Here is a 255,690-nt window from a genome sequence, read left to right on the forward strand (position 1 = left end):
TCTTCTTAGGGAAGAAAAGTCCCTTGCATGGAGAAGTCACTGCCTCATATCCCGTGTCCCTCTTGCTGTTTGTGTCCAGAGTCAGGACCCTGACTCAGCATCACTCAGCCCTTGATTTTAATTTTTTTTTCTTTTTAAATAATGTCTGCATCCAATGTGAGGCTCACACTCGAGATCCTGAGATCAAGAGTCACATGTCCCACTGACTGAGCCAGCCAGGCAACCCGATTTAGCCCTTTATTTTAATTCAACCTATGGTAACAACATGCCACACACAGATTCTTAGAAGTCCCTAAACTTTCTCATGAGCTTCCCACTCTGCTAGGAGACAAACTGAGTTTTGAATAAGAGAACACAAGAGAATTACAAAGGTCATTATACTTCAATTTTTTTTTTTTTTAATCTTAGACTGGGAATGAATGAATGGTCTAAGTATGACACAAGATCCAGAAGCAATAAAAAGAAAAGAATGATTAATTTTAATATTCAATACATTTAATAATAAAAAATGTGAGTTAAAAAAACAGTTAAAAAAAATCCGTGTATACATGGATATTAAGCCACTTAATCCTCCTCTAAAGCTCAACGCGGTAGAGACTGTTACCTCCAATTTCAAAGAAGGAAACAAGCTTGAATTGGAAAAGGGATTTTGTCCAAGGTCACCTTGTAAAGTCACATTTCACACCCTCAGTCAGAGTTACTCCCAAGTCCTTTGCCCTCAGGAGCTGGACAAGGGAAAGAGAGCAGAGTGAGCAGAAGAGAAGGAAGGCAGAGCAGAGGAAGGGGAAGGGTTGAACTCTCTGAGGAGAGAAGGGGTGTCAGGAGGGTGTGGACACTTTTTTCCATCTGAGTGAGGAAGGGGTACCAGCCCCTTTACCTTGCCACTTACTGGGAGCTAGCTGTGTGCCTCCTGCATTGATACAAGAGGGATAAGTTATGAGCCCTCCTAAAGCGGGGACACTGGGCAGGTCCAGCCAACCTCATGGGAGAACTGAGAGGATCTGGTGACAGGGCAGGGGCCCAGAGCCAGCTTTATAAAACACTCTCCATTCTAAGGTTAAGAACTTGTCACTGATGCTAGGATAAGCTGTGTAGCAATCACAAAACCTTGACATCATCCTTGACGTCTCTTTTTTGCACACACCAGTTCACTCCATTAAGAAATCCTATTGGCAGAAACTGATGAATCTTGACCTTCACCCCGTGACCCTTGAGAAGTCTGGATTTATGGAGGTTTCTGTGTGGGCAGAGAAAGACAGGCCACACTGGGGAAGCAAATTCACCAAGTAAATTATCTAAGAAGGTCTCGGGGGATAGAGACCTGAATTTCCAAGGTCTCAGGATTTTGCTCATTCCAAACAAATGGTCATTTGCAAGCCTTAATGCTATAGAGCTGTCTAAAATAGCCCTCCTTTCTCCCTTCCCCCATAATTGTATTAGCTGCAGGTCCCAGAAAGCCTTCCTCTACTCCTGTCTTGAGGTCTCAGAGCTCACCAGGGCAGGACTTAAGAATAGAGGTGTAAATTTGTCAGGAAAAGGGAAGCAGGGGCACAGTAAGAGAGTAAATCCTCATCTAACATGGCAGAAAGTCAATAGATAAATCAAGAAATCGCTATGTAAGCTCTTTTTTTTTTTTTTTTTTTTTTTAACGACAAGGGGGTGACCACCAGAAGAACTAAATGGAGGAACTCATATAAAGGGCCACGTGTGGGGAGCAAGGGAGAAGGGCTTGTTGCTTTCATTATAAGAACATTAGGTAACTTTATTTTGTAAAGAGTATTCATGCATTACTTTGATACGTTTTTTAATTCGATCTTTTAAAAATACAGAAATAAAAATAAGAAAACGGAACACAAAACAAGAAAATAAAAAGCAAAGGGACACGGAACACAAAATGGGCTAGCGGGTGAGAGCAGGATGGGGATTGGGGTGGGGCGGGAGGGCGGGGCCTAGAACGAAGGGGCGGGACGCAGTGCCTCGTTCCCCCTTAGGGACCGCCCCCACCGAAGGGGCGGGGCGCAGTGCTAAGTTTACCTCTGACTCCGCCCACGGCAGGGCGCCCGGGGAGCGCGGGGTCAAGTTAGCTTTAGACCCGCCCTACCCCCGCCCGGGGGGCGGGCCGGGCTCCGCTCTCCGTGTAGCTCCCAGGCCGCAGAGGGCCTTGCGCAGCGAGACCAGGCGGCGTCCCGCGCGGTCTTCGGGTGCAGGGCCGCGGGCGGGCCAAGCCGGATACCCCAGTCCTTGGCAGTCCCCCGAGGCTCACAGAGTGCTTCTGCGGAGCCTCGCCGCACGCAGGTAAGCGCCATCAGCCCGTTTTTGCCCTGGAGGGCGCCGGCCCACAACTGGGCGCTGTGGCTACAGGTGGCGGCGGGGTGCGGAGCCTGGCAGCAATCCTTGGTGGGAGAGACTGTAGAACGCCTCCCCAGTACACCCGCGCACCGCGCATTCTCGCCGCAGCGTGGTCTAACTCCTAGAACCATTTGGCTCTGACCCGAACCCGGCAGACACGAGTTCGGATCCCACCTTCCCCACTCTGGCAGCCTGCAGAAACTTACCGTGTGCCACCGAGTGCCGGCCACTGGGCCAAGTGCTGGGCATACAGAAGTGGGCGAACGAACGTGGTGCCCGCTGCGGTGGAGCTCACAGTGTAGTGGGTAAGACCCCTGTAAGAGCTGTGAAGATAGAAAGTGCAGGTTGCAGGGGAGGATTTAACCGGCGGTCCCAAATGTGAAGGGTGCTGGAGCACAAACTTCAGCATGAGTCAATTCCAGGGTGGAGAACAACACAGCAGACACATTGTGTTAGGAGAGAACGTGGCTTGTATGTGGGGCCTGCCTTTAGAGAGCTGGGCGGGGGGAAGCCAATTCCTGAACTTTCTGCTCTATAAAATTGGGGGGGGGGTGTCTACGCATTGAAGACTGGGGTGTTGAATTTACATGACTGAGCGGTGTTCCCAGGTGTAAGTGAAGTACATTTGGAAACGTTTCTGAATGGAGCAGGATGCTGATCTGGACTAAAGAGTGTGCCAGCCTCTGAGCAAACCCACTTCCCCTCTCCTGGAGTCCTGTTCCTTAGTCTGAGTAGAATCTCTCAAACAGCCTTTTCTCTAAAATGATGCTGTCTTTGGTGATTTATTCTGGAAACATTTAACTAGTACTCCCTTTTTATTGCTTCTGAGAGTTCAGTGAGAAATCTGCCTCCGGCCTGCCCTCCTAGAGTTCCTGTAGGGTGGGCCAGGTGAAGTAAACCGAGTTTCAGCCTGGTGGGCTCAGTGCTCTGGGAGTCATCAGAGGAGGGCTTCTGACGCTCTGGCCTTGCTGGGGAGCGACCCTCTGCTTCTGGGGAGGTAACCATTTCTCAGAAAGCCTCACCTGTTACTGCCAGTTCCATGAGCCCCCAGAACTTAAGTCTCACACTCTGACAGAGCATATAGTTACATGCTCACTCTCATTGGTGGTGTCACCCCTGACAACTGGCCAAAAAACTCCCCCAGAGGACTTAAGCCTGTGATCCCTAGCTGAGGACCCCTCAGATCTTGAAACCCCAGGGATTTAAGATGGGGGTGGGGTGGGGTGGGGTGGGCACTTCAGGAAACACCTGTTAGCCTCTTGGTGTGTTTTATTGGCTTGAATGATCCCAGTTTCTTCTTTGCCTCTGTTTACACTGTTGGTGTAGACTTTAGGATCTGCTCCATGAAAACTGGCTGGGAGGCCCAGAGAGTCAGGGGACACAGTTGAGAGAGGAGTCTGTCACTGTTTGTGGGTGGTGGTAATAAAAACAGGACCGATGTTAACAGAAGGGTGCTGGAGGAAGAGGGAGAGAGGGCTGTCTTTGCAAACCTCAGCAGTGCCAGCCATAGAGAAGGGAAGGGAAACACTAGGCCAGGCGGTCACAGACCTGGGTTCAGATTCTTACTCCTTATTTCCCAGCTCTGTGACCAACCCTGGGCAGGTCACTTACCTGATTGTGCAAGCTTAACAGTGGTCGGCATACAGTTGACCCTGAAGAAATATTAACTCCCTTCCGCTTCCCCTAAATGAACTAAATAGGAAGAGTAACAGTGTGCAGGGCAGAGGATTATTATGGGATTTAATGAGATAGTGTACCCAAAGTACATCGAGCAGTGCCTGACATGTAGGCAGTTACTACTGCTGCTGCTGTTATTATCTCTTATTTGGGACAAAAATTGGTGAAACAAGGCAGGGGGAGAGTGGAGGTGGGGGCGAGGGGGTGGCTCTGAGGGTCTGTGCAGGGTGATTAGCTGAGGAGCTGTGTTATCTGGGTCACTGGTTTTACCACAAAACTTCAGCTGGGACCGGAGAAGGGAGTGTTCTGCATGATAAAAGGCCTCTTGGGGAGCCACTCTGTCCAGAGGCCTGGGGAGTTTGAGGTCTTTGAAGACTCTGGCCAAGGAAAGGCCCAGAAAGTTATGGGTTAAGGGAGGGGGTGGGGACCAGAGTGTAAAAGATCTAAAATTGTCTCCTTCAGGTGCGTCTCTAACCCACAGCTCATTATGGGTCCCCTGTGAGGGGCTGCCCCTGCCCCATACTGCCCTGCCCTTCACCTGGGTACAGGTGCCTGAGACTGGTTTAGAAGCTGGGGGATCCAATCCTGTAAATCTTGCATCCAGCAGAATACTGGGCCCAGAATGAATGGTGAATGGACGAATGACTGAACATAAACTCACAAGGCAAAATTCTCTGTGTTAAAGTGTGTTGTTTAAAACAAAACAAACAAAAAAAGGAGTATACAGATAAGGCAAAATAGCTAGTGTTTTCAAGTCCTTGCTAAAGGCAAGTGCTTATTTTCATGTACACTGCAGTGTGGTGGTGAATGCTGCAGCTTTGGAGTCTGATTAAATTGCTTGTGTGACCTCCTGTGCGTCACAGAAGCACTCTAAAGCTCAGTTTTTGCATCCGGAACATGGGAGCCATGGTGTAGCCAGGGTGCAGGGATGCAAGAGCATCTGGCTCCAAGGTCCCCAAACAGACCAGGCTGGGCCACTTACTGTTGGCAGAATCCAAAGGCAGAGAGGAGTGGTGGTAACACAAGAAAGGAATTTATTTCAGTGCCGCCAACACCAGGAAGACAGCAGACTAGGGTCTTGAAGATTGTTGCCCAAGTGCCAAAAATAGTTCCAGGTTTATATAAGGAAAATGTGGGATGAAGGTGGGTGGGTGTATGCAGGTGGGCAGTTAAGGTCAAGTCCATTGTCCTGGGGTCAGTCACAGGGGGTCTTGCTGGCTCAGGGCATTCCTTATTGTTTGAGGGGGTAGGGTAGTCTTGGTTCCCATCAGGGGATGCTTTCCTGCAGGGTCCCTTGCCTCGTTAAGAGATAAGCTGGAAAGAAGAACTTAATTAGAAAGCTTGAGGTCAAAGGGAAAGTAATTGAAGTCCTCTTTCTATAGTATGTTACTCACAGGGCTGTTAGGAGTAGGAAGTAATGCTCATATATAAGTATATAAAGTACAGTCTTCACTGCACAGACTGTGGTATAGTGAGTGCTCAGTCACTAACGTTGCCGTTATTATTTTTCTGTTTATCAATCCTCCAAATGATGTCCACCATGATGTGGAAACAGAAGGCCACAGACACGGGTGTGTGGCGTTAACTCTGAACTCAGTCCCATCTAGAAGCAAAGACTCTCTGCAGACTCTAACCAGACAACGTGTATGAAATTAAGTCAACTTTATGTGCATTTCACTCATTACTTAAAGCCTTTGACTATATGAAATCTTAAAAGGAAAAAACCCTACAAAATTATAATTTATGTGCCTTTCAAGTTCAAGTGTTTTATCATCCAGATAAATCTTCCATGCCTCTATGTTAAACCACTTTGGGCTGTCGAAGCTCTTAAATAAAGTGGCTTGTCCTGACCAGTGTCTGTCTCTGCTCGTTTATCATAGTTCCCTGGTGAAGACAGATGTATCCCATTTTGCAGGACAGGCCTCGGGATGGCAGCTCCTACCCCACTGTTTCAGCCATGCAGTTCTGCGTGGTGGTGTTTAACAAACCACGGTGGACTTAAGGTTCCCTCATCGTTGTCTCTCTCACGTGCACATAGACCCATAGCAGCAATCTGGGAAATAGGAATAGAAAGGCATTCATTCTGTTGCTGGTATGAATCTGGGGAAATCTAAGGTTCTCAGGGATGGGTTTTTGCATGCAGGGGCCTTGGATGAGGGTGACAGTGTCTTCTGGAAGTGAGAGATTTCACCTAGGAGCACCATCTCTGGGCCTGGCCTCCTGAGCAGTGTAGTTCTGATCTGCATCTCCGTGCCTCCCCCCTGTCCCTGCCTCTGCCCAGAGCCGCCCCTAAAGCTAGAATCTCTGGAGCAGCTGCAGAAGCCCTGCCCATTGCAGGGAAGCCGTTCTGAATCCGCTCTTCTTCCCACAGTCCTGATGGGCACCTGTGCCAGCCACGCCCTTCTCCAGCTGACCTGGACTGGGCTGTGAGCACTTCTGCAGCTATTGGACCAGGTGTTCTTGGGGCCCACCACCGTGCCTGGCTCGTTGTCCTCCCTCCCTCCTTTCCTTCCTTCCTTCCTTCCTTCCTTCCTTCCTTCCTTCCTTCCTTCCTTCCATAAATCCTTCAGGCAATGTCCTGGGGATTAGAATGCCGAGCCAAAATGACACAGTCTCAACCCTCATGTGGCCCATAGACATCATGAGACAGGTTATAAGGACAGACAGAATTAAGCACATGAACACACACAATGACATGTTATAAACTGGATTGACTATTGTCAAGGAGAAGTCTGGCCTGCCACGAGAATGTGGAAAGGTAGAACGGATACAGAAATAAAGTCTCTATCGATATAACGTATGGCCATAAATGTTGGTTGGAGGCTTCATGCTCATTTATAGACCTTTGAAGACCATTGGGTGGTATTTTTCTATGAATTCTGGTAAACAGTGTTTTATGCTGCCAAGGTAATCTTGTAAGCATGTGTACTTTAAAAAGGAATTGCAGGGGGCACCTGGGTGGCTCAGTTGGTTAAGCGTCTGACTTCAGCTCAGGTCATGATCTCACGGTTTGTGGGTTCGAGCCCTGCGTCAGGCTCTGTGCTGACAGCTTGGAGCCTGGAGCCTGCTTTGGATTCTGTGTCTCCCCTCTCTCTGCCCCTCCCATGCCCATGCTCTGTCTCTCAATAATAAACATTAAAAAAAATTTTTTTTTTTTAAAGGAATTTCAGGACGCCTGGGGTGGCGCAGTTGGTTGAGCGTCCAAGTCTTGGTTCAGCTTAGGTCATGATCTCACGGTTTGTGAGTTCGAGCCCCGCATCAGGCTCTGTGCTGACAGCTTGGAGCCTGGAGCCTGCTTTGGATTCTGTGTCTCCCCTCTCTCTGCCCCTCCCATGCCCATGCTCTGTCTCTCAATAATAAACATTAAAAAAAAAAATTTTTTTTTAAAGGAATCTCAGGGGGCGCCTGGGTGGCGCAGTCGGTTAAGCGTCCGACTTCAGCCAGGTCACGATCTCGCGGTCCGTGAGTTCGAGCCCCGCGTCAGGCTCTGGGCTGATGGCTCGGAGCCTGGAGCCTGTTTCCGATTCTGTGTCTCCCTCTCTCTCTGCCCCTCCCCCATTCATGCTCTGTCTCTCTCTGTCCCAAAAATAAATAAAAACGCTGAAAAAAAAAATTTTTAAAGGAATCTCAGGACGCCTGGGGTGGCACAGTTGGTTGAGCATCCAACTCTTGGTTCAGCTTAGGTCACGATCTCACGGTTCGTGAGTTCAAGCCCCGCATCAGGCTCTACACTGACAGCAGAGCCTGCTTGGGGTTCTCTCTTTCTGCCCCCGCCCCCTGCTTCTCAAAAATAAATAAACTTAAAACCAAAGTAATTGCGCTTTAGCTTCGAAATGGGAGAAGAATGCTCATGTTCAATTTACTTAACCCTTTGGAGTTTGCAGAGCCCCTCCTTGGATGTTGTCTTATTGGGTGCACCAGTTAGCCTCACACATCTACTGGGTGGTGACAGCAGTCAGGCCATCTGGCTCACTGGAGGGTAAATCTGGGAGATGGGCCCTGGAGCCCTCTCCCTTCTGAGTGACAGGGTCTATCTGAAAGCCTGTTTTTTCCTTCCTTGATACCCCTGGGCACACAGGCTAAGGTTCCAACATAGATTTTATCCAGTTGGAGCTAGTGCTGTCCCAGCACAGTCACTCGAGAGGAACCTCCTCCAGAGGGACACTGTGCCTGCCTTCAGTCCCGTTCAGTTCCAATGAGAGCAAGGAGAAAATAACACTAACAGCCCGGTTTCAAATAAGACATGATCCAAACAGCCCCAGGAAACATTCTGTCTTCAGGACTGAATATTATTAGAGAGTTATTGTATTTGTTTGGCCAGAGCTGAGGACAAAATACATCTTCGATCCCCACCAGTCTCAGACGTGGACCTTATTACAGGAGATGAGCTACCATCTTCCCCGAAGCAAAGGAAGGCAACTAGCGTTGCTGTGCAGAAACTGAGAAGGTCAGTCTCGGTGGGGTGGGTGTGACTGCCGTATTCACAGGGCACAGCTTTAATAGGATCGTAATCCTGTGGCCCTGAGCCATGGAGAAAAGAAGTGGCTCTGGAAATCTCCCTTCCATAAGGATGGCACTCAGTGACAGTGTTTATTCCCCTTGGAAGTGCACGTTAAGTGGTAAGTATTTATGAAAAAAGGCCCTGGGGAGTAAATGTGTCCATCAGTCAATGTGGAACTTTTCAGAGCTCCTAAGATGGTTTGAAATTAGAGCTAATCTTCCCGCCTTTCCCCTTCCGTCTTTCCTCCTCCCTTGCTTCCTCCTATAAAAGTGAACCGTTAAGGCAGGACACAGCCCAGGGAGGAGTGTTGGAACTGACTTGCAGAAGCAGAGTTAACATTATTAAAGACAGACATGTAAGGGTTTAGTGCCTCGATTCTGGTCCTTGCCACCTCCTCCCAGTGTTTAACAGAGAAGAGTGGGGAGCAAGGCCGACCGACGCAATTCACCCTAATTACATCCTAACCACAGCCATCAGCGGCTGTGCTATCAGCCAGTCTGTTCGCTGAAAAGCTTTTGCAATTGAGAAGGGGAAAGAATGATGAGAACAAGCGTGGAACTCACCCGAATTCTGGCGGAGTAAGTTGCTTGTGGGAGAGAGTGAATGGCAGTGTCATGAAGGGGACCACACCACGCCAGGCAAAGAGCAGGCTTTCAAAGGCTAGAAGTCTCTCTGTGAGCAGGTGCTCATTAGGGCAGAATGCCTGTTGCATGAATTAGTGTGTGGGAGTCTAAACTGAAATTGCTATCCACTTTCAAATGTTCGTTTTAGAGATCAGAAGTAGGTGTTTACTGCATGGGTCCTAGGCATAGTATCAAAGACTGCTTTGCATTTTGGTTCTCTGTCTGGTCTTCTTCTGTGTAAGTTTTAAAATGCTGTTGTTGATCAAGCTTGTCTTAATCTTTGTATGTATGAGAACAAGGATGCCAGTGTTTCACCCACTTTGTATTTTGGGAGTAATCAAAGGACTGCAGATGATAAAGGTAGGGGGGCTGCCTGTTGCAGGGGTCGCTGAAGTGCTACCAATACTTTGGCTTCCTCTGGGATTCACTTTTCAAATCATTTGAAAAGTGAAAAAAAGCCGCTGTATAAAGATGCATCATTATTTATAGTGGGGAAAACTTAGATGTGACCCAAGGGGCGCCTGGGTGGCTCAGTAGGTTAAATGTCCCACTTTACGGCTCAGGTCATGATCTCAGGGTTCCTGAGTTCAAGCCCCACGGTCAGGCTCTGTGCTGACAGCTCGGAGCCAGGAGCCCGCTTCGGATTCGGTGTCTCCCTCTCTCTCCGCCCCTCCTCCACTCGTGTGTGCTCTCTCTCAAAAATAAATAAACATTAAAAAAATTTTTTAGAAGTGACCTGAATATATAGTATAGGAGGGTATATTCAAATTACCAAAAATTAGGTTGATGGAATATTACGCAGTATTTAGAACTAAGAAGATTAGTAACTTGGGAAGTCATTCTGTGCTCAGCGAACAGAATGCTATTACATTAAGTGCACATTCAGGGAAACAGTCTGCAAGGGATGCCTCGAAGGGAAAAAGAATTGCATTGCAGCAGTGGAAGTAGGAATAATTTTTTTTTCACATTTCAAACTTTGTATATTGTACTTTTACTCTCCTTTAAAAAAAATCCTGAAACAAGCCAAGTTAAATAATGATCTTCATGTTGTTTGCAGTTTTAAGGGCACTACATTTATGGCCTTATCCTGATTAAATCTTTCAATCAATAGTTCCTAAAGCCAGGGTTGGCTCCCTGCCTCCGTGTCTCTGGTCAAAGGACATACTTTGGTTCCACTATCTAAATGGCCTGCAGATGCGCTCGCTCTGGCGTGTAGATTCAGATTCTCAGGGTTTTTAAGCTGAAGAAGCTACTGCCCCTCCCCACCTTGTAACTTCATATCCTTCTGCTGGCCTCCCGGTCTTCACTGGTGGGGTGGGGGTAGGGGATTTGGGTCTGCAACCTTTGAGGACCTTGCTGGAAAAGTTTTAGGCATCTCTACTCACAACACACACACACACACACACACACACACACACACTTCGTAGGTCAGCACTTGTCTGGAGCAGCCCGGATGTCACTCTGGCTTCTTGTCCCCACTCAGGCCTTGGTACTCCAGTGTCTTTGGGACTAGTTTGTTGTGTGTGTGTGTTTTGTTTTCGGTTTTTTGGGTTTTTTTTTTTAGTTTTTATTTATTTATTGTGAAAGACAGCGAGCAAGCAGGGGAGGTGCAGACAGAGAGAGGGAGAGAGAGAATCCCAAGCAGGCTCTGTATTGTCAGCACAGAGCCATGCAGAGCTCAAACTCACAAATCGTGAGATTATGACCTGAGTCGAAACCAAGAGTCAGAAGCTTAACCGACTGAGCCACCCAGGTGCTCCTGGGGCTAGGTTTTATATTCTTAATATCTGCTCTCCCTGTGTTGGCCCCAAACCCATGTATCCTCTCTGCCTAGTGCTGGCAAGGGCCTAGCAGCAGTTCTCGAACTCATTCAGTTGGCCGTACGTTGGGACATCATAATACGCATCTTTTTTTGAGACAAGAATTTGAGCGTGGTGATTGGTTTGGGAGGACATCCCATGAAGCACTAGCAGGAAATAGGGAAATGAGCCAGAGAAGGACATCACTGAGCAGGTCACCAGTGTGGACCGCTGGAGTTTACATCTGCTGGGAATCTCTCACAGCCAGTGTGAAGCCCGCATCCCAGAGTTAGTTTCTTGTGGGGCTTGGGACTGAGAATATACCACCACTGCTGTCCGTCATTGGTTGAGCGTTGCTCCTTACATGGGGTTAATTCTCTAGGACTTCTGGCAGCTTCCCTTCCCCAGGTGAAACTCCAGGGCAAAGGGATGCGGACGGTAGCACGTGGAAATCAAGCTGGTGCGCCCTAAAACAGTTGAGGCCTGAATGCTCGGAGCACAGCACTGACAGTGTCTGCTGTGACCCTCTTCCCTGATCACCTTGAACATTATCATTGTACTAAATTGAACAGAACCAAATGCATAATTCCGTGCTGAATCAGAGACCCTTTTATACTAAATGGAAGAGTGCATTAAAGAGCAAGCAAAACCCCAAAAGTCTATGAAAAATTGTGGAAAGAAGTCTTTAAACAAGAAAAGTATCACCATATCTTTCCCTGTGAGCTGGGATAGCCTATTAATATTTGATTTAAGTGGCAGAATGCTAGTATTCACAGCTGTACAGTTTGAGCCCCAACATTTGAAAAGAGGGCTTGAATGTGTAATAAGATTGATCTTTATTGTGGTAGTGTTTCCACCTTTGTTGTGCCTTGACTGTTTTCTGTTATTTCTCAAGTGCATTAAGATGATCTTAAAAGAAAAATTCATTGGGAGACAACATTTAAGCTCATTTGTCAACCCACGATTATATCTCCAGTGCTGTGTTTTAATATTAATACTGGATTCACCATACTGACAGTAATACCAAAGGACGGGAGAGAATTTCTGTAGTGATGGCGTTCGGCACTGTGATAAATGTTTTGTAGTCATTGCCTTTATGTAGAAACATTCTATCTCCAATTAAAGATTTAGTAAGCTCTTCATCAAAACATCTATTCACAATTGAGGCGTACAAAATGGTTGTGCTGACATTTCAACTTAATGCACTCTGTAGTTTTGTGGGTCTCAATCCATTTAATATGCTTGTTTTTTTTTTTCTATGCACGGAAGAGGAATAGTGGCGGAAATTTGGGGGCATAATGCAGATTCTAGAAACCGTTTCCATGTACTTATCATTACTAACTCCACTGGAATATTTATCACTACGAACGAAGGCCTTACTCCAAGAGGTGATTTAAAATTGTTCCTGTAGCAAGCTCAGTAGGGCTTCGGAGCTAAACCCTTTGCTTTGAGTTATGGGCATGTTAGAATTTGTGTGGAAAAGATTCAGGATTCCAGTGTTCTAGAGGAATGAGGCCATTTCCCTTGAAGCTATGGTTCAACATGCATTCTGCAAAGAATGAGATGGCGGGTCCCGGTGTTTATGCCCTGTTCCCGCGTCCTGCGTGCATGGCAGACATCGCTCCTACATCCTCCTGCACGCTCCTCCGCAAAGTGCTCCCTGCAGCTCATCAGAACCGGCTCACTGGGGGAAGCCTGTGGACTCCCAGCGGTCTTGCACACCTTTTTAGTCATCCTTGTCATTGCTTTGGATGGTCGGCCAAGGAAATCTTTCATAGTCCCGCTACAAAAGAGAAAGAAAAAAAAAATGCAAGAGGCAGTTGGTTTGATTACCTTGTGCCTTTTTATTCATGTCTCTGTCATGCGGATGGTGGTTACTCGGTTCCTCCATGGCAGTCGCCTTTGCCTTTTCCCTTCTACCACGTGCATTTGATGTGCTTCCTTTCTTCCTTTTTTTTCCCTTTCGTGTTTCTCAGAAGATAAAGCAGGGAGGTCCACATTATTTGCTATTCGATTGAAGTAATTTGTATTAATGGGAATGCATTGAGATTTTAATTTTTTTTCCCCTACCACTTGGGAAAGACTGCTCTGCTGTAGGTCACCAGTGACTGCCACGTTGCCAGGTCTTCTGCGCTTTCCCTGTACATGTCTTCTATACAACATTGAGGCCTCTGACCAGGCTCAGCTCTTGAACCCTTCTTTCTTGGATTTTCCTCCTTCCTGCCTGATTGCCTCTTCTTTGATCTCTCTACCCGCTGCCTTTCCTCTGCTGGCATTTTCAGGGGGACAGCCCGAGGGTTCTCCCCTTGGCCTCCTCTTGTCCGTGCACTCCACCTGAATGATTTCATCCAGGCCCCTGGTTTTTAACTATCACCTTTACATAGATGCCTCTTGCATCCTCATCTTCGTGCACCCCCTCTCTGCCCAGACCTTCAGCCTGCCGAATGGGGCCTCTTGTGATTCCCATTGGCATCCAGAGTCAGCATCTTGCACTTGTTCTAGATGATTCCTATTTTCACAGGGCCAGCCAAACACTCGCCCCTCTCAGGTTGTTTCTGCTACCTCCTCAGGTCAAGTGTTGTAAGTTTGTCCGAAAACTCCCATCTTGGAAAATGAAGCGTCAGACAGGGGCGCAAACCAAGAGCTCCTCCTCAACGCTCAGGGGCCTGAAAGCAAACAGTCGTTTAATTAGCATCTCTCACAGTTCCAGGTGTTCCCTGGACTCAGCTAGGCGGGTCTCACTCTGGGTCTCTCATTCAGTGGCAGTTAGATGGTAGCAGGGGCTGGAGCCGTCTCAAGGCCTGGTGGCCGGGACCTGAGCCAGGCTGTTGGCTGGAACATGTTGTCATATGGCCTGGGTTCCTCACAGCATGGCAGCTGGGTTCTAAGACCGGGTATCCCAGGGGGCCACCTTCAGAAGTCTCATAATGTCACTTTTGCCCTATTTACCATCGCTCCCAGCTTCAAGGGGATGGAACATAGACCCACCTCTTGATGGAAGGCCTGTCACATGATGGCTATGCTGGAAAATACGTTGTGCCACGGTCCCCACACAGGCGTGACTGTTCCTTTGAGAACTACCTGCAATGTCGCAGTTTTCTGTTTTGTTTAAAAATTTTCTTGAGTAGGTGACATGTTCACATGGTTGGAAAGTTCAGAAAAAATAAGTGTGAATGTATACTGTGAAAATATTCCTTCTCATCCCGAATGCCTGCCTCCCCATAGACAGCCACACTGCTCTGTTGCTTTATATTCTTTCAGCATTTATAGGTATTTTTATATTTCTGTTCTGTGCTTTGCTTTTTTGTGTCTCCTTAACAATATATCTGGGAGAGATTTCCTTATCAGTACACAGAGAGCTGTCTTGTTCTCCCTCCTTCCCTTCGCTCTCTCTCTCTCTCTCTCTCTCTCACACACACACACACACACACACACACACACACACACACAGATGCAGAGTATTGTACTCTGTGCCTTTACCTTAGTTTACTTAATTAGTTCTCTATCGGTGGGCACCAGGCAAGTGCAGGCATTACCGCAGTCAAATATGCCATCCTTCAGGTGAGAGAATGTACTGGAAGCCTTCCTTGAGAGCTGTGGGCAATTTTGTGCATCCTCCTCCAATCCACCTCTCCTCTCATCCCATCATGGCATTTCCCCTGCCTCCTCTCCTGGATTGTGGCCACTGTCGCTCATTTCTGCTCTACCTAGTGCAGGGCACTCTGTGTCCACACCATACAGAGGTGGCCTGTACTGAAGAGAGGGGAAGAAGGAAGAGCAGGGGTAGGTGACTAAGTATAGGGGTGCCCTGTGTTCCCCTCCTCTAATTTCACTTGTGGCCACATCTCCTAGTTCCTGTTATCACTCCAGCCTGTCCCCGAAACTGAAATCAGGTCCCATTCTGTTTTGCTTGGTCTTGTGGGTTCAGGCCCAAGCCGGGCCAGCCCAGAACCACTCTCTGGCAGCTTGTCTTATCCAAAAGTAGCACCAGCAGGGGTCATTGGGGGAAAGTGTGGGTGGTGGTCACCATATAGTACTAAGATATATCATTGATGAGTTACTGTCCTATAGAAGTCCAGCAAAACAGAATTCTTCCCTTGTTGAGGAAATATGCTTAAATCACATACTTTTTCTGTTTCTGTTAGGAAATGCATGCTTTAAGGAATACACACTGTTTTTGTTAAATTAAGAAGGCCAAACTTGACCCTCCACAAGGAAGATTGACAGTTGTGCTGTGGCTTAAAAGAAAGCTCTCTGGGATGGTGTATGTTTAGAATTTTTTGTAAGGAATAGAAACTTCTTTCAAATGATGTTAAAGCTAGGAATATGGCGATAATAGACAAGTTTCAGGGTATCAGGCACAGCTGGATCCAGGTGCTCAGAGGATGGCACTAGGAATCTCACCCTGTCTCTCTTTCAGCTCCTTCTACCACTGTATTGTCTTCACTCTCTAAGGTAGGGATGATGACAACTCCAGGTTTATGTACAGTTTATAACTCCTGATTTCAGAAGAAGACACTCTTTTCTCCAACGTCCATAGCAAAGGGGCTCTGATTTGTCCATTTGTCTCCTGTAATAGTTGCTTTTCTAGGAAGTTAGTTTCCTTAGCATCTTGATAGACTTTCCAGAATCCTAAGGAGCTGTGGGAGAGCAGGTTTCAAAACAAAGGGATGCAGGACCAACGCATGGAGCTACCCACTGCAGATGGTAATTCAGAATTAGAATTTCAGCTTGTAAAGAATACCTGAATTGGGGGCGCCTGGGTGGCTCAATCGGTTGAGTGTCCGACTCTGGCTCAGGTCACGATCTCACAGCTTGTAGGTTCAAGCCCCACGTCGAGCTCTGTGCTGACAGCTCGGAGCCTGGAGCCTGCTTTGGATTCTGCGTCTTCCTCTCTCTCTGCCCCTCCCCTGCTCATGCCTTGTCTCTCCTGTCTCAAAAAATAAATAAGCATTAAAAAAAAAAAAAAGAAGAAGAAGAATATCTGAATTGGAGGTCATAGGTCTAGGAGTCAAGAAAAGGTTCATTGTCCTAATCTCTCTACTTTTGTATATGTTTGAAAATTTCTGTATAAAAATTGCATTAAAAAACAAGAGGAGAGGGTCACCTAAGTGGTTCAGTTGGGGTTAAGTGTCTGATTCTTGATTTCGGCTCAGGTCATGATCTCAGGATTTGTGAGATCGAACCCTGCATCAGGCTCCTCACTGACAGCATGGAGCCTGCTTGGGATTCTCTCTCTCCCCTCTCTCTGCCCCTCCCTCTGCTCACACACACACGCACCCCACCCCCCGAAATAAATAAACATTTATTTAAAAAAAAAAACTTTTTTTCTACCCTGGTTTAGGAATTCCCAACAAACAATACTATACATCCATACATGTTTATTATCTGATTTTCTGACACCCTGTTTTTCTTTTTATTGTACAAAGAAACTTTAATCTTTATTTCCCTCTAAGCTGGGAATTGGAGGGGAAACACAATAGTAGGCCAACTATTGTGTGGTGTGCTGGGAGGGGGGTTTGGTGTAAGTCAGTAAAGTGCCCTTACATCCATGTGTCCATGGTTCCTAGGACAAAAGCCTTAGAAAATTCCATCCAGGAGAGAGAGGGATGTCCATGCCATGACCAAGTCAGCATCTCTCCCTTTCATGGTCAGTACTTGAGTCTTGGTCAGTGTGGACAGACCAGGTGAAGGTTCATGGGGTCCTTAACCTTGTGATCCATGTTCATTGTTAGGGGAAGGCCCAGATCCTCAGGTGGTCATAGACTGGCTGCTAGAAGACATCTTTGTGTGTAGATAGCCTTTTCTTTTCATAGGTGAGGAAACAGGTCAGAGAAGTTAAGTGGCTTGCCCAAGGTCACACAGCAAAGCAGCAAGAGCAGAGCTTAGTTGGAGTTCCCATAATCTCACTCCTCAGTCTAGTGCCATTTAATAGCTGTGTGACCTTGAGTAAACCCCATTACCTCCCTGTGCTTCAGTCTCCTTACTTGTGATGATGGACAGAATAATGGCCTTCCAAAAAGTCCATGTCCTAATCTCTGGAACCCATGAATAAGTTCGATTACATGGCATGGAGGAATTAAGGTTGCTAATGAGCTGACCTTATCTTGGATTATCCAGATGGGATTGATGTAGTCATAAATGTTCTTGTAAGTGAAAGCAGAGGGCAGGAGAGTTAGACTGATGCACTGGGAAAAGGACTAGGCCAGCCATGAATAGCTTTGAAGATGGAAGGGGGGCATGAACTAAGGAATGTGACAGCTGAAAAAGGTAAGAAGAATCTGAAAGCTGGAAAAGGTAAGAAGTGGATTCTTCCCTCGAGCTCCCGAAAGGAGTTCAGCCCTGCTGACACCTTAATTTTAGCTGGTGAGACCCCTTTGGACTTTTGAGCTCCAGAACTGTAAAATAATAAAACGCATGTTGTGTTTAGCCACTAAGTTTTGGGTCATTTGTTACAGCAGCAACAGGAAACTACTACATCTCCAAAGGGGGATAGTCATACCTGTCTCAGAAAACTGCAGCATGGAGTCGGAGAGATAAAGTTTGAAAATTACCCAGCAAATCTCCTGGAATGTAGTCGGTGCTTGATGAATAGTAATGTTGATGGCAGGCAGTGGTAGTGCTGGGCAGTGGTGACCATTATTTCAGAATGAAGGGGGAATAGTTGATGGCAGGTGTCTTTGAGGAACCAAGGTTGGTGCCTCTGAGATAAGGTTCAGGGCTATTAGATCAGTAGGAGATACCAGATGACCCAGGTAGGTGGTCAAAGGCCCCCTCACAGGAACTTCTGCTCTGATCGTCCACAGGCCTCCCTCCTCCTCCACTTCTGCAGCCCTTCATCTGGCCACGCCATCCTGCATTGAGGGAGCGAGAGCTAGGAAAGGACTGACCCTGTGACCTGTTCCATCAGGGGAAGCCCTGCCTCAGAGATCTGGTAGGATAGGGCCTCCCTCGGCCTGCCCCTCACACCCTAATGCCTCTGGCTGCCCTGTGGCCTCCAAGGTTAGTACCGCCACAGTGTCGGCAGCTGAACTTGAGTGAGCTTGCTGTGGCCCAGGCAGTTTGCTAGGCGCTCTCTGACAGAGCCCGTGCCGTGGTCTCATTTATGACGGCCCTCAGGGGCAGGCCTTATTTCCCATATTACAGAAGAGCAAACAGAGGCTCCAGGAAGTTACGCCACTTGCTCAAGGTCAAATAGCTTGTCAGTGACAGTGCTGGGACTACAGGCTAGGTTCGTTTGACCCCACCAGGTCCTGGGCAAAATTGGTCACTGAGTGGGAGAAGAGAGATGGCCCGCCCACAGGCTGACTAGACAGAGCATGGGAGTGTTTGGATGCGGTGGCCTGTGGGGGCAAGGTCCCCCCAGTCTCGAGAAGGAGGCCCCACTCCAGGGAATGCCTTCCATGCCCTCCTGCACCCCTGGGAATGGTGGGGCCCCCAGGTGGGACAAGAGTGACGCACATTGGCTTCCTGGGCCCTGTGGGGGCCCTCCATCTGCTTTCTCAGGGTCACCACAACTACATCCATCTTTTCTTTCCTCGGAAGGCATACGCTGACATTCGGACTGGTGCTACAGGATATTGAGCAATTTTTGTTAATTATTGTTAATTTTGTCAGGAGTGAGCATGATGTGGATAAATAAGAAACTCTCGTATTCTTAGAAAGTGTCCTTTATTTTTGAAATATTTAGAGGTGAAATGTCATGGTTTTTGTAATGGACTTTAACAGACTTCCAGGGGGAAGAAAAGATGAAATAAATGTGGAAATGTGTTAATGACCGTTTGGAGACCTCTGTGTGGCAGTTCATTATGCTATTTCCTCTACATCTCTGTATGTGGTAATTTTGTATAAAAAAAAAAAGTGATTTTTTTTTTCTTTTTTTAATAAAAATCATTCACAGAGCCCTTTAGGGTGTACTCAGTCTTAAGCTAAATGAGACACAGCTCTACACTCTGGAGGCCCACAGATAAATGACCACAGTGGCAGGGACAAACTTGGGCTGAGGTAGAGGGGCGTGACAGGGCCCGGTGGGGACAGTCCTCAGAGGAGGAGCCGGCCTGGAGAGGAAGTCATATCATGGGACCTGGTTCTGGCCCTCCTGGTTGTGCGGTTGCTTTTGTCGAGGTGTTTCTAGGCAGTCCTGAGTAAAGTAAGAGACAGCTGGCCGGGTCTTCTTTAATGCCTGGTCACTGAAGGGCTCCCTGCAGTGGGTGACTGTCCTTGCACAGGCAGGCTGACTTTTCCTTCATGGTGGCATTACTCCTTTGCTGTGTTATTATACGAGAAATATTATACGTGGTGTTTTGTCAAACGTCTCCTCGTGGTACGTACTACTTATTAGGAATTCCATTGTTGCTGCAGATCCCCCAGCACATTTCCTTTGGCAAATTCTGTAATCTTTTGGGTTTTACACGAAGGTTCATTTTTCAAACTCAGCATTGGAATAGATAATCAGGTTCCCTGATCTCCTGTTAGCCTCTGCTTCCTTTGCATTTTTCCTTATCAAAATAGCCAGCCAGTGAAGACGAACAGCCCCCAGAGTGCTTGCTCTTACCTTATCTTCTCAGCATTTCCAAGGACTTTGCCAAATCTGTAGCACCGTGTTGAGCATCTTTTAATACAGACATCACTGCTAACCAGTAAGCCGGTCTCGGCCAAGTACTGGTTAGGCTCTCCATATACAGTGTTATTCTTCAACTAAAACTCGGTTTCTTTCCTGTAAGCCTTTAGACGTATGAACGCATAACAGGTGACCTCTGCGTGGTAATTTCATAAATTCTTGGTGAAATGAATTGTATCAGATCAATATATCCGTAGACTCATCACATTTTTTGAGCTGCAAGGGACTTTAAGATGAATCTGGTACAGCTCTGTTAGTGGAGGAAACATTCATTTTAACTGCATAGTCAATTCTCAATTAACAAGGGTAATGGAGTGGAAGGAGGTCAGTGATAATCAAAAATCGTGAAAATAAAATTACAGTCAACACTGGATTTTCTGGGGGCTGGTTAACTGGCTTGTGGATTAATTGAGGTTAGGACACAGCGGACCCCAGGATGTTGTCACCTTGGTAATTGGTCAACAGCTGCTTACCACCTGGCCATCACTACCACCACCACCCCCCCCCACCTCCACTCCCCCGCCACCGTGTCTCAGGGAGGAAAAGGGCTTCCTGGGGGCTAATCAGGCAGAGCTGACTATCCCTGGCTGGATTGGTACCATGACGACACAGATGTCAATGTTGGGACCTAGTTGAGGGCTGTTTCTAGGGCCTGTCACACCTGCCCCTTGAACTGTGGTTCATGAACTTGAGCTGCATCACTTCTACCTGGAGGGCCTGTGAAGATCCAGATTGTTGGGCCCCAGGCCCAGTTTCTGATCCAGTAGTTCTGAAGTGTTGCCTAAGAATTTGCATCTCTAATAAGCGCCCAAGTGACATTGATACTGCCAGCCCAGGGACCGCACTGGGAGAACTGCTAATTTCCAGACCGTTCTTTTCATCCCAGCTGCGCAATAGCGTTGTCTGGGGAGCTTTTTAAACCTACCGATGCCTGGATACACCTTGGCCAATCATATCAGAGACTCTGGCGGTGGAACCCAGGCATGGGTGGTTTTAAAACTCCCAGGTGATTTTAATATGCTTCCAGGACTGACTACACAGCTCTAGGGACTGTTACCTCCGTCATCTACAAGTCTCATGATTTTTTCCATCTCTTTCCTCCTTGTGTATTTAATATGTCTTTAAATGAAGTTTTTTTCATGAAAAAAATTCATTAAAAATCAAACCATATATATCCCCTTCGTGTAGGAAAACTAGTCTCACAGGCCAGATACAGGACACATCTGTAAGAACGTTTCACTCCTCTTACATCCCATCACATTTTGGGAGTCTCTATTCTAGAACTGTACCTTTTACATTTTCACAAAGGTGATGGACTATATTATTTCTGTCCTTCATCTTCTCTCACGGGCCAGGCAGGGTTGTGCTACCTCTGAGCACATCTGCTTCTCTGCCCGTAAGAGAACCAAGTCAGAATGGAAGTGCGAGTGACTTCATAACCGAGTAATCTCCATTAGGTGATCATCTTTACCTCTAAGAAAAGAATCACCCCATAGGAGAATAGATAAACTATGGCATAGCCCAAGAATGGAATACTATTCAGCAATGAAAAGGAACAAGCTACTATTGCACATGACCACCTGTGTGAATCTCTCAGACATTATGTTGAGCAAAAGCTCAACGTGGATGAGACTAGACACTGTATGATGTCATTTGTACGTAGAGTTCTAAAATAAGCAGAACTGATCTATGGTGGAAAAATTCAGAATTGTGGTTGCTTGGGGGATGTGGGACCAGGAGACTGAGTGGGAAGGGACAGGAGAGGAGGGCTTTCTAGGGTGATAGGATGTTCTGTATCTTCGTAAGGCTTGCTGTTACACGGGTGCATGCGTTTGTCAAAATGCACTGAATGGTCCACCTCAAGATGTGTGTATTTTACTGTATGTCCAAAAAGGAAAGAGAACACCGAACAGATAATGAACTCCAGTTAATGATACACATGCCGAAGTGTTTAGGAAGAAGTGCACTGCTGTCCGCCTCTTTGAAAGGCATCAAAAAAATAAGGTGGATTGATTGATGAATGGATAGAGGGGTAGATACATAACCAAGCATAATAAAGTATTAATGGTAGAATCGAGGTGGACGGTATCTGTGTTCATTTAAAATTCTCTCACCTTTGCAGTATGTTTCAAAATCTTTCGTATTAAAGATGGGGGCGTGCCTGGGTGGCTCAGTCGTTTAAGCGTCCGACTTTGGCTCGGATCATGATCTCACGGTCCTTGAGTTCGAGCCCTGCGTCGGGCTCTGTGCTGACAGCTCGGAGCCTGGAGCCTATTTCAGATTCTGTGTCTCCCTCTCTCTCTGCCCCTTCCCTGCTCATGCTCTCTTTCTGTCTCAAAAATAAATAAACATTTTTAAAAAAAGTTTTAAAGATGGGGGGGTATTGGCATGTACATTCGGAACAACAAACAAGTGTTCCACCCGTGTGCCGGAGCTCTCCAGCATTTGCCACTCTGGTGAGTCTTGCCAAGGAGGCTCCTGCCAAAGACAGATGGGCTGGAGGATCAGAGGGGCGAACCAGGAGGGAAGGACGGGGTTCTTCAGAGAGGCTGCTGCGCTGGTAGAGGACTGTGGCTCCCCTGTGCTGGGCCTGCTGCAAGAGGAGAAAGCCAAGGGCCTTTCCTTCCTTCACCCATGCTGTGGCCTGGAGGGTCCCTAGGAGCATTGTCTTGGCAGTGAGCCCTGGGAGGGGCTGTGCAGGGGCCGTGTTAGATGTGGTCTGAAACAACACCTGGTCCCTGCCACAGAAAGGGCGGTATGAGTGAGTGAGGAAGAGTGCCTTCTGCAACCAGCAGAGCTCCAGAACACGTTGCCCCAATATCTCACTGGATTTCCTGACCCCAGTTGTGGCGGGGAGGGGGGAAAGGTGGAGTGCTGGGGCATGAGCTCGCCATCAGGGGGATCAGGCAGGTGCAGTGGCGACGGCAGCCTTCTCAGGCCCGGCAGCAGGCTCTGTAGGGTGCCCCACAGCACTGACCAGGGACCTGCTGGGTCCTCCCCACCCCCAGCACACCCATGACACAGTTCCACAACTTCCCCCAGCCACCGTATATCCCACAGCACAACTCTAACACCACCCCCAGGTCGCACCCTCACAGCAGACCCCCACAGTATACCCTCATGGCCCATCCCATAATATAGCCCCGCCGCATAATGCCCTGGAAACATCCCCCACGACAGGATTCCCACCACACACTATGTAGCACAGCCCCTCCGTCACCTACACTTGACTCCCCCCGCCACATCCACAGCACACCTCCCCCTGAGACACACCGCAGACCTACCCCCACGGCAGCCTCCCCGCCACAAGCCCCCACAACACCGTCTATAGCACATGCTCCTGTGTGACACCCATGCAACACCCGCAACAGCCATGGCACCCTCCCCACTGCGCACACACACACCCCCGTGATGCACGCCTGCTCAACTTTGAGTGGAAGTCCCCTTGCCTTTGCTACTGAGGGACAGGTACCTGCCCTTTAATCTGCCCTTAACTGTCCTTACTCATGCAAGGATCTTAAGGTACACGGAGAGGAGGAGAGCAATTTACTCTTGAGGGAAGAATTTATGATTGATGTCTAAAGGATGGTTAATATGCTGATTACATCTGTTGTTTCCTGCAAAAGTGAATGAGCTCATCTTGAATACCAAAGAGTCTGGGGCTAGCCTGGAAGCCCCTCTGGGTTTCTGCGCCTTAAAGGTAGTGGGATGTGAAATGACCCGGCCTTTGTGATCAGACAGGAGCTTGTTCTGGTTCCTTTTTTCCTAGTGCCGCATCATCGCATCATCGTTGGCCAAGCGCTGAGCTTCAGAGCCCCAGGCTACACTGTCCCCATCAGAAACAAAAGGATAATACTTCTCTGCGCAGTGTTGGCAAAGATTAAAGATAACACAAAAGACATTGTAGTAACAGGCACAGTATATGTGCTGACAAAATAGAAGTTAGTAGACCTAAAAAGTGCCTAGTGCATAAAAAGTGCCTGATAGGGGCGCCTGGGTGGCTCAGTCGGTTAAGCCTCTGGCTTCAGCTCAGGTCATGATCTCACAGTTTGTGAGTTTGAGCCCCACGTCGGGCTCTGTGCTGACAGCTCAGAGCCTGGAGCCTGCTTCAGATTCTGTATCTCCCTCTCTCTCTCTGCCCCTCCCCTGCTTATGCTGTGTCTCTCTCTGTCGCAAAAATAAATAAAAACATTTTTAAAAAATTTAAAAAGTGCCTGATACAGTAACTTTTAGCTATTTTCACTGTTACTATTGATTTACTGTGATAGTGATTTATTATTGTCATCCATGAGGGTTTAAAATGTGAACAGAGAGCAATATTTAGAACCTCCCCAGCTGCAATAAGAGTTTTTGCTTTGACCACAAATGGCATTTTGAACATTTAAGTAGCTGCTTGTTTTTTTTTTTCCATGCCTGACCGCCCCTCCCCCCTCCCAACCTAGAGGGAGTGCCTTGAGAACAGGGACTGTGTCCTCCATGAGCTCGTCCCCAGGACTGAGCGCAGTTGCACATGGAAGATGTTAGGAATTTGGATGATTGGCCTAGTTTCTTTCTTTCTTTTTTTAATGTTTGAGAGACAGAGAGAGACAAAGCATGAGCCTGGGGGAGCAGGGGGCAGGGAGAGAGGGAGGCGCAGAATCCAAAGCAGGCTCCAGGCTCTGAGCTGTCAGCACAGAGCCCAACGCAGGGCTTGAACTCACGAACCATGAGCTCATGACCTGAGCCGAAGTCGGACGCCCAACCGACTGAGCCACCCAGGCACCCCTGGCACGGTTTCTTGGTGAGCAAATCACCCCAATATGAAAGCTCTTTAGCTCATGCAAGCTGTGCTTTTAAAAGTCACCAACAGCACCTTCAAAGCTACAAAGCCACAGTGGCATTCTCATTTACATGCTACTCTGTCAGTGAATGTTACATGCCAATTAAATGGGACATTAAGCTGCCAGTAGGCATGCAACTCTGCATGTTAGCATCCTCTTCGAGTCAGTTAGTGACCGAATTCACTGCCTCCAGTACATTCCCAAGACTCTTTCTCACCCCCTAGCCAGCCCTGGCCAGGACAGAAAGACAGCCAGACATGGCCCTGTGCTCTATCTGGTTTAGGAGAGGGGTCTGCAAGGCCAGTGAGTGTGGCTGGATCCCTGTAGAATTCCAACCATAGTATGACCATAGTTACTTGCGTGCATCTGACTAGGGACAGCCCATCTTCGAAAACTTCCTCCTTGAAGCAGAAAAAGCAAGTGTTAGCATCCAAGAGTGCGGGGGACATGTCTGTCCCCTAAAGCATCCTGTCCTCAAGGAGTTGTGCCAGAGAGCCCTGGCGGCAGCTGCTCCGCTGAGCTCTTCCCTGGTTTGCCACAGCTTTAGGTAAACTGACCATGGTGAGCAAATGTACCTATCTGGAAGGCTTGGTCTGACACAGCCCGCGGGCTTGCGTTTCATTTTTCAGACTCTTGCTGTTGTATTGCCGTTGGCAAAAGAGGCAGCGTTGTGCTTAAGTCTTCCCTCCCTCTGTGGCTCAGGCACTTTAGTAATTGAAAAGTGCTTCGTTTCCTTCTTCATCTAGAGAAGTAAAAATAATTATAATAGAAAATGGGTAATTTGCAGCTACAATGGCAGGCTGATAATCAAAAACTTGTAAATGGAAACATGAGCATATGTTTATCACTTCTTTGAAATTAGAACACAGTTGAAAGGAGCTGTGGCCTCAAAGAGGGCATTATGGAAGAGGAAGAGGCTTAGTTGTTCGTTGGAGACCTGCCTGCTAATGAGGCTTTTAAGCTCTGTTGCCTCAAGAGCAGCGCAGAAAGGAAGACGTCCCTGAGTGCTGTTGAGGGGACCCTCAGGTAACCACTTGTGGATTTGATCACTTTGTAAAATCACGTAGGGGCCACCACCATCAGGATCAAGTTTGATCTTGTCAGCACAGAATACAAGCCCCTTGGCAACCTGATGGTGGAGAACCTTGTCACGCCCCCCAACCTTGGCTACTCTGTTGACCCTCTTGCAGCCCCACCATGCCCCATGGCCTCCCATATTCTCAGGCTTTGCGGATGCTGTTAAATCTCCCCAACTCATTTACTTGCCTAGCCCCTATTCATCCTTTAAAACCCTAAACACCTGTTACTTCCTCCTGAAAACTTTCTATACTCCTATTGCCTGCTTCCCTCAACCTGGCTGGGCTGGAGGGCTCCTCTGTGCACACAGGCTCCCTCTGTTTTTATCTATGCCAGTTCTTACCACGCTGGGTTGTGAACACTGGTGAGCCTGTCAGTCCCCGACAAAGACAGGTGAACCCTCTAAGTAGAAGGTAGCTTATCCTGCTGTTTCCCTGGTTCCTGGCATAGTATCTGACACATAGTAGGTGCTAACTGATGTTTGCTGCATGAAGGGATTACTAATGGCAGTGGACTTTGGAACAGTTTCATAGTTTGTCTTTAAAAAGCACAGTTGGGGCACCTGGATGGCTCAGTTGGTTAAGCATTCGACTTCAGCTCAGGTCATGGTCTTGCGGTTCGTGGGTTCGAGCCCCACATTGGGCTCTGTGCTGACAGCTCAGAGCCTGGATCCTGCTTCGGATTCTGTGTCTCCCTCTCTCTCTGCCCCTCCTCCACTTGCACTCTGTCTCTCTGTCTCTCAAAAATGAATAAACGTTAAAAAATTTTTTAAAAAGGCACAGTTATCACATAGTCGTTGATAAAATAAATCCTATAATACATTCTCCAGACACCTGGAATATTTGGATCCTCTCTGTGCATGTTCATTTTTGTGATGAATGAAGGGGTGGATCATGAGGTAGACCCGTCCAGTTTTCAAGTCAACAGTAAAACTGGCCCGAGAGACGTCGTGGTTTTGCTTCTGCCTTACATCCCGCGTGCCTCTGTGCCGCAGTCAGGACAGCAGTGTGTTCACTGCTTTGCATCTTATTTCTGTGATGAAATTGGAAGTACCGAAGGCCACTCAAATGCTTTCAGCACAAAAAGGAGGTCAGTCTTTTTAATGAAATGTCTGTGAGCCCAGGAAGCAAGTTTATTTCCATTTACGCCCTCACTCTGTAACCCGGAGTCCGGCTCTCTCTGCCTTGTGAGCGGGCGCGTCTGCCAGCTGCTGGGTTTCTCATCACCACGCTTATTCTGAGTCCGTTCCAGACACATGGGTCAGTAGGAGTGAAAGGTTTACATTTAAATTAGCCCCCTGATTGGAGGATGATTTTATTTTTATCTGCAGGTTAACTTGCCGAAGGCTTGCTTTTAAGCTAATCAGGTACCTCTCATGCCCCAAGACCTGGGGAGGTAGGGAGTAGGTATGATTCCTAGCCTAAGCGTCTCACCTTAAGACACGCACTTAGAGTGGGGATGTTCCAGAGCCATCCTTGGCCTCTGGCTGTACCATCACGGGACTCTGTGTGTGCCATGTACTCTGCCAGCTCCTGGGACTCAGGGTCAAAAGAGGACAGGAGTCCGAACTGGGAGGTTGGAAAAGTGCTGGTCACACCTGCCCTTGACCAGATCTCTTAGCTTGTCTCCATCTCCCTGACCTGAGAACCATGAGGCTGGACTGGACTGGAGAGTGCCCCTGGTCCTCTGCGTCTGGATCTGAGTTAGGACATGTTGGCAACTGTGTGATGGGCAGGCAGTGAGTCCAAGGAAGGAGGAGAGGTATCTGGCAGCCTGGATTTGCTAGAGGAGTTTCTGGAGCTGGGGAAAGGCTGGTTGGTGAGGAGGCTCATTTCTCCATTCACCGTTTCCCAAGGCCAGATTATTCTCCAGTCCTGTGCCAGGCACAGAGGTCATAGACGAATCGAGCTGAGCCGGGCTCTCCAGGCCTGGAGTTGGTAATCCAGTGGGGGCGGCGGGCATCGCGGTCATGTGCTCACCTGCCCACATCCGCACCTGACCACGCAGACTGGGTGCACGTGCTGCACGGACTGGTCAGCTGTGTTTCCTCCCAAATGTGTTTGTGCCTGTTGTACTTAAGAAGTATACATAACTTTAGTAATCATTGAATATTACATAAACTGATGGATTGTGCATATAAAAGGAAAGAATAGGATTTTTTGGGGTTTTTTGTTTTTGAGGAATGAATGCTTTGAAGAGATTTAAAAAGGTTGGGGCACCTGGGTGGCGCAGTCGGTTAAGCGTCCGACTTCAGCCAGGTCGCGATCTCGCGGTCCGTGAGTTCGAGCCCCACGTCAGGCTCTGGGCTGATGGCTCAGAGCCTGGAGCCTGTTTCCGATTCTGTGTCTCCCTCTCTCTGCCCCTCCCCCGTTCATGCTCTGTCTCTCTCTGTCCCAAAAATAAATAAACGTTGAAAAAAAAATAAAAAATAAAAAAATAAAAAATAAAAAGGTAAAAGTGGCTTCTCCCCCACCCCCACCCCCTTGGGGTGTTGGGGAAAGAACTGGACTATAGGAGTGGTGGTCTCGAGGGCAGGGGATTCTGAAAGTCAAGACCAATTCCATCCCCGTGTTCTTCCTGTGCGTCTTCAGGTGCCCTCGCCATCTAAAAGAACCTGGAATGGGAAATTGTCACCGATGGATGGGGTTTTTGAAAGCTCCAATCCCGGTCCCCAAAACAAAGCCACAGCCCTGCATCAAATCACTTACTTGTATAGGTTTAATTTAAAGCTAAAGCTCACTTAGACAGTTTTTGATGGACTCCCTGCTTTGATCATTGCTTTCTGCTCCACCAGCCAGCCAGGGGTGGGTAAGAGGTCTTCTGTGGCAGCTGGGTGCCAGGTGACTGCTGGGGGGGGGGGGGGGAGGGGTTAGGGACTGATGGCTGAGAGCTGAGCCTTCTGGGGCCACATCTCTGCCTTGTCAACAGCTTGGGCTCTAGCCTGAGGACAGAGGGGAGCAGAGGAGGGATGAGCTCAGGTGTGCGTTCAGGAGAGGCTAAACCAGGGAGTGGGGATCAGGACACCTCTGTGAGGAGTTTCGATGGGAGGAAGGCCAGAGTGAGGCATTACAGAGGGAATGGAGGAGAAGAGAGGTGAGAGAAGCAGCAAGTAGAGTGTGTAGGATTCAGTGATACATGAATTTTAGGGCTCCCTTTCTTTAAAGGGGGCCAGGGGCGCCTGGGTGGCGCAGTCGGTTAAGCGTCCGACTTCAGCCAGGTCACGATCTCGCGGTCCGGGAGTTCGAGCCCCGCGTCGGGCTCTGGGCTGATGGCTCGGAGCCTGGAGCCTGTTTCCGATTCTGTGTCTCCCTCTCTCTCTGCCCCTCCCCCGTTCATGCTCTGTCTCCCTCTGTCCCAAAAATAAATAAACGTTGAAAAAAAAATTAAAAAAAAAATAAAATAAAATAAAGGGGGCCAGAATCACTATCACACAACTGACTGGATGATGGTGCTGTTCATTTATGGAAAATCGGAGAAGGTGATATGGATAAACTGAGGGGGATGGGGACATTTCAGGTGGAGAGAAGAGCTCCAAGGAAGGGAAGGAAGCAAGTGGCTCCTGGCCAGATGCCTGCATCATTTATTCAGCAACCCTTTATTAAGCGCCTTCTGTGTACCTGCTTAGAACAAGCGTGTTGGTCTCAGGCATCGAGGAGGAAAAGCCAACCAGGGAGGTGCTTGGGTGCTGGGACGGCAGCCAGGCCCTGGAGGTTCCACCCCATGGTGCCATCGACACAGTTGATGATAGGGGGTGAGGAGCCACTCTTGTGGAGAAACCATAAGGAGGTGGTAAACGGGGGTACCCGTGTGCCAGGCCCCAGACAGAGGCCAGAAACTCACCTCAGGGAGCGGAGGCGAGGAAGGGAGCAGAGGGAGAGGGCAGGCTGAAAAGGTCCCTCTGGCATGGGAGTGGACACAGAAGGAGAAAGGGTTTCCGGCTCTGAAATGCAACCTTTCCTTACTGCACACAGGATTCTGATTCAGGAAAATGGTAACCAAGGAACCACTGGTAAATGATCTGTTTGATTGCTCCGAAAATAATGGCTTCGATTGCAATGAGCATTTTATAGTTTCTGAGCATTTTATGGTTTTCTATTATTTTTGAACTAAACAGGTTTCTTTATTATTATTATGAGGTTTTTAACACTATCACTTACTTTTTGCATTATTCCAGGACTCATTGGAAAGTGTGAGATTTTTTGCATCGACAGTTTTTAAACCTATCCCTAAGTCTCATTTTCTTTACGGGACCATCTCTTAGGAACTTTTTAATCCAAGCATAGGTATTTTTATAAAATGGAACAGACAGAATAACACCAATATGGTGACATGTATGAAGCAGTGATTCCTTAAACTGGCAGGTCTGGCATTTATTCCCCCCCGGAAACATCTGTTCCTTTAACACCTCTATTGTTTCAGTAAAACAGGGGAAAACTGCTTATCATGAAACTCACTTTGTACTTTGAATTCTTTTTAATCCTCTCTTGAGTGAATTTGCATGCCACTGGTTAGGCACCTCAAGCTCAGGTTTTTCTTTCATTGAGCTTGGTTGTGGACTTCCAGAGTTACAGCCAAGGCTGTTTGCTCTTGGAGAAGCAAAGCTGCATTTTGTTCCACGGTGATTCCCCGCCTCTCTCTAGGGTGGGAAGGGCTAGAGATTTATTGGACCTCGATCCCCTTTCCTAGGAAAAGAGGCTGCTGGGCATTGGTTCGCTTTTGCTTTCAAAATTAGAGTGAATTTAATTTGGTTTTCAGAGTTTTGCAGTCCCACTTTAACATTATGCTGTTGGGGACCTGGGAATCCCAGCTGTGCCACCCCCCAAGCTTGTGCTCACAGTCCCTTGCAGAAATGAGAAGTGCTGTTGTCACCTTGTGCACACCCAGGTGAGACAGCTTGAGAGCCTGTGGCATGGGGACAAATTGCAGCTTGCTCCTCCTTGCTGGATAACCTTGAACACATTAGTTCACTTTTCCAGCCCCAGTCTCCTCATCTGCAACGGGGGAATAGCAGCATCTAATTGAAATAACATGTGTAAAGCAACGTGAAACTGTGCTCCCATAAATGGTTAGTAATGATAATTGTCCCGCTCAGGTGCTTTCCTTGGCTCCTGCACTCAGAGCCTTTTAGCCTCACTTCTGGGTCCCCCTGCATTCTGTGGGCGTTACGGCTGTTGACTCATGTGGCTCTTCCAGCAGCCGTGGGCTGGATCTCTCTGTGGATTTCTCTGTGCTGGATGTCTCTGTGGCCCCACGCCTGGTCTGGGCACTGGCTGGCTGGGGTAGAGCCCATGGTGCCAGTCTTCACAGTTCCTCCTAGCATTTCCTCCAGCCCGGGCTTTCAGAGCTCTAGATGAGGACCGTCTAGACCTTTCCCTCTCTGGCCTGGCGCTGGGTGGAAGGCGAGGGCTGGACATAGATGCAGGAGCGGGCCCCAGATACATCCTCCTGTGAAGAATGGAGGATATGGGCCCCCAGGCCGATGGGTGATTCCTGAACACCCGGGGAGGGATGGGCTGGGGGCATTCAGAGACACACTTGCTTTGGAACAGCAGAGGAGAAAGGCCTGGAACAGGAGCACTGAGGCATGGCTGGGAGAAGCTTGACAGGCTGTTCGGGGGATGGTTGGGTGGGGAGCGAATTTAAGGACCGCCGTTTTGCATCCTTGCCCAGAGCCTGAGCCCCTGAGCCCCTGAGCCCAGGATTTTGGTGGTCGCTGCCCTCAGACCTGCCAGCTCCCCACACAGACAGCCCGCACCCGTGGGCCACCTTGTCTCCAGCAGCTGCCTTTGAGGTGCATGCCTTGATTCTTAAGAGTCCGGAATCCTATAATCACTGATCAGAAAGCAGTTCAAAGCTGTTGTCAGTAGGTCAGCAGTATCGTCTTCAGGTAAGGTGCCACACGTTATTAGCTTTCCCTCTCTTAATGTCACAGATGTTAGGCAGACTTCCTCCTCTCAGGATAACCTCCAGCTTTTGGATCATTTGGCAGGAATATATGTGGAATCATTGGTGGAGTTTTTAATCTATTTTGTTTTTATTTTTCCCCCCTTCCCGTTACTTAGAAACGTACTTTCTTGATCTAAGACTTGCTATAAGAACTGCTTTGCAAAAAAATGGAATTTTTACAAACCTTAGAGGTGACAGTCATACAATAGGAGCCATTATATGGTCTCTAACTCAGAAGCTTTATGTGATAAATGTTCTGTGTTCTGCAGGCCTCTATATATTATCATTTCTGTCAAAGTTCTTCATACAACCAGGCCCGAGTGAGTCTCCTACGTTCTTACAAATTCCTACAAAAATGATTGTCAAGGTTTCACGACATCTCCATGCTCTCATTTTCCAAAATTTTTTGCTTTCACAATAGAAATGTTCAAGTAGGACTAAATTGGAAGGTGATTTTAAATAATCACTTCGGGGGTATTGGGGTGAGGAGCGTTTTGTGTTTTTGGTTTTGTTTTTTTTTATTTTTAATTTGTTTTTAGAGGGAAAATGGGTGCATATGGGGGAGAGGGGCAGAGGGATAGAGAGAGAGAATCCCAAGCAGGCTTCATGCTCAGCACAGAGCTCGACATGGGTCTTGATCTCATAACCCTGGGATCATAACCTGAGCCAAAATCAAGTCAGATGCTCATCTGACTGAGCCACGCAGGTGCCCCCAGCATTTTATGTTTTTTGTTTTGTTTTGTTTTGTTTTTTATGTAAAAGATTGTGCATTGGTTTTCTATGATTACTTCTTGGATCCTGCTGTTGAGAGGAAATCAGATATTCCTTTTTGTTAGCTGAACTTATGAAATCTTCCCTGAAGGCTTTTAGAAATAAGATACTTCTCCCCTGGAATGATGTCAGCGACTTCTGCCTCAAGGAAGAGAAATGGGAGTAAAGGAATCGCTCCAGGTCCTTTCCAGCTTTATTTCTCTGAACTTATTATCTTCTTCTTCCCCCGCACTTGTCCCGCGGTGCCTGTCTCATTAGGCCTAGCGATGGAACTTGTGTGTCATGATCCATTCCTTGGATAAAACTTAAAAATCTCCATAACCAAACAGCTTGATTTATAAGGCACTGTCACATGGTGATATAAGTCTCAGCCCAAGCTCTGATTCTAGCTCTGTTACTACCTTCCCGTGTGACATTGAATAAGCAAATTCACCTCTCCAGTCCTCACTTTCCTCAGTTATAAAAATGGGGGGTTGGCCAGATGTCAACATTCTGCAAATGGAAGCACAAAACCAACAGGGTTCAATATTTTGATGAAGCACAGGCCGTCTAGATACAGCATTCCCTCTGCTTAAGGAAAAAATCCAGCTTCCAATCTTTGTTTTGGCGACAATTTCTTTAAAATACAGGAGACGAAAGTCTTTCTTGAAATTTGTAATAAGGAATCATAAAAATGTCATGACTTTTAAAGATATTGTGGCAAATCTTGGAGAAACATACCTTGAAAAGTAACTACTTCATGCTATGTGGAGGAGAAGGAGGATTGGGTCCTTTCATTCCACCGAAAGCAGTAATTTCACTAAGAGCCATCGCTTAAAAAGTATTTGTAGGGACTGTCACCTTCAAAGCACTGTGCTCCTGTAGCATGTGTTTGAGATAGAGGTGGCACACCCCTGCTTTTATCCAAAAGAGAATTGTGCTTGTCATTTCTTGTCTGGAATATTCCTCTTTGCTCTGGGGTCCTGAGACGCACTCCCGTTCATGTCTTCAGTACCCCGACTTGAATAGTGTGAGATCAGTGCATATTTCCCCTAGCTATATTAACACCTTTTTGGTGCATAATTGGTCAGCCTGACTGTACATTAATCCAAAGCAGCATTTCCAACAGACGACTAACTGGGAGACTCTGGATCTAAGAGCTCTGCCTTCGTATGTGATGAAGGGTGACTGGGGTGTTCTTTGGGGTGTCTTCTGAGGAGGGAGGCTACAAGGGTCCTTTTCCAAGGCACAGGGCTTCCTATCTTGACGGACAGCTCACCAGCACACCCTATTGAGGGCCGTGCTCCATAGCAAGCACAGGGACTGCATGCTCACCTGGTGAGAAAACTACCCTTCCAGGGGGTAAGAAAACCTTTAGAAACAGCCTTGTGCAGAATTTCTCCAAGAAAGTGTTCAAAAGACACATTTCCCTTGACTTTGATGTAAACCACTGAGTTGGTGAACAGTGGCTTGGCCCCACTCCTGTGGAAGAGACAAAAGACACACTTGCCTGGGACTTTGGTCTACTGCCTGTGCCTTTCTTTCTTCCTTTAAATAAAAACATGGCAGCACCACTAGGGAACTTCGTAGAAAAGCCAAGGATTTTGCCTCGAGCCCTGCAACATTAGCTGGCTTACCAGCAGCTTCCAGAAGCCCCAGCTATTCTCCAAAGACCACCTGCTGCACAGTCCTCCTCAGGCACTCAGTTCCCGAGGGCCCCCACTGTTTACCTGACACTATACTAGACAAGGTTCTCATAGGGTATCGCTATTACATGTCCATCATTTCTTTCTTAAGACCACGAAAGGAGAACATGCTGAAGGAAGAAGCTCATTCGTATGAAGATGCCCATTCCACTTTGTCCCCCCAACAACCCTCCCCTTTCCTCAGAGGTGACGACTTGTTTGCAGTGTACCCATCAGGTGGATACAGAAGTGTTTCTATTCTATAGTATTTCTCTATATTACAATAACACAGATAGCTTTGCTTAACCAAAATGAGATAATACCGAAATACTATCTTCAACTTGCCTTTTTTTTTACCCAACATTTACTCATTCATAACCTCTAATGTCTGTATATAGAATTATGTTGCTCTTTAATAGTGGCATAGTATCGTATGAGACTTAACCATTCCCACGTTGGTAGACACTTGGGTCTCTAATTTTTCACTATTACAGAAACCCTCAGAGAGCAGCCTTGTAACATATGCTTGCAGGCATCTGGCCATGTTTATTAATAATTACATTGCATTTGTTTAAAGATGCACTCCCCTGACACGTACACATACCCACGCAGCCCTGTCTGAGCTATGAGGTTAATTTATCGGAAATCTCTTAAATCCTCGGTACCCTCTTCACACTTACCTATTCACATTTTTGCTCTAAGAACTAGACATGTTTTCTTCATGTACTTAGCACCCTGCTTCAGGAAGGGACATTGCCTGGAGCTGTCCCCAGGGACCCAGGCTTTTCTTAGCCTGTGCTTCATGGACCTGACTGCCCTCAGTTCCAACACTCTCATGCCCCGCTAGCTGGAGGCAGGAAGTTGAATTCTGCTAAATACCATTAAAAGAACCATAGAGTATTTGGGATGGGTTTTTTGGGGTTTTGTTTTTTGTTTTTTGTTTTGTAAACACTGAAAGCCTCCCCTCTGGCCCCTCTGTGGTTGTGCTAATTTTCTAGGGCTGCTGTGCCAAATCCACAGACTTGGTGGTTTAAAACAGCAGAAATGTATTCTCTCACAGGTCCGGAGGCCAAAATCAGAAGCTTCCCAGCCCCAAATCCAGGCGTCAGCAAGGCCACATTCCCTTCAGAGAGAATCCATTTCCGGGGGGATCTGTTCCTTGCCTCTTCCGGCTTCTGGTGGCTGCCGTCTTTCCTTGGCCTGTGGCTACAATCAGTCCAGTCTTCAAGGCCAGCATCTCCAGGTTTCTCTCTGCTCCTTCTTCGCAGGGCCTTGTCTGTGTGTGTTCAGACCTCCCTTTCCCTCCCTCAGAACCTTCCACGTGATTGCACTCGGGGCCCTCTAGATGATCCAGGATAATCTCCCCAAGATCCTTAATCACGTCTGCAAAGACCCTTTCCCAAATAAGGCAACATCTGCGGATTCCAGGGATGAGGAACTGATTTCTTTGAAGGACATTATTCAGCCTGTTGCAATGGGATATCCAACCTGTTTTCCAACATACTTTAACTGCTGGAGCATGCTTGATGTTTCCTGTGGACTCTTTAGAAGGGTGCATTTTCATTCCTAAGAAGGCAGAAATAGATGTTATTTTGTTCTGTGCACTGAGAAATGGGCGAGAAAGTCAGGGTCAGACAAAATCTCTAACTCATGAGCTCCTTTCACTGGAGAATACATGGCTTGAGCCACATGTACAACTGCTGTGAGTTAAGTTACAAACGTGCCTGTCTTCCCTTTTTAATTTGGAAATATTTCACTGTATAATAGTTTGTATGCCCTAGCTACAACGAAGTTGGGAAGCTGTCTGTTCTACCTTCCTGCCTGCAGATCAAAGCATATCCAGACCATGAAATTCATCTTTTAAAGCTGTCCAGAAGAGGTGCGGACGAGTGTTCTACTGTTGTTAAAAACAGTGGAGGGTGTGGGGCAATATGAAGGGCATAAGGCCTGGAGAAGCACAGGTGGTTGGTGGCATTAAAATACAAGGATGAGGTTCGTGAGCACACATTTAACTGACAGAGCACGGCTGCTCTTTCAGACTCTCCAGTCCTCCCTGTGAAAGGCATATTACGGTTTTGGACTTGGCCCTACCCTTGCCATGTGAATGCTAATGTCTTATACTTCCATTTCCCAATTTCACAGCAGACCTGCATGCTCATAAATTAAACTGCATCGCTCAGCATTATCGTGTGCATTCTAGGATTTTGTCCAAAATGGCCCAAACTACTGCCTATTTCAGCAGAACTCCCTTTGGCCACTGCCTGTTAATATATTATAGAGACATTAGGACAGCGATTTGAGAGTGTAGACCAGGCAGGTAGAGCACGCACTTCCCTGCGCAGAGGTCTGCGAGCGCACAGGAGTGGCCCGGGAGAATGAGCGTGGGGAGATGTTGGCTGCCTGGGTTCAAACAGAGGGTGGTGCGTAGGAGGACCTTCCCTACCAGAAACGGAAGAAGTGATGTGTGTGCCAGTCCAGTCCATCTTCTCGTAAAGAATCTTGGATGTTAATGGCTAGAGTTTAAAAAATAACAAATCCATTGAAAGAAGTGAGATCGAGAGAGCCGTGAATGTGGCTGATTTTTGTCACTTTCTAAGTCAGTGAGGAGTGTTAAAAACATACCAAAGTGGGGCGCCTGGGTGGCGCAGTCGGTTAAGCGTCAGACTTCAGCCAGGTCATGATCTCGCGGTCTGTGAGTTCGAGCCCCGCGTCAGGCTCTGGGCTGATGGCTCAGAGCCTGGAGCCTGTTTCCGATTCTGTGTCTCCCTCTCTCTCTGCCCCTCCCCCATTCATGCTCTGTCTCTCTCTGTCCCAAAAATAAATAAACGTTGTAAAAGCTGAACACCATTAAATAGGACTGAAATCATTATGACCACATAAATATTCACTCCAGGGTCAAGTAGCCCTGGACCACTCATAGGGAAATTCCTACTACCAGGGTCAAATGTGTTTTCTTTTCTCATGTTCCATAAAGAGCTTAAAATTGTGTCACATTTATTTACATGATTTTTGGACCACATCATATAGCTCTGTGTTTTTGGATTTTGAGGGGGGGGGGGAGGGTGGTCGTGGTTGAGAGAGAAATGCTCTCACCATAACCCCATTTGACCCAGCGTCTCTGGCCTCTCCTCTCTTTTTTCATAAAAGGCCCACACTTTTCTATCCTGTCCAGTTCTCTCCAGCCGTACAACTCTCATCTGTCCTAGCTTAACCATCCTCCTAGGTGGGATCCTTGTCTCCTACTTTTATTGGTTTTCCTTCCTTGTTTTGCTGGAACACTCCCCCAAAGAGCTACTTAAAGAGTACCCAAGAGGTAAACTTTAATATATGAATTCCATTCATATATAAAAATGTATTTCTTCTATTCCCATACTTAATTATCTAGCCAGATAGAGAATTCCAGATTCAAAGTCCTCTTGTCTCAGAAGTATGCACACATTGCTCATTTTGCATCTAATGTTGCAAATGAGGGGCTAGATGCCATATTATTTTCAGCCTTCTGTCTATGAACTTTCTTTTGTTCGTTCCCTAGAAATCTTTAGTGTCTTTTCTTCTTAGTGCTCTGATATTTCAAGTCAAGTGTAGACTCAATTAGGTTGAGTTTGGTTGCAAGTAACAGGACACCAACTCAAACTAGCTTAATGTTAAAAAGGAGATTTACTGGTTCATGTAATTGAAATGCCCTAGAAAGTTTACACTTTAGAAGCAGTTCAGTCAGGACTCTGGCTCTATTTCTCTGTAATTATTTTGCTCTAGGCAACTGGGTATGTCTCAAAACAATCCTGAAAGAACAGAAAACAAGGAGTCAAGGCAGACTGATGAGCAATGCGGCGCAATCAGAGTCTGGTATTGGAGAAGGCTTAGCAAAGAATACCTTTTATTTTAAAATTGTAATTGTGGTAAATTACATATAAAATATACCATCGAAACAATTTTTAAGTATATAGTTCAGTAAAGTATATTCATACCCTTATGCAACCATCTCCAAAACTCTTTCATGTTGCAAAACTGAAACTATACCCACTACCAACAACTCCTCATTCCCTCCTCCCTCCAGCCCCTGGAAACCACCATTATACTTTCTGTCTCTATGAATTTGACTACTCTAGGTGGTAGTCAAATATATATGGACTCATACGGTAGTTATCTTTTTGTGATTGACTTACTTCACTGAGCATAATATCCTCATCTTGTAACATATGTCAGATTTTTTCTTTTTGAAGACTGAATAATATCCCATTGTATGTGTATTGTATATATTTGCATATATATCTACATGCATATATATATATATATACACAAAAAATAAATGTCACATATTATGTATACACACACACACACACACATATATAACCATTTTGTTTATCCATTCATCTGCCATCTGTGGACACTTGGGTTGCTTACACCTTTTGACTACTGTGAGAAATGTTGCTATGATCATTGATGTACAAGTAACTGTTCCTGTGGCTTTCAGTTCTTTTGGGTATATACTCAGAAGTAGAATTGCTAGATCATATGGTAGTTCTATTTTTAATCTTTGGAGGAACCTCCATACTGTTTTTCACAGTGGCTTTAGCATTTTACATTCCCACCAAGAGTGCACAAAGGTTCCAAATTCTCCACATCCTCGCCAACACTTACCATTTTTTTTTTTTAGATAATGGTCATCATAATGTATGTGAGGTGGTATCTCATGGTAGTTTTAATTTGCATTTCCCTAGTGATTAGTGATGTTGAGCATCTTTTCATGTGCTTATTGGTCGCTTGTATATCTTCTTTGGACAAATGTCTATTCAAGTCCTTTGCCTGTTTTTTAATGGAGTTACTTGTTTTCGTCATTACTGAGTTAAGGAGACCTTCTTTGGTTGGCCTAACGTGTGCTGAGTGCTGGGGAAACAAAGTTTAATAGGTAGGAATGGGTAGAGGGGGCACTCTAGGTAGAGACCAGCAGGAACAAAACTTAAAGATGGCAGCGTGGGTGTGTTCAGGCTTCTTCACGTCACCAGGCCGTGCTGGACCACAGGCACAGGTAGGCAAGCAGCCAGCACTGAAGCAGGCAAGGCACAGCGGTCCCCATCTATGGAGAGGAGCAAGGAGCCACTGAGGGTGTGAAAGTCCCCTGAGATACAAAGCTACCCTCACAAAGGTCCCTGCAGTCGGTGCCTGTGGGGACAGCGAATGCAGCTGAGGGGGGTCTGTTAAGAGGCTCAGGAGGCAGCTGCCCCTGAGGTTAGGTTCTGAAGTCACAGTGTCAACCAAAAATCATGTTTGTTCATAACAGTTCCTGGAAGATTCCCAGGAGAGCCCCACATTGGAGTTCAACATACCATCCTTCCCAGGACCCACAGAGTGGGAGGTCTTCCAACTCAGATTCAGTCTCTCTCCAGCTGCAACCCAGGTGAAGCAGCTGCCTTGACTTTAGACACCATGTTATGTAGCAAGTACCTGTCTTTACACACTGGAATCGCACTTGGCCCACGGAAGTGCACACACTGTGAGGAGAAGGCAAGAACTGAAGCCTCCTGAGATGGATCTCTTTGGATGCTTGAGGACACAAGCAATTGAATACATGACCAGCAGTAGCTGTGGCAGGAAAGATATTTTAGCAGCTCACATAATAAAGTCTAGACAGAGGCTATACTAGGTTATTGCAGCAACTTAATGAGACCAAGTCTCTGGGTTGCCCTTCACCTCTGCAGCTGTCTAGGCCTTCACGGTCACCGGAGGGCTGTGGCAGCCCCAAGCGTCATGTCCCGACATCACAGCATCCAGGGCAGGAAGCGGTGGAAAAAGGACCTGCTTGTATTTGGACTTTGAAAATTTTTCCCATAGGCCTCCAGGCACTTCCTTTTATATCTCATTGGCCAGGGCTGGGTCACATGTTCGTGAATGGACCAATCATGGGCAAAGGGAGTGGCCTGCCTTGGTGGGTGTGGTGCTGCGGTTCCTACCTGGATCTCTGCCCCTTGTCCCGGAAGGTGAACAAAATCAAGTTTCTTGGTAAGGAGACAAGGGAGTCGCTGTGCTGCAGGAAGCACCGGCAAATTCTCTGCCACATCGCACTCCCTCTGGAACATCTGCTCCTAGAAGACAGTGAGCCTAAATCATTTCACTTTGGCTATACTTTATTTTACACTTAAATTATTATTTTATTGATTTAGTGAGGCCAGCACATGTAAGAGAATTCACATAAGCTAGAAGCCTGGGAGATGAAGCTTTGCTGTCTCAATTTTACCTCCAGATGTCTGCATCTGGCTTTACCCCCCACTTCTGGGCATGAAGTGCTCTTTACTTCTTCTGCCCTGACTGGATTCTAGCTCTGCCCATTGGCCTTGAGACCCTAGGAATCTGCCTGTGCCCCTGGGGCCGGGACCCTCCTTGTTTGAACCTCTGGGCAGCCTCTGTGCTCCAGCCCCATGCTTGTGGCATGCACACTCAAGGATCACCATGCATTACAAGGGCCTATAGAAAGCGATCTGAGCCAAAGCGTGTACCAGACAAATACATTACTTTTTCAGAAGTCATAAAAGCAAATTAACCTCTTTGTTGGTGTTTTAATTCATACTTAGTAAAGTAAATCAACAAGTCCTGACTCTGTGAGAGGTAGCCTGGTGCAGATCAGCTGGAGTGTTGTATATGACCTGGTGGGCTTCTTCAACTGCCCCAGCCCTGGCTGAGTTGGCCAGAAATCCCTGATTCCATACTATACAGGGGTGGATGAACACAGACCAATAGTGGCTTCATTTGGACTGTTCTTGCAGGAACAGGTAGAATCTGTCAGGGACAGTGGTGTCTTTACACAAGGTTGGCACATATGAATCCTGTTCCCTAACTCTGTGATGGAAAAGTTTCCTCCTCCTCTGAAAGCAGTGTAGGAGGTATAGTCCTAATGTGTCTCTTTAGTTCATCTTCACAGCCTCCATGGATGAGCTTGGGCTATCCTCATTTTTTAGAAGACTGAAGGGCTTGTTCAAGGTTGCAGTGCTTGTAAATGCCAAGCCTTTTCCATTCCAGAGGTCCCCCAAGTACAAGCACAGGCAACCTCAGTTCAAAGCCAGAAGAAGCACCTGATGCCCTTCACTGTTAGAGTGCTCATATCCTGTGTGCACAAGAAATGCATGGGCTTTGGTGCAGACATGGGCAGGGAATGATCTGCCAGTCATCCTAGTGGATTCTAAAGCAGTAACTGAGGGAAGAAACACAATCAGGTTTGTCTGTTTAAGAATCACAGGGTCTGCAGCGTTTCTGTGAACTGCCCACTCTTTGGGCCTAATTTCCAGCCAGCACAAAAGCACTTATGCATAACATTAAATATATGTGGGATGAACTTGGTTAAAAATTTTAATTAATCACATCTCCAAACTCAGGTCTGTTCTGATTTCATAGATCACTGCCCAGATTTGCAGTTATCTGCTCATGACTATGGCAGTCTGCTTATAGCTCAATAAAGAAGGAAAGATGAGCTTCTTGGCTTATATTTTTTGGAGGAAATTCTATTACATGAAACGGGAAAGGATTGCCGTGGACTAGGTTGTGTTGTGCCCAGGGCCATTCCCAAATGAACGCCTGTCCTTGAGCAGCAGGATTCTTGCCTGTTATCTCCCCTGCTGTGGCTCACTAGGCCTCAGCTGGTCTGTTCTGCCCTCATGGAGAGGCTGGCCAGCTTTCCACCTTTCCAGGCATTTTGGGATCTTCCTGTCACCTCCTGTTGTCCTGAGGAACTTGATGGCAGTGGCAGCTTGTTTTCATTTTTAGTGAACGAACAAGCAAGCTAAATGGAGTTGCCTTCATTTTTGGAATTTTTGGGTTTGATTTTAAGGCTGGTCCAAAAATTCCATCCAAGGGGACTTAGGATGGAATGGAAAGCAGTTAGATGGAGCAGACACGGGGAGGGTGTTGGAAGGTAAGTGATGAGGCTGACGAAATAGATCATGACCAGATTGTAAAGGGCCATGGGTGGCTGCTAAGGAGTTTCGTTATCTACGATGCGATTGGGTGGCAGGGGAAGCATTCTAAAAGATCCCTTGGGCAGTTGAGCAGAGATGGGCAGAGGAGGGGACACTGGGACAGGTTAAGAGTTCACTCAGGTTCAAGTGAGAAATAATGAGCCCCAATCGAAGGAAAGAACTGTGGAGTTTGAGAGACTGATGGATAATAAAGATATTGCAAAGGTGGAACTGACAGGCTGTCAAAGCAAGGGAGAGAGAAGAGCCAGATGGCTGCCAATTTTGTGCTTTGAGCACGAGAAGGACCGTGGTGCCATCTTCTGCCATCATTATGGACAGCTCTGCATTTCCTGCCAAACAGGGACTCTCCCAGGGCTGTAGAGGGTGTGAGACTGCTTCTCTCAGTACTAACTGTGGCTCATTGCCCACTGCTGGAATGGAGCAGAGCCCTGGACATATACCCAGGATTCAGCAGGGGCAGAGGCAGGGAATGGACAGAGGAGTCAAATGGTGCCTCTGAGGTGCAAATCAGGACCCGGGTGGAGCCCAGCCAAGGTGGCAGACACAATTTATGGGGTAAGACCAAAATTCAAGTCCACAAGGGAGGTGATGCCTCTGATGGTGAGACAGAAAGTTCCATGGAGTAAAGCAAGCCAGGAAATGCTGAGTATTGGAAGCGAGAATGGAAGCACTTCAGCCTAGGTCATGCCAGGAGGTGACCGGGGCTCTCTGGCTCTCATTCTGATCTATTTTTCACTTTTACCTTGTCCTCCAGTGAGTAAGGTGAATATTCCTTATTTGCATTCCACTCTATGTTAGACCCTGTGGGATCCCTGCCCTCGGGGTTTTACAGTCTTTTGGCAATTAGAGAGTGGGACTCAGTAATACAGACAGTGTCACCTTTAAGAGGTCAGAGGATGGAACAGTGACTTCTAGGTGGGCTCTCAGGGGAAGCTCTGTGGGAGAGCTGGCATGAAAGAGACCACCTAGCTCTAGAAAGTGGCATCAACAGAAGCCCAAGCAGCAGGAACACTCAGAAGACACATCAGAGAACAGCAGTTGGTCTCAGCGTGGGAAGGACATGGAGCCCATGTAGGGAATAGAGAGGGTGGTCAGGATACCATCTGGAGAGGTGGAGTGGGGCTAAAATCCCCAAAGTTCTAATGCCAGCTGAAGGACACGGCTGAACAACTAAATGCCAACAGAGAACAAATTTCTGAAGGTTTTATCACTAGCGTGGCACAAAGGTCCAGGTTTTATACAGTGTTTAGTGCATGGTAGACACCTGATTGTTCATCACAGTAGTTTGAGTGACTTAACCCAAACTTTAGGACTAGTTGATCTGGTTGGCATATTGAGAAAAGATTGGACTGGGGCCACATTGGGGCGGGGGGAGCTGATTGCATAGTTTCTGACACCAAGTATGGAAGCTATTGCTGGGGGTGGGGTCTGTCTGGTCCGCATCAATGGCCTCTGAGAACAGCGTGCACTGGTGTGAGCCTCACTGACCCTGTCTATACCATGGGGCTCAGTCCAGATTGAGACCATGGCACTGCCCTGTTCCTCGTCTATCCTGAGACCTCATGTTCAGCCCTTCCATTATTCTGTGTGACGGTCTGGTGGCCTTCGGATAATCCCGTGCTCCTTTACTGCTTTGCCTTTTGTGGAGAGGGGAACTAGGATGACCAGAGCTTGTTTTTGTTGTTAGCAGTTTTTTTAAATCCTGATACAAGAAGATAATAAAATCCTATAGTAGGATGGGTCTCAGTAGTGATGGAAAGTGAAGACTTCACATGGGGCATATTGGCCAAACTTGGAGGTCATTGTACTGGGGGGACATGATGAAGGATGAAGAGAGATCATAGATAGCGGGCAGGTTTTTATTGAAAGTGACTAGAAAAACGGTGGAATCTTTTTCAGACATGGGGTGTGGGCAGCCAGAAGCAGGTGTGGGAGACTGAGAATTCTGTTTCGAATGCAAGGAAAGGAGCTGGTATTTCTGGAGAACCTCCTATGGGCCAGGGACTATTCTAAGTGCTCTACATGAGTCAACTCTGATTAACCTTTATGACAATCTGTGGAGGTGTGTGTAATTATCTCCATTTTCCATATGGGTCACTGAGGCTAAGCGCAGTGGATTAACTCACTGTAGAAGGCACCAGGCTATTCACCAAGTAAATCTGTGTCCTGAAGTTGGAGAGCTAGAGTCAGATTGTATTTTCTAACTCGCTGAAGTTGGGTGGGGTTGTTGGAAGGGATATTGCTAGTTTGAGGCCAAGCATACAATACAATTGCTGGTGAGGGACCTTCTGGAGTCCTTTATTTTCCTCTGCTACAGACTGACCATATTCCGTCTGACTGCTCCATTGGCTTGAGTCCTGGATTGAGAGGAAAAGAGGATCCAGAACAGAGCCCAACCAGCATAGAATGCACCTGTTAATAGGAACGTGAAACAGACCTTTATTGGTTTAAGCTCCTGAGATTTGGGAATTGTTTACATACCTCATCTGGACTCCCCTGACTCATACGCTCAAGGTCGCTTAGGAAGTGCTTGCTAGTCAGCTTTGCATCCATGCTCGTCTGTCTTGTTGATAAGCCAGTGCCAGGTGGACATCCGTGGACCGTTAGGGGCCCATCAGCAAGGTCAGGGCTAGAGCTGTAGATCTGGTGTCATCTGTACGGTGTGGTGGGGAGTAGAGAGAAAGGCACAGAGATTTGGTGTGTGGGCTTTAGGGTGAAGCCTACTTCCCTCGTATTTGTTCTCTCGCGAGGGTTTGTGGTCGGCTGCACATGTCCTGCTGCTAAGTAGGACATCTCTGCTGCCTGCCGGGTCCCGTTGGTTCAGAGACTTTGGCGTGAGTTTGTTGACAGCTGCACTCTCATAACATTGCTAAAAACTTCATAAACTCTGAAGCCTGGAAATAGCCCAAGTGATTTGAGGTTTTGCTCACTTGTAAATGTTTGAGTATTGTGTCCACAAATTGCAATTTGAGTAACTCCATTTTGAGGCACAGCTGTTATTTGGAAAAGACCCATCTAGGAACGCAAGCTCCTTGCAAAATGATTGTGCTTCATTTTTGTCAAGTATCAGAAAGCCATTAAACTGCCAAGCCATATGGCAAATGCCCACTCAAAGCAGAGTGTAACAACACGCCATAATGAATCTGGTTTGGGGGAAAGGAGATAGGACACAGTCTGGTTTTTGTGATCTACAGAAAAGCAGATTCACTGCTGCACATTTCAGCCTTCTAGAGCCCTGAGTAAGGATTTTTCCTCCTATGAAAAATTCATATAAAAAATTAAGTTATGGGAGATTTTTTTTCCTTAGGTGTATTTTCCCTTTCAAACAATATCCGTTTGAGTTTCTGCAGGTAAAATAGGCTTAACTGGGGTGGTAGAAACTTCTAAAAGTTTACACAGTTTTCATTTCTTTATACACTAGTTTAAGAAACATTCATTAGGTATCAGTATATCAGTTAGAATTGATTAGAATTTGCATCTGCAAATTGATTAGAATATATCAGTTAGAATTAGAACACAGGTTTCACTGTGGATAATAGGAAAAGAGAAAATAATGGTGACTCAGAAGATTATTTCTCCCCCTGGTAAAAGAAACCTGAAGGCAGGCAGCCTGGGGCTGGTATGGCAGCTTCAGGGTCATTAAGGTCCTGGCTTTCTCTTGGCTTATTCTCCGTCAAACTGGGAGTTGGTCCAGTGGAGTTACCATACTCTAGCCATCAAATTCTAGACAGCAGGAGTGTAGAAGAGGAGAAGGGCAGGCCGTCTCCATTTCAGGAGGGTTCCGGAAGTATCATGCAACACTTCTGTCCATAGATCTTTGGCCAGACCTTAGGCACATGGCCGTACCCTGCTGCAGAGACTGGGGAATGTGTATTTAGCTGGCAGGTTACTAGAGATTCTGTTGCTAAAGAGGAAGGCAGAAATGGATATTGGGAGGTTACCGGAAGACTCTGTCCTACCTGGGGCCCTAGTGGTTTGTTCTTCCTGCCAAACTGTAACCTTGAGGACAGCGGCCAGGTTTTGTTTATCCCTGTACCTCTAAGGCACTAGCATGGTCGCTGGTCGGTTGTGATTTTCATGATCTGCTACTTCGCACTCCTCATGGGAGACGCCAGGCACTTCTCACATTCTGCCCCCTTGTCTGCTTCTCTGTTCCAGCGTGGCAAGTCAGCTGTGATCCGGGGCACATTTTTTCTTCATCACCAGATGTTCTTTCCATCAGCAGGACATTAAACTGTTTCTCACTAGCAAGTCTTAACTCCAGGGACAAGTGATGCTCAGAGCTGAGCTGTTGCAGTTGGAGCTAGGTGGAAGATTCTGGCAGTGGTGTGTGGGGACCGCCGTCCTTGGGAGCGCTCTTCTGCGGGAACATCTCCCAGGCCTGGGTGGTCTCCAAGAGATGTCTAACAGGGCGGCGGGTGCTAAAGTGGTCCTAAGGACCGCCAGGTTTTGGTCACGGGTGACTGCAAAAATGGTGAACAAGTAGGTTGAAGTGGATGTGGGGGTGGTACATTCTGCTCTGAACGTAAAGAAAGGAAAGAGGAGCTAATGTTTCTGGAGAACCCCCTGCGGGCCAGGTCCTGTGCTAGGTGAGTTAACCCGGTAACCCCCATGACGGCCCTAGGGGGTATGTGATTTATCTCCATCTGCCATGGGGCCCACTGAGGCTTGGAGAAGTCGAGCAGGATGCAAGCACAAACCCTCTCCTTCCAAGCATGCTGAAAGAATCAGCACTGGTGTGTGGAAGGTTCTAGAACAATGCCTAGGCTTTCACTCAGGAAACCCAGGAGCTGTGACTCCATGCCACCTTCCTGCAGCAATCGAAATTCTTCCCAACTCCTGAGTGTGGGGTTGCAAGAGACCTCGTTCCATTCCTCATGCTCCTTCACATCTTTTGAAAGTTCTCCAAACTTAAGAGCCAGGCTGCCTGCTTTCCTGGGAGTCTCATAATTAGGACAAGTGCTTAATTGGCGTGTGTGTTTGCGCCAAGAGGTGGCTACTGGAGGATCCTCACACTGGCAAGGAAGGCTCGCTTTGCTTTTGTTCCCAGCAGCACCGTGTGCCCATAGCAACAGCGGGTGAATCCAACAAAGTTGAAAAGAAAGAGTGCCCGGAGTTCGCGTGAAGGTTGATTGCCCTGGAGAAGTTGACATCCTCGTGCAGATGGAAATGATTTCCCTCGGTCCTAAAAAAAATGTGCTCGTCACCCCCAGAAATACAAACCGCGTCTCTTGTTTTCTTTAAGATGAGGAGTCTGGTCAAGAGGTCTGTGTAATGAAAGATGTTTGTAGAATCCATTTCCATTCTGCCCGAAGCCATCTGCTTTATGTCTATAATAAACAGGGATGTTTTCAGCCACTTTCCTGGGCCAGGTCCTGTTAGAGGCGCTCACCGCAGGGAAAGGTAAATTGACTGCCTCCCAAGCGATGAGCATTAGCACATTACATCTGCAGTGACGGCACTTAACCTTCTTGGCTCGCCTTTCCTTTCTGTGTCTCTGCGACGGCCTGTGACAAATGGGCCGAAGGGTACACACTTAGAATTTGGTGCATGCGGGGCATCGGCCAGCATCCCATTACCGGGTGATTGAAGTGAAATGCAGGCAGCAGGAAAGGCCATCCTGGGGGAAGCTGGAGAAATGCCTGCCCTTCCCTAGGTGGCGAGGGTCTGGAAGTTGCCACCCTGGGGCTTCCTGACACACTATCCTGGGAGCACCTGGGCTCTCTCTGAACTAGAAATGTACGAGTAAGTCGCACCCCTGCTGAAAATCCTTCAGAGGCTCCTCGTTGCCCATGGAATAAAATCAAGTCTCCGAGACCCCCTAGGGGCCTGCAGGATCCCTACACCAACTGTGGCCTCAATCTTGAGTCACCCACACAGAGCCACATGGATGTGCTTTCAGTTCACCACCCCCCCAGATGGTGATTTCGGGGCTTGGCAATGCTGGTCCCTCTGCCCAACACACCCTTCAATATCCTTGTCACTGGCTCAATTCCTTTACCTTTCTTGCCCCAGCTGGAAGGTCACTGTAGAGAATCTGCCCCCGCATAGGTGAGTTTGTTCATATCGATGGCTGCTGTAACAAATTGCCATGGGTTACTAGTTTAAAGCGACACATGTTATTTTCTTATGGTTCTGGAAGTCAGAAGTCTGAAAGCACGGTGTCAGCAGGACTGAATTCCTTCTGAAGGCTCTTGGGGAGAATCTGTTTTCTTGCCAATTCCGGCTTCTAGAGGCCCCTTACGCTGCTTCGTTCCCGGCCCCTTCCTCTTTCAAACCAGAATAGCCTCTTCCCTCCTGATTGTCACTTTGGCCCTTCCATCTTTGTGTACCTGACCCCCTCCTCCTCCTTATTAGGACCCTCATGATAAAATTGGGCCCACCTGGATAATCCAGGCTACCTTCCCCATTTCATGACCATTAACTTAATCACATCTGCAAAGTCCTTTGCCTATCCAAGCAGCAGGGTGACCTCCGCTTCTCCAGAGCAGGGGGATGACCTTGGTGTCAGCGTGCAGGAAGTCGGTGTACCCCTGTTGATGGAATCCTGACATTGAACATGGTCCAGCAGGCAGGCGTGTCTTGTTTGATTTCGGGCTGAAGTGGACTGGGGCCTTGACAAGGGGTCTTAAGAGCCTCTTGAAAGCCAGAAAAGTCAGTTTCTATCTGTGAAAGCCACAGCCCATTGACCACTTGGGACAGAACCAAAGAGATGAGGTAGCTGTCTGAAAACGATGACCCTTGGTTGGAGACACTCATTCTCTCATTCATTCTACACACTTTCTGAGCGCCTGTGTGCCAAGCACAGTGCAGGAGTTGAGGGGGGACCAAGACAAGTAAGAAACCACCCTGTAGGAGTTCACCTGCTTGGGGGAGAGCAACGTGGAAACGAAGCAATGGCAGTTCTGTGGTGGCTGGAAGAAGAAAGTGATAAAATGTATAATGGGGGGTACATCTAGCACGGTGTGGGTGCCGGGAGGGACAACTGGATAAACACTCCCAGGAGAAAACCTTGAAGGCAGGGGTGTTTCAGGTAGTTGGAACAGCATTTGCAGAAGCGAGGAGAAGGGAGGCAGCGTGCTGCATTTGAAGAGCAGGGTGAGATGCTATCTGGGTGACTCCAGATGGTAATCTGGAGAGGGGACGGGGGCCAGAGGTGGAATGTGGTTGCCTTGTCTCTCCGATGTAATGATAAACTCCAAGAAGGCCGTGTATGCCTCCTTCTCAACTTGTTAAATCGTGCAGCAGCAATTGCTGCTCACTCTGTGGCCCCCCCATTAAATGCTTATTGATGAGAAGCCTTTCCGGATAGCAAACGTCTCCCACACTTGCTTTGTCCCACTAGATGTTACCAAATGACAGGGCAGACGGGTCACTTCCATGGCACGCATCTGGCCTCACGTCCGATGAGACCTGCACTCAAATTGGAGCCTGGTTTATTCTCCTGGTGGCCCCTGGAGTGAGGCCATGTCAATGCTATCATTGTATTTCTCCGGGTTCAGGCTTGGCAGGGTGTGTAGTCGAGGCAAGTTAGAGTATACAAGTGATGCAGGAGCACTGACCTCACTCCTGAGCCTGGGAACGTGCACTCCCTGCCTCTCCCGTCTCAGCGGCGGCTTGGATACACTAAGTCGCTTTGGAGTAGTGTGGCTCACTGGGCTGCTGGCAAGGAAAGAAAGACATTAAATGTCATTGATTCTTCTTCCCCAACATCACACTTCATTGCTGTTGATGCCACCATTCAAACAAATGATCTAATTTATCGTTTCTAGGAACTTTTGAAAAAAGGGATCAAAACCCCAGGTTACCTGAGATGTTGCAGTTACATGTTTTAACAGCTCTAAAAAGTTAGATTTTGTCAAAATGAAATAGAACTTTGAAAGGCTTCATAATAGTTGTGAACAACAGCCAGACTCCCCAGATACACTCATCACGGGGCCGCTCTTGTGAATAGCTCGGCACATTCTGCAAATAATATCTCATTAAACCATCCAACCTCCCTGGGAGGAAGCAAGCAGCAGTAGCTTGCAGACCGCTTTCTTCTCCCGCAGTAGGGGGTGTTCCTGCTGCCTTAAAGGAAGCTTCAAGAAACCATAGCCTGCCTAAGTTGCGAGTTGGTTGGGTTTTTTTTTTGTTTTTGTTTTTTGTTTTATCTGCTTGCTATAACTCAGAATACTTCCAGAACAACTTCTCTGCATTAGGAAGTGCATTAGGCCTTCCTCCCACCAGGACGCAGGACCACCCTGCAGCCAGCCGTTTCCCATCTTCACTGAGCCCTACTCTGGGCCAGGTACTGGGCTTGAGGCTGAGATCCAGAGATGAAGAAAACACCACTTGTCCTCTTAAATGGGCCTATTGTCTGGCGGGGAGGAAAGACACAAGAGCAGGTTTTCCCTATAGAATGTGGTATATGATCTACTGAAGGTAGGCCATGGATCAGCTGACCCAAGGTAGCTGTCAGAAAAGCCAACATGGCAGCCTTCTACACAGTCAGCTCCAAGGCAGTTGCATCCCTCTGTGCTGTGAACTAGCTAATCCCATTTCTAATTCCCTTTTCCTTTCTGCTTCTCACTAGAGAGGCTGTAAAGCTAAATACTTGTCCAGCCTCTCTGGTAGCTAGAAAGGCCATGTGATCTAGTTCTGGCCGATGAGAAGCAAAAATCTACAGGGTGGTTCTGAGAAAGCTCTTTTGTTTTTGACTAAGAGGAACACTCAGGCTACTGTATCTCTTTGCTCCTTCTTGCCTTGATCCTATTCATGATGGCTGTAGCTACAGCAGCAGTCTTCTAACATGAGGGAAGATCTGAGAGAATTGCTGGTCATTGTTGAGCCCGGGGCCTAATGGCAGCTGCCCTCTTTTACTTCTTGTCATGTGAGAAACAAATAACCTCTGTTTGTTTAAGCCACTGAAGTTAGGCTTCTGTTGTCTGCTTTCCTTTAACCTCATCCTGGCCCTGAAAGCCCAAGAGTGTAGAGACAAGGGTGGGCAGGACCCTCATACTGCTTTGGCCCTAGATAAAGGACAAGAGGTAAAGTCAGAAAAGATCTGCAGATTAAATAGTCCTGTAACAATATTAATTTCCTGATTTTAATCATTACTCTTCAATTACATAAGAAAATGCCTTTGTTCTTTGAAAACACATACTGAAGTATTTAGAGGTAAAGAGGTATTGTGTCTACAACTTACCCCTAAACGTTCTAGAAAAAAATATAAGTCTACATGCGTGCACGTGTGTGTGTGTGTGTGTGTGTGTGTGTGTGTGTGTGTAGAAAGAGAATGAGTGATAAAGCAAATGTGGTAAGATATTAACATTTGAGGAAACTAGGTAAAGGATATACAGGAAGTCCTTGTTCAAGTGTTAGAATTCTGCTTGCATTATCTGAAAGTATTTTTTAAAAAGTTTTTTTTTAAACTACCAGTCTACTCTGGGACGTAAGTTTCACTTGGACTACCAGAGATGACATTATGAGTGTCTTACATACCTCCTATAGATTCCAAGGTGACTCATCAGAGCCCAGGAGGGTATAGAGGTTACAGGAAGAACAAGGTCTCTGCAGTCAGGCTGCCTGGGTTCCAGTCCTGCAGCTGCTAAGGTCCCGGAGCTGGAGAGGTGACCACTCACTCAAGGCTTTGGTGAGACAAGGGAGATACCTTGACATGTGTTTAGCCCAGGTCCCGGCCCACAGTAAATCCTCCATAAATGTTGTTATTGTTATTACTGCCCTCCAGTCACCTTTATAAATGAGATGTAATGACATATGTATACTTTAGGGACACTGATCTACACAGCTGTCTGGTGCCAGCTCTCTAACATGAGTTATTGTCCCCATGAAGGCAGGGTGGCCACTGCCGTGGGTGTGGAGGTGCCTGACAAGATGAAGAGTCGAATCCCAGTGGTGCTCCTGGCCTGTGGCTCCTTCAATCCCATCACCAACATGCACCTGCGCTTGTTTGAGGTGGCCAGAGACCACCTACACCAAACAGGTCAGTTGGGGGGAGGGGGGGCGGGCAGGGCCAATGGAAGAGCCGGTGGATTGGGCCTCATGGGGCTTTGCTGGTGGTTATCATCATCACCATTAGTAAAGCTGCTCAATTTGTGAATTCACAGCATAACTGGTGGCATACATTTCCTCCATCATATTCGGCCAGCTAACACCCCTCAGCCCTGTGCCACGTGTACCATTATATCCCTGACCATAAACTTGAACGCTTCTCAGGGCCCACCACCCCCTGCCACCTCATGTTGCCCATGAAGGCTAAGAAGACACTGGGCACTTTACAGAAACTGTGTCCCAGGCATTCTCCCTGGCGGTGCCAGGAAGCATTTACCTGCACAGCCAGATGAACAGGTAGCATGTGCCTTGCTGCTCTTGTGCATGAGAGCTTTTGCTACTCTTGAGCAGGTAAGTAAACACACTATAATGGGAATTTTGACATTTTCTCCTTTGAATAGATCTTAGACAATTACAAATTAACAGTCTTGCATGTAGGGCATTTCCAATATAGATGGCAAGGCTCTGCCAGAAATACTTAATCAGCTGGGAATATTTAATCTAGAAATGTTTCATCTCTTTGACTTTCCATTCCATTATTAAGAGAGTAAAATGGCATTCAGAATCTGCATAATTATTTCTAAAGAATGTAAGTCATTTATATGTTGATGTCAGATGTATATGAAAGCATTTATACATTTATGTATACTTTATATATCCATATATGTATTTTATATTTTTTTGTTCAAAACTATTTTGCTTTAAGGGCAGTGTCTTTAAACCAGAATCAATTCCTACTTTTTTTAATGTAGAAGAAAAAGTATTTGAGTAACATGCAAATAATTTCTTCAAAGAAGTTATGTACTGTTCACTTGTTTTAAAGGAAATGTCTTTGTTTATGAAACAAATATTTTTAATTCAAAAGCTGAAAGTGGGTATCTACCCTTAGTAAATATTAGAGCTCTTACAAAGGAATAAAAAAAATCCAAACAATCCAGTGTATGTTAGCAGTATACCAAAGAAGAAATGTAAGTGACATAAACTTAGGAAAAGATGCTCAACGTTGCTAATTATCAGTGAAAATACAAAGAAAAACATGGTAAACAAACACCACTGGGTTATAAGCACCATGAAGGCAGCTACTGTGGCTGCTTGAGCACCACAGAGTTGCCTCCATCCATCACTAGGCTTAGAGTTGGTGCTCAATAAATAGCTTTAGCCTGTGAGATTGGCAAAGATTAAAGACTTACAGAATTCAGTGCTGGGGGGACAGGAAGGGAAACAGGCACTCTCATCTATTGATAGTGATAGGATTAATGATAAAACACTCCTGGAGGGCAATTTGCTGTTCTGTGACAAAAAAATTTAAAGTCTATACTCATACCCATGATGAGGACAAAAATCAATCAATTGAAACTGAAACAGAATTCACACAGATGTTAGAATTAGCAGATAGCATTAAAGCAGTTACTATAATTATGTGCCATATGTTCAGAAGTAGAGACCTGGAAAATATAAAAAGGGCTCAACTCAAACATTAAGAGATGAAAACAGTATGTGAGGTGAAAAATACACTGGAAAGGATGAATAGATTAGATATTGCAGAAGAAAATGTTAGTGAACTTAATGACAGAACAGTAGAAATGATCTAAAATGAAACACAGAGGGGAAAAAAGGAATTCTAAAAAGAAAGAAAAGAATATAAATGAGATGTGGGGTAACTTAAAGGAATTTTGAAATACTTGTAATTGTAATCCCAGAAGGAAAAAAAGAGGAAGAACAGGAAAGATTATTTGAATAAATAACTGCAAATTTTCCAAATTTGATGAGAACAGATTTTATAAGTAGCTCAACAAATTCCAAACACAAGAAACGTGAAGAAAACAACACCAAGGTGTATGATAGTAAAATTTCTCAAAACCATTAATAAACAAAAAATCTTACAGGCAGTCACAGAAGAACAAAAATAAAGAGGACAGCAGATTTCCCATTAGTGAATTCAGCAAAAGGGAATTTAGTGGAATAACATCTTTAAAGTACCGAAAGGAAAAAACTGTCAACCTAGGATTCTATATCCAGCAAAAATATATCTTTCAGAAACAAAGGCAAAATTAAGACATTTTCAGATATACAAAAGCTGAAAGATTTCAGTCTAACTTTCACTACAAAGTCAAACTTTCACTACAAGAAATGCTCAAATCTTTTAGGCAGAAGGAAAATGGTGCCAAATTGAAATGTGGGTCTACACAAAGGAATACACGGCACTGATAACCACATGGGCAATTATGTAAGTTTTTCTCTTATTATTTAAATTTCTTTAAAAGATAACTTACTGTTTAAACAAAAATAATAGGAACATATTGTGGGGTTTATAACATATATAGAAGTAAAATATGTGACAAATATATATTACATAAAATATATGACAATATAAAGAGGGGGAGGGGAAAAATGGAAGAAGACTATTTAAGTTTCATGTACATGAAGTGGTATAATATCACCTAAAAGTACATTATGACAAGTTAAAGATAGCTAGTAGTTATTATAAACACTAATACAAGCACTAAAAAAGGCAAAGGTTTAGCTAATAAGCATACAAAGGAGATAAAACAGAATCAGAATATACTCAGTTAATTTAAAAGAAGAAAGGTAAAGAGGAAAGGGTCCAAAGAATAGAGGGGAGAAATAGAGAGCATATAACAAAATGACAGACTTAAATCTAACTGTACCGATAGTCACATAAAATATAAGTTGACCCTTGAACAACACAGATTTGAATTATGCAGGTCAACTTATATGCAGATGTTTTTCTTTTTTTTTTTTTTTTTATTTTTTTTTTCAACGTTTATTTATTTTTTTGGGGACAGAGAGAGAGCATGAACGGGGGAGGGGCAGAGAGAGAGGGAGACACAGAATCGGAAACAGGCTTCAGGCTCTGAGCCATCAGCCCAGAGCCTGACGCGGGGCTCGAACTCACAAACCGCGAGATCGTGACCTGGCTGAAGTCAGATGCTTAACCGACTGCGCCACCCAGGCGCCCCTATGCAGATGTTTTTCAATGAATACAGTTCCGAAAATGTATTTTCTCTTCCTTATGATTTTAAGATTTTCTTTCCTCTAGCTCACTTTGTTGTAAAAATATGGTATTCAACACATACATGTTTCTGTTATCAGTAAGGCTTCTGGTCAACAGTAGGCTATTAGTAGTTAAGTCTGGGGTGTGGGAGAGTCAAAAGTTATATGTGGATTTTCAACTGGCACCCCTAAGGGTCCAGTGTAGTCTAACAACTCCTACTAAAGAGCAGGTGCTGTCAGATTGGATAAAATAAGCAACACCCGACTACAGTCATATCATGCCTACATGAAACACAGTAAATATAAGGACACAGATAGGTTCAAAGTAAAAGAGTGGAAAACTACTCCAGGCTAACACTAATTAAAAGGAAGCCGAAACGGCTATAGTAATATCAGAGAAAAAAGATTTCAGAGGAAAGAATATTACCAGGCATAAAGAAAATGATCCCATAATTATAGAGACCGGTTCTTTAAGAGGAAATAATTACCCTAATATTTTTTTTTACTCAATAACATAGAACTGCGAGAAAAAAATGGATAAATTTGCAATTACAGTCAGATATTTCTATTCTAATTGATAAAGTACACAAAAAATATGGATATAGAAGACTTGAACATTATTAATGAATTCAACCTAGTTGACATTTATAGAACACTCAGCAGAATACATTTTCCTTTCTAAGACACAGAGAAAATTTACCAAGATAGACATATTTGGGGCCATAAAAGAAGTCTCAATAAACGTAAAAGGAGTGAAATCACACAAAGTTCATTCTGCAACCACAATGGAAGTCACTGAGAAATCACTAACAGATCTCTGGAATATCCCCAAACATGAAAATGAAATAACACACTTCTAAAAACCCAGTGGTCACAAAAGAAATCCAGATGGAAATTAGAAAATATTTTGAACTAGAGATGAAAACAAAAATTGGGGGATGTCACTAAAGCAGTACTTGGGGGAAATTTTATAGTGCTAAACACCATATTAGGAAAATAAAAGAAAGGTCTCAAATCAATGATTTTGTCTCCTACTTTAAGAAATTAGGAATAGAGGAGTAAACACAAAGCAAGCATAAGAAAATAAACAAGATCAGAGCAGACATTAATGAAATAGAAAACAGAAACATGTTACAGGAAATTAATAAACCAATCGCTGTTTCTTTGAGAATATCAATAAATTGATAAACCTCTAGATAGACTATCAAGGGGGAAAAAAAGAGGAAAGACACAAATTACCATTATCAGGAATAAGTTGACATAACTACAGATTCTACTGCTATGAAAAAGATAAAGGAATATTATAAAAAACTTTATGCCTATAAATTTGACATCTTAATTGGAATAGACAAATTCCTTGAAAGACACACTATCGAAGCTCATTCAAGAATAGATTTTTTTTTTTTTTAAGAATAGGTAACCTGAATAGCTGTGTATCAATGAAATTTCATGTGTGGTTTAAAAACCATCCTACAGAGGATTTGGGGAAAACGGCAGACTAGGGAGCACCAGCAATCTGTCTCCACACCTAAACAGCAGTTGCACTGGCAGAATCGGTCTGATGTAACCATTTTGGAACTCAAGTCTGTTGAAGGCTTGCAACTTCTAAGGGAAGACTGGGGCAGGTAAATTGCAGCTAACTTCAATCAGTTTCAGTGCTTAGCACACTAACAGTTGCCCCCACGTGGCAGGCAGCTGCATACATGTTCCTGGAGCAGCCTGCACACAGCCTGTGATAGCCAAGGATGGCAAAAAGGACACTGTCCCCCAGATATCAGGGATCTGTGTTCTGATCCCCTTTTGCACCTCCCCCAACTCCCAGTATTTGTTGCAAGCCTCTCCCCCTCTGGTTGAAGGGATTTCCAGGGGATTTAAATGGCCAATGCCTTTTCCCTCTCCCCTTATTTTTCTTTTTCTATTGTGGAATCCAGACATTAAAAATAACTGCATGTAAGGGGGGGGGCAGAAATTAAAAATTGATCTCACATGCCCAGAGAAAGACTGAGAAAAGACCTTAAGTTTACACCTCAGACTGATCCTCAGGATAGAGACAGCTTAAAACGACTAAAAAGCAAAATAATAAACAATAACAAAAACAAAAACAAACCTTGGGGAAGGAGGAGAATCTGATTTCCAGAGTTACCACATCATTAGGTTCAAATGTCCAGTTTTCTACAAAAACGTCACAAGACCTACAAAGAAGCAGGAAAGTATGGCCCACTCAAAGGAAAAAGGTTAATCAACAGAAACTGTCCTTGTGAAAGACCTGAGGGTGGATATACTACACAATGACTTTAAAGCAACTGTCTTAAAGATGCTCAAAGAACTGAAGGAAGATGTGGAGATAGTCAAGAAACCATGAATGAACGAAATGGAAGTATCAGCAAAGAGACAGAAAACCTACAAGGAGCTAAAAAGATAATCTGGAGCTGAAAATTACAGTTACTGAAATTAAAAATTCACTAGAAAGATTCAAAGACAGATTTGAGCAGGCAGAACAAAGAATCAGCAAACTGGAAGATAGGACAAAGGAAATCATCAAGTCTGAGGAAAGAAAAAAAAGATTAAAAACCAAATGGGGTATAAGAGACCATTGGACCACCATCAAGTAGACCAACATAGGCACGGTGGGAATCTAAGAAGGAGAAGAGGAATAAAGGAGGAGAGAGAATATTTGAAGAAATAATGGCTGAAAATTTTTCAAATTTGATGAAAGACATAAATAAAAATATCCAAGAAGCTCAATGAGTGCCAAGTAAGGAGAAAGCAAAGAGATGCACACTGAGACACATTATAATCAAATGAGACACATTATAACCAAATTTGCAAAAGGGAGACACAGAGAATCTTGAGGGCAATGAGCAAATCATCACATACAAGGAGCCTCAATACGATTTTCCGCAGATTTCTCATCAGACACTGTGGAGACCAGACACAGTGGGCTGATACATTCCGAGTGCTAAAAGAAAATAGGTGTCAACCAAGAACCCTGTATCTGGCAAAACTGTCCTTCAAAAGTGGGAGAGAGGTTGGGACCCGTGTTTTGTGGGACAGATCTGATGTGTCCTAACACTGCCTGAGATAGATACTGACAACCTCTGTAAGCAGGTTCAACTCCTGGCAGACATGTGTATCCTTACTGATGAAAATGACAATAAAATTGGGGCCAAGACCAAAAAGGATTGTCACCTGAATGAAAACATAGAGAAAGGATTATTGCATTGAGCTTGTAGGGTTTTCTTATTCAACACTGAAAATAAGCTCCTGCTACAACAGAGATCAAATGCAGAAATTACCTTTTCAGGTTGTTTTACCAATACTTGTTATAGTCATCCAGTAAGTAATCCAGGAGAGCTAGAAGAAAATGATGCAGTTGGAGTAAAATGAGCAACACAGAAACATTTAAAGACTGAATTAGGAATTCCCATGAAAGAGGTTCCCCCAGACGAAGTTAATTATCTAACAGAAATTCACTACAAGTTTCAATCAGATGGTATCTGGGAGGGCGGGGGGAGGGACATGAAATTGATTACATTTTGTGAGCAAGAACCTAACTTTGAATCCAGATCCCAGTAAGATTAAGAGCTATTATTATGTGTCAAAGGAATAGTTAAAAGAACTTTTGGACAAGGTAGCCAGTGGTGAAATGAAGAGAACTCTATGGTTTCAAATTATTGTCGAGAATTTCCACTTTAAATAGTGGAATAAACTTAAATCATTTGAATAAGTTTGTTGACCATGAGAAGATACATAGAATGTGAATGTTGAGATGAATGGTTAGTAAAATACTGAAAATTTTCTCTACTTAGTAACCTCAACATGATTTTTTTATTTTTTTGATACATTGTGATAAACATTGTCAGCACACTAGCGGAGCACTTTGCTCTTTGCCAAATGCTTTATAAATCATTAAATTTTCATCATAGTCCGGGGGGGGGGGTGGGGAAGTGAGGGATAAATTAAGACATACCTAGATTAACAAAAGCTGAGGGAGTTTGTTACCATTAGATCTACCCTGCAAGAAATAGGGAGTTCTGTAAGGTGAAGTGAAAGGAAACTAGACAGTAACTCAAATCTGAATGGAGAAATAGATCTCAATAAAGGTAAACACATGGGAAATTATAAAATCTAGTGTTATTGCAACAGTGGTTTGTAATTGCACATTTTGTTTCCTACAGAATTTAAGAGATTGATACATTTGAAGAAAAAAATTCATTTGTCTAAAAGCTAGTATTACTGTAACTTTGGCTTGTAATTCCAAATCATGTTTTCTATATAATTTAAGAGACAAATGCATTTAAAAGAATTATAAGTTTATGTTTTGGGGCACACACTGTATGAAGATGTTAACTGGTGACATCAACAACCAAAAAGGGTGGGGACGGAGGTTTATTTTTTTATTTTTTTTTATTTTTTTTTCAACGTTTATTTATTTTTGGGACAGAGAGAGACAGAGCATGAACGGGGGAGAGGCAGAGAGAGAGGGAGACACAGAATCGGAAACAGGCTCCAGGCTCTGAGCCATCAGCCCAGAGCCTGACGCGGGGCTCGAACTCACGGACCGCGAGATCGTGACCTGGCTGAAGTCGGACGCTTAACCGACTGCGCCACCCAGGCGCCCCAAGGGGACGGAGGTTTAAAGGAGCAGAGATTTTGTATGCCATTGAAGTTATACTGGTGTAAATGTAAATTAAAGTGTTGTAACTTTTGGATGTGAAGTGTAATCCCCATGGTAACGACAAAGAAAATAGTTATAGAATATACCCAAAAGGAAATGAGAAGCAATTTAAACATTCCACTACAAAAAAATCAACTAAACACAAAAGAAGACAGTAATGAAGGAAAAAGGGGGAAAAAACCATAAAGCGTTTAGGAAACAAATAGCACTATGACAGAAGTTCGTCCTTATCAGGAATTACTTTAACTGTAAATCTTTTAAACTCTCCAATCAAAAGACAGAGATTGGCAGAAGAAAAAAATCCATGATCCAACTATATACTATATACAAGAGATACTTTATATCCAAAGACAAAAATAGATTGAAAATGAAAGGTTGGAAGAAGATATTTCATGAAAATAATCAAATATAGCAGGAGTGCTTGTACTATTTTCAGACAATATAGACTTTAAAACAAGAAGAGTTACAAGAGACAAAGAAGGACACTGTAGAATTATAAAGAGGACAATCCAACAAGAAAGAACAATTATAAATATTTATGCACCCAAATACGTAAAGCAGCTATTAACAAACATAAAGGAAGAAATTGGTAATTATACAATAATAGTAAGGGACTTTAACATCCCACTTATATCAATGGATAGGTCATCCAACAGAAAATCAGCAATGAAACAGTGGCTGTGAATGACATATTAGACCAGATGGATCTAACAGATATATTTAGAATATTCCATCCTAAAACCGTGGAATACACATTCTTTTCCAGTGCACATGTAACATTCTCCAGAGTAGATCACTCATTAGGCCACAAAACAAGTTTCCACAAATTCAAAAACAATGAAGGCACACCATGCATCTGTTCTGACCACAACACTGTGAAACTAGAAATCGACCACAAGAAAAAGTCTGGAAAGAAAACAAATGCATGGAGGTTGAATAACCTGCTACTAAACAATGAATGGGTCAGCCAAGAAATCAAAGAAGCAATAAAAAAATACATGGACAAATGAAAACGAAAACATTATAGTCCAAAATCTTAGGGTGCAACAAAAGCTAACAGAGAAGATTATAGCAATACAGGTCTACCTCAAGAAACAAAAATACTAAATAAACAACCTAACCTTAGACCTAAAGCAGCTAGAAAAGGAACAAAAAAGGCCACAATCAGTAGAAGGAAGGAAATAATATAGATTACAAGAGAAATGGGTAAGATAGAAACTAAAAAAAAAATAAAACAGTAGAACAGATCAAGGAAACTGGGAGCTGGTTCTTTCAACAAATCAACAAAATTGATAAACCTCTAGGAGACTCAAAAAAAAAAAAAAACAGGAAAGAAGGGAGGGAGGGCAGGAGGAAGGAAGGAGAAATAACACCACAGAAATACGAAGTTATTTGTCTCTTATAAGGGATTATTATGAAAAATTGTATGCCAACAAATTCAATAACCTAGAAGAAATGGATAAATTCCTAGAAACGTAACCTCCCAAAACTGAACCAGGAAGAAGTAGAGAATTTGAACATATTTAAAATTTGAACTTATTTAAAAACAAAAAAACTCCAACAAAGGTTCAGGACCAGACAGCTTCACAGGAGAATTCCACCAAACATTTGAATAAGGGTTAATAACTATTCATCTCAAACTATTCCAAAAAATAAAAGAAGGAGGAAATCTTCCAAATTCATTCTGTGAGGCCAGCATTACCCTGATACAAAAACCAGATAAAGATACCACCAAAAGAGAAAATTACAGGCCAATATCTGATGAGCATAGATGCAAAAGTCCTCCACAAAATATTGGCAAACTGAATTCAACAATACATTAAAAAAACATTCAGGGGCGCCTGGGTGGCTCAGTCGGTTAAGTGTCTGACTTCAGCTCAGGTCATCATGATCTCACAGTTTGTGAGTTCGAGCCCTGCATCCGGCTCTGTGCTGACAGCTCAGAGCCTGGAGCCTGCTTCGGATTCTGTGTCTCCTCCTCTCTCTGCCCCTTTCCTGCTCATGCTCAGTGTCTGTCCCTCAATAATAAATAAATGTTAAAAAAAAATTCTTAAAAAACAAACATTCACAACAGTCAAATGGAATTTATTCCTGGGATGCAAGGCTGGGTCAATATTCACAAATCAATCAATGTGATACATCACATCAACAAGAGAAAGGATAAAAACCCTATCATTTCAGTGGAAGGAGAAAAACCACCTGACAAAGTACAATATCCATTCATGATAATAAAAACCTCAATAAAGGGGGTTTTGAGGGAACATACCTCTATATAATAATGGCCCTATGTGAAACACCCACAGCTGACATCATACTCAATGGTGAAAAACTAAGAACTTTTTCCCTAAGATCAAGAAAAAGACAAGAATGTCCACTGTCACCACTTTTATTCAGCATAGTACTCTAAGTCCTAGCCACAGCAATCAGACAACAACAAAAAAAAAAAAATAAAAGGCATCCAAATTGGTAAGGAATAAGTAAAATTTTCACTATTTGCAGATAACATAATATTATATCTAGAAAATCCTAAAGATGCCAAGAAAACCCACAACTGATAAGTGAATTCAGTAAGTTTGCAGGATACTAAATCAATATACAGAAATCTGTTACATTTCTATATGCCAATAATGAAGCAGAAGAAAGAGATATTAGGAAAACAATGCTATTTACAATTGCACCCAAAATAATGAAATGCCTAGGAATAAACTTAACCAAGGAGGTGAAGACATGTACTCTGAAAGCTATAAAACATTGATAAAAGAAACTGAAGACAACATAAATAAATGGAAAGATATTCCACGCTCATGGGTGGGGAGAACAAATATTGTTAAAATGTCTGTATTACCAAAGCAGTCTGAACATTTAATGCAATCCCTATCAAGTTTTTCACAGAACTAGAACAAACAATCCTAAAATTTGTATGAAACCACAAAAGACCGCAAACTGCCATAGCAATCTTAAAAAAAAAACTGGAGGTATCACAATTCCAGATTTCAAGACATAGAACAAAGCTCTAGTAATCAAAATAGTATGTTACTGGCACAAACAATAGACACATAGGTCAATGGAACAGAATAGAGAGCCCAGAAATAAACCCAAAATTAAATGGTTAATTAATCTTCAACAGAGGAGGCAGGCATATGCAAGGAGAGACAGTCTCTTCAACAAATGGTGTTGGGAAAACTGGAGAGCTACATACAAAAGAATGAAACCAGACCACTTTATTACACCATAAACAAAAATAAAATCAAAATGGACTAAAGACCTAAGTGTGAGAGACTAAAACCATAAAACTCCTTGAAGAGAGCAGAGGTAGTAATTTCCCTGACACTGGGTGTAGTAACATTTTTCTACATATGTCTCCTACAGCAAAGTACTAGAAGTTATAGCCAGAGCAATTAAGCAAGAAAAGAAACAAAACACATCCAAATTGAAAAGGAAAAAGTAAAATTATCTGTTTGCAAATGATATGATCTTATATGTAGAAACCCCTAAAATTTACACACACACACACACACACACACACACAATCTTTAGAATAAATGAATTCAGCAACATAGCAGGATACAAAGTCAACATGCAAAATTCAGTTATATCTATACACTAACAATGAACAATGTGAAAAGCAAATTATGAAAACCATTCCATTTATAATAGCATCAAAAAGATTAAGATACTTTGGAATTATCTTAACCAAGGAGACAACACAGTTGCTGAAAGAAGTTATAAATAAATGGAAACACCCCATGCTCATGGGTTGAGAAAAGTTATTGTTAAAAATAACTTAGGTTAAAATTTTTAACCTCCTATTAAAAAGTCAGTACTATCCAAAGAAATCTACAGTTCCATGCATTCTCTACCAAAATCCTAATGACATGTTTTGCAGAAATAGAAAAACCCATCCTAAAATTCTTAGGAAATCTCGAGAAACCCCAAATAGCACAACAGCCTTTAAGAACAAAACTGGAGAACTCACACTTCCTGATTTCAAACTTAACTGCAGTGCTGCAATAATCAAAACAATGTGGTCCTGGCATAAAGATAGTATACAGACCAAGGGAATAGAATAAAGAGCCCAGAAATGAACCATCGCATATAGGGTCAAATGATTTTTGATAAGGGTGCCAAGATCATTCAATTGTGAAAGGTTAGTCATTTCACCAAATGGTACTGGGAAAACTGGACATCCACATGCCAGAGAATGAAGTTGGACCCTTACCTAACACCATATACAAAAATTAAGTCAAAATGGATCTAGGACCTAAGTATAAGAAAAAGAATAAAGCTCTTAAAAGAAAACATAAGATAAAATTTTAACAATGATTTGGCAGTGATCTCTTGGATATGACACCAAAGGCATAGGTAACCAAAGGAAAAATAGACCAGTTGGACTTTGTGAAAATCTTAAAATTTTGTGTATCAAAAGACACTAACAAGAGTGAAAAGACAACCCAGAGAATGGGAGAAAATATTTGCAAATTATGTATCTAATAAGAAATTAATACCCAGAAAAATAGAGAACTCCTAAAACTTAAAACAAATGAACCAATTAAAAAATGGACAAAGGAATTGAAGACATTTCTCTAAAGAAAATATACAAATGGCAAAGAAACACATGATAAGATGCTCAACATCACTAATCACTAGGGAAATACAAATTAAAACTACAATAAGATTCTACCTCACGCCCAAGTAGGATGGCTGCTATCAAAAAAAAAAAAAAAAAAAAAAAACCACAATTGTTGGCGAGGATGTGGAGAAATTAGAACCCTTGTGCACTGTTGATAGGAATGTAAAATGGTATAGCCATTGTGGAAAACAGTATGGCAGTTCCTCAAAAAAGTTGAAATAGAATTTCCATATGATCCAGCAATTCCACTTCTGTTATGTACCGAAAATAATTGAAAGCAGGGTCTCAAAGAGACATTTGTATACCCTTGTTCATAGCAGTATTATTCACAGGAGCTGAAATGTGGAAGCAACCCACGTGTCTATTGATGGATGAATAATCAAAATGTGGTATATGCATACAATGGACTATTATTCACCCTCAAAAGAAAGGAAATTCTGCAATATGCTGTAGCATGAATGAATCCTGAGGACATATATGCTAAATGAAATAAGCCAATCAGAAAAAGACAAATACTGTATGAGTACGTTTATATGAGAAACTTAGAGTAAATTTATATGAGAAACATTTATATGAGAAACATTTATATGAGAATGCATAGAGATAGAAAGTAGTATGGTGGTTGCCAGGGGCTGGAGGAGGGGGAAATGGGGAAGTATTATTTAATGGGTATAAGAGTTTCAGTTTTACAACATGAAAAGAGCTATGGAGATGGACGGTGGTGATGAGTGTACAACATTACGAATGTATTTAATACCACTAAACTGTTAAAAAAGGCTTAAGATGGCAAACTTTGTTATGTATATTTTACCACAATAAAAAAAACTGTCCCCCACCATACATACATAAATTAATAATTTCACTGGTGAATTCTGCCAAACATTTAAGGAAGAAATAATACTGGTTGTATACAGTCTCTTCCAGAAAATCAAAGAGGAGAGACTACTTCACAACTCCATCTGTGACTCCAGCATTACCCTGATATCAAAACCAAGCAAAGACATCACAAGAAAAGAAAGCTATATGCTAGTATCCCTCATGAACATAGATCAAAATCCTAAACAAAATATTTCTAAAAAATCTAACAGTACATATACAGGATAATATATCAGTACCAATCTCCTCTCTTGATTGTCTCACAGATGAATGCTTAGTTTAACACCCAAAATTCAGTTAATATAATTCATTACATTAATAAACTAAAAAGAAAAAGAAATATGTGATTATCTCAGTAAAGACAGTTGTCAAAAGCCAACATCCACCCCTAATATTAAAAAAAAGAAAGAAAGAAAATACAAAATAGCATATTAGGAATGGAAAGGAATTTCTTCAACCCAGTAAAAAAAACTATCTGTGAAAAACCTACAGTTAACATCTTAATGGTAAAAGGCTAAATGTTTTACCCTTAAGAACAGGAACAAGATAAGGATCTCCATGCTTGCCCCTTCTATTCAACATTGTACTGGAGGTACTGGCCAAAACAGTAAGGCAGGAAAAAGAAATAAAATCTAAAGACAATGCAGAAGAGAAAGGATAGTCTTTTTAAAAAATGGTGCTGAAACAATTGGATACACATAATATGAAAAAAAGAAAAAAAGGCACTTCAATTCATAGCTCACACCATGTGTAAAAACTAACTCAAAATGTATCATAAACTGTATTTTTTATATTATTTATTTTCAAATTGGTTTCCATGCAACACCCAGTGCTCATCCCAACAGGTGCCCTCCTCAGTGCCCATCACCCACTTTCCCCTCTCCCCCACCCCCCATCAACCTTCAGTTTGTTCTCAGTATTTAAGAATCTCTTATGGTTTGCCTCCTCCCTCCCTCTCTGTAACTATTTCCTCCCCTTCCCCTCCCCCCCCGGTCTTCTGTTAAGTTTCTCAGGATCCACATATAAGTGAAAACCTATGGTATCTGCCTTTCTCTGCCTGACTTATTTCACTCAGCATAATACCCCCCCAGTTCTATCCACATTGCTGCAAATGCCCAGATTTCATTCTTTCTCATTGCCAAGTAGTGTTCCATTGTATATATAAACCACAATTTCTTTATCCATTTGTCAGTTGATGGACATTTAGGCTCTTTCCATAATTTAGCTATTGTTGAAAGTGCTACTATGAAGCCTAAAACTATAAAATTTCTAGAAGAAAACATAGGAGAAAATCTTTGTGACCTTAGGTTAAGACTTCTCAGATGAGACCCCACAAAAAGCATACTCCAAATAGAAAAAAAAAAACAAGTGTAAATTAGACCTTATTAAAATTAAAAGCTTCCGTTCTTCAAAAATGAGTACGAGAATAAAAAGACAAGCCATAGACTGGGAGAAAAGATTTGCAAAGCCTATATCTGATAAAAGATTGCACCTACAATATATAAGGACCTCTTAATTCAGTAATTTAAAAAAAAAAACAAGCAATAAAAAAATGGGGAAAATATTGGAACAGAGTCTTCACCAAAAAAAGATAGAGGTATGGCAAATAAGCACATGGAGAGATGTTCAATTAAATAAGGGAAATGTAGAATAAGACCACAAATAAGAGATACCACTGCTCCCATACCAGAATGGCTAAAATTGAAAAGGCTAACCTAGAACTATGGTCAAAGACATGGAACAATTGCAAGTTTCAGTCACTGCTGGTAGGAACATGAATATGCAATGGCTATGGAAAACAGCTTGACAATTTCTTTCAAGCTAAATGTTACCTGCCATATGATTCAGCTGTTCCATTTCTAGGTATTTACCCAAGAGAAATTAAAGCTTCCACTCACGTGAAGACTCATGCACAAATGTTCAGAGCAGCTTAATTACAACGGCCCCAAACTGGAAACAATCCAAGCTTCCATCAACACGTGAATAAACAGGTGGTGGCTTATCCACACAGTGGAATAGTACTCAGCAACAAAAAAGAATGAACCCAAAACATAGATGAATCTCAAAATAATTATGCTGAAAGAAGCCAGAGCAAAAAAAGAGTACAAATTTTATGTATTCCATATGTAAAAAATTCTAGAAGTTACAAACTAATCTACAGTGACAGCAAACAGATTAGTAGTTGGGGGTCAGGGTGTAGCATGGGGCAGGAGGGAAGGATTACAAAATGGCACAAGGAAAACATTGGGAAGTGATACTGTGTTCATTATCTTGATTGTTGTTTTGTTTTCTTGGGTATATACATTCTAAAATATACTAAATTATACCCTTTAAATATATTTGGTTTATTGTATGTCAATTATACCTCAATAAAAAAATACCAAACTTAAAAAAAAAAAAAAGATTCCACAAGGCTGCTTCAGTTATATGTAAAATGTGATAAATTCTGTAGGACATATGACCCGATTTCTTTAACAAATAAGTAGTGAGAAGGAAGAATTGTAAACTGTATAATTCAAGACATTTAAGACACATATGAAACAATACCATGTATGGACCTTATTTGAATCCTGATTCACATCAACTATAAAATGATATTCATGCAAGAGTTGGGAAAATCTGAAGACCGACCAACTGGTTGGTAGATGTATTAAGGAATTTTTTTAAATTTACATTTACTTATTTTTGAGAGACACAATGAGACAGAGCATGAGCGGAGGAGGGGCAGAGAGAGAGAAGGAGACACAGAATCTGGAGCAGGCTCCAGGCTCTGAGCAAGCGTTCAGCACAGAGCCCGATGTGGGGCTCGAACCCACGAACCGTGAGATCGTGACCTGAGCCGAAGTCGGACACTCAACCGACTGAGCTACCCAGGCGCCCCTTTGTATTAAAGAATTAATTTGTAAGGTCAATAATTGTTTTTGTGTTAAAATGAAAAGTGTCCTTATCTCTCAGAAAGAAAGTATATACTCTTGGTCTAGCAATTCCACTTCACAAAATTTATCCTAAAGCAAGTGTGTGGGGGGAAAAAGAACATTTCTATTTGGAAGCAAGAAGAAATTTATTTCCCTATAAATCTCTAAACAGTGCGTGGAGTAATGTTCTTTTCAGGATATATACCCTCTGCTTGACTTGATATAAACATCTGTTTGACTCTTAGCCACTAAGTGCCTTTTCCTGCCAACCTTGACTCATCAGAAATGCCCCCTGGCTTCATGGGTGTTGTCTTTGCTGTGAGGCTCATCAGGGTAGAGTATGCGGTCTGCATTGTAGAATGTGTCACTTCACAGACAGGTATCTTCATCTGTACTATTTGGGGGACGTAAGCATCCCTTGATGTAGTTGCAGACTCTCTTTTTGCTGCATGGGAAGGAAGGCTCTGGCATGGCCCAGCGAGGTGTCAGAGAGTGTTCCTGATCTCCCAAGATCATGGTAACCACAGAATGCATGGATAACCTATCATGGATATATTATGTGTATTATATGTGATTTCTATCAATCGGGGTATTTGTGGGTGGAGGGGCCTTGGTTATGAATGACCTCAAGCACTTTCTTTTCTTTATTCTCAGTCATTCTTCTATGCAAAGTACTTGGTCACTTTTGAAAGTCCAGAATGGAGTCCCCTGCTTGTGTCATTGAATGTTATACATTCGGTTGACACCTTTCAACATCCCACAGATATTTACAGCGTCTTCTCCAGACCGGGCACTGTTGCTGGAGATAGAGTTGATTAAATTGCATGCCCTGCCCAACAGGAATGCATGAGTAGCCTATGTCACCTGAGGAATTTTACCTCTGTGGGATAGGACTGTCTGCTTCCCTTAGACAGTGAGATGCATGGTAGCAGGCGACTGGGGCACTTGGTAAAAAGGAGGGGCCTTTCCCACCTGGCATGTGGGGGAGGCCTCTTGGGGGAGATGACACCCAAGGCTTGGGGAATGTGAGAGACAGTTTAGGGGGCATTATGGACAGAGAAAGGAGTATGGGTAAACACAGCAGTGGAAGAGAATCACATTCCAGCATATGGGAGGGAGAGGAGGCTGACAAAGCAGGGAGGACCCAGGTCTTGGAGAAGGAACTTTCCTGCCACCTTGAGGGGTGTGTGGTGTGGATTTCCTTTCTGTGCTCAGTCAGGCCTCATCTCCTACCCACACCCTCAGTCACTGGCAGCAGGCGCCAAAAGCCAGCAGATCTATGCGCCAAGCCATAACCCGACCCCCGTCATCTCTCCAGGGACATATATTCAAACAATGCCTTTCCCCTCAATCAGAATCAGCTCACGATTAAAGCTGGATGAAAATCTGGCCCTACAGCTGACTTTCTTTTTTCACAAAGAAAAGTGAATGTCCCTTCTGTTGGTATATTTTCACTAAGACAGCTCACAACTGTAATTTGATATTGCATGCATATAAATTGGATTAAACTAGCTAAAGCATTTGTTTAGTACCTTTAAGGAGAAATGAACAGCGTCTCTAACGGCTTTCTGCTTGGAGCTCTTTCCCCTTTCATAAGCGTCCCTTCTCCAAGCGGCATTTGTCCTTCCTTTGTTTCCTTCTCCCCAAACAACAAAACCTTACAAACCAACAGAGGCAATACAGCGAAACTTCTATCTCTAGTCCTGTGATAACACGCCCCTTCTTCACGACGAAAAAAGTATCCATTAGTATCCAATGAAAATGTGCATTTTCATTGTTTATACACTGACAGTCATATGAGCCCAGAGGAAAAAATGTTGAACCAGCTCTTATTTCACACTCCTTTACTTGAGAGAATGTTTGGGAACAAGAGATAGGCTAGTATGAATGTGTGAGGCCAGTGGATGTTATTTATAGTGTGGTCCTTTAACCTTAGGCACTTCCTGCTTTTGTACCGCATGTCGTGTGGGGCTCTCGCAGAGAAGATTCTCGGAGGCTTGATGGATGAATTTGAGTAGTGGGGGTGACTGGTTTTAAAAAGTTCATTTGGGATTTTTATTCTTGGTTTGCTGATTTTTGACAGAAATTATGCAGCCCGACATATGACTAGTCAACGCCATCAGACACACCTACAGCATTCATTGAATATATTAAGAACCCGAGCCTGCATTTCTTTTGAGATGTTGGATGTATTCCCAGATGTAAGTTGTTGTTTTCCCAACATGTAGTCACAAACTTACTAATGGAGGTTGAATTAAATTTAAATTCTGTTTTCTGTTACTTAGAGGGTTTATTTCTAGGCAATAGGATTTGGCCGTTGGCCTACATTTCCTATACTTCAGTAACAGCCACTTGTATGTCTTTTTTCAAATCAAAGTTTCTTTCAGTTTAATTAAACTTACTCATTTAGCGACTGTTCACCTGTTTGTTTTAGCAGATGTACATCTCCCTTACTATTTGCCAGGGAGTAAGTGCATTACATGGACTCATTTAACCTTCATTACTGCCCGCCAAGGTGGGTACCGTTACTCTCCCTGTTTTACAGATGAGCAAGTTGATGCTCAGAGAGATTGAGTCACCTGCCCAGGGTCACACAGCCAGGAAGCAAGACATCCAGTCTGCCCCACAGTGTGTGCCTGTAACCACATCATGTTGCCTCAGTCATTCCACGTGTTTCTTGAGTACCTGCCTATGCTGGGAACTTGCTAGATGAAGAGACAACATGGGCACAGAAGTGGTCCCTGTGCTCCTGGGGGAGTGCCTTAGTCATTCAGGCTGCTAGAAACAAAAATATCATAGATGGGGTGGTTTGCAAGCAAACCAAATACATTATTTTTAGAGAGAGTGCATGTGTTCACGTAGGGGAGGGACAGAGAGAGAATCCCAAGCAGGCTCTGCACTGTGAGCAAAGAGCCTGATGCAGGGCCCAATCCCACAAAACATACCCTGAGATCATGATCTGATCCCAAACCAAGAGCTGGCTGCTTAACCGACAAGCCGCCTAGGTGCCCCAAATACATTTATTTCTATAGTTCTAAAGGCCAGAAGTCTGCTCTCAGGGTGCCTGCAGGGTCCGGTTCTGGTGAGAGCCCTTCCAGATTGCAGACAGCTGACTTCTCATTGTACTTGCACAGGGTGGATGGCAGAGAGAGGAAGCAAGCTCTCTTGTGACTCTTATCAGAGTGCTAATCCCATTCATGGGAGCTCTAGACCCATGACCTCACCTAACCCCAGTTACCTCCCAGAGGCCCCCCCGCCTCCTAATGCCATCACATCAGGAGTACAGTCTCAACTAAGAACTGGGAGGGGGTGTCACAAGCATTCAGTCCATAACAGGGAGGCAGACATTAATCAAATCCCACAGTCAGAAAATTACTCAGATGACTGACAGGAAGCTCTGATGTTCTCAGTATGAACAGTGAGGCAGTTCAACGTAGTAAGAAATCAAGGAAAGTGTGTGGGTATGTAAGGACTGAGTTAAAGAAGAATAATGAGGCACTTTTTAAGTTAAAAGTGAGGTTGGCTGGGGTCAGAGGATGTAGGGTATTCTTGGCATAGAAAGGTGGATGTGCAGGGCACCTGGGTGGCTCAGTCGGTTGAGCATCTGAGTCTTGATTTCGGCTCAGGTCATGATTTCACTCATGAACTGCAAGATCACGACCTGAACCGAAGTCGGATGCTCAACCAACTGAGCCATCCAGGTGCCCCTGAAATAGTACTTTTGATAAGAGACCCTGAAGAGAAGGTGACAGATGTGGAAGGTTACCAGAAGGTAAAGTTGGCCTGATACTGGATTGGATCTGATGGGGAGAGTGTGCCGCTCACCAAGAAAGAAAGAGTCCTAGATATGGACCAGATGGGCAAGGCAAGTTCAGCTTCAGACATGCTGGGTGGAGAGACCTGTGAACGTCTGTGGGAAGGTGGTGATTAGAGCCAGAGAAGACCGGCCTGGATGCGGACATTGGCAAGTCACTTGTAGCTAAAACAGGCAGATGTCCACAGGGGTAAATGAGATCAAAGAGCAGGAGGATTACAGAGGGAGGTAAGCCCTGAGGGGCTGTAGCGTTTTGCAGCCCCACAAAGGAGGATGAGCTTGCAAGGGAGCCCAGAAGGCTGAGGAGCAGGAAGGAACCAGAGCAGTTTTGGTCACAAAAGAAAGAGAATGCTCGGCACCTAATACTACTAGGAAGTCAAGTTAGATGAAGACCAAAAACCCGCATCTGTGGGCTTTAGCAGCATGCAAATAATTGTCTGTGAGGACGCTTTTACTGACATGGTACCATTGACAACCAGGTTGGAGAGAATGAGAGAGGAGAACCGGGGACCCTTGCAGGAATGGCCAGGTCCGGGTGAAGTGGGGTTTGTGCAGGAGCAAGGAAGGATTATTTGTAGTTAAAGTCTGAGAGAGTAAGCGGACTAGCCACCCTGAAGGGAGCATGTGTGGCCTGTCCAAGGTGGAGTTGCCATACCTTCTGATTTCGTGAGGGAAGCTGCAAATGTGAATATTCATGTGTCAAAGATTATTGATTGTTGGAATGCTTGTGATTGCAACATATGGGAAACTAAACATTCAAGTGTAAACAGATATTCAACTCTAATAAATAGGTTCCTTTTCCCCAAAGTCTCAGAGTAGCAATTCCAAAACTACTTTCTTTGTATCCTAGAATTAGTGTTAAATAAATGTCTTGTGGATAATCGAAATCAGGTTTCTGTAACAAACACAACGGAGTTACAAATATAGACAGAAGGAACATAGAAATACCCTAGTGATGTGACATTGGAATGGAAGGTATTACTGTGACTTCATGGATATAAACAATAAGGTAGAAAGACAGACATGTCTGTCAGTATGTATGCAGACACACATACATCTATATCTTACTCCTATCTGCTGAGAGGGTCTACAGACAATTATACCCCAGTAGCAATAGTACAACCTAGCATTCTAATCTCAGTTTCTTTTTTTTTTTTTAATGTTTATTTTTGAGACAGAGACAGAGCATGAGCGGGGGAGGGGCAGAGAGAGAGAGAGAGAAAAGCAGAATCTGAAGCAGACTCCAGGCCCTGAGCTGTGAGCACAGAGCCTGACACGGGGCTGGAACTCATCAACCATGAGATCATGACCTGAGCCAAAGTCAGACTCTCAACCGACTGAGCCACCCAGGTGCCCCGCTAATCTTGGTTTCTAAATACCATTCTGTATCAAAAGGGCTCTTTGGAAAAATGGTTGGTTCTGGGGCTGGTGCAGGGAAAGTCGAAGATGAACCTGGAATATCTTGCAGAACCAAAAAATAAGAACGTGCTCAAATAATGGGGACATAGCAAAAGCACACAGGAGCCAACTTGAAGGAGTTCCCACTGATAAAATCTAGGACAATTTGAGCATAAAAATAAATAAGGAAGTAAAGGATTATAACTCATTGAATACAGTCCATTAATCTAAACTGGTATAAATCAACTTACTAAGTTAGTTAAATGAACAAACAGATAAAGGGAGAGACAAGAAAGCTTTTTCTTACAGTCGAATGCCAACTAATAAACAGAGAAGGAATGATAGAGCCAGAAAATCACCATTTGGCAACCACATAATAAGCAATGGAAGCAAGAATCGTTAATGGGTTCTAAAACTAGTGGGTTGAAATAAGATATTTACATACCCACAGAGTAACTCCTGACAACAGACTCGTTAATCAGAAAGGGAAAAAATCATAACTTTACAGCAGAGAAATCCAGCAGACACCATCTTCACCCAATGATCAGAGCTGACATCAGCAGGACAGGATGTAATGACGGGGTGTTTCCTGACCTGATGTACTGAGGGCAAACCGTCGCCATTGCTGTGTTGTTCCCGCCACAAGTGCGCAGCCTTAGTCTCCTCTAGAGGAAACGTGGCACAAAGCTAAAAGCAAGAAGCAGGCTACAAAATAACCAGCCTGTATAAAATGTCGGTGTCACCACGGGCAGACTGAAGAGCTATTCTAGATGGAGGAGGAGCTAAAGAGACAGGATAACTGAATGCAGTCTACAGATCATGGGTTGACTGATTATTGCTACAATAGACACCAGTGGAAATTTCGTGACACATGAATTGGATCTGTAAGTTAGCTAACAGTATTGTGTTGATGTTAACTTCTCGATTTGTATGATTTTATTGTAGTTATGTGAAAGGATGCTTTTGTTTCAAGGAACCATGCTGGGGTGCCTGAGCGTCCGACTTTGGCTCAGGTCATGATCTTGCTGTCTGTGGGTTTGAGCCCCACATTGGGCTCTTTGCTGACCGCTCAGAGCCTGGAGCCTTCTTCGGATTCTGTGTCTCCCTCTCTCTCTGCCCCTCCCCTGCTCGCACTTGCGCTTTCTCTTAAAAATAAATAAACATTTAAAAAAATTAAAGGCAATAGCTAAGTCTTTAGGGACACAGGGACATGGGGCGCCTGGGTGGCACAGTCGGTTAAGCGTCCGACTTCAGCCAGGTCACGATCTCGCGGTCCGTGAGTTCGAGCCCCGCGTCGGGCTCTGGGCTGATGGCTCAGAGCCTGGAGCCTGTTTCCGATTCTGTGTCTCCCTCTCTCTCTGCCCCTCCCCCGTTCATGCTCTGTCTCTCTCTGTCCCAAAAATAAATAAACGTTTGAAAAAAAAAAATTTAGGGACACAGGGACACCATGTCTGCAATTTACTCATCTGGTTCAGAAAAAATATACGTGTGTATGTGGAGAGAGGGAGGGAGGAAAGGAGGAAGGGAGGGAGGGAGAGAGGGAGGGAGGAAGGGAGAGAGAGAGAGAGAGAGTGTGAGAGGTAAAGCAAATGTGATAAATATGACCATTGGGGAATCTGAGTGAAGTATATATCAAAATTGTTTGTAATATTCTTGGTATTTTTCCTTAAGCCTGAAATTACATCAGAATTAAAAGGTCTTTTTTAAAAAAACTCTAAAATATTAAATATTGACTCATTAAAAAAAAATAATAGTTACACTGTGTGGGCCAAGCAAGACATGCCTGCCATGGGCTGCAGATTCAGGCTGCAGTTGACTGATTTTCAGCCTGTTTGGTGGTGTTCTGTGGGAATAGGGACTACAAGTCCAGGCCCAGGTGGACAGACTGGCCCTAGGCTGCTGCTCTGTTGTAACGGGGGTGGACAGACAGGGCAAAGGTAGAGATGCCCCTTGTGGCTTCCCTCATCTTCCAAGATAAGGGGTATGGTCCCCAGCTGAGAGTGAGGGTTGCCAGGAACTCAGAGGCTTGAGGAGGGAAGATGGTGGGTGTTCGGTAGGGGACCACCTGGGCCAGAACCTCACCTTCATGCCAGGCGTGTGGCTAGTCAGCAATGCAAGAGGCCCCAGGGGTGGCTTTTCCCAGCCGCTTTTGGTTGCTCTGTGGCAACCACAGAGAAAGAAGGTAGCTGGGTTCAGCCGGGGAAGGAGTTGGCTACCTGGATGTGATGGTGGAATGCAGAGGCACGGGGCTTCAGGTGTTGCCATGAGCATCCTTGAAAGGACTGACCTGGGATCGCGAGTGATCAGAACTGAAATGCAGAAGGAGAGGGGAGAGAGGAGGGGGGCAGGGCAGGGTCAAGAGTGACTGGAGATGCCAGCAAGGTGGATGTACAGTCTTATCAGATATGGTAGAATCCACGGCTGCCAAGGAGAGCAGAAGGAACAGATTAGTGACTGTAGCCATCTTGGGGGGTTACAGGGCCCAGTGCATAAAGGAACCCGGAGTGGCTTCAGGGTACAGAGGAGAACACTTTGCTAATGAGGGGGCAGAGAGCCAGTGTGTGAGGTTGTCCGTGTGGACTTGGAAATTGCACCGCAGTAGTGGCCAGATTGTAGATGGAGAGGATCACATTGTGCCAAGTGCAAAGGCCAAAGTATGACCATGGTTTTACAGATTGGTAGATAGAAGCTAAAGGGGCAGGGGGACCATGAACCCTCAGTGAAGAAGGAGATGCCAGGGAACGTGCCATTACAGAGGGCAGAGTGGAAGAGTCCGGGCAGAGTGGGCAGCTGAGTCAGGGCGTGAAAATAAAGAACCTGTGAAAATGACCACGAGGTAGAAGAGAAGAGCCTTATAATGTGCAGACCTCTGAGCACAGAAGGATTTTATGAAGATGAAGTTACTTCCTGTCCTACTCCTGAGAGCCTGTGGCTGAGATGGGGCCGGGGGAGGGGGAGGTGAGAAGGGGTGCTTTAAGCCATGTCGCATGCCATGGTGACGGTGTACATGCAAGGGCTGGAACACAGACATTGGTCAGGGGTCAGAGGGTAGTGTCGTCCTTCCCTCTACAGACAGGGAAACTGAGGCTTGGTGAGGTTGTCGATGCCACAGCTAATACGTGAGGAGCTGGAGCCTGTACCCAGGCCTCAGCCCCCCAGAGCGGGTGTTCTCCCCTCCCAGTGCTGCAGACATGTAGCGGCAGGCTTTTGCGAGGCCTCAGCAATAGCAGGTCTCAAACCCAGATCTGGTGAGAGCAGAGAGTGTGGCTGGCCTAGCTGGAAGTGGGAAGGGGTCCAGGCTTGACCTTGGAGTCTGGAATGTGGACTTTAAGGCCAAGGGGACTCATTCAAAGTCTTAACCAGGTGGCCAGCAGATGTCTAGTAGGTGAAGCCTCGGCCACGGAAGGAAGCTTGGCACAGGGCTTCCCAGGTAAAGCGGCTGCTAGAATACTCTCGGCTGCCTGCACCTGGGTAGCTCAGACTGCTATCCCGCACCAGGACTGCTGACTGAGACTTCGGGCCCTCTTCACCAAGGCCAGCACGACCTTGGGGGCAAGTGCACGGCCCTGCACAACTCCTGGCAGCAAGGTGGCCCAGGGTGCATTTCCCACCTTTTTGTGAGACCTTGTCACATGCCTGGATAAGATTCCTCCCTCCTGGCTGTTACTTGCCTGCTCATCTGGAAACTACCATATAGGGAAATGACTTCTTCTGAGTGAACTCTTGCTAGCCCTGAGCACTCGTCTGTTTTTCCGAGCGCTCAGAAACTGCAAATGGTAGGCTCTGTTACCCAATTCTGCTCTGATTTGGATTCACAGTCCCCAACTACAGGCCAGAGTTCATCCTCGTGCTTCTCCTATGACTGACTAAACGGATGCCTCCAGAAGGAAGAACACTAGTTTTCTAGACACATGGGGCAGAAGTGGGAGCAGACCTGCTCTCAGCCAAATTTCTGCCCCAGCCTAGGTGGGATCCAGGAGGCCTGCCTGTGCCTGGCAGCCTGCCAGGCAGGACACAGACTCCTCCCAGCCCTGCCTGCTACCCAGCCACACTCAGCCCCGACTTGTTTCCGGGTTCCGGGATTCTCATCCCTATTGCTGCTTTCCCTTGGATGTCACAACCCACAAGAGCAAGCACTGCAGAGTAGTGAGCCGTAGAGGGGACATTGCTCCCTTCCCTGTGACCATGGGGTCACAGAAAGAGCACTGGCTTTGAAGTCGGCCTTGGTAGCACACCCACTCACTAGTGCATGACCTTGAGCAATTTATTTCACCCCTCCAACCTGTGTGTCCTCCACTGCAACAGGGGAATAACATCTCCTAACTTTGCAAGGTTATTTGTCATAAGGCTTAAGTGAGATGGTGTACGTTGGGAGCCTGGTGCACGCGACCGGTCCGGTACACGTCTGGTCTCCCCACCTGCATCCTGAGCAGGCCTCAACCCAGCTCTGGCTTCAAGCAGTTCCTGTTCCCGTGGCCACGACCAGACAAGTTAACATAATATTCTCATATCTATGCATAGGGGTGAGAAAACCACAAAACAGTTGCTCCTGTTTTCTTTAGCCCTTCCTTGATACTTTATGATGTTATTTCCTAACGATCCTGCCCCACATGTTTGTGGCATCCCAGATTAAATTGCATCGTAAAGATAACAACCCAGTTGAAAGCCTTGTCCTTTTTTTCCCTTTGGACAACCTTGAGGAGGGGAAGAGTATTTTTTATGGCTCCCAGGTTTTCCTCCCAGCGACTTGCATTTTAAATTGGAGCCTATTTACTGCAATATCATTTACACCAGCAGTTTTCTGTGTTAAATAAAAATATCTGATCGGCATCCAGTGTGATGCCCATCACTTTCGCTACCCTTGTGACTCTGGTTTTGATTCTCTATTACACAGTGGATACAGAGAGAATTAAATGCATCACGATGATAAGGTGGCACACTACAGTCTGAGGTAAGGGGGGAATTAAGCTCTAATAATTTTATTTAAGGCAGTGACAGCCCCAGTCTGGGGTCTTCTGGGCTTTAGGAGATACCGTGAGAGCAGGAGTAAATATTATATAAGCTCAGCATGTTGCTTTAATCTTGGGCTCACACAGATGTTTATTAATCAAATAGAGTGATTTTAATATATATTCATGGGCAGTTCTCCAGCCTGGCCTGAAAAACTGTTTATTTTCACATTTCTAATTTACAAGATTTTTCTAGAGGAGATAGATTTAAGAATGTTGAATTATTCCAGCAATTGTTTTGAACCAAGATAATTTTTTTTCTTTCTCATCTGAGGCCTCAAGGGCTTGAGGGCCACACAAGTGTTACATTCCAAACTCTTTCAAAAGGAGGTTACTTTTCTGATTTAGTAACGAATCAGCATTTCTTTATCTTTATGTGTCTACCCCGAGACGTGGCTTAAAAGAAACCAATCCCATGGGGCGCCTGGGTGGCGCAGTCGGTTAAGCGTCCGACTTCAGCCAGGTCACGATCTCACGGTCCGTGAGTTCGAGCCCCGCGTCAGGCTCTGGGCTGATGGCTCAGAGCCTGGAGCCTGTTTCCGATTCTGTGTCTCCCTCTCTCTCTGCCCCTCCCCCGTTCATGCTCTGTCTCTCTCTGTCCCAAAAATAAATAAACGTTGAAAAAAAAAATTAAAAAAAAAAAAAAAAGAAACCAATCCCGCGAGGGTCTCTGAGGGGGCAGTTTCCCTGGCAGATACCCTCGCACCAAACTCGGCCATGCCAAGTTAGGGGTGAATAGCAGTGAATGTGCTTTATATCAAGGCCCTCAGGCATTTTTCTCCTTCCCATTCCACCTTACTATTGCGCATACACAGAATGCTGTGAAAAATGGGAACCATTACCCGTGCCTTCGTAAACTAGAAGACACTTCTAGAAGACGCTTTTTCCCCCATTTTTCCATCCCCATCTCCTTTCCCCACAACCAAATACAAAATGGAAACAAAGTAATGGTTTTTGCTTCATTGTTTGCTTATTTAGTGTTTACTCTGTCTCATTCCTCAAAGAGTTGAGGTTACAGGTCACATATCCGATAGAGGACTACTATCTAGACTACATAAAGAATTCTCAAAATTTAACAATAAAAACCCAAACAGTCCAGTTAGGAAATGGGCAAAAGACACCCAAGAGACACTTAACTAAAGAGGATATACAGATGGCAGATAATAAGCACATGAAAAGATATTTAAAACATTAGCCATAGGAGAATGCAACTTTAAAACCACAACGAGGTATTGCCACACGCCTATTACAAAGGCTTAAATTAAAAAAAAAAAAAAATGACACTGAATGCTAGAAAGGATGCAGAGAAACAGGACCACTCATAATTGCTGGTGGAAAAGTAAAATGGCACCACCACTCTAGAAAACAGGTTGGCGATTTTTTATTTTTTTTTTATTTTATTTTTTAAAAATCAGTATTTCTTTTTTTTTTTAATTTTTTTTTTTCAACATTTATTTTTGGGACAGAGAGAGAGAGAGAGAGAGACAGAGCATGAACGGGGGAGAGGCAGAGAGAGAGGGAGACACAGAATCGGAAACAGGCTCCAGGCTCTGGGCCATCAGCCCAGAGCCCGACGGGGGGCTCGAACTCACGGACCGCGAGATCGTGACCTGGCTGAAGTCGGACGCTTAACCGACTGCGCCACCCAGGTGCCCCAGTTGGCGATTTTTTAAAACTAAACATGCAACTACCATATACCCAGCAGACACACTCGTGAGCATGTATCCAGGGAAGGGAAAACTTATTTTTCACACAAAACCCATACACAGATGTTCATTACAGCTTCCTTTATATGGCTAAACACCGGGAAAACCTCCAGGTGTCCTTCAAGGGGTGAATAGCTACACTGTGACACATCCGTACCAGAGATTATTATTCAGTAATAAAAAGAAACCGTCCACACCACACCTTTGATGAATCTCCAGGGAGTAATGCCGAGTGAAGAAAGCCAGTCCTAAAAGGTTACATATTCTGTGATTCCATTTATATAGCATTCTTGAGATGGCTAACTTCTATGAATGAGAATACATTCGTGGTTGCCAGGGCTTAGGGATGGGGCTTGAGAGGAGGGAAGTGGGTGTGGTTCCAAATGGACAACTGAGGGCTGTCTGTGCTAGGGGAACTATTATGTGGCTCCACCACGGTGGTGGTGGGTAAATGAAGCCTAAGGATGTGATGGAATTTCGTGGAACTAAATACAAATCAAATGAGTGCATGTACAACTGGTAAAATGTGAAAAAGATGGGTGGATTCTAGCGATCCCCACGTCCTGTTCGTGATAGGCTACTGTAAGGCAGCAAGAAGTTACCATGGGGGGAGACTGGATGAAAGACATATAGGATTGCTCTGTATCATTTCTTAAACTGCATATAAATCTACAAGGATCTCAAGATAAGTTTAATTAAAAACTCAAAACAAGAATTGAAACAAGATATGTATTAATAGTAATAGAAGGACAGGAGGGCTAAGTGAGGAAGGGACACTATCCATCAGTGGACTTCTTCCATGTGGAGAATAGGGGTTCAAATAGAGTCACATCATCCTCAAGACATTCCTGTGACTAACTATTAATATTCCCATTTACAAGATAGGGAAACCTGAGGCCTGGAGAAGTAACACGTTTTGCATGAGACCTCCCCAGCAAGTAAAGGACAAAGCCCCAGTCTCTCAGAATGCAAAACCAGTGCTCTTACCATCTCCCCCATCTTTTCAGCAAACCCTTATTGCCTCTGCCTGCTGCTGCTGCCACACCAACTGTCAGGCCTAACCTTTAGCCCCTGAGGTGACAGCGCCCCCCCCCCCATATGCCAGGACCGGCAACCATCTTTGTCTTTCAAACAGGAAGCAAAGATTATTCAGAGTCAGACACAAGCATTTGCCTTCTTTGCTAAGCAGATCATAAAGAGAACTCATGCAAAGAGCATTCGGAAAACCCAGGCCCAAATCCAATAAAACAGTTAAGTAACACTCCCAACAGTACAAAGGGCATTAATTAAAACAAATTGAAAAGATGTGTCTGTATAAATATTTTTGAAGACAAGGCTGTCGAGAAGGAGTTAGACCTTGGGGAGATTTATGAGTTACTGATAATTATAGGGGAAATAAATCTTAGGAAGACAAAATCACTTAAGAATAGATTTTGTAAACTAATGAGATCGGTTCCTTCCAGCTGGTGGATGGGAACAGCGTGGAAAGATCAGGGGGCTGGGAACAGGGCAGAAGCCAGGACGAGGGAAGAGAGACCCTTCTCTGAGTATACCTTTTTTTATAGTCTGACTCAGAACCTTGGAATCCCATACCAAAAAAAACTAAATGTATAGCAAAAGTCAACCTGGATGAGAGGGGACCCCAGGATGAAATACAAATAGTACCAAACAGCTTTACCTGATTGCAAATGAATATACAACCACACTGGAGGCAGGGAGAAAACAAAGAAGCAACCTCAGGAACTTGGAAAGCAGCAGGGTGACTGGATACTGGGAGGCTAACGCCAAAAAGAAGCATTCATAACTACTGTTCTCCAGTTCTAACATTGATTTTCCACGGGGGTACAGGTGAGCAGTTTTGAAGCTATTTTACACGAACACTAGGAGCAAGCAAATGCGTAAATTCTTGTGGATGGTACAGCCAGGTTTCTCACTGTTGAAGAAAGAAGTTACAGTAAGGAAAGGAGGCAAAGCTGGAATGAACCCCGTGGTGTCGGATTAGAACTGGAGGTTTCAGTATGAACTCGGGGTTTTTAATGTATCCATGGGTGGTGATAGAAGGAAATACAGGGAGGTGCGTGTACATGTGTGTGCATGTTCTATAATTATGTGATCTATAATTATAATGTCTAACATATAATTTCCTAGTTCTGTCTTCGAAGAGATGCCTAGAAACCACAAAACCTCGGTAGCAGTGAGCAAAACCATCGCCCTTGGTTTCTAAATGCCATCCTTCAATTTCAAAAGCCAGGGCTTTCTGGAGAAATGTTGGATTCCAGAGCTGGGGCAGAAAGAGAACAAAATGAGCCTAGATAGAGTATTTTATGGTGCCAGGAAGCAAGGAAGTTCTTAATAGGTGATAGGAGCATGTCAGAAAGATACTGGAGCCAATTTTAAGGTGCTTCTACCGGGCAAATATGGGATAATTTGAGGAACAAAATAAATAATGATAATGGATTACACCCCACCGAATAAAATAAATATCCATGAGTCCACATTGATATACATAAATGATAGGATGGATGAATAAATAAATACATACATACATACATACATACATGAGAAAGGACAGTTCCTTCTTACAGTAGAATTCTAATTAATGCTGTAGAAGGAATGTTGGAAATAAAAAAAAAAAAAACCACAGGGCACCAGGGTGGCTCAGTCGGTTAAGCATCTGATTTCGGCTCAGGTCATGATTTTGCAGTTCATGAGTTCGAGCCCCACATCGGGCTCTGTGCTGACAGCCTGGAGCCTGCTTTGGATTCATATTCTCTCTCTCTCTCTCTCTCTCTCTCTCTCTCTCTCTCAAAAGTAAACAAACATTAAAAAAATTTTTTTTAAATCGCCATTTAGCAAACATCACACCAGTGGTTGTTGCACACCAGAATCAATGTACGCTAAAATTAGTGGGCAAAAGTATGACAGGAAACAGGGTATTTGCATAATCTCTAAGTACTTTCCCATAAGATGCTTATTATTTACAGGCACACAGGAGAAAATAGTAACTTAACAGTAGAGAAGTCTGACAGACACCATCTCAACCAAGTATCACCAGAATCAAGAGAAATCAATGTCTGGCACCCTGAAAATGACACACTGAGAAGGGGCACAACATCATTTCTGAGGTGTTCTTGCCGAGGTGCAGAAACGCAATCTAATGGAGAGAAAACCATCAGACAAACCGAACTGAGTGAGGGGTGTTCCACAAAAACACTGGCCAGTGCTTTTCTAAAATGTCCAGGTCATAAAAGACTCAGGGGCTGTCCCCAGGTAGAGGACAATAAGGATACAGGACAGTTACATGCAGTGTGAGATCCTGGATTGGACTCCTGACCAGAAAAAAGGTGCTACAGGGGAAATATGAGTAAGGTCTCTAGATTGGTGAGTAGCGTTAATGCTAACTTCCTGGTTTGGATCGTTGTGCCATGAGATGTTAACATTAGGGGCGCCTGGGTGGCTCAGTCGGTTAAGTGTCCGACTTCAGCTCAGGTCACAATCTCGCAGTCTGCGAGTTCGAGCCCCCCGTCGGACTCTGGACTGATGGCTCAGAGCCTGGAGCCTGCTTCCGATTCTATATCTCCCTCTCTCTCTGCCCCTCCCCCATTCATGCTGTGTCTCTCTCTGTCTCAAAAATAAATAAACGTTAAAAAAAATTAAAAAAAGAGATGTTAACATTAGCAGAAGCTGAGGGAAGGATACGGGAACTCCTTGGACTGTCTTTGCTAAGTACTTTGCAGTTTGTGAAGTCTAAAATTATTTCAAAATAAAAACTTAAAATACGTAAAGTTACAAGGGAAGTGAGTTATATTGAAATCATTATCCAAATGGCTAAACAAAATTGTTATGTTTAATTTTATCACACGAAACCAAAATAATAGTAGTAATGTTACATTTGAATGGCTCCATACATTTAACAAAATGTTTCTACATGCGTTCTGTTATTTAAGCCTCCAAACAAGCCCATGAGGTAGCATTATTTCCACTCAGCCCCCCTCCCCTCCACATTTTAGAGATGAAGAATCGTGATGTAAGAGGTACTTGGTATAGTTAAAACAAGCACAGAGCACATAAACAAGCAAAAACTTCAGAACCAGACAAATAAACCTGCTTTCACATCCCAGCACTGTCATTCCCAGCAACCTTGGCCAAGCCAGGAAAGCAACCTCAGGGGAGTGATGGCAACTGCCTTTTGAAAAAAAAAAAATCTGTGCATGTCTGTATGTGTATAGAATATACACAGAGGTTTGCATATATTTATATATTTTTAAGAGTTAACAACAGGTACATTCGCAGAGCCATCATTTCTAATATCAGTATGTCTAAGGAATGAACTAGGGTCAGGAGGAAGGAGGGACGGTCCCCTGCCAGGCACCCTCTGCACTAGCCTCACAATCATCCCAAATCTGTCTTAACAGCTTTGGTTACGATCGTGGTCCCTGGAACCAGACTACCTGGGTTCACACCACAGTACTACAGTTAATCTGCTTTATGACCTTGGACCGGTTATTTAACTTCTGCTTCACAGTTTGTTCATTAGGAAAATGGGACTGACAGTCGTACTTCTTTCATATAGGAGCCATCAGAATTAAGGAGATGATCTATGTAAAGTCTTCAGCATAGTCCCCAACGCTTTGTTAATTACTCAGTGCATGCCATCCATCATCATCATGATTATTGTATACATTTATGCATGTACAATATATACAATGGTGCATACAGAAAATACAACTTCAGAGTATTTCATTTGAATACATAAACTGTAACATATAGTTAAGCTTTTTTCTTCTGTGACTCCCCCACCTAGACTGGACCCTCAAGCAGTAGCAAGCCTCATTTCCTCATTTTGTGCTGGTTTTAAAGCCCCTCCGTGGTTGCCCCATGGCGAGCACCAGGGACTGCTCCTAAACTAGCTGAAGTCCAGCTTCCACATTTTTAAAATCACATTGGGGCTGAATCTTCCCATCCGATAAGCTGACATGGCAGACCTGTGTGACATGTTTTACTCCGGTCACAGAGGGAATTGAGGGATGCCCGCCTTGGGATGGAGATCCCGTTTAGACTCTAGACTGTAGACCCCAGGATTATGCCGTGGCACCGTGTCTGGTTCCACTTGGCTACTGGGCTGCCAGTAACTCGGGATAACTACGTGCAATTCTATCGAGGCTTCCAACCTTTGAGCGCCACCTGAAGTATTAACACTGTTGTTCATCTCCTCTGCAGTCTAAACATAGGAAGGATGGTGACCACCCTGGGTGTGGTGGTCGTGGTTGCTCTGAAGCAGTTCTAGGGGCTGCGGTGGTGGTGACGGCCGCACACACAGGTGGCAGTGGTGGCAGTGTAGATCGTGGCGTGCTAATGGCAGTGGTGTTCATCGTCCACAGTGTGGTGGTGACAGTGGTGATGGGACGGATGACGGTGTTGGTGAGGGCAGTGATCTTGTCGGTCCTAACATGATGGCGGATGGCACTACCAATGTGGGGGCAGTAGGGGTGTGGCGATAATCAGAAATGCCGATCATGATTTGATGATGGTGGGAGTGGTGGTGACGATCAAGTAGATTATGATTCCGCAATTTACATCAGCGCCTAAACCTGGATGTCATGGTGGGAGGTCTTTGTTCGAGGAAGCTCCCCGCAAGTGATCTTGTATATACACGGCCAGTTGTAAAACACTTGCTAGGCCTGGGTCTTACAGGCAGTTTGTCTAAATAAATGCAGCCCGATCCCCCTGACATAATTTGCCAATGGAGTTAACTACCTATCTTACGAGGTGTGGTCCTCTGAACGCTTATCAGCAGAATGTTCCATGAAACTAAGCCCTGATCCTTCTGTGCCCTTCTTGGAGAGTTACTATGCACGTCCACACATTAGGGGCTTGCAAAGGATCTGCATTTGGCAAGAAGACCTGTTTCACTTTGTCTATCCTGGTATTTCCAAAGTTCATTTGACCACTGGACCCTTTTGGCGGGGCGGGGGGGGGGGGGGGGGGGGTGGGGGCGTTGCTGGTAGGTGCCTATAAATCTTTACACAGGGGCGCCTGGGTGGCTCAGTTGGTTAAGCGTCCAACTCTGGCTCAAGTCATGATCTCACAGTTCGTGAGTTCGAGCCCTACATCAGTCTCTGTGCTGACAGCTCTCAGAGCCTGGAGCCTGCTTCGGATTCTTTGTCCCCCTTTCTCTCGCCACTCCCCCCCTCAAAAATAAACATTAAAAAAATTAAAAATACAATATAATAAAATAAATCATTACACAGAACAGCTAGAGATACGCTGATCTAAACAACATTGGAAATAAATAAATAAATAAATAAATAAATAAATAAATAAATAAATAAAACTCTCAGGAGAAACGTTCCCCCAGAGGGCCTAATTTTTTACTGCTTGTTGAGAATGGTAACTTTGGTTAGCTTTGCAACTCTAAATTATGTCTTATATGGCAAATGGAGAAGATCACCTACAATTTACATAATCAGAATTGACCGACGAATACATTAAACAAGTTAACTAAGGGTATTTTGGGAAAAGTTTTCAATTAGCAATAATCGCGCCTCGGATAAACCTCATTGGCTACGATACTGCCACTGCGCAAAGCTAAACTAAGGGTATTTTAAGAAACGAACCTCAAAAATGAAATTGCATTAAACTCCATAAAACATTTGCCACCTAAGAAACCCATATCCTTCTTTTTGTCACTAAATGCTTTTTATTGAGATACAGCTGACTCTATCTTTCTATTCCATATGCATAACATTGGTGATCTGGCCATTACAGCAAAGCAGTCCTTGTTTACTTTAGAGCCCAGGTCTGGGTTAAGGAAAGAGCCTGTGTAACCGAAAGGGGGTGGTTCCTCTGTGGTCAGTGCTGCCCCCACAGATCTTTAGGGGTGCCTCACGGGCACCCAGGATATTTGAGAAGAGTCTAAGTTCCTATACCTCACTGCCAGAGAGTAGGCCCAGGCGCCACCCGGAATGTGCATTTTTAACAAGGACATCATTCAGTGTGGACTCACTTTGAGAAATATCAGGAAAAGTGCTAGTGTTAAACATGCTGTCCTCCTCCTGTGCCCCCACAATGTCAACCCTAGGAAAAATTCCAGTTTCAGGCTCCTTGTTCCTACAGTGGCTGAGGGAGCGGCCCTGCCGTGGAGGTGGGCTATCTCCACTCAGGTCTCTTCCCTCAGGCAGCCGCTGTTAACCTCCAGGGCAAAGTCCACAACTCCACCAGGTCTGCTTAAAGAATTAGGAAAATGGCTTTCTCATTTCTGCAGTGATCCCTTCCCATTCACTGAGTGATCGTTAGTCTTAACACGAATAATGCGAAAAGGCAGCCAAGCAATTTAAATTTTATCCATAAAATTAAGCCCTATGTTTCACCACAGCGTTTAACTCCGTGACCTATTTTATTGAATCCCTTAGCAGATCTTGGATAGTTTCCTTGAGCGTAAATTACCATGAAGGTAAATTGAAAACGTATCAAGAAATGGGCAAGGATATTAGTGCAGAATCAAGGAGTCATCAGGCTTCAGTTGTTCTGAAGACTTAAAAAAAAGTATCTTTTCCATACAGTTTGAATGGAAAGAACGGATTTGATTAATAAGACTTTACTTTTTCATAGGTCACCGTCTGCCTCCTGCATTATACGTAACTCAGTGTAGGGGCCCCTTCCTCCAAAAAGTGTGTTCCACCTGTATAGAGCCTCTTCTGGGCTCTCTTCCTCGTGTACCTCTGCCCTCCATTGACCACCTTGTGGTGACCGTCTGTTTCCCCGAGGACTGAACTCCCCATGAGGACAGGGCTCCCACAGCATTTATTTCAGAACTTACAGTGCTGGTACACTACCTGACTTAAAGTGCATGCTGGGCTGCCAGCTCAAACAAAGGCATGTGCCACCCTCTTGCCTTAAGAAGAGGAGAAATGGTGTCTGTAATGAAAACAAGGGATAAGAAGGGGAAATTCAGATTCAAGGGATATCTCTAGTGTGCTCTCCAACCATGTATTCGCCCTGAACTGGTCTTCATCTCCTACCTCAGCTCATTGGATTCGGGTCAAGAGACTGGGAAACAGGGAGGTTAAGTAATTTGCCCCAGGTCACACAGCTCATAAGCGGCAGAGCTGAGTCTCATCACTCAGATATGCCTCTGCCTGCTCGCCCTCAAGTTCCTGCCACTACAAAGCCCATCTTAAGAGGACACTTGTGGCGTATGGCCCAGGACTAGTTACTCATCAATGGGAAACGAGGCTGCTTGGCAGAGATTCCACACACAGAGGCTGCCCACAGCAGCATTTGGTGCTTCTTCGCATGACTCCTTCAGCAGACTCCACACCAAGCCAGAACTGCCCAATTACAGCTTGCCCCCCACCGCCTATTTTCCCGTGTGAAGTTCCTGCTAGATCTAAGGCCCCCAAAGAGAACATAATATGTTGCTGAGGAACCATGAGACCCTAGCATTTGGAAGTTCCGGTGAGTTCTTTTTAAAACCTCCCTACTCTGAAAGGACACTCATTCTGTTCAGCAGGCAGAGGGAACGCAGCCGGGAGTTAAATGTTGGAAAACAGAGGCACGCAAAAGAAGGACGTTCAAAATACCCTGAACGCACATAGGGTGCCAAGAAGCCAGCCACCCCGTCAGAGACTTTGTCGGCACTCCGAGAAATGGGGGACACGGCCAGCTGAGCAGCACCAAGCACCTGAGCCTCAGGGAAACCATTGTAGAGGATGGGACAGGAGAGAGGAAATAAAAAAGGCCTTGGGGCGCCTGGGTGGCTCAGTCGGTTGAGCGTCCGACTTCGGCTCAGGTCATGATCTCGCGGTCCGTGGGTTCGAGCCCCGCGTCGGGCTCTGTGCCGACAGCTCAGAGCCTGGAGCCTGTTTCAGATTCTGTGTCTCCCTCTCTCTCTCTGACCCTCCCCCGTTCGTGCTCTGTCTCTCTCTGTCTCAAAAAAAATAAATAAATGTTAAAAAAAAATGTTTTAAAAAAAAAAGGCCTTGCTATCCAGGACCAGGAGGGACGTTTAAAGCCTATGACATATCGCTGCTTTGTTGTTTACCTTGCTAGGCTTTTAAGAAGTTGCACACAAAGAAAGGACGTTTGGAAACGCAAGAAAGAGAAACCTCACCCTGACAAGCCGCGACATTGAAGGATTCTGGAGACCAGAGGGGGCTTTGTAGTGTGCAGGAAGAGTGTGTGGGTGGAAAGAAAGCCTCTGCACAGAAAAAAAGGGAGGGAAATGGAGGGCAGACAGAAGAGCCTCATATTCCACGCGGCCACCACTGTGCTCCCTGAAGTCTGCCACTCTACTCGGGATAACCAGAATTCCGGGATCTGTTCTCCCTGCTCCAGGCTTCCTTGATCCAGACATTTAGTGGCCTTTGAAATTGATGGGTGCTTCTGGCCAGCAACACACAGAGCAGAGCAATAAAAAGGCAGTCTCAAGTTCACTGGGACCAGGAGAGCTAAGAGCAATCTGGCTTAGGAAACAAACCAAAAGGCAGAACTTGATGGAGAAAATAAGGAAAAGCGTGCCAGGGTGGCCTCAAAACCTCAACAGCTTCATGTTTTCCAACTCATGTCTTCCAGACTGAGCTTGGAGGCCAAGTTCAATCACAATAAGCTCTTTGTAAAAGCGTGCAGGTCCATTTGATTGAGATCCGGTTTTTTGTTTTTTGTTTTCAACTGGCTTATCACCCCTCTGGCTTCCTTTCCTTGTTTACTTGATTCCTCACAGCATTTGCAACACTTGCTCCTGATGTTTCTTAAAAGATTTTTGCTTTTCAAAGCCTTGTCTCCCAAGGTGCTTTGCAGCACAACCAAAGAAAGAAGAAAACGGGCAGAAGGGGCCATGAAGCGGGGAAGGGTTGGACTGTGCCCATGTATGCAGGGATACTGGACTTCCCTGAGCAGAAGTGGGGGGTGCCGGGGGGACGAGACAGTAGAAGAAGCCGGCCAAGCCTGAACATTACCTAATGCTTCTCCCAGTTGTTTGGACAGGTGTAGTTTTGTTTTAAATGTGTATGGTAATTCTTAACAAAATGCTGATAAATGTGCAAAGCATTCTCTGTGGTAATAATGAAGTCTTTACACTTTGGAATGCCATTAAGTCTTACTTCATGGTTTGTGAGGCTGCTAGCATTTTAAGTAGCATTAACATTTTATAGAAGCCCAGTCCTGCTGGGGGACACGGCCAGCTCTAGAGGGGGTGAATCTCTGTCATCCCCCAGAGTGACCTGGTTTGGGGTCGCAGTCACAGAGGTGGAGATACCGAGTGGTACTCTCCCTAGTTCTGGCCGGCTTAGGGCTCCCCGAACCTCACTGTCAGTCACCCATACAGTGCCACAGAAAAAGTACAGGCAGGCCTGCTCCAGATCCCAATCCTGCCATTTCCTGGTAGTGTAACCACAGCAAAGTGATAGGACTTTTCCGGACCTCCATTCCTATTCCAGTTATTATGCCTAGGTACCAAAGCACCCCAGACTCAATGATATAAATTGACCATTTTGTTACACTCACAAATTTGGTGGGTCAGGAATTTGGACACAGCACAATGGGGATGATTTGTCTTTGCCCCATGATATTTGGGAACTCCTCCGGGAAGACCTCAAAGACTGGGACCGACTAGAGAGCTGGGATCAGGAGTCATCCGGAGACTTCTTCACTCACACATCTGGCAGTTAGTGCTGGGTATTGGCAGGGATGCTGACCATAACATTTACACGTGGCTTTATCACTTCATCGTGGAGTCTCTCTGCGTAGGCTAGTTTGGGCTTCACAGCCTGGCAGTTGGGTTCCAAAATGAAGTGTCCTCAGATCATAAGGTAGACATGCATGGCATTTCTATGACCTAGCCTCAGAAGTCACATAGTATCACTTCTACCCCTGGGTAAAACATGCACAAGTGTGCACCCAGGTCCAAGGGGGAGGGGCACAGACTTTCAATGGAGGAGCGATTGGGTTCCAGAAGGGCACGCGTGCACTGGGAGATAATATTGTGATCGTCTTCCAAAAAGACAACCTACCACCATTCCCTCCTCTGCTTCTGCACCAGACAAGAGGATGGAGGGAGTGACAATCACTGAGTACCAGCTAAGTGCCGCGAACTATTCATGTTATCAAATTCTCATTCGTTTATTTAAATAACTCTGGATTTAGGAAAATAGAAGGGATTGTGATTATGTCACATATTCTCATGGAGATGGCACAGGCACGGGATCGCAAGTCCTACCAAGCAAGCAAGTTTAGAGTTTTTGTTCATCTCACATCTACTAATATCCTGTTAGCCGAAAGGAGTCTCATGACCAAGCCCAAAGTCAAGGGGTGGGGAAGTACATTCTGCCTTTGTGAGGCTATGGCGGGGTGTGTATAATACTATAATGACAGAGTGAGGAATTAGGGCCAATAATTCAATCTACCATACCCATTTTCTAGAATGAAGAAAATTGGATAAGGATATTGTGGCATTACAGCTAGTGTTTAACAATATAATCTGGGATGCAAAATACCCATATAAAGTAGTAGGTTATCAAATTGCTAATAAAAGAATAATTCAACATGACTAGGTAGCATTTATCCCAGGTATTCAAGGACAATATACCATAAAGATATCTATTAATACATCGCATTACTAAGACAATATATTTTTATGGAACCTAAATCATCATCTCAATACACACTTAAAAGTCATTCAATAAAATCCAACACCTACTTGGGGATTTTTTTTTAAGCTCTTAGTAAATTAGAACTATAAGGATACTTTTCTAGCATGACGTGTAATGGCATAACACTTCAGAAGCATTCCCACAGAAGCAAGGAAATAGGAAAGAATGCCTCCTCACCACCATTATTTTCTAATGGCATCAGTCAAAAATAAGAAATATAGACAGGAGACTTGGTTTTCATTATTTGCAGGTGGTATTACTGTATCCCTAGAAAATCCAGGAGAAGCATTTGAAAACCCATCAGAACTAATACGTTCAGTAAGGTAGTCCAGATTAAAAATAAACAAACCAAAATACAGAGTTTCCTACATATCAGTGGCAATACTAGGTCATGAAATATTTATAACTGTACAAAACATGTAATATATAACATATATAAAAACATCTATAACCTATATGTTATATAAAATATCAGGAAAAAAAATCATTCACTGGATAAACCACCAAGGACACATGTCCCCAGGGCCAACCTGAACTAGAAATGTGAAGGGCATGGGCCGGAGCAGCCCCGTCTCTCTCCTAAGAGACTTCGCTTTATGCAAATATGACCAGGTCCTCAAGGGAATGGTCATTTATTGATTGGCTTTCCAGGGAAAGCATCCGTGGCTATTTTTCTTTACTTAACTTGAGAGAAGTATCCCCAGGTTCACCTGGAAGACTAACCAAGTGCTCAGAAAGCTCTATCAGGCGTTAAAATGTAATTTCTAAAAAGTGATTAAATGATCAGGATACTGACTCTGGACAGCCCTATGGAACACAAAGTCTACGTAAAAAGATCAATAATGTCTTGTGAGTCAAATACAAAATGAGTGGTGGCAGAGACAGAGTATTTTAAAAAGGACATGGGACAGTCCCTTAAGTATTTAAAGAAAAAAGTCAATTTGAGTTCCTACCGTATATATTTAGCATTCTTAAAAAGCTAAAAATAAACCTCAGAAGAGGAGAATTCCCCATCGATGGATATTTCCTGTGACCTACAGCTCCCTCCTTGCACTACACAAGCAAGTGGATTTTTGAGCCTCAAATAAAAATCAGAGTAAACCTAAATGCTGCCTTTATCCTTCTGCTGTAAATTAAAAAATTAAACAGGGACCTAGCCAGTCTATGACAGGTCCACCCAGCAGCCTATACTGGACAGACAGACCTTTCTGGAGGCAGGAAACCAGTCAGAGAAAAGTAACGGATCTATGAAAAGGAACTGTGTTTCTTAAGATGGTCCCAGCCTGTGGATTCTGGCCAAGGGGCCCTCCACTTAAGAAGATAAAATCATTGAATCTCTGGTTCTCCATGAGATTCAAGAGAAAAATGTGATCACAGCAGAAAATCAACCTGTAGGGAAAAGGAGCAGTCTGAGGACAGTGAATGGCATTTGGGGTGCCAAATTAGAGCTCAGTGTAGACGAGGCAGCAGGGAGGCGATCTCTGGAGACGAAACAGAGAACCAGAACAGTCGGAGGAATTCTTCCAGAACTCAAGAAAAAGATAAGGACGTGAAAATTCCAAGAGACAGTAAAGAATTAATGCCAGCAAGTAGAGCAGAGGCACAGTGCCAGAGGAAGGACAGAAGCGTCCCTGAGTTGAGTTGAGGCTTTAGTTCATGTGGACGTGGGGGGGGTCGGAGCTGGTTGAAGATCCACACCAAATTCCCAGCAGCCACACTGGAGTTGGACGAGAGGTACAGGACGTGGAGGAGAATCCTCTCTATGAGGTGCCGGCGGACCCAATAGGGAAACATTTCATACACAAAAAGACAAAGGAGCAATGAGTATGAACAGGTGGTCCACAACAGGAGAGACACACATGTCTAATAAGGAATAAAAATCACACGAGAAATAATCTTCAAAGCAAATGGTAAACCGCAAAAAGTTCCTGCAGATTGGCAAAGATGTTTTTAAATGAGTAATCCCAGCACTAGCCAGTATGGGGTGAGATGGGTTCTCTCATACCATGCTGGTGGCTGTCTCCTCTTGTTCAAGATTTCAGAAAAGCAGTTTAGCAAGAGGTAGCGAAAGCCCCCAAAATCTTCAAGCCACTAGTTTTCCTTTCTAATAATTTATCTTAAAAATGTATCTGTGGGGCGCCTGGGTGGCTCAGTCAGTTGGGCCTCTGACTTCAGCTCAGGTCACCATCTCTCAGTTCATGGGTTCGAGCCCCACATCGGGCTCTGTGCTGACAGCTCAGAGCTTGGAGCCTGCTTCGGATTCTGTGTCTCCCTCTGTCTTAGCCCCGCCCCCACTCATAGTCTGTCTCTCTCTCTCTCTCAAAAATAAACATTTAAAAAAAATTTTTTCCTAATGTATCTAAAAGTTGCAACCAAGATCTACAAAGATGGTCACAATATATTGATTCAGGTACAAATAGATACATAGATTAATCCTATTATTATACAGCCATTAAAAATGGTGTTTTTAAGAGTGCTAATGGCCAAGGAAAATGCTTATGATATAATCTAAGTAAAGAAGACACAAACATTTATATTATATGAAGAAAAAACAGAAGAAAAAGACAACCAAAATATAAACAATATTAACCTCTTGGATACATTTGGTTGATTTCTGATTCTTTACACTTTTCAATGTACTGAAATACATCTACAGAGTACATTCATGTTAAACTTATTTTCTAGATTTTTAAACATATAGGCTTAAAGTTAAGTTGCTATAAGGCTTACGGTAACTTTGTTCCATCCCTTCCTTCCCCTCATTCCTGGTTCCCCGGGGCAGTCACATTTGACTTTTTTAGCTATTTTCCCTATTGTTTGTCTCCCTATATCTACATAATAAGCTTATACTGTTTCTTGATTTTTCAGATTTAGACATTATCTGTCGGCTTCCATGAAGATTTAGCTCTTTCACACCTCTGCCCTCACACTCACACTTCACCTCTACCACATGCTCCCAAATTGATGAGCTCACAACTCTGGGTTAAAGTAATATTGTTCCCATTTACGTCTGTAAATGGCATCAACTAAGCCATGCAGTACAACTAGGATTGCATTGCCTGTCGTATAAACCTTGGCTCTTCCTAGAGTTAATAATTATTTATGTGTTTCCTTACGTTCCTTATGCCTATCACTAACTAATTCAGTCCCAAATTTTCCAAAAGATCTTCAAAACTCGGCCTAGTATATAAATAGACTCATACCCTTCCTAGAGGCCTTCAGCTCCCGCGTGGACGGCTGGCTCTCTGTGCCGTCATCCGGCATTTCCCTTCACTGTTTCCCCGGCGATTCCCTTTGCCTGTCTCCTGGTTCGGAACCCTTGTTTCTTGGATCCTGTGCCTTCTGCTTCTTTTGGTTTACTCTTGTGGGGGTGGAGTGCATCCTCCAGCATCTTTCTGAGAAAGGATCTACAGGAGATCAATTTTCTGAGACCTTGCATATATATGAACACGGCTTTATTCTATACTCCAGTTCACAGGCCAGTAAACGACAGCCCATGGGCCAACTCTGGGCCCAGTCTGTTTTCCTTCTTTCTGTCAGCTAGAATGGTTTGTTTTTGTTGTTGTTGTTGTTTTCTTACATTTTTAAAGGGTTGTTTAACAACAACAACAAAGGACTGTGCAACAAAGATTGTGTGCGGCTGACCAAATCTAAACTATCGGCTATCTGTCCCTGAACAGGAAAGGTTTGCTGACCCCTGTTCTAATTGTTTGGTTGTTTGGCTGAATATAGAATTCCAGGTTGGAAGTAATTTTCCTTTCCTGTGAGGAAGGCTTTGCTCCCCTGTCTTCTGGATCCCAGAATCACTGTTGAGAAATCCAGTTCTATCCTGGGTCCCAGTCCCGTGTGTTCAACCTCTGGTTTTCTCTTTGGAAACATTTGGAATCTTCTCCTTAAACCTGATGGTCTGAAGGTTTGCAATGGCTTGTCAGCGTGTCGGCGTGTGCACTTCCTTTCCTTCAGCGTGCTGAGGGCTCAGAGGGTCTTCAGTTCTGAGAACTATGTCCTTCTAGTCTGGGAAAATATTTGTATTATTTCTTTGGTGTTAGCCTCCCTCCGTCCGCTCTCAGGAATATCTGTCACTTAGATGCTGGGCCTCCTGGGGCAGCCCTCTAATTTTGCCTTGTTGGCATATAATTTCCTCACACTGATCTTCTGATTCTTCCACTCACTGACTTTATTGCTGCTGTCATCCACCAGAATGTAAGTTCCACGAGGACAGGAATTGATCTGCTCCGTCACCATTGTATTTCCCCGGCACCTAGCACAGTACCTGGCATGGAACGGGCAGTTGGTGAATACTGTTCAATTCTAAAAGTTTCCTCCTGTTTTCTGATTGCCCCTTGTAAAGCATCCCACCCTTGTTTCGTGGACGGGCCATCATCTCTTCTCCTCCTGACAGTATTATTTGGAGATTTTTGAAATTTCCTTTTGCTCTGTGCATCAGCTGCCTTTGTGTCCCCAAGTTCCTTTTCTCCCGGTGGTTGTTTTGGTCTCCGTCTTGCACGGTCAGCACCTTTCTAAAACCTGTCTCTCCTTAGGCTATCCACTCATATTTGCAGATCAGGCCCTAAATGCTGGCTGGAAGCTCTGAGGATATGGGTGCAGCTGGCAGGCCCCGTGGCCGTACGATCAGGCCCTGGGTACAAGACCCCTAGGTGTGAGGACCTGTAGGAGTCTTCAGACACCCTCCTAGGTGGGACTGTTCCCCAGAGAGACATCTCCTGTCTGGTGTTCTGGGAGCCAAACTATAGCCTCCTGTCTTAAGGATGGTACTTCCTCCTCTCTCCTGTGCCTGTGCCTGTGTCTGGGAGGCCGGGGTCTCTCTGGCCCAACCTCAGCAGAAGGCAGACATCCGGCCTTCTGCCGGGATGGGAGAATAGGCAGGTGATCGGATCTAAGGGCTCCTTAGGCAAACTCTGAACTGGTCCTCCTGTGTTCAGGCACTCTGGCACCCCCTTCTCCAGTTCCTGAGCCCCTCCGAGCTTCTGCCACACGGGGCACCTTGCCTCCTACCTCCTTAGCCTCCTGCAGACTCTGCTTGCTCTGTTACCATTGTACATCAGCCCTCCAGCTTCTACTCTTTTGTCGACCTTTCCCATGCACTGTTGTCTCCGTTCCCACTCTGTTGGCCCTCGTGACATCATACGTGTTCTATTCCTTCATTGCCACTTTGTTAGAACAGAAGTGGAGATAAAGGATTCTGTCCACCATGTTAAGGTCACAGCCATGTCTTGCTGTGGTAAACCCAGGGAAAGGACAGTATAGCTTCCTACTAAGAGATGTGCTAGTCCTGTTACCCAGAATTAAAAGTCAGGTTCACATCCTTAGAGAACGATCAGTCTCGTGGAAAAGACAAATAGGTCTTACTCTACAAAGGCTGTAATGGAGGTGTGTCTGGGCAGCAGTGGGGTTGCCAGAGAAGCGACTGTATCTTCCCTAGGGGGAAAGAGGGTCACGTGAGGGGCAACACTGGGATTATGGGATTGTGGGAAAGGGAAGAGGCCTGAGCTCATAACCATTTGGAGGGCAAGAAGGAGTTTTAGCCTACCTTGTTATTTTTATTGACTCTCCTCTCCTGGGTGCTATAACACAGCATTGCTTTCCCACTGTACCACCTGCCCCATCAAGTTGAGCTAAACCATCAAAGGTGACACCAGAGTACCCAAGATCCTAGCAGAGTTGCTCGGAGGGCCGCCTGGTGCCCCACACTGTTTCCTCCAGTAAAACAGACTAACGAGAAGGTTAAATGTATGCAAATTTCCCAAGCAAGCTGGCACTCAACAGAAGTTAGCTTCCACTTTTTTTTAAACCAGCCCCCACTTTGTTTAAAGTAGGAAAGAAAAAGAACTAACATGCTCTGTGTAGCACATGGAACTCAGATACGCAGGAATAGAAGTTCCTTTGCTTTCTAGAACACTCACCTTGCCCTTAAGTCACCACTTCCATGAATGGTGAAAACATCTGCCACGTCAAGGTAAATGTCTTCTAATCTTAAATTTATTCTGTTACAGGTCAATTTTTAATCAAGTTAGTCTTTTGCTGCCTACTTTCCCAAGAGTGAATTAAGCATCGTAGGTAGCTTTATCATCCTGGCATCTGAAAAGGGGCATCTGGCCCTGAATGCCCTCCAGCCTAGAGGGGTGCCCTTGACCTCTATCCTCTCTGCCTCCACTTCTGAAGTCTCCTCAGCTTCTTGTGGCTAAGGCACTACCACTGCTGTCTGGGCCCGTGCCTGGGCCCTCCCTGTTACTAACAACACCATGGTCCTTGGCCTTGGGCTGCACGCCATGTATGCCCTACCCACCCCCCAGAAGTATCCCCGCTGACTTCTCATTCTCAGCCCCTTTCACTCCTCCTCTCAAACAGCCTGGAGAACTTTTATGGATCTCTGCCATGCCCTGCAGAAGCTGAGGGGGACTTGGAAAGCAGAGGAGGGGATATTTCCTGAAGACTGGCAGTCCCACTGTACTGAGGCCATGCCACTATACTGGCGCAGAGCACGATGGTCTCCCCCTACAAGTCCAGGTGGGAAGCAAAATGCCCGCCCGCCTGCTTTACAGTCTCCAAAACTAACCAGGCTCCTTAACTCTGCCCTCCCCCACCCAACACACAGAAGGCTCTGTCTCTGAGGGGTAAGAGGGTGCAGGGAGCAGGCCTCGACTTCGGTCTAAACTCTTGGTCACCACACACCTTTTCTACCAGGTTCTTCCCTATGCCTGCTGCTCATTCCACCACCGACCCCACCCTCAGCCCAGAAGCGACTTTTCCTTTCCATTTTCATATTCTCTTCTTCTTAACCACTCTACAGATTTTAGTAAAACTGTGTGCTCTGACTGCCCAGACTCTGGTTTTTTTTTTTTTTTTTTTTTTTTTTAGGGTAACTTTTAAAACGTAGATAAATCTTTCTCAACAAAGCCCGATTCTTACAAAATGAAAGCTTTAACCTTCACACAAGTGTTCCTCTGAAATGAGTCTTAGGATCCCGTTCCAGAAGTCAAAAGATGAACATCCTCTCCTTACTCTCAGCTGGGTCTGCCATTCCCCGGGAAACAACAGATGCCTCAGCCTCCAGGAAGGAGGGGCCTGGGGCAACCAGGTTTAACAGAGCTGGAAAATTGCATCCAAGAACTCTCAACTTCCAGGGGGTGGTCAGGCTGTCCTCTTTGGATCAATTCTCCCAGCAAAGCAAAAATAAACGGTGGGTAGAACATTTTTCAAACTTCATTGTTAAAGCCAAAAAGCAGGGATGTCTGAGAGCAGCTGAGAGAACACCTGTAGCCAAGGAGGTAAGCGGGCTATTAGAACATCAGAGCCACTCGTGCCCTGTGGGCACTTGCCAATACTGCTCACTTAAGCTTTGAATCAGTGGCCATATAAGCCGAGAAGGAAAGAATTCAAAGGCTGGAGCCCTCCCAAGCTGAGGAGCCTTATACTAACTTCTTCCACATTAAGCGGGACCCCCAAGGAGCTACACCTTCAAGGCCAAGGTGAACTAGATCTTAAACCACCTTCTTCCCCTAATCCTAGAGGACTTCAGAGAAACCCTGATACTAAGGCAAGCAGAAGAAGAAAAAGGCAAGGATAAAATATCACTAGGAAGAAATTGCCACACATCAACCTTTGATCAGATTTGCAGCCCTTTGCCTGAAATAGTCAAAGAAGCTTCAGTCGACAACTTCATTTAAGGTCATCCATGACTTTTAATAACTCTAGCGACCTGGGAAACACAAACATGAAGTCTGTCTGGAAGAGGGCATATCTATCTTATGCGTGGGAGACACCCCTGACAAATGATTAGTCCAGGGCATTGACCGGCAAGCAGTCAAAAACAGCATCCAAAATTCACACCATCGTTTCAAGAGTTGCAGAAAAAACATTTGATAAAATTCATTTATGATCAAAGCTCGTTTTAATTTTTTTTCATGTTTATTTTTGAGAGAGAAAGAGAGTCAGAGTACGAGCAGGGAGGTGCAGAGAGAGAGGGAGACACAGAATCCGAAGCAGGCTCCAGGCTCTGAGCTGTCAGCATAGAGCCGGACACGGGGCTCGAACTCACAAACCACAAGATCATGACCTAAGCTGAAGTTGGACACTTAACCTGCTCGACTAAGCCACCCAGGCACCCCTGACAAAAACTCTTAAACTAGGAATATCTGGGAATGTCCGTTAAAGTAACATACACGTTATTTGTCAGGATAGGCCAGGGTCATTTCAAGAATTTACCACATTAGATAACGTTTCCTTCTCATAAATCCCATGTAGATCCTGAAGAGCTACAGAGCGCTTCCCTGCCCAGCTGTGTCTCAGGGGTCCCAGTAGGACCCACCCATGGCTTTGCCTCCTTTGTTATGGCTTTCAGATCCACTATGAGAGAGTTGGAGAGTCTACAAGAGTTTTTGTGGCCAAGTCTAGATGGGGCGTACATCACTTCCACCCACACCCCACTGACTGTAACTCAGTGAGATCACATAAACCCGGCCTAATTTCAAGAAGAACAGATATATTAGCTTTCTATGTGCCCAGAAAGAAGGGGGAGGGGGTGGCGGGGAAGAGTTTTAATGAACACGTGGCATTATCTCTGCTACAACCTAAAAAGGATATCTATAGAAAACTTGCAGCAGACATCATATGTAATACTGAAAGTCAAAAGTTTGCCTCTGATATCGGCAAAAAGGCAAGGAGGCCCGCTAATACCACCTGTATTTGGCATCCATCATGCTAGCGGTCTTCAACGGCGTGAGAAAAACAAATAAAAGGTGGAGGGATTGGAAATACAGCAAATTTGTCCATATTTTCAGATGGTATATTTTGGACATAGAAGATTCAAAAGACTATACAGAAAAATTATTAGAATTAATAAACTTTAGCAAGGTTACTGGATATGCATCCAAGATGCCTAAATCAATTCTATTTCTATAGATTGGCAACAAATGGAATAAAAAGTATTTTCTAAATGCCATTTACAGTGGCATCCAAAAAATCAAGTGTCTAGGAATAAACCTTATAAAAGATGTTTAAGTGCTCTACAAGAAAAACCATAAAACTTTATTTAGGTATATTTAAGGGGATCCAAATAAAAGGAAAGATATATAATGCTTGTGGATCAGCAGGCTAAAAAATTGTAAAGACATGAATTCTCCCAAAATTGAATTATAAATTCAGTTCAGTTCCTATCAAAATTTCAGCAGGGTTTTTTGGGGTGGGGCAGGGACAAGAGGAGGTGTTTCATCTGTGGAACTTGACAAGCTCATTCTAAAATTTATACGGAAAATACAGGAGCGCCTGGGTGGCTCAGTCAGTTGAGCGTCTGACTTCGGCTCAGGTCCTGATCTCACGGTTCATGAGTTTGATCTCCGCGTCAGGCTCTGTGCTGACAGCTCGGAGCCTGCATCCTGCTTCAGATTCTGTGTCTCCCTCTGTCTCTGCCCCTCCCCTGCTCGCTCGCTCTCTCTCTCTCTCTCTCTCTCTCTCTCTTAAAAATAAACATTAAAATTTTTTAAATAAAATAAAATTAATATGGAAAATACAGAAAGTCACGAATTGCCAAGACATTCTTGAAGAGCAGGTGGGAAGAAGAACCAGGTATCAAGATGTATAATAAAGCTATATTCGGCAAAGCAGTGTGATGTTGTACGGGGACAGGAAATAGAGCAATAGAACAGAGGAGAAGAGAAGCACACCTTTGCACAGGTGGACACTTGACATTCGACGTGGGTGGTGACACATAGCAGCAGAGTGGACGGGGTCTTCTTGGTAAACATTGCTAGAATAATTGACTACCCAAACGAAAAATAACTGAATAGGATTCACATCACGCACCAAGACCCAAATGTGAAAAAACAAAACTGTAAACCTTTTATGAGATAATACAGGAAAATGTCTTCATAACACAAAATTCACTAGCCATAAAGGAAAAAGCTAATAACCCAACTACGTTAAAATTAAGAACTTTTTCTCTTTTTTTTTTCTATTTTGAAAGGATTCCATAAAAAAGAATAGTAAGACAAGCCATAAAACAAGAGGGTATTTATGACTCCTATAACCAAGCCCAAAAGGCTAGTATTTGGAATATATAAAGAACTCCACAAATCAATGATAAAATCAGCAGACGACCCAAAATATGGCCAAAAGATTTGAACAGACACTTCACAAAAATTTAAGCTTGAATGTTTAATAATATATATGAATAAACGCTCGGCCTCATTGGTAAGCAGGAAAATGAACATTGAAAGGACAGAGATATGACCACGTCCATCAGATTGGGAAAATCCTGACAACGACCTCATGTGGCATTGCATGGAACTCTTGCACGGCTGGTGGAGGGTCAGTAGCTACAGCCGCTTTGGAAAACCTTCCGACATGATCTAGCAACACCGCAGATATGCTTACACCCACCGTATGACTCAGCGGGTCCGCTGTTAGGTGTGTGTCCTAAGAACGTGTGCCCGTGTGCGGAGGGAGCCTTGTGGAAGAATGTCCTGAGGCAGTGTGGTTTGTAATCATCCAAAGCCAGACTCACACCAAGTCCATCAAAGTAAAAGAGATCAATTATTTAGTATATAATCTTGTAATGGAAGGTTATGTGGCAGTAAACCTGGTTGGATTACAGGAATGTTATTTACATAAAGCGTAAAAGGCTTAACCAAAGTATATATTCATGTGATTCCCTTTATAAAAGTTTCAGAAGCTAAATGAAGCTATGTTTTTTTAAGGCTGCGTAACTACATGGTAAAGCTATAAAGGAAAGAAAATTAATAGTGTAACAGTAGGAAGAGTGATTAAATTCTGTCACAGTGGGGCTTGCAGTAGGAAACATGTGGAATGCCAGAAGTGCTGTATCTTCACCTAGGTGATGATGAAAGCAGGATATACTTTATAACTCTCTGTCAAGCCATGTGTGTTTCATGTTCTTTTATATGCATGTTATGTTTCATAATACAGTTTTTAAAAATATATATTACATACTAAGACAAAATACCATCCCACTGCAGAAGCATTACCTAATGTCTAGCCTTACCACAAGCCCCTGCCAAACAGGTGTGGTCCCATTTTACATCCAGGAAAACTGAAGTTCAAATGACTACGTATTTTATTTTCCCATAGGCCGGTAATTGCCTAGGGTGCACTACTAAGTGACGGACGCCAGAGCCCCCACCCCAGGCTCTTTGAGTCCTGTCCATACTCTTTCCATGCTGGATCTCTGCAGCCTCCACAGTCTCCCTGTGGCTGCAAACTTAAAGTGTTCCTTTCTCCAGTCCCACAACCCACGTCTTTCCCAAAGTAGACCCACCATTTCCCATCTACTTCCCACCTCCCCCCTACCTGTCAGTGCCCGACTCCATCCTGTCATCTTTGATTCACGAGACTCCCAATGGTGGCTAAACAACTACATATAACTATTGCCCCATACATGATTAGAGGATATTAGCGCCTCTGTTGAGTCCTCCATAGGAGGAAGTCGTGATGTTCCTTCAACATATTCTGACCCTAACTGTCCACACTGCCATCTGGAAGCCTTGTCTGGCCACACCCTCACAGCCTTGCTCTCAGGAGAAATATTACTCTGGCTGTAGACGACTCTAGAGAAGCACACGGCCCCTGAGGCAGACTTTATCCTTGCCTGAGGGGGCTGCCCCACAGGGGAGAATGCCAGAGTCTGCTCCCACTCAGGGGCAGGGTACTTTTGTACCCGCCTGATTTCAGGCCACTGGGTAGTCAGTGTTGGCACACACAACATCACTGTTCTCCCTTGCCTAGGAATGTACAAGGTGATCGGGGGCATCATCTCTCCTGTCAACGACAACTACAGAAAGAAAGACCTCGTGGCTGCCCACCACCGGGTGGCCATGGCCCGGCTGGCCCTGCAGACGTCCGACTGGATCCGGGTGGACCCCTGGGAGAGTGAGCAGGCGCAGTGGATGGAGACGGTGAAGGTGCTGAGGTAAGAGTGAGCATGCTTTTGTGTGATGACCAGAGGCCACGGGACCTATCTGCAGAGCCCAGTGGCCGAAAGGCAGGGACCAAGGCTCAAGTGGGGCTTCAGCCAGGCTTTCTCAGCCAAAATCCCAGCAGTGCTTCTTTGCAGAGGGAGAGAGACAAACAGACACACTCAAAGAGGTCCCGAGTGGAAAAATCACAACCCACCACCCTTCCGGACACACTTTCTGGGAACACCCGATCTTGTTTCAGACGGCTGTATCCTCGGGCTTCAGGGCCGCCACCGAATAGATGTGTGACGAGGCACTTAAGTTCTCTGAGACACATCTCTCGCTTGCAAAATGGGGACCATAAAAACCTAAGAGGATGTTTTAAATGTAAGAACTTCTGACACAGAACCCCGTAAGAATATTCAGTAAGTGGGACCCTTTATCATTGTCACCATTGACTAGGTTGAAAATTACATCTACGCAATAAGCCCTCTCTTCTAATTGTACAAATCCAGGTTCTATAAATCCAGACTTTTATGTAAAATTGAAAAAAAGAAGCTATAAATCTAGAAGGAGTTGCTCAGGATTTTTTTTTTTTTTTTCCTTTTGGAACTGCTTTTAGCACTTAGCCTAAGTAATTTGCTATTTAAAGGCCCGGAGAGTCTTGTGTGTTCGGACAGTGGGTCACTGACTTGTGTCTGGGAAGCATTCCTGGGAGTTTGGTAGAGGAACCAGAAGACCCACCCGGCCTGGCTGTCAGAGGGGATGGTGAGGGGGGCCCTGCCTGTCACTAATGACAGCCAGCCTGGCTGGAAGGGATTGCAGACTGTGTGGGCTGTGTCTTTTATCTATTTGCAAACACTAGGATTTGTCAGGGAATAGGAAGCACAAGGGAGAAGGTCAAATAACTGGTGGGTCTTTTCATCCTAAATCTGTTCAGCTTTTCATTTCTTACTCATCTTCAAAGTTACTTGGTTGAAAACTGTTTACCCTTTCCTTTTTTAGTAAAGGCAAACATTTTGTTCATTTAGTTACACATGCCGGTTCTGATCGTTTGCCTTTCACTTGGGAAAGAACCAGCTAGAAGCATTCAGCAATTCAGAGCTACTTCAGAACCTGCTGGCAAATTAAAAGAAGAGCAAATGTGAAATAACTGTTAGGATACCTGCTCTTTTTTTCACATTAAAAAAAAAAAAAAACAAATTTACACCTGAATCATCCCTTCAGAACAAGCAATCTAGCCAGCCCTCATATATCTAGGATAACAGAGGAGAATGCAGACAGTACCTAATCCAGCATGCCATTTAGCTTTAACATGTGGTCGGAAACAAAGACCCTTTCCTCCTGCACCCTGGGAGAGGCAGTGTGGCCTAGGGCCCAGATTTTGGAGCCCAGTTTACTAGCTCAGTGACTTGATGTAAGCGAGTTAGCCTCTCTGAACCTCAGTTCCTCACCTAATAAAACGGGGATGATACCACCCACTTCTCTGGGGTACTGTGTGAATTAAATGGGATGATGTGGCCAAAATACCTGGTTTATGGTAGGTGCTGAAGAATGCTAGCTACCTTCCCTGCATCCCTAACACGGGCTCATAATTTATCATCCAAACAGATAAGCCATTCCTGGGTAAATAGGAACGGACCACAGAACTACATAATATTTTCACTGCTTCTGCTGCAAAATGCAGGCGTGTGCTGAGATGTTACTGAACACATTCTTTTTCTTTTTTTACTCTATCCTTTAGTTCAGTGCTTCTCGGCCCTGGCTGCACACTGAATCATCGAGGGAGCTTTCAAAAGTACTGAAGCCTGAGTCTTATCCCAGAGACTGGGATGTCACTGGTCTGGGGTGGGGCATCAGAATTTTAAGAGCTCCCTGGTGATTCTAGTGTGTGGCCAGGATTGAGGCCACCGTCCTCAGTCACAAAGTACGTGAATCAGGTTTATGATTAGGACCAAGATCCATCCAAACCAGTGGACCCTGGCTGCAGGAATCGCCTGGGAAGCTTTTTAAAACGTTCATTCCCCACCCCCTACCCCACCTCAGAGATTATGACTTGTGCGTAGGGTCTTGGCATGGGTATTTTGTAAAAGGTCCCCAAATGATTTATTTTGTGCAGCCAAGGTTAAAAATCTGTTGATATAAAGAGACAATAGTTTTATCAGAGAGCTGATTACATTTTTTTTCAATTTTTGGAGTGAGCTTCATTAGAAGACGTTATTGCTAATGCTTTCCTAAAATTACCAAACGCGTTTTTTTTAAGATTGAAAATCTGGTGTTTGTAAACTGAGGTGATTTCAAAAGCATGGTAGAAACCCACCCCACCCTTTGCTCCGTATCTTTCTGATGGAATCAACAGTGAATTTACAACATAGTGACAAATAGTGTCACTATGACAAATGTCACTATGAAGTAAATTCACGGTAGAGTTCATTGAGGGTTCTTTTTCTCCCTATCAGGTTGCTTGTTTTCATTCTAATTTTTTGTTTAATCTAGGCCAGTTTTTATGCTTTTAGGGCATTTGATAACTTAGTTTGCTCACCATCTCCCCATGTCGAAGGTCCTTAGTCACAATGCCATTTGATGTGGTCCATCATCAATCATCACTACTGTCATCTCATGTACCCCTTTGCAAGCGTGATCTTATGTTGTCCTCATTTGACAGATAAACTGAGGTTCAGAGAGGCTAGGTTAATCAACATCACAAAACAAATAAGCGAGTAGTGGAGCCTAGTCTGACTCTGAAGCCATGCTTACGGTTATCTTCAAACCAGTGACCTACAGGTCAGGGCACGGTGTGGCGAACTTTGTTCCTGCCACCATGACCCAATGACCTTCTGACCAGACATCCCTGGAAACCTGTGGGGCCACGGAGGACACAAAGAACCTGCTCCCAGGGTCAGCCCGCAGGCTCAGGGCTGGGCACACCGGGACACCACTCAGGCAGACAGCCAGAGGAAGCAATGGCCACCGCCCTACAAAGGCAGAGTGGAGGTCTGTGAGGTAGCGACATTTGACACTGAAAATAATGACTGACGCATCAGAGTTCAGAGACCCAGCTAATATTCCAAGTCGGGTTAACTTGAACTAGGAGCTTCAAGGTAAGTAAAATAAAATGACCATCACCACCTTTACTGATCACTTACTGCGCTCCAGGCTTTTTCAGGTATGTCCTATCTAGTCCCCTCAGCAACTCTGAGGAGTAGGTGGGTGTGGTCCCATTTTACAGATGAGGAAATGGAGGCTTTGAAAGGGTCAGTAACATAGGCAGGGCCCTACAGTTAGAAAGTAGAGGTGCGACTCACACCTACTTCAGTCTGCTCCAAGATTCCAGACTTACTCAGGAGCGAATCCTCAGACACGAAGCTTACCAAAACGAAAGCAGACAATGATGGAAACACAGAGTGCAGCTAGGCCCTAAGAAGGCTCGACTGAGTGTCTGAGATATCAGGAAGGACTTTGGGCCAGAATCAAATGTATTTATTCGTCCACTCCTTCCATCCGTTCCTGAATTCAGCTGACTTTAGGTAAGCAGTTACTGAACTAAGAATATTAAGGTGACTTCAATGAGCTCACTATTCACACACTGACAGTAATGATGATAAGAACAGCTAATGTTGGTTGGACACTTTCTGTGGATGGGCCAGTGCTAAGCTCCTCCCTTAATCCTCAGCATGGCCCACAGGGGTGGGTGTGGTCATCGTCCCCCATTCTACAGATGACAAAACCGGAGGCAGATTGCTTAAGGAACCCACCAAGATTCACAGCCACTAGTTGGAAGCAGAATTCCAACCAAGCAGTCTAATTCTAAAGTTTAACCTTTATACTATGCCTTCCCCCAAGCGATACTCAGCAGTGAGCCACCTGCCCAGCATTTGGCAGGGTAGAGGCACTTTCTCTCTCATGGTCCTGTGGTACTTGGCAGAAAAGAGATCGGCATTAACTTCCATCATGACTAATACACAGATGAGGTCAGTGAGGCTCTGAGAGTGTCAGTGACTCACTGAAGGTCACACAGGCGAGAAAACCGAAACTCGAACCCACCCGGGCTGCATAGCCCCTGTTTTTTCCACCAGGCACTGCTCTCTCCCAAACGCAGCCCTCCTAAATGTATACTACAGTAGGTAGAAGGTGGAAGATTGCATTGATACAAGACATGGTGACAACCTGTGTTTCATCAGGTATCTCTTGATTGGCACATTGATTTGCTAAAAGACCCAGGCATGCCAAGATGGTGTACGTCTAATCAGATCTGAAATGCTAACCTGTTGCTCTGTCCTGCTCACTGTTCAGAGCACTTTGCACTCCTTTCATCTTTGTGACCACCCATGAGAGGCACACACGATTATCACAGGTTATCCCTCATTACACAGGTGCTGAACCATCCACACAGAGACCTAGAGACACATGCCCAGGGTCGCCCAGCTGGCCTCTGGGGGAGCTGAGCTGGGGCCCAGGCAGTCTGGCTCTAAGCCAGACTCTTAGTCCTCACCCCCGTGGAGTTCTGAAATACTAATGAAATTTTTTATTTTGAACTCAGGTCTGTCTGCTTCTAAGAGCCCATATCCTTCATCCCTTCTCAACTGTTTGTTTGTTTTTTTTTTCTAAGTGAGGTATTGAAGACAATGTTAAAAAAGTAGAAAAATGCTCATCCCCACACCCTGCCCCTTTCACCAGGGCTCACAAGAAGGCAATCCATGGTCAAGAGGTCCCAATCACACATGCTTTGTGTCCCAGCACCTGGCACAGGCCTGGCACATGGTAGGCCCCCCACCAACACCTGGGGAATGAGCTACCTGCCTAAAATGGACAAAAGCAGGTTGAGACTTAAAAACTGAGACCCTTGGGTGGCTTTGCGGGATGGATACGTCCTGAGCCCGTGTGTTTGCAATGCAGGCATCATCACAGTGAACTGCTCAGATCTCTGCCCCAGACGGAAGGCCCGGACCATGGCAGGGCTCACTCCTTGGCCCCGACAGGTGGGTGCACCTTGTCCGTCAGAGGGAGAGACGTCAGGGATCCGTGCGAGAGCCAATTCCTAAGCACAGCTAAGGATTTTGAGACTTCCCTGGTTGGGGGTGACACTTCCCAGATTGAAGGGTCAAATTAAACAATCGGCCACCACCCCTTGTAAATCGTTAACACTAATTTAAGATTTTCTGCCTCAAAGGAGTTTACTTACCCTCGTGACTCGTGCTCATGACATGGATTACAGTCAGGGCTACACAGGGATAAACTAGTAAGTGACGCCTGGTTCTTTTAAAAGCCTTAGCCTGAGTACAGACTGTGCTATTATAACCCTTACGCTTGTAGCCACGTTCCTCACTGGCTTCCTCAAAAGAGGAAACCTGTTTCTAAGGGGATTTTTTTTTTGGAGCCCACTTTCATCGTACTTTTCGCGTGTTGCCGGACAGCCGCGGTCACACCTGCTGCGCAACACGTGTGTGTACATGTGTACCCACAACAGAGGTACACCGCTGCCCACACCTACAGCAGAGATAGTGCCAACCGTGCTTGTAAGGACGGTAAATATGCAGCTGTCGCCAGTTCCAGACAAAGATTCGCAACCAACGTAACCAAAACAAACAGGGTGGTCCTGTGTCATGTGGGCTCACGGATCAGCGTGGTGAGAAAGGAATGAGGTCAGTCTCTCCTTACATACCCTCACCCTGTCCCTCTGGTGGGATATGCTGAGAGCCAGAGAAGGCTAGGCAGGCCCCCAAGCTCTGCCTGTGTGTTGCCAGCCCCCTCCGGTGACAGCCTGCCAGGGCCCACCCCACTTGCTGGTGGCCTCAGGGGCCAGGGGCCAGGAGACCACATGTCTCCCCAGACTGCCAGCTGCACCAACGGGCACTCCTCAGGCACCAGCTCACCTGAATGGCCTACCTGCACTTAGAATATTCGAGAACGGTCCTGCAAGGGCCCTCCCCCCGCACCAGCCAGGAGCCTCATAGCCACGCTTGGTGGCCAATGGTGTGGAAACACCACCTGCCACAACCTCAGCACATTCCAGCTTCCTCTAATGGGTCCCTGTGGATTCCAGCCGCACTGACTGACCAGGAAACCAGGAAGGCGGTAATATCTAACATCTAGAGTAGTTTGAAAATAAAGCCAAAAGACAGGCAAGAGAAGACCACGTCACTGAGCAGGAATAGAACTGTACCGTCAGACAGCCCGCAGGTCTCCCACGTGCCTCCTCCCTGCACCAAGTGCTGTCAAAAGTCCACGTGGATTGTCCTTTCAGTTTGTAACCCTGGGTTTCTACTGTGTTGTCAACTCCTGGTGTTTGATGGAACCTTGTCAGCTGTGATTCCAAAGGACCTTCCCTCTCTAATGGCAGTCCTGGTACCCTGGGTCAAGTTTATTCGCCCCTCATGCGAATAAACGGGAGCACCCAGTGATGGAAGGGCAGGATGTGACACTGGTCACACTGGGCTGAAACCCCAGCAGGCCCATCTGGGGGGTTTCCTAACAAGGGTCTCCCAGCTGTGGGAGGTGGGATGCTAGTTCCAGATCAGAAGTGCTTGGGAGCGTCACAGTCAAACCAACCTAAAATGGCTTCTTTGCTGCAGGATTTTTCAGAGTCTTTACCATGACCCTGTGCATTGTGACTCTACCAGAAAGGGAACTAGCTTGCCGCCATCATCACTAATCATGGGACCCTTTCTAACACATACTGATAATTTCTCAGAACTAGTGCCCCCCGCCCCCGAACACAGATTAGGAAACTCTCTTTTAAAAGGACTCAAAAATGCCAGGGGGCCCTAAAAATATCATGCAGCAGGCCCCAAACACTGGTCAAAGGACCACTCACAGCAGAATCACCTGTGAGGCTTATCATGCTTCCCAGGCCACACACCAGACCTCCTGAGTGGAAATGGGGCCCGGGAATCTGGATGTCTAACAGGCACTCTGGGATTTGCTTTACAGCCCATTTGGGGAACTGTGCACTAGAGTAGGAATCTGAGGAGGAGTTACAGCATCTTTGCAATATTCATTGTATTCTTCTGGTCTGTCTGCCTCGCTTCCCCCCTGTCCCCCAGTCATGAGCACAGGCGTGTTCATTCTCAGCCTTCTTTCTGAATCATCTCTGGCTCAGCAGCTACTCTCACCAGGGTTCAAGAACACTGTCTGAGCACCTCCCCAGACCAGGCTCCAGACTCAGGAGGAGAACAAAGATAGCCCTCCACCCCAACCTTTGACCTAAGCTAGAGACAGGCTGTGAATGGTAGTCGAGATGTGGATTAGGAAGGCTGCCTGGAGGAGGAGACACTTGCACCAAGACTCATGGGATCAGTAGGTTATCTGGAGTTGGGGCATTTCTGGCAGAGAGGCAGCAGAGCAGGGCACAAAGGAAGGAAACAGCATGGGTGCTGGGCAGCCCTTGCTCTTAGGGAATGCCAGAGGGTCCAGTGATGGGCAGGGAGCCTCCAGTGATGTGGGAGAGATGCCACACTGAGGCTTCCAGCCTCTCACCCTTCATCTCCCTGCACAGGCTTCCGGAATCCCTGTCTCAGCTCTTGGCCTGGACTGCCCCTCCTCCCCGTCCCCTTCTTGGCTCCCCCTTCTAAAAACCTATCTGTCCTGTTAGGCCCAGGTTGGACCCGTCTTCCCTGTGAAACAAGTCCCAGCGGCTTTCACAGAGATGAGCTCACTCTCTCCCTCCCTCCACCAAAGCTCACCCACATTCTTTTCAGATTTATTTTTCTAGGGGCTATTCTGCTTGGCCCTGGAATGCGGGGAGTTTGTTCTTTATCCCCTTTCTTGCTCTTCAAACCCTAACTCCCGTTCATCTTGCTCTCTTCTAAAGTAACTGTTAAAAAGAAAGTTTATGTTGAATGAGAAGGGGGCTTTGTAATTTACCAAAATGTATCAGGGGCTTTAAAAACGTTCATGTCCTTTATTTGATATATTCCCCTTCTAGGAATCAGACTGTGGAAATAATTAAAAATTGGGGCAAAGATTTATGTAGAAGGATGTTTATCACAGCCATTTTTATAATGACAGAAAATAAAAGCAACCTCCCCGTTTAAATATAAGGGAACATTTAAGTAAATTATTCTGTATCCATAGGATGAATAATTGACACAAAATGTTTCTGGGGAAAGGCTTATGAGGTAAGCGGAAAAAAATCAGGATACGATACTGTATATATAATCTCAAGTACATAAAAACATGTAAATATACTTACACATCTATTTGCATGTCTAAATCAATAGAAAAACTGAAAAACTACGCTCAAATATTGACGGCTTTGGAGAAAGCAGAATTGTTTTCTACCTTGAATATGTGTTTTTCATACATTTTATAATTGACACAGATTTCACGTTTGTGATCAGAGGTGGGGGGGGGCGGGGAACTAGAGCAATTACAAAAAGGAAGGAGGTGGAGTTCTTCCTCAGCATACATTGGGCTTCTGATGAGGTGGCTTGTAGATTACTAGTGGCAGAGCTCTAAAGGACCGTTCTGTGTGCTGTGTATTTTATTGTGTGTTCTCCTCTGGGACTGCAGACTGTGGGCTGAGCTCAGCATTCTCTGGCTGCCAGAGCCCTGCTCGTGTGATTTGCAGCCCTCCGTGGACTGACCCTGCCGTGCCGAGTTCCAGACGGCTTGGCTGTGACACTTTGGGACAGATGATGCCTCGGTCCTCTAACAGCCCAACAGTGTCAGTCTCTCGTGAAGGTGGTCCCTGCGCTCGGCTGATGGGGCTGAGCACAGCTCAGCAACCTTCAGAGAGGATTCCCTTTCCACGCAACCACGGCAGGCCCCTCATCTGACTCCATTCTGCACTGATTGTTCCACGGTGGCCTTGTCTGGTTAATTGGGGTGCCGCCCTTTAATACCTGGCTTCAGCTCTGGTGTCCTGTGTCCCCAGAAGTCCCACACTCCTGAGTGTGGCTGCACTCACTCCACCCCTCAATTTCCAGAACCTCCACAGGAGGTCAGCCCCATTTTACAGCTGAGGAAACAGGCCCATCTGCTGTAACTCTCCCAGGGTTCCGGCAGATCTGAAACCGGAAACCAGGGCTGACTGACCTCAGGGCTGCTGTTCTTGACATTAAGAATTAAGGCAGCTGAACATTCAAAGAAAATGGTCCCGGTGGCACTTCCCTCACTTTTCATGTAAACCTCTGCTTCATCTGCTTCTCGAAGCCAGTGGCTATTCCAAAGACCACATTGCCCCAAAATGCCCACGGACATCTGATTTAGGTCACTGATTCGTGCTTGAGACGAATCAAACCGGCAGCCTTTTTTCAACACCTCAGACTTATGAACCTTGGACTTGGACAGCCAGTCATTATATCTGAAGAGCTCATAGCAGTGATGTAAGTGGATTTGAAAGAGATGGATGGTCTCTTTGAGGACTGCCCAGAGTTGGAGTCCAAGGCATGTGTTGCCAGAAGAAGCGATCACCCCACAGACATGCCTTTGATTTGGGGGAAAGGGAGGTGTGGGCATGTGTCCCCTGTCGGCAGGAGCACACAGTGAATTGTACTCCTGTCATTGTTCATAACTCAGACGGTATCTAATATCTAAGCCAGTAGGTAGAAATTACTGCCACAAAAATCTACTGTGGGGGGGGGGGGCGGCATCAGGGTGGCTCAGTCGGTTGAGCATCCAGTTTGGCTCAGGTCATGATCTTGCCCCGCGTCGGGCTCCGTGCTGACAGCTCATAGCCTGGAGTCTGCTTCAGATTCTGTGTCTCCCTCTCTCTCTGCCCTACCCCTGCTTGTGCTGTGTCTGTCTCTTTCAAAAATGAATAAACATTAAAAAAAAAATCCACTGCGGAGAGAGGGGGTGTCTTCTTGTTCTTTGGCCTGTGGAATGGGGGGAAAGTGTGCTCCAGGCCTCAGGAGACCCTACGACTAAATGCTCATCATTCCACCTCCCCCGGAGGAAGAGCACATACAAAAATCACCCAGGTGTTTAAAAGGTCAGGGCTGCTCTCTTGTTATATTGCAACGGCTGAATAAATAAACTGGAGTAGAACCTCCCAGATGCAGAATGTGCTCACAACCACATACGTTGTGAGCAATGGGGCCAGCTCAGATTAGTCAAAAGTGTGGGTTATTGAGTAATTTCTAAACACAGTTTTATTGACTTTAAAAAATACTCCCTAAGTGTTGAATGGATGTGTCAATGAATGGATTAGCGGATAAGCAGGTGGATGGACGGATGAATGGCAGTTAACAGCCATCACACGTAGTCTGTTACAGCACTTTATATTTATAAACTCATTCAATTCTAAAATAACCCTAGGAGAAAAGTACTGTTAATATCTCCATTTTAAAGTTGAGGTCACAGAGCTGTTGAATGGCAGAGCCAAGACTTGAATCTAAGGTGCCTGGTTTTAGAGTCCTAGTTCTTAACCATGGAGAATTTATCAATGTATGCATCAATAAATGTTTGAATATCATTTCATTATACCAATATTATGCTGCTAGAGTGTTTGAAAACTGCTTCTGTAATTATATCTACTACTTCCAAAGGAGTGAATAAGTCCAGTGCCCACTATTTCATGGATGGGGAAAGTGAGGCCCAGAAAAGGATCCATCCAGCCCAACTAAAGCTAGAAATCAGACCTCTCCATGACACTTCCAGTTTCTCACTTTCCGTTCCACAGCTGGTCTAGTGCTCCTTTGTAAACTCCTCTCTCTGATCCTACGTCCAAATTCCTTCCAAAGTTCCACAGTAGAGGAGCCTCAACCGACCATTTACATCAGGTGTTTCCCCAGCAGGTGGGATCCCTGAACCCCTCCCAACTGAGGTTTCATGGTGACCGAGAGATGCCAACACTCTAGAACACAGCTTTTGCCATTTACTGAAGCTAGAATCAGCTTCCAGAAGGACCAGAGAACCTACTGGTTGCTTCAAGCGTGGACTTGATTTTTCTCCCTTTCCAAATTAGCCCTTTGGAAAGGGACACGAATTTCAACAGTGCCTGGAAAAATCAAGGAAGGGCTTCTTGGTTCTGATGCATGTACAATTTTCGCCAGCAGGAGGCGGCAGAGCCCAGCAGTTATAAATGCCCCACCTGGAGGCTGGCTGTGGGGTTTGAATCCTGACTCTGCCGCCTGAGTGACCTCAGGCAAGGTGGTCGCCTCTCTATGCCTGTTTCCCTCCCGCAGAATGGGCACAATAATAATGCCTACTCATGAAATTGTTCAGAGAATCAAATGAGGTTAAGTACATCAAGGGCTTAGTGATAGTGCTCATATGAGCACCAATGTTAGGTTTTCTTTTATCATTAAAACCATCGTTGTTAGAACAAATGCCAGAGGATGATCCACATTGATTAGTTGTTCTAGAGCTTTGTTGTATTGAAAACAGATGAAAAGGTCACTAGCTTTTGGTTATCCAAATAACCTTTATAATTAACCTTTATGATGAGATTTTACTTACAAAGGTATCAGGCGTTAGGGCTGACATAGATTTTGAGAAAGGCAGTGACTTGCCTGAAGCCCACAGCTTGTTAGGACTAGAGATTTTACAGTCTTACCTTCTATCAGAAGATGGGGTTCACAGCCGCCTTTGGACTACTGCCATGGGGTCCAGCAACCGCCGAAAGACTTTTGGTAGAATACGGGGGGGGGGGGGGATAAGTTCTGATTTCTTGGCACTTTGCCGCTATTAAACAAAAGATTGTATTATTACAATTGTATGTCCCCGAAGTAGCTTCAGATCCGCTTACACACTTTTTCAGGCGTGAACACAGTGTAGACGTTGACTTCCCAATACACTCCGAGAAAAAGCATTTTGTGCACTTTTCAAACGGGGTATGTTATCTTTACTGGCCGTGACCTTTCTGTAACCTTGTCAGGCTCCGCCCTTGTTTTTCCAGCTGTGCCTGAGCTGAAACTCCTCTGCGGGGCAGATATCCTGAAGACCTTCCAGACCCCCAACCTCTGGAAAGAGGCACACATCCAGGAAATAGTGGAGAAGTTTGGCATGGTGTGTGTGAGCCGGACAGGTCACAACCCAAAGGAATACATCTCAGGTTCAGCCATCCTGCAGAGGTACCAGCACAACATTCACCTGGTCAGGGAGCCCGTGCAGAACGAGCTCAGCTCCACGTACATCAGGCGGGCCTTGAGCCAAGGGCAGAGCGTCAAGTACCTGCTCCCAGACGCTGTCATCACCTACATCAAGGAGCACAACCTCTACACCGGGGACAGTTCCTAGAAAGACAGCACCCAGAGGAATGAAGGACAAGCTGGGGAGGGCCAACCACGCCTCCACGAAGCTCCTCCCGAGGAGAGGGCAGTCAAGGTCCTCGGCTGTGTTCGTTGTGGTGGTTGTTTTGCTTTTCCATTTTCCTTTGTTTTATGTAGACAACGATTTTCTTTCCAAGGGGTCTTCTGTCCCAGGAAGAGGAACAGGCGTCTACACAAGAACGGACGGACGTTTATCAAAGAAGTTAAAAGGGTGAGGCAGGTCAGGAGAACTAGACAAAAGCTCTCAAAACCTCTCGCTGCGGAGGCCTTCTTATTTGGTTAAGTGGTGACTCTGCCGTGCACACGGATGAAGGCAGTTCTGCATGAGGCACGAGCCCCTGAGGGTCGGATCAGAATTGCCCACATGCGTTTTTTAACTAGGACCAGGTGCAGCATGCTGGTCTTGATTGGAGAGACTTGACAGGATGCTAATTACCAAACAGTGGGCTTTGTCGACGCCTTGTTGCAACAAAACAATACTAATTGAGGAGTCAAACATTTGGAAGCAGCACTTTGCTGATTCACTTTGAATCTTCCCTTAAGAGCCACCAGGCTGCCTGCCTAGGCTGTAGATAAAATTTAAACTAAAATCTTTCTAAGTAGTAACCCTCAAACAATATTTTTGATACAGTGGATATTTTTAACACGACTTTTTAAATCAATGCCAGGGCCTCTGATTTCCAAGTTTCTAAAAAGGAATGGGGGTGGGGCACCTGGGTGGCTCAGTAGGTTAAGCGTCCGTCTTCAACTCAGGTCACGATCTCGTGGTCTGTGAGTTCGAGCCCCGCGTCGGGCTCTGGGCTGAGGGCTCAGAGCCTGGAGCTTGCTTCGGATTCTGTGTCTCCCTCTCTCTGACCCTCCCCCGTTCATGCTCTGTCTCTCTCTGTCTCAAAAATAAATAAACGTTAAAAAAAATTTTTTTAAAGGAATGGAGGTAAAACAGATGCCTTGACTATTTTAAAGGCTCTTTTTGAATGTTTTATGACTACCTGCCTGTTTGAATATTGGCAAAGGGATAAATAATAAATTGACATCAAAAAATACTAATGAAAATTTTCTCTTTTTTCTTCCTTTGTTATATTATTAATGCCTGATGTACCAGCTGTTGCTTTCTTTTTAGCTACTCCATGAAATTTGCTGCCGTTCCAGTGGAACTGATATGAATTCATAAAAGTTTATATTCCCAGGTACCAGCAATGGAGAAGCAATTGCTTTTCAACACCTTGCAAAGAGGCTGTAATCTGAAGCTCCGGGTCGATGGCTCTGTTCAGGTGGGCTCTGAAGGATGAGAAAAGGAACCTCACATGTGTTCAGGATTTTCATCCCACTCCTGATTAAGAAGAGGTTTTAACTGGTCTAATTCTGTTTGAGTTTGTGCTTTACATTTGCTGACCAAATGACTGAATGTATTCAAAATTTCTCCATACTTTCACCCTCATTCATCCTTGCTACAGATTTAGTCATGCAGAAAAACAAAGGGCCAGTCAGGAAGAATCTTAGCATCTTCCCAAACATATCCCAGTGTTCGTGTGTGTGTGTGTCATGATAAAGAGGAGTAAAGTAGGCCATCAGGGTTCCAGGGTCTAGAGTAGTGGGGCCGTCCTGGGGGGGAGGGGGCTCCCCTACACCTCCACCCCCTGCAAGCTCTAAAGCTGTTGGCCATTCCCCACCCTGACTGAGCTCTGCACCCCACGGGGTCTCTAAGAACCCTGATAATGCAGGGGAATAGGAATCAAACAGCCTTGTCCACAGTCAGCTGTGTGACTTTGACCAGCTCCCTTCCACACTGTGAGCCTCAGTTTCCCAAACTCTAAAATGGGGCAGTTCGAATAGTTCTTAAATTCTCCTCTAGCTCTGGTTTTCTGAGGCACTGAGTGTCCTACTTCAGCCTGCCCACCCTTCTTTGGGTCCGGTCCACTTCTAGCTACACTGGGAGCTCTCCAAGGGCAGAGGGTCTTTATTTTTGTTTACTGGTGTATCCTATGTGCCAAGAAATTTGCTGTTCCAAACACGGTCACAGGACACAGTGTTTGCATCCCCTGGGAGCTGGATAGAAATGCAGACTCTCAGGCCCCACCCCCGACCTACTAACTCAGAATCTGCATTTTAATAAGATTCCCAAGCCAATAAACATACTAGCCTATTACAATACACATTAGTTTTGTTTTTTAATAAACTGAATATCCGATTGAAATTGCATGATGTTTACTCTGGTGAATATCTCCCTTCTTATCCTCTGAGCAGCATTTCCCCAGTTTTCTGTATGGAGTATCGAAAGCAAACAACTGGGGTGCCTGAGTAGCTCAGTGGGTTAAGCGTCTGACTTAGGATTTCGGCTCAAGTTGTGATCTTGCAGTTCATGGGATCGAACCCCACATCGGGCTCTGCACTGATGATGTGCAGAGCCTACGTGGGATTCTCTCTCTCCCTCTCTCTCTGCCCCTTCCCTGCTTGCTCTCTCTCTCAAAACTAATAAATAAACTTTAAAAAAAGAAAGAAAGCAAACATCTGTAGTGTCCAGCAAAAAGGGGTAAGAGGGATCCTGTGGGTTTGAGGCAGGATTTCTCAACTTGAGCCATTATTATATATTATATATTATATATTTATTATATATTATATATTATATATTATATATTATATATTATATATTATATATTATATATTATATTATATATTATATATTATATATTATATATTATATATTATATATTATATATTATATTATATTCACATGACTCAACATCAGATTAAAACTAGAATGCAGGTCATGAAGGCCCATACACAGCATACCCTGCAGCCAGAGGGCCCAGCTTCACCACAAAGTTAAGGAAGCTAAAGCTAGTCCCTCATTTGCCTGGGCCCTTTCCAACACCCTGGAGGGGCCTTCATCATGTGGGGATCTAATTTCACATTCGTGACTTTTATTCTTTTTCTGAAAAGTGACCTTCAAATTTTTACAAAGTTTAGACTCCATAAAACATCAGCAATTCCTCCTGATGACAAGAGTATAGACAGCAGGGAAGAGAGGATGGATTTGAGACCTGAAAGATGAATTCATAAGACTTGGGGATGGGTGGAGGCCGCTGCACTTTCAGGCAGAATGAACAACATATGCAAAGGCCCTGGGGCAGGAGAGGGCAAAATGAGCAGCATGATGAGCTAGATTCATCATCAAGTCCTGAAGGAAGGGGTTTACTATTGCAGCGTGCACCTGACAGCAGGCATCCTGGCATGCCACCACTGCCCTGCCCCACCTTGCCATAGGCTCAGGGCACTGGGCCCAACGAGGCTTGGACGAGATACCCTCGTCTCTCTGATTCATGGCTGTATCATGTGGCTCCCACCATTTCTGAGCCTTTACATTGTCTCCTAAAATAAAACAACACAACGAAATCTACTTTATAATAAAGTAGATATAAATACACACACACACACACACACACACATATACACGCATGTGTATCTCAATTTCTAGACTCTTACTTTGTCTCATTGATTCATGTAGCCTCCCTTTTTTTAGTATCAGAAGAGAAAATATGTATCACTGCTGTGCTCTGATTTATTGCATTGACACTGACCCGCATACCTGATTTCACATTCCTTTCCATTCCCTCTGGCCTTCTTTGTATCTAGTTTGCCAAGGTGTTTTGTTTATTTTGCAAGAACAGAAGCACAGTGTGTTGGCCTCCTGGGTAAATAGAATTTCCAGCCTTAAATAAAGGTTCTCCTGTGATAGCAGATGCTGTCCAAACGAGAGGAGCTCTGCATCCCAGCCCGAGGAAAGAACTTTCCATTTATGATACTGGCTGTGTCCCTTGGGACAGAATGATGTGAAATCCCGTTTTAAACCAATCGTGCTCCAGATTGGCAAGGTCCGTTTGATAATTGGGTTAATACATGAACATGAATTTCCTCATCCCTGGCCTTGCACTCCCTGTGCTAACAGTATTTTCTGCCTTCACTTTTTGCAAGGGTCTCCATGCACCGACTGTGTTCAATTTAAGTCATGACCTCATTTTCTTGGACCAGAGCTCACATTATAGATACACCTGTGTGACTAACAAACAATCTATGATAAGGCACATAGGCACACACGTCAGAATAGTTTAGAATTGCTAAAATAACCCCGGAATGTCTTGTTCATGGCACCATAGACTGTGAAAACCAGAAGGAACCCTAGTGTTCATCTGGTCCCACCTTTCTCAAATTATCAGAATGCTAAAATCCCACAAATTAGTGGGGTGTTCACTATTAAGAACAATAATTATAATAATAATAGGGTGTCCTGTGGACCAGTTAGGAGAGCCCAGCTTTCCTTCTGGTAAAATCCATATTGAGCATCTACATGCCCTGCTGGTCTTACTTTCCATGCATTCCTCACACGCAGCCTCTTCTCTCCATCCCTCCTGGCACCCCCCAGCCCAGACCACCATCGTCTCTTAGCCCAACTACTGTAATGGGTCTCCCCAACCCATTCTTGGCCCCTGCAATCCCTTCCTCACAATGTGAACCAGAGCAGTTTTGTGATGGCACACAAATCTGGTCGTAATGCCTCCCTGCCCAAACTCTTCCACAGACACCATTAAGAAAATGGAAGACAAGTCACAGACTTGAAGAACACATTTACGGAAATGTAAATCTAATAAATGACTATGTCCAGGATATGTAAACATCTCCAACAATTCAAAAATAAGAAGACTTGGGGCGCTCCGGTGGCTCAGTCAGATAAGTACCTCTTTTATTTTTAATGTATTTTATTTATTTATTTTGAGAGAGAGAGAGAGAGAGAGAGAGAGAATCCCAAGCAGTCTCCATACTGTCAGCACAGAGCCTGATGAAGGGCTCAAACTCACGAACCATGAGATCATGATCTGAGTCAAAATCAAGTCAGATGCTTTTCTGACTGAGCCACCCAGGCACCCCCTAAGCATCTGACTCTTGATTTCGGTTCAGGTCATGATCTCATGGTTCGTGGGATTGAGCTCCAAGTTGGGCTCTGTACTGACAACATGGACCCTGCTTGGGATTCTCTCTCGCCCCCTCTCTCTCTCTCTCTCTCTCTCTCTCTCTCTCTCTCTGCTACGCCTCCCTCCCTCCCTCTCTCTCTCTCTCTCTCTCTCTATCTGTCTCTCTCCCTATCTTTCTCTTTCAACATAAATAAATAAACCTAAAAAAAAAAAGAAGACTAAAAATCCAATTAAAAATGATTGAAAGATTGGACTAGACGTGTGTTGGAGAAGGTTAGTTAACATAATAAGCCTAACAAGGCCATTTAGAAAGAGCCTGTTGATGAGGCTGGCCCTCGGCCAGTATCTGAGAAACTGGCTTTTGGATTGCTGCCTACTATTCTAACTGATAAGGCTGTTTTGTCTACCTGGGGCACTGAACCCTGCTGTCCCAGCCTGCCCACACTGGTACAAACAATGCGACTTATAGTGAACACCTGCTCTCCTATGAGCTTGGAATTTCAGAAATCATGGCTAGTCTGGTAGGCAAAGTGCCTACATCACTAGCCCACAATAAAACCCCTGGATTCAGAGTCTCAAACAGACGTCCCTTGGCAGAAACACTGCAGACTGTTTGTTGCTGCATTTCCCTGGTGGAAGAAGTGTGTTCTGTGTGGTCCTCACCTGTGCAGGAGAATTTTGGAAGCCTTCATATGGACTCCTCCAGACTCCACCTGATGTGTCTTTTCCCCTGGCTAGTCCCTGCTGTGTGTCCTTTCACTGTAATGACCCACTGCCATGAAGATATGGCCCTGGAGTCCTGAGAGTCCTTCAAGAGAGCCACCAGATGGGGAATCCCAGAAACAAAACACTTTACCAAAGAAGATATATGAATGACAAGTAGCACATGAAAGATGCTCAGCACCATTAGTCTTGAAAGACCCACAGTGAGTGAGCACTTTGCACCCCATGAATGGTTGAAATCAGTCAGCAACATCCCATTCTTACGAATCTGTCTGGGGGCGCCTGGGTGGCTCAGTCTATTAAGCATCTAACTTCAGCTCAGGTCATGATCTCTCAGTTTGTGGGTTCAAGCCCTGCGTCAGGCTCTGCGCTGACAGCTCAGAGCCTGAAGCCTGTTTCAGATCTGTCTCTCTCTCTCTCTCTCTTTCTCAAAACTAAACATTAAAAAAAATTTTTTTAAAGAATCTGTCCAAAGAGATGCAAACATGTGTCCACTCACTTGTATGTGAATATTTATAGCAGCATTGTGACCCAAAACTGGGAGAATTGAGATGTTCTTCAACTGGTAAATGGATAATAAACAAACGTATCCTTGCAACAGACAATTATCCAGCAACTAAGAAAGAACCAGTGATAGATACCTGCGATAAACAGAAAACTCTCAGAAACATGCTGAGTGAAAGAAGCCAGGCAATAAGACAACATATTGTATGATTCTATTTATATGAAATTTCTAGAAAAGGCAAAACTGTAGACAGAGGCACAAAGCAGACCGGTGGCTGCACGAAGGGGAGAGCGAAGACTGAATGCAGGTGGGCACAGGGGGTGGGGACGGAGAGGGGACAAGGGAGAGATTGGAATGTTTCAAAACCAGATTGTGGTGATGGTCGCACAACTCTATAAATTTACTAAAGCTCATCAAACGATGCACATCAAATGGGTAAATGTTGTGGTATTTAAATTATATCTCAGTAAAGGTGTCTCTTAAACATCTAAGCTTCCTTTGTCACCCTTGGAGTGAAGACCTGACTCCTCCTGGGGTGGCTGCCCCACCCCCCCAAGCCCACACGCCCAACAGCCCACTGCTGCAGCCTGGCTTTACTCCGTGTCCCACACCCACACCTCTCTTTCCATCAGTGCTTTCCCTGTGTGGTCCCCACGACGCACCCGCCCTGCCATGCATGCTATCTCTCTGCATCCCTTCTTTGGGCTGCTTTCCATTTTGTCTTCTGTTCTCTGCCTCACCTTGCCCTCTTCCAGGAAGTTTCACTTGTCCACTCTACCTGTACCCCCCACTCCCTCCCTTCCTCTTGTAAGAGAATTTCATCACTCCGGAAGTGACGGATTCGAAGTTCTCTGAAAGCAAGAATTTGTCTCGATCATTGCTCTTTGTCCCTAGCACAACTCCTGGCTCAGTGAATATTTCAGAAAATATTACCTAATAAGCATCTTAATAGCTCTGAGAAGCCGATGACATGCACACCTGTTTAACTTTGTATGAACCAGTGTTTTTGAAGCCTGTTTACACATACGATCCGTCTTATACATATGTGTGGACTTAGCAATATGTGGAACACAGTACTCAAAGGACTTTAGGAGGTTCTTATCTAAAGTTTTTTCCCAGTTTTTTCTGTTACAAACAATGCTGCAATAAATAACCTTAAACATAAGCCCTTACAAACCTGTGCTTTTGTGGGATAGAGTCCCAGGTGTTGATGGGTCAAATGCTATGTGTACTTTCTATTCTAATTGATGATTGTAGACACTAGATTTATTTTCAAGATTTTCTCTTTTTTTTTAATGTTCATTTTGAGAGAGAGAGAGAGCACATGCATGTGAGGGAAGAGGGAGAGGGAAAATCCCAAACTGGCTCCAGAGCCTGATGCAGGGCTCGAACTCACAAAAGGTGAGATCAGGACCCGAGCCAAAATCAAGAGTCAGATATTTAACCAAGTGAGCCACCCAGGCACCCCTATGCTAGATTTTTTTTTTAATAAATTGATTTTTTTTAATTAAAAAAAATTTTTTTTAATGTTTATTTTTGAAAGAGAGAGAAAGTGCAAGCAGGGGAGGGGCAAGGAGGGAGGGAGACACAGAATCCAAAGCTGCCAGCACAGGGCCCAACGCACGGCTAGAACTCACAAACTTTGAGATCATGACCTGAGCCAAAGTCGGTCACTTAACCAACTGAGCCACCCAGGTGACCCTGAATAAATGGATTTTTTTTTAAAGGAGACTCACAGAGCTGCTGAAATTCTCATTTTCTTATTTTGCAGGGAGTCACCTTCGTTATCTTTTTTTTTTTTTAATTTTTTTTTTCAACGTTTATTTATTTTTGGGACAGAGAGAGACAGAGCATGAACGGGGGAGGGGCAGAGAGAGAGGGAGACACAGAATCGGAAACAGGCTCCAGGCTCCGAGCCATCAGCCCAGAGCCTGACGCGGGGCTCGAACCCACGGACCGCGAGATCGTGACCTGGCTGAAGTCGGACGCTTAACCGACTGTGCCACCCAGGCGCCCCATACCTTCGTTATCTTTTATACAAATCAAAATAATATCCATCTCTTTATAGATGACTTGTGCTAATGAATTTCAGGAACCCCTTCACCAGCGCATAGAGAGACGTAGTAGTTTGCAGGCAAACATCGTTCCTGGTGCGTTGGACGGGTGGAAGAAAGCAGGTAGTTTGGCCGGATGGTGGATGTATGGATGGGTGGTCAGATGGCTTTCACATCCCACTCTCCTACCTGGAGCCCAGGAGCATGGTGGCACCACAACGGGACAACTGTGCTTGCCATGCTGCAGCTCTTACAGTCTCCTGGCAGGCAGAACGAGTGGCTGTCCTGCCCGCTGCACCCGCCCCGCGTGCTGTGTTCCTCTGGGGGAGGGTGGTGGGCTGGCTGGCCACTTGCACAAGGCTCCCCCCCGGGCCTGTTACCAGGACTGCAGGTCTCTCCTTTACTCCTTTCCTTGGCAGTGACACTCCCGTACTTACACCTGTCAGTGACTCTCCATTTCCTACAGGGCAGAGTCCACATAGCTTGTTCCAACAGAGAAGGTTCTCTGTGGCCTGGCCCTGCTTGTTTCTCCACATTCTCTTGGCCTGGGTCAGACAGGCCATGCCTCCCGCCCCCAAGGCTCCGCCGCAGCCATGCTGTCACCACACTTGATTACCCCACCTTCCCTGAAGATGCCGGGCCCTGCTACACCTCCCTGCTTTTGCAGGTTGCCATCCCCTCTTGGGAGTGTCCTCCCCACCCCTCTGTCAGGCAAGTCCCCACTCATCCTTCTAAACTTTGTCCCCATGCTCAAGTGCCTGCACGTCCTGGAAGCACCCTGTACAAGCCTCTGCGCGTTGCACTCTACTGTCTCCCACCAGACCTACATTCCTTAGGGCAGCCTCTCACTCAGGGCTTCATCCCCAGCACCTCGCCCAGTTCCAGGAACCCACAAAGTGCTCAGTAAGCATTTGCTAAAAGGACCCATAAACGCGTAGCTTTGACACCTGTCCCCTCCCCGTTCTTCCGGTGAGTATCCACTGGGCTCATGTTCCTGTGTGTCCAGCTCGTGACAAGGTGCTGCAAAGAATATGGAAGGAATTTAAGATGCAGTCTCTGGCCACAGAGCATCCCCAGGCGTGCTGCGTGTATGCACAGAGAAAGAGCTCGGTCCTCCTGAGGCAGTGTGGAAGAAACAACACGACCAGGAGAGCCCAGGGCTCTTAGGATCCAGGAGAAGGGAAGGGGAAGCATATTTAGGCCAAAGGATCCAGGGGAATAAGGCTGGGCTGAGAGCTTGGGACACTAAGCCACCAGTGGGGGGGGGGGGGGGGGGGCGGTGCACGGAGGAAGGAAGGGGGACATGACGTATTACACGGGACAACTGGACTGCAGGGGAAAGAGGTACAGACAGGACAGAGAAAAAACATTGAGGCCACATGGTCAAGGGCCTCGGATAACAAGGAAGAGAAGGAAACTAGGATTTTTTGAGGATATGTGTTCCAGAAGCCTCAAAACTAAGCTATGAGGTGAGAGTTCAGAGACATCAAGGGACTTGCCCAAGATCACACAGCTAGGAAATGGTGGGCCTAGGATCAAAATCCAGGTGTGCTATTCCACTGGATTCTGTCATTCCAGTGGGCAGGAGTGGAGCATGAAGGAAGCTCACAGATGAGAAGGGTCTTCACAAAGACTATTATAATGCAATTTGGAATATGTTTTCTGTCCCTAAATCAATGTGCTTCTCGCCTATTTCTTCCCTTTTTGGAAGCACAAACCTTCCACCAGCCGCCTAAAAATCGTGTTCACCCTCCAGTGTTTCTAGGGAGACAGGACCCAGGCTAAGGCTTTGAGGCCTGCCGGGAACTGATCAGGGATCCTGGTCCACCCTACACCCCCTCCCTCTCCCCTCCTCAACTGGCCTCCCCTCTGAGGCCACCTCCCCCTCGCTATAGGTCAGCACAGACCTGCTCTGTACTCCCTCTCAGGGCAGTCCTCAGAGGGCTTGGTCACATGCTTCCTGGAAATCAATGTGTGTTTGACCAGCTGCCTCCCTTCCATCCCTCATTGTATAATTCTGCCCCAAGAACGCAAAAACATTGGTCCAGCAAGATTTGTTCTTTTTAAATCTGGCCAGAGCCTCACTAAGGTGCATTAATCTTTAACTGTTTATAGATTTTTCTGCTTAGAATATATACCCTGCGCTTTGATTCCACATGGGGATTCAAGTTCTGTTTCCATATTGATGATGACTTAGGAGACATACTTTCTGTCTGGGATTTTCTTCTGCGGACTTATCTATCAGATCTAGCATGCCAAGGGCCCCATAGTTCTTTGTCTCATTCGGGAGACAGTAGCTGGTTAAGACCTTGGGCTTTGGGGTCAGACAGAGCCAGACACAAATTTGGTTCCCAGCCCTGCCACTCTACCCATGTGACCTCAAGCAAATCACAAAACCTCTCTAAACCTCATTTTCTTCTGAAAACCAAGATCCAGTGGAGTCATATCTGAGCCAGAGTTCTGTAATCAGCACAAAGTGCATATGTGGTCATAACAATTGCTTCTGAGAGTCCTCAACTCCGCAAGGACTTCATCTCCTCACCCACCTCTACTACCCCTCACCCTTTCTGATCTCCCCTCTTCTTCCAAGGGCAGCTGCCTGGTCCTTCTCTGTCCCCGAAGTGAGCCTCTCTGGGCTGCCTCCAATCCTCCCCTTCACCCAGCACCTCTGATTAGCTCCATAAGAAGGCCCAGGGTAAAGTACACAAAACCACCATCTCCCATAAAAAGTAGGGAAGTGGGGAAAGTTGTAAATATATATAGGTGATTTTTTTTTTCAAATTTATCGCTGGCCAAAAATATATTTTAAGAGTTATCATCAAAGTGAAAACACAAAATTTATAAATCTCCTATTAGGTCTCAACCCCTCAAGTACTTGAGAAAGACTGCTCAAGAAAAGTGATTAAAAAAAAAAAGTGGCCACCTTTAAACAGCCACTGGTCCGTGAACCTATTGGAAACAAAGCAAACATACATGGGTCAAAAATCTGCCTTTACTTAATGTTGGATCTAAGACTTGGCAATGTCTGCTCCTTGGCAATGTCTACCCAACTTCTCAGATAACCTCCCCCTACCTCCCATCTTAGTCCCTTATGGGCATGTCCCAATCAAGGTACACTGACTGGCCAGCAGTAGGCAGATAAATTACATTGACCCTGTTCCCACCTTTTAGTGACTCTGGTATAACGTCATCGCTAATGACATCTCACTTAAAAATTCCTTTAATAAAATAGCTTCTGATCCCATATCACCATCCCCATCAACCAATCCCATATCACCATCATGACATGGCAAACATGGGATCATGACGTCTCCAGTCATTCCATCCACCATATTGCCTATAGGAGGAAATGGCCATTTAAAAACTGGAATCAGACTGACACTCAGAGACTGACCTCTTCTGACTTCCGACCAGCTATGGTACTCCACAAGATGCTGTCTCCGAGCTGAACCAATGCCCGGGGACCATCCTGTTAGATGTCTGTAACTCTACCCAAACCCTCCCAATCCTGCCACCTGGGTTGGTGGGCCTCTACTCCAGAAGGACTCCACCCCTGTAAAGGGCTGTCAGGTCAAGAGATCTGCTCCAGCACAATCACCTCCTCAGGTCTCCAAGGCACAGCTTTGGGACTCATGTCCGAGGGCTTCCACCAGTTTATGGGTGATCCCACCCACCCCTGCTCCAACATCTTTGCCTGCTCCCACAGCACAGGATTCCAAAGGACCCAGGCTTCATTTTCCAGGAGGCAGTCTCCTTGCAAATAGATGTCTATGGAGCCAGAGGGTTGAAACGTTGGGACCCAGATATCTTTGTAGAAAGGATATAAGACTTTAGAGATGGGCTGGGGTAGATAAAGTAGAAAGTGTTCTGTTCACAAAACTGCCACAACCAACAACATCTCCCCATTGAGTGACCTGGATCTACCCACTAGGCCACATCCTCACTGTAGACAAGACCCTTGCCAGGCCTCACCTTCCGTACCAGCTTTTCCAAGGTGCTCTAGCCATCTGGTGGCAACCCTGGGGAGCTGCCACACCACCCTGCAGCTGGAATTGCAGGAAAACATATGAAAGTGACCCCCCCCCCCCCGCTTCCCTAAAATCGTGCCCCGGCATGACTCAGCGGGAAGCCTCCAAGATGGTGGACATAGATGACTGCCCACTGGGGACCTCCCATCTTTCCAGACCCTGGGAGGCCCTGCTCTCCTCGGTGGAGCCCTGAGCCTCGTACGTCATTTCTGGTAGCATGTTACACTGAGCAGTCATTCACGTGAGGTAACACGCATATGGGGTTTATAAACACAATTTAATAAAACAAACCCAGAAGTCCTATCTGTGCTCAGCAGTTCTAGTGATGGTCATTCACATGCACAGCGGGGCTCAAATGGGGCTTTCACAATCCTGGCCACAGAAGACAATGACTGCTCACCTCGTGGCATCAAAACCCTCCCCAAATGCAAGGCAAACTACTCTGAGATACCCTTTTTCAACCAGCAAAAATCCAAGCTATTGACAACACAATCTGTTAGTGAGGAAACAGATTCTATCAGGTGTCACTGCTAGTGACATAGTACAATCCTAGGGAGGAAATGTGGCAATATCTAGCAAAAGTACTTTAAGTCTTTGTCCTTTGACACAGCAATCCCACCTCTAAGAATCTATCCCAAAGAGACACTCACTAAAATATAAAAAGCCTTAACCTGTTCATTGAAGCTGTATTTGTTATAGCAAAAGACTGGAAACAACTGTCAGCAGGGGAGGGGTTCAACGAGCTAGGGCGAAGTCACACAGTGGAGTGCTCCACCACCGTAGAAGGGAAGGAGGAAGCTCTCTCTGTATTACAGTGAGTGATTGTATTAAGTTAAAAAAAAAAGTATATAGTATGCCACTATTCATCTAAGAAAGGGAAAATATGGCTCAATTATATTTATATTTTTTAATGTTTTTTTCAAAGTTTTATTTATTTTTGAGAGAGAGAGAGAGAGAGACAGAGTGTCAGTGGGGGAGGGGCAGGGAGAGAGGGAGGCACAGAATCTGAAGCAGGTTCCAGGCTCTGAGCTGTCAGCACAGAGCTGGACTTCATGGACTGGAAGATCATGACCTGGAGGCTCAACCCACTGAGCCACCCAGGCGTCCCTATATTTACATTTTTAAATGCAAGGATAAATCGTAAAATAAAAGATACATATCAACCAATGGCAATATATGAAACTTGTTTGGATCCTTATTCAAACTAAAAAAAAAAAAAATTATGAGATAAGTGAGCACTTTCTGAATACTTGATGACATTAAGGAATTGTATTATGGCTTTTAGTTGTGCTAATGGTGTTTGTTGTGTTATTGTTTTTAATGAGTCTTTTAGAGATACTTCTTGAAATGTTTCCAGATGAAATGATACGGAGATGTCTGGTCTTTGCCTCCAAATAATTTTACAAATGGGGTGTGGGTGGGAGTATAGATGAAACAGGATGGGTCAGGGCTTAATAACTGCTGAAGCTGGTGGTGAATCCATGTGAGTTCCATACAGTTCTCTCTATGTTTATGTAGGCTTAAAATTGTCCATAATAAAATAGCTAAGAAAGAAAAAACAAAGAGTGAGAGGGAAGAAAGGAAAGGAAAGGAGAGGAGAGGAGAGGAGAGGAGAGGAGAGGAGAGGAGAGGAGAGGAAAGGAGAAAGGAAAGGAAAGGAAAGGAAAGGAAAGGAAAGGAAAGGAAAGGAAAGGAAAGGAAAGGAAAGGAAAGGAAAGGAAAGGAAAGGAAAGGAAAGGAAAGGAAAGGAAAAGGAAATGGAAATGGAAAAAGAAAAGGAAAAGAGACATTCTCCATGCAGTGTATGTCACAATGTATAGAAACAATCATGTGTCAATGAAAGGTGGCTGACCCATTCTGCAGAACCATTTTCTAGACAAAAATAAATCCCAGGCTACCCCCACAAAGTGGGTGTAAGATTCTGCTGTTTGTAGACATGGTGTGTCACTTGCACATCTGCATATTCATGAACCCATCAAAGAAAAGCATCCTGGGTAAACCTTGGTGCCCCTCAGCCCCAGTGGCCTCTTGACAAACCCTCTCCCTCCTGAACACAGCCCAACACAGGAAGGCAGCTTTTTTGGGCCACTCTCATCCCTTCAGGCACTAACCTCACAGATGGCACCATGACAGCTCAGGGATTGGAGCAGGGTCATTCTCCAGAAAATAACTCCAGAGACATATTTGAACACAGGAAAAGGGAAGATTTTTTTTTTATAAGTCTCCAAAATAAAATGAGCCCTTTAGAACAGAAGCAGGGGTGTGGTGTCAGATGAGAAAGGTTTTCTTTATAAACAAGAGAGAGGAATATGTAGTCACCTGTCCCCTGCTGGGAGACTCAAGTCTCTAGGTGTGGGAGACCTGCAGAGAGGGTGGGGCTGGGGCTGGAAGGTACTTTCTGCCCCAGCGTTTTTTTGAGGAGCATCTTTTGGGGAGGGACAGAGCCTCAGGGTCTGTTCCAGGACTCTCTGCTCCAATCCCTTCTCCCTGAGGAAGCTCTGTTGCCCCAACAACTGGGGACACCCGGCAAGCTGCTTGACCTCTCAGTGACTCAGGGACAGGACTGGCCAGCACACAAGGCGATTATAAGGGTCGTGGGCAATCAATGAGTCATTTCATGGAGATGGCTCCCTGAGCTCTAATTTATCCCCATGGAGCAGACTGATCTGCTAAAGAATGAAATGCACATTTCCTCCTTGGCTCCTCTGAGCTCTCCTTTCCCTCAGGGCCCTTGGCTCTTTCCTGTCCCGCTTCCCGCTACTCTAGGATTGCTCACAGTGCCTACCAGTGCCACTGTATATGCACAGTCTCAGGGTGGTTCCCCACTGGCCTGCTTCCTCTGCTCCATGGTTTTGGTGGCTCTTTGGGACCAGAGATCCCAAAGATTGTGGATCTCCACTGCTGTTCTTAAGGCTTGTGAATGAAGCAAGCCCAATTAGGATGTTTTAGAGTGTTTATATCTCTCTCCCTTTCAGTCATTAACAAGCCTCCTCCTTCCACAGCATTCTTTGTTCCCCTCTCTCCCTTCCCAGGGCCTCTCCTCCCCTCCTCCTGGCTATTGTCAAGATCCAGCCAGAGCCTCACCTCCTCCAGGGAGCCCTCACTGATTGCCAACTCCACAAAACCCCCCTCCCCCCACCATTCTTTATACACTGTTACTCTCTTTGCTCTACACATCCCAAGTGACAGATTTCTCAGACAAAAACAAACTCCAAAAAATACTGAATAATGCATTAAATCAACCATGACAGGGGGCTGAAGAAGGATAACTGTGATGATACCTAATGATTCCATGACACCCACGGAGTACTTTTCATTTCAATTCATTAGACTGACCTTAAGGCCCCAGAAGGGAACACAGGTCAGCACGTTTTCTCCCTTGCCTTCTCCCTCACTCATAAGGCCCCCTCTCTCTGGCTCAAATAGCAGTATGTCTGGAGGAATACTCTGTGCCGTGCCCTTTATATTCGTTGTCTCCTTTGCTTCTCACCTCCTTAAGAGGTGGGTAGTCAGAGTGTCCCCATTTTACAGATGTGGGAACTGAGGTACAGAAGGGAGAAGCAACTTACCCAGGGGCACTCAGCTGGACAGTGACACATTCACCTTCAAACCAAGCACTCAGCCTTTAAAGCCTACCCTCACAACCAACCCCCAGCTGCAACAGCACAGCCAGCAGGGGACACACTTGGGAGAGCCCTCCTGGGAGGAGATCTAGAAGGGCAAGAGTCTACTGACCCCCGGGAGGACAAAGGCAGCACAACCAGGCTGAATTAAGTGCCCAGCTGGCCACCTCAGAAGAGTAAGGTCAGGTAGGCAGGAAACCTGTAAGGTGGCCAGAGGAGGGAGGAGTGGCCAGATGTTGGTTCTTTAGGATGAACAGAAGAGGACCAGACAGGTGAGGAGGGCATGCCTCTGCCTAGAGCATGAAAGGACTGCTCTGGGCATGGCAAAGGGCCAGAACGGACTGGGCCAGGCACTGCCATGTGCCAGGCACTGTGCTGGGCATTTGGCATACACCATCTCAGCACAAAGGGAGACTTAGCACAAAGGATGAAGGTTGCGATAGGTGAGAAATCTGGCTGGCCGAGCTGGATGGCTCAGAGGAGCGGGAAGAAGGGTTTAAACTAGTTTCAGGTAACCAAGAAATGGCCAGTTTACTGCTTAAGCCCTTGGCTGATTCCCGGTTCTGGTGAGTCAAGCTGACAAGAAAGCCCAGGGTCATGGCTGGCCCTGAGTAGATGCCACAGAGAACCCAGTCCATGCCAGGATCCACCCATCCATCTGACTGAGCCACAGGGGTTTCTTCTTGCACCTTCAGGTTGGGCAGGGCTGGGACAGGGTGTCCTGGCCGTCCACCGAGATGAGCCCTGAGCTGGCTAGGGAGGGACGCAAGAGTCAGGATCTGGGTGAACAACTGATGGCCTGAGGGTCCCAGAGCCAGGTGAGATGAGATGGGAAACCGACCTGATAGGGGCACGGCTGTCTAGAGCAGTGTGATTCTGCACCCCTCTCCCAGGCACTTGGAGATGTCTGGAGACATCCTTTTGGTTGGGGAATCTAGTGGGTAGAAGCCAGGAATGCTGCTAAAAATCCTTCAATCCATAGGACAACCTACCACCACTCCCAACAGAGAATTATATGGCCCCAAATGGCAACAGTGCCATGGATGGGAAATCCTGGTGTGGAGCAAGCTGGGTAAGAGGGGCTTAAAATCCAAGGCACTCCCTGCGATGAAACTGCCCCTATTCTGAGGAAGAGGCATTTTTTTCCCAACTCAGCAAGATGCAGTCTGAGGCAAGGACTAGCATGAGCCCCAGGCTGGGGGGGGGGGGGGGGGGGGTAAGGTGGGGAGGGGAAAGCCATGGCAGTGCTAGGGGAGGAAGAGAATGTACCTGCTGTCACCCAGGCTTTGATTTGTGCAAGAAGCAATTTATAAGAGATACTTAGTCTTTAATGGAAGGTCAAAAAGTCAACCCACACGATTATGTCATCTCTTTACTGGCAAAAGCAGAGGTTTTAAAGCACTTTGACATACCCACCCCGTGGGAAATGAAATGTGATCAAAGATCTTCACTGTGGAACTGTTTCTAAGAGCAAAGGATTGGAAACAACATAAATGTCCATCGGTGGTGGGCAAGCTAGATAAACAATGGAATATCCCGCCAAAGAATGACATTTTCTATGTATAGAAGTAGAAAGGTCTCTGGAATATATTAACTGGAAAAAAGCACAGTGAGAAGAACACTACGGAATACTTCGCTGCCATTAGATGAAAAGGGAGGCAAAAAATCAACAGTATATTGATCATTGCTTACATTTGCATAAAGCAGGGAATCTCAAACTTCTCTTTGTATCGTAACCACCCAGAGGGCCTTTTCAGCCATACTTAACTTTAAACATCAACCTTGCTTTTATTTGGGGGAGGGATGTGGAAATGTGCCCACTTTTCTCGCCCAGAATGCAACTCCCCAGCTTTTCTGACCCTGGCTGCTCACCAGCCCGACTGGCCGGGAGCAAAGATCAGTGACCAGCTCCTTTCCTAATCACTCCAGCAAACTCCTCCGAGACTGTTTGTTAACCCTTAATGGCTGCTGAATGTGAGACGTTCAAGGCGTTGGAAGGAATCCCTCAGGAACCAAAGACTTGGAGCCACTAAAGCACCTCCCCCCTCCTCAGCCCCAACTCTTCCTCCATCTGGAAGTGACCTTCAGGACACTGAATGAAGGTGGCCGCAAGCCAGAGACAAACCTGGCCCTCCGACGCCCCCTGCCCCCGCCCCGCCCCCGCGAAGGGGGCGGAGCGACGGCTGCGAGGGCTCCTCCCGCGGGCTTTGTGCGCGCCTGGAATCCAGCTGTCGCCGCCCCTCGGAGCCCCCTGCCCCCGGCGGGCGCACATTTCCGGGCCGCCCACCACCCCGACCGCGTCGGTAGCCGCTGCGCCTGCCTGCTCCGTGGCCGTCCCGCCCCAGTAGCCCCCGAAATGCCGGTCGACTTCACCGGGTACTGGAAGATGTTGGCCAACGAGAATTTCGAGGAGTACCTGCGCGCTCTCGGTAAGCTGCTGCCCCGGCCGGCCGCTCGGGGACGAGGGCTGGGCCCCGCAGAGCTCTCCCGAGGGCCCGCCTGCCTCCGCCTGGGCCATCCGCCGCCCCGTGCGCCGGCCGGCGAAAGGGCTTCGGCCGCCAACTTGGAGGGTGGGGGTTGTTAGGACTAATTGGTGGTAAACATCTGATAGTTGCCTCTAGACGTGGATAACTTCATTAGGAAAGCTGGGTCTAGTTTGCTAGGTTTTGTTGGTACAGGGTCAGCATAAGGCCAGAAAACTTTGTTGCAAAAAAAAAGAATGCGCAGAACCGGTTGCTGGCTGAGACAGCGCTAAGCGAACAGGAAACCCCAATGGTGCTGCCCCGGGGAGGAGCCGGCTCCTGGGACCCCGCTACCTTGGAGACAGTTATCTGAATTTTCCTGCCAATTCTCTGTCCCCTCTACCCCCTCATCCCCTGCAGATGTCAACGTGGCCTTGCGCAAAATTGCCAACTTGCTGAAGCCAGACAAAGAGATTGTGCAGGACGGCGACCATATGATCATCCGCACGCTGAGCACTTTCAGGAACTATATCATGGACTTCCAGGTTGGGAAGGAGTTTGAGGAGGATCTGACGGGCATAGATGACCGCAAGTGCATGGTGAGGATTTGCATACACCAGGGCATCTCCTGCCCGGGGGGGGGGGGGGGGGGGGGGGGGGGGGGGGGGGCCTGACCGAAGTCTGGACTACTTCCTTTGGGAGGGAGGCGAGGGCCCTTATGTTCTTAGGGACCAAGGATCTTCATACTCCCAGCCCTCAAGGTAGGCAGCACCCACTTATCAAGCATCCCCCTCTGCCCAAACAGGATAGTGATGGATATGAAAGCTGCAGATTGTTGAGTCTCTGTTGTGTCCGGGCACTGAGCCAGATGTTTCATACATCTGACTTTATCTAATCCTCACAACCTATGAGGGTGGTAGGAGCATGACCATTTTACAGATGAGGAAACAGTCTCAAAGAGATGAGTAACATGCCCAGAGTAGCTAGGGAGGGGCGGGGCTGGAATTCTAGGCAGGTCTGTTGATTCTCTTCTCCTCTGCCTGTACTAGGGCCAGGTGGAGGAAGGCTGGAGGAAAGGAGGAAAGAAACACAGGGAACTCTTTTGAAGTGTAAAACTTCCTGTATAGCCTAGCATGAAGCCATTCTAGGAAGCAGGGGATATCGCGATCTCCCTGAAGCCTCTGACCTGCCCCACCTCGTCCCCGCCCCCCCCAGCTGGGATTTGGCTCCTGGCCCTCCCCTTCCCCACCCTATATTCCACTGCCTGCTGAGCTTCCTTTGAACCTTGCAGCCAACCCCTACTCAGTAGGTCATTGCCATGGTGGCCCAGGCTAGAGGAAGCATTCCTGCAGGAGGGGGAGGGAAGTGAGCAGCCTATCCCCAAGGGTGGGAAGCTGATGACCCAGAGACCCCAATTAGCGTTTCCACAGGAAATTCTAGAAGGTCAGCCCCAAGTCTCTATCAACATTCTTGGGTCACTGGAAGGTCTGGGTGCTCCCAGCATCCCTTTCAGTCTTGGGTCCAGAGATAGTATTGTATGCTCACCCCCAGGGACCTGCTTTGCTTGTTGACGGAGCGCCCCCCCCCACCATCTCCCTTCCCCCTCCCAACATTTACTGAGGGTCTGCTGTGTGCCCTGCACCGCACCATTATTTTACACCATGGCCCAACGAGGGAGAGATCCACGACCCCATAATATACAATGACTGAGGCTCCAAGAGGAGAAGAGACTTGTAAGAGATGGGATTTGAACCCTAGGCCTTTGCACTTTGAAGCTCACCCTTCTGCTCCCTGCCAGGCCCCTATCTGCCGGTCACCTTTGCAGAAGCCAGATGGCAGAGGTTTGCTGGGGCTGTGGTTGAAGGTGCTAGAGTGTGGAATCCCAGGCCTGGACTACTCACCCCGGCCTGTTGATTCATCCGAAGGTAGTCAGGAGTTGATGTCTGAGTCTGCTGTTTGGAGTGATGGCAGAAGAGGGGGTAGCCAGCAGGGAGTGTCCTTGGAGAGGCCGATACTGGTGTAGGAACATGTCAGTTGTGCCTTAAGAAGGCCCAGGGCCTCTTAATCCTCAGAGAGGCTCGCAGTGGGAAAGGAGACCGGCAGCAGGGTCTGCCTTGGTAAGGTGAGGGCTCTGCCTTCCAGATTACTGTCCACGATCTGTTCCCTGGCCTGCTGGATGGAACTTAAGGACACCTCTTGTCCCCAGCTCATTCTTAGGGTACTCACAGAGCACATCAGACATCTCTTTGTTTTAGGTCACTGCAGCCTCTGGAATGTGCCCGCTTGTACTTACTTGGCTAATTGCCTTCCGTCTTGCTTTCCCTCCCTCATCCATTACTGCGTGAGACGTATGTTGATCACCTGGTAATACTAGCCAGTGCTTGTTGAGCGCTTACTGTACACCACATACTGTTACCACGTACTATTCCCATTTTATTTTAACCCAATTTCACAATACCGCTTTCAACCCCATTTCACAGATAAGAAAACTGAGGCAAGATTTCTTGTTGTGTGATGTTGGGGAGGTTAAGTAAGTAGCCGAGGGAGGGTTTGAATTTGGTCTGTCAGTTCCAGAGTCCCTGCCATTAACCACTGCACTGCACCTACCGCGTTCCTCACACACTAATCACGGCCCCAGGCACAGGGACGTGGAGGAGGGTGTCGCAATCCCTGATGTGCCAGGAACTCACAGTCTTTGTGGTGAAGACAGACACACAGAACATAGTGTGATTAGTGGTGACAAAGGGAAGCACCTAGCGGAGGGGAACCCAGAAGGACTTCTGGAGGAGGTGGCTTCTACACAAGAGGAAAGGGGTAGAAGAAGCCAAGGTTTCAGACACAAAGGAAGGGGCACGTGGCCTCCTCCTTTTCTCAACTCAGCATCAGGACATCAGGACAACCCGGGTGAGCAGATCAGGGAGCCCAGCAGCTGGGTAAACTAATGACATTGGACTAGGACTCATGGTCACCTTTGCTGTCCCAGGACTCAGGGCGCCCCTCTCCCAAATGTATGGCACTCACCTTGGTGCTGTTGGGGGGGTGGACGGCCTCTCTGCTCCGGCCTTCCCTTGACCCTTTGCATTGCAGAGAAGTCCTTCTCTGGCTGCCAGCTGGATGGAAGCCTACGGTGAAGAGCATAGCCAGCGGAGGGCGGAGGATAATCGAATTGTAGCGACTGTCCAGCCTGAGGCTTGCAAGGGCCAGAGGAGCTGCCTGCCAAGAGGCCGCAGGGGCTGAGGTCTCCAAGTCCCCCTGGGGTCCTGGGCCAGGCAGTTGCCAAAGCTAACTTTTACCGCCACCCCTTCTGCTCCACACACTCCGCACCCACCAGCCAGGAGCAGTGGCCAGGAGGAGGCCAATCTGTTCTCGGCACCGGGTTGGCTGGATTCTAACATTTCCTTCCCAGCACATCACAAGGGTCTCATTTCTCACCTGGGATTGTTCATCTGTTTTGTTCATTCCTTGCTTGGTCCGACGAGCATTTTATGGCGCTTACCCATATCTTTGCAACCCCTGTGTTACTGAGACGAATTGCACAAGATTCCTGCGCTCATAGAGCTCAGGGCAGTGGGGGAGGCCAGACATCCTGTGATAGCATGCGGGTGAGGACAGGACAGCCAGAGAGGCACCCCCCCTGGATCTGGGAGGTCAGGGAAGGTTCTCACAGGAAGTAGTCTGAATTGTGGCTTGAAGGATAGACAGGAAATAGCCAGGCAAACAGAAAGGGGACAAGAGGAAGGCCAAGGCCAAGAGAACAGAGGTTGGTAAATGCTACTTCAGACCTGTCCCACCTTGGCCTCTGGGCTCAGCCCAGGAGACACAGAAGCAGCAAGGCCTTCTGGAACACCCAGGCCATTTTTCTTCAGTGATGGCAGTACAGTGAGCTGAGGAACACAGTGTGGAGGGGTGAGGGAGCAGTGGTCAGCGAAGTTGCCTGGTTGAGGGGGGCCTTGAAAGACAAGTAAGCATTAGGGCATATGCAGAGACGGGAAAAGTGCATTCTAGACAGAGGGAGCCGTGTCTGTGAAGGCCCAGGAGTCCGAAAGGCGCTGATTGTGAGAGGGCCTGGGAGGTGGGAGACGTGTAGTCCACAAATACCAGAGTGCCAGATGTGACTGGGGAAGACAGGAGTGATGAGGACCCAGTAGGGAGCCTGCGTGTGACCCTGACAGGCTGCAGGGACCCCTTGCCGGGAGAGGTTTGGTCAGACTGACATCCTTCCCTAAGGGCCCAGGGGCTTGCTGGCTCAGAGATCTCCCGATTCTGCCTCTTTCTATGGGAACATTATGTGTGCTCTAGCACAGCAGCCAGAGGGTGAAATCTGGCCTGCAGATGTGTTTTTGTTTGGCCTGCACGGTGTTTGAAAATTTTCAGAGCCAGTTGCCAAAGATTGTAAGATTTCATAGAAAAATCCATATTTCTGCCTGTTCTTACCAACACAATCAAGATGGCTGAAAACACTGGCTGCCCATTTCTTCCTGTGCCATGTGGACCCCTGGGGCATTGTCAGAGCTGTCCCTTTAGATGGGACACCGCCCAGGCCTCACCCCGCTCTGTTAACCTGAAGTCCAGGATCAAGGAGCCCTTTGTCTTTGTTTGCACTGTGGGTTCTTTAAAGTAGAGTTCTTTAAAGTGTCCTGAAGCGGACACCAGCCACAGGAGCGCACGAACTTGTTAGAAACACAAATTCTCCGGCCGCGCTGTTGGCCTACGGAATCAGAAAGTCTGGGTGGGGCTGGTGGCTTGGGGTTCAGTATGTGCGCCACATGGCTCTGATGCGGCTGAAGTTCGAGAACCCCTGCTCTGGAGGAAAGAAACATCTCTGTGTACGTGCATCTCTGGAGACACTGGGAAACCATACAGTCAGCTGCAGAGGGCCCCGGGCCACCAGCTGGTTTGGTCCATCATCTGACCCCCCCCCCTGGAGACATTGCCGTCCAGGCCCAGAGCCACCTGGAATGGCTCAGCGATCTGTCCCCAGACTGAGAGGTGGAGGATGCAGATCTGTGTGGCCCGGGATCACTCAGCTCACATTTCCAGTCTGTCCTATTCAGATTTTATGTGACCTGCAGGCAGCAGGGACTGTCATTTTGGCGGAAGTGTGTGAAGACTGGGCTTAGCTTTTCTCCGCTGCCGCCTGCATGCCTTTATCCATTAAAAGCAAATCTCGGGCCCAGTTTGAAGCCAATATCACGTATTAAATCCAGCACAGGTAGCTATGGCAGGGTGGGAGGGCTTGCAGGAGGAGGGCTGTCCTCAACCCCAGATAGTGTTCCCCACTCAGGCCAGGGAATCCCTTGGAATGAAGAATGATGGACTTCTTTGTTCCCAGCTGTCCCCAGCATGAGCAGCTTTTGTGGGAGAAGACAGCCTCGGTCGGAATCACAGCCATGAGCCCGACTCCGCGCAGTGGTGGCAGAAGGGCCCTTTGTCATTCCCACCTCGGACACTGGGGCCGGTTTTCCCTGGAGGGGGCACCTTTGTTCATTTGGGAGTCTGGTGCCTCTTGCCCTGGCTGAGGCTTCTCCCTCAGCTCCGGCTGTGAACTCAGGATGACCCCTTCCGCAGAGCCTGCCTTCCGGCTTGCGGCCCTCCACCCCTCTGTTGCTTTCTTTGTTTTTATTGTAAAAGGAAAAAGAGAATTCAATAGCGAAGGAGAGAGTGGACTGCAAAGGAAAGGGCCCCTTCCCCTACTTGGCCTCATTCCCACCTCCCAGAGGGTATCACCGCTCCTGTTTCTGGTGGATCTGTCGGAAATCTTCCTCGAATATAGAAGCTGTCTATCTATTGATCGGTTTAAAAAAAAAAAAAAAAAAAAAAAAAAAAGGAAGGAAAGAAATCCAGTCCTTGGCTCCTTGTTTTCTCACTCAGTGCTGCTTCTTAGGCATCTTTCCATGTCCGTGCTTGTAGATTTTCTGAATTCTCTCTTTTAACCATCTGTGTTTCCTTCCCTTCCTACCCTGACTTCCTCCCTCCCTTCCTCCCTCCCTTCCTCCCTCCCTCCCTCCCTTCCTTCCTTCCTTCCATCCATCCATCCATCCATCCAACTAATTATATATGGTAATACATGAAATCCACGAAACTGCTATTAACACTTTGGTTTAAACTCTTGCCAGCTCTCTGATCCTGTTCTTGTCTCATTAATGGGTTTTTTTCTGGTTCATATTTTAAAGAACACAATGCCGATGGCACAATTAACTCCCTGGACCACAGAGCTGTGAACGCCCTCAGACTGGGGAGCCTTCCGAGGGCCACAGATCAGGCCCCCAGCCCTCTGCTGGGTCCTTTCCAGAATGGAAACACGGAGTCTCTTTCATGTCTTAGCTAAAGTTCTCCGACCTTTGAAATCGGTGTCAGCAGCATGCTTTTGAGGATTACAAAAAGAAGAATTTAAGCAACCCAAATAAAATGCACAAAGTAGCTTTCAAGAATCACACTGTTGTGTTAGGTTTTGTTTTTTGTTAGGCAGGAACAAAGAAAAATAACAAGCCCTAAGTCTTTACCAAGTACCATGCCTGCACCGAATGATTTTAGCACTTTTTCTCTTTTGGTCTCCACAACAGATGCATTTCTCTAAGTGTCATTATGCCCATTTTGCAGATGAGAATCTGAGGCTCAGAGAGGTGAAGAACCTTTTTGACCCCAGGTCCCAGCCAGCTGGTGGCAGAGGAAGGATTCTAACTGGTCTATTTATAAAGGTCTGTATTACAAGGTCTCCCTCAGAGCTCTGCTGAGGGCCAGCACCTCAGGTCCTTATTGTGAGCCCATCGCAGGCTGGAGGTGAGCGCACAGTACTGACAAGGCATGGGGGTGTGGACATCAGTGCTAGTCCTAGAGGCCGACATCTGGGCTGGAATCCTCCTCCGTTACCCAACTGACAGTGACCTTAAATGACTGGACACGCTGCCTCTGTCTTCACATCTGCAAAATGGGCATCACGATTGCTGTCTCACAAGGCAAATTCAGAGGACCATGGAGATAGCACAGGGGACAGTGCCTTGTGAAGCCACAACACCGTGTGCAATAAGGGACCGAAAGCCCTTGTGATGCCTTAGACTAGAGGCAAAGCATAATTGTTGACGGTGGCCCGGTGTTGGTTGGGGGAGTTACCGCTGTTTGTTTTTCTGACCGACATTGCTCTCCCCACCCACCCAAAGAAACACCTCCTCTTCTGGTGGGAGGTATTCCCTTACTCACCTCATAGGCTCTAGTGGAGCTGCGCGTCATGGTACACGGTCTCTCGTGGGTTGGGCACCTTAAACCAGGGTGATGACCGTGTCCCGTGACCTGTCACGGGATTGCCTCATCTCACCTTTTCCCGGGGTTTAATTTAGGGATGCTGGCGGAGAGCTGTGTTCTAGTCCTTCTAAAGTTCATAAGCTGGTGGGATGCCATCTCCCATGGCCGTGTGGAGCAATCCAACAGAAGGGAAAGATGAGGCCAGCAGAGAAGCAGAAATGAGAGAGGGAAGCTGCAACACTGGGGTTTTGCTGGAGCCCCTGACACCAGCACATCTCCAAGACTTTCGGTGTACTTGAGCCAGCCGGGGCATTCCCTTTCTTCCCCCTGAGGCTGTGTGAACCAGTTTCCTGTCACTAAAGACATCCTCAGACAGAGCCCACAGATCATGGGTTAAAGAACCACATCAATAGTTAGAGCAGGAGCTCTCAAACTTGAGCGGCCCACCCCCCTAAGTTTCCAAAATCGGAAGGTCTGCCGTGGAGCCCAAGAACATGTTTTTCTAATGAGCTCCCAGATGCTGCTGATGCTGCTGGTTCAAAGACTGGGCTTTTGATAACTCCTGAGAAAGAAAAATGAGGAAGCAGCCTGGCCCACGCCCAGGATCCTGTGATGTGCTGGTCATGATTCAGTGTAACAAGCCTGTGCCGGGGCTCTGGCTGCCTAGTTCTGGGGGCTGGATGAGAGTGGAGACGTGCAGTCCAGTCCCTGCAGATGGAGTCTGCTTGGGGACACCAAACTGGCAGCGACCCATGATGGTCTGCAACTGAGCCCCCGGGTAAAAGACCCCAGTAGTGTGTGTGTGAACAAGGACGGGCTACGACAGAGCACTTAGGAGCTTTGGCCTCGAGGTGGATCCGGATTTGAATCTTGGGACCCACCTTCCAGCTGTGTGTCCTTGGCGAAGGTACTTTATCTGTCATCTATAAAAATGAGCCGGGGGTCATAGCACTGATGAGATTATTGTGACAATTATGTATGGTGATGAGTTATTTCATTTTTCTATTGCTGTGTAACAAACCACTCCAAAACCCAGTGCTCCAAAACTCTAAGCAATAGCAGCTGTTTATTTTGTTCACGAGTCTGCAATTTGGGCAAAGGGGGGTGGGTGGTCCCCGCAGCATGTCCTGTCTGCAGGGAGCTAGAAGATCCACGTTCCGTGTGGCCCCTCACACATACTGTCTCCTGGCTGCTTGAGCTTCCTCAGGACACAGCAGTTGGGCCCCGAGAGGGAGAGGGCTGAGAGCACGAGGCAAAAGGGTATGACAGTGTTGTGATCTGCCTCGCCTCCAAAGTCACATAGCGATACTTTGCTATATTCTCTTGGTTGAAGCGGTCGCTGGGCCTGGATCCAGAAGACCTGAGTGAGCAGGAAACCCACTCTGCCCTCCCCTCCTGGCATCCGGAGGCTGTAAGCTGATGACTGCCTTCCGGTCCCCTTGGCCCCGTGGGAAGCTTCACCCGTAACCAGCCCTGCAGCTCAGGTCCTATTGTAACCTCTCACGTGGGCTTGAGGACTTACTCGTATTTGACTTGGAGTTGGCTGAAAACTCTGCCAACCAGCTCTGTGCCTGAGTCACAATGGCTTCGTCCCTGGGAAGCATTGGTGTGGCTCATCTGTGTTGCACAAATTGATCTGTGCTAGAGCATGCGTGCATACACACACACATACACGTACACATACACACCACCCCTTGTCCTCCAAACAAAAACTCCAGGTCTCCGTTATGATGCCTGAAATTCCAACATTAGAGCACATTTATTTTGGTTAAATATCCCAAGCCTTTTCTAGGTGTTTCCTTTAACCAGCAAATACCTTAGAGGGCTGGTTGTCTTTAATACAGGGTGATTGGTGAGTCTGTCCTCCCCCCCCCCCTTCTTTCTTTCCTGACCTGAGGGGCCAAGGACAGCAGAGGAGACTCTGGGGAAGAACTGTATGAACAAGATGGGCATGAAAGGTGTGAGGGTAGAGATGGAGGAGAACCCAGGCTGCAAAACCCACCCTTACCCGTCCTTACAACATACCTGGCTCTGCACGAAGGAAATGAGGGGCTGGGGAAATCCTGTCTGACAGTGTGCAGTGAGTCAGAAACATCATCTCACTCTTTGGCTCCGAGATCCCACTTATGTGATTACACTCCAAGAAAACCATTCAAAGGAAAGCCACGTCTATTTGTCCAAAGGTATTTGTTTGTAGCTGTGTGGTTAATAACCCTCCCCAACCTACATATAAGCACAGCCACCATCTGGGGGCTTCTGTGTGGCCGGCTCTGCCCTTGCACTTTACATATATTATTTAATCCTCCAACAGTCCCGGAGAGGAGGTGCCACTCCCGTTTTACAGACGGGACCCTCGGGTCCTATGTCACATTGCTGGTTAACCATAGCCTTGGGATTCAACTTCACACCTCTCTGACTCCAGACTCTGTGTGGTTTGCAGAACTGGTCGCCTCCTGCTGGTGTTCCTAAGTGCCACATAACCACAGGTGGTTAGAGTAACTGTGGCTTTTTGATTCCACAGACCACTGCATTGCCATGTAAATGATCACCGAGAAGATAAATGGAAAGTGTTTATGGGCAACGAGTCAACAAGTTCGGTAGATTCTGCTTCTTAGCATCTCTTTTCCCTTCCCCCATCCCCACTTCTCTGAATATCTCTTGCCTGTAATAATAACAATAATTATTAACATCTCTTATGCTTACTCCTGTGCAATAGGCTCAGCACTTTCCAAGAATTCTTTTTTTTTCATTTTATAAATTTATTTTTATTTTTTAATTTATATCCAGGTTAGTTAGCATATAGTGCAATAATGATTTTAGGAATAGATTCCAGCGGTTTGTTCCTTATGTATAACACCCAGTGCTCATCCCAACAAGTGCCCTCCTTAATGCCCCTTACCCATTTAGCCCATGCCCCCATCCCCAACCCCTCCAGCAACCCTCAGTTTGTTCTGTGTATTTAAGAGTCTCTTATGTTTTGTCCCCCTCCCTGTTTTTATATTATTTTTGCTTCCCTGTCCTTATTTTCATCTGTTTTGTATCTTAAATTCCACTTCATTCCACGTATAAAGTCATGATAGTTGTCTTTCTCTGACTAATTGCGCTTAGTATAATACCCTCTAGTTCCACCCATGTTGGTGCAGATGGCAAGATTTCATTATTTTTGATTGCTGAATAATACTTCATTGTGTGTGTGTGTATATGTGTGTGTGTGTGTGTGTGTGTGTATATATATATATATATATATATATATATATATATATATATACACACCACATCTTTATCCATTCATTGTTGATGGACACTTGGGCTCTTTCCATACTTTGACTATTGTTGATAGTGCTGCTATAAACATGGGGGTGCATGTGCCCCTTTGAAACAGCACACCTGTATCCCTTGGATAAATACCTACTAGTGCAATTGCTGGGCTGTAGGGTAGTTCTCTTTTTAACTTTTGAGGGACCTCCGTACTGTTTTCCCCAGTGGCTGTACCAGTTTGCATTCCCACCAGCAGTGCAAAAGAGTTCACCTTTCTCCACATCCTCGCGAACATCTGTTGTTGCCTGAGTTGTTAATTTTAGCCATTCTGACTGGTATGAGGTGGTATCTTATTGTGGTTTCGATTTGTATTTCCCTGATAAGTGATGTTGAGCATTTTTTCATGTGTCTGTTGGCCATCTGAATGTCTTCTTTGGAAAATTGTCTATTCATGTCTTTTGCCCATTTCTTCACTGAATTATTTGGGTTTTTTTTTGGGGGGGGGAGGTGTTGAGTTTGGTAAGTTGTTTATAGATTTCAGATACTAACTCTTTATCTGATATGTCATTTGCAAATATCTTCTCCCATTCTATTGGCTGCCTTTTAGTTTTGCTGATTGTTTCTTTCTCAGTGCAGAAGCTTTTTATTTTGATGAGGTCTTAATAGTGCATTTTTGCCTTTGTTTCCCTTGCCTTCAGAGACGTGTTGCGTAAGAGGTTGCTGTCGCCGAGGTCTCCTCTGCGATTTTGATGACTTCCTGTCTTACGTTTAGGTCCTTCATTTTGAGTTTATTTTTGTGTCTGGTGTAAGAAAGTGGTCCGGGTCCATTCTTCTGCATGTCGCTGTCCAGTTTCCCTAGCACCATTTGCTGAAGAGACTGCCTTTATTCCACTGGATATTCTTACCATGAGCTACGTCTTCACCCTGATCTCCCTTCCACCATTCTCAACACTTCACCCTATCGTTCACATTCTAAAATGGGAATCTTACTGTATCACTCCCTGGCTCAACTGCCCAGGAGCTCCCCAGGGCTGGCAGGCAAAGGCCAGAGGTGGCTTGGGTTTTTCAGGACGTGGCTCCAGCTCCAATTCCTACCCACCCCATATCCTTGGCCCCATCCCACCATTTGCAGGCGCCTTCACTTGCCCTCCTCCTTGGCATCTCTCTGTTCACTTCCCTGGGATAAGTCCCCTGCTTTCTCCCTTGAGAGAATAATTACCCATTGGTAAAGACCAGCCCGGGCTTAACTGTTCCACCAACCTTGTCCTGACTCCTCATCCAACCTCATTCATCCTTTCCTTTTGCTTCACTGTCGCTCTCTGGAGCCATTGCTCCCAGGGCACCTGTGACACTTATTAATGCATTTGAGATTCTAGACAGTGGAACCCACACTTTACATGTCCAGTGCCTAGCACAGAAGGCTCCATTGTGTTTGTCATATGAGTGTTACGTAAAAATAATAGAACTTCAGGGGCACCTGGGTGGCGCAGTCGGTTAAGCGTCCGACTTCAGCCAGGTCACGATCTCGCGGTCCGTGAGTTCGAGCCCCGCGTCAGGCTCTGGGCTGATGGCTCAGAGCCTGGAGCCTGTTTCCGATTCTGTGTCTCCCTCTCTCTCTGCCCCTCCCCCGTTCATGCTCTGTCTCTCTCTGTCCCAAAATAAAAATAAAAAATAAATAAAAAATAATAATAATAGAACTTCAAGCAATATAACTGGTAGATCCTATCACTGCAAGATCCATTTGCCACTCGATAATAGCTAGTGTTTGTTGAGTATTTCCCATGTGCTAGGGATTCTAGACACTTTCCATGCATTAGTTCTTTTCTTTTTTAATGTTTTTTATTTATTTTGAGAGAGAGAGAGAGAAAGCAGGGGAGGTGAAGAGAGAGAGGTAGAGAGAGAATCCCAAGCAGGCTCCATGCTGTCAGCACAGAGCCCAATGCAGGGCTCAAACTCAGCCAACCATGAGATTATGGCCTGAGCCAGAATCAAGAGTCGACGCTTAACCGACTCAGCCACCCAGGTGTCCCTCCATGCATTAATTCTTTTAAGCCTCACGATTCTGTAATGAAGATGCCAAAATTCTTCCTCTATTCTATGTGAAAAAATTGAAAGCCGGCACCAATATCGCTTGTCTGAGTGGAGAGAGCTGGTGGAGCCTGAACTGGGATCCTGGCAGTCTTGAGTCCAGATTGCTACCAGAGAGAGGTGGCATCCTTGTTATGTTAAGGGTCACAACTCTGGAATAATTTCTCTGTGAGGCTTTTGAAATGTCAAATGCAGTGTCCCCAGTGACGTAGCGGGGTCATGGATGGAATTGTCAGGTGCAGAGGAGTGGGGGTCTGGTTTGCATCTCATTCTCCTCAACGGTGGAGGCTGTCCACCGCCCAGCTCTCTCTGCGGCAGAACCTGGCTGAGTCATAACTGGTTCACCTCTGGAGCCAGACCATCGTCTTTGGAGTCTCATCTATGCCACTTGCCAACTGGGCATGAAACAAGTTATTTTACCTCCCCGTGCCTCTGCTTGTCTGTGAAATGGGGATAATTATAAAGGGATCCCTACTACTCCGCAGTGAGGATTAGATGAGGGAAAGCCTGTAATCGTCACCTCCATCAGTATGAGCTGTTACTGTTAATTCTTTCATCGTGTAACCTGTGTTCTCCAGAAGACAAATTCTGGAGGTGGTGACGTGTGGGTGGGTGCCCCGGCCACCCAGAGAAGAGCTGGCAGAGCTACCTCACGCAGGCTGGCCTGCAAGGGCGCGTGCCTGTCCACAGCTGGAGAGAACAGGCTGGGCAAAGCCAATGGCAGAGGGAGCTACTGCTTATGGAGGGTTTGCTGTGTCCAGCACTGAATGGGTCCTTGCAACCCCTTGGTTCATTTCATCCTGATGCTCTTGTTCTGCGGCAGGACACTCAGCCCCACTTTGCAGATGAAGAAATGGAGGCTTGGAAGGTGGGGTACGTTGCTCAGGGTCTCCCTGCTAGGTAGGGATGGATTGGGGCTCGGGCCTGCATCTCTCCAAGACTGTCACCAGGCCCCCCCCAACCCCCCACCCCCGCAAATGCCCAGATCAGGCAGGCAAGCCGGCCCATAGCCTGCCTGGTACTGTTTGGCAGCAAGAGCATCCATGGCGGCAAGATGCTCATGGGGTAACAGAGAGCAGGCTGTGGGTTCCGAGTTGGGCAGAAGGGGGTTGAAACCATGACTGGCACTCTTCCTGGCTTGTGTGGCCCTGGGCGTGACGGCTAAGTGCTCTAGGACTCAGCATTTCAGGCCAGTGTCACACAACAGCTAACGCAGTTCTGTACGGCTCATCTTTGGAAAACGGCTACATTATCTGAAAATAAAAATGTGCTCATTGCAAGAGTACCCCTACAATGTTTTTCTGCCATTTGTTCGTTCATTCAGCAAATGGTGATATGCATTTTCCCTGCCTTAGATTCTGTGGTGGGGCTTGGTATCCTGCAGTGACTAAAAGGATCCCAGACCCCAAAGAGCTCTCAGTCGAGAGATCCCGACCTGCTGACTCCTCTTCAGCTACTGAGCTAGCATCTCTTATCTTCTGGGAGCTGTGTGCTTCTGTTCGCCTTGAGAGATAAGAAGTAGAAACCAGAGGCTCTTGTGGAAGTGACCAGGTTCTGGTGGACTCTGCCCTTCAGAGTCCCTCCGAGCACTGTGGCAGGATGGCCCCTCCTTTACTGTACATCCTCCCCCGCCACCTCCCAACAGCCCCCCCCCCCCCAACCCGCCCTGTGGACTTGATAACAAGCTGATTCCCTGCCCTGGCTCAAGTAGCAGGCTGGCTCTGCCTGCCAGATAAGCAAACATCCGGACTGTCCGTTGCTCAGGTCTGGCTGGTTGGAGCCGCCAAGATGTAAAGTGAGGGAAAAGAGAGGCTGAGTCCTCTCCCCAGTAAATTCTGGGCTTGGAGGAGCAGGGTCAGGATCCTTGGGGAGGGTCATGCCAAGAGAGTCCAGCTGGGCAAAGCTCATTTAGAAGCCTCACTCATGCAGCCTCCGGCCTCCCTGCATCTGTCCAGGCTGTTCGTCTGTTTGGGATTCCCTCGTTCCTCTTTTCCAACTTCTACTTCTTAACTAACTCCCGTGGTGTTTTCTGGTGTCAATTCCAGCATTAATTCCAGCAGTGATTATCCCCTCCAGGAAGCCTTCCCTGATAGATCTCTGTCCCCATTCCAGAGACTGATGAGATGCCTTCCCACTTCTGCAACTACCATCACCTGCCTCAACTCAGCACTTGCCATCCTGTTGGAATTCTCTGCTTGTCTTCTTCTCTAATAGTCTGTCTGCTCTTGAGAGTAGGATGCTCGCCTCACCTGCCTCTGTTTCCAGTACCCAAGGCTAGTGTGCAGGTGTCGAGCGCACGATTGCCGGATGTTTCCTTGCACAGAACCACGCTGGAGAATCCTACTGCTCATTCGAAGATCAGCTTAGATCAGGTAACTGCAGGGCACAGTAGGCAAAAACATGGACTCTAGTCCAGTGAGATATCTCATCTCCCCACTTTGTCGCTGGGTGACCTGAAAGGCTCAGTCTCCACATCTGTAAAATGGGAGAAGTGCTCCAGAAAGATATGACCCAGGCTGTATTTAATACCCTGCCCTGCCCAGTGCATAGTGAATATTCAGCACATATTGTTAGAGTAATGATGGTGACGGTGACAATGACAGTGGTGCTATTACTTCCACCAGAAAGCCTTCCCTGTCCCTTCACTGGGCTGGGTACCCACCACCCACCCCAACTCAGAACACCAGTGGTGTCAATGCCAGTTTACATATCTGCCTTCCCCTTAGGCTGAGCTGCTCTGTGGCATAGCTTGGGTCCAGCCCAGCCTTAGGGCCCCTAGATTGGGGCACTCAGTGCTGGGTCCCTGTATTGGCTGAGCACAGTTTCTCATGAGCCCTGTGACTTTCTCCAGCCCCATTTCCCTCCTCCCCATCCAGAACCTTGGCCTCATGGGGCCTTGAGCTCTCTAAGGGCTTCTTGTTTTAAAATTGATCCTGGGTGCTTTCCAGAATGTTTAAGGAATTTTAAAAATGACACGTCAAGATTAGCCATAATATTTTATCATTTTGTTTGTCCTAAGAGTTGTGTTATCATTTGCGGTTAGCTCCTTCATGGCATTAGAATTGCATTCTTTCATGCCCACAGAGGTCTTGTTGTGGCTTTACTGGTTTATAGTAGTTGCTCATAACAGCTTTTGTGTCTCTAATTACTCGTTCACATGTTAAGGCCTTATTAATTTAGTTTTAATCTGCTTTTAGAGAGAATTGGCTTTTCCCCTGAATGTGCTGATTTTAGATAATTACCAGCCTCCTAGGAGTGGATCAGAAGGGAGTGAGCACACTGCTCACCGGGCCGAGCCTCGTGGGCAGCTACTGGACTTTTCCACCAGAAAGAACTGGGTCCAGGTGATGGCCCAGCCCATAACCCCCACGAGACATAGGCTGGTTACCTGACTAAGTCTAATTGTTATCAGCTCTAGAGCTTGAAAGTCAAGTGAAACATGGAAGTACCTGGCATTTGACAGGCTCCCTGTTACCTTTCCTGACTTTTCTCATCCACTCACTTATTTAACACAGGCACCAGAGGCTGTGAACTGTCTTATTGTCCCAGGAACCCTCAAAGGGTGAAGCATACTTTAAAATCAGACTCCAGGAGCAATGGCCAATTTGCAGCTTTTAGCAATTCACATCATGTACAGGAAGAGTCTAGTCACTGTCTGGTTTCTCAATCCCCCACCCCCTCCAGAATTTAAAGAGCACAGGCTTTGGAGTCAGATCTGGGTCAATCTTGGCTCTGACCTTTGCAGAAAGAAGCACTATGGACAAGACCTCCCTTCTGACCTGGCTCTGGAACCACAGAGACAGTAAGATGCAGTCCTAGGTGCCTCTGGGAGGTGGGTCCGTAAGCACAGGGCTTCCTCAAGCTGTGTGGGCAAGTGTGGAGGGGTCAGTGACCCATCCTCCCCCTGCTTGTTGGAATGGGTGTTTGGGGCATGTGGGAGCTTTAACAAATGTCACAATTCTTGGGAGGCAAGATGAATCCCACTATTTGTGGACCAGGCCAGGTCACTGACAAGAGATGGGTCCATTTAGTGTGAATAGTCTGTCACTCCCAGTATAGGTCACCTGCACAGGGCAAGGGGGGCCTCGGGACCCCTGGGACGTGCTTCCTCAGGCTGCCTGCCGAAGCCGGGTTTTCTGTGTCACTGGTCCCCATGCAGCCGTGCCAGCTGGGGTTTCTAAGTGGTCAGGGGAGCTGGATAATGGCTTTTGAAGTGACAGTCCCTTGTCATAGTGATGCAAAGCTGTCTTCGTTCATCTGTTGGTGCATGTCTTTCTGGGAAAGCTGCTGACAGAGCCAAAGTGTTAGAGGTTATTTGTTTTTAATAGAAAAGTTACTGGACTGGCTTCACTTTACAACCAGCTTCCCTGGACTCCAGCCCTTTTGCAGACTTGCAGGTGGTCCGTGCAGTGAGGAGAGAAATTGAAGGTGGCCGGACTTCCCCTTCGTTTCCAAGGTGGAGTCCCAGAGCCCACAGTGGGGGTACAGACAGCACTGCCTATCTCTGTGGTTTGTATCGTGTCCACCTGAGCCCCCACAGGCACCTGCCTTCCCATGCCACTTGGAAAGCATCAGGAACATTCTCTCGCCTGAAATTCCCCCATTAGACCCTGGCTAAAGGGATTAGGCAGTAGAGAGTGCCTGAGCTGGGGACCTGCGTTGAATGACCTCTTAAAGACCCTTTCAGACACGGCATTCACAGGGCAAGCCAAATCCTTGTCCCAGATTTCACTGCTCCTGGTCTAGCAAAGGTGGTTGGTTCTTACCACAGAGGACGTCACAGGAGGAGTTCTTAGGTCCTGGGGAAGATTGTCATCAGGAGTTATCACAAGAAAACAAGTGACCATTGTTTGTTACCCAGTCCCCTTCCAACATTACTTCTTTCTTTATTTCCCCTCTCCTGTTCTTGGGTGACCATCCTCCTCCCTGACTCCTCACCCCTCTTTTCTGTTCTTGGAACAAATCTGGCCCTCTGGGGAAAGGCTGGTTTATTCCCATAGGATACAAAGCTTAAATAGAAAAATCCATTCCCACCAAAAGTGAACATGAGCTAGCCAAGTGGGAGAACTAAATCACCGTTTTGGAGCCATCACTGCTGTGAGTGGGGAGTCTCCAAATCTTCAGCTTGAACAAAAACTAATTAAGTTTTAGGGCAGTGGACATCCCAGTGCTCCTGGGCGCCCAGCTCAGCAAGCAGCCCCTGCAAGGTCTCCTGGGTCCAAGTCTCCAGGAAGGGAAGGAGCTTCTGAAACGTTTAGCCACAACGAACAGCCTATCCATCATGGCTTCACAAACTTCCAACTTAAAAGAAAAGACTTTTAGTTATTGTCCAGCTTGGACAAGCAAATCCCATCCCTGTCTAAACTCTGGAGGTCTTGATGACTATTATTTGGGCCTCCTATGCCAGCCCTGTGCATTTTACGTACATTTTCTCTCATCCTCAGCACAACCTGGTTAAGTAGGTCTTTTGGTTAGCTAATGCCACATAACAAGCTGCCCTGAACCTAATAACTTAAGATGACAACCATTTATTCTCCTGATTCTGTGGTTCAATTGGGCAATTCTTGAGTTCCATGTGACTGCATGTTTAGCTGAAGGCTCAGTTGGGGTGCCTTAGTTCTCCTGCGGTAACCTCTCTCTTGTCCTCCAGGGTTTTCCACGTGGTCTCTCTCCCCAGGATAGCCTGGCCATCCTCAAAGCACGGCAACTTGGTTCCCACAGGGGAGGGTTCTGAAAGACCAAGCCCCCGGCGTACGAGCGCTTATAAAAGCGCTGCATGCTTCGTGCTTGCTAATGTCCCGTGGGCCAAAGCGAGTCACAAAGCCAAGCCCAGAGTCTGTGCAGGAGGGGACTTCACAAGGGTGTGAATATGTGATCCATTAATCCCTCTTTTGCGGATGAGGGCACGGAAGCTCAGGAGGTTACTCTCATTGCCCAGTCATTCCTCACGGCTAGAGACTGAGATCCCAGGTCTGTTGACTCCTAGACACGTGTTCATTGCGGACAGTACTGGGTCCACCTGATACAGGTGGAGGGTGGGCGGTGGGAGGGGGCAGGTACCAGGAGCCCTGTGTACATGATGGCTGAGCTTCCTGCCCTTTTTCGCCTGGAGGACAGCTCGGCTTCTTCCCCAGCCGACGGGTTCCACCCAGGAGATCAGAGCCAGCGGGCTGCGTTGCGGGTGCAGGCAGCCCTGGCAGGCATTGGAAACATGCTCCAGGCCACAGTCCCAGTTTTCAGCCTGGCGCTGTGGCCCCGTCTAGTCCCCCAGCCCTGTTCCCACCCTCTCCTTAACTCCAGGATAGCTTTTATGGCACTGGCCTGCTTGTCCTTAACGCACTGTGTTTGGCATGCCTTGCCGCTTAAAAACAAAAACTAGTTTATGTTTCCTGTGAGAATGAGGAGCCCTCCCAGGCACTGCAGCCTCTGGGTTTCCCCTAACGCCAGCGCCAGCCACACCAGGCTGGAACCGCCTCGTACTTTTCCATCTGACCTTCTCAGCGGTGATCTCTTGAGGACCCATCTCTGGCTTTCAGCACCCACACCCAACAATGTTTGGACTGAACTGAAGGGTGTTCTCCTGGAGCTTCTCAGAGTCTGAGCACAATGCCTATGTGTATGTGCAGCCCCCAGAGACTCTAGCAGACACCTGCTGGATGCCCTGCCCTAGGCTGGGAAACACGGGGGTCACAGAGTCCTGCAAGCCTCATGTTCCAGCCCAGATTCTTTCCTTGTTAGCTGAGTGACCCTGAGAAACTGCCTTCACATCTCTGAGCTCAGCCTCCCCTGTATACATCCAGTACAGACGAGAATAGTCTCTGTTCTGTCCAACGTACCCAGGGTCAGAGACAACAGGAATTTGGGGTTGAGGAAGTGTCTCCTTTGGACACTGCCATAGCATTTGTGTGTTAGGGATCCTTTCCTTGAATGGGCTTGATTGTAGGGCTCTGAGAAAGGGTTCTCTATGCCCAAAGATCCTTCTGCCCTCTCCCTCTATCCCTCCATCTCTCATGATGCCTGAAATTCTGCTATCCATAATTCTCTTGCTAAGGTATTTTATTATTTGTATCCAAATGGTCCCCATTAAAAGATGTCAAATGATCTGGAAAGGGTGACATGTTCAGGAGCAAAGACTGCCTTACCATTAATGAACATCTCTTTCAACCTTGTGCCCTGACGTTGATGTTGGATGGTAAACAGTTGTGAGCTTTCTGGGGCTCAAGCTGGCAGTAGTTATCAAAAGTCTTAAAAATATGCATACTCTTTAATGCTACAATTCTTCTGTAAACATACTCCAAGAAATTGATGTGTTCAAAACTGGGTTATTCCAGGCAGTCTTACTTATAATAGCACAGAATAATAAATAACTTAAATGTCCAAGAACACAGAATGGACTAAATGATAGTGCGTGGATATGATGTAAACTAGCAGGCTTAGCTCCGTGGTCCTGTGACCAAGTGCAGTCACAGAGGTCACAAGGCACAGAAGGGCCCCTTGCTTGGTTTAATGCTCGTCTGTCACCATCTTAAAATTCGTAACATTTTTTTAAAAGAGCCCCTCATTTTCATTTTCTGCAGGGCGCCACAAATTATGTAGCTATTTCCTTAATATTATGTAACAATTAAAATAATGCTTATGCGGACTATTTATTGAAGTGGAAAATTGCTTCCATTAAATGAAGAGACTAGGGCCCAAAAGCATAAATGATGCAATCCTAATTTTTTTAAAAACAGAAATATATATATGCATTCATAGAGCACAATACTGGACATCAACACACCAAAATGTTAGAGTAATTACCTGTGAGGAGGCAAGATTACAGGTATTCTTTTTATTACCATGTTCTTCTTTGAGCATTTCTTGTATTTTCCAGCACGGAGGACCTGAATATGCTTATTGACTCTAACATATCTGGCAAAGGCAGAAGTGTATATAGCGTAACTGGGGACCAGCGATCTTTTCTTAGCCTCAGATGGAGTCTGGAGCCTTTAATATACAGAGTAGACTTCAGGATAAACACACAAAGAGAAGTTCAGTTGATGGGGAAGCCAAGTACTCTTACGAGCTCCTTGAAGCCGAGGAATGTCTGATTTCTCAGTCCCCACTTCCCTTCATAAGCCCGGCATGGACAGGGTGCCCAGTGAATGGGCATCTTGTCTTGTGGCTTGAGTCATTAGTGGTCTTTGCCCATGACACACCTCATCAGACATCAACTTCATTATGTTCTCATTTGAAGGTGGGAGCTTCTCTTTGGCTGGACATGTGCCCCGAGTGATCTCTAGACCCCAGAAAGGAACGTCCCCACCCCAAGTCCTCCTGATCTCCGTCTCCCTCTGGAAACAGGTTCCAGGACCAGAGGTCTGATTTACTCCTGCACACAACTGGCTCCACCTGTCACCCTGTGCCTGTGTTGCCTTGCAGGCTTCACCCTAACAGCAGAGGGCAGCAGTCATCAGTGAGCCCTGGAGGGAGCTGAGGGGTTTGGAGGAGGAGGTAGTCCCCACTGCCCAGTGAGTGGCCCCACTCACTCCATACTCATTTCCCAGACTTCTTCTCTCCTAAATCCTTATCAGGCTGTTGCTGACTCTCTATCAGCTGAACAGCTGAACGTGGCCGGGAACACATGAATCCTAGAAACTTGCCTCTGTAAAACCAAGGCCGGCGAGTGAATGGCCTCTGGCCCCTTCCTATGACAGATAGGAACATAGGCACCCAGTGACAGGGTGGACCTGTCTAGAGCCACACAGTGAACAAGGGGCAAATGGAGTCTTAACTGCAGCAGTGAGGAGGCAGGGCTCATAATGTGCAATTGCCATATATGGAAAGGCTGTTGAAGGGGAGGTGGGTAGCTGCAAATACGGGAAATGCCCACTGCACCTGCACAGTAGCCTCTCCCTGCCCACCTGGGGTGCACTCAGCCCTCTGAAGCCCCTCCTCCTTTCCCAGCCCCCTACTCAGCCCCAGCTCTGAGAGCCCCACCCTGATGACCTTTTCTCTCCTAAGTACCCCTTTAAGTGAAATTTAGGGAAGTTTTTGTAAATGTTAAAACTGATTTCCAGGGGACATCTGGGTGGTTCAGTAGGTCAAGCACCCTACTCTTGATTTCAGCTCAGGTCAGCTCACTGTTGTGAGGTCAAGCCTCACGTCGGGCCCTGCACTGACAGTATAGAGTCTGCTTGGGATTCTCTCTCTCCTTCTCTCTCTACCCCTAACCTGCTCGCACACACACACTCTTCTCTCTCAAAAATAAAGAAATACTTAAAAAAATAATAAAATAGGGATGCCTGGATGTCTCAGGCGCTTAAGCTTTCGACTTTGGCTTGGGTCATGATCTGAGAGTTCATGAATTCAAGCCCCGCATGGGGTCTGTGCTAACAGCTCAGAGCCTGGAGCCTGCTTCGGATTCTGTGTCTCCCTCTCTCTCTACCCCTCCCCTGCTCGCATTCTGCCCCTCTCTCTCTCTAAAAAATAAATAAATGTTAATAAATAATATAATTAAATAAAATAAAATTGATTTGCCTGTTGTAATAAGACACTTGGTGGACGGAGTTAGGCTGCAAATGTTCTGTAATGAAATTGACTTGAGCACACCCTGCGTAAACAAGGTTGGGGCTTCTTGCTCAGGACTGACAACCCTGTTCCTTTGCTTGGCAGACCACGGTGAGCTGGGACGGGGACAAGCTCGAGTGTGTGCAGAAGGGGGAAAAGGAGGGACGCGGCTGGACCCAATGGATTGAGGGTGACGAGCTGCACCTGGTAGGTTGTTGGTGTGTGGGGTGGGGGCGGGGGGGGGGCAGAACAGGGTCCAGAGACTATAATCACTGTTGAGGTCCAGTGGACTTGGAAAAATACTCTGTGGCTGGGCCTTGGTTCTGCTCTGAAGCTTCTCTTCCAAGGGCCTGAAGAAGACCTTTGAGTGACTTTAAACACTGAGCCCCGAGTTTTCAAGGTCTAGGCTGACTCAGCTGTCCAGTCAGAGACATGAGGAACAGAGGTGCGTTTGCTAAGCATCAGACGTGGAGCTAAGCTCTTTTGCGTTCCATAATCTCTCTCTGTCCTCTCAGCAGCCCTATGGGCCAGCTGCTATTAGGGGTCCTATTCTGGAGATGAGAACATGGGGGCGCACATCCAAATTACACAGCTAGGAGACGGAAGAACTGAAATTTGCTCCCAAATGATGTCTGTGTTCACCAGGCCAAGCTGTGGCAGGCTCGAATCAAGGAGAATTCTTTAAGCTTCTCAACACTCTAGGTCAGGGGACGAGAAGCCTTTGTCAGTTCAGAAGCCTAGGTGTGGGCCTCTGGCTTGGGAACTCCGGTCAAAGCCATTTCAACTCCATCCATTGTCTGGGAAAAGTACGCACAAATCCAGAAGAAGGGGCGTAACATCTGGAGAGCTAAAATAACACATGTCCTCCGAAAGGAGACCTCCCATCACTCCTTTTCCCCTGGAACTCCCCGACTACCTTCCTTCTGAGAAAAGAACCTGGTCCAGGTGACTTGGGTTCTTCAACTCTTGACTCAATGGGTACCTTTGAGTAAGTACCTTCCTCCCTCAAGCCTCCCCTGCAAAATGCCATCCTACCACAGGAGTTCTGCAAAGATCCGAGTCCGTGTGAATGCTGGGAAGAGGCACAAGGGCATTATTTTCAGAGGCATTAGGCTAACGCAGTGCCTGACCTTGAGCCTGTCTTCTCCCCGGGCCTCTATTTCAACTGCAGAGCAGTGAGGGTAGATGGGTATGTGGTCTCCACTGGCTCGTTCAGCTCAGTAGTTCTGTGCTCTATGCCAGAGGTTGCAAATGGCGGGGTGGGGGCGGGGGGGGCTCGGACCTCTTTTCTTTGGCCATCAGGTAGCTTCACACTTCTTCAGGGGAACAATTTAAAAATTAGGAGATGTCACATAAATATTCAGATTTCCAGCCTCCTTCAAAACACAAGACAGAACAAAACAAAACTTGGAATGTGTGGTGACACTCTGTGTGTCATTTCCCCCGGCCACTCAGCAGGGGCTGTCCTGTAAGCAAGGCATGAGCTTTCTGGTCTGCATTTGAGTACTACCTGGGAGCTTTTACTAATAGCAGTTCCAGGGCTTCACCCACTGAGACACTGATATAACTGGTCTAACCTGGGACCCAGGCATTTTTTCAGACTCCCCGGGTACTCTAATGTGTAGCTGAAGCTTAGAATTTCCACGCCGTTTGCAGCTTTGGCCTTGGCGACCTACTGAATCCTCTGGGGGTTAAGCCATGTGTCTGGGCCCGATTTCTTCCAAGCTTGGGCACAGACTCTGTCTTGGGCTCAGGACTGAGGTTCTGAAAGCCTTTTGGCTCCTTGAGTGTAGTAGGGGGAGGGGAGGTATCAGAGGGTCCTGCTGGCCCATTGTGAACCACATTTTTTTCCCAGCCAGCCCTGCCTAGGGCATAGCAGGGCTCAACATCCACTGATCCAGTTTAACGGACTTTCTAAGGAATTGGTTAGTTCGAACCAACTCTTGAGGAGAAATAGCAGGCGCTATTTTCGAAGTTCCTGCCCCTGTATGCACTGAGCCCCAAGTGTGACTTTGCTCTGGCCAATGACAAGCATCTGCTTTTGTTTCAGGAGATGAGAGTGCAGGGTGTGGTCTGCAAGCAAGTATTCAAGAAAGTGCACTGAAGCCTGAGCAGACCTTGATCTCGAAGAATGAGTGGCGTGGACGTGTGGGCCAGGATCCCCTTCTTTGCACAGCATGGGGCAGAAATGTCCAGCCACTCCTAGGCATCTGTTAGCAGAGTCTCTCTCTTGGCTTTGTCTCTTTTCTTTTCCTTAAAACGAAGCCATCCCAATAAAAGTGATTTCTGCTCAATACATCTGTTTTGAAGAAGCTTCAGAACCCCACTGTGCTCACTTTTTCTCTGGGGCTTCTGAAGCCAGCTTCTCCTGATGCCATCCCTGGGCTGAAGGAGAAATATCACCCACACACCTGCAGATTTAGTCCTGACATTGCACCTGTAAGGTCTTTCCCCAGGAGCACAGGCTTGGGTTCAGGATGTGTGAGCTGACATTCAATTATCCACGTGTTAAATACCTTGCATGGTACATGTCTAGTCAGGACCAAAATGTAGTGAATGCCACAGAAGCAGGAAAAAATGCCCTCCACCTGGGAACTTAAAGCCTAGGTAAGGAGATCCAGCCACCACTGATCTCCAATTCCATACTATACACATAGGAGATGCTCTAAAAATGATTCGTGAATGAGATGGAACTGGATAGAATTGTAAGCCAAAGCTAGAATGAGGTGAACCTTAACCAAAGGCAATTACCAGTCGGACTTGATTTCAGAGGTATCATGAGCACACAGGTTACCACCCCAAAACTGTTCCACCTCGCTTATGAGCTGATGTAAAGCCTTCTCACTGTTATCGATGAGGCATAACTGGCAAATCCCTCTAGAAGAGGGAGACTAGCTCATGTTCACGCTAAAGTGTAAATGACTGCTAGTGTGCCTTGGCATAGAAACACTCAGGGAAACTGAAAGGGAGGAAACGAGAGACCAGGATAGAGGAAAAGCACTGCACAATGGAAGACTTCCATCCAGGACCCCCTTCAACATCAATCCTGCTTAGGCTGTGCCCTGGCCCTTGGAAGAGTGGGTTAGGAGCCGGACGAGCGGAGTTCCGATTCCCACTCCACCACTCACAGGACACCACCACAAGTCTCTGGATCTCACTTCTCAAGTCAGAAAACCACACTAACAAGCTACCTCCCCTTCCACCCAGGTGTGCTGTGAAGCCTGTAATGCATATTACACTTGTAGACTGCCAAGCATTAGACCAGTGCGCTCAGACCTGGCTAAGCATTAGAACCACCTGCAGAGCTTACCGAATTCCCTCTACCTGGGCCGCTCCTCAGCACCAATTACATCAGAGTATCTCCAGGTGGGACCCAGGTGTCAGTTGTTTGTAAAGCTCCCCGTGTGAATCTAATATGCCACTGGAGCTGGGAATCACTGCCCTAGACCATTATTTCTAACCTGAGGGTAATCTCGCCCTTGCCCGGAGCATTTGGCAATGTCTGGAGACACGTTTGATTTAACAACTTGGGTCAGGGGTGCTGCTCAACACCCTACAATGCACAGGACAGCCCCCCCCCCCCATGGAAGAGTTATCCAGCATAATATGTCGACAGTGACAAAGTTGAGAAACCCTGCCTTAGACAAATACAAGAAATGTTTAATGTTTTTTTCATTATCTAGGTCATTTCCCTGGCCTAGACAAGGCAATGAAACCCAGTATTGCCTAAGATTTTAGAGACCTTTTCACCTTTGCCCTGGTCTCTGGTCCTGAGAATAGAGAAGTCAAAGGCCAAGAAGGTCATAACGGCTGTTCACTCACTCGTTACACAAATGTTTAATGAAGCACTGAACTAGCATCATACCTGTTGGACATTCTGGAGTTCCCATCCTATCCCATCCCAGGTATGGGAATCCCCTACAGATGCCCACCCCCAATACGTAAATATCTCACCCAACAGTTAGGTTCTGATGGGGACTCAAAGTGTGAGTGCATGTGATGGAGAGGTCATGGCCCCACTGTTGGGAGTTTCCGGTCTCATGGGGAGACTCAGCCCCACTCTGATTGAAGAGCTTGACCAACAGGACCTCAGTGGGAGCCACATGACGTTTTTGAGCCTTAGAGTGGCAAGATCAGCCTTTGAGCAGAACTAATCCGGGAGCCGTTCTCTCAGCGGTAAGAAGAGTAAAGAATGAAAAATACGAGTTGGAGCTGAGCGCAGGGCCGTCACCTTTAATTCAAAATTCACATCATAGAAGACTAATCTTCCCAAAGAAGTATATGTAAAGTGGGAGGGTTCCTTACTGTGCATAGATCTGTAACCCGAGAAGCAACCTTTGGGCTTCAGCGCAGCCTTTCCTCTCCTCTGCACCAACTCCACTATTTTGCAGAGGGCTCGCTTCTAAGTGGGCAGCGGCGAGCATCACGGTGCTTATTCAGCCTTCTTTGTGGCATTTTAGCACCTCTCACCTCCAGTGCGAAGCTATTGACGTCCGTTCCATTTTTGGAACGCTATTGCAAGCTTTGCCACTGAACTGACACTCAGATGCCATTGTTAGAGGATATGAAAACGACTCTCAGCTCTAACAACGGTGCCTGTTCACAGAACGGGGCACTAGCAACGGATTCGTTCGCTCAATTTCCAAAGCACGTCAACAACACTGAGAGCCCCACGGGACTGACAAAGGATGGAGGTTATCTATTTACCAGCTCACCTGGTGCCACTGAGCTATGGAAATAGCTTCACTACATCTTGCAATTCCATGGGCCAGCCAACTTGAAAAGGTTATTTTTTTTCCACATTTTTCAAGCTGGAGGGTTACAATATTTCAAAACACACTCCACACGAACATACCTTATTAACGCGTTTGTATTACGTAACTTCACATTTTCAAAACGTAGGCTTGCCACATGCAGGAACTCAGGCAGGAAGCGCTGAGGCCGAGCCTAGGCCCTCCCGGAGGAGAGTTGGTGGGGGTGAAGTGACTGAGCTCCCAAGCTCCAGAATCACGTGGCGTCGGTTCAGTTCCCATCGGTGCTACTCCCCAGCTCTGTGAGGTTAAGGCAAATTGTACAGCCTCTCTGTGCCCCAGTTTACTCCTCTGCAAATCAGAGCTGACCTTTTGCCATGGACTTTTTGTGAGGCTTGAATGAATCTAATCCATCTAATGAGCTTACTTAGAAGAGATACAGTATCCTTATCCGTAGTTTCACTTGCTGAGGTTTCAGTTACCCCCTCCCCGGAAGCAGAAGATTCTTCCTCCTGACGAATCTGCAAAAGGTCAATAGTAGCCTATCGCGACTTCAGGGTGCCTGTGCCAGTCTCCTCGCGCCAGGTCTCACGTAGGCTTTTTATCATCTCACATCATGACGAAAGGTGAGTACAGTCTAATACAATATTTGGAGAGATCACATTCACATAACTTTTATTACAGTATGTTGCTATAAATTGTTCTATTTTATTATTTATTGTTAATGTCATCCTGTGCCCAATTTATAAATTAAACTTTGTCCTAGGTATTGTACATCTAGGAAAATGCATTATATATATATAGGGTTCAGTACTATCTGTGGTTTCAGGCATCCACTTGGGGTCTTGGAACATATCCTCCACGGGTAAGGAGGATTACTGTATATATTATTTTTACAAAGAGATTTGAACAGTGCCTGGCATATAACAAGCCAATTTATATGTGGGTTAAACAAACAAAAACAAAAACAGAGATCTGATTGGCATCCGAGGAGTGGAATCAACATGACTTCATTGCTGACACAGTGTGGGTGACAGAAAAACAGAAGGAGCTGAAGTTCAGGGGACACAGGGAACCATTTAACAGAAATCCGGAAGCGTGGCTCAGCTAGGGCAGGAAGCCCCAGACCTCTCAGTGGCAGAAGGAGGAGGTAGAGCAGAGCCTCTCTGATGTTTTGGGGGTGCAAACCCAAGTGCAGTTTCTCTTTGTCTCTCTGTCCCTCTCTCTCTCACACACATGATACTGATTGAGAACCCAGAGTCTGCGATGCACAGACACAGTGACCTGTCATCCTAGGGCTGGCAGGTGGACGGACTTCAGACCTTAAACCCCCAAAGCCCCTGAAATGTCATTCTTTGGCTGCCTCCAAAACCCTCCTGCATGAACATCCTGACAAGGTGGACCCCAAGGACCTCTCTGGAAGCCCTGATTTATAACTTCTGTCTCAATTAATTAGGACAGCATTATTGTTCTTTTCAGGTGCAAATGAAACAGCTCAACACTGCCCTGCAATTAAACTCTGCTTAATTCCCCCACATGTCCCTTACCCACGCCAACGCTGACAGGAATAGTCCCCCCAGCCTGCCTCCATCTGCAGAGCTGAGTCTTTCCTAATCTCAGTTCCCAGGGACTTCACCAGTGCGGCCCCATCCCCACACCCAACCCTGAGCTGGGGACCTGCAGGACTGAGTCAGGGTAGGTGGTAGGGACATGCTAATCACCCAAGTCACAGAAGTGGCTTTCCTCTCAGGGATAGTGGGGAAAAGGAAAGGGATAAGTGTCCCTCTGGGAAAAGGGACTTGATTCACTCCAGGAGGGACACACCCATGATGATATGCCCCATTCTCTTACAATAATCAAAACCCTACCAATCGTTCAGAGATAAAGTTTGGGACCCTCCTCTCCCCCCTCCACAACCCACAAAATCTCCTTTGAGTACTGATCTTCTTTAAGATGATCCTGGCCATTTCTTAAGATGCCTCTAACAAAGAAATACCAGATCTGAATTAACAAAAGTTGTGGTTTGTTTTAAATGGCTGCAGGTAACAAATAGGTTAGTACACAAAAATACAGTATACTTATGTAGTGCTAGTTCCAGGATAATTTTAGCATTTACAAAATTTCTGAATTCAGAGTGTACCTGGGGTAGTCTGGTCTAAGCATGGTGTACAGGTTTAAAGGTAGATGGATATTGAGGAGGGCACCTGTTGGGATGAGCACTGGGTGTTGTATGGAAAGCAATTTGACAATAAATTTCATATTTAAAAAAAATAAAAAATAAAGGTAGAGAAGGAACTCTATTCTGTCCCATTACTGTCTCTCTGTAACCACTTGGCAATAATGTCAAAAGTTGAAAAGCCCTTCATGAATACGAGGTCTAAGCCCAATGGGTCCCTTCCCCCAAAACCACATACCCCAGTGGAGGTCCTGTTTGAACTCCTACCACTTAGCTCTCAGTCTTACCATGGTCTTAGATGCCCTCGTGCACATTCATCATATCTGTGGTTTGCCATCTTATGAACAAGTCTCCCATATTTAGGGAATCCCTTCTTTGGGGATTCCATCTCTCTCAGGTATTCATCAAAGAAAGAAATAGCTTCCCCAGCTTCCTTTGCATGCAGGTTCCAGGTATGAGACCAAGATTCCCTCAGTCACACCAAGTAAAGAGATCTGGAAAGGGAACTAGGTGAGAAAGATGGATAATGCAAATTCCATTTTTTGAAATGGGACCAGTGGAGGAATTGGCTTGGGGTGACACCAGTGGCAGACTTCCGGTTTCCAGGGTCCGGTGTCACAGGTACTAAGTAGTGGACACAAAACAGAGAGGCAACAACGTCTCTGTGCTTCTTACACAATCCACCTACCAAGTGGCCTCACCAAAAGATCCACATAGAATCTGGTCAAGTCTCTGGATCCAACTACATATTTACAGGAAATGTAGGGGCGGAGGGACATGTTAGACATTTGAGGGGTGTGATCAGCAAAACCCAGACCATAAGAAACTGGAGGACAAACAACCTGGTTTCCTCAGCAAATAAACTGCAAGGAACAAAAAAGGCATACAGAGGGAACCTATAGTCTAAAATAAACTCAGGAGACATATCAGCTAATTATACTATATGGCCTTTATTTGAATCCTAATTCAAATAAATAAATTGTGAAAACAAAATACTCTAGAACAAACAGAAACTAGAGATAACTAGAGATAACTAGGGAAATTTGCACACTGACGACATGTGATATTGCCAGAAATGCTATTAAACTTTTAGTATTATGGCATTATGGTAATGTATTTTAAGAGTTCTTGTCTTTTAAAGATACACACTGAAATATTTATGGAGAAAGGGCATAATATCTGGGTTTAGCTTCAAGATAATTGGAAAGGTGAGGAATAGTAGGAATGGAGACAAAATAAGACTAGCCACAACCTGATAAATGCTGAAGCTGGGTGATGGGCATATGGAATTTCTTCAGCTATCCTTTCTGCTTCTGTAGATACTTGAAATATTCCATGGTTTAAAACTTTAACAAAAAAAAAACTGGTGTAAAAATTTAAACAAACGATCCTGCACAAAATCAAACTCCATCTGGCTTAACTATGACTACTCTTACAGAGTTGACATTTTGAGGAGCCCCCTGGCAAGGTTAGCCGGGCACTTTCCATTTTAGATCAAAGAATGGAAAGCCATCGTTTCTCCTCTGGGGAAAATGGAGGATGGGGCTGCTTGAATGTGGAGGCTGAGAAGCTCTAGTACACTCTGGCCATCTGGTCTCCCACAGCTCTTAGATGCTCTGGTTTCCAGGGCTGCACCGGGAACCGTGGGAGCCAGTTCCATAGCTACCGTGCATCTCTGCTCCATCCCATCTACCTAGTTCTACCACCCACCGGCAGCCATCTTCCTCTGCTACAAACGATCCGAGTGTTCTTCCGTAGCCAAGGGGATATTGCCAAGTGTGTGCAGATGATGGATCTTCCAGAGCCAGATTCAGGTTCTGTGCTCTGAGAGAGTTGGAGGGGTGTCTCCAGCCTAGTCCAGGAGAGCAGCAGTGAGAGGCCATAGCAAGGCAGTGCTTTGGAGGAGGAGGGGCCGTGGCAACCAGCAATGCTAAAGGAAAATCTGTGGGACTTATCAGATGATTAAATACAGAGAAAGGGGAAAATAGAAGAATCCAGAAAAAAATTCCATCAAGCGCCAGACAGTTTATATACTTTGTCTCCTTCAGTGCTCACCATCAGTGTCGCAGATTGCTGCCAGTGTACTTGTTCCAAGTCTGGTCCCCTTTCTTCTGATAATAACACTCAGTCCATGTACTTCAGACAGTTCTTGCTTCCCTTGTCCCCAGTCAGTTCCAGGGTTGCCATACAACACAGGCCTGGCCAATCACACTCAAAGTCGCTAGACCTGACACAAATACATAATCTTGGGGTTTTCATTTAAGATACTGGAAAGAGATGCTCTCTATCCTTTGGGAATACTAAAGGGGTAGAATGTCAGCCTGGAGCTGCTGAAAGCCATCACATGGAGGGAGTCTTACTGAAATGAAGGCTCATGGAAGAAAGCAGAGGCAAGAGATGAAGAGATGCTCCATCATTCGCATGTCAGGATCCAGCCCTACCTGATGTCAGTCCTAACCCTGGGCTTTTTACTTATCAGCCAATTAAACCCTTTGTTTTCTCTAACTAGTATGACACACACACACACACACACACACACACACTCACACACTCACACACACACACACACACACACACACACACACACACACACACATCCCACTCTGGCAGAGATCCTGGACTCTGGGAGTAAGGGTGAGGGGTTAGGGGAACAAGAGTAGTAATAAGACCATGTAGATAAAGACAGAGAAGGATGGAGACCTAGTAGAAAAGAGAGCTGTGGTGGTTTTTAAATCCTCTGGCAAATCCTTTGATATGCCTGACTTTCAAAGCCTAATTTCCCTCCCCTTGAATATGGACTGGTAGCAGAAGTGAGGGTATGTGACTTCTGAAGGTAGGTCATACAAGGGTACGTACAACTGCCTCCTTGGTTTCTCTCTCAGACTACTTGATCTGAGGGGAACCAGGCGCTATGTCACAAGGACACTTGAGTAGCCCTGTGGAGAGGCCCACATGGAAAGCAACTGAAACCTCCCACCAGCAGCCAGTGAGCCACCTTCGAAAGCAGGTCCTTCAGTCTAACTAGGCCACTCTCAAACTCCTGACCCATAGAAACTATGAGACAATAGAAGCTTATGTTGCTTAAAGCCACTAAGTTAAGGAGTAATTTGTTACCCAGCAGTAAATAACCAATAAGGGAGCTCTCAGACACATAATCAAGGTGGCCCCTGTGCAGACTGCCAGTATCTCAGTGGGGAACCATGAAGAAGTGCTGTGCCCCATGAGTATGATGTATCAGCCCATGGCAAGACCTCCTTTCTTCTCTGTAGGCCTTTAAAAGCGGAACCAAGAGGAAGCACTGAGATTGGCACCTGGGTCTTTGAGATGCCAAAGACTGCGACCCTTCCATGAGGTAACTGTTCAGAGTCTAGATGCCAACGAGCTAGAAGACAGGGAGGAAATAGCTAATGAGCATCAGATTGTCTTTTTGAACCCTAGCGGGGTCGTGAATTAGAAGATAGAAAAAGAGGGTGGCTCTGTTATTAATTTAAATTACTTAAGTCCCATGGAGATGTGATTAAGGTAGAATCAAGATTAAGATCATAGTAAATCCAACGAGACTGTCCTTATAGGAGATAGAAAAAGGCACACACAAAAGAGGGTGGTTTGAATATGGAGGCAAAATTTGGACTGTTGTGTTTATAAGCCAAAAAAAAAAAAATGCCAAGAATTGCCAGTAACTACTAGAATCTAAGAGAGAGGAACTGAACAGATTCGTGCTCAAGCCTCCAGAAGGAACCCACCCTGTCAATATCTGGATTTTGGAATCCTGGCTGCCTGAAGTGGGAGAATAAATTTCTGTTGTTTTAAGCAAAAACAAAAACAAACCTACCCATGATAATGATATTAACTATTAATAGGGGAGACAATATCAGATAACAGATTTAAAATGGCCTTACTGGATTAAGACGTGCCCCTATTGTCTTTCATTGCTTCATAAATGTCTACTGATCACCTGAGCAGGGCCAGGGCCATGGCTGGGCCATTCACACGTAAGTGTTACACCGGGGCCAGGGGCCAAATGAGTGCCTCAGACGTCCAGTGCTATAAGAGCTTGTTGGCATATTGAGAACAGTGTGCAGGGCAGGACTCGAGAAAGACCCCCTGGCAAGTGTGGACTGAGCAAGCTGGCTGGATATTTGGAGAGATAAGAGGGGGGGGGGGGTTTCTAGTAGGCAAAGAGATGCAGCACCAGGTGAAGCAACTTAGGCTGGTCCATTGTATGGGAGGAATACCAGAGGGAAGAAATATCTTCAGACTGTTCACCCCTAAATGAAGAATCTGGAGGCAACAATGCCTTAACCTGAAGAAGTCACCCTAGGCCCTCCTTGACATCTCAGACACCATGACAAGTGGTGGGGGAGAATGTGGGGAACTTCCTGAGCCCATGAGGAGTACCTTCATTCCTGTCCTGTGGCATCTGCCCTCCTCATTTTGGTGTTCAAGTCCTCCTTAAGAAGTCCCCCACTCCCCTGAAGTCCTGAACACACCCTTTCTGGTTGAGCCAGGCTTGTCTCCTGAAGTCAACACTGCACTACACTATTGTTCTCCCTGTTCTCATTGAAAAAAAAAAGTGCCTAGTTCTTCCCTTTCTAGCAAATTCTTACGAACTTCTCCAAGTCCGTCCTCCAAAAAGCCTTCTTGACTGACTATTACCTAACTAATTCTGCTCAATTTCGATTGGTTTGGTGCTGTTGTGATGTTGGAAGTGAGAGGTCAAGTCAGGTTGCACATTCCAGGAGCTCGTTCTTCTTTGATGACCATGTGGCCTCTATCAGACTTTCTCCAGCCGGGTAGGACCTGGTCTCATGCCGTTCTCCTTTCCCTCCTCACTTCACACTATGTTCTCTGAGTTACTGGGCTGTGCAAGTAAGGTAATTACTACTCTGAACTTCACACACCATGGTTATCAGCCCAGCCCTGACCATGCTTTCATTTATGGCCCTTCAAAGGAGACCTCCAACCAACGTAAAGAAATCTTCCTGCCACGCAGCAATGGGTAAGAGACCTTTGGCCTACAGAAGAGGCCACCTCTGAGAGGGTGCTGATCCTCAGATGAGGTGGCCATTGCAACACCTAATCTAGGATATCAAGATAATGCCCAAGTATGTCTTCAGAAAATTTCTGCTATTGTGTACTTTGGGCCTCTCACCATTTTATAGCCCCTAATTGATAACCCTCAAGGTTGCTGCAATCACTACAGATTATTTTCCCCCAAGCCCTACCTATTATTGAAGACTCAGCTAAAGGCCCTATTGAAGCAAGACACCTTCCCTATCAGCCCCGGATGACCGCATGACTGCTCTCCTGACTGACATTGTATCATTATAAATTCCATTCTTTTTGTGGTGCATGAACTCTCTTAAAAATATTTCTTGAGCAAACAGTAAATCAAAACTGAAGTGGCAAAATGGTTAGACAATGATGATAATATAAATGTAGAAAACATTTGCAAATCCTATATCCCAGCAAGGGACTCATATACAAAATATGGAAAGGACTTTCTACATTCAATGTAAGGCAACAGTCTTATCTAGAAAATGAGTGAAAAACTTGAATAGACACTTTACCAATGATGACATAAGGGTGGCAAACACATTAAAAGATGTTCAGGATCACTAGCCACTGGAAAAATGCAATTTTAATCATAGTGGTATCTGTTCAAAAAGTATGCTATTATACTTGCTAGAATGGCTAAAATTAAAAATCTAATAATGCCAAGTATGGGCGACCCTCCAGAGATACTAGATCACTTGTACATTTTTGGTGGAAATACAAAATGGTAGAGCCACTCTGGAAATGAGTCTGGCAGTTTCTTAAAAAATTAAATATACACTTGTCATACAACCAGTAGTCACCCTCCTGGGTGTTTTTCCCAGAGAAATGGAACATTATAGTCACACAAAAACCTGTACGTGAATGTTCATAGCTGCTTATTTCTAATAGCCAAAGACTAAAAAAAATCCCAATGACCTTCAACAGATGAAGGGTTAACGGAATGCTAGTCAGCAACAAAAGCAAAAAAACTGTTCATACTTAAAATAATTGGATGGATCTTAGCGCATTAAGCAAAGTGAAAAAGCCCAGACTCAAAAGTTGCATATTATATGGTTCCATTTATATGGCATTATCTAAATGACAAAATTGTTAAGACGGGGGGACACATCAGTGGTTGCTAGGGGTTAGGAAGGGGCAGGAGGATGTGGCTATAAAGGGACAACATAAGAGAGTATTTTTGTGGAGATAGAACAGTCCATATCTTGACTGTTATAATGGTTGTATGAATCTATACATGTGATTAAATATCACGGAAGTATACACACAGACATACAAAACGAGAGGGTGAAATCCGAATAAAATTTGTAGTCAATCGTATGTATTGTGACAACAAATTTCCCATTTTGATAATGCTCTATAGTTGTAGGAGATGTCACCAGTGGGAGAAGCTAGGTGACGGGTACTCAGGACCTCTCTGTACTATTTTTGCAACTGGTGAGTCTATAATTATATCACAATTAGAAAAAATATTTTTAATAACACTACATACAAAATCCTAAGGGATATGATTTAAAATATAAGAAAATGCTCATATCCTTAAGTAATTAATAAATTAATATAATTAATATATAAATTATAATTACTATTATTGAACAAGGTTTGGAAGCAATTACGAATTTAAGTGTTAGAAAAAGAATAGCAAAATTAGTATAAAATAATAGGAAGAAGGAACTGACAAAGCAAAAACAGAAATTTTTGCCATTGAAAATAGGTAAATAGAACAAATCTTTAAAAATAAAGGGTTGGAGGGGCACCTGGGTGGCTCAGTTGCTTAAGTATCCGACTTCAGCTCAGGTCATTATCTCGCGGTTCGTGGGTTCAAGCCCCGTGTGGGGCTCTGTGCTGACAGTTCAGAGCCTGGAGCCTGTTTCGGATTCTGTGTCTCCCTCGCTCTCTGCCCCTCCCCCGCTCGCACTCGGTCTCTCTCTCAAAAATAAATAAACATTAAAAAAATTTTTTTAATAAATAAAAGGTTGTAGGGCACATGGGTAGCTGAGTTAGCTGAGCCTGTGACTCTTGATTTCAGCTCAGTTCATGATCTCATGATAGTTGGGCCCTGAGCAGAGTGTGGAGCCTGCTTGGGATTCTCTCTCTCCTTCTTCCCCTGCCCCTCCCCACTTCAATAATAAATTAATAAGTATTAAATAAATAATTAAAAGTATTGGATCTTTAGAAATAAAATAGAGAAACCACCAGCTAATGAAATCGAGAAGAATTCATAAGTATATAAAATTAAAATTAGAACGAGGAAATAGCTAGTGACACAGAGGAAATAAAAGTATGATTATTTCTTCAAGAAATGAAATATTTTTAAGTAAAATGTAAAAAAGCAAAACTTATCGCAGAACAGACTGAAATCTAGAGAGATCAATGACTTTTATTGAAATTAAGTAAGCTGTCAAAGAACCACCCTTTCTCATAAAAGCAGTAGGCCCAGATGATTTCACAGGCAAATTTTATTAAATACTAAAAGGAACAAAACTTGTACTTTTTTTCTTTCAAGGTTTCATCAGGTTAGGCTTTTGAGATGAATGTATTTTTCCTTTCTATCTTTGTATTCTCATTCCCTTTCCTCCATAAGCGACCATTTTAATGAGTTTAGTGTTAACATATTTTTGCAACATGTGCGTTGTTTTCCGGCACTATATTCTTAATTTATGCAAATTATGTTATATATTTCATTGTGTCCTACCATTTCTGATGCTAACTTAAAAATAAAGGCTCAGTAGGGGCACCTGGGTGGCTCAGTTGGTTAAGCGTCTGACTTCGGCTCAGGTCATGATCTCACTGTTTGTGGATTCGAGCCCTGCCTCGGGCTCTATGCTGACACCTCAGAGTCTGGAGCCTGCTTCGGATTCTGTGTCTCCCTCTCTCTCTGCCCCTCCCCGACTTGTTCTCTGTCTCTGTCTCTCAAAAATAAATAAATGTAAAAAAATAAAATAAATAAATAAAGGTTCAGCAAAATAGACTTGGGTGGCTGACTTCTTAAGACATATTAGACTAAAAACTAATCAGTTATTGACAAGACATTAAAAATATTTCTAGTAAAATCAAGAATAAGACATAGATAACCACTAATATTTTTCTGTGAGGATTAGCCATTGCCAACGATCCAAAAGTACAAATAATAAAATAATAAAAGAAATAAAAGAATAAAAATTGGAAACAAGGAAGCAAAACTAACATTATTTGTAGATGATATGATTGTATACTTGAAAATACAAGAATATAAGTAAATCAAGTAAAAAACTTTACAGATAATAAGAGAATTCAAAAAGGTAACTAGGCACAAAATTGATGCCCAAGTCAGTAGCTTTCTTATATACAAACAACAACTAGAAAATATAATGTGAGAAAATATTCTATTTCTAATAACCATGACAGACAAAATATTTAGAAATAACTAACAAAAATATGAAGGTTATATAGACAAAAACTTTAAACTTAGTCTTAACATAAGATAATAGTTGGATTAATGGAAACCTCTACCCTGTTCTTGTATAGGAGAACTCAACATTATAAAGATGTCCATTCTTCCTAAGTTAATATGTACATTGAATGTGAACATTTTCCCAATTTCCTTCTTTTTTTATGTTTATTTATTTAGAGAGAGAGTGTGTGCAAGCACACAAGCTGGGGAGGGGCAGAGAGAGAGAGACGGAGAGAGAGAGAATCCCAAACAGGTTCCACGTTGTCAGCGCAGAAGCGGATGTGGAGCTCAAACTCACGAACCATGAGATCATGACCTGAGCTGAAATCAAGAGTCTGACATTTAACCAATTGAGCCACCCAGGAGCCCTCATTTTCACATTTTCATAGCAAAATGGAATTTTAAATTAGTGGGGAAACTATTTGAAATGGTGTTGGGACAATCAGTGACACATTTGTGAAAATAATTAAGCTAAATCAAAAAGTTTATAGGCTTAAAAATGAAAGCGTAAAGGTTCTAGAAGTAATTACATGAGGTTTTCTTTTTCTTTTTAAAATTCATCTTGGGGTGGGGAAGACCTTTCTATGACATAAGCCTTAGAGCCAATGAAGGAAAAGTTTGATAACTTGAAGTACCTATAAATTAAAATTTCTGCACAGAACTTTCAGTTTAAAAATGTGGATTAGGGGTGCCTGGGTGGCTCAGTCAATTATGCATCCCACTTTGCTCAGGTTATGATCTCATGACTCCTGAGTTCAAGCCCCATGTCAGGCTCTGTGCTAATAGCCCAGAGCCTGGAGCCTGCTTTGGATTCTGTGTCTCCCTCTCTCTCTGCCCTCCCCTGCTCATGCTCTGTCTGTCTCTCTCTCAAAAATAAATAAACATTAAGAAAATAATACTAAATAAGTAAATAAATAAATAAATAAGTGGATTAAATACATGAATTTATCACTGCTCTTTCCCAAAATTTCATTACAATGACAATAAAAATGTTAAAGGACAATTTTTAAAGATGACTAATCATGAGCTTCATGCAAATATGAAATAAATACTTGGCAAAGATTTTATTTAATTTATTAATTAATGAAAGAGCCACTAAGATATTACATTAATATCCTTACAAGGAGGATTTGATTTAGAGACTTATACCCCCTACCTAACAAAATCTACTGGCATTGTCAAGATTAGACATCATTTGCATAGCTATAGACTGGAAATAGTTGTATTATTATCAGTTCTACAAGTTAACTTCTATCTCACAGAGTTGGAAAACAGCCTAGTCAGAAACAATCAACAAAACTAAAAGACAACTGATGGATGGGGAGAAGATATTTGCAAGTGACATATCCAATAAAGGGTTCTTATCCAAAATGCATAAAGAACTTATAAAACGCAACACCTAAAAAACAAATAATCCAATTTAAAAATGGGCAGAAGACAAAAACAGACATTTCTCCAAAGAAGACATCCAGATGATCAACCGACACATGAAAAGATGCTCAACATCACTTATCATCAGGAAATGAAAATGAAAATTACAGTGAAATATCACTTCACACCTAGAATCATCAATACAAGAAACAACAGGTGTTGGTGAGGATGTAGGGAAAAAGGGACCCTCATGCACTATTGTTGGGAATGCAAACTGGTGTGGCCACTGTGGAAGACAGTATGGGGGTTCCTCAAAAAGTTAACAATAGAACTACCCTATGATCCAGCAATTGCACTACTGGGTATTTACCCCAAAATTACAAAAACACTAATTCAAAGGAATGTACACACCCCTATGTTTATAGCAGCATTATTTACAATAGCCAAACCGTGGAAGCAGCCCAAGTACACTTCGACAGATGACTGGATAAAGAAAAGGTGGTATAGATACACCATGGAATATTATTCAGCTTTAAGAAAAAAATGAAACCTCGCCATTTGCAATGATATGGATGGAGCTAGGGAATATGATGCTGAATCAAATAAGTTAGAGAAAGACAAACACCATATGTGGGATTTAAGAAACAAAACAAATGAACAAAGGGAAAATGAGAGAGAGAGAGAGAGAGAGAGAGAGAGAGAGAGAGAGAGAGAGAGAGAGAGAAGCCAAGAAACACACCCTTGACTATAGAGAACAAACTGATGATTACCAGAGGAGAAGTCACAGGGATTAATGAGTACACTTATCATGATGAGTACTGACTGATATATGGAATTTTTGACTCACTATATTGTACATCTAAAACTAAAATTACACTGTATGTTAACCAACTGGAATTAAAATAAAAACTTAAGGGGTACCTGGGGGGCTCAGTCAGTTAAGTGTCCTACTTCAGCTCAGGTCATGATCTCACAGTTCCTAAGTTTGAACCCCACATCAGGCCCTCTGCTGTTAGCACAGAGGCTGCTTTGTATCCTCTGTCCCCATCTCTCTCTGCCTTCCCCACCCCTCTAAAAAATAAATAAGCTTAAATAAAAAAGAAAAGAGCCTAGTCAAAGATAACCAAAGATCACCTGCATGGGTAGGCTAGACAGGATACCCACTAACATTATTTTGCCTGTTTCAAGTCTTTTACAGTTTTCCCTGACAGTCTCCCCAATTTGTCATCATAATAAGCTTAAGAAAGATTATTCCTGATCACAAAATAAGACTGTTATCCAAATCTTTGGCCTGCTTATGTGCATACGTGCAGTAAGAATGTTAAGATAGGTTTCTTTAAATTTGTTTTGTGGGATCTAGAGTAACACAATATTGAACATTTATAAAATTATTAACTTCCATCTGAAAGTTTTCATAAGGATTCTCAAATTGGACTTTTAAAAATGTCTATTTGCTCTCCCCTGACTAAAAAAATGAGCCTAAGAAACTCTAACAAATTTTAATTGCAAATGTAGATGAATTTTACTTTTCTCAAGGTCCACAAAATGACTTACGTTTTCTGGCCTGCCAGAAAGTGACCTTCCTTACAGATTGTGAGGCTGAACCCTGTAAACCAGGCACTTAGGCCAGTTTTCCCGGGAGGTCATAGTAAGCGATGGTTCCGTAAGTACAACCAAACTTTGTTCCTTAGCAGTGGCTTGTCATGCCTCATTGAAAGAGCATTGTTCTCAACCATGATACTCTGGAAAGGCCTTGGTTGTTTGATAAATTTGTTTAATTAGGTTATGGTAGAAAGGAAGACAGATTCTTGTTAAACCTATGCAAATAACTATATTGCCATGAAAAATAGACTCAGAATTTCTGAATCGTAGGAGTTCATGGAATTAGATATCACTTTTAAGTGTTTCATTTTAGTTTATGAGAGCAGAGTCTACCAAATTGCCATGGGTTACTTAGAGCATAGGAAGAAATAGAAAGGGCTTCCTTATATATCTGGAAAATAGTGCATTAAAACAACATCAGCGGGGCACCTGGGTAGCTCAGTTGGTTGAGTATCCGACTTCGGCTCAGGTCATGATCTCACAGTTTGTGGGTTCGAGCCCTGCATTGGGCGCTGTGCTGACAGCTGGGAGCCTGGAACCGGCTTCAGATTCTGTGTCTCCCTCTCTCTCTCTCTTCCCCTTCCCCACTTGCACTCTGTCTCTCTCTCTCTCTCTCTCTCTCAAAAATAAACATTAACAAAAATTTTTTAATAAAAAAACCAACATCAGCAATATTCCAAACAACCACAATAAAATTTTTCTCAGCAGTTCATTCAGTTTATATAATTGATTCTTATTCCATTCCATATCCTGGATTCATAATCTCATGAAGCCATCTGTTTCCCAACTAAAAAGGGTTCTGGAAATCCTGACTTAGTCTTCTGATATGGTCTCAAAGTTGCCTAAGTGATTTCAGCTCAGATGCCTCTACCCAAGAGTTAGTTCTTTGAAAGTCTGTATTTTGAAGTAACTTTTTCTACAAGGCTCTGGGACTTTCTTTATTAAAAACACAAATCCTGGCTTGTAGCTTATAGGAAATACTTCAGCAAACATTGGAGTAAAACAGAAACTATTTTTTGTTCTTGTTTTTTGTTCCGGTTGTTGTTGTTTTTCATTTTATTTTACTTTGTTTTTTCATCACCACAAGTTCACTCTTTAATCCCTATCACCTATTTTCCCCATCCCCCCACCAATCTCTCCTCTGCTAACCACCAGTTTGTTCTATATAGTTGAATCCCTTTCTTGGTTTGCCTCCCTCTCTCTCTCTCTCTCTCATGTTCCTTTGCTCATTTGTTTTGTTTCTTAAATCCCACATATGAGTAAGATCGTATATGTCTTTCTCTAACTTATTTCACTTAGCATTATACTCCCTAGCTCTACTCATATTGTTGTAAATGCTAAGATCTTTATTTTTTATGACTGAATAGTATTCCACTGCATATATATATATATATATATATATATATATATATATATATACTACCTCTTCCTCCATCCTTCCATTCATCAGTCAGTGACCACTTGGGCTCCTTCCATAGTTTGTAAATAATGCTGCTATAAACACAGGTGTGTGTGTGTATTCCTTTGAATTAGTGTTTTTGTAATTTGGGGGTAAATACCCAGTAATGCAATTGCTGGATCATAGGGCAGTTCTAGTGTGAAATTTTTAGGAATCTCGATACTGTTTTCCAGAGTGGCTGCACCAGTTTACATTCTCACCAACAACAGTGCATGAGGGTTCCTTTTTCTGCACATTCTCACCAACACCTATGGTTTCTTGTTTGTTGATTTTAGCCATTCTGACAGGTACAAGGTGATACCTCATTGTAGTTTTGATTTGCATTTCCCTGATGATGAGTGATGTTGAACATCTTTTCATGTGTCCATTGGCCATCTGGATGTCTTCTTTGGAGAAATGTCTGCTCATGTCTCCTGCCCATTTTTTAATTGGATTATTTGTTTTCTGGTGTTGAGTTTTATAAGATTTTTATACATTTTGGATTCTAACCCTTTATCAGATATGTCATTTGCAGATATCTTCTCTCATTCCATCAGTTGCCTTTTAGTTTTGTTGATTGTTTTTTTCACTGTGCAGAAGCGTTCTATTTTGATGTAGTCTCAATAGTTCATTTTTGTTTTTATTTCCCTTGCCTCAGGAGACATCTCTAGAAAAATGTTGCTACAGATGGTGACAAAGAAATTATTGCCTGTGCACTCTTTCAAGATTTTTATGGTTTCAGGTCCCACCTTTAGATCTTTAATCCATTTTTAATTTACTTTTGTGCATGGTGTAAGAAAGTGGTCCAGTTTCAGTATGTTGTAGTACCTGTCCAATTTTCCCAGCACCATTTGTGAAAGAGACTGTCCTTTCCCATTGTATATTCTTGCCTCCTTTCTGTGTTTTCTGTTCTATCCTATTGATCTATGTGTCTATTTTTATGCTAGTACCATACAGTTTTAATTACTACAGCTTTGTAATATAACTTGAAGTCTGGAATTTTGATACCTCAGTTTTGGTTTTCTTTTTCAAAATTCTTTTGGCTACTCATGGTCTTTTGTGTAGAACATGGTTTGCTTGTTCTACTTCTGTGAAAAATGCTGTTGGCATTTTGATAGGGATTGATCTGTAGATTGCTTTGGGTCATGTATACATTTTAACAATATTTGTTCTTCCAACCCATGAGCAAGGAATGTCTCTCCATTTCTTTGTTTCATCTTGAATTTCTTTCATCAGTGTTTTATAGTCTTCAGAGTCCAGATCTTTCACTTCTTTAGTAAAGTTTATACCTAGATATTTTATTATTTGGGGTGCAATTGTAAATGGGATTGTTTTCTAATTTCTCTTTCTGTTGCTTTGTTATTAGTGTATAGAAATGCAACTGATTTCTGTACATTGATTTTGTATCCTGCAACTTTACTGAATTAATTTATCAGTTCTAATAGTTTGTTGGTAGAGTCTTTAGGGTTTTCTATATATAGTATCATGTCATCTGCTATAGTGACAGTTTTACTTCTTCCTTCTTTTTATTTCTTTATGTTGTCTACTTGCTGTGGCTAGAACTTCCAGTATTATGGTGAATAAAAATGAGAGTGGACATCCTTATTTTGTTCCTGACCTTAGGGGAAAAGCTTTCAGTTTTCCACTATCAAGTATGATGTTGGCTGTGGGTTTTTCATATAAGGCCTTTATTATGCTGAGATATGTTCCCTCTAGACCTACTTTGCAGAGATTTTTTTTTATTAAATTTTTTTACATTCATTTAATTTTGAGAGAGAAAGCGACAGAGCATGAGCAGGGGTAGGGGCAGAGAAAGAGAGAGGGAGACACAGAATCTGAAGCAGGCTCCAGGCTCTGAGCTGTCAGCACAGAGCCCAACACAGGGCTCGAACTCATGAACCGCGAGATCATGACCTGAGCTGAAGTCGGACGCCTAACCCACTGAGCCACCCAGGTGCCCCGAGAGTTTGTTTTTTTTTAATCGTGAATGGATATTGTACTTTGTCAAATGCTTTTTCTGCATCTATTGCAATGATCATATGGTTTTTATCCTTTCTTTTACTAATATGAAATGTGTTGGTTGCTTTGCAAATATTGAACCACTCTTGCATCTCAGAAATAAATCCCACTAGATTGTGGTGTATGATTTATTTTAATATATTGTTTGATTTGGTTTGTTCATATTTTTTGAGGATTTTGCATCTATATTCATGAGAGATATTGGCCTGTAGTTGTCTTTTTTTGTGGTGTCTTTAGCTGGTTTGGGTATCAGGGTGATACTAGCCTCATAGAATAAATTTGGAAGTTTTCCTTCCTCTTGTATTTTTTGGACTAGTTTAAGAAGAATGAGTCTTAACTCTTCTTTAAATGTTTGGTAGAATTTGCCTCCAAAGCCATCGGGTCCTGGACTTTTGTTTTGGGGGAGTTTTTTGTTTTGTTTTGTTTTGTTTTTATGGATTCAATTTTATTGCTGGTGTTAGGTCTGTTCAAATTTTCTATTTCATCCTACTTTGGTTTTGGTATGTTAGCTTCTAGGAATTTATCCATTTCTTCTAAGTTGTCCAAGTTGTTGACATATAGTTTTTCATAATATTCTGATATAATTGTTTGATTTCCATGGTGTTGGTTGTTATTTCTCCTCTTTCACTAGTCATTTTGATTATTTGGGTCCTCTCTCTCTCTTTTTTTTTTTTTTTAATGAGTTTTGCTAGAGGTTTATTAATTTTTTTTATCTTTTAAAGAACCAGCTCCCAGTTTCATTGATCTGTTCTATTTTTTGTTTTTGTTTTTGTTTTAGTTTCCATATAATTTATTTCTGCTCTAGTCTTTATTTCTTTCTTTTTGCTGGATTTAGGTTTTGTTTGTTGTTCTTTTTCCAGATCTTTTAGGTGTAAAGTTAAATTGTTTATTTGGTATTTTTCTTTCCCCTTGAGGTAAACCTGTATTGCTATAAACTTCCCTCTTAGAACCACTTTTGCTGCATATAAAAACTATTTTTTTTTTAATTTTTTTTTTCAACGTTTATTTATTTTGGGGACAGAGAGAGACAGAGCTTGAACGGGGGAGGGGCAGAGAGAGAGGGAGACACAGAATCAGAAACAGGCTCCAGGCTCCGAGCCATCAGCCCAGAGCCCGACGCGGGGCTCGAACTCACAGACCGCGAGATCATGACCTGGCTGAAGTCGGACGCTTAACCGACTGCGCCACCCAGGCGCCCCTAAAAACTATTTTTAAATGACAGAGCAATGGTTATTTTATTACTGAAATTTTTCAAATGGATTGATAAGAGTTCATAATAATAATAAAGCATGAAAGGATATCTGATTATTTGGTTAGTGGGTTTGCAAAACAAATGTAGTAAACCCATTCTCCCAAAAGAAACTTTAAATAAATGTCTCTTAGATCAATCATTAAATCTAATTTCTTTTTTTTTATATATAAAACTTTTTATTTATTTTTGAGAGACCAAGAGTGAAAGCAGAGGAGAAGCAGAGAGGGGGGGGTGGGCAGGAGACAGGGGATCCGAAGCGGTCTCTGTGCTAATAGCAGTGAGCCAGATGAAGGGCTCAAACACACGAAGCATGAGATCATGACCTGAGCCAAAGTTGGCCACTCAGTCGACTGAGCCACCCAGGTGCCCCATTAAGTCTACTTTCTAAGAAGCCAGTGAATGTTGCATCAGATTCATAAAATTGGGTGAATATACTTCTTTAGAGGGAAAATTCTTAAGATATATCATAATCCTTAGATATAACATGTATATAATATATGAAGGATATCAAATAAAAAGATTGAGTGCGTCTGGAGTAGGGTCTAGACAACGGTATTTCTATAAAATTTTATGATTAGGTCTGATATGCATTAAGATCCATTGGCCTAAAAAGTACTTGATTCAAATTTTTTAAAAAAGATAAAATACTGTGACAATCAACATTTTAAACAATAATTGAAATATATTGTTGCTCATTATCATCAGGCAAAACACTATCAAGACTCAAATAAATAGGGGAAAGTTCAACAGAACTATCTTATAAGACTTCCAGTCAATGTTTTTCCTGAATTTAAATATATACAGAAAGCAAGTCATTGAAAAATCTCTAGGGGCTTCCCATAAAGCATAAAATTTCTGAAATATTTATATTAATAACATCTTACCTATACAAATTTAACCTAGGGAAGGCTGAGCATTTCTTCTGATTTAACAGCTCTTCCCATGCAGCTCACCAAATCTGATTATTTCTAGCATCCCTTTTTATAAGGTAAAAGAACAAAGCTTTGTGTTTTTCCAGGATCCCTCTGGGAAATCTCAAAGACTACTTTAGGTGTAAAAGATTTCCTGCAAGTCTTATTTATTTTCTTCTATATTTCAGACCTAATTTTTCAAAGGCAAAAATCAAGAGTTGTCAGAGGAGATTTAGACACTTGATTAAGACAGGATCATGGGTGCTTGAGAAACAATACTTGGCTGCTTATTGAATCAAAGTGACAATAAAACATTTAAAAATAAAGACAGGGAGGAAACAGAATTGCAAAGAACCTTAGCACCTTCATAAGCAAGGAAACTTTTTTTGTTCCCTTTTATTCTCCTCCTCCTCTTTTTCTTCTTCTTCTTTTTCATAATTAAGAGCATAAAGTCAACATAGGGAATGTAAGATTATTCAGGCAAGTCACAGAGTCTTTGTTTTCTAGGCAGATTACACAGAAAGTAAATAAGGTAGCCAACTCTCCCAGCTTCCCCAGGACTGTTCTGATTATAATACTGAAAGTTCCACATCCCAGGAAGCCCTTGGTTCCAGGCCAATCAGGAATGTGGGTTACTTTACAAAGAATAGCCATTGGGGCACCTGGGTGGCTGAGTCGGTTGAGCATCCAACTTCGACTCAGGTCATGATCTCACGTTTTGTGGGTTCAGGCCCACCAGGCATTGGTGGGCTCTGTGCTGATATCTCAGAGCCTGGAGCCTGCTTCAGATTCTGTGTTTCCCTCTCTCTCTGCCCCTCCCCTGCTTATGCTCTGTCTCTCTCTGTCTCTCAGTAATAAATAAACATTTAAAAAAAATTTTTTTAAAGAATAGTCATTTACACTGTAGGTGAAGACATTAATCAGAAGATCAAGGATGCAAGCCCATCAAGACCGAGAACATTGCAAAAATTTTAACACATTTCATAGCTTATAAGATTAAGAATTATAAACCAGGATAAGAAAAATATACTTTCCAAGTCTTTCCCTTTACTACACTTTTTCATACTCTGGTTTACACTTTTATTCTAATACAGATGTCAAGAGGTCCATAAGTTCAAAACTAATTCTATAATATTAAGATGCTATTTTTGATAACATGCTATACATTAATCACTATCTTCAAGTGAACACATAAATGAGTATTCTAAATATTTCTCAGTTTTGATTTTTAACAGAGTAAGTATAAATAGTTGTAACACACATAAATCCCAAGAACCACTGCTTATGGAAAAGCGAAAGCATATTCTCGGTTGTATTTCTGTCATTTCTCCTTGTGCAGTTGCGACCACTGATATTAATTTTAACTTTTCACTCAAGTAATTAACTTCTATTTCACAGAGAAAACTAGAGAGCAGATAATTGAGAACTTTCTGTCATACTGAAGCATTTTAGCAGACAGCTGAGTTCAGAATATAATTTTTTATAGTCACATGCATTCCTGTGTGGCAAAAATGAGCACATTCATTAACATGACTCATTGCTATAGCTTCTCTTTTAGCATATTAAAAAAGCAAAATTATGCTTAGTAATCAATGTGTCAGTGCTCTATCCTACTTAGAAAGTACCTACATATCCACTGGTTACATAATAATTAATTTAATTTAATATCAGCTTACGGGTTTTAAAAAAGCTGTTGAAATTAAAAATTTGTCAGAACAATGATTCAATTTAGTCAAGCATAAATTTATATTTTTCATAATCTTAAACATTATGTAGGAATAATGTTAGCTTATCTGATCAGTAAACCAATAAATGTCTAAGAAAAACATACCTAAGTAGAAAAAACTGCTTGTATTATACTTAACAATGATAAATCAGAGGAGACAAAGCTGTTTTTATTAAACTCACATTAGTAAACTGGTCTTGTTTGCCAAACATTTACTTTAATTATGTGGATTTGGATTCTTAAAAGGTTTCTGACTTAGCTTCAGGAAGAAGATTTTTTAGCACATTTAAAGTATTAGAAGTTTAATTATCTTATTTGGAGGATTTTATATAGACATTTATTCTATAAACCAATAAGAACAAAGCTCCTTTAATTTAAAAGACTTTGTAATCTAATTTGTTTATACCCTCCAGAAATAAGAAAATACACACACACACACACACACACACACACGCACATTGATAGGTAAAGGCCTTTCCAAATACAGAGAGCTTATAGCTTTAATTCTACAATTTTAGCCACAAGTCACATTAAACAGACACAGAATTGTTTTTTTTTTTTTAAATCGCCATTCTGTATATCAAAGAGACCTGTTCTCCTTCCTACTGGGCATGAATTTTTAAATTAATTTGTGTTTCCCAGAGAATGTAGAGTTGGCAAAGTGAAAATTCTATACTTGGATTCACCTAGGAGCCAAGAAAAAAAAAATGTGTCTTGCTTTAAGGTGCTCATGAAATATACTTCTCTGGGCACACAGTCCACCTGGCTCTGTCAGGTGAATCTATAGTGCATCTCAGCAGAAACTTCAAAACTGTTAAATGATATTTTTAAAATGCTTATTTATTTTTGAGAGAAAGAGATACAGACAGTGTGATTGGGGGGAGGGCAGAGAGAAAGGGAGACAGAGATTCTGAAGCAGGCTCCAGACTCTGAGCTGTCAACAGAGTCCAATGCAGAGCTCAAACCCATGAAACGCAAGATCATGATGGGAGCTGTAGTCGAACATTTAACTAACTGAGCCACCCAGGCACCCCTAAATGATACTCTTTTAAAGATGAAATCATAACTCTCATATAAATATAAAATGAACACTTAGCAAAGATTTTAAATTAACTCATTAGTTGATGAGGGAATGAGTAAGATGTTACAGCTGCTTCAAATGATAATTTGACTTACAGAGATTCATATTCTTTGTGGGATAAAAACTATTCCATGATCAGGAATCAATTGCACAGCTATAGACTGGAAGCAATTGCCTCACAATCAGCTCTACAACTTAACTTCTATCTCTACAAAGTTGGCTAGCTAAAGACTACCTGAATGGGTGGGCTATATAGAATACCCACTAATATATATTTTTTTGCTGTTTAAAAATGTTCACAACTTTTCAGAAAAGAACAAATGTTATAAATCCACAAAAGTGAAGAAAGTGAAAAAGCAGTTGAGTGATGGGAGAAATGAAAAAGTGTTTGGGTAAGTAGTGATTGACTTAGCAGAGTAGAAAAAAAAAACCCTCAAGTGTCACAAAAGGAGTATGCCAATGAGAAGCCGTCTAATTTGCCCAAAAAACTTTCTGTGGGGGCACAGAAGTCAGAAGCATAAATGCCCCAGAAGATAGGAGTAAAGACTGAAAGTAGAAAGATCAGTTACATGTTTATAAAAGAAACAACTAGGATTCTGCACTTTCCCCTTTTTCCCATCTAGAAAATTGACTATGCCTACCACTTCCATCAAGAACTACAGGTATACTCTCTAGAAAATTGTCCCTTTGGGCTTCTACATCTGAGGACATAGGCACAGCACAACCACCTTGGGTTGTACAACAGGAGAGCTACAATAGGAGGAAGAGGCACTCCAGGACAATGTTTTCAAGAAATAATATCTTCCTTGATGGTCTTGATTCTACTGAGAGAGATTTCACGTTGTGTTTGAGAGTTTGGAAAGAATTAGGAAGAGATATGTATTAGGCTGAAACATAGGAAATTCACAATGTTCAACTGATTTGGACTTACAAAAAAAAAAAAAAACCACAACAATTTCAAGCAACAACCTAAGGCAAATATTAACAGAACAAAGGGAAACAAAGAGTTGTGCAGGAATAGAAATCTAATCACAATAAATTATTCAGCTTGATTATCAATATTTAAATAGTCAAAATAATGTAAACACTAAACATTGACCTATCCCAAAACTGGATAATACAGAGAGAGAGAGAGAGCAAATAGAGGGCTGAAAGGTATATGTTGGAAGGGAAGGAAAAACTGGTATAATACTGCGAAATCTTCAACATCAATTGACAGAAGTCAACAGAAAATGTCTAAAATTGGTATAGTAAAGAAAAGTTATGTAAGTCTATTGAGAAATGTAGAGGCAAGTGCCAGCAAAACAGCTAAAAGTGGTAAAAAACAGTTGCTTCTGGGAAGTAGGACTTTGGTAAATAGAAGCAGCACAAAAGACTTCTACTTTTATTATAAGCCATGTAGTAGTTTGAGTTTTGTAATATTTACACACACTGTATTGAGAAAAATATCGGGGGGAATGCAATAAAGAAAGGAAGAGAGCAAACAAGGAACTGAGGGAAATATTTGTAACAGTTATATAGTAAGATTAATTTCCTTAATGTATAAAAAGCTGTTTATTTTTTATTGAAGTATAATTAATATGCAATGTGATATTAGTTTCAGGTGCATAACATATTAATTCAACAATTGTATAAAAAAGTGCTCACCATGATAAGTGTAGTCACATTCTGTCACTATATAATGTTACTACAGTATTATTAACCATTTCTCTATGATATACTTTTCATCTTTGTGACTTATTTATTTTATAACTGGAAGTTTGTGCCTCTTAATACCCTTTATGTATTTCACCTGTCCTCTCCTCTGCCATCTCCCCTCTGGCAACCACCAGTTTGTTCTCTGTATTTAAGAGTCTGGTTTTTTCTTTGTTCATTTGTTTTGTTTTGTTTTGTTTTGTTTTGTTTTGTTTTGTTTTGTTTTGTTTTAGATTCCACATATGAGTGAAATGATATGGTGTTTGTCTTTCTCTGATTTATTTCACTTAGCATAATACCCTCTAAGACCATAAGGTTTAGATGCATAAGGATGTTGCAGATAGCAAGATACCATTCTTTTTTATGATTAAGTAATACTTCATTGTATATACATACCACATCTTCTTTATTTGCTTATCTATCAATGGACACTTGGGCTGCTTCTGTACCTTGGCTATTGTAAGCAATACTGCAGTAAATAGAGGGGTGCATATATCTTTTCAATTTAGTGTTTTCATTTTGGGGAGGGAGATAAATACCCAGGAGTATAATTACTAGATTATGTGGTATTTCTATTTTTAATTTTTTGAGGAACCTCCATACTGTTTTCTCTGGTTGTACCAATTGACATTCCCACCAACAGTGCATGAGGGTTCCTTTTTCTCCACATCCTCACCTACACTTTTATTTCTTGCCCTTTTAATACTAGCCATTCTGACTGATGCGAGGTGATATCTCACTGTGGTTTTGATCTGCATTTCCCTGATGATTAGTGATGTTGGGAATCTTTCCATGTATCTTTGCCATTGTACATCTTCTCTGGAAAAATGTTGATTCAAGTCCTTGGCTCATTTTTTCATTAGATTCTTTGGTTTTTTTTTTATGTTGAGCTATATAAGTTCTTTATATATTTTGGATATTAATCCCTTATCAGATACATAATTTGCAAATACCTTCTCCCATTCAGTAGGTTGCCTTTTTGCCCTGCAGAAGCTTTTTATTTGGGTATTGGCCCAATAGTGTTTTTGCTATTGTTTCCCTTGCCTGAGAAAACATACCTAGAATATGTTGCTAAGGCCAAGAGATTACTACATCTGTTTTCTTCTAGGGGTCTTATGATTTCAGGCCTCACATTTAAGTTTTTAATCCATTTTGAGTTTATTTTCATGTATAGTATATGAAAGTTGTTCAGTTTCATTCTTTTGTATGTAGCTGTCCAGTTTTTCCAGCACCCTTTATCGAAGAGACTGTCTTTTCCCCATTGTATATTCTTGCCTCCTTTGTTATAGATTAATTGACCTTATAGGTGTGGATTTATTTCTGGACTGTCTGCTCTGTTCCATTGATATATGTGTCTGTTTTTAATGCCAAACCCTACTGTTTTGTTTACTGCAACTTTGTAGTGTATCTTGGAATCTGGGATTGTGTTACCCGAAACTTTGTTCTTCTTTCTCAAGATTGCTTTGACTGTTTGGGGTCTTTTGTGGTTCCATGCACATTTATAAAAAGCTCTTTAAATCAGTCAAAAGTCTAACAACCCAATTTCAAATGAACAAGGGACATGAAAAAGCAGCTCACAGAAAAAAAATGTCCACAAGTATTTGAAAACATGCTCAATTATAATAGAATAAATTCATTTTAAAACAACAGAATACATTTTTAGAAACCTATCTGATTGACAAAGATTTCTAAAAAATTACTTGTTAATACACGGTTGCCAAGAATGTGATGAAACAGAACCCTCATATGCTGGGACAACCTATTAAAAACATTTTCTGTAATGTGTAGAAAAACATATGCACAAGATGGATCAGAAGTGCAGTCTGTAATTACAAATGACAGGAAACAACCCAAATGACCTTCCAGTCAGGACTGGCTAAATTAATTATGGTACTTGTAAGGAGTTGGATACTATGCAGCAGTCAAAAAGAATAAGAAAGCTCTCTGTGTATTAATATGAAAATTTGCTAAGAGAAGCAAAAAGAAAAATATGGATCAAAGTTTGTCGGATTCTCCTTTTTGGATAAAAAGGCAAGAAGTGGGAAATGTCTTTGTATCTGATTTTATATATGGAAAGAAACTCTGGAAAGGTACACAAGAAATTAATAAAAATGGTTTCTTGCTTAGCAATAGCAGCAGCAGGAACTGAACCAATAGCAGGACTTTTCACTGTATATTTTTTCATGCTTGAATTTCAAGCCAGGTGAATATGTTTAGAGATAAATAAGAACAAAGTAGGTCATATGTGCTGATTTGGAAATATTTCTTAGATATATTAAATGGAATGTCAGATATTCCTTACATCTGATGGAAGGAAAGGTCAGTGGGAAACAGTTTCCATCTAGTGGGATTACCAAAGGCAGTCCAGGGATTCTTGGAGGAGGGGCAGGGATAGCCCCCTTGAGAAGAGGTGGTCTAGAGTGACTGCTGCCAGTGCCCTACCTCCTCCTAACTATTGGTTAGAAGGTGGAAAAGGGTGGGGAAACCCAAGGATTGCAAATGGACCCCATCTTAGCCCTGAGCCATTTGATCCCTGTGGCCCTAGGAGGGATGAAGATTTATGACCTCTTGTTCTCCTGGCCTGCCTTCTGGGTGCAAAAGTGGGGAAGGGGAACAACTTGCATAAAAACTAAAGCAAGGCCCAGTACTGCCTGATAGCTGAAGGAACTACCAGGTCTCCCTCCTTCTGAGGACCCTGGTGAAGACAAATCTAATGGCTCATACCTGATTAGCACCAATCATTTACTCAGGGCCCCGATGAGGGCTCTGGGCTTGGGGTCCCACATCTCACAGCATGGGGAACAGACTTGCCTGGCCCCAGCAGCCTCATAGGAGTGTCCACTTGGAAAACATTGAATCTGACTCAAACACACAGCTGAGGTTGGCAACCTATCAGGCCGGTGAAGGGCACCACGATCAGGTACTCCTCACCTACATTGCCCCAAAGAGAACGACATGCCCCTAGTGGCTGCCTTGAGGTCACTGTGGACATGCGGGCAGCCATGCAATGACCATTACTAATACCTGTTCCTGAGGCCTGGCTCTCCCAAGTCCAGAGGGCAGCACTCGTGGAATGCAGGGCACTGAAGGGACCATAAAAGACTGATGCTTTCTGTGGTCCAACATCTTTGGCCGCCCTCAGCTCTCTTTTTATACCTGGGCTTCATGGGAATTTTGTTTTTGCTTGTTTGTTTTGTAGCTCTCCCATGTTTAGTGCATAAAATGTGCTACATTAATGTTTCTTGCACTTTGGCAGGTATCAGAATCACCTGGGGAGCTGATAAGGCATGCCCAGGATCATTAAAGTAGCATAAGGCCTACCCTCTGTATTTTCACCAACTACATTGGGGTAATTCTGATAGGGCCAAAGTTGGAGAACCACTGCACTAAGCTATTTGCAAACATTACACAATTTAATTCTCAACACCGCCTTAATAAGTATATATGATTTTCTTCAACTAGAAAACAAGGCGTTACCGGTCAGATAAAAGAGTGGGTTCAAATCCACAATCTTCTTACTAGCTGTGTGACCCTTGGAAGGTACATAATCTCTCTGAAGCACATCTTCATCAACCTCATAGTGGGACTTCAGTGACATTCTCTCTCTTGAAGGGCAGCTGACAGAGTTAAATGAAACAAGCCAGGACAGGTGCTTGGCACACTCAATAAAAGATCATGATTGCTATTCTAATCATGGGTTAAACCACTTATTGGAAACAAAACACTGTATAATAAGAGGTTTTGAATGGGCACATCTTCATTGATTTTAACACATCAAATGGCATTTGACAAACGGTGCAAAAGAATATGGACCAATATCTAATTGATTAAATCACCAATGTTTTCATTTAATTTGAGGTTCTTAAAAAGAAAGATTGCTGGTAGCTTATAGCATCATTCATAGTCAAAATCCTTCTGTCTTTCCTTCACAGAGAATGCAGAAAATTGGGGCTTCCGCCTGAGAAATACCCTCCCCATTTACACTCAAGACCAGCAGTCTTCACTCTACAAATATTTGTTTATTCCTCATCTACAATGTGCTAGTCACCGGGGATATGGCAGTAAGCAAAACAGAGAGACAGTAAATAATCCTCTAATCTTAGGGAGAAAGAGATAGTAAATAAACAGATGTTCCCTAATCTGAGAAAAGCCAGAAATTCCTTAGTTCTGGTGGCAGAAAATTTCAGCAGGGAGCAGTTTCCATCTGTCAGGATTGCCAAGGGCATTCCAAGAATCCTTGGAAGAAAGGCAGGGACAGCTCCCTTGGGAAGAGGTGGTCAGGAGTGACTCACCCTTGCTAGTTCCCCACATCCTCCCAACTGCTGGTAAAAGTGTAGGGCAAGGTGGGAAGGAAGAGGGGGTTGCAAGTGGGCTCCTCCCTGAGCTAAAGCAATTTGATCCCTGTGGCCCTGGGAAGAATGAGTGTTTGTGATCTCCTGTTCTCCTGGCCTGCCTTCTGGGCACAAAAGTGGAGAAGGGGAACAATTTACGTAAAAACTAAAGCAAGACGCAGCTCTGTGTAGTGGCTGAAGGAACTCGAGGTCCCCTCCCTCTCGGGGTCTCTGGTGAAGACAAATCTGGTCTTGTCTAGTTCCTATAACAAACACAGGCCAGACAGACCAGTTGCAACATTCAACAAAGGGAGGGGAAGGAGTGGGCCCTGAGGAGAAGCTGAGTAAGCATTCAGCTGATGCCTTTTCCCTGGTAGGACCTGCTTTCTTGCCTCAGGAGGAAAGAGGGTGGAGCTGGGCAGGCCTGGGCTCTAAAGGCTGCCTTGCTTAACTGGAGCCAGTGAAGAGCCCAGATGCTGGCAGCCAGATGCTCCTGAGAACTGCAGGTAAATGCCTGGAAATCTGCTGTGCTTGCTCTTAGCTGACTGATTTATCTTAGACCCAAGCTTCTTGAGAGATCCACATCTTCACTTTCTCGTGTGCTCTCCAGAAAGGTTCTTGCAATTTAGAAAGACTGGGTTACAACTGATGAGTTCCCGCAGGCTTAAGACTCACCTAAGGGATTCTACAGAGAGGTTAATAAATTCAGAAGTGGAGATGCTCAGGCAACAGAGAAAATGAAACATCTGGGTGTGTGATTTGTTAGTATGAATGGAGAGTTAAGGGGTCCTAGGGTAGAACTTTTGAAATTGGGGTTCTGCCAATTTTAAGTTAGTTGGTCCTCCTGGGATGGAAGGTGTAGGCAATAATACTGGCTGAATTGTTGAGTGGCAATTGCTTTCCTTCATCCACTGTCTCTTACTTTCTTCCCCCAGTATCCCCACTACCACCACACCATCCTCTACAAACACAGATCTGAGAGCAAAGAGTATGGTGAAGCTGTATTTTGTTGAGGACTTATCACAAGCCAAATCCTTTCTAGGAGCTTGATCTCCACCCCCATACCCTAATTACCACCTCAGAATAAATGCATGCTGGGTGCCAGGACGCTGCTAAGACCTTTATGTGTATCACTTCCTTTAATTGCTACAATGACCCTGAGACACATGATTCTGACACTCAAAAGAGGCAAGTGTCTTGGTATCCCACTGCTAGGAAGGGGTGAAACCTGGATTCAAAACTTGGTGTGGCCAACCCCAAAACTTTTTAAAAGATTTTATTTTTCCTCTCCACTGTTTTCCTCTGCCATTTCTATTACTCTCTAGCAATGTTCGTTGTTTTTTTAAATACAATTTATTGACAAACTGGTTTCCATACAACACCTAGTGCTCATCCCAACGAGTGCGCTCCTCAATGCCCATCACCCACTTTCCCCTCTCCCCCACACCCCATCAGCCCTCAGTTTGTTCTCAGAATCCAAGAGTCTCTTATCTTTTTCCTCCCTCCTTCTCTGTAACTTTTTATTTTTCCTTTCCCCTCCCCCATGGTCTTTAAATCATAGTCCTATACCAGCAGCATCAGCACCATCTGGGAACTTCATAGAAATGTAACTTCCTGGGCCCTACCCCAGATCCAGTAAATCAGAAATTCCAGGGCTAGTGCCCCACAATCTGTGTGCGTGTGTGTATGTGTGTGTTTCCACACTGATATCTTTTATTCTTTTTTCAATGAAAGTATAATGAACATACAGTGTTACATTAGTTTCATGTGTTTAACATGTTGTGTTCAACAATTGAATACATTACAAAGTGCTCACCATGATAAGTGTTGTTACCATCTGTGACCATATACTGTTATTACAAAATTATTGGCTATTTCCCTATGCTGTGGTCTTCAGCTCCTTCACTTACTTATTTTATAACTGGAAGTTTATACCTCTTAATACCCTGTATCTATTTCACCCATCTACCCTTCAGCCACCTCCCCTCTGGCAACCATCAGTTTGTTCTCTGTATTTAAGAGTCTGTTTTTTTGTTTGTTTGTTCCTTTGCTTTGTTTTTTTAGATTCTAGATATAAATGATATGGTGTTTGTCTTTGTCTGACTTATTTCATTTAACATAATACCCTCTAAGTCCATTCATGTCACAGATGGCAAGTTCTTATTCTTTTTTATTGCTGAGTAATACTTCAGTGTGTGTGTGTGTGTGTATGTGTGATATATATCTTCTTTATTTGCTTATCTATCAGTAGATACTTGGGCTGCTTCCGTATCTTGGTTGTTGTAAACAGTACTGAAGTAAACACAGGGGTGCATATATATTTTCAAGTTAGTGTTTTCGTTTTGAGAGGAAGATAAATAACCAGTAGTAGAATTAATGGATCATATGGTATTTTTATTTTTAATTTTTTGAGGAACCTCTGGTTTTCGCTAGTGCTCGTACCAATTGACATTCCCACCAACAGTGCACGAGGGTTCCTTTTTCTCCACATCCTCACCTACACTTTTATTTCTTGCCCTTTTAATACTAGCCATTCTGACTGATGTGAGGTGATATCTCACTGTGATTTTGATTTGCATTTCCCTGATGATTAGAGATGTTGAGCATTTCTTTAGGTGTCTGTGGGTACATGTGTCTGTTCAAGATATTAATACCCCTGTTTTCTTCCAGGAGTTTTATGGCTTCAGGTCTCACATTTAGGTGTTAATCCATTTTGAGGTTTTTTTTTTTTGTATAGTGTAAGAAAGTTGTCCAGTTTCATTCTTTTGCATTGTACATCTTCTATGGAAAAGCGTCTATTTGAGTCCTCTGCCCATTTTCAATTGGATTATTTGGGGGTTTTTTGATGTTGATTTTTATAAGTTCTCTATATATTTTGGATATTAATCCCTTAATCAGGTATATAATTTGTAAATATCTTCTCCCATTTAGTAGGTTGACTTTTCACCTTGTTGATGGTTTCCTTGACTGTGAAGAAGCTTTTTATTTTGGTATAGTCCCGATAGTTGATTTTTGCTTTTGTTTCCTTTGCCTGAGGAAACATACCTAGAAAATGTTGCTAAGGCCAATGTCTGAGATATTAATACCCCTGTTTTCTTCTAGGAGTTTTATGGCTTCAGGTCTCACATTTAGGTCTTTAATCCATTTTGAGTTTATTTTTTTGTATGGTATAAGGAAGTTGTCCAGTTTCATTCTTTCGCATGTAGCTGTCCAGTTTTCCCAGTACCCTTTATTGAAGAGACTGTCTTTTCCCCATTGTGTATTCTTGCTCCCTGGGTTATAGATTATTTGATCAGATAGGCCTAGGCTTACTTCTGGACTGTCTATTCTTTTCCATTGATCTATATGTCTGTTTTTGTGCCAATACCATACGGTTTTAATTACTGAAGTTTGTAGTATATATTGAAATCTGGGATTGTGTTACTTCCACCTTTGTTTTTCTTTCTCAAGATTACTTTGGTTATTTGGAGTCTTTTGTGGTTCCATAAAAATTTTAGTATTATTTGTTCTAGTGTTGCAAAAAATGTTCTTGGTATTTTGATAGGGATTGCATTGAACCTGTAGATTGCTTTAGGTAGTGTGGACATTATAGCATTATTAATTCTTCCAGTCATGAGCATGTTATAGTTTTCCATTTTTTATGTGTTGTCTTTCGGTTCTTTCATCAGTGTCTTATAGTTTTCAGAGTATGGGTCTTTCACCTCCTTTGTTAAATGTATTTTTTTTTTGGTGCAGCTGTAAATAGGATTGTTCTCTTCATTTCTATTTCTATTGTTTTGTTATTAGTGTATAGAAATGCAACTGATTCCTGTATGTTAACTTTGTATTCTGCAACTTTACTGAATTCATCTATCAGTTCTAATAGTTTTTGGTGGAGTCTTTAGGGTTTTCCATATGTAGTATCATGTCATCTACAAATAGTGACATTTTTACTTCTTCTCTACCAATTTAGATGCCTTTTATTTCTTTGTGTTGTCTAATTGCTGTGGCTAGGACTTCTAATACTGTGTTGAATAAAAGTAGTGAGAGTGGACATCTTTGTCTTACTCCTCATCTTGGAGGAAAGGCTTTCAGTTTTTCACCATTGAGTATGTTGTTAGCTGTGGATTTTTTATATGTTGACTTTATTATGTTGAAGTATGTTCTCTCTAAACCCACTTTGTTGAGACTTTTTATCATAAATAGATGTTGTATTTTGTCAAATGTTTTTTCTGCATCCATTGAAGTGGTCGTATTTTTTTTTTATAGTTCCTCTTGTTAAAATGATATGTAGATACTGATTTGTAGATACTGAACCACCTTTGCATCCCTAGAATAAGTCTCATTTGATCATGGTGAATGATTTTCCTAATGTATTGTTGGATTTGGTTTGCTAATATTTTGTTGAGATTTTGTGCATCTATGTCCATAAGAGATATTGGCCTCTAGTTTTCTTTATAGTAATATCTTTGGTTTTGGCATCAGGTAATGCTGGCCTTGTAGAAATTTGAAAGTTTTCCTTTCTTTTCTATTTTTTAGAATAGCTTGAGAAAAATAGATATTCTTTTTAAATGCTTTGTTAGAATTCAACTGTGAAGCCATCTGGTCCTAGACTCTTGTTTATTGGGAGTTTTTCCTTTATTATTGATTCAATTCCATTGCTAGCAATCTGTTCAAAGATTGTACATTTCTAGGACTGTATCCATTTATTCCAGGTTGTCCAATTTGTTGACATATAATTTTTCATACTATTCTTTTATAATTGTTTGTATTTCTGTGGTGTTAGTTGTTATTTCTCCTCCTTCTGTTCTGATTTTGACTCCTTTCTTTTTTCTTGATGAGTCTGGAAAAGGCTTATCAATTATGTTTATCATTTCAAAGAACCAGCTCTTGATTTCATTTATCTTTTCACTTGCTTTTTTCAGTATTTCATTTATTTTTGTTCTCATCTTTATGATTTCCTTCCTTCTATTAGCTTTGGACTTTATTTGTTATTTTTCTAATTCCTTTAGGTTGTTTGACATTTTTCCTGGTTTTTGAGGTAGACCTGTATTGTTATATGCTTTTCTCTTAGAACTGTTATTGCTGTTTCCCAAAGATTTGGAACTATTGTGTTTTCATTTTCATGTCTCCATGAATTTTTTTAGTTTCCTTTTTCACCCATTGGTTGTTTGAGAACATATTTTTTAGTCTCCATATGTTTGTGTTTTTTTCTTATAAGTTTTTTCTAGTTTTATACCATTGGGGTCAGAAAAGATGCTTGATATGATTTCAATCTTCTTAAGCTTATTAGGACCTCTTTTGTTGCCTAACATATGATCTATCCTGGAGAATGTTCCATGCGAACTTGAAAATAATTTGTATTCTGATGTTTTTTTGATGGAATGTTCTGAATATATCTGTTAGGTCGAGCTGGTCTAATGTGTCATTTGAAGCCACTATTTCCTTGTTGATTTTCTGTCCAGATGATCTATCCATTGATGTAAATGGAATGTAAATGGAAGTTCTCTACTATTATTGTATTACTGTCAATCTCTTCCTTTATGTCTGTTAATATTTGCTTTATGTATTTAGATCCTCCAGTGTTGCGTGCATAGCTATTTACAATTGTTATATCCTATTGTTGGATTGATTCCTTTTCATTATGTCATGCCCTTCTTTTCCTCTTCTACAGTCTTTGCTTTAAAGTCTACTTGGTCTGCAGGAAGAAACGATAGTGGCTGAACCCAGAGAAGTGGTGGTGTCCCCTATGGACAATGGGTTCCTCAGCCTGGACTCGCCCACTTATGTCCTGTACATGAAGAGAGCAGAATGGGCAGATATAGGGGTGCCTGGGTGGCTCAGTTGGTTAAGTGTCCGACTTCAGCTCAAGTCATGATCTCATGATTTGTGAGTTCAAGCCCCACATCGGGCTCTGTGCTGACAGCTTGGAGCCTGGAGGCTGCTTCAGATTCTGTGTCTCCTTCTCTCTCTGCTCTTCCCCCACCCACACTCTGTCTCTCTCTCTCTCTCTCTCTAAAATAAATAAACATTAAAAACAAAGATTGGGCAAATATACATCTAGTGCCACAGAATTATGGCCCCAATACAGTGGTCTAGATCATTTGTAACAAATAATTTAGAAATGTTTATGATTATTTTGGGCCTATTCTACGATATGATGAAAGAAGTGAATGAGCTTTTAAACTAACGAGAGGTGTTATTGGGTCAAATGCAGCCAATTATACAGTGTGGCATTTTTGGAGAGTTCTCTTAAAGTCACTTCAAAAAGATCTACATGAAAAAATGTACTATATCACTGCAATAATTGAGGAACATCTGCAAAACTATCAAGTTTGGCATTATAGGAGAGTACTAGCGGACTAGCTAAAAGATCCATCTCAGGAGCTTGAGCTTATTGCTGATATTCTTAATTGGATGCAAAGGAATTATCATCCCTGGCAACATCAACAATGGGTTATTCGGGAATTTAAATTTTGGGATAATGAGCTGCAGCATGTAGACCAACGTTTTTTTTAAGTTTGTTTGTTTGTTTGTTTGTTTATTTATTTATTTATTTATTTATTTATTTATTTATTTAGAGAGAGAATGAACGTGCATGGGTGGGACAGAGAGAGATGGAGAGAGAGAGAGAAACCTAAGCAGGCTCTGCACTGTCAGCACAGAGTCTGATGTGGGACTCAAACTCATGAATGGTGAGATCATGACCTGAGCTGAAGCCTGACACAACCGACTGAGCCACTCAGGTGCTACAGTGAGTGGACCAACTTCTTAAAGAGGATGTGAGAAATAACTCTGTCTGGAATCAAAGATACTTCACATCTGACACCACTGGCTACAAAGATCATGCTGTATTGGAGAGAGAAGTCCAGTTAGTAATATGCTTCACTTCTTTACTCATTAAAACATTTGTGTGTCTATCATGTCTCAGGCATTGGAGATACAGCAAAGATCAAGACTGCCCTTGATCCTGCCCTCATGGAACTAATAGGACAGAATACTTAGATGAACTGTATAATGACAAATTTACAGATACTGTAATATATCTCTACTTTGTAGTGTCTTACGTTTCTTGAAATATTGTTGCTACTACAGATTGAGAAGAAATCAGATTTCATAGTATCTCAAAAGCTTTGTTTTAAAACTATCTCATTAAATTCTGGTGCCCTTTAGATAATAGTCTCCACTGACCATGTTATCATTGCAGGGTTTGGAGCGGGTAAGTCTTTGTTGTAAGGGGCTGTCCTCTATAGATTGTAGGATGTTGAGCAGCAGTCCTGGCCTTTGGCTGTAACAAACAAAAACATCCCCAGACATTGACAAATGTCCCCTGTGGGGCAAAACCATCCCCAGTTGAAACTGCTCTTTTAGCATACAAAAAGCTGTTGTGAGAACGAGGGTTTTCTGAATTGGCATGGATTTCTATGTTAATATCCATAAACATTAATAGCCACCTCTTTTAGGAAAAAAAAAAAATGTCTACTTGATTTGATCTAAGTATTGCTATCCTGGCTTTTTTTTTTTCTCACTTTGATTTGCATGGTATATGTTTTTCCATCCCTTCACTTTGAATCTGTATGTGACTTAAGGTCTGAAGTGAGTCTCTTGTAGACAGCATATAAATGGGTATTCTTTTTTTATCCATTCAGTCACCCTATGTTTTTTGATTGGAGCATTTGGTTTATTTATATTTAAGGAAAGTTTTTTAAGTTTATTTATTTATTTATTTATTTTGAGAGAGAGAGAGAGAGAGAGAGAGAGAGAGAGCATACATGTGTATACACATGTATGAGGGTGGGGAGGGGCAGAGAGAGCGGGAGAGAGAGAATCCCCAGCAGGCTCCATGCTGTCGGTGTGCAGCCCAGCTCAGGTCTCGATCTCAAAAACCATGAGATCATGACCGGAGCTGAAATCAAGAGTCAGACACTTAACCAACTGAACCACCCAGGTGCCCCCATTCAACGTAATTATTGGTAAGTATATACTTATTGCCATTTTGTTAGTTGTTTTCTGGTTGATTTTGTAATTCTTCTGTTTCTTCTTTCATCTCTTCATCTTTTCCTTTGTTGTCTGATGACTTTCTTTAGTGTTATGCTTGGGTTCCCCTTCTTTTTATTTATTTATTTTTTGTATCTACTATAGGTTTCAGATTTGTGATTACCATCAGTTTCGTATATAACATCTTATGTATATAGCAGTCTATATTAAGTTTGTCGCTTAAGTTTAAATACATTTGAAAAGCACTAAAATTTTACTCCCCTCACCATGTTTTATGTGTACAATGTCATATTTTACATCTTAATTTTCTTGTATCACTTGACTAATTTTTATAGATATAATTGATTTTTACTAGTTTAATGTTTTAACCTTCATATGACTTTATAAGTGATTAATCTACTATCTTTACTACATGCTTGCTTTTACCAGTGAAATTTTTTCCTTTCATAATTTTCTTACTTCCAGTTATGGTCTCCTCTTTTTCCACTTAAAGAATTCCCTTTACCATTTTTTTGTAAGGATGGTTTAGTGTTTATGAACTCCTTTAACTTTTGTTTGTCTGGGAAACTGTATCTCCTCTTCTTTTCTGAATGATAACGTTAGTGGGTAGAATATTCTTGGTTGTAGGTTTTTTACTTTTTGAATATATCATGCCACTCCCTTCTGGCCTATAAAATTTCTGCTGAAAAATTAGCTTATAGCCTCATAGGATTTTCTTTGTATATAACTATTTTCTTTTCTCTTGCTGCTTTTTCTTCTTTGTTTAATCCTCACAGCTTTCATTACTATTTCTTTTTTTAAATATAATTTATTGTCAAATTGGCTAACATACAGTGTGTAAAGTGTGCTCTTGGTTTTGGGGTAGATTCCTATGGTCCATCGCTTACATACAACACCCAGTACTCATCCCAACAAGTGCCCTCCTCAGTGCCCATCACCCATTTTCCCCTCTCTCCCACTCCCCCCCCATAAACCCTCAGTTTGTTCTCTGTATTTAAGAGTCTCTTATGATTTACCTCCCACCCTCTATGTTTGTAACTGTATTTTTCCCCTTCCCTTCCCCCATGGTATTCTGTTGTTTCTCAAGATCCATATATGAGTGAAAACATATGATTTCTGTCATTCTCCAACTGACTTATTTCACTCAGGGTAATACCTTCCAGTTCCATCCACATTGCTGCAAATGGCACGATTTCATTCTTTCTCATTGCCAGGTAGTATCCCATTGTATATATAAACCACATCTTTATCCATTTATCAGTTGATGGACAGTTAGGCTCTTTCCATAATTTGGCTATTGTTGAAAGTACTGCTATAAATATTGGGGTACATGTGCTCCTATGAATCAGCACTCCTATATCCTTTGGATAAATTCCTAGTAGAGCTATTGCTGAGTCGTAGGGTAGTTCTATTTTTAATTTTCTGAGGAACCTCTACACTGTTTTCCAGAGTGGCTGCACCAGTTTGCATTCCCACCAACAGTGCAAGAGGATTCCCATCTCTCCACATCCTTTCCAGCATCTGTTGTTTCCTGAGTTGTTCATTTTAGCCACTCTGACCAGTGTGAGGTGGTATCTCAGTGTGGTTTTGATTTGTATTTCTCTGATGATGAGTGATGTAGAGCATCTTTTCATGTGTCTGTTGGCCATCTGAATGTCTTCTTTGAAGAAGTGTCTATTCCTGTCTTCTGCCCATTTCTTCACTGGATTATTTGTTTTTTCAGTGTTGAGTTTGGTAAGTTCTTTATAGATTTTGGATACTAGCCCTTTATCCAATATGCCTTTTGAAAATATCTTCTCCCATTCCGTCAGTTGCCTTTTAGTTTTATTGATTGTTTCCTTTGCAGTGCAGAAGCCTTTTATCTTGATGAGGTCCCAATAGTTCATTTTTGCTTTAAATTCCCTTGCTTTTGGAGATGTGTCAAGCAAGAAATTGCTGCAGCTGAAGTCAAAGAGATTGTTGCCTGATTTCTTCTCTGGAGTTTTGATGGTCTCCTGTCTGATATTTAGGTCTTTCATCCATTTTGAGTTTATTTTTGTGTATGGTGTAAGAAAGTGGTCTAGGTTCATTCTTCTGCATGTCGCTGTCCAGTTCTCCCAGGACCGTTTGCTAAAAAGACTGTCTTTTTTCCATTGGATACTCTTTCCTGCTTTGTCAAAGATTACTTGGCCATATATGTGTGGGTCCAATTCTGGGTTCTCTATTCTATTCCATTTGTCTGTGTCTGTTTTTGTACCTTCTCTTTCTGCTTTTAAAATTCTCTGCTTATTACTAATTTTTGTCATTTTTACTTTTTAAAATTATTGTGTGTCTGGTGCGGACCTCCTTGGGTTCATCTTGTTAGTGCCTGTCTGTGCTTCTGGGCCCAAGATGCCTGTTTCCTTCCCCCATATTATGGAAGGTTTCACTGATTATTTCTTCAAATAAGTTTTCTGCCCCTTTCTGTTTCTCACTTCCTTCTGGGATGGCTCTAATGTGAATGTTACTACATTTGATGATATTGCTGGGTCCCTTAATCTATTCTCATTCTTTATTATTATTTTTTCCTGTTCATCTTGGTTACTTTTTATTACCTGTCTTCCAGATCACTGACCCATTCCTTTGTGTCCTCTAATCGTCTGTTAATTGTTTCCACTGTATTTTTAAAATTTCAGTTATTGAATTCTTCAGCTCTGATTTGTTATTTTTTATATTTTGTCTTTGTTGAAGTTCTTATTGTGCTCATCTACTTTTCTGTTAAGTCTAGTGCGTATCCTTATGAGTATTACTTTGAATTCTTTATTAGGAATATTGCTTAAGATGTTTCATTTAGTTCTTTTACTGTGACTTTGTCTGATTTTTTCATTTGGGAGATATTCCTCTGTCAACTCATTTTGTCTCTCTGTGTTTGTTTCTATGTATTACGTAGGTCGGCTACATCTCCTGGTCTTGAAAGTTGTGGCCTTGTGAAGTAGGGGTCTTGTGGTGCCATATAGTGCAATCCTCTCTGGTCATCAGAACCAGGCACTTGAGGAGTATCCCCTGCGTGGGCTGCATGCATCCTCCTCTTGAGACTAAACTGTTAATTGCCTTCAGCCCAACTGGCTTCAATGACCTGCTTCGCCTGCTATGGGCATATGGGGCAGGGTTTGGTCCCTGTTGAGAGTCCTGTCTGAGGTTGCTGAGGTCTTGTTGGTGGGTGGGGCTGGCAGTCAGATTAGCTGTTTGCACTCTGCCACAGCTGCAGGCATACAAAGGGCAGGGCTTGCTCTCTGGACAGTCAGGTAAGAGGCCCATCTGCTACAACTGCAATGCTGGTGCCCTCCCCAGGGCAGGAGTCACTTTGGAGTGGCACCAGTCCTGGCCACGGTTGCCTACAGAGTCTCAAAGGACAGGAGCTGTTTTGGAGGGATACCTGAAGAAGCTAGCAGGTTGGGCATGGTGGGCTCTGCAGGGAAACACAGGGGCAGGGCTCACGGGCTAGCAGGGTAGATGGAGAGTATTAGCTCTAGCTCCCACAAACATCAGGCCATCTAGACTGGAGGAGAAGAAGAGAAATTCTTTTCTTCCTGGAGATATCTCCTAAAAATCCCTGCCTCACCAGCACACATTTTAAGATTAGTCAATAAATCTCCTTCATGTCTAACACAGGTAATTTTCAAACTGCTTTATTTGTGCTGTGTCTTGAGCTGAGTTGTTTATTATGCTGGCTTTTTAATGGCAGGGACTCAGTTTCCTATCACCTTCCAATTCTCCCAGAGTTAAGTACACTGATTTTTTAAAGTTCTTGGAGTTAACCCCCAGTGATTTTTAAAGATCCTCAAGTTAAGCCCTGCTGGATTTCAAAGCCAGATGTTACAGGGACTCATCTTCCCAATGCAGGTACCCAGGGCCAGGGGTGCCTGGTATGGGGTCTGACCCTCTCACTTCTCTATGTCTGTGATGTCCTTCCCACTTGTAGTTAGTCTCACTGGGGGAGCTATGTTCCCAATTACTTCTCTACCTTTCCTACCCCTTTCAACATGACTTTCTACCTAAGATTAAGTGGAAAGTCTATTCTGCCAGAGTTCAGGTCATTTTCACAGTTAGTTGCATAGATGTAGCTGTTATCTCTGTGTGCCCACAGGATGAGATTACAAATAAATCTGACCCTTGGTAGGGCTTGAGAACCACTTCCTTAGAGGTTTCTCCTAAGTTTTTCAGATAATATTTTTTTACGTTTATTTATTTTGAAAGAGACAGAGACAGCATGAGTGGGCTAGGAGTGTGAGAGAGACAGAGAGAGAGAGAGAGAGAGAGAGAGAGAGAGAGAGAGAGAGAGAGAATCTCAAGCAGGCTCCACACTACCAGTGCAAAGTCCGACACAGGGCTCACAAATTATGAGTTCATGACCTGTGCTGAAACCAAGAGTGGGACGCTTAACTGACTGAGCCACCCAGGTGTCCCCAGGTAATATTTTTTAATGTTTATTTATTTATTTTGAAGGAGAGAGTGCACAAGCATGGGGAGGGGCAGAGAGAGAGGGAGAGAGAGAATCCCAAGCAGGCTCCCTGCTGTCAGTGCAGAGCCCAACACAGGCCTTGATCTTATGGTTTGCGAGAACTGTGGGATTATAACCTGAGCCGAAACCAAGAGTCAGTTGCTTAACCAATAGAGCCACCCAGGCATCCCTCAGATAATATTTAAACTTATATTTCTTACAACCATCTAGTCAATCAAAAATTATAACCTCCTAAGCAGACATATCAATCAGCTAATTTCCCATGTGGGTATAATATGGGATTTTAGTTTGAGATGCTGCTAAATCTTTTTTGCAAAAATAATCATGAATGAATGCATGAATGAAAATCTTTTTTATAGTTTTTTTAAAGTTTATTTGTTTATTATGATACAGAGAGAGAGCATGTAAGCAGGAGGAGGGGCAGAGAAAGAAGGAGAGACAATCCCAAACAGGCTCCACCTTATCAGCCACAGAGCCCAAGGCATGGCTCAAACCCACAAATCCTGAGATCATGAGCTGAGCCAAAATCAAGAGTCAGATGCTTAACCAACTCAGCCACCCAGGCGCCCATGAGTAAAAATGGTGTTATTCATTAAAAAAAATTTTTTTAATGTTTATTTATTTTTGAGAGAGACAGAGACAGAGAGATAGAGACAGAGAGTGGAGGGGTGGGGGCAGAGAGAGAAGGAGACACAGAATCTGAAGGAGGCTCCAGGCTCTGAGCCGTCAGCATAGAACCCGACATGGAGCTTGAACTCAGAGACCACGGGATCATGACCTGAGCCAAAGTCAGTCACTCAACCAACTGGGCCACCCAGGCACCCCTGTTTTATTCATTTTTAAATTAAAGTTTAATTTATATACGATAGAAAGGAACAGATACAAATTGCAGAGTTTTAGTTTTAGCGATTGTCATACAGCCACCATATGAATTATAGACATTTCCATCTTACCTCTCCAAGAAATTTCCCTTATGTCCTTTCCTATCCCCACCTTCTCTTCTTGTACTCACCAAATCCCTGATCTATTTTCTATCACTGTAGATTAGATCCTTTTTCTGGAGTTTCTTATGAGTGAAACTATGCAGTATATGACCATTTGTGTCAAGTTTCTTTCCCTCAGCATAATACCTATGAGATTCATTCACATCATTAAGTGTATCAGGAGATTTTCCTTTTTACTGTTGAGTAGGATTCTATTGTGTGAATATACCACAATTTGTTTATCCATTAATTTGTCAATGAATGTTTGGGTTGATTCCAGTTTGGGGCTATAATGTCTGAAATAATTTTAGTTTTAAAACCCTCATATTTTAATGAAGGTGACTGCATTTAGAATTCTTAGTCAAAAGTATTTCCCCTTATCACTGCAAGATATTGTTCTATTGTTGTCTTCCATCAAAGTTGTTGAGAAGTCTGATATCAAGATGATTATTGTATTGTTTATTTATAGGTAATCTATATGGTTGTTTTGTTTTCTCTGGAAGATTTTAGAATTTCATTTTTATTTTGATGATCTAAGTTTCCACCAGTGTATTCTATGTTACAAACATTCTGGGAATTTCCTCAACTCTATCATCCAGTTTACTAATTCTCTCTCCATCTGTGTTTAATCAGCTATTTAACCCACCTATTACCTTTCACATTTTAATGACTTCATTTTTTAATCTCTATAACTACTCTCTGGTTATTTTTCAATATATTTTTAAATGTCTTTTTATCCATTTTCATGTTTTTAAGTGCTTTTAATTTTTTTCTCATTATAAAATACTTATTTTATAGTTTGTAACTGGCCATTTGTATTATCTGAGGTCTTAGAAGTCTAATTTGACTGTATATTTCTGCTGATGTGTGCTTTTTTGGTGGATTTTCATATGTGTTTAACAATTTTGGATGAGCTCACATTTGGCTGACTTTATCACAGGGAATTCTGGTTGGCCTGGTTTGAAGATGTATCCCTCCAGACAGTTTTTACATTAAATTCTTGCAGCCTATAAGTTTTGCAAGCTCCAGGACTCCATTTATTTAATACACTGGCTAGCAGGAAGCATAAGCTCAAACCCTAAACCAGAGGCAAAGCAGGGTAGAACTTCTTTTTAACTCACATAGATCCCAGGCTAAATAGACACACTTTCTTACTGTCTCTGGGAATATTTTGACTATTTCACATTCTCAATGACAGAGTAGTCTGTTCAGTGTTTTGGTTTCATGCAAACATTTTAGTTTCAACTTCCCACCTGATACAGGGTGAATGCCTCCGCTCACCCATTAAAATTAAAATCTCTGGCTTATTGAAATTAGCAACCTCATTTTTGCCCCCAACTCTCTCCCATACCAGGTCAGCTTTTAATTATTTTCTTTCAAAGGAGGCCTATAGGAGACTCAGTTGGAGGTAGGAGGGGTCACGTAGAGGTCCTTGAATCTTAACCTTTAGGGGAATACCTACTGTTCCAACCTAGAAGGCTAAGTGATCAGCTTATAGAAGCTTCTGACTGGACACCAAACAATGAAGTCTGATGCTACTTATCTATCTGCTTCTTCCGCCTTCACTCATTTTCTATTTGTAGTGAAGTTGTCCTTCACTCTTCCCTTTTCCCTACATTGGTTTTTTGATAGCAGCTGAGCCATTTTTTTACTGCGTGTCTTCCTGACTCTAGTATATTTACTAAAAATAAATAAATAAATGTGCCGTTTTACATCCCCCAAACCACAAGCAAACAGAATATAAGCAGAATTTGCTTATATTTCATAGCATATAAATACATATATTAGAGATCCATAGTGCCATAATCAAAATTGGCCTCACTTTTGGGGACTCATGGTTTACCCATCTCAGCCCACATCTCTGTTTTTCACAGTATAGCAGCTCCTCTTCAGGCCTCATCTCTCAGAACTATGCATCAGAACAGTAAACCGACCCATTTTCTCACCCCTGGGGACAGCCAATCTGGGAAATAGCCCAAACTAAGAGTCGTTGTCCAAATGCCAGCTATGCCCCCTATTTTGGTCAAGGTGATCTTCAGCTTGCTCCTGATGGCTTAAAGCAGAGTCCCACTGCCCCTCTGCCTTCCATCTGGCCTCCCTCCTTGTCTGGCTTGCTTTTAGTAGATTGGGCACTGCCCAGTGTGGGGTGGGCACTGAATATTTGTTTTCCTCAAATGCCAGACAGTGTTTAGTTTGGGTCCAAGAGCTCTCTTGGGCTTCCAAAAATGGGCTTCTCTGGACCCCTGCATATGGTACAGGTCACTGGGGCACCCATGTGGCCACATTGGACTTTGAGCGTGGGTTGCTCATAGTCCTGCTGAACTTTGCAAAGGAAAGGAAAGGTTTTTTTGGTTGTGCTTACGATCTTTGAACCTGTTATCTCAAAGCCATAAACCTAGTCACTAGGCTATAAAAGTAGCTCATTTCAACATGTTCTCCCTGCAGCCTACTCCTTGACATTCAACATTCACCCACACTGAACCAGAAGCTATCACCATGACAAGGGACCAGAATGGAACCTGGGAGATGGAGAGTAATGACAACTTTGAAGGCTACATGAAAGCCCTAGGTAAGGGAGAGGACAGGGATGGAAGGGGGGGGGTCACTTTGGGAGAACTTTAGTCTGGCCCTCCAGACAGTGCCGTTATGGAGTTCAACAGATCTGTATGTAAGCCTTGCTCCTTATTTGCTAGGTATGTAATAATAGGTATGTCATAGAAATTCTGAAACTCAGATTCCTCATCTGTAAATTGGGAATAATAATAAATGAGATTATGTCTGGAATGTCCTCAACATAATACCTGGCACACAGAAAAGATACATGAATGTGGGGTACACATACACACATACATGCACACATGGAGTAAAATCAAACTCGACAAGATAAATACAGTAGCTCTCCTGCTTTGGATCGCCATCTATTAGATAGACAGTTAGACCTGATATTATCCATGAATGACCCTGCATTGCTCTTGTGGCAGGCTTGTGGTGGGGAAGCAGACAAGGAGTGGCTAAATTTGTTATTCTAGAGAATATGAGACCCACAGAAGGCTAGGAGTGGCTTTTGGCATACAGGTCAAACAACTCACTGCTTACCTGGCTTTTGAACTGGACTCCAGGCCAAAAGCTTGATCAATGTGTGTCCTGAGTTGACTCTCTTGTGGGATCTCTCGTGGGCTGAGAGAAATCATATAACACCTGAAGGAGGAGCTCACTATGTGGGGCAGCTGCCATGGGCCAGGCGCTGGGCAGGGAGCTTTGGCTGCCTGTGCTTATTTCAGGCAACAGCCTGCAACAGCCTCCTCATCACCTTTTCCAGCTTTAGAACTTTCCACATAAGGAGCTCCAGGTTGGAATTTCCCCACTGCTAAGGCTGCACGTGGGGTCAGAGGTCCAATAATCTGGATATGAAGATGGGAAGTCTCACCAAGAATGGGAATTGTGGAATTTTCTGTGCAATTAACTTCTAGTTTGATGAACATTTCTTTTTTTTAACATTTATTTATTTTTGAGAGAGAGAGACAGAGCACAAGCACAGGGAAGGGCAGAGAGGGAGGGAGACACAGAATCTGAAGCAGCTCCAGGCTCTGAGCTGTTAGCACAGAGCCCAATGTGGGGCTCGAACTCACAGACTGTAAGATCATGACCTGAGCTGAAGTTGGACACTTAATCAATTGATACTCCATTGAGGAACATTTCTACTCTGTCAGTGAACAAGGAGAGCTGACATATTGTGTGATGCATAGAGATTGGAACTTTCTTCATGTACTTTAGACATGTTTCCAATACAGAATAGCTTTCTTTTCCCTCTTGGCTGTCAGAATTTTACCTCAAATACTTGGGGGAGGAGGAGGGAGGCACAAATCTTCCTTCCAGAGCTCCACACCTGTTGTACTGAGGTTAGTGTCCTGAAGAGACAACAGAAATGGAAGATTGAGGGGTGCCTAGGTGGCTCAGTTGTTTAAGTGTCCAACTCTTGGTTTCAGTTCAGGTCATGACCTCACAGTTAGTGAGTTTGAGGCACATCAGGCTCTGTGCTGACAGTGTAGACCCTGCTTGGGATTCTCTCCCTCCCTCTCTCTCTGCTCCTCCCCATTTCACTCTTTCTCAAAATAAATAAATAAACCTAAAAAATTGTTTTAAATTAAAAAAAAAGAAATGGAAGACTGATTCTACACATGGGCAGATGGTCTGGAGCTTAGCTCAGAAGTGTAATTCTGAACAAGATCATGCAGGTGAGGAAACCACACCAGAGGGGCCAGCCCACGTAAGGTTTGTTCTCTGACTTTGACCAATTTTTTATCCTTCCAGAACTAGCTTCCTCATCTGCCAGGTAGGAATAATAGTACTATCCACGGGCTGTTTGGCAGTTTCAAGCTCTCAGCCTGTGCTGAACAAGCCAGAGTCAGGGAATATAATCAGAAAGCAATTTTGTGTCCTTTGCTGTGTTTTCTTAAATAATAAAGTCCTATGTTACTTCAGGTATAAAACTGAATCTCAGTTCAGTTTTCAGTTGTGCAGACTGGTCCCTGATGCCCCCTCTCTAGGCTTCAGGTGAAAAGTAAACACCACTATTACCATCCCCTGGAAGCAACTGAGTGGGGCTGCCCCCACAATTTAACCTGCTACAGGCAACCCAGAAGACCTGTACAATTCCCTCACACCTACCCTGCGGAACAGGGGTTGCTTTCCCAACATTGACAAGTCAGGAAACTTGCCCTTTTGAGCATTCAAACCCTTGGCATTTGGGAAGAACATATGTGGAGATCTCTGCAAATCCCCTGATATGGAAATATCACTAAGTATAGCTCTATTTCCTACTAAAGAACCATCACTTGGGGCGCCTGGGTGGCGCAGTCGGTTAAGCGTCAGACTTCAGCCAGGTCACGATCTCGCGGTCCGTGAGTTCGAGCCCCGCGTCGGGCTCTGGGCTGATGGCTCGGAGCCTGGAGCCTGTTTCCGATTCTGTGTCTCCCTCTCTCTCTGCCCCTCCCCCGTTCATGCTCTGTCTCTCTCTGTCCCAAAAATAAATAAACGTTGAAAAAAAAAATTTTTTTTTAAAAAAAAAGAACCATCACTTTCTTAGATTCTAATCCCTCACGCCAAGGAGGTGGCTTTCTCTGGGGGACTGGTGGCTGGCTCAGTAGGGAAAGAGAGATTCCTGTTGAGAAGTGGGGCTGGGTGGCAACCTGGCTTTGTCACTAGCCAGCGACTCACTCTACACATCAGCCTTCCCACATGACTCAGCTGCCAGCTTCAGCAGCATCACATGTCACAATAACCTTTGGTTTTATCCCAAATCATCAAAGTTACTGTGTGTTCAGAGACTGAGTGCCAAGGGTCAATGGTACCTCCTCTCCTGCCTTCTTAGGCACCTGGTGTTTCTTGAGGTCTTAGACTTTCTTGACAGCAAGGAAAGCAGCTGGTAAACTCTTGCACCCTAAGGGGTTTGTAGCTTTCTGAGGTCCCCCTGCAGCCTGGATCAGGGGATCAGGGAATGGGGGGAGTGGTCTTTAATTTAAAGGAGAGCCTGAGGAAGGCTTATCTAAAAATGAAATTCCAGCATTGTGAGAGAATGCTGGCGGAGGTCTGTTAACTACCAAGGAGTGAGGCCAGTAGTGTCCAGACATGGGGAATCACTTGACTTTTCTACCACAGTTCAGACATTAGCCATGGAGGCCAGAGACTGTGCCATCTAAGGCAGAACCAAACCCAGTCTCTGCTCTCAAGGAGCTCAAACTTACATAGTCAGCCGAGTTATAGCCGTGCACAAACGGTGTTCCTGTTTTCTGCTGCAGTGTGACAAATCACCCCCAAATATAGTGGCTTGAAACAACTACAGTAATTTTATTATTGTCTCTCATGGTTCTGGGGGCTGACCAGGTTTACCTGCTAGGTTCTTGCTAGGGGGCTTTCATTCCGTTGCATGTGGACAATAACTGAAGCTGGAGCCACCTCAAAGGCTTCCCCACTTCTGTGCCTGGCAGTAGGTACTGGCTGGCAGCTGAGGCTTCAGCTGGGCTGTCAATATCTACACGTGGTGTTCCCATGTGGCCTGGGTCTCCTCACAGCATGCTTGCTGTATCCAAAGAGAGAGGAAGTGAAAGCTGAATGGCCTCTTATGATCCAGGCTCAGAAATCATAGAGCATCACTTCCATTGTATTCTATTGGTTGAAGTAGTCATGAGCCCACCTACCTCCAAGAGAAGAGTACATAGACCCGTCTCTCAGTGGGAGGAATGTTAAAGCCACATGGCAAGAATAGCTTGTAGGTTGAGAGGTACTGTTGCAGCCATTAAAAAAATGCAATCTATCATCCATGAGACAGTAGGTGATTCCATCCCTTGAGCCCACAGCAAGATGTGTGTGTGGGTGGTGAGTGGAGCTACTGGACAATGTCACTGAAGGCTTCCTAAGTCCTGGGTGGGGTTTTGAAGGGAGGAGAGAATGGCTCCACACAGAAATGTAGTCAGGCATTGTTCTGCGGGTATGTGCAAAGGGCAGGCCAGTAAGAATGTGGTGTGGGCAGAGGGAACAGAAAAAGTTGTATTGCTAGAGGGTGAAGTGCAAGGAGGGGATTGAACAGAGTCAGAAAGGTAACAGGTCAGATCTTGAATGGGGTGTGCCACCACATGTGGACTTCATCCTACAAGGAGAAGAATTGTCTGCAGAAGAGAGAGAAAGCACCCATGCTCACCCCGACAACCAGGGGTGAATAGATCTGCAGAACTGTCAGACAACTGAAGAGGTTGTTGCAATGGCCCTGGGAAGATAGTAAGAGCAGTGCCAAGAAGGTAGACAGGGGGATGTCCAGAGTGGGAAATAGACTAGATTTGGTTACTGGGTGGTGACAGGGCAGGGAAGGAGCCTGGAAAATGAAACACCTTAATGTAACTCAGTGAACCATCATGTAAATCAGCAAAGATGTGGACATATAATGGAAGGTTTGTATCCTAAAACTGCTTAGTTAATGTTCAATTTAGACATCTAGGAAATATTTAGTTCACCAATTGTAAATATTGGGGAAAATCCAGTTCTCCTCTTTACTTGGGAAAGAAGGTGGGGCCCATCTCCTATGAAGACCATCTTTTCGTTTAAATTAATATGCACAGATTTAAAAGAGCAGAGGCTACTGCAAAAAGTCCTAGTGTGTCTCTGGAAAATTCAATCAGAAAGGAGGTAAGCTTAAAGGCTGAAGTCGAGCAGCCCTCACCTGAGTTGTCTCTGCCAGGAAAGGTTTCCTGAATACCCACAATGTTCCAAATCCTGTCCTAACAGTTTAAGAGCCACAGTCTACCATCAGAGATGAGCACGTGCCATGATGAGCACCATTCTAGAAATTTATATATATTATTTCATGTAATTTATTCAGTTGCAACAAATGCATTGAGCACCTATGACATGCCAAGAAATGTCCTATGCACTGGTAACATGGTGGTAAATGAGGTGACAAATCCCTCTCACCTGAGGAGTGTACACACTAGTGGCCGTGAGAGAAAATAAATAAAGTAGGTAAGTGCTTTAAAGAAAACAAAAAGGACTTGTTGGGTGAACAGTGATGGGTGGTCAGAGAAGGCTGTTTGAGGAGCTGACAGGTGAGCCAAGGCTCGAATGCCGAGAAGCAGCGTCCCGGGTACAGGAGACAGCAGGTGCAGAGTTTCTGGGTGTGTTCAAGAAACACAAAGGTTGATGTGTTGGGAAGTGGCAAACAAAGAGAAGTTTAGACATTGTGGTGGAGGACAATCTACTTTATTTATATTCTTTAAGGATCACTGTGGCTACAGTGTAGAGAATGACTCACTGGAAGGCAAGACTAGAAGTAGGGAGGCCCATCCTAGGAGGCCACTGTGTTGTTCAGGCAAGAAGTAATGGTGGCTTGGGCTAGCAGTGCCCAGGGGTCTGGAGAAGAGAGAACAGGTTCAACATATAGTTTGGAGATAAAGCCAACAGGGCTTTTAGGGGAATGTGAAATCAGAGGATATGGGGGAAATGAAGATGGCCCCAGGCTTAGGGAAGAACAATTGGGAAGATGCTGATCCCATAGGCTGAAATAGAGAAGACATGGGGGAGGCGTGAGTTTGGTAAGGGGTACTGGGCAGGGCAGAATGCACTGAGGGTTCTGTTTTGCATATTTTGATTTCACATGCCCATTACAGATCCAGCTGGAGTATTAAAATTGGCATATTGACGCAAGATCTAGAGCTCAGATTATAGTCAGGGATCAAGATGGAAGGAAAGTTTTCCATTTCATGGAATGAGGAATCCGAAGCCCAGGGAAGTGAAAGGACCTCCCCAGGGTCATCTGTGGTTGGGAAATGATGTTGCTCAGACAAGAGCCCAGTCTGCCTTCTTCCATCTCTCAAGCTCTTTCCATGCCACTATTCTAGGTACAAGTACTAAGCATGTGGGTAGCAGAGGAGGAGCTCACTGGCAGTCAGAACGCTCAGAAACACTGGGTTACTCAGAGTCCCTGGGTAGAAATTCATTAACAAATGAGGGAGAGGCAAAGGGAGAGGGAGAGGGAGAGAGAGAAAGAAAAAAAATGTCTGATGACCCAAGGAGTTAATTTCACAAAATTTGGATTTCTGCTGGTGGTCCTAAGTCAAAAAAGTTATACACCTTGCCAAAGCCTTTACTTGAAGCAAAGACTGGTTGGACTTTTAAACAGAGAGAGTGCTGGGGGTAGAAAAGCCCCAGTGAAGATAAGCTCAGCCTCTTCCTAGCATCTTCCCCTAGGAGAGCGAGAGCCCCTTCTCCTCTAGGTTGTAATGGCAGCACCTCCACCCTGCCCCCAACCCAGTAGTGAGTACTAGATTATGGGTGGGGAGGTAAACTCGTGCAGGGGGAGCAGGGAGGCATCCCAAGGTCTCCAGCCTGCCTCTGCTGGCTACAAAAGGTTTTAAACATATTTGGAGATGCCCATGAGAGAAAGGAAGAGGCAGACAGGGGGGCAGCTCACTTTCTCTCTAAATGTGTTATCTGGAAGACGAAATGGTATGAAGATGCGGAGAAGACTGCTCTTGCACCCTTCTCCCCACAGTTGCCTGAGAGGGCTGATGATCTGAGAATGAAGTCCAGGTTTGAAGCCCATCGAAGCTGCCCTTGAAATGGGTCTCAGATTTCATATGATGAATATGTGTGCATCTCTCTCTTTAATTTACAAAGAGTGCCTGCCCTTTTAGCCCGCAACTTTAGCTTTTTGCGCAAGCATATTACAAAGCATTTTAATGGTGAGTAGTATACTCATATTTCAACTTTATGGCTTGCATTGTTCAAAATGCAGTTATGGAAAGTATGCTTTAATAAAGTCACTTCAGTGTTGTTTTCTTCTGCAGGAGCTACAAGCCACATATATTATTCAGAAATAGCTTGCCTTTGGACCTTTTCCTCTGAGATAGAAATTCATTTCACCTGGCTATAAATCAGGCTCGAAGATACCTTTAATCCAGAAAAGCAGATAAAACATACTTGATAACCCTGATGTTAAAATACCATATCAGGAAAATAATTTTCTCTGCAAAGTACAAAGAGGAAGTGTTTTTATAATCTGTGTGTGTGCGTGTGTATTCTACAGCTGCAGTTGAACCTTTCCTTTTGATTAGAAATATCACGAATCTACCAACAGAACACTTGGTTCCCTTCCCTGGGGTGGAGCAGAGGTGACATGATTAACTAGCCTGTGCAAATGCTAAAGGGTGGCCAAGAGGCCGAGCCATTTTTCAATCTAGAGAAGCAGCAATGCTTGATTCCATTTGCATAGAGCACCTGATAAGATTCCCCTAGCACTGGTCAGAAAGATTGACGGGGGGTGGTGTTTCCAGGACAAACCAGTTCTATCAGCAATAGGCATTTTTAGCTGTGATCTACCTTTCTAGGCAACCAGGGACAAGCAATAATTTTTGTTAGGGGAGCCTTAGTTGTGAACGATAAACGGACTGTATTTGTAGGCAAGCTGTCAGGAGCTCTGTCCCAGCTGGGTCACTCTGAACCCACCACGTAAATTCTCTGTGCCTTGATTTCCACATCCTCTCTGAGGAACACTGCTGTTCTAAATTTCTCAGTAATTCCCAATTCTTCCTTAGTCCTTTTGCCCAGAGCCTTCCCCTTTGTTTCACCTGGTTAACACCTGGTCTGTGGTTTTCTTTCTCATCTCCTAACTACGGCTCCAGCACCAGGGTTTAGAACAGCATGGACCTCAGGAGCAAGAGCTAAAGTTGTTTCTATCCACTGGCCAAACTACACAGTGAGGAAACTGGCCCATGTAGACAAATGTTTGGCCAAGCTGGCTAGAATTCCTATGTGACAAGCCAGGCCTATGCTAGTGAGAGAGTAGATAAGCCACCATTCTGACTGTTCCTTCAGAGTCCAGAGCCCTTGGACCATGGAGCGGAGATGCAGAAACATGAACCAAATATTTCGCCCTGGACTGAATGCTGATCTAGCCACTGTTTCACCTAAACAGGAAAGGTTGAGGGGTAGAGGCCAATGCATCTATTACTACTCATTACTACTCTGTAAAGCATTTTACCATCATTTTAACAGAAACCTTACATAAATAACCCTACGAGATGAGCATTCTTTCCCCATTTTACTGGGAGAAAACTTAGGCTCAGAAAGGCAAAGTGACTTCATTGAGGTCACATAGCTGGGAAATCTGGACCAGGATTTATACCTGGATTTGACCCTCACTCTTTTATACCAGTAGTTCTGAACTTTAGCAGGCACAGAATCACTTGGAAGTCTTGTAAAAACAAGCAGGGCCCAACCCCCAGGTCTAGTGCAAGCCCTAGAATTTACATTTGTAAGAGGTTCCCAGGTGCCGTGAAGCTGCTGGCCCAGGGACCTCACTGTGAGAACCACTGTCCCAAACTAGGGTGCCTATTAACCAATCCAGAAGTGTTTCTGGTGCACCTACTCTGTGTCCGATCCTGGGGACACAGAGCAAGCAGACAGCATTGTCCTTATCCTCATAGAGGTAAGACTTCAGAGGAAAGAACCATCACCCCCGTGAAAAAGTCAGAGGAAACTATCAGGTAGTGCCTCCCGGGGGTAAAGCTCTGTGGCCTGAAGAGCAGATGAGGAAGGAGGCAGGAAAGAGCAGAACAGCAGTAGAGAAGGCAAGGCTGGGGCTGGGTCTTAGGAGATTTGGAGAGCTGGGAGGAGAGGGGCAGAGATTTAGGGGGCGAACGCACAGGGCGTATCTAGAAAAATGCTAAGGACTCTGAGCACACCAGCCTCTGAGATCAAGGGGCTTCATAATGATGACTACAATGATGGCAACAGCTACCATTTACGGGGCCATTACCACAAGGCACCAGCCACTGAGCAGAACTCTTCACAAACACCATCGAAGTTAATCCTCAAAGCAACCTGATGCAGTTAATAATAACTCCACTTATGGCCACTACTCTCTGCTGCTTCTAGATCTGGACCCGAGGGTCCAGCAATGGCACTGAAGCTGGACACACAGGTGTCACCTGACTCGCTAGACTGTTTCTGGGATAGAAGGAGAGAAGCAGGAGTTGGAGAGTGACATGTTAGCCCTCTGCCTACCACAACCATGTGTTTATACTGACCAGATATGGAAGATTCTTCAGTGGCTTTTAGCAATTTTAAGGAAAGATTAATTTGTAAGACAGAAATACTTGAACACTTGGTCCTGTTTAGTCTTTTCTCAACAGGCCAGCAGTTGCCTTGAAGGTGAAAATTAAACAGGAAATAGCTCCATAATTGCAGAGCCCAGGTGACTGAGATAATGCCTCAGATTGGGGGGTTGTTAGTGCTTTCTGTATTATGTTCTGCGGAGCACCAGACCGGCTGGGTGAGATGTCCCACCACAGCACAGGGCTACGACCACATAAGACTGGGAAAGTCTGCATCCTATCTCCCCACTGTTGGAGTTGCAAAGTATCTCTCACAGAATGAAGACTCTGTGAAGTTCTTCAGTGTAGAAACCAGCTTCTCTTGCTTTTACCTCCTCATTTCCCGAACTTAGTAGCTCATGGGCCACATTTTTTTGACGACCAAATGACCTATGAAGCAAACACAGTGGGATGCCCCGGGATCTGTGAATGCTGGGCGAAGAGGCCTAGAGGTGTTCACAGCACAAAGAGCAGAGGAGAGAGCCTTTATCTCATTCCACATCCTGTTGCCTCATTCCAGTCTGTGTGGCTTGGACGTCCCCAGGTACAATTCCATAAGCCATGAAGCTGAAGCTAAATGAGGTATCAGAGAATGGCCAGGGGCTGGAGTGTGAATGACCCACCTCAAATTTCTTATAGAACCCTGGGCACAGAAAACCATTGCTATGTGGTGAAGATAATACATTAGAGCTCCAGAAAACATAAACTGCCCCAAACAGGGAGGTCTCATCTAGCTGGACTCAGAAGTCCTTGTGCCTCCAGGGGAAGTATAAAGAAGGGTCAGTCAGAAGTTACTGGTATTTGGGCGGCCACAGAAAGTGCACAATCTAGGATGGTCTGACCTGACAAGATGGGCCAGCCCACAGGTTTCAGGCTTGTAGAGCACTGTGCTGACCCTGGAGACAGGCCATTCTGAGTTCAAATTCCACCTGTATTGCTTCCTCACTATATAACCCAGGGAAAGTGACACAGCCTCTCTGAGCCAGTTTCCTCATTGGTAAAATGGAGATAATATGGTACTTATCTCATGAGTTTGTTGGGTGAGGTTTCCCAAGGGAGGTTCCACCCTGGGGCACCATTCCTGGTCGGTTTCAAGGCATGTCTTAGTTACCACCCCAAGTATTACCATGGGTCCACACAGCGTAGCCCCCAGATCATCTTACCTAAAATTTGGCTCCTATGTTCCCCAAAAGATTAATCCCCTGTCCCACTTTTTGGATCTCACCTTGACTCCAAAGCTGAAAACCACTGTTTTTTCCTCCCAACCTGATACCTCCACATATATCCATCCAATTATCAAATCCTGTGATTGCTTTTTCAGCCATGTATACTTAGACAAGTCACTTAACCTCTCTCAGCCTCCATGTCATCACCTATGGCTTGAGGAGTAGGTGCTTAAGCCATGGCTTTCAAATTTCTTACACCATGGAACTCTCTCCAGACAGCCCCTTATGAGGAAATCCAAGATCTAAAAAAACCCAGAGATTCTGGGTCTAAGGTAAGACCCAGAAATATGTAGTTTTTACATCTTCCCACATGATTCTGATGGGCAGCTAGCTTTGGGACCCATTGGTGAATTCTTAGACATGACAGGTTCTCAACCAGTACTCGTGAACAATATTTGAGCAAGGCACTAGCATTCATGTACCAGTTCATGCCAATCTGAACCTATTTTTTCTTTTCAACTTAGGATACAGGTATGTAATCCTTTTACTTTCTGGGCTGCCTAAGGATAGGTGAAATTCTTCTCTTTATGATAAAGGCTGTCTATACAATTTCAGTTCCAAAATCCCAGCCAGGGCCCTTCCCCATGCAGATGTGATACCGTTGTGGGTTCCCATCTGTGGTCAAACTGCTGGCCCACAGTGAAGTCCAACCAGCCAGCTTCAGTCCCTTCATGGTCCTTTAGAACCAAGGTTGTTTAGGTCCTTTAGAGTGATAGTAACTGAAGAGATCCAGAAGGAAATGGGTCAGAAAGGAAATGGGAAGAGAGGATAAAGGACATGATGTTTGGTTACCATAGAAGCACAACAGAAAGGGTGGGGTATGGCCAGCAGAGATGTTAGTTCTCCATATTGACTGGAGCTTCCTGAACTGTTGGTAACTGCTGCTCTTTCTCACGGGCTCAATAGTATTTATCCCCCACCAGATAGCACACAGGGTCAAGTTTAATCACCCCCCCTACCATAGAGATGGGACTGGGGTTCTCAGAGAAAGAACACTCGATGAATTTGAATTGTTCTTACTCTTGAGGTCAGTATCAATGTCAGAGTTTCTGAAAATTTCCAGGTAGAATTTCTGAAAAAAAAATTAAAAATTTAGATTGACATCCAAAAATATCTGGAGAATTCACAGACATAAAGAGATTCAAACATGATTTGGCTAGATACTAAGAGCTTAATAATGTTTATAGCAAGTCCCAGAATTATCCTTTGTTTCTAAATCTATTCTACAGGACAGTGACATTTTATACAAAACCAGAGGTTGGCGAGAAAGTTGGTTCTGCACCTAACTTCATACTATAAAATTCAAGGCTTAGTAAATGAAACACCCCACTGAGGGGCACACTCCCTTTTACTTACTAATAGTCTCTAAGAAATGAATATGTTTTCCTTCAAAATATTTTTTAATAACTTCACTCCTGTTTTAAAATAAAGATATAGTTAAAGATAACTGGAAGGCTCTCTGGCCAAACTTAATTTTCAAATATCCATTGCCATTGTTTTCAATCAAAAATATATGTGAAAACAAAGACTGCATATGTACCAATTGTCAATCTGTCATAGGAATACTATTCAAAGTGTGGCCAATGACCAATAATAATGAACATCACCTTGGAGTTTATCCGAAATGCAAACTCATGGCTTGCCCTGAGACCTAACAGAGTCGGAACATATGGGACCAGGGCCCAGTCATCTCTTTGAACAAGTTTTCGTGGAAATTCTGATGCTTACTGAACTTTAAAAATAACTGCCTTATTGTTCTTAAACATTTTACAACATATACATGTTTCAAATCATCACATTGTACCACTTAAAGTTATGCATTCTTATTTGTTCATTGTATCTTAGTAAAGCTGGGGATAAAAAGAACTGCTATAGAATTTGATGGGGAAAAAATCAAGGCAGAGAAAACATGTAAATGGAGTAAATGAGGCAAAATCTTAATTATTGAATCTGGATAGTGGTTGCGTGTAGTTCTTTGTATTCTCCTCTCTGTTTTGTTTTAAACTTTTTGCAATAAAAAATATAAACAACTATTCATCTTTTCCTTAAAAATAACCAAAGAAACCTCTGAACAACTATTTATTAAGTGTCTGGAATATGCTTAAAGTTGTCCTGGAGGCTCATGACTGAGGCAGAACAGCCTAGCTAAGTACATCCTCAATCTGCTTTAAAAATGAAAGTTTGCTGGGGTGCCTGGGTGGCTCAGTCAGTAGAGCATCTGACTTCAGCTCAGGTCATGATCTCACAGTTCATGAGTTCGAACTCCGTGTTGGGCACTGTGCTGACAGCTTGGAGCCTGGAACCTGCTTCAGATTCTGTGTCTCCCTTTCTCTCTGCCCCTTCTCTGCTTGTTCTCTCTCTCTCTCTCTCTCTCTCTCTCTCTCTCTCTCTCTCTCTCTCTCTCAAAAATAAATAAACATTAAAAAAATTTTTTTAATGAAAGTTTGCATGTATCCTTACCTGCCATGGCTATTAACAAAAGGTCCATTTTTACCCATGATCTAGACTGGTTATTTTTAAGTGGTCCTTTTTCTTTTAAACCATGAAGTCTTTTGCTCAGCAAGCTCTTAGGAGGAAACCCAAAATGTCAGATAGATAGAATGGAGCTTCTAGGTGGAGCGGTGTGTGTGTGTGTGCGTGCGTGTGTGTGCATGCACATGCATGTGTATGTGTGCATGCGTATGAATGCACATACACACTGGGAGTTGCAGCTCAGAGGTAAGCCCTGCCTGCTACCTCTCCTTCCTATTAGGGCTCCTGAAGAGGCACTGAGAGACCCTAGGTTTCCAGACAATTGACTGAGATGCCCAAACTGGCCGTGTGTAAGACAACTCTTCTTTTCCATTTGAGCAAAGAAATGTGGCCTGCCCATGATATGTGCCTCTGGTCCTAAATGTTTGGCCTTGTTAAAGAAATGAATGAGTCTGGCTGAGCACATCATAACCTCCACAACTCCCTTTGCCAACAGATATTGATTTTGCCACCCGCAAGATCGCAGTACGTCTGACTCAGACAAAGATCATTGATCAAAACGGCGATAACTTCAAGACAAAAACCAACAGCACGTTCCGCAACTATGACCTGGATTTCACGGTTGGAGTGGAGTTTGAGGAACACACAAAGGGCCTGGACAATCGGACTGTTAAGGTGAGGACCTGGCCTGGCAGTTTCTACTCATATACTCTGTGTGCAGGAGCTGGCTATCTGCCTTCACAATGAAAATATGACAGAAACAACCTGGGAGGGATCAGGAGAGGGGACCAGAGTGGACTTAATGATGCTGGCAATTAGCAATTATTGGAAGTTCAGCAGGAAGAGGCAAGCTGCCTTCTACATTAAGTTTATAATGAAAGGAGAGATGAAAAGACTGCCGACCTCTCTAGGATCTGGGTTAGCAGGCCAGCTCCTATGCCGACATGGGTCTGGCCAAGAAGGTGGAATATTGTAGGGAATGACAGTGATTTCACAAGCTGGGTAGCACAGCTTCATCCCAGGGGCAACCCTACTCAGCACCAGCCAAGCATTGCCATGGAGCCCTGGGGCCTTATGTTGCTAGATTTCATTTTTCTTTTCAAGAGATGCTGAGAATTCATGTTTTTATATGAAATACCTCAATATTGGAGGATCCCAACTGACGTAAATTTTTTTTTAAGAAAAATAGAGTGCCGGGGCACCTGGGTGGCTCAGTCAGTTAGGCATCTGACTTTGGCTCATGTCATGATCTCACAGTTCATGAGTTCGAGCCCCACATCGGGCTCTGGGCTGACAGCTCGGAGCCTGGAGCCTGCTTCAGATTCTGTGTCTCCCTCTCTCTCTGCCCCACCCCTGCTTGCTCTCTGTCTCTCAAAACTGAATAAACTTTAAAAAAAATTTCAAAAAGAGAAAAAGAAAAAGAAAGTGCTAATCAAAAAAGGTCAGTAGACTAAATGAAGTCAGGGTTTCCCCAGTCCTGGTATTTGGAGGAATCTTCTGTCTCAGCATCACCTTAACTCACAGGACATCACTGAGGAAAGCCTCCATTTATCAGAAGGCCAGACTTCCAGCCACTGGAACTGCTTGGGTATAGGTAGGACCTTGGTAGTGAGCAGACAACTCTGAGTGCATAAGTTGAGAGTTCTCTCAAAGCCTGAGAACCGTACTCTGCAGAGGAGATAGGTCCTCGCCCAGAAGAGCTTTTTGTAAATAAGGTAGAGAAGGACAGCAACAAGGGGAAGTGGGGAGGAAGGGGGGGGGGGAAGGCGAGGTAACAGCAGGCCCCCCTCTCCTCTTGCAACCCCATGTGGAATCATAACGCAGTGTGCAATCTCCACGGTGCCCACACTCATAGTAAGTGCACCTGTCTTTGATTATCCAAATCCAATTACACCTGGTCAGTCCCCACAAGTAGGAGTGGGGAGAAATGCATCTCAGTCATATTTAAGGATTCCCCCATTCCAATCTTAGCATCGTGCAAGAACCTCATGGATGATACAGTCCAGGAAACTTCCGGGGATATCATTTAGCATGGTTGCCACAGACCACTCACTGTCCAGGCCCATGCAGTTTATACCATGGTGGGCAGCTTAAATATTTATAGCACCCACTCCCCCCATGCCAATGTAGACACCAGGACCTCTGCCCTGGCTCCCAAAGTGAGGGCGGGCAGGGCTGAGTATCGTGTCCACCGGTATTTGTTCCCTCAACCCCCAGCAGTGGGCCATCCCCTTAGAGTATCTCAGGAAAGCAGAATCCTCCACCCTGCCCTTCCCCTTTCACCGTAAGCCCCACTCTCTACAGAGTCCCACTTTTCTCTGGTGCGTCCAGGAGCGTCTTCAAAGTCACAGGTCTCAACCCTCCCCCAAAGCCAGGGACATGAGGTCTGGCTGCTCTCCTGGGTGGGGAGAAAAAGCTGTCATCATTCTTTGGTGATGAGTCTGAAGCCAAGAGAGCAGGACACATTTTATTTCTCAATCAAGTTGTCCTGCAGCATTGATAATCTCAGCCATCACGTCAAGGTTGAATTATATTTAGTGCTCCTTGCTAAAGAAAAGTGGGAAATGAAAAGCACTTTGGAAAGGCTTCCATCAGAGCAATCTTGGCATAAGAGCCTGAGCTTCCGGGCTCTGGAACAGCCCCTTGTAGAATCCCTCCCCGAGGGGTTGATGGATCGACAAGCCTTCTCTGAACTGTGTGGCTAGAAGGCCAATTCCTCAGACACCAGAACCGAAAGGAAATTTGTGGTCTGGATTTTTGCATCACTCTGCTGTTACAGCCTGATCTGTTCACAACGATTCATTTTCCCTCACCTTTCCATTCTGGGTTTGGGCTATTGAAAAGCAGCCCTGTTGTCTCTGACTGGCTTTTCCATCACCTTTGATAGTCGAGAACTCACTCTTCCTGAAATCAGTCACATACGTGCAACCTTCCTGACCCTTAAAGGATTCCGTCTCTTAACACCTGTTCTTCTTGTGCCTCTTCTTCCATTCTCGTCCCTCTGGGCTCCCTCTGGGAGCCCCATCTGTTCCCCAGGATCAGGTCTTAGCCCTGCATGGAGAGAGAATCCCCCTTCCCACTTTTTGTCTCTATTCTGCCCAAAACAAAAAGTTGGGGCTTACACACACAGACACACACACACACACACACACACACACACACACAGACACACACACACACACTCAGAGGAGACTGGTGGGGGCTGAGAAGTGCCCAGGACAGAATGTGCCCAGTCTCCTCCAGCAAAGGACTGTTCCCATGAGAATTGCACAGAGAGCAGATGCCCTTGGAACTACCTGCTCACTGTAACTTGACTGGATTCCTTCAGCTGGAAAGGGACTACAGGGAGCAAGTGAGTCTACCTCTCTGCTGAATTTCTATCTTCCACAGGTGGTGGCATGTGTGAGTGCACACAAAGCTGTGTGTCTATGTGCATGTGTCCACATGTGCATGTATGTGCCCCAGTATGCACGTGTGCATATATGTATATGTGTGCATGTGTATGAGTGTGTGTGTGTGTGTGTGTGTCTGTGTGTGTGCATGTATCTGTGTGTATATATGTTGCTGTAGCACTCATGCTCTTATGCTCCAGGGCTCTACTTCTCAACAACTTGGTCACCCTCAGGAACCCCTCTGAGAATCTCCCCATTGGGCAGTTTGGGGGAGAGATGTGTGTAGGGTGGGGTTGTAGCAGAGGCACAATAGAGCCCTAAAGTGCCCAGGTCTATGCCAGAACAGGAACAGTGACACCACTTTGATCATGGGGTCGAATCTTTGAGGGACCCAGGGATCATCTTCTTCCTTCCTATGGGTCACATGGGTCACTTCCTATTCTGATTTGTTTCTAAGAGAATTTAAAGCACCTTTCAAAAAGGTGCAAACAAGCAAACAAGCTTGCAAACAAGCAAAAAAAAAATTACACAAGCTGCCCAGAATAAAAGTACATTAAAAAGAAGTAATTAATAATCTTATAATGGAATAGCATATGGGCATAGAAAGGAATAAAGTACTGATACCTGCTGCAACCTGGATGAACTTGAAAAACATTCTGCCAAGTGAGAGAAGTCAGACACAGAAGGCCACTTGTCGTATGACTTACATAAAATGTCCATGATAGGCAAACCTATAGACACAGAAAGTGGTTGCAGGGGCAGAGGGAGTGGGTAGCAGTGACTAATTCGTGCAGGACTTCTTTGGAGGACAATGAGAATATTCTGGATTTAGATAGTGGTGATGGTTTTACAACCCTGTGAATATACTAAAAATGACTGAATTATACACTTTAAAAGGGAGGGTAAATTGTATGGGAATTATATCTCAATTAAAAACAATAAGTAATTGGAGGCAGACAGTAAGGGCAGGGGAACGCAGACACAGATGATGGCAGTTAGAACAAATAATGCCATTGTGATTATTATGCGCCAGAGCCCAGGGGAAACACAGGAGGTCCCCACTTCAGGGATCGCCGGAGGGGACAGTGGGCACTGCCAGAATAACTCTTCCATGAGGGCAGGTGCACTGGGAGAGTTTAAACCTGTTAATAGTGCCCTTTAATGCTCTTAAAGAGCTGTTATTTTCCTTTAAAAAAAAAACTTCCTTGGGGACTGATTCAAATTTACAGAAAAGTTGCACGAAAGTAGCAAAGAACATCTGTATGCCCTCTGCTGAGAGTTACCTGGTAACATTTTTGCCCCATTTGCTTTATCTTTTGTACATGTTCTCTTGCCATTATATAAATATATTTTTCTGAACAGTCTGATATGTTACCCCTAAATAATTGAGTGTTTCCTATGAGTTGGGATATTCTTTTATGTAGTCACAGTATAGTTGTCAACTTCCGCAAATTTAACATTGATACAGGACCATATCTAATTTCCCATACAGGGCTGTTTTTAATGATGTTAACTTTGAACACTGAGATAGGGGAAGTTGCAGTGTGGGCCCAGTTTCCTTAATTCACTGCAAACACATCTTCTTCACCCTCTAGCTCACAAGCAATGATTTTCCTCACTAGTATCCATTTCCTCAGCCTCAAGATCTTTTAAGACAGTTGGGCATCTTTTAAAACCTCCTCTGATGTGGGGATGAGGGACACCAGCTAAAAGCAAGTTGAAGTGTGGAATTTTAGTTCATTTAACCATTCTCTCCTCTCTTCTTGTCGTCTGTTTCATGTAGGAAACATGTAGGTGTTGCCATTAATTGTAGATATTGCCATTGGTAATGGATTTACAGTTACAGAGTAACTGTTAGTCTTGCTGCCTACTAAGATTTATCAACAGAAAATATTAGGACAGGCCCTCATGCACCAACATTTTTCTTTTTTGTTCCTTCTATGTGTTTGCCAAGCACCTACTACATGCCAGGCCTGGGTCATTGCATTGACCCCTTTTTGCCCTGAAAGATCTCACAGCCTCCTGAGGAGGCAGACAAGTAGATGGACAGTTACCATCTGGTGTCCATATTGATGGTCCCATGGGTGCACTCCCGGGGTACCAGAGAAACCAAGGCAAGGAGGTGGGTCGGCTGAGTCATTGCCAAGAACCATCATCAATGAAGAGTACATACACTCATTTATTCCCCCACGTGGATTTACCTCAAGATTCCGTTTCGACAAAATTACTCAATCACAGATTCATTTAACACTGCTTACCAGGCACCTTCTCTGGCTGGTGACTGTGCCGAGTCTGGGGTTGCAGAACTGAACAGCTGGCATAGCCTCTTCCTTCATGGAGCTTATTGTCAATTGGGGGCAACAGATACTTGTTCAATGAGCATGTATTAGGTGTCCATTAGGTGTAAGGCAATGTGGGATGGGGGAGGCAGGGTTAGAAGACAAGGTCTTTGCCCAAATAGAAGACATTTTGAGTCGTTTCTCATCCTTTTGGGAGGGAACTTAGTCGCAAGACTGATGATGAGCAACAACAAATGAGTATCCCCTTCTCATCTACTTGGGAGAGAATTCTGGAATATTCCAGACAACATCTCCCTCCCAGAAGGGCAAAGGGAACACCCTGTGAATTAAGCTTCTCCAAGACATTCAAAGATGTGAGGCTTAGGATGGCCCCAAAGGAGGAGACATTTTCTTTAGAAAACATAGGGAATTTTATCATTACATTAATTTAGGGAATATTAATACATGCAGATGGTTTTTTAAAAAGTAAAAAGTGAAATGTCCTTCCCATCCTGGCCCCCAGTCCCTCAGTTCCTTCCCGGGGACAAATACTACTAAGGGTTCTTCTACTTCCTTGAAGAGATTGTGTGCAAACATATGCAGGCATGCGCCCACCCCCCCTTGTTTTATGCACGTGGCCCTGCTCTTTGCTTTCTTGACTTAACTGTGCACTATGGAGACTGCCCTCCTCCATAAGTAGAGAGCTGCCTCCTCCTTTCAAGGGCTGCACAGCATGGATGAACCGCACATATTTAACCAGCCACCCACTGACAGAATTGATGAGGCTTCCAGACATTTGCTGTAACAAACAACACTGCATTGTGTTGAGGAGTAAAATGAGGAGGAATAAAATTGTACATTAAATATATAATATGGTCAAGGTCAAATATTTTAGAAATAGGTAGACTTAACAATCTGTAGAAAGAAAATCTGTACCAAAAAATAGACCTAAATGTGCAAAGGACAGTGACTAAATAAACACAGGTCAGTTTGTCACCAACTAGGCTTGCAAGATAGAAAAGTAAACGTCTAGTCCTTGGCATAATATTGCTCATAGAGGTGTACTACTGATTGTACATACTTAGAAGAAAACAGCTGGCATCAGGGCCATCCCTGAGAAAGGACAGTACCGACACAAAGCCACTGCCTGCATGGGAGTGACATCATTCTCTCAGGAGGTGCATGTGCAGTCCTAATCTGAGCTCAGAGGTGCGTGGCCCTAGAGAACCACCAAGGGCTGGTACAAGTCGTCCTGAGGCAGGTACCAGGAGAAATAAAGGGGAAACAGAGGGCAGAGGAGTTGGGGGTGTAAAATTTATAAGTGTGTGCACAGGAGTTTTTTGTTTCTTTTTTTTCTTTTTTTTTTTTTGAGAGGGAGACAGAGCATGAGCAGGGGAGGGGCAGAGAGAGAGGGAAGAGAATTCCAAGCAGACTCCACACTGTCAGCACAGAGCCCGATGCAGGGCTCGAACTCATGAACCGTGAGATCATGGCCTGAGCGGAAAATCAAGAGTTGGACGCTCAGCCAATTGAGCGACCCAGGCACCCCATGCACAGGAGTTTGAGCCTCTTGGAATTCAGCAGGTTTATGGCTTCTGCAACCTACTGGTCTGCTCAGCCTGGCTGTCCAACGTGAGCTCCGAATCTCTGCTGCTGCTCCTGTTTTACTAACCAGTCTGCATTGCTTCCTGGAGGAGACCCAGGACCAGGGGAAGGCCCACCCTCCTGCTTCTGGATGATGAGGATGGCACTGAAGCCATCTGTTGTGGCCCCTGCTAGTTAGGTAGCTTCTCTGCATGTAGTATTGCCCTCCAACAGGCAGTCCTCACAATGTAGCTTCTGTAGGAAAATTCCCAGAAGCAGGATTTCTAGGTCAAGGAGTATACACAATGCCATATTTCAAAAGGTAATATAAAATTGCCCTGCAAAAGGACTCATACCAATTTCTATACCCACCAGCCGTTTACAGAGGTGCCTGCTTCTCTACACTTCCTCCAACTCAGTGTGTTATCAGACCCTTTGATCTTTGACCATATGATGAATTGTATCTGAAAAAACACCAGCCTTAATTTGCATTTCTCCTATTATGAGTAGGTTTGAATATGTTTTCTTATGGGCAAAAGCCATCTGCTGGTTTGTTTTTTTTTTCTCCTTGTAAGCTGTTGGCTGCATCCTTTTTAAAATTTCCTATTAGGTGAATGATCTTTTTCTTATTGATTTACAGGAGCCCTTTATATATAAGGAAGTCAGGTCTTTGATATGTGTTACAGTTATTTTTCCCAGTTTGTTACTCATCTGTCGACATTACGCTATTTTCCCCTTCCACAAAGTTTACACCCTTACACAGTCAAATGCATCATCTTTTCCCCCACTGATTTGAAATGCTATCTTCACAGTATGGTAAAATGAGAGAGTAGAATTCTTTAAAAGAGAACCAGCTCCAATAAGCCGGTTTGGTGGGAATGGTGGGTATATGTGGAAAGTGAGTCTGGCAGATCTTGGCTTGGCAGAAGCTGAGGGCTCTGCCCTGTGGGCAAGCAGGAGGCTGGCTATGGCCGCGGGAAGTGCAGCTGCGGGTTTAGGCTTGCTCGGTCCCCATCAAGACCATACATTTGATTCGCCTGGGAACCTGTCATTGCAGACGCTGATCACCTGGGAAGGCGATGTCCTGGTATGCGTGCAGAAGGGGGAGAAGGAGAACCGCGGCTGGAGGCAGTGGGTTGAGGGGGACAAGCTGCACCTGGTAAGTCCCGGGGTCTGCCCGGCTCCCTTCCACACGCTTCCACACATGACAGGTTCACCTCACCAGCTGCTTTGACAAGAAAAACGGCCCTGCACTCCTCCCCTGAGCTCCAGCCAAATGCGTGTGGTCATATAGTCAGAAAGCCATTCCCATCTGGCTCAGGGGACTCCAGGAAGAAATCTATATCGCTGTTTCTGTGAGCGGCTGCAATTAAAGTGAAAGTTCAAAATGCTGAGTTAGGAAGCCGAGATCCAGGGAGAAATGCAGGGAACCTGCTAAAGACCAGCTGAAGAGAAATGGGAGGCACAGAATTAAGACGCCCCAAGGGAGGGGAAGTCCAGGCCTCACCATTATGTGAGCCAGGGAAGAAGAGTGGTGGGAGTAGGGTGGACAGGGGCAGGTAGGCTTGGGAAACCATCTCACAGACCACAAGCATTACTCTCTCATCATCAGGTGTGCCCACCTGATCCTGAACTATTTTAGGTAAACTTGGTATTAGAACAGAGCAGTAGGAACAATTGCTGATCTCCTGAAATGAATTATGTGTCTAGATAGCTTAATTTTTCAGTCTTCAACCTTCAAGGAAATTTATGCATCCGGCATTCATGTAGGGGAAAATCTTTCACTGCTTTACACATTCTGTCACTCATTTGTCAAATGGCTCTTCATTCAATCATTCATTCACCTGTGGAGTCAAGCGGGTGCCTGGCTCCAGTGTCAGTATTCAGGTCACCATGGTGCCCTTCACAGGCGGGCTCTGCCTCACCTGAGATCTTTATTTTGGAGGCAGTGTCAACTGATGATAAATGGGAGGCATTCACCGTGTTCTCCGTTGATGGTTTTCCCTACCTGCTCTGGTTTGGATGATGGATTTTTTTAATTGTAGTACAATCCCCAATGGTCCCTGTGGCTAAGACAATGGATTCATTGTCAACTGCAATGATTTTGTGGCCGTCCCCACACTCATATTTTTCCCTCCTCCCTCAAGGAGTCATGAGGTGAGGATAAGGCCTGGGGGTTCCCTCTGTCTAGATGAAAAGCAGCATCTTGTCTGCATAGGCAGGCCTGGGGGGAGCCCTTCTGCAGCCCATGCCCTGTCCTTGCCTGTGATGTCGCCAACCCACATTCTAATCCCCAGAGGCCAGAAAGCCCCCAGGATGGAGTGACACCCCACCAGCCAGCATATTCCCTGCCCCTTGCCTTCCAAATGCTTTTCCCCACTAGATCCCTTCCTTCTTTGTGGCTTCACTGCCTTTTATAAATTAGGAGATGTTGCTTTAATCACGGGAGTAGGAAAAATCCCGCCCAAGAGGGTAATTTCTTTGCATTTTTCATTTTTATAGTTGTTCAAGCTCAATTCAAGTGTCAAAATCAAATTACTGCTACCTGCAGGGCATGCCAGCTGATTGGGTCTATGAGATGCACTTTGCCCAGAATGACTAAGTGTCCTCTTTATTCCAGCTTCCCCCACCACCCCAACTCCCAGACACCAAGAGGCGGGGGCAGGGGGAGGTGCGGGCATAGGAAGGCCTGGCTTGCTAGTCACTTCACCCACTTTCTAACCTTGCAGGAGCTGACCTGCGGTGACCAGGTGTGCCATCAAGTGTTCAAGAAGAAGTAGTGGCCCACGAGGGGGCCTGCTGAGCACGTGCTCCACACTTCCCACATGGGTTCTCTGTGGGCTTAGGGAAGCAGCCATGGGGACCCTCCCCTCCTAACAGAGCCCAGTAAGGCATCTGGATGGGTTTTAAAACAGAATGAGTATGTTAACAGGTGACAAATACATACTTCCTTCATTGAAACCTGGCATTAAATGAAAAAACAAAAATCACTCCCATACTTTGAAACCCTTTATATCTATCTCCCTTTATTTCTAGAACTCTCAGTTTTATCTACAGGCAACAGTGTGATTGCCCACATGGTGGTTTTCTGTGTAGCTTTTGTTGTGGTAGTTGTTGTTTATTTTTTGGTTTCATTTTATTTGTTTTTTGTTAATTTGTTTGGGGGAATTACTTTACTCAGAAACATTCCCTGGCTGATATCAGCATCCCCTACTAATTTTTGAACATTGCCCTTTGTGATTCATTCCTTCGGATAGTACATTCATTTCTCCAAGATTCTCTATTTTAAGATGCAGATGGCTTCCAGTTTGCACTTTGCCTTCAGCAACATCGGCCCAGCTACTTCTAAGGGCCTCTGCAGATCTTCAGTACCAGCTGCTCTTGGCCCAGGACAGCCCTCTGCCCTTCATCTATGGGCAAAATGGCACCCCTGCAGAGGACTTGCTAAGCACTTCCAGGAAGCCTGAGTTCAAGTTTTGCTTCTCCACTTCTTAGCTAGGTAACCATGGGAACTTCACTGACTTTTCTTTTCTTTTTTTTTTTTTTTTTGAAGTTTATATCTTTATTTTGAGAGAGAGAGAGAGAGAGAGAGAGAGAGAGAGAGAGAGATGGGAGGGGTAGAGAGAGAGGGAGAGAGAGAGAATCCCAAGTAGGTTCCACATTGTCAGCACGGAGCCCAATATGGGGCCCAAACTCATGAACCATAAGATTGTGACCCGAGCTGAAAACAAGAGTCAGATGCTTAACTGACTAAGCCACCAAGGAGCCCCTCATTGGCCTTTCTATCCATGTTTTTCTGTTCTATAAAATGGAGAAGACAAAATAGCATCTCCTCCATGGGGTTAATGTGAGCATTAAGCAAGCTATTGCGTACAGAGTGCTTGGAATGGAACCTGATACATGGTAAGAATGAAGTTCCTGCTAGCTCTGATCATTATTTAGAGCTACTCCCTCCACATCCCAGGGGCCCAGATGAGTGGATACTAAGTAGGGACGGCTCGGGACCCCCAAGGCCTCCTGGTACTTCCAGAACATTAGGTTTGTTACTCTGAGCTGAATTGTATTTTCCTGCTGGATGTACCAATGGAATAGTGCACCTGGAACAGCATGGTAGTCAATAGGAACAGATTTATGGTGGATCATTCATGGGGTCCTGAGAAAGCCCCATAGCTCAAAGCCATTTTCCTCCCCATTTTGTAGCAGGGCCTAGAATCCCACCATTAGAATCCCCATTAGGTAAGCATTATCTTTGAAAAGCAGGTTTATCCCCAGAGCAGTAGCATGTGGTGTTGGCACACTCGGGTGTGACTTGAATGAACAGAACATTCATCGATCCTGAGCAGCCTAAATGGAATCAAGGCGGGAGAGAAAAGTTGTAATCTGGCCACGTGGCCCAGGGCCAGCCTTGGTCTGGCCCTTGACCAGGCATCCATGCCACAGGCCTCCTGGCAATCTGTCCTCCCCAACAGCCATGACATGTTCCTGCCCCAGGAAAGACAGAGAAGTGCCTGGATGGAGCGTCATGCTGCCTGGGTGGGGGTGGGGGTCTTCCCACATGCTCTAGGGAAGAGGGGAGCTTTCTGAGGAGCTGCAGGACCGTCTCCAAGTGCAGGGACTGATGAAGCAAGCTCTTTGTCCCCAGCCCCCCTGGAGCTTCTCCAGGAGCCCCAGGTCCCCCTTTTGATGCCCCCTCCTAGTTTCACCCTTGTCCAAAACAGCCTCAAATCACCCTCTCCTTTGTCCTTCAAGAAAGCCCTAGAGAACAAGATCCATCTGAAAGCCCATTGAGACAAACTATCAGGTATTCTGTCCATGGCAGGGGTTCTAATTACTAGTAACTTTCAGTCCTAGCTTCTGCAAAGTGTATTCCAGGGGATGTTAGCCCCCCAAGATTCTGTGAAGAAGTTGATGGTTAAATGAACTTTGGAAATGATGAAAACCATATCTCCTTCTTAGAAACTCGTGAGAATTCCTGTTTTTAAAGCTCTGACAAGTCCTGCAGCAAAGAAGCTGGACCTTAAGCCCTGGGACCCCTTTACCCACAGTGTTTCACTCCTGGACAGTGTTTTGGAAACACCAACTTGTTCCTTACATGTGCAGACCACTTTTTCGATGACAGATAACAAACAATATAATTTAAAACTCCCATTTCCAAGTGGGATTTTCTCAGCGTACCTTTTCCACAAGTGAGGAGTTAACTGATTAGTTTCCCTGTGGCACAAAAGACCAACAGTGGCTCCATTCATTCTACTGCTCCTTCCTTTTTCAACAAAGAAAGTGGCACACAGAAGTGGTCGAATTTGAGGTATTCATTTCAAAGCTGGACAGATGTTGTGGGCCAGAGCCTGTCCCCATGTCCCTCACTCACTGTGGGCGAGATGGGGCAAGTCCTGCCTCTCGCGTTTCTGTTCCCTCAGCCGATTTCAAGACTAAATCATGACAACAATGCTTTCCCCCAGCACACGGACAAGTCTGTTTAGGGACAGAGTGGAAGGAGTCACCTTTGAAAACCCATCTTACACTGAGGCATATAGCCCCATACGGGCTGTTGGGAAAGACTCTCAGAACCTCAAACCCCAGCCTCTAGAGATGTCCTGAGGGAGGATGTGCTGATCTATGAACCATGGAGCCTGAGCTTGAAAGTTAAAAAAGCCTGCCCACTGAAAACCCCAGTTCACAAATGGGGAGCACTGAGTTGCTGAAATGTGGGCTTTGGCCTCAGCCCTTAGTTCAGATCCTGCTCGGCTGGACGGGGGTGCAGCCTCTGTGTCTCCTTCTGTGGAGTCAGGAATAAAGACTTTGGAGCCTGCGTCACAAAGAGTAGCGAGATTGGGCAAGAGCTTAGCACAGAATCTAAAACCGTAGTCAGTACTCATTCTCTTCCCCAGTCCCATTGATTTATACATACATGTGTGCTGAGGTAGTGATCCCTTCATTAAAACTCTTGCTTTCTAAGCATTTTGATACTGACTTCCCCGGGGCACATGGGTGGCTCCGTCTATTAAGCGTCTGACTCTTGTTTCCAGCTCAGGTTATGACCTCATGGTTTGTGAGTTCGAGCCCTGCATTGGGCTCTGCACTGACAGCACAGAGTCTGCTTGGGATTCTGTGTCTCCCTCTCTCTCTGCCCCCCCCCCCTTCTTGCTCTCTCTCTCTCCAGGTAAATAAATAAACACTTAAAAACAAAAACATTGACATCCCTTACACAGTCCCCAAATGTGAAGATCACAGGAGAATTGATTAAAATCACAGATTCCTGCCTCCCTCCCCCTTCAAGATTGTGGCTCTGAGGTCATGGGCAGGGCCTAGGAATCTGTGTTATTACAAGGCCCCCAGGTGAGTCACCTGCAGGTGCTTGGCAGGCACAATGACAAACCCTACTTCTTTCAGTTAAAACATGACTCATTTTAATGCTTTTTTTTTTTTGAGAGAGAAACAGAGACAGAACCTGAGTGGGGGAGAGGCAAAGAGGGACAGAGACACAGAATCCCAAGCAGGCTCCAGGCTCTGAGCTATCAGCACAGAGCCCAATGTGGAGCTTGAACTCACAGACTGCGAGATCACGAGCTGAGCCGAAGTCAGACCCTTAACTGACTGAGCCACCCAGGCTCCCCAAAGCATGATTTATTCCGAATGCATATTCACCTATGTACCTGTACCTGCACACTCTCAACAAAGCCCAGTCCATCTCCACAGGTGGCCAAAGCAAGTGCAGACCACCTACACATCTCTCTGGAAGCTGTATCAGGACCTCGGCCTGCATGTCCTGAGCCCCTTAAGAGAAGTGGTTTCATGCTCTCTGGAGAAGCTTCATGGCAGGGGAGACACCTAATCATATTCAGGCAACCTCTAAAGCCATGTCTTCCCAATCATCTGAAACCAGGCTGCATTTTTCTTAAGCCAGCATTCACTCTAAATTTCCTTCAAGACTAATTCCACTGCAGACAGGATGTCACTGGAGAGGACTGGTTCACATTCTCCTTGGCTGGGGGGTTTGGTCCCACCTCTGTGCAGAGCTGGACAGAACTGATAGAGCAGGCCTCCCGGAGCCAATTCTTCCACTTGAACCAGCTCTTTTCACTCATGACTTGCGATTGATCAGAAGGGCAAAGGTTGGGGGTATTTAATTTTGGCTCACTGATTACACTTGTTATGTAAGTGGACCCAATTAGAAGCTGGGGCTTGAGAAAATGAAATAGAAATGCACTAACAGAATTTTCAAGAACTTTAAAGATTTGGTCATAGATTTTTCTGGGGTTGGTCCTCACTTTAGTTGCCCCTCATGCTTCTGGATCACTTAGGTCATGGATCGTGATGGGGAACCCAGCGCAAGGCCTGGAAAGGTGGACAAAATCCCATCTTCTTTGAAATGCGACAACAGAAAATGCACTCAGCCGATCAGAGATCCTGTCGAGGCCGGGGACACAGAATGCGACATTGTGCTCCTGTCAGGAAACAACCATGCTAGGCATTTCATATGGAGGGAATGCAGTACAGGGAAGTGCTTACACAGAAGCCGAGAGGGAGAGGGTCACCATCAAATGACCCCTCCTTGTGCCACATGATGTATCAGGTGTGCCTTTCCACACGTACCTTAGTTCTCTTAATCCTCAACACAACCTCATGGTAGTACCAGCCTCTCTTCGCACATGAGGAAACTGAGGCTTGGCAGAATAGGGAAGGGAAACATGTCCACGGTGACAGCCATGGACAGGGCTGTAGGTTAGGTGCAGCCTCACAGAGTCCTGTCTTTTGCTGTCATTCCCAGTGCAAGTGGCTGCCTTACTCCAGTCCTCCATCAGTCTGTGGGCAAATATGACCTTTTCCAGATGTAGACAAACCTGAATCCCAATCTTAATGGACAGTGAGGTTAATAAAAGAAAGTGCTTACTGAATTGGAACAAAACAGACTGTTTTATTAGTCTTAATTACTTTTAACTCCTAGTATTTAAAAGTTCAATGGAAATGTTTTCTTTTATTAAAGTTTACTGTTTTAAGCTTAAAAAGCAATGAACACTTCTCTAAAGCTTCTCGAGAGCCTAGATCCTTGGCTCTGGAGATTCCCACAGTCTGGGCCACCAGGTATTTGCTCTCACCTGCCTGCTGTCGGGCGTGCTTGTGTGTAAGTGTGTGTCCAAGTGATTGGGAGTGTGTGGGTGACTCTGAAACCTCTGCTTCGTGGTATTTTCATACTTGCAATTAGTTAATGACTAACTTCCCATCCTCCTGGATCACAAACTCCGCAGGGCAGAGGCGGTTCTATTTTTTGTCCTGCTCATAGCATCCGATGCCTGCTAGTGCCTCTGACACGTACAATCGGACAGGAAGTATTGATGGGGCACATATAAGTGCCAGGGCCTGTGATAGATGCCAGGCATTCTTCTTCATTGACCTATTCATTCAGGGAGCATGCATTGATCATCTACTGTGAACCAGGTCCAGTGGCCTGGCATGAGGAGATAGGGATAAGCAAAGCAGGCATGTTCCCTCTCCTCACAAATTTGTTTCTAAGCCTCACAGCCTTTCAAGGACGACATTATTATCTTCATTTTATAAATGAGGTTCCAAAAGAGTGACAAGGATGTCCAAAACCACACCCCTAAGAAGCGACACAGCCAGACCCTAATCTTTGTCCCCAGCCCGACATGGTCACTTTTCTCTGGGTGGGGCTGGGGCAGAGGGAGAACCCACAAATTAACCAGAGAAATCAGGACCCTGTTGCTTTATGTGTTTCTCATACTGAAAGAAAAAAATAAAAGGCCCTTGTAACCCAGGAGACACAGATAAACAAGATCCTGTCTGTAAGGCCCTTAACACATTGCCTGGCATGTAACAGTCACACAGTAATTAGTGGCCAAAATGATAGTCTATTATTACTTTTTCAAACCAAAATGGGACCATTTTGACCCCCAGGGGACATTTGGCAATGTCTAGAGGCATTTTTGGTTTGGTAACTAGGGGTGAGGTACTAGTGATGGCCGGAAACCAGGGCTGCTGCTAAATGTCCTACAATACATAGGACAGCCCCACAACAAAGGTTACCCAGCTCCAAATGTCAGTGGTGCAGAAGATGAGACGCTCGTCTAGTGGGATATTTTCTTGCATCACTAATATTCTTCTATAACATTTTCAGAGGATACAGAGCAACTGACCACATGACTGACAATCTAGAATAAATTGGAAGACTCTATTTGTCTTGTGACCCAAGTATAGGACTGATCTGCTTTACCTTGCTTGCCAGGACTTCAGAGGACTTTCATTTGTCTGTGAGATTTCCTTTGCAGACCAGTTTTGGGGTGTTGCCCCTGTTTGACTCATTCTACCCACTCCCCTTACCCCAGTCACATTGGTTCTCTCAGGAAGCATGGAAGGGTTGAACAAAACCTGCTTCTTTGCAGAAAAAGTCAAGATTGCAAAGATTGAGTTAATATTTTTAAAAGACCATCCTCTCAACGTTCCTTCTCCCTCTACCACAGACCTGGAGTCGCCTTCTTATGAACTTTAGGGAATGTTAGTGCAATTCAGGTAATGGGAACTCTGGAAGCCAGCACCAGGTGACATGAGCCCAACCAGATTAGAGCTACTTCAAGTCCCTTTAGACTTAAGGAACAACAGCCTTGTCAGAAATGTCAGGATAATTAGAAAAAATAGTATTGCTTTCTCTACTCAGGGTCAGGTTCAGGGGATTGCAGAGGCATCAGCTAGGAAGCAGCTACATTTTCTCTAAAACATAAGGGTATAGGAGACCTACATGAATCAAGACCTTAGTGGTTATCTGAGCTATACTTAGCCACAGTACTCCCACCCTATGTTCCAGAGCATTCCCCACTCCTCTGGGGCTCACATTTATTACAGACACAGAAATTCCCCAAATCAGGAGAAACCCCAGGGTCCTCAGACATCCCCGATGGAGCTCCTCCAAGTTTGGGAGACTCCACTGTAAGTGAGACACTCAGGCAGACTCTGATGCCACCTCCAACAGGTGGCCTGGAGGTGGGCATTTCAATGGCCGGAGGAGCTCATGGCCTCTTGCTGGCACCTAGGAAGGGAAGCTTTGTCAAAGGCAGAAGGGTGGAATGGATATTCCGTGGCTCTGGTTATCCCATTAAAACAGAACAAGAAGGAGAAAAAGGCCACTTCCCTCTGCAACCGTTCAGGAGAAAAAGTTAAGCCCCACTAGCCAACAGATGGACTCTGACCCTTGGCTCCTTTGAAAGCCAGATTATCTAAAGTCCTGTTTCCAATCTCTTTGAACCAAATATCACCAGGGAAACTCAGAAGGAACCACGTATCCCAATGGACAAATCAATGCCTTTGCGTTAGGAGTCAACATTCTGGCAGGCAACAGCTGGGCCTATCTGCCCAGATCTGCTTAGCTGGGCTTCACTGCCATTTTGCCTTGGGTGGAGCTGCCCTAGACTCTCTGCCTAGGAATGTCCTTTCTCTCTCTCTTTTCCCTGTCCCCTGCCTTCTCATACCCACACTGGGAAGATTTTTGTCATTAACTGATAGTGGGTAATCTTGGGACAAAGGGCACTAGAGGTGAGAAGGCAAAACATGAAAAAGCAGGGCCTGTGGGTAGGAAGCAGGGATGGGGACAGGGAAGAGCTGGGTGCCAGAGAGTGGTTGGTTGGCAGCTAAGATCTAGGATGCACATGTTGTGGGATCCTCTCTGAGAGAGTATTTAGATACCAACCGTATACAGAACAAACAATTCAATCACCCACGGGACTCCCTCTTGCTCTCAGGGCCTCCACAGGATTCTAGACCATAAACAGGTTCTGAGTGAGCAGGGACGGTAAGGAAAGTCCGGCTGCTGCTCTACCACCTGTGTGACCTTGAGTTAGTTTCTGAACCTCTCTGAGCCCTTTTCTGGCAAGTAGGTAGACTAACCCTGGCTGAGCTCTCAAGTTTACCATGGGTGTTTAAGAAGCCAGAGGATGTCACAGTCTTGAAAACCTGGGAATGCTTCTCACGTGCCAGTGTGAGGTATATATTAGTTATAACATGGCGAGAAGTCGCCTGCCTACCCAACCCATAGCTCTCTCCTGCCTTTTTGAAATGAGTCTTAAATTTGATCTGGGATCCCCCCCCCAGCTCCAGAGGGAAACTGTTATCGGTCTGGGGTACCCTAAATTGCCCAGTCAGGTTAAAAGGAAAGGCTTACATTTCATGGTCAGGGAGAGGTCTCTTCAGCACTTCCCCCATCCTCACAAGGAGGCAGGTATTTGCCATTTTCCCTGGCAGCCATCTTGACACTCTGAAGGAAACCATCTTAGGAGGACATCCATGCAAGGGTGGCAGAGCTGAGACACAAAAACAGCCTTGGCGCGCCGGGGTGGTGCAGTCGGTTAAGCGTCCGACTTCAGCCAGGTCACGATCTCGCGGTCCGGGAGTTCGAGCCCGCGTCAGGCTCTGGGCTGATGGCTCAGAGCCTGGAGCCTGTTTCCGATTCTGTGTCTCCCTCTCTCTCTGACCCTCCCCCGTTCATGCTCTGTCTCTCTCTGTCTCAAAAATAAATAAACGTTAAAAAATCATTAAAAAAAAAAAACAGCCTTGATGACATCATTGTAACACCAATAGTCTCTCATCCTCATCCAGAGCCTGCCTTACCTCTGCACTTCTAGTATGGTGAGAAACAAACAGAACTGTCGCATGCAACACAAAGTGTCTTAACTGCCCGTAGTGAATTTCTTTCTCATAACAGCCACTGAAGCCATCGTGGGAGCTGCCACATTTCTCCTCATACACTAGGAGGCAAGAGGGACATACAGTGGTGGGACAGAGAGAGGTCAATGCCCCCTCACCATCCCAGGATCAATGGTCACTCTCCGATCCAGCTGTCATTCTGTTGGCTTCTTTACATTTCCTACTGGCATTTGGATTCAAGAAGAGGACAGAACCAGAACAGTCTTACTCCTCCTGGAATCTGGTTTCATGGACTGACTTGTGTGCCCACCCAGGAACCATCTCTAGGGGCACAGAAGAACCTCATTTTTGGTACTGAAATGCCTCCCCAAATCTGTTTCCATTCTTCTCTAGACCTGGATTGAACCCTGAATCCTGACCCATGCGGGGCCTCAGACTCTTCCCTGATGGACAGAGTCCTCAGTTTCTCTGCTCACTTTGCCTCTGCTCAGGCCCCTGCCCAGGCCCCAGTGATTCAGTGGGCCCCTCTGTCTGCCTATATTCCAGGGTCAGTGGCAGCCGCCGAAGGGTTTCAAGTAGGATGAGAGATATGCTTTAGAGCTCCATTTTTAGAAAAACTCTATTGGAGGCCATGTGGAAAGTAGGTCCAGTCAGCCTGTGCCTTGGCCTCCAAATCCCAGAGCCTACACAAGGCTGAGGGGTGATGGATCCTCTCTGGAGTCCCAGCTTTGACACTGACCCACCATTTGGAAAGAAATAATGAATATATAGTAACAAAGACTACCACTTTTGAGTATTTACCTGTGCTAGACCCCTCCCATGCATGGGCTTATTTAGTCTTCATAGTATTGAAGTATTGGCCAATGGGGCTTTCTCGAGAACTCCATGTCAGACAAGCTTGCAACTGTTCAATGTTCACTGACTGCAAAGTCCCCTCTGGGCTTTGGGATCTGACCTGTCACCCAAGGCACAAGAGGTCTTAGTGCCCTTCAAATCCTGGTTCCCCTTGGGCCCTTCCTTCTGGGCTCAGGGGTATGAAAATGATACATGTTGGAACCATGGGCCCCAGTGTATTCAGGTTTGTGCTTTCTTTATGGGTGGGCAGTGTGGGGGGGGGGGAGGGGTCATGATGCCAGGATGGAATGATGCCAAAGAAAACCAAGGACTTTGTGTGCCCTAAGGATGGTCCCTGGGTCGGCATGCAGGTCCGAGACAAGATACCATGAAAACAAAGAGGAGGAAGAAGAGTCTCCTGGTTCTGTCCCCTTCTCGAATTTCTGGATGCCAATAGGAAATGTCATAAAGAATCCAGATACACCTTGATCAATAATGTTGAATCCCTGAAACCTGAGATTTTGCTCATAGTCACTCGTCTTTCATTTTTGCCCATACACCACCCTGCTTTGAAAAAAGACCTATATGGGGGCACCTGGGTGGCTCAGTCAGTTAAGCGTCCGACTTCGGCTCAAGTCATGATCTCATGGTTCGTGGGTTCGAGCCCCACGTCGGGCTCTGTGCTGACAGCTCAGAGCCTGGAGCCTGTTTTGGATTCTGTGTCTCCCTCTCTCTCTGCCCCCCCCCCCACTCATGCTCTGTCTCCCTCTGTCTCAAAAATAAATAAACACTAAAAAAAATTTTTTTATATAAAAAAAAAAGAAAAAAGACCTGTATGAGTCCTGCACCTGCGAGCACTACTATATTAAAGAGGGGTCGTACATTGTCCAGGGCCTGGCTCTTCAGGAGGTGCTTTTGGACTGCGTTGCATGCTCTCTGTTGTGACTCTGGTTTTGCTTTATCTCCCTACTCATAGTGGTGGTTTGGACCCTCCATCAGGTATGCTTTGATTTGTTCACTGAAGTAGCCCTGGAAAAAATTTAAAAAGGGGGGTTGGTGGTAGAAGAAACCTTATCCCATACAAAGAGAGAAATGACAGGGGTGGGATAAAAAGAAAAGAAAAAAAAAATTGGCCAGGCAGAGAATCAGAGAAACTATACAGCTTAATCCAGAGAGAGAGAGGAAAATAAAGAAGAAAGAGATACAGAAGAAGTGTAAAAAGAATAGATTAAAAATGTCTGCTTAAACAAACCAACAACCGGAAAGGAGAAGGGAAGAAATAAGAGGAAGTAAAGAAATATATGTATATATGTATATATATATATATATATATATATATATACACACACACACACACACACACACACACACACACACATATGGAATTGACCAAGAATCAAATCAGAAAATGCAAAACCACTAGAAAGATATATGATGGTGCCTTGGAACTGGTGGCTGCACTGGTCTGGAGGCATGGTCTGGTTCAGTCAGTGTCAATCCCGCTCAGGTAGATACACTGTTACCAGGCATGGAGGGGTGTGGTTTGGTGTAGGCGGCCCGGCTCCACTGTGGGCCGCGGTCCTGTTCCCTGAAGCCCCACCTTGTTGGTGATGGGGGAAAAAATGACCATACCCCAGTGTCTCCTCCCCGGACCAAGTGTCCCAGACACTCAGTTGAGTCGTCTTCACAGCGCTGCGTGAGCGCGAGCAGGCCGGTCTGTCCTGCTCCACAGTCTCCCGCACCTCCCAGGCACTTGGCTGGGATTCAAACCCCAATGTCAAAGGATCCCGCTCTGTGCGTGCCCCGGTTGGGGATAGTGCCGCTCCAACCAGCCGACAAAGGGCCTCTGGCTGGCGGGTGCCTGCAGGGTCTTCTGTCCTAGGAGCGGCTATATACCTTCTTCCCACAGCACTCAAGGGACCCTCTTGCACTGTTAGTGGGAATGCAAACTGGTGCAGCTGCTCTGGAAAAGTGTGGAGGTTCCTCAAAAAATTAAAAATAGAACTACCCTATGACCCAGCAATAGCACTGCTAAGAATTTACCCAAGGATACAGGAGTGCTGATGCATAGGAGCACTGGTACCCCAATGTTTACAGCAGTATTATCAACAATAGCCAAGTTATGGAAAGAGCCCGAATGTCCATTGACTGATGAGTGGATAAAGAAGATGTGGTTTATATATACAATGGAATACTACTTGGCAATGAGAGTGAATGAAATCTGGCCATTTGCAACAACATGGATGGAACTGGAGGGTATTATGCTAAGTGAAATAAATCAGCCAGAGAAGGACAGATATCATATGTTTTCACTCATATGTGGAATTTGAGAAACTTAACAGAAAACCATGGGGGAAGGGAAGGAGAAAAAAGTTTCAAACAGAGAGGGAGGAAAACCAAAGAGATCTTAAATACAGAGAACAAACTGAGGGTTTATGGGGAGATGGGGGAGAGGGGAAAGTGGGCGATGGGCATCAAGGAGGGCACCTGTTGGGATGAGCACTGGGTGTTGTATGTAAGGGGTGAATCATGGGAATCTACCTCCAAAACCAAGAGCACACTGTATACATTGTATGTTGGCTAACTCAACAATAAATTACATGAAAGAAAGAAAGAAAGAAAGAAAGAAAGAAAGAAAGAAAGAAAGAAAAAAGACCTTTAGCTGATTGCACAAAGCCCCTGATCAGCCAGTCTTCCCAGCCCTGCCCTGCATCACCCCCCTCAACAATATTTCCTCAGATGCAACGTTCAGGTAGGCCACCCTCAACTCTGAGAGATCCCTGGAAAGAGAGTCCCTCTGAGCCGCTGGTTCCCAGCCACAGCCTTTCCCCTCCCTGGTTTCGATACTGTTAATTAAGAAAGCAGGCTGGGCTTGGTGTGAGGGAGACTATTGTGCCTGCCCCTCAAAAGCAATGGCACCACTGTGAGAAACAGTTGGCATGGCGACTGAGCCAGGAGGACGCTTGCAAAATGGGCAATTTAATTTCAAATGATCATTGCGTTTTTCACTAAATGTCACATTCCCATAATTGTGAGGACAGCTAATTGGGCAATTAATTGTTTGGAATCTTTTATTTCTGTTCTCTTACTCCACTTAATGTGTGAGCATGCACACACATGTGCATGCACTCATTCACAGTATGGGGCAACTTTACTAATCCCATGGCTACCAGTGACCAAAATTATGAAGAGTTGTCTCAATGTTTGAATGTTTAGTAGCTGTTGATTCATTAGCATCACGTCCTATGTTCAACCCAAGACGCAGCCCCTACAAGCCCCCTCAGTCCCCTCCTCCCTGAGAAGGTGTGTTTGTAAGGGCGTGTCTGACTTGGGCAGGTTATGATGGATCCTCAGGCATTTTTGAATTCAGAAGCCCCTGGCCTAAGCACATATCTAGGTTCACTTGTATATCCATCTTTCCTAAACTTTAACTTCAGTGAAAACTACAGATGTGGTCCTCTGAGGGAGAAATTGCCCGGAATGTGTGCAGATGTGTTATTTGCTCTGATTAACGCTGAATTCCATGGCCACATGCTTGAAGTCTGCACTGGAACTCAGCTCTTTGAGTTTCACTGCCTTTTTTTGTTTGTTTGTTTTGTTTTGTTTTTTGAGAGAGAGAGAAAGAGAGAGCACAAGATGGGGAGGGACAGAGACAGAGGGAGACACAGAATCAGAAGCAGGCTCCAGGCTCTGAGCTGTCAGCACAGAGACCAACACGGGGTTTGAACCCACGGACCGCAAGATCATGACCTGGGCCCAAGTCAGATGCTTAGCCGACTGAGCCACCCAGGCGCCCTGAGCCTCACTGCTTTGACATACTAGTTGCCATACAATATTTTCTGTTTTAAACATGGTTTCCAAAACGCCCATCCAGTGAGCAATCCCATTTTGCTGGGTTCCTGTGTTAAACTGACTTCAGAGAGAATGTTTTCACCCTACCCTAGGACAGACTGTCCCTCCAAAGACAACACGTAAGGCTGATTAACTCATCTTAATAATTTTTAAAATCCAAATTGCTGCTCTGAATAAACTAGAAGTAACCAAATGTACTCAGCTTGTGTGTCAGCCCAGGCAGCAGGCTGACTCTGCTGTTTAATTGAGCCAGAGATGAAAAGCTGAGAACCAAGGGTCTCTCACCCTGCAGGGGGAAATGGAAACCCTATTTCCATCTCACATGCCATTCTGACCTTTCGTTACTGATTGCAAGCCTTTTGAGCGCAAAGCATTCCCTTTTGTTCTGATTTCCTGACAACTGTTTAATCATGTTCTATTCATAGAAATTGCAGAATTCTCTTGTTTCCCACGTATCAAATAAGAGAATGCACAGGAAAGTCAGCTTCTGGAAACAAATAATTGAGTTGTAAGACTCCCATCAGTAATGAAATCCTAAAGTATATTGAAGGCTAGATTGTGGGTATAGACTAGAGGGCAGGGAGGGCATTTATCCTTACATAAACATTTCCAAGTAAATTTGCCCTCAACTCAAGGTCCAATCATCAGTAAAATGGAACATCTAATTTTAACAGAACAATGGGAAGACTTTGAAAAGGGAAATTGAAATTTATGGAGTATCTTTCACATACATTATTTTATCTGATGCCTACAATGACCCTGTAAGATAGGATCCATTAACGCCATTTTATGGACAGGGAAACTGAGGCTCGAGAGGAGAAATAATTGCCCAAGATTGCCTGGCCAATAAGTTGCTGTGTTCTCCCTCTTCCACGGCCCCATTCTGCCTTCCAAAATGATTCATCTGTCTCAAGTCCAGTGTTCCAACAGGTGCCTACCCAGCTGGTCATCAGTGGCTTCAGGCCAAGAAGCTGTTGCTAGGACTCCCCAAGGGCTTGGGGCTGCAGAACTGTCCTGAGGCCTGGCAAGGTGTAGCCATGCGTTACAAAGCAAATGTGACCTGGTCACATTCTACCTGGTCTACTGCATCCCAGAGTACTTCAGGTATGTTGAAAGTCCCCTGAGCTCAAGAAAAGCAAAGAGGAGTACCAGCTTTTAAAGAAAAATAAAATCAAGGGGCGCCTGAGTGGCTCAGTCGGTTAAGTGTCCGACCTCAGGTCAGGTCATGATCTCACAGTTTGTGAGTTCAAGCCCCGCATCGGGCTCTGTGTTGACAGCATGGAGCCTGGAGCCTGCTTCCGCTTCTGTGTCTCCCTTTCTCTCTATCCCCTCCCCTCGTGCTGTGTCTCTGTCTCTGTCTCTCTCTCAAAAATAAATAAACATTAAAAAATTTAACAAAAGAAAAAGAAAATCAATACATATATGCCGTGAGAGGAAAAAGTGAACTCAATCCAGAAAAGTGCAGGGAAGGGGGGAAAAAATCAGAAATCCCACTGTCAGACATGGAAGCCTGTGATAGCATCTTGGGAAAACGCCCTCGTGGGCACTTTTACCAACATCAGCACATGATCATAGGTTTGCAGATCATCAAAGAGATTTTCCTTTACATGTTGCTCTGAAACCTAATTATTTTTACTCAGAAATAGAAAACACAGATCTCAATCTTAATTCTTAATACTCCATGTAAATTCCACGGCATGAATTCTTACCATTTACCTAACCGATTTCTGACTGCATAAGCCATTTTTGTTTACTGTTATAAACAGCGATAGAACAGATATCCCTATTATATATGTTGTTTTGCTTGTTTGGGGCAGTTCTTTGATTTTTCTCCTTAAGCGTTAATTCCCCAAAGTAAAGAGTTAATCAAATATCTAAGCCTTTTCTTTCTTCTCTTTTTCTTCCTTTGCTATAAAATTGTGGTGAACAACCAGCTGGACAAAAACAGCTGCCTCAAAATGGCCAGAGGGAATTTTCTTATATTTCTTGGGTTTTCTTCCAGGCAGGATTCTTCATCTCTCCTTTGTCTTCTACGCATTGCTCGCTTTCATATTTATGATGCATCCTTTTCCATTTTGCTCATTGTAATGTAGATAACTCTAAAAAGACTTTCTTTATGGACTCCATCCTGCTATACCCAAAGCCTGGTTGTCTTCTCCAAAGGGAGACGCAAATCCCCACTTCTTACACCCTGAGGGTGCAGTAGGGAGGAGAGCTCATACAGAGGTCATGGGGAGCCCAGAGGACTTTGGCTCTCTCTCTGCTGGGATTTTAGTGAAGCCACATGCAGCTCCCTGAGGCATTATAACAGTACCCCCGTTCGGAAAGGAGCCCATGAGATGGTTAGTCCGATTGCCAGTGAGACCTTTCTAGACTACTTAGGGTCATTTACTTGAGGGTTTTTTTAATTTCATTTTTTTGGTTTTGGAAGTTTTCTACAGAATATCTGCTCATTACCTCAGTCTAGTGTTGCCAGATTGAAATAATAATAACAATAACAACAGCAATAATAATAATAATACAAGGACTCCCAGTTAAATTTGAATTCCAGATAAACAGCAAATAATTTTTAGTATAGGTATGTCCTCCATACTGCATGGGGCATACACTAAAGAATTATTCACTGTTATCTGAAATTCACATTTAACTAGGTATCCTGTAGTTAATCTGAGAGCCCTGCTTTAGTCCCTCTTGCTCCAATTTGGGGCATAGTTGTGTGAATTCTCAGAATTTTTTTCTCTCACCTTTTTCCATCTGAGTGGCTTACAGGGAAAGTTTACAAGTCATGGCAAGTCAAGCCAGACTGCTGTCCTTCCCTGACAGTACGTCGTGGACAGTGTGGCATGAAGTTGTACCTCTTTCCTTGACTAGCTGCCACTGTGGATGCCTGATTGCTTGCTTTTTGCTTTTGTTTTGGTGGGGGAAGCTGGTTTTAATCTTATGATTCTTTCACTAAGTATTGCGGGAAGGTGAGTTTGTGATCTGACTTTATTTTCTGTCTACAGCCCAGGAATTACATTCTTCACTAGAAGTTTTCAAAAAACACAAAGGTGGTGAGGCTCCTGGGTGGCTCAGTCTGTTAGGCACTTGACTCTTGATTTCAGCTCAGGTCACGATCTCACGGTTCATGGGTTCAAGCCCTGCGGAGGCTCTACACTGGCAGCATGGAGCCTCCTGTGGATTCTCTCTCTTCCTCTCTCTCTGCCCCTCCCCTGCTCTCTCTCTCTCTCAAAATAAACAAACAAACAAACAAACATTAAAAAAAGAAAAAGTGAAAAGAAAAACATAAAGGTGGATCCAATCTATACCCCTAGCAAATCTCCTTGGAAATCTCTTTCCTGATTCCCTTGCACTGTACTTGCTCTGAAGCCCCTCACTAGCCAAAAGACCCTCAAAATTATGTCTCTCTGCCTCTAGCCTTCTCAAATTTTCTTTTTCTCATCTTCTCTCTTCTTTCTTTCACTGATTTATTCTGCAGAGGGCCAAGTTCTCCCTCTCTACCTTCTCTCCCCTCTCCTGTCTTGTCTTGTCCTTCTCCACCCAGTTAGTTCTGCAGAAACAACCTCAAACTCTCCTGGAGTGGAGGTGGGGTGGAGGAGGATTGAGGTAAGGACAGAATGGATCCAGGTAGAAAATTAAGGGGTGGGGTCTCCTCTTTGGTGGACTGGGAAAGGGGAATGTCTTCGAGAATATCCATGCCAACAGTGGGTATCCCATCTCACCGATCAGTGGTGGACTTTAGAGTTTAGTGGTTTGGAGAGCTCAAGTGGTTTGCCAAGGTCACATAGCTAGTCAGAGATACAGTTTAAACCCAGATTTTTGTATCCCAAAGCCTGGGCACTTTCTATCTCATGATACTGCTCGTCTCACACTTTAGGTGTATGGTGTAGGAGAGATATTAGTATAACGTTCATTGCCCGATAACAGGTGTAGTGGTCATGGCAATTGACTCCCCAACATCTGGTCCACCTATATGTTTGCTAGGGCTACCATGACAAAGCACCACAAAGTGGGTGGCTTAAACAAAAGAAATTTATTGTCTCACAGTTCTGGAGGCTAAGAGTCCCAAATCAAGGTGTTTGCCGGGTTAGCCCTTCTAAGGAAGAATCTGTTCCCTGCCATCCCCCTAAATTCTGGTCGTTTGCTGGTGGTTTTTTGGCATCCTTTGGCTTCTACTGCATCACCCCAATCTCTGCTTTCAGCTTCACATGGCATTCACCCTGTGCACAGGTCTATGTCCAAGCTTCCCCTTTTTGTAAGGACACCAGTCACGTTGGACTAGGGGCCCACCCTACTCCATTATGACCTCATCTTAACTGATAACATCTGTGGTGACCCTATTTCCAAGTAAAGTCACATTCTGAGGTACTGGATATTAGGACTTCAACAAGGAAACTTGGTGGGAGGGGAATAGGGACACAACTCAACCCATAACAACACTCAAAGACTGGTATAAACTAACTTGTTCTTCCCATCTTGTGGGCATAGGTTTAGAGGTGGATATACAGTTTAGGAACAGCCAATGGGATGAGGGGAAGCTTTCCAGGATCTTGTAGGAAAGGCTTCATGGTTCCTTAAGAAAGGTCACAAAAATAGGCTTCTTCCTTGCAGTGTTGACAAGTCTGGATGTGACATCTAGGATTCCTGCCTCCATTACATCCCAATCTTGGAGGTAAGCCAACACACAAAAGCATGCAGAACAGAATCATAGAGGAGCCAAGTGCCCCTGATGAACTGTTCCCAGGTGTACCCACCTGTGGAATTCTTGTCACATGAGCTAAGACATTTTCCTATCTCTTAAATCCATTTTAGTCTGAATTTTCTGTTATCTGCTGCTGAGGGCAACTCAACTGATACCAACTAAAAAGGCACCACCAAGTCTATATAGCATAAATGCTGTTCACAACTCGTTCACTTGCCAGCTTTGAAATGATGCAAATCGTGATGTTATATTTTGGGGGGAGATTTGTATCATTTCCAATTCAGTGCATGAAGTGAGACCAATTAATATATTACATGACACCATTTTAAATTCTCTCCTCTCGAATTTGCAAAAGAAAAAAAAAGAGTACAATTGTTCTCAAACTTGAACATGCATCAGAATCACCTAGAGGGCTTATTACAACAGCTGAGCCTTATTCAAGAACTTAAACAGAGTTCCGGATTCAGAGGAGCTGAGGTGAAGACTGGGAATTTGCATTTCTAACCATTCTTGGATCCTGCTGGTCTGAGAGTTACTGGTCTAGTGAAATAAACCTTGTTGCATCCAAAACAGTCTGGGGTATGTGCCCCTTTCCTGTGCAGGAGGTCCTAAAACCAACTGTAAAAATAAGCCTCACTTATGGAGTCTCCACCACGTATGGAGCACGGCACTGGATGTTTTGCATTCATTTTTATTCCTTTTCCCCATGACTGTTCCAGGTAGGTTTGCCAATCTCATTATATAGATGATAAAGTAAGACACACAGAAGCTAAGTCACTTTTCTGAACCCAGGCCTGTGTGACTACATGGTTCTTGTTTTTTTAACAAAGTATGTGCCCATCAGAGACAAAATACTGGCCTACCTAGAGCTCAGGGCTGGTGCAGCAGGTCAGTTGGGAAGTTACTGTGCAGCATGGCTTGAAGACAAGGAACTTGTCTGGGTGGGATCCATCACCCTCAGCCCAGGGAGGTTAATGGGTCTTGTCTGGCCCTTTTATCTGAGGCTGCTCAGCATCCTACTTGGAAGATCCTCTCGGAAGCCAAGGCCACAAGTTCGATGATGGTGTTCTGCCATTTCCTCTCCACGCAGTGGATGCTGCTGAGCATCAGTAAGGGCAGGGGGGCTGGGCACAACAGTGGCACCCCCAAGTATTCTGAGCTTGCCTCACCCTTCATTGCCATGGGAGTAAGAGCAGTGACCAGGCACCATGTCCTGGGGCCCAGTAGAGGGGGCCGGAGGACATCAGGGAAGGCAGACCCTGTCTGTGTCCGGTGAGTCCCAGGATCTGAGCACACCGTGAATGACAGTTTATTCCTGTATGAGGAAAAAAGATGAAAAAGGAACCAGGTCCACTCTGGATTCCCTGCTCAGCAAAAACCTACCAAAATGTGCAGTCCCCTTCTCCAAAAGTAGGCAGCTGAGAAGTTAGATTTTTTCCCCCACTGTTCTGATAGCTAAGGCTGATAGAAAACTAGAAATTCAAGAAGATAGGATGCTGCCAAGTACCCCTGTTCGCTGGAAGCTCCTGATAAGTCTGCTGTGCCAGGAAAGCAATTAGGCCAGCATCTCTGATGTAGGACATTCAGGGACCCCGTCCTGAGAAATGGTTTCCCTCCATGAAAGAACAGGTGCCTCCACCCACCTCACAACACTTTGCTGGGCTGGGCGCCGTGCAGGAGTTGAAATAGGAACCACTCTAAAGTTAATATCCTTCTCCTCTTGACTCTAGACTGACTCTTCCCAAAGGTCCCCTTTCGACTCACGGCTAGACCACAGGCCCAGGCCCAGCGCCCAGAGGCTCTAGCTCTCCTTGGACTTTCATAAGCAACTGCTCCTTGAGCTTGACCATTTCTTCATTCCTGGACTGGAATCCTAGAGCGAGAGATCTGGAATTGGAGCCCAGAGTGATCATCTGGCCCAAGCCCTTCATTCTGGAGAATATGTCCAGAGAAGGAAGGTGACTTGTGGGCCCAGGTCACATAGGATGTCACTGGCCAAGTTATGCTGAAGAAAGACCCAACTAAGGGTGATACTGGGGTGAAACTGGCCAGTAGACACATTTTGACCTCGCTTAGACACATTTGTGCTTATGTTTCTTACGTAAAAGAAGCAGAGAGAATGGGCAAGATACATATCAGTGAGGGGCAAAGTGGAAGAAACCAACAGGGAAGGAAAATAATCATCAGAGAGCTATACTTCTGTCGGGGTGTGAGACACTTTACCTATAACTCTAACCTCTAACTTTCCTTGGGGGCAGATTTTCAATCCCTGTTTTACTGATGAGAAAACTGAGGCCCCAGAGCAGTTAAATGACTTGCCCAGGGACACACAGTTCATCCGTAGCAGAGCCTAGATGAGAAGCCAAGTCTCTACATTATGCCTCTGATGTTCATACTTTCTAATCTCCCCAGCCCAGGCTCCCACAAGGTCAGGTCAAGGTTGTAGCACCCACCTTCTAGCAATGTACAGCCCCCTGGGAACCTCTGCAAGTCAAATCACCTCCACATCACCACTAGGTTATTTTTTTCAGAACACCTCTGTTTAAGGTTGCCGGAACGCCATATAAGCAAAATTATACAATTATGTGTCCCACCTTCTTTCACCTAATATGCTTTTGAGATTCATTCATGTTGTACACATTCATTCCTTTTTCTATTGCTGCAGAGCATTGCATTATGTGGCCACACCATAGTTTTTCATCCATTACCAGCTGATGGGCATCTGGATTGCTACCAGTTTGGGGTTATTATGAATAAGGCTCTGTGTACAGTCACATACAAGCCTCTGTGTAAACATATGCTTTCATTTCTCTCGGGTAAATACTAAGGAGTAGAATTTCCAGGAATTCTATTAAGTGTACATTTAACTTTATAGGAAACCGCCCAATCGTTTTCCAAAGTGACCTTACTGTTTTGCATTTACACCAGCAGTGTATGAACGCTTTCATTGCGCCTTATCCTCACCAACCAGCCCTTGGCACCTATCTTTTTCATTTTGGTCATCTAGCGGCATCTCACTGTGTTTTTGACTGATGACGTTGAGCATCATTTCATGTGCTTATTTACTGCCTTCATATGTTCTTTTCTTTGTTTTAATGTTTATTTTTGTCACAGAGAGAGAGAGCGGGGGCGCACACGCGCAGGTGGGGGAGGGGCAGAGAGAGGTAGACACAGAATCCGAAGCAGGCTCCAGGCTCCGAGCTGTCAGCACAGAGGCTGAGGCAGGGCTCGAACTCGGGAATGGTGAGATCACGACCTGAGCTGAAGTCAGACGCTTAAATGACTGAGCCACCCTGGCGCCCCCATCTGCATATGTTCTTTAGTGAAGTCTCCATTCAAGTCTTCTGCCCACTTTTTAATTGAGTTGTTTATCTTCTCATTGAGTTGTAAGAAATCTGTCATGTATTCCAGACACAAGTCTTTTGTTAGATACATGTTGTGTGAACATTTTCTACCAGTGAAGGGCTTGCTATTTCACTTCCTTACTGGTGGCTTTTGATGACACTGTCTTTTGATGAAGTCCAATTTAATCCTTTTTCTTTTATGACTCATGCTTTTTGTGTCCTTTTAAAGAAATCTTTGCCTAACCCAAGATCACTAAGGTTTTATTCTCTATTTCTTCTGGAAGTTTTTGAGTTGGCGATTACATTTAAGTCTCTGATGTACTCCATGTTAATTTTTTTCACGTAGTGTCACATAACAGCCAAGGATCATGTTTTTGCATAAAGATATCCAATTGTCGACCCTCCTATTATTGAGGCTTCTGTATTTAAAACAAACAAAAAAAGAAGTAAGGGCGCCTGGGTGGCTCAGTCAGTTAAGCATCTGACTTTGGCTCAGGTCATGATCTCGATTTGTGGGTTTGAGCCCCGCATCTGGCTCTATGCTAACAGCTCGGAACCTGGAGCCTGCTTGGGATTCTGTGTCTCCGTCTCTCTGTGCCCCTCCCCTGCTCACACTCTCTCTTTCAAAAATAAATAAACATTAAAAGTTAAATACATAAATATGAAGAAGATGCAGCCATGCCAAACCAGAACTTTAAAATATTGTTGGGTATTTCAAATGTTCACATTTAATAAGCTAATGATCCTGACCCAAAAGCTTTGAAGGCACAGTGAAATCTCATTTGTGCAAATGATCTCGAGGTCCCTGAGGACAGACCCCATCCCCATCCCGCCCTCACTCCTGCTTCTGTCAGCCAACTTCTAGCTCCTGAGGCCTGGGATTTCATCTTCACATTCCCTGCACACCCCAGAAGGACTGGATGGCCCTTATACCTAACATAACAGCTACTGTTTTTGGTGGGTCTATCACTGTCTACTATTGGTGATGATTCTCATATCCAAACTAGACGGCATGTCCAGATAGAACCCTTGATGTTCGAAACAAATAACGTGTTACCATCCTCATTTTACAGTTGTGGAAACTGAGGCACAGAAGTGCCTTGTTGCATAGCCAAGGTCACCGATGAAACAGCGGAGTCACTGGGATTTAACACTGGATATGCAGAGAACAGAGTTTTCCTCATCCCAACCATTTCTCTTCTCCACAGATCTGGGCTTGATTCTTAATGCTGTCACTGTGAGTTCCCGAGCCCCCGGTCATGTGATTGCTTCAGTAGGATGGAACTGATTTTTTTGTCATTTTAATGAGAATAAAAGTAAGGGGGTGTTTTCTTAACAAGTAGAAGGTATAAAACAAGATTGTAAGAGTAATTTTTCTTCAGACTTTATTTTGAAAAATTTCAAACATACAGAAAACTGAGAGGAACACTGTTCTATTATACACCTACGTTTAACAACTGTTAACCTTTCGCCACATTTGCTTCACTCTATGGACTTTTTTTTTTTTCAGAATTATCTGAAGGTAGGTTATAGACATCAAAAGACTTCACCCCTATTACTTCAACATATATATCCCAAGAATAAGAATGTTCTCCTACAGAATGATAATACCATTATCACATCAGAGAAAGTTAATAATTTCCTAGTGTGTAATATCCAGTCCAAATTCAAATTTCAAATGTCTCCAAATGACTTTCACAACCTTTTAAAAATCAGGCTCTCATCCCAGATTGACACATTGTATATGATTGTTATGTCTCGTTAACTTCTTTCAATTTACAAAACCCCTACCACTTTTGTGTGATGGCACTGACTTTGTAAAGAGTCCAGGCCAATTTTCTTGTAGAGCACTCCACATTCTAGATATGTTTTGATGTTTCCTAGTGATATCCTTTCATTTATTCCTCTCTCTCTGTAGAGGAAACAGTTTTCTACTTAACTGTCCTGGCTCCTTTAACAAGCTTCATTTGCATTCAGTCACTACTGCAGGAATGAGAAATAAGTTGTACCTACACTTTTTTTTTAAAGTTCTGGGTGACCACACTAGCTGAAAAGTGAGATGCTCTACGTTTACAGTAGTATAACAACAACAGTAATGATAACCTAATGATTTACCTTCCCAAAATAATCCTGACTGTCTCTGAGGGTGTTGGTGACAAAGAGGGCCAGCCCTCCATGACACATGACAGAAGTGGAGAGAGAGCCTGGCCTCCTGCTCTTCCAGCCTCTCAGTGACCGGCTGAACCCCAGTTACTGGGGGTGGGGGGGTGGGGGATGTGTGCAGTTATGTGGATTTCATGGTAAACGAAGACTATGAAGTATGGAGAGTGTTGGCAGAGCAGGACAGACATCCAGGAGACCTGGCTTCTAAGTCCCACCACCCTTAACAGCAGTGTACCTCCTTGGACCTGATCCCCCAGTGTATAATGGGGGATATGCCCAGGTGCTGTCTATCATTACCAAATGTGACTTCACGGAAGGGCTCAAACAAGGATGGGGCACATGACGAGACACAAGGCCAAAACGAGTGCCACACTGGCCGAAGCCAATGTTAAGCCAACAAACTGATAAATGAACAAATATTGGATTATTATACAAAAAATAAAATAAATATCCATGATTCCATACTGATAAACATTTTATTTTATTATTATTTTTTAATTTTTTTTAACGTTTTATTTATTTTTGAGACAGGGAGAGACAGAGCATGAACAGGGGAGGGTCAGAGAGAGGGAGACACAGAATCTGAAACAGGCTCCAGGCTCTAAGCTGTCAGCACAGAGCCCGACGTGGGGCTGGAACCCACGGACTGCGAGATCATGACCTGAGCCGAAGTCGGCCGCTTAACCGACTGAGCCACCCAGGCGCCCCCTGATATACATTTTAAATTGCATAAATAAATAAACAGGGAAGAAGGGACAGCTTTTCCTTACAGAAGGATTCCAATAAATAAGTGCAAAAAAGAAAGAGAGAGAGAGAGAGAGAGAGAGAGGGAGGGAGAGAGAGAGAAATAAAAAAAATCACCAGTAGGCAAACACTACAGGGATAATTGTTACCGGCATAATCTACCACTATGGGAAAGTTTAAGGACACACAGAATAGTTGCATAGTCTCAGAGTATCTTCTTCAAGACACTTATTAATTTTAAAGGGAGAAATAGCAATTTTACAGTGGAGAAACTCAGCAGACACCACCTCAACCAAGTGATCAAGGTTAATTATCACCAGTAATAAGACATATTGACATCATGTACCCCCTGATATATATGCCGAGAAGGTCACATCACTCTGTGGTGTTCCTGCCGAAAATCCATAACCTCAATCTAATAGTGAAAAACATCCAACAAACCCCAACTGACAGATATCCTACAATATAACTGACTGGTATTTTTTTAAAGTGGCAAGGTCTCCAAAGACAAGGAAAGACTGAGGAACTGTCACAGATTGGAGGAGACTAAAGAGACATAACAACGAATGCAGTGTGAGAGCCATATGAGAGGGAAGAACTGGTGAAATTCAAATTAGGCCTATAGTTTAATTAATGATGATTAATAGCACAAATAGTAACATTAATAGTACTGATGTTAATTTCATGGTTTTGTCACTGCACTATGTAAGATGTTAACACTGACATTCAGGGAAGCTGAGAGATGGGTACTCTTTTTGCAGCTTCTCTGTAAGTCAAAACTCATTTCAGAATAAAAAATAAAACAAAAAAAGATATAGCTGTATTTGTAAGTGAAGTAGAAGGTCTTCCAGCCACTGTGGTTTCAGGACACAGGTCGGAGTCCCTGCCTTCAACATTTTCCTCTTCAGTTGTTGAGATGTCTGAAATCCCACCATTCAAGATGCATTACTTTCACTGAAGGTTTATCTTCCCACAGGTCCAAATAGTCATGCACCAGATATTTAGAGAGTACTTCCTATGTTCAGGCACCTCTTAGGTACTAGGGATAAGTACTGGATAAAACAGTCAAGACTTCTGTCCCCCTGGAGCTTATATTCAGCCATTAGCATCTTAGTATGAATTAATTGGGTTGCTCCATTTCCTGCAGCAGCCACAAATTAGGGTACTAAGGAGGGGTGAATTTGAATGAGGAAAAGAGGGGATATATCTAGACTTAGAGCATGGAGCAGGTGCCACTTAGAGAAGGCCAGCCTGCAGAGGGGCTTCTAGAAGGTCCAGTATGGCACTGAGACAAACAGGATAGGACACTGGGAGGTGGTACAGCCCCTGCTCTGGGTGTGAAGGTCAGCTGTGATCTGGACACAGGTGAGGTCTCGACTGAGCCAGAAATGATGATAACAGCCGACACCTGAAAGGCACTATGCGGCAAGTTCTGTTCTCGTAACTTTCTCTGTGGTGACTCATTCGACCCTCACAACAACCCTATCAGGTAAGGTACTGTTATTATCTCCTTTTACAGATGAAGAAACGGAGGCACTGAGAGTTTAATAAGCTTGCACAGCTGGTAAGTGTAGAGCTGGGCCATGGACCAGGGCAGTTTGGCTCCCGAGTCTGGACGCCTAACACCCTTGCCCTCAAGCTTCTCCCAGAGCTAAGGGACAGCACCCTAGCACAGAGAAGGAAGAACAGTGTCACAGAGCCGGGACCAAGGCCATCTCTGGGTCTAAGGAAGCAAAAACAAACTCTAAATCTCGCTTTATATGCATGCCTACTATGTGTTAGGCACAATTCCTAGTGCTTTCCATGTATTAGCCACATAAAATTGATACTTCTGAGGCACTATAATTCCCTTTTAAAGATGAGGAAGACTGGGGTGTTTGGATGGCTCAGTCAGTTAAGCGTACAACTCTTGGTTTTGGTTCAGGTCACAATTTCTCACCTTGTGAGCTCAAGCCCCACGTTGGGAATCTGTGCTAACAGTGTAGAGCCTGCTTGGGATTCTCTCTTTCTCTCTCAATAAATAAACATTAAAAAAATAAAGATGAGGAAGCTGAGACTTAGAGGTTAGTATTTTGCCCAAGGTCACATAATTATAGTAATAGCAGAGCCAGGATTGAGTTGATTTGTGGAAAGCTTTAGACTTGGCTGCTGTCAGTGTCACCCCTGGCCTAGCACTAAATAAGGTCTCTCCCTCTCTTCCTGTCTCCCTTTCTCTCACACACTAAAGTTAATTATTTAATGCCCATAATATATATCTTGAGCATGGCATTTTGCAGCACTGAGCTTTAAACAGTGCATGTTTAAATACATTTAATCCAATGAATATTTCAAGGTAATTAATCTCCACAGGGTGAGAGAATGCTCAGGTTTCCCAGCACATCATAATACATCTGAATCAGCTGAGGAAATGATTTGCACACGCTGCAGTAGGTTGAAAAAGAAAGATTCACTTAAAGACTTAGAGCCGACTCCCTGGTGATAATTAGCCAACATGCTGCACGGGGAAGAGTTAAGGCACCGCCTAGTGGCTGAAAGTATTTATGCAAGCAGAGAATATGGCTAACAACTCTTAACGCAAGGTACCTGTTGGTTTTGGATTTTTTGGAAGGGGTGTCCTGCAAATGTCTTGTGTATTCACAACATACATATACATATATACACATATATGATTTTTTGTATAAAACATACATCACTATTTTAATGGGGATGAGAGTAGAGTAGGGATAAGAATGGGTGACAATTATGGGAACATACCCACATGCCCCTGCATGGATCCTGTAACCCTTCTGTGAGGTGTTGAAATGACTGTTGAAGGATTAGGTTAAGGCCATAGAACTCCATGAAGTTAATAGCCCTTCAGTGATTTCCAACCTGTGACATGACATTAGTCGTAGTAATAGCCGCCATCAACTGAAGGTTTATGGTTGTGACCATGTATCTATATAAGTATGTTATATGCCAGAGAGAGAGAGAGAGAGATTGATTTAATCCTCTTGTTGGTCCTATGAGAATTAGTATCATTATTCCATGTTGCAGATTAAAAAAAAAACTGAAGCAACTTGCCCAAGTTCACACAACTGGCCAAAGCCAGGCCTACTGACTCTTGAATCCATAATTAGCCTTATATCACACTCCTTTGAGTCTCAGAGTCCACTGCATTGAGCTTGTGCTAGCAGCATCAGATCAACCAATGCTTATTACGTATCCACTTGCTGCACACTGCTGCGCTGGGACCATTGCAGGAATACATGCGCACAAAATACAAAGCCTATGCTCAAGCATAAAATAGTTTTATTGCACAAGCTAATGCAAAAAGGCTTAAAAAGTTA

The 255,690-nt window shown here is 44.6% G+C and overlaps 3 protein-coding genes, 2 long non-coding RNA genes and 1 pseudogene across 12 annotated transcripts; 4 read left to right on the forward strand and 2 right to left on the reverse strand.

Moving 5' to 3' along the window:
• Window positions 1-2,074: 2,074 nt before the first annotated feature.
• On the forward strand, window positions 2,075-116,744 carry NMNAT3 (nicotinamide nucleotide adenylyltransferase 3). Of its 2 annotated transcripts, none has more exons than XM_011286148.4 (5): window positions 2,075-2,295; window positions 51,650-51,799; window positions 103,317-103,500; window positions 108,383-108,465; window positions 111,998-113,100. In XM_011286148.4, exons 2-5 carry the CDS (start codon window positions 51,691-51,693, stop codon window positions 112,261-112,263), a joined length of 642 nt encoding a protein of 213 aa, XP_011284450.1. In that variant the 5' UTR covers window positions 2,075-2,295; window positions 51,650-51,690; the 3' UTR covers window positions 112,264-113,100. The 2 variants fall into 2 exon arrangements, with proteins under 2 accessions (XP_011284450.1, XP_011284449.1); XM_011286147.3 differs by lacking the exon at window positions 111,998-113,100 and adding an exon at window positions 115,329-116,744 and having other exon boundaries at window positions 2,080-2,295.
• On the reverse strand, window positions 34,769-115,331 carry LOC109491483. Of its 5 annotated transcripts, none has more exons than XR_006585462.1 (6): window positions 69,514-70,044; window positions 51,298-51,443; window positions 49,377-49,476; window positions 44,296-44,467; window positions 39,799-39,930; window positions 34,769-35,413 (listed from the first exon to the last, which is right to left on the reverse strand). It is a non-coding gene; the product is annotated as an uncharacterized LOC109491483 (long non-coding RNA). The 5 variants fall into 5 exon arrangements; XR_006585461.1 differs by lacking the exon at window positions 34,769-35,413 and adding an exon at window positions 38,537-39,430 and having other exon boundaries at window positions 69,514-70,045; XR_002745431.2 differs by lacking the exon at window positions 34,769-35,413 and adding an exon at window positions 38,537-38,924 and having other exon boundaries at window positions 69,514-70,043.
• Window positions 86,333-86,498, reverse strand: LOC123380213 (annotated as a pseudogene).
• Window positions 116,745-125,253: 8,509 nt separating the features above from the next.
• Window positions 125,254-158,493, forward strand: RBP1 (retinol binding protein 1). The gene is made up of 6 exons (XM_045037330.1): window positions 125,254-125,294; window positions 127,365-127,432; window positions 133,581-134,030; window positions 134,484-134,662; window positions 156,303-156,404; window positions 158,248-158,493. The coding sequence occupies exons 1-6, from the start codon at window positions 125,254-125,256 to the stop codon at window positions 158,299-158,301; spliced, it is 894 nt and encodes a 297-aa protein (XP_044893265.1). The 3' UTR covers window positions 158,302-158,493.
• Window positions 158,494-161,205: 2,712 nt separating this feature from the next.
• On the forward strand, window positions 161,206-228,063 carry RBP2 (retinol binding protein 2). Of its 3 annotated transcripts, XM_019810644.3 has the most exons (6): window positions 161,206-161,574; window positions 166,394-166,476; window positions 204,924-205,047; window positions 218,315-218,493; window positions 226,131-226,232; window positions 227,803-228,063. In XM_019810644.3, exons 3-6 carry the CDS (start codon window positions 204,975-204,977, stop codon window positions 227,851-227,853), a joined length of 405 nt encoding a protein of 134 aa, XP_019666203.1. In that variant the 5' UTR covers window positions 161,206-161,574; window positions 166,394-166,476; window positions 204,924-204,974; the 3' UTR covers window positions 227,854-228,063. The 3 variants fall into 3 exon arrangements, with proteins under 3 accessions (XP_019666203.1, XP_003992102.1, XP_019666202.1); XM_003992053.5 differs by lacking the exon at window positions 166,394-166,476 and having other exon boundaries at window positions 161,207-161,574; XM_019810643.3 differs by lacking the exons at window positions 161,206-161,574; window positions 166,394-166,476 and adding an exon at window positions 189,397-189,544.
• Window positions 228,064-245,784: 17,721 nt separating this feature from the next.
• Window positions 245,785-249,113, forward strand: LOC123379818. The gene is made up of 3 exons (XR_006584686.1): window positions 245,785-245,858; window positions 246,020-246,080; window positions 247,841-249,113. It is a non-coding gene; the product is annotated as an uncharacterized LOC123379818 (long non-coding RNA).
• The last annotated feature ends 6,577 nt before the right edge of the window (window positions 249,114-255,690 follow it).

This window comes from Felis catus, chromosome C2, assembly GCF_018350175.1.
Source record: "Felis catus isolate Fca126 chromosome C2, F.catus_Fca126_mat1.0, whole genome shotgun sequence".
In the NCBI taxonomy this organism is placed as follows: Eukaryota; Metazoa; Chordata; class Mammalia; order Carnivora; family Felidae; genus Felis; species Felis catus.

Excerpts from the sequence above, each read along its gene's own strand:
- NMNAT3 (XM_011286147.3), top strand. The coding sequence starts at position 51,691 with ATGAAGAGTCGAATCCCAGTGGTGCTCCTGGCCTGTGGCTCCTTCAAT. Across the intron at positions 51,800-103,316 it reads AGACCACCTACACCAAACAG|GAATGTACAAGGTGATCGGG; the intron begins GTCAGTTGGGGG and ends TCCCTTGCCTAG. Across the intron at positions 103,501-108,382 it reads GAGACGGTGAAGGTGCTGAG|GCATCATCACAGTGAACTGC; the intron begins GTAAGAGTGAGC and ends TTTGCAATGCAG.
- RBP1 (XM_045037330.1), top strand. The coding sequence starts at position 125,254 with ATGACGTATTACACGGGACAACTGGACTGCAGGGGAAAGAG. Across the intron at positions 134,031-134,483 it reads GGAGTACCTGCGCGCTCTCG|ATGTCAACGTGGCCTTGCGC; the intron begins GTAAGCTGCTGC and ends CATCCCCTGCAG. Across the intron at positions 156,405-158,247 it reads AGGGTGACGAGCTGCACCTG|GAGATGAGAGTGCAGGGTGT; the intron begins GTAGGTTGTTGG and ends CTTTTGTTTCAG.
- RBP2 (XM_019810644.3), top strand. The coding sequence starts at position 204,975 with ATGACAAGGGACCAGAATGGAACCTGGGAGATGGAGAGTAATGACAAC. Across the intron at positions 205,048-218,314 it reads AGGCTACATGAAAGCCCTAG|ATATTGATTTTGCCACCCGC; the intron begins GTAAGGGAGAGG and ends CTTTGCCAACAG. Across the intron at positions 218,494-226,130 it reads TGGACAATCGGACTGTTAAG|ACGCTGATCACCTGGGAAGG; the intron begins GTGAGGACCTGG and ends CTGTCATTGCAG.